Consider the following 288,358-nt stretch of genomic DNA (forward strand, 5'->3'; position numbering starts at 1 on the left):
CATAGATCAGAAAGAAGGAATCAAAAAGTTCAAAAACTTATGGGTCACACATCTATGGGTCTTTTGTCTCTACATCATGAATACTTTATTTTTTTTTCACTGCCCACAATTGAACTTTTTTTTATAATAGCTTTTTATTTTTCAAGTATTTTGAAAAATGAATTATTTCAACAATGAATACTTTCTTAGAGAAAAGAATTTGTAAGTGCCAGACTGGGTAAGAATTGAATAGTATCATAAAAATGATAAATTTTTTTAATTAAAGCTTTTTATTTTTCAAAACACATGCATGGACAATTCTTCGACATTAGTCCTTGCAAAACCTTCATCCCCTCTTTCCCTATATCCTCCCCTAGATGGCAAGTAGTCTAATATATGTTAAACATGATAGAAATGTGCTAAATCCAATATATGCATTCATATGTATACAATTATCATGCTACACAAGAAAAATCAAATCAAACCAGTAAAAAAAAAAATGCAAGCAAACAACAACAAAAAGACTGAAAATACTATGTTGTGAACCACACTCAGTTCCCACAGAACTCTCTGTGTAAATGGCTCTCTTTATCACTGAACAATTGGAGCTGGTTTGAATCATCTCATTGTTGAAGAGAGCTACGTCTGTCAGAATTAATCAGCATATATTGTTGTTGAAGTGTATAATGATCTCCTGGTTCTGCTCATTTCACTCAGCATCAGTTCGTGTAAGTCTCTCCAGGCCTTTCTGAAATCATCCTGCTGGTCATTTCTTACAGAACAATAATATTCCACAACATTCACATACCATAGATTATTCAGCTTTCTTCAACTGATGGGAATCCATTCAATTTCCAATTTCTAGCCACTACAAAAAGGGCTGCTACAAACATTTTTGCACATGTGAGTTTCTTTCTTTAAGATCTCTTTTGGATATAAACCCAGTAGAAACACTGGTGGATCAAAGGTTATGCACAGTTTGATAACTTTTTGAGCGTAGTTCTAAATTGCTTTCCAGAATGGTTGGATTCATTCACAGTTCCACCAACAATGTATTATTGTCCCAGTTTTCTCACATCCCCTACAACATTTGTCATTATCTCTTCCTGTCTGTCATCTTAGCCAATCTGAGAGATGTGTAGTAGTATCTTCATTTGCATTTCTCTGATTAGTAGTGATTTAGAGCATCTTTTCTTATGGTTAGAAATAGTTTCAGAAATTGATAATATTTTAACATAAAGGGAAAAACTTATCATTGATGTGGGAATCCTTTCTGAGTCATCTATCTGTGTATAGGCAGCTCATCAGTTTTGTTAGAGCAATGTTTAGTATAAGCAAAAAAAAGTTAAAATGAATAATAATGGAATTATCATTGCATATAATTGAAACAACTCAATTTTGACTGATTTAAACAAAGCAATGATAAAAATGGTAATGGACAACAAAAATATTGTATAAATAAAAAAAAACATTTTTGAGCACCTGTCCCAAACATATGTAAAGTACTAGGTATCCAAACACATAGTCAAGGAGTTTAGTGGGAAGTTATACCTATAGGAATAGTTTGGGAGGACCATTTTGGTTGGGAAGCCACAAGAATGATGAATGGAGCCTTAAGAGATTTGAATGATATGCCCTCTCTAATAAGTTTGATAGTAATGATCTGTCAGTTTCTGAAGAGGATCTGGAGAAATTTGACTTTGAGGATTCTCTATTACCAGAGAAGTGGAAGGAGAGGGTGAGATAGTAGTAGTTCAGCAAGAGGATAAACATGTTCTCAATGAATGAGTAGGATATAACATGTGCCTAAAAGGCAAGTCCTAAGATTCAATCCACTGATCCTCAACTGATCTGGGAAATATTTAGAAAAATTGCTTTATTTGTGGTAAGTGAATCTCAAAGGACTTTTATTGAATGTATCTAAATAGTCCATATATATCCTTATAGTGGTAGAATAGAGAGATACGTATCTATATTGATGCTGCATTTTGAGCAAAAGGTAGAGTAGATTAATATACCATGCTAAGAATTCAAAGTGTCCTGGATTGCCTATTAGGCAATCAGTGTTTTCCTGTATTACACCTGTTCAGATCCTTATGGTGAAGAAAGACATGGGAAAGATTATTTTTCTTTATCCAGCTGGATTTTACCTATTTGGGTGCATTCTTGAAAATATTTCAGGTAGATTTGCTACTTCCAAAAGATTTTTGGAAAAATCACTTGGAGACATGAACTACCTGTGGATGTTTGTTTACCTTAATGGCACCATAGACATGGGAAGACCTTAGAAGAACATGAGAAAGACTGAAGAAAGCATTGGATTGGCTAAAGGAAAGTGGTTTTAAAATTTCTATTGAAAAGTACCAGTTTTGTAAAGCCTCAATAAAGTATGCAGGTCATACTGTATCTCAACAAGGGCATGAGTTCTGCTCAGAGACAGAGAAGCATACCTGACTTGGCTACACCAAAGAACCTTTGAGACTTTTCTAGGGTCTGGTGGTTATTATTGAAAATTTGTTTAAAACTAGCCTGCTATTACTAACCCAATGATTGACCTCAACAAAGCTCTCCTTTAATCACTGATGGACAAGTAAAGATTTGATCAAATACCTCCTCACACATGCACCAGCATCAGCCTATATTGAGCCAAAGCAGTTTCTTGCTTTAAGTGGAGATGCCATCTTGGAGAAGTTGAATGCAGTCCTGTTACAAGAGAGTGATGGTCTATGAAATCAGTTTCATTTGCCATCAAATACTTGAGCAGCAGCAGGAAATGTTACCCCAAGCTGTAATCAGACAGGTACTGCGAATTCGAAAACTATGTGGATGAAGAGAAGTTACAACTGGACTGACAATAAGCCACTGATATTCCAACCAATGCCAAAATGGATTGTATTTGTCAGAGGTGGGTCATAGCATGAACCAGTTATAAATTCAGCATCTGCACATGGCTGGCCAGACAGGACTAATATGGAGGTAGATGCCAAGTCCAGAAGACCTTGTGACACTGAAATTATGGTAATGTTATATATAATGCCCAAGAAACTGGATTACAAAATGATAACAATTCAGCCAAAAAAAAAATGGTACTTTTCCTAGACAACATGTCAGTCATATACATGGGCTTCATTGAACTAACTCTTTTTACTATAGTCATCCTGTAGTTGATTGGCAAGGAGAACAGATAGCTGAAAAAAGACTCTGTGCAGTGATTCAAGCCAAGAATTAAGTCAAAGATTCAGATAGTAGTCCACTGAAGGCACTTTACAGTTGAGACAATGGCAAATGTTGGAGCTGTGCAATTGAGTCTTATATTAGAATGTCATTGATTGATAATAGGAAGAACTTGGTGCTGCTCAGGGTATATCTTTCTTTTTCTTTTTTCTTTTTTAAAAGTTTTTTATTTTTCCAAATACATGCAACAGCGGTTTTCATGATTCACTTTGCAAAACCTTGTGTCCCCAAGTCTTCTCCCTCTCTTCTCCCATCCCCTCCCAGAGACAGTAAACCATTCAATATAGGTTAAACATGTGCAATTCTTTTTAACAATATTTCCATATTTGTCATGTTGCACAAGAAAAATCAGATCAAAAAGGGAAAGAAAAAAAGAGGAAAAAAGCAAACCACAAAAAGTGAAAATACTATGCTTTGATCTACAGTCAGTCTCTATAGTTCTCTTTCTGGATGCAGATTGCTCTTTCCATCATAAGTCTGTTAGAATTGCTTTTAATCATGTCATTACTGAAAAGAGCCAAGTCCATCACAGTTGATTTTTATATAATCTTGATGTCATTGTGTACAATGTTCTCTCGTCTCTCTTCACATCATTTAGCATCAGTTAATGCAAGTCTTTTCAGGATCAGCCTGCTGATCATTTCTTATAGAACAATAATATTCCATTACAGTTATATACCATCACTTATTCAGCGATTCTTCAACTGAGAGGCATCCATTCAATTTCCAGTTCCTTGCTGCCACAAAAGGGGCTGCTACAAATATTTTTGCACATGTGGATCCTTTTCCTATTTTTATGATCTCTTTGGGATACAGGCCCAGGAAAGACATTGCTGGATCAAAGTGTATGCACAATTTGATAACCCTTCAGATACAGTTTCAAATAGCTCTCCAGAATAGTTGGATTAGTTCACAACTCCATCAACAATGCATTAGTGTTCCAGTTTTCCCACATCCTCTCCAACATTTAGTATTATCTTTTCCTGTCATCTTAGCTAATCTGAGAGATGTGAAGTGATGCCTCAGAGTTCTCTTAAATTGCATTTCTCTACTCAATAGTGATTTAGAGCATTTTTTCATATGACTAGATATGACTTTAATTTCTTTGTTTGAAAATTGTCTGTTCATTATTCATATCCTTTGACCAAAGAATATCTTTCTATAGCCATGAAAACTCTACATGGGAACCTTGGACATAAGTACCAAGAAGAAGCTCTCAAGCTAGGAAGAAATAGATTTTACTGACACAATATGGTTGTAATTGTCATAAGAAATATGAAAAGTGCTTTAAAATGCTACTGATTTGTGCAGTGTATTTAGAGAATATAACAGCAAACATTTAGAATTTGTCTGCATTGATCTTTTTTTTTTTTTTAATTCTGAAAGGAGATAGCAAGAAGATTAGTCATATATTGGTATCTACTTTACAAAGCAGGTACAGTCATACCAAACTAGGAACCAGGAATTAGGAACTAGGAGCCAGAAAATATCAGCAGTTGCTAAAATATTGTAGAAGTAGTGTTTCTCAGTATATGAACTCCCTTCCAAGATTCATTTTTACCGAAGTAGAGACTTTGAAAGTATATTTGCTCAAGATAGCATTAGCTTTGTGTGTCATTAAGAAGTTCAGACAACACCTTATCACTCTTTAGGGGATCTACAACACAAATGTTTCAATTGCACACTGTTAGGTATATGGAGACTAGAACAAAATCTCAATGGAGTGAACATGTGGTTTTCTTAGGATATGCATACAACTCTGATAGGAATGATACCACTGGAATTACACATTATTTGTTGATATTTGATTTATGCTTTGGGCTCTATGAAGATGGAATACCTGTAAACACAACTACTGTGTCTCTTTCTGAGTGAAAAGCAAAAAGAAGTGATGAATTTAGTCCGGAGGAACTGTGAAAGAAATACATGATGATAGATAACTAAGTTTATTTTCTGCTGAGAAATCTGTTCATGGGACAAATGAGTTAGCTGAGCAATGCAAAACTACTTCATAATTAGTTGGAGATAGATTATTAAACTTGCCCATTAACAAGATAGGGCAATGGTAAAAAGACAATTCACTTCCATTTGTTATTGTCAATAGGTGATTTAGGGGCGGAGCCAAGATGGCGGAGAGGAAACACACGACTCAGTGAACGTCCTCACTCCCTCACAACCAATTAGATAAATTAAGTCTCAAAATTAGCTCAGGACTGATAGATACCACAAGGACTGGAAGCACGACTTACCAGCTGAAGAGAATCTGGAGTTTCAACAGGAAAGGTCAGTTCTCAGGGGAGGAATAAGAAAGACCAGCACAGACGGTGGGGTAGGGGCACACTGCGCCCATTGCGCTGGGAGGGGCTCTGGGATCAGAGAAGCCACTGAGGTAAAGGAATCTGGCACAGGCTGTTAGCTCTTCTCTGATAATTATTTAGCAGTTCAGAAGAGAAAGCCAAAATATTTTAAAACTCAGATTAGATTTTCCCCGGACCCTGGGGGTGACTCAGGCACCAGGGGGTGTGGCCTCAGCTCCCTCCTGAGAATAGTTAAGAGACTGACAAGTGGGTGGATACGGCCCAAGGCAACACACACTGCCTAGCTTAGCTGGAGGGAGTGGAACTCAGCTCCAGGAAGTCCCAGAGAAGCGGAACCTTTGAACTAGGGACCGCGGTTTCTGGCAGACACTTCCAGTTTGAGCACAGGGGCTTCTTATGTCACCTGCTGCAGACACCCACTCCCCACCCGGACACATAGCCTGGGCTTCCTGCTGTCTTCACTATTCTACGCCCTCGAAGCACAGCAGTGCTAATCACCTCTGAGGCACTTCCAGGGAGGGGGTGGGGAACTCTCTCCCAGAGCTCTCTCTTAGCTCAGGCTCAGGAGCCGCTGCATCCATCCGGTCTGGGAGGAAGCTGGTAAAGAAGTAAATAATTTCCTACCCCAGGGACAGACCCCAAAACATTTTTTTTAAGTATGAGCAAAAAAGCTAGAAAAACTATAGATTCCTTCTATACAGAGAAAGAGCGGGTGTCCAACCCCGAGGAAGTTGACAGCAGAGAATCAGATAACAACCTAAAGGGGAACGATTCCTGCCCCCCATCACATAACTCTCTCCTAGAAGAAGCTCTTAAGAAATTGAGGGAGATCGAAGAAAAATGGGGCAAGGAAAGGGAAGTTATGATAGAGAATAACAATGTCCTGAAATTGGAGTTGGAAAAAATAAAGAATTCACAGGAGATGCAGGGAAACAAAATTAGTGAATTAGAAAAGGTTAAAAAAACACAGGAAAGTAGGATATCTGAATTGGAAAAGATAAAAAAGTCTCAAGAAAATAGAATTTCTGAATTGGAAAAAGAAAATAATTCTCAAAAAAAAAAAATTAGGGAAATGGAAAAAAACTCAATAGAGCAAAATAATTCATTTAAAAACGAAATTGGGCATTTACAAAAAGAACTAAAAACTGTGAAAGAAGAAAATAACTCCTTAAAAGTCAGGATGGAACAAATAGAAATGAATGATTCACAGAGAACCCAAGAATCAGTCAAACAAAACAAAAAAAATGAGAAGCTGGAGAACAACGTCAAATACTTACTGGGAAAATCTATAGACCTGGAAAATAGATCTAGGAGAGATAATCTGCGGATTATTGGACTTCCAGAAAACTATGACCAAAAAAAGAGCCTAGATTCTATTTTACAGGAAATTATCAAAGAGAACTGTCCAGAGATAATAGAAACAGAAGGGAAAGTAGATGTGGAAAGAATTCATCGAACTCCTTCTGAAATAGACCCTAAAAAAAGAACACCACGGAATATTGTGGCTAAGCTGCAGAATTACCACACAAAGGAGAAAATCCTGCAAGCAGCTAGAAAAAAACAATTTAATTACCAAGGTGCCACAATAAGGGTCACCCAAGATCTGGCTGCCTCCACATTAAAAGATAGAAGGGCCTGGAACCTGATATTCCGAAAGGCAAAAGATCAAGGACTGCAACCAAGAATGAACTACCCAGCTAAGTTTAGCATCTTTTTCCATGGAAGAAGATGGTCATTCAATGAAACAGAGGAATTCTATATGTTTCTAAGAAAAAAACCAGACTTAAACAAAAAATTTGATCTACATCCACAAGACTGAAGAGAAACAGAAAAAGGTACACAGAACCCTTGAGAACTGTAACTTTGTTGTGGGTATATAAAAAATACTCAAGGATAATTTGATTTTACTGATATAAAAGAAAAAAAGGGGGGTGTGGTAAAGGGAAGGAGGTCGGTTCAGAAAAAGGGGAAGGAGTGATAAAAAGAGGGAAACTACATCCCAGGAAGAGACATAGAAAATACACCATATCTGAGGGAACCTAGTGAGGGGGAGAATCATTGTGTGAATCTTACTCTCATCAGAAGAGGCTCAAAGAGTAAATAATTAACATATTTGTTTTTCAGAGAATTTTCTCTCACCTCATTAAAAGGGGGGAGAGGAAAAGGGGAAAGGAAAAGGAGAATAAGTGAAGGGACTTGGAGGGAGGGGGGAGGGATCCTAAAAAAAAAAAAAAAAAGAGGGAGGGTTGCGCGTCACAAGGGGGGTCTGTAAATTAAATATCGGGGAGGGGGATCAGGGGGGTCAAGGGAAAAAAGTATAATCTGGGGATAATACGATGGCAGGAAATACAGAATTAGTAATTTTAACTGTAAATGTAAATGGGATGAACGATCCCATCAAACGGAGACGGATAGCAGATTGGATCAAAAAGCAGAACCCTACAATATGTTGTCTACAGGAAACACACTTAAAGCAGGGAGATACATACAGAGTAAAGGTAAAAGGTTGGAACAGAGCTTATTATGCTTCAGGTAAAGCCAAAAAAGCAGGGGTAGCTATCCTTATCTCAGATCAAGCAAAAGCAGAAGTAGATCTCGTTAAAAAAGATAAGGAAGGAAACTATATCCTGCTGAAAGGTAGCATAAATAATGAAGCCATATCAATACTAAACATATATGCACCAAGTGGTATAGCATCTAACTTTCTAAAGGAAAAGTTAAGAGAACTGCAATAGGTGATTTAACTGTGCTAGCTGGAGTAGGACAAGAGCAAGTGAGCATTCAACTTATGAGCATTCAACTCAATAGAAATTAAGCAAAAGGGATTGCTTGCCATATATGTAAAAATCTACCAGACTATGATAAATAGCTCAAAAACAGACTTTTAATTGAAGAAGACTTTGCATACTATATCTCAAAGACTAGTTCAAGCAATCTTGTGCAAGAAGCCTTAATCTTTATGCCTTCCCCTTCAAGGTATCCCCAATCTATCTCATATACATGTTGTTTGTACATAGTTTTTATTGCTTTTTTTTGTTGTTGTTCCTTCATTCCTTTTGTTCTTCCCTTCTTTCTCGATCCCCACTCCTCCATCTCCACCCATACCCCCACTAGCCTATAAGGTATTTGAGAGCTAGGTCTATTTTTTGCCCTTTTTTGTACCAGCCCTAGCCCCAACTTTCAGTGCTTAGCACAGAGTCTTGTAAGGATTTTTAAAATGTTTGTTGAATAACAATATCAATGCACTGAACCTAGAGGTAACAACTTTTTTATTAAGTACTTCAATTCTAGACACTTAGAGTGCAAATGCTTCCTACAGATCACAATAATACTGCTATCATATTATAAGTTTAAGAAGTTCCTTCATAATAGCATCTTGCATATATTTTGAAGTTACTTATTCTTAGTTTTTATTTCACCTCTGTGCTCATAATCTATTTTGTACTTATGTGTGTTTGTGCACACATACACACACACACACACACACACACACACACATATATATATTTATTTATCTTTTTAGGATATTGACCTAATATAGATATTGCTGGGTCAAAGGGTATGCATGGTTTTATAGACCTTTGGATATTGTTCTAAATTGCTCTACATAATGATTGAATAACTTCAACAATGATTTGTGTTTTAATTTCCCCATTTCCCCTCCAATATTTATCATTTCCCTTTTCTATTATATTAGCCAATCTCATGGGTGTTTGGTAATCTATTTGCATATTTGCATAACCTACCAAAAGTAGCCTATTAAATAATGCTGTGCATTGTATTAGGTCTATTACATGTGTTGTTTATATGTATTTGCTCTGTGTGTGTGTGTAAAATATGTATTTACTGTGAATGGCACCCTAAAATGATTATTTGGGACTTCAGATTTGTCATCTTTGTTCTGTTCAGTGGTGATATAATTTGATGCTATAGTGTATAATTCCAGATATCAAGTGTACTACAGCTGATTTTGCAAGGGCTTCATAACTCCAAACCCCAACGAAGAATCTAATCCGGCTTTGAGAATTTGCTGGCATCTTAAGATTTGTAGTTCAGAGGGAAACACATTTTCTCTTGACCTTGAAGGAAATTTGGGACTCTTTTAATCTTGGAACTAAAGGTGGACTTTATTTAACATTTGTGAGTTCTTAAAGGGACACATAGTCTGGGAGAGATAAATAGAAGAAAGGATCAGAGGCTATAAGAGTTGAGTCGTAGCAACAGCAGTGAGAAAATAACATTTCCAGCACAATCTAAGATTTAACAAGTTGAGCTGAAAAGAATTAGTGAGTGGCTTGGAGGCAACAATCAAAAAGAGAAACTGAAAGAAAGGTAAACTGCAGCAAAGCAGGGAGAAATTGAGTTGGACCATTAGACCCTGTAAACATCTAGGAACAGAGAACTGAGATCACACACACACATACACATACACACACACATGCACACGCACCCAACTATATGTACCTCTCCAAGGACTGAGCAAAGTTTCTAAAAGAGGTCTGTCCTTGTTCCAACTTCTCTTCTAATATCTATGTAATAACAGACAGTCTAATATTCTCTACCTTTTTTTTTTTTTTTTTTTTTTTTTTACCTAAACATATCATGTAGCCTGATTTTTCCTCAGACACAAAAAGGATAGGGATTACTTAGGGATACATAAAATTTAAAATTAAAATATAGAACCAAATCCACTCTGCTTTGTACCAGGTACCATGCTAAGTATTTTACAAATATTATCTCATTCTACCCTCATGACAACCCTAAGAAGTAAGTGTTATTATTGTGCCTGTTTTATAGATGAGGAAATAGGCAAACAGAGATTATGTGACTTGTCCAGGATCATACAACTTGTAAGAATCTATAGCTGCATTTAAACTGAGGTATTTTTGACTCCAGGTCCAATATTCTGACCATTGTGTCGTCTCAGTGCCTAATTTTTGAATGAGTGTTATTTTTTTTTCTAACTGGGAGCTCTGAATTATTGTGATTTTACAAATAACTTTTCATCTGATAAAAACTCCATAAAATAGTAGAAAAAGTAGCTACTTAACCATATGAACTAGCATAATGCCCCTATCACTATTGTGATAGAATCTAGCTGTTTAGATTTCCAGTTTCTGATATGAGTAAAAAGGAATATGGCTTGGGTTTGAGATTTAGGTGAAATTCTATGCTCTCCCTTCTAGTTGGGAGGAAGGAGCAAAAAGCATACAGCATCTTTTGCCTTGCCACACACTGGTATAATTCAAACATTCTGTCAGCATTATTGTATTTCTTTGAGACATAAAACATCTATGAAGAATTAAAAATGACTATTTTAGAAAGCAGTGGAGAAGCAACTAGTAGATATGAATTATGTGTAACAAATAACCAATGAGGAAACTTCGAAGAAAAACAGGATAAAAAGATGTGGAACAGGCAGTTTACAATCAACAATTTACTGTGGGCCATATACTGTACTAAGTGCTGGGGATACAAATATAAAAACAAAACAAAAAACCCAGTTCCTGTTCTCCAAGGATTTACATTCTAATGGGGGGGAGGGGGAGAGGGGAGAGATGTCATCATCTTCATCATCATTATTACAGTAGAAAGTCTAGAGTCAGCAAGATTCATCTTCTCAAGTTCAAATCTGGCCCCAGACACTTGCTATATATATATATATATATGACCACAGACAGCTCATATAACCCTGTTTGCCTCAGTTTCCTCATCTGTAAAATGAGCTGGAGAAAGAAGTGGCAAACTACTTCAGTATCAACCCCAAATGGAGTCATGAAGAGTCAGATGAAATAACTGAACAATAGTAACAACAAAAGGGAAAGATAGGGAAAACAAACCACAAAACAGAGCTAAAGAGCAGGAGTGGGGAGAAGAGATAAAATGTCTTAATGTAATCTATAGAATTAAAACTCGGTCTGGAGAGTAAAACATGGCCAGCCTGAAAACATTCTAAACATGGAGGTGCCGAAAAGGAACTCACTAATGGAAGAATGAGGCTAGAGAGACAGAAGGATATTCCAGGGGGAGAAGACCCTATCACCATAGAAATGTGTGATAGGAAAATAAAATAAGCTGCTTCTTTGTTGAAGTTGAGGGACAGCTAAAGTGCTCTCCTGGCATTTTCAAAATTCCAGAAGAAATCAAAGAAGGCTCCTACCCTGTCAGATGGACTCATTCTTATAAACTTATGAAAATTTTACAATATGGGCAAGAAGAGGGGCTGTGATCTGCAAGAGGGAACAACAAAATTGATGACATAAAATGGCTTGCATTTTTGAGTATGAATCATATCTAGTCATTCAGTATCTATGTACATATTGTTCTCCCACTCCCCGCCCAGCTTTCTTCTTTGAATTGTTTGAGGGTAGGATGGTTTTATTTTTATTTATATATGCCTTAAGCACTTAATAAATGCTTAAGGGAAATATTTCTTGTAAACAACTTATTGTAGGATTCCAGCTTTTAATCCAGTCTGCTATTCTCTTCTTTTATGGGAGGCTATTCTCTTCTTTTATGGGAGAGTTCATCTCATTCACATTCACAGTTAAAATAACTAATTCTGTATTTTCTACTATCTTATTTACCCTAAGTTATGCTTTTCTCTTTCTTTTCCCCTTCTTTCTTCCCAATATTTTGCTTCTGGTGACCACCTCTAAGGGACATATTTCTTAAATTTCATCCTAGAGGCTTATGTATAATATAAAATTCTTTAATGAACTGCAATAATGGCATCAGAGAAAGGTTGTGGTTGGAATAGATTAAAGAAAAGGTATAGTTAAAAAAAAAAAAAGAACTGGTCAGGAAGAAAGACATTAAATCTGATAAACAGCAAGGTCTGGTCACTGGAAAAAAGGGATTTCCCCATGGAGCAGGAATAATTCTTTAGGTACCTACCCCAAGACTGTCCCATTTCATTCACCTTCATTTCATGCTCACTAAGCCATTTTTTCATGAGTACAGTCTTCTGGGTAATTTCATACTAGGAATGTAGTGCTCTGGATATGTAAGCATCTAGTCCCTATAAAGGTCCCTTTCCTATTACAAATAAACAAATTAGTATTTTAGTTTAATCAATGTAGCTTTAGAATTTGGGTATCATAAATCATTCATCTGCAGCTTGTCTTCTTGTAGAGAAAATGATAAAGTCACATTCTTGAAACACAACTCTTGCTATTCTGTAGTTTTCTAAGTGGAAAATAAGCAGGGTGTGAAAACAAGCTGTCTAAGACACAATATCCAGAAGACAAGGTATGATAGCTTCCAATTTTTTTAATTTAATTTTTTATTTATTTTAACATTAACTCAGAAAAAATTTGAGTTCTGAATTCTCTTCTACCATCTGACCCTCTCCCAACCATTGAGATAGTAAGAAATGTGATGTCAGTTATACATTCTTGAGGGCAGGGAATGTTATCCTTTTTGTCTTTGTATCCCCAAAGAATTCTCAAAAGTCTTCTCTAGCACTACAATTTGAAAGGTGCTCAGCTTTTTCCTTAGTAGGTGTTTTTATTAAATGTTATTTGGTTGATAGAATTGACTTGAATTGAAAATGACTTTTTTTAGTTAACGGTATTTTATTTTCCCAAACACATGCAAAACATTTCCATGTTAACCAATTTTTTGGGGAAAAACAAGAAAAAAAGTGAAAAAGAGTGCTTTAATCTGCACTCAGAATCCATCAGTTCTCTCTCTGAAGGCAGATAGCATTTTTCATCATAAATCTTTCAGAATTGTCTTGGATCATTGTGTGATCAGAAAAGCACATTTGATCATCATAAAATATTATTGCTACTGTGTATACTGTTCTCCTGGTTCTGTTAATTTCACTTTGCATCAGTTCATATAAGTCTTCCCAGGTTTTTCTGAGAGTGAGCTGTTCATCATTTTTTATGATTTTATGTTCATCATTTTAATTTTTATACTAAAATAATAATTTATCACAATTATATACCAAAATTTTGTTCAGTCAATCCTTCAAATTGATTGACATCCCTTCAATTTCCAATTCTTTGCCATCCTATTCTTAAGTACTTAAAGAGCTATCATGCTAATTAAAGAGCTATCTTGTAAAACAAAGAGATTAGGTTTATTCTGACTGGACCAGAGGACAGAATAAGAAGAAACTTCTGTTGGGGAGAGGCAGATTTAGGTTCCATGTAAAGAAAAAAAACTTGCTAAGGATTATATTGGTTGCCTTGGGAGATGATGGAGTCCTTATTCTTTGTTTTCCATCAAAAGCTAAATCAGTTATTTGTCAAGAGTATTGTAAAGAGTCTGTATTTTCCATCATAGATTGGATCAGCATTTGTCAGGAATGCTGCAAGTGGTTCATGTTCAGGTACAGAATGATAATGATCTTGGAAATCCCTGCTACTCTTAGATTCAGGGGAAGCAGGTCATTCCTAAGGAGGATGGACTCTGGGGCAATTAATATGTATGTCTGGGAAAACTTCCTCCTTTTATGAATCACCCTAATATTTCCATATTAATGAATAAACATCATTTAGTTAGAATGGACATCAAAGGCAGCACTCACTAATGACATTTAAATGGTAGCTGTCAGAAATAATAATCATTAAGAGAGATAGTACAGGCTTCCGGCCAAGATGGCGGTGTGGAGGCAGACAGCTGCTTGAGCTCCAAGTTTACTCTCAGAACTTACTTCATGACAAGCCTCAGACTTAATGCTTGACCCAGAAAGAAATCCACAAATAATCACCAAGAGAAGACATCCTTGAAATTCGCCAGAAAAGGTCTGTGTTTGGTCGGGGGAGGGTCAATCAGACTGGGCGCAGACTGAGGGCAGGCAAGCCAGAGCAAGACAGGCAGCTCACACAGCTCAGACCTGAGGGGGAGGAATACGATCTCTGCCGTTTCTGCTAAAAGGCTTTTACCCCAGTGTGGATACTCCGTCTTGGCAGCAAGCTAGGATCAGCGGAGAGGGTGTAAACACCGGAGGTGAAGATTAAAACCCCGGAAAGCCAGCTTCTCTCAGAACCCAGCCACCCCCAACCCCCACCTGGACTGACTCAGCGAGTTCTCAGAGCCTCAGAGCGCAGACTCAGTACAGTCATTGCTGTTCTGTTAGTGGCTCTCTGCTGCCCTACCCCCAGTCTGTAGAGGAAGCCCATTAAAACCATCCAGCCCCATCCCCCAAAAAACAGACCAATTGTTTCTCTTGTCAATTTGTTTTCTTCGATTCCTACTCTGACAAAATGAACAAAAAATTCAAAAGGGCTCTAACCATTGACAGCTTTTGTATGGAGAGAGAGCAGACTTCAAACACTGAAGAGACTAAAAATAGACTGTCCCCAGATGAATCCCCTAAGAGGGATATGAGCTACTCCTCAATACAAAAGAATCTCATAGAGGAAATCAAAAAGGCTCTCACAAGAGAGCTGGAAGAGAAATGGGAAAAGGAAAGGGAAGCTTGGCAAGAGAGCCTGGAGAAGTCATCCCATGCATTTAAAGACAGAGTGGATAAAGAAATCAAATCATTGAGAAACAAGATTAGTGAGCTGGAAAAGGTAAACAACTCCAAGGAAAACAGGATTAGTGAGCTGGAAAAAGAAAACAGCTCTCTAAAAAATAAAATGGAAAAAAATTCCATAGAAGATAAAAACTCAATTGGACAATTACAAAGAGATATAAAAAAAGTGAGTGAAGAAAATACATCATTGAAAAATAGACTCGAACAAGTAGAAATGAATGACTCAAGGAGAAACCAAGAGGTAGTCAAGCAAAACCAGAGAAATGAAACAATTGAAAAGAATGTCAAGTACCTTATTAGAAAGACAGAAGACCTGGAAAACAGATCCAGGAGAGACAATTTGAGAATAATCAGACTCCCTGAAAAATGTGAGGAAAAAAAGAGCTTGGACACCATTTTCGAGGAAATTATCAAAGAGAACTGCCCAGACGTTCTGGAAACAGAGGGTAAAATAGACATTGAAAAAATTCATCAATCACCTACTAAAAGGGACCCTAAAATCAAAACGCCAAGAAATATAGTGGCCAAGTTCAAGAACCATCAGACAAAGGAAAAGATATTGGAAGCTGCTAGAAAAAAGCAATTCAGATATGGAGGATCCACAATAAGGATAACCCAGGATCTAGCAGCATCCACATTAAAAGAACAAAGGGTCTGGAACATGATATTCCGAAAGGCTAAGGAACTTGGTTTGCAGCCAAGAATAACTTACCCAGCAAGAATGAGCATTGTTTTCCAGGGAAGAAGATGGACATTTAACGAAATAAATGAATTCCATCTATTTTTGATGAAAAAACCAGACTTACATAAAAGGTTTGATCTTCAAATACAGAACTCAAGAGATTTCTAAAAAGGTAAAAAGAAATCTTGAGAACTATACTTCTGCCAAAAAAATATGTAAAGAACACATGTACAATTTGTCTTAGAAACTGGAAGTGGAAAGGAAATTATATCATAAAAAAGTGTAAAGTGGTGGTACTACATCTCATGAAGAGGTAAAGGTAACCTATTATATCTGAGAGAAAGAAAGGAGGGAGATGAATATAGTGTGTATCAATAGACATATTCGATTTATGGTGAAACTTCTACTTCATTGAAAAGTGAAAGGGAAGGAGTAAGCTAAGGGGAAGGAAAACAGAAATTGTGAGGAAAAAGGGTAAAATAAGGGGAGGAACTTTAAGGTGGGGGAGGGATCCTAAAAAGGGAGGGCTGTGAAAAGCAAATAGTGTTCACAAGTTTAATACTGGGTAGGGGGGTAAGAGGGAAGGAAAGGGGAAAAGCATAAGCAGGCGTTAATAGGATGGCAAGCAATATAGAATTAGTCCTTCAACCATAAATGTGAATGGGGCAAACTGCCTCATAAAGAGGAAGCAGTTAGCAGATTGGATTAAAAGTCAGAATCCTACTATATGTTGTTTACAGGAAACACACCTGAAACAGGGTGATACATTCAAACTAAAAGTAAAAGGGTGGAGCAGAATCTATTATGCTTCAGGCAAAACCAAAAAAGCTGGAGTAGCCATCCTCATCTCAGATCAAGCAAAAACAAAAATTGATCTAATTAAAAGAGATAAGGAAGGGCATTATATCCTGCTAAAGGGCAGCATCAATAATGAAGCAGTATCAATATTAAACATATATGCACCAAGTGGTGCAGCATCTAAATTTTTAAAAGAGAAATTAAGAGAGCTGCAAGAGGAAATAGATAGCAAAACTATAATAGTAGGAGATCTCAACCTTGCACTCTAAGAATTAGATAAATCAAACCACAAAATAAATAAGAAAGAAGTCAAAGAGGTAAATAGAATACTAGAAAAGTTTGATATGATAAATCTTTGGCGAAAGCTAAATGAAGACAGAAAGGAGTATACTTTCTTCTCAGCAGTTCATGGAACCTATACAAAAATTGATCATATACTAGGGCATAAAAACCTCAAAATCAAATGCAGTAAGGCAGAAATAGTAAATGCATCCTTTTCAGACCACAATGCAATCAAAATTACATTTAATAAAAAGCCAGGGGAAAATAGACCAAAAAATAATTGGAAACTAAATAATCTTATACTAAAGAATGATTGGGTAAAACAGCAAATCATAAACATAATTAATAACTTCACCCAAGAAAATGACAATAATGAGACATCATACCAAAATGTGTGGGATACAGCCAAAGCAGTAATAAGGGGAAGTTTTATATCTCTACAGGCCTACTTGCATAAAATAGAGAAAGAGAAGGCCAATGAATTGGGTTTGCAACTAAAATTGCTAGAAAAGGAACAAATTAAAAACCCCCAGACAAACACAAAACTTGAAATTCAAAAAATAAAAGGTGAGATTAATAAAATTGAAAGGAAAAAACCTATTGAATTAATTAATAAAACTAAGAGTTGGTTCTATGAAAAAACCAACAAAATAGACAAACCTTTAGTAAACCTGATTAAAAAAAGGAAAGAGAAAAAGCAAATTGTTAGTCTTGAAAATGAAAAGGGTGAACTCACCACTAGTGAAGAGGAAATTAGAACAATAGTTAGGAGCTACTTTGCTCAACTTTATGCCGATAAATTCGATAACTTAAATGAAATGGAAGAATACCTTAAAAATTATAGCTTGCCCAGATTAACAGAGGAAGAAGTAAGTAGTCTAAATAGTCCCATCTCAGAAAAAGAAATAGACCAAGCTATTAACCAACTTCCTAAGAAAAAGTCCCCAGGACCAGATGGATTTACATGTGAATTCTACCAAACATTTAAAGAACAACTAACTCCAATGCTATGTAAACTATTTGAAAAAATAGGGATTGAAGGAGTCCTACCAAATTCCTTCTATGACACAGACATGGTACTGATACCTAAACCAGGTAGATCGAAAACTGAGAAAGAAAACTATAGACCAATTTCCTTAATGAATATTGATGCTAAATCTTAAATCAGATATTAGCAAATAGACTTCAGAAAATCATCCCCAGGATAATACACTATGACCAAGTGGGATTTATACCAGGAATGCAGGGCTGGTTTAATATTAGGAAAACTATTAGTATAATTGACCATATTAACAATCAAATTAATAAAAACCATATGATCATCTCAATAGATGCAGAAAAAGCATTTGATAAAACCCAACATCCATTCCTACTCAAAACACTTGCGAGTATAGGAATAAATGGAATATTCCTTAAAATAATAAGGAGCATATATTAAAAACCTTCAGTAAACATCATATGTAATGGCGATAGACTAGAACCTTTCCCTGTAAGATCAGGAGTGAAACAAGGTTGCCCACTATCACCATTACTTTTCAATATAGTACTAGAAACTCTAGCCTCAGCAATAAGAGCCGAGAAAGAGATTCAAGGAATTAGAGTAGGAAATGAGGAAATCAAATTATCACTTTTCGCAGATGACATGATGGTATACTTAGAGAACCCCAAAGACTCTGCTAAAAAGCTATTAGAAATAATTCAGAATTTTAGCAAAGTTGCAGGATACAAAATAAATCCACATAAATCCTCAGCATTTTTATACATTACCAACACAATCCAACAGCAAGAGATACAAAGAGAAATTCCATTCAAAATAACGGTTGATAGTATAAAATATTTGGGAATATATCTACCAAAGAAGAGTCAGGAATTATATGAGCAAAATTACAAAACACTTGCCACAAAAATAAAGTCAGATTTAAATAATTGGAAAGACATTCAGTGCTCTTAGATAGGCCGAGCGAATATAATTAAGATGACAATACTCCCTAAACTAATCTATTTATTTAGTGCTATACCAATCAACTTCCAAGAAACTATTTTAATAGCCTAGAAAAAATAACAACAGAATTCATATGGAACAACAACAACAACAAAGGTCGAGAATTTCAAGGGAAGTAATGAAAAAAAAAATTAAGTGAAGGTGGTCTAGCTGTACCTGATCTAGAACTGTATTATAAAGCAACAGTCACCAAAACCATTTGGTATTGGCTAAGAAATAGACTAGTTGATCAGTGGCACAGGTTAGGTTCACAGGGCAAGATAGTGAATAAAAATAGCAATCTAGTGTTTGACAAACCCAAAGATCCCAAATTTTGGGATAAGAATTCATTATTTGACAAAAACTGCTGGGAAAACGGGAAATTAGTATGGCAGAAACTAGGCATGGACCCACATTTAACACCACATACTAAGATTAGATCAAAATGGGTCCAAGATTTAGGCATAAAGAACGAAATCATAAATAAATTGGAGGAACATGGGATGGTTTACCTCTCAGACTTATGGAGGAGGAAGGAGTTTGTGTCCAAGGGAGAACTAGAGACCATTATTGATCACAAAATAGAAAATTTTGATTACACCAAATTAAAAAGTTTCTGCACAAACAAAACTAATGCAAACAAGATTAGAAGGGAAGTAACAAATTGGGAAAACATTTTTACTGATAAAGGCCTCATGTCCAAAATATACAGAGAATTGACTTTAATTTATAAGAAATCAAGCCATTCTCCAATTGATAAATGGTCAAAGGATATGAACAGACAATTTTCAGATGATGAAATTAAAACTATTTCCACTCATATGAAAGAGTGTTCCAAATCACTATTGATCAGAGAAATGCAAATTAAGACAACTCTGAGATATCATTACACACCTGTCAGATTGGCTAAGATGACAGGAACAAATAACGATGAATGTTGGAGGGGCTGTGGGAAAACTGGGACACTGATGCATTGTTGGTGGAGTTGTGAAAGAATCCAACCATTCTGGAGAGCAATCTGGAATTATGCCCAAAAAGTTATCAAAATGTGCATACCCTTTGACCCAGCCATAGTACTACTGGACTTATACCCCAAGGAAATACTAAAGAAGGGAAAGGGACCTGTATGTGCCAAAATGTTTGTGGCAGCCCTTTTCATAGTGGCTAGAAGCTGGAAGATGAATGGATGTCCATGAATTGGAGAATGGTTAGGTAAATTATGGTATATGAATGTTATGGAATATTATTGTTCTGTAAGAAATGATCAACAGGAGGAATACAGAGAGGCTTGGAGAGACTTACATCAACTGATGCTGAGTGAAACGAGCAGAACCAGAAAATCATTATATACTTCAACAATGATACTGTATGAGGATGTATTCTAATGGAAGTGGATATCTTCAACATAGAGAAGAGCTAATCCAATTCCAATTGATCAATGATGAACAGAATCAGCTACATCCAGAAAAGGAACACTGGGAAATGAGTGTAAACTGTTATTTTTACCTTCTGAATCCAATTCTTCCTGTGCAACAAGAAATTCTGTTCTACACACATATATTGTATCTAGAATATATTGTAATATATTTAACATGTATAAGACTGCCTGCCATCTGAGGGAGGGCGTTGGGGGAGGAAGGGAAAAAATCTGAACAGAAGTAAGTGCAAGGGATAATGTTGTAAAAAATTACCCATGCATATATACTGTCAAAAAAAAAGTTATAATTATAAAATAAAATAAAAAAAAAAGAGAGAGAGAGAGATAGTACAGGGAGAAAATAACTCAACCCGGCTACATGAAAACTAAAGAGGTTGCAAAGGGCAAGAAAGACAGACTACAAAGAAATAATAAATGTATTTTAGACATCAGTTAGTAGCCAAGTTGTATTCCATCTCTTTCTGAAATTGCCAAGAATCCTATTCATCTCCTTGATATGTAAATTTAGGGATGGATACTAGTAACAATAGCTAAAATTTATATAATGTTTGCAAAGTGCTTCATACAGATATTTCCCTTGATCCCCACTACCATCCTATGAGATGGATTCTATAATTCTTTCTCCCCCTTTTTAATGTTGACAAAATTAAGGTTAAGGAATGTTGTGACTTGCTTTGGGTTGCATGGCTTTATCTAATCTCATCTACCTCTCTATAAGGGCTACCAGGTAAAAACTAAAGATTCTATTTAATTTCCTTGCCCCCAGAGATATAGATCTATTCAATGTTGTGAACCTAGAGTAGAGCTGATTGGCTAAGGATCGGAAGGTGAGTATTTCAACAGAAATTTGAATCTTCTATGACCATCCAGCATTCTATTGACCATTGAACAGAATTAGATTCACTATAAGCCCTGCCTTACATATGTTAGGATGTAAGCTCCTGAAGGTCAGGGAATGTTTTCCTTTTTGTCTTTGTATCCCCAAAGGATTCTCAAAAGTCTTCTCTAGCATTACAATTTGAAAGTTGCTCAGCTTTTTCCTTAATAGGTGTTTTTATTAAATGTTATTTGATTGATAGAATTGACTTGAATTGAAAATGACTTTTTTTATTAGTTATGGCATTTTATTTTCCCAAACACATGCAAATATAGTTTTCAATATTCCCCTTTACAAAACCTTGTGTTATAAATTTTTCTCCCTGTCTTCCTCCCTCTCCTTTTTCCAAGACAGCAAGTGATCTGATATAGGTTAAACACATGCAGTTCTAATAAACATATTTCTATAGTCATCATGCTGCACAAGAAAAAAAAGATCAAGTATGGAAAAAAACACAAGAAAGAAAAACAAACAACAATAACAACAACAACAAAGGTGAAAATACCGTGCTTTAGTCTATATTCAGTCTCTATAGTTCTCTCTCTGGATATGGATGCCTCTTTCCATCACAAGTCTATTGGAATCACCTCATTGTTGAAAAGAACCAAGTTGATCATCACATAATCTTGTTGTTACTGTGTATAGTATTCTTTTGGTTCTGCTCATTTCACTCAGCATCAGTTGATATGTCTTACAGGCTTTTCTGAAATCAGTCTGCTCATCATTTCTTATAGTACAAAAAAATTACTTTTTCCCCATAGGAATTGGGTTTTACAACTAGACCTGGGAACATCAACCAAGAGTTTAAATTAGGGCCTTAAAAAGATGTATCTATCTTGGGGGTGGTGAGGTGGTGGTGGTGGATATTGAGAAATTTCATTCCTTGGAGGAACTTGACCAGACAAAACTTAATATGTGAGTTCTCTGTTATCTCATCTCAGTTCCCTCTTGCTCAATTCCACTCTTTTGCCACCATTGATATTTCCCAGAGAAGTGAAAAAAAAAAAAAAGGTACTGGTAATTCCTCATTCACAGTCTCCCAAATTATTAGGAAGGGAAAAAAAACACTATTTCCAAAGCAGTCCCTTTTCAATGGAGTTTAACTCTGAAGTGGAGAATAGAAAGACTGAGGGAAAACAGTTTAAGATATCTAAATTAACAAGCAGATCTTCAAAGCAAGATTCTATATTCAATGGAGTTTAACTCTGAAGTGGAGAATAGAAAGACTGAGGGAAAACAGTTTAAGATATCTAAATTAACAAGCAGATCTTCAAAGCAAGATTCTATAATCATAAATTATATTTATGAAGTGATTTCCAGTGTTCAGACTATTTTGTGCCCCTTTTTTGATCTAGTGAAGAAAATACTAGTTATAATAGTGCCAGTATTACAGAGGAGAAAACTGTCGGTCAGAGAAGTTGAGGCTACCTGCTGGTCCTGTGATTATAACATACAGTTTTAGAAGCAGAATTTGTCCCCAGATTGCTTCTGGTTCCATGTTCAATGATTTTTTTAAAGTTAGATTTTCTTTATTATTTATGAACTCAAAAGTTATCAACAAAGTGTACATTTTGTTATAGGAAGAACAAAAAAGAAAACTGTATATGAAACTATAATCAAGTGGATTTTTAAGTACATATTAAATTTAATAAAGTAGTAGTAGTAGTAATAGCTAAATTGCCCCGTCCCGATTATGTGCTTTTTAAAAAAAAAAAACTACAGATACTACCTCATATATTAGCACATTACTAATTTTTTTTCAGTTCTAGAGTTAAGCTTGTGTGCACACAGGATGAGAAATAGCTGGAGTTTAATGGGGGAAAACCATCTGCAGGACTGGCAGTTAGGAAATCTGATTCAAATTCTGAGTCTACCACTACTCAATACTTGTGTAATCTTTGGCAGTAGAGTATACTATATACTATATGTAGGATAATGGACAAGTTGTTTTTTGCTATTCAGTGTGCCTGATTTTGGGGGGACCTTAGGCCTTAGGCCATTGCAGTTCAGAATTCCTAAACTTAAGTGATCCACCAGCCTCAGGCTCCCCAGCCAAAGGAATGGTTTCCCAGACTACACAATCAGACTAGAATTCACACAGATATGTTGATGGTGAGGGAAAAGGTTGCATAGTAATTAGGAAGCGTTATCAGGCACAGATCTGGAAGTTTTGAAGGGAACTAACAGGATGATTTCTGTGCTACTTGACATAGATCACCTAACTTAGAAGGAACTTTGCTCATCATCCAATCTAATCATTTTGCAGATGAGGTGGTACAAACCAGAATCAAAGTCTCCTAACTTTTAGTTGTTTTTTCTCCCCACTGCACCAAATTCCCTTGCAAGAAACTGATCTTACTTGAGTAAGAACCTCATGTGTAACATCCCTGGCTAGAGGTCAACCAGAATACATATGAAGACCTCTAGCGAAAGGAAACTCATTACCTTTCAAAATAATTCATTTAACTTTTAGACAGCTCTATTTATTAGGAAAATTTTCCTTATATCAAGCTTGAATCTACATCTTGGCAGTTTCCATCCATTGCACCTGGTTTTCCTGTCTGGAAGGAGGAGATCCATTATGTTTTCCTCCAAGAAAGACTGATATATGGAATACAGATGTCACCTGTAAAATGATGGCATTGGACTGGATGATCTCTAGGGTATGGTCCAATTTTACCTCCCACAAACTTTTGTCTATTTTAAGTTTTCCCTTTTCTTTCTTGTTATCAATTTCTTCAGTCAATCCTCACATGGCTTATCTTTGAATTCCCTGACCTTCTTGTTTTTCTAGAAATATTGCAGCTTTTCCAGATTTTCCTCCAAAATGGCAATCCAAACTACAGAATGCTGTGGATTTCAGCTAACTGGGGCAGACAGAATATTATAGGATTAAAAATCTCCCTTGTTGTGGTCATTATGCTAATATTAATGCTATCTAAAATGGTAGCGTTTTGACTTCCTTCTTGGCTTATAAGCACTCTATTAACAGACCCAAGTTTTATTTTTTTAAACTCTATTATTCAGCTACATCTTCTCCAACCTGTAATTGTGTGGTACCTAGTCTCTATTGATGGACAATATGGTACAATCAACTAACCATTTATTAAACATATGCTATATTCCAGGTATTATGCAAAATGTGGTGCATACAAAGGTGATGGAATAGCTAGATGGTGATGAAGAGAGCCCCAATCCTGAAGATTTGAACCAGTCCTCAGTTCAAATCCAGTCTCAGATGATAAACATGAACTGTGTTCTTGGCAATCTTGGCAAATCACTTAACTCCAATTGCCTCACCCCCCCCCCCAAAAAAAAGAAAGGAATAAAAAGAAAAGACAAAGGTAAAACAGACTCAGTCTTAGAGAAACTTCTGCTCTAACTAGAGGAGAAAACATATCCTTAATAGATACACAAAACAGAAAGAAGAGGATATAGGGGAAGGAGCATTAATATCTGGGAGGATCCTGACAGGCTTCATGTAGAAAGTGGTGCTTGAGGTTAAATTCAGAGGAAACTAGTGACTCTGAAAGATGAAAGGAACAGAGAAATGTCTCTCATACCATTCCAGACTTAAGGGACAACTAGGGAAAAATACAGAAGTGGAAGATAATATATTGTAATGAGAAATAGCAAGAAGGTCAATTTGGTAATGATGAGGTGTAATCAAATGTTGAGGTCTAGATAAGGGATACCTAAATAAAATTAGGATTAATTGAGTTCTAGTGGCAGGTTTGGGGTACAGGGAGTCAAAAAGAGCTCCCCGGCAACTTCTTTGGATTTGGCACAAGGATACAAAGTTAAATGAGTTCTAGTGGTGGCACGAGAGTCCCCTGTGTGTGGTACGGAAATGGTGAGGGGTCACCATTTAATAAAAAAGCTGGAGAGATCTCTAGAGTAAAGCAAAGTTTATTGTACATTCTCAAGAGAAGGACGTCCCACCCTTTGAGCAGACAATTGAAAAGAGGAAGCGCCTCCTGTGGGCAGGACAGCCCCTTTAATCCCTAACGCAAAACGCCCCCTCCCACCACTGACCCTCATCCTCATTGGCTGAGAGTCTTACATTCTAAACAGGAGATCTATCCACGAAATTGAACTTGACCAATAAGTACATAGTTGCCCATATTTGACTGAAATAGGGAGGAAATGATGTCATGGGAGGATAGCAGGAAGGGGACTCAATTATGCCCTTGAATCAATGCTCGAAGTCCTTCAGGCCTACTCAAACTCTGAAGTAGATGAAGCCTTACTCGATTTTCACAACTGTCTTGAAAGATCTCACCTCATCTCATTCACCTGTAAATGAATTTACAGGCCCGAAAACCTAGATTGATAAATAAAAGGTTTATTGTAGGGTTTGGAAGTAAGATTAAAGTCTGGTTAGTAAAAGGTAGAGGAAGAAATACACCAGAAGTGGCGGACAGAGAGTCTGTGAAGCAAAGCATGTTGCTTGCATGTTTCAACTCTCTGCCAAGAGATGATTCTAGCTTGGCTCTTTTATTTGCTTGAAGGGGCCTATGGGTGGAACCCAGAACTCACCAGGTGGGGGCTGGGAAACCTGAGCAGATCATTAGAATGGGGGCTGGGTACAGCCCAAATTAGCTCAGATCTGTATCTCTCCTCTTGGAATACAAAAGGGTGGTTTTGACCAGATCTTGTAAATCAAAGGTCAGTCCCAAAGGAAGTTGGAGATCAGAAAAGAAATCTTAAAGGGGCCACCACCTGTATCAGTAGGATTATAGTGTCTATGAGGATATTAATGGATCTAGAAAAGTAAGCTATTGTGGCAGCTAGATTGCCAGTATATAGAGCACCAGCCTTGAAATCAGGAGGAGTTGAGCTCAAATCCAGTCTCAGATATTTAATACTTACTAGTTGAGCAAGTCACTTAATCCCAACTCTGTCATCAAAAAAGAAAAAGAAAGATAAACTATCAAGGGCTTTAAATACTAAATAAAATGATATTTTATTCTAGAAGCATTAGGGAACCATTAGAGTTTATCAAGTAGAGAAATGGCAGTCAAATTTGAGCTTTAAGAAAATCCCATTAGTTAGTTGGTGCAATGCCTAGAGCATCAGCCTTGAAGTCAGGAGGACTTGAATTCAAATCTGACCTCAAACACTTAGCACTTCCTAGCTGTGTCACTTAAATCCCAATTGCCCCAGCAAAAAAAAAAAAATTCTCAGTAGGAGGCAGAGCCAAGATGGTAGAGTACAGGCAGGGGATCACCTGAGCTCTCCCCCAATCCCCTAAAAATACTTTAAAAAAATAAAGCTTTTTATTTTCAAAACATATGCACCGAGAATTTGACAACATTGACCCTTGCATAGCCTTGTGTTTCGTATTTTTTCCTCCTTCTCCCCACCCCCACCCCTAGATAGCAAGCAATTCAATATGTTAAATATGTTAAAGTAGATGTTAAATCCAATATGTATAAACATATTTATACAATTCTCTTGTTGTACAATAGAAATAAAATTTAAAAAAGAAAGTAAATGAGTAAGAAAACAAAATTCAAGCAAACAACAATAAAAAGAGTAAGAATATTAAGTTGTGATCCACATTCAGTTCCAACAGTCCTTTCTCTGGGTATAGATGGCGCTCTTTATCACAAGATCAATGGAATTGGCATCAATCATTTCATTGTTGGAGTCACGTTCATCAGAATTGATCATTGTATAATATTATCGTTGCCGTGTACAATGATCTCCTTGTTCTGCTCATTTCACTCAGCATCAGTTCATGTAAGTCTTTCCAGGCCTGTCTAAAATCATTCTCCTGATCATTTTTATATAACAATAATATTCTATAACATTAATATACCATAACTTATTTAACCATTTTCCAATTGATGGACATCCACTCAGTTTCCAGTTTCTTGTCACTATGAAAAGAATTGCTACAAACATTTTTGCACATGTGGATCCCTTTCTTTCCTTTAAGATCTCTTTGGGATATAGGCCTGATAGAAACACTGCTGGGTCAAAGGGTATGCACAGTTTGATAACTTTTTGAACATAGTTCCACATTGCTCTCCAGAATGGCTGGATCCATTCACAACTCCACCAACAATGTATTAGTGTCCCAATTTTCCCACATCCCCTCCAACATTTGTCCTTGTCTTTTCCTGTCATCTTAGACAATCTGAGAGGTATGTAGTGGTTCCCAGAGTTGTCATAATTTGCATTTCTCTGATCAATAGTGATTTAGAGCATCTTCTCATATGATTAAAAATAGTTTTAATTTCATCTGAAAATTTTCTGTTTATATCCTTTGACCATTTATCAATTGGAGAATGGCTTGGATTCTTATAAATTTGAGTCAATTCTACATATATTTTAGAAATGAGGCCTTTAATATAAAAATGTTTTCCCTGTTTATTGCTTCCCTTCTAATCTTTTCTGCATTAGTTTTATTTGTACAAAACCTTTTTAACTTAAAATTATCTATCTGGTATTCAATTATGAGTTCTAGTTCTTCTTTGGATACAAATTCCTTCTTTCTCCAGAGATCTGGGAGGTGAACTATCCTATATTCCTCTGATTTGCTTATAAAATCCCTTTTTTTTTTTTTGGCTGAGGCAATTGGAATTAAGTGACTTGTCCAGAGTCACACAACTAAGAAGTGTTAAGAGTCTGAGACCAGATTTGAACCTGGGTCCTCCTGACTTCAGGGCTGGGCCACCTAGCTGCCCCAATATAGTATCATTCTTTATGTCTAAATCATGAACCCATGTAGATGTTGGCTTGATATGTGGTGTTAGGTGTGTGTCAAGCCCTAATTTCTTCCATACTAGTTTCCAATTTTCCCAGCAATTTTTGTCAATAGTGAATTCTTATCCCAAAATCTGGAATCTTTAGGCTTGTCAAACACCAATTTGCTATAGTTATTGCCTATTTTGTCCTCTGATCTTAACCTATTCCACTGATCAACTATTCTATTACTTAGCCAGTAACAAATGGTTTTGATGACTGCTGCTTTATAATATAGTTTTAGGTCTGGCACAGCTAGGTCACCTTCATTGGCATTTTTTTTTCATTAATTCCCTTGAAATTCTTGACCTTTTGTTCTTCCCAAAGAACGTTATTACTATTTTTTCTAGATCTGAAAAATAATTTCTTGGGAGTTTAACTGGTATGGCACTAAATAAGTAGATTAATTTAGGTCCCTACAAATACTTTTTTAAAATGAGTATAAACAAATTCTAAGGCATCAGAATCCACAAAAAGATGGTGTGGAACAATTGTTCAGTCCAAGATAACTTAGATGTACAGTAGGAAAAATTTATTGCACCAGGGTGAGAGTGGAATACTCTCCACACAACATGCCAACACAGCCCTGGTCCCAGCAAACCAAGAGCAGGCTTTGGGGGGCTCTGAATCAAAAGCTTCATTAGTGGCTTCCAGAGGAGGGTCAAACAGGTGGTCAGAAGGAGATTATAGCAGTCTCTTTGCTAACACTGAGGTCTGTTACTTTACCCATATTCAGAGAGGGATCTCAATCCTGGATGGCAGTCTGAGAGCAAGGAGGAAAATCAAAAAATATACTCATCCAAAGATAACAAAGGCAAAGCTCCTACAGTCAAAGCCTCCAAGAAAGGTAAGAATTAGTCTCAGACCAAGATAGAACTCAAAAAGGATTATGAAAATCAAGAGTGAACTGATGCTGAGTGAACTAAGAGAACATAATACATAGTAACAGCAAGATTATGTGACGATAAAGCTCTTCTCAACAATGTGGTAAATTAAGGTAACTCCAATAGAGTTGGGATGGAAAATGCCATCTGCATCCAGAGAGAAAACTATAGCGACAAAATGTGGCTGGAAGCATAATATTTTCACTTTTTATGTTTTTTTTCCTTAATCCTTTTTTCTCCTTTTGGTCTTATTTTTCTTGTACAACATGATAAATATGGAAATATGTTTAAAAGAATTGCACATATTTAACTTATATCAGATAATTGCTGCCTTGAGGAGAGAGTAGGTAAGGGAGAGAGAAAAATTTGAAACCCAAAGTCTTACAAAAATTAATGTTGAAAATTATCTTTAAATGTATTTGGAAAAATAAAATACTATTGAAAATCAAGTAAGAGAGGTAGAGGAAAAATTGAGAAGAGAAACGAGATTGCTGCAAAAAGAAGTACAAAAAGCCATTGAGAAGAATGACTTAAAAAGCAAAATTGGCCAAATGAAAAAGATGGTACAAAAGCTCACTGAAAAAACATTTCTTGAAAGTTAGAATTGTGCAAATAGAAGCTAATGAGTTTATGAGAAATTAAGAAATAATAAAACCAAAAGAGTAAAAAATAGAAGACAATATGAAATATCTCATTGGAAAAAGAACTGACCTGGAAAATAACTCTAGAAGAAATAATTCAAAAATTATTGAACTGCCATGAAGGCATCATCAAAAAAAAAAAAAAAAAAAAAAAAAAAAAAAAAAAGAGCCTAGACATCATCTTTCAAGAAATTGTCAAGGAAAACTTTCCTGACATTCTAGGACTAGGGCAGCTAGATGACACAGTATGTAAAGCACAGGCTCAGAAGTCAGAAAGGCCTGAGTTCAAATTCAGCCTCAAATACTTGACACTTATTAGCTGTGTGAGCCTGGGCAAGTCACTTAATCCCAACTGCCTCACCAAAAAAATAATAATGATGATATACAGGGTAAAATAGAAATTGAAAGAATCCACTGATTCCTCTTGAAAAAAAAAATCCAAAATGAAAATTTCAAGGAATATTATAGCCTAATTCCAGAACTCTCAGTTCTAGAAAAAAGTATTTCAGGCATCCAGGAAAAAACAATTCAAGTATTGCAGAGCCATAGTCAGGATAACACAAGACTTAGTAGCATCTACATTAAAGAATCAGAAGGCTTGGAATAATGATGATGGAATAATAATGAGCAAAGGAGCTGGGATTACAACCAAGAATCACCTACCCAGCAAAATTGAGTATAATCTTTCAATGAAATAGAGGCTTTCCAAGCATTCTTGATGAAAATACCAGAACTGAATAGAAAATTTGACTTTCAAATACAATATTGAAAAGAAGCATAAAAAGGTAACAAGGAAAAGGGAAATCATAAGATTAATCGGTTTATATTCTTATATAGAAAGACAATATTTGCAACCCATAAGAACTTTCTCAATATTTGGGCAGTTATAAGTTAGACAGAGGGCACAGGTGTTAATTGAATGTGAAGGGATAATATTTTAAAAATCAAGTTAAGGTATGATCGAGGAATATACTGAGAGATTAAGAAAGGGAGAGATGGAATAGCATACATTATCTGCCATAAAAGAGGCAATAAAAAGTTTTTACAATGGAGGTGAAGAGGGGAGAAAAGGGGGAGTAAGTGAATCTTATCCTCATCAGAATGGGCTCAAAGAGGAAATAACACACAATTGGATACAGAAATTTATCTTACCCTATTGAAAAGTAGGAGGAAAGGGGGGTTAAAAGAAGGGGAAGGGTTATAGAAAGGAAGGCAGATTGGGGAAGAAAGTAGTCAAAACAAAATACTTTTGAGGAAGGACAGGATGCAAGGAGAGAGAGAATAAAATAAATGGGGGGAAAATACATTTTGCAATAGTAATTGTAAAAAGAATTTTCAAGTAAGTTTCTTTGATAAAGTTCTGACTTCTCAAATATAATATATTGAGAATTGAGTAAAATTTATAAAAATAAGAGTCACTCCCTAATTGATAATGACCAAAGGATATGAACAGTTTTTCAGATGAAATAATTAAAACTATTTATAGCCATATGAAAAATACTTTAATTTACGATTGATTAAAGAAATACACATCGAAACAATTCTAAGGTACTACTTCATACCTATTAGATTAGCTCATAGTCCAGAAAAGGAAAATGATAAATGTTGAAAAGAATATGGAAAAAACAAAACACCAGTGTACTGATGGTGAAACTGTGAACTGATCCAACCTTTCTGTAGAGCAATTTGGAATTATGCCCAAAGGGCTATAAAACCAGGCATACCCTTTGACCTAGCAATTCCATGACTAGATTTGTATCCCAGAAAAGATTACAAACAAAAAGAAAAAGAACCTATATGTTCAAAAATATTTATAGCAGCTCTTTTTTCAGGCCAAAGAACTGGACATTGAGGGGATGCTTATCATTGGGGAATGACTGAACAAAATGTGTTATATGATTATGATGGAATACTATTATGCTATAAGAAATGAAGAGTAGATTTTTGTCCACCTGCATTTTTGATTTCCTTCACAGGTTAATTGTACACTATTTCAAAGTTTGATTCTTTTTATACAGCAAAATAACTGTATGGACATGTATACATATATTGTATTTAACATATGTTTTAACATATTTTACATGTATTGGTCAACCTGCCATCTGTGGGTAGGGATGGAGGGAAGTAGGGGGAAAATTGGAACAAAAGGTTTTGCAATTGTCATATATCTTGTAAATAAAAAGCTATAATAAAAAAATAAAGTTAAAAAAATAAATGAAGAGTAGGATGCTCTCAGAAAAATCTGGAAAAACTTTCATGAGCTCATACAAAGTGAAATATACTAAGTACAAAATAATGACAATATTGTAAGATGATCATCTATGAATGACATAACTATTATCAGCAATATAATTATCCAAGACAATTTTCTGAAGAACTTATGATGAAAAATGCTATCCATACCTAGAGGAAGAACTGATGGTATCTGAATACAGATTAAAGCATACTTATTTTATTTTTCTTGAGGTTTTGTTTTTGTTTGGTGGGGCAGAGGCAGGGTCTATATTTTCTTTTACAACATGACTTTTATGGAAATGTTTTGCATGACTTCATATATGCCTTCTCAATGAGGAGGATGGGGAAGGAAAAAGGGAGAGAATATAGAACTCAAAAGTTTTAAAAACAAATATTAAAAATTATTATACATGAGAGGCAGCTCAATGGATAGAGCACCAGCTCTGGAGTCAGGAGGACCTGAATTAAAATGTGGATTCAGACATTTAATACTTACTAGCTGTGTGATCCTGGGCAAGTCACTTAACCCTAACTGCTTGACCAAAAATAATTTTTTTTTTTAATTACTGTACATGTAACAGGAGGGAAATAAAATACTATAATATTCTAAATAATGAAAAAATTTTAAAATGTGAGAAAGATACTCCCCCTACACAAAGACAATGATCCAAGATAATTCTAAAAGAACCAGGATGAAAAATACACTCCACCTCCTATTAGTGAATTGATGAACTTTGAGTGCAGATAGAAGTATACTTTAAAAAACTTTCTTCATTTTTCTTATTGTTTGGTACATGTGATTTCTCTACAGCAAGATTACCATGAGAATGTTTTGTGTGACTTCATATTTATAATTAATATCATATTATTTACCTCCTAATGGGGCATAAGGGAGGTACAGAAAAAAGTCCATTTAAGAAAAATTAATGCTAAGAAAAAGAAAAAAGAAAATTACCCTGGCAGTTAGGTGGAGGATGGACAGGAGAGAAACTTGAGACAAGGAAACTAATTAGGATGCTATTGCAACAGTAGAAGTGAGAATCTATAAAGGCCTACACTAAGTGGTGGCCACATGGGTAGAGAGAAGGAAACGAATGTGGGAGATGTTGTGAAGGGGGGAATCATAAGTTTTGGCAACTATTTGGACATGTGAGGTGAGAGAAGAATTGATGACAAGTTTGTAAACCTAGATAGGTGGAAGTATCTGTCTTTGGCAGAATTGGGAACTTAGAAGAGGGGTAGTTTGGGGGGGAAAGATAGTGAGTTAAGTTTTGGACAAGTCGCATTTGAGATGAAGAAAAATATGCATACATATCAAATTTTTGGTCATTATGCAAAACATTTCCAGAAAAGTCATGTTATGAAAGAAAATACAGATTCCCTCTTAGCAAAAATCCCCAGACCTCAAGAAACCTTTTTTTTTTTTTTTTTTTTTTTTCCCATTTATGTTGTAGTAGTTACTTTGTATATTGCTTCCTTGGTTAGTTTATTTTATTTTGCATGAGTTCATATGAGTCTTCCCCATATTCCATTTTTATATAAACATATACATATATATATATATTCCTATGTATAGAGCTATACATATACCTATACATATCTTTCTTCATGTTCATGATTATTATTTCTTAGAGCAGAATGATATTCTATTATATTCATGAATCACAACTTATTTAAATATTCTCCAATAGAGAATCTTTGTTTCTAGGTCTTTTGAAACATTTTGGAATATACGTGATCTTTCTTTTGTGTTAGTGATCTACAGAGGCAAATGTCTGGTGGCATAATCTCTGGGTCAAAAAATAATGGACATTTTGATCTGTTTTATTCACATAATTCCAAACTGCTTTTCAGAATGGTTGGGCTAGTTCACAGCTCCACCAATTCACCAATAGTGTATTAGCAGTTTTACAATCTCTTCAACATTGTTTCGATCTTTTGTCCTTGCCAGTTTGTTGAATGTGAGGTAAAACCTCAGAGTTGTTTTAATGTGCATTTCTCTTAGTTGTAAGGGGGAATATTCTTCTATGTGGTTGTTAATAGTTGTAATTCTTTTAAGAATTATTTGTTCATGTCCTTGGCCTCCTTATCTGTTGGAAAACAGCCTCTGGTCTTATATCTTTTAGTTTTTATATCATATCCATATAAAGATATGTGCCACAAATAATTTTCCCCCCAGGTATTGATTTCCCTTTTTTATCCTGACTGCATTAATTTTGTTCATGCAAAAGTTTTTCAACTGAAATTATCTATGTTTTAGACAATTATCCATTCTACACTCTGGGGGTTGGGCACAATGCCCCCTACAGGAGTCTAAATTTTTTTTCTTTTTCTTTTATAGTGTGTTTACAGCTCCTTATTGAAAAATTTGGGTTAAATATTTGGTTATAGATTCTATGTCATCTGCTGTACTTGATGAGTTTCCTGAGGTTCCACAAATCTCCTCCCAAGTTTCCATTTAATTTCTAATACTAACTAGTGAAATATCAAACCAGCAATGTGAAAAGTTGTGGTGTGTAATCTCTTCTGTTTCTTGGCAGCTTAAGAATTCATCTCCTATCCATTGCCATGAAAATTACATAGTCTGTTTGTCTTCTAATTTTTTATGGTAATATCTTTAACCTGGTCACATATCCATTTTGAATTTGTGATTTATGGCAGGGCTTCTTAAACTTTTTCTAATTATGACCCTTTTTAACCCAAGAAATTTTTACCTAGACCCATCTTGAATTTGAGTTGAGGTGTTTCTGGCAGCGATATGCAGTGCTAACTGTGCATCTTGTGTGGATCAAGGCTGCAGTAAAGTGGAGCATGCAACATGGACAAATACTGCCACACCCCCTATTTATTATGTGTTTGATTTTGAATTAATATTTGATTGTTGTGTTGCACCCCTATATGGATTTTTAAAACTTTGGCATATGGTATAACATCTTGGTCTAGACAATTTTTGCTATACTGCTTTTCAGTTTTCCTAGAAGGTTTTGTCAAATAGGAATTTTTCTTCCAACTATTATGTTCTCAGTTGTATTGAACATTGGGTTATTCAGTTAATTTTTTCCTTGTTTAGACTGTTTTCTTGATCAATATTTTTTGGGATGAAAATATTTTTAATTGTATCTTTGTTTATCAAAATACACGCAAAACTACTTGTCAAATTCACCTTTGCAAAACTTTGTGTTCCGAATTTTTCTCCTTCCCTTTTTCCTATTCCCCTCTCCTAGACAGTAAGTAATCCAATATAGGTTAAATATGTAATTCTTCTAAATGTATTTCCACATTTATCATGCTGCACAAGAAAAATCAGATCAAAAAGGAAAAAACAAAGAGAAAGGAAAAAAAAAGCAAGCAAACAAGAAAAAAGGTGAAAATACTATGTTTTGAGCTACATTCAATCCCCATGGTCCTCTTTCTGCAAGCAGATGCCATCACAAATCTATAGGAATTGGACTGAATCACCTCATTGTTGAAAAGAAGCACATCCTTCACAATTGATCACCACATAGTTATATTGTTGATAAGTACTATGTTGTTTTGGTTCTCCTCACTTCACTTAACCTCAATTCAAATCTCTCGAGTCTTCTCTGAAGTCATCTTTATAGAACTATAATATTTCATTATATTCATATACCATAACTTATTCAGCCATTTCTCCAACTAATGGGCAACCACTTAGTTTACAATTCCTTGCTACTACAAAAAGGGCTGCTACAAACATTTTTGCATATGTGGATCCTTTTACTTTTTATATGATCTCTTTGGGATACAGACCAGGAGAGACAATGCTGGATCAAAAGATATGCAATTTGATAGCCTTTTGGGTATAATTCCAAATTGCTCTCCAAAATGATTAGATTAGTTCACAGCTCCACCAACAATGTATCAGTGTCCCAGTTTTCCCATATTTCCTCCAACACTGATCATTATCTTTTCCTGTCATGTTGGCCAATCTGAGAGATGTGTAATATTGACCAACATTTTGTAAGCAAACTTTATCATTTTTCTTCCCTGTGTTTAGAGAACAGATAGTATCAGATGTTATTTTTAAATTTTGACAAACTTAATCTTTAATTAAGCTTTCCATTGCCATAGTATTATCAGTTTTCCATTTTTTTCTGTGAAAGACCATTTTCATGTCAATTATATCATATCTCCAACATCCCATTAATTTTAAAGGTATAAATATTAGGTGAACCAAATGCTGATAATTCTACTCCACTGCAGGACATTATTTTCATATCTAGTTTCACCTATCTAGAACTAAATCCTTTATTGAAAATAGCTCTGAGGGGCAGCTAGGTGGCGCAGTGGATAGAGCACCAGCCTTGAATTCAGGAGGACTTTAGTTCAAATCTGATCTCAGACACTTAACACTTCCTAGTTATGTGACCCTGGGCAAGTCACTTAACCCCAGCCTCAGGGGGGGAAAAAGAAAATAGCTCTGGCAGTTTTTACCAAGGTCAGTGTATGAAAGAAATAGACATTGCTGGGTACTGACAAGACTGCCTCAAAAGAAAAGGACCCAAGTGTGCAAAAATATGTGTAACAACCCTTTTTGTGGTGGCAAGGAACTGGAAATTGAATGGATGCCCATCTGTTAGAGAATGGGTGAATAAGTTATAGTATATGGCTCCAGAAAGAGGACAGTGGGAACTGAATATTGATCACAACATTTCATTGTTTTTTGTTGTTGCTTTCTGTTTTCTTTCTCATTTTTTCCTTTTTGATCTGATTTTTTTTTTTGTGCATCTTGATAATTGTTAAAATATGTATAGAAGAATTGCACATGTTTAACATATAGTACATCACTTGCTGGGGGGGGAGGAAGGGAGAGCAAAAAATTTGGAGCCCAAGATTTTGCAAGGGTGAATGTTGAAAACTATTTTTGCATATTCTTTGAAAATAAAAAGCTATTATTTAAAAAGATATACATATATATATACACACATACATACATGTATCTATCTATCTATCTATCTAACCATATTTACATCATGGTCTCTTCAGCGAGCCATACTTTTCCTGAAAGATAAGAAACTGCTAAAGGGAGACATGCACCAATGGGGAATCAGAGTCAGAGACATATATCAGGACCAGAGGGAAGAAAACACAATTATGTTCTCCTTTCTAAGACAGTAGTCATTACCAGATGTAATCAGGAAGAGGAGAAGGATTCAGGGAAATTAATGTATATGGAGGGACAACCCAAATCTATGGTACAATATGTCATATGAAGTGTAGGATTTTTGATTTCCAGCAACTCTGAGTTTGTGGGACGCAGGTCAACATCCTGTGTACTAGCATGAGTACAGAGGATTACATAGATACCTAGGGAAAGTATAAGAACACCCAAGAGGCAAAGGGAATTGTATGAATAATAAATGAGCTCATGAATTCTTTTCTTTTTTTGAATGAGACAGTTGGAGTTAAATGACTTCCTCAGGATCAGAGAGCTAGTAAGTGTTCAGTATCTGAGGTTGAATTTGAATTTAGGTCCTCCTTGCTGCCTCCTCATGGATTCTTTATTGGATGTGCAAAAAATGCAGTTGGGTGGCACAGTAGCTAAAGCCCTGAGTTTGGAGTTAGTAGGACCTGAATTCAAAACTGGCTTCAGATACTTATTAGCTGCAAGACCCTGGATATGCCACTTAAATTCTATTTGATTTCAACTTTAAAATGGTAGTAATAGTAACATCTACCTCCTAGGATTGCTGTGAGAATCAACATTTGTAAAATTCTTGGCATATGGCCTGGCAAATGATGGATGCTATATAAATTCTTAATCCCTTTCCTCTGGAAAAAAAATGGATCACATTCAATATATTACCAGATTAAATGCTTGCATGGGAGTTGAGAACCCTGTTAGACACAAAGCCAATGCTGATATTTCTAAGAGAAATCTCAGGGGCATGAATCCTAGGGAACTGAAAGACAAACAAGTTCTGGGCTAGTGTGTTATATACTCCATCCATTGATCCTTGCCCAGAAGTTCTCCAATATACTTCATCTGTCCTGTTTGTATATTTTCACTTAGTATTACATTTTCTTGATATTGATTACTACTCTATCATCACCTTCTTAAAAAAATCTCATCTATTTCTTTTGAATAAAGTTCACACTTGTATTGCCTTATTATAGCTGTCACAGCCAAATAAGTCTCAATTATACTTTTAAGAGTATAAGGGGATTGGTTGAGTCAACCAAGAAAATCAACTAATCCCATTTAAAGTAATTGACAGGCTGCTGACCTGACACACACAAACACACACTTACACATCTATATATGTATATGTATATATTTTTAAAGTAGAGAGAGACACCTCCATTGAATCAATGTCAACTGGAGTAATGAACAAGTAAAGCCTAAGCATTTCTATTAAATCAATTGTTATCAAAGGCTTTAGACTAGAATTAGAAGTCCTCTCTTTGTTGATCAATTTAGAATCCTTGAAACCATGGGATATAATGGAGTTAAGTATACTCAGATTGGTTGTACAAAAAGTATGTTTGGATTGGTCAGATCCTTGGGGTTTTGTGTAAACCAGTGAGCCAATTTGGAATCCAAGCAGTTGAGCATCTGGCAGTTGAAACGGATATTCCAGCCAAGAAGGAATTGCTTGGGGAGTGGAGAGAACCTCAGTTTTCTCTGCCCACCTCCCCCCTACTTTCCCCTACTTTGGAGGTCAGGAGAATTTGGTATTGCAGTTGCTGGCAAGATAATAGTGACTGGCAGCAGTATTGACATTATCAGCAACTGAAGACAAATTGGAGACACAGAGGAATAATAGCTTCAATACTCTACAATCGGACCAGCAGAAAGACTGCAGCATGCTTAAAGGGATCCCATGAGTACGCCCTCCCTACCGAGGGAAGGAAAAAGCCTTCAGTAACGGGAACTACAAATTATTCTTTTACCACATATGTTCTCTAAACTGGAGCTCCCTTTCTTCTCAACTCTGTATGTGCTTGTGGGAGAACATATCACAAATTTTGGGAAGATGAAGGAGAAATGGGAAGCGTTTTGTAATACCTGATATTACCATATCACTTTAAAATAAATATCCAGTTCCTTAAAAAAAGACAATTGCTATCAAATGATAATCTTGGTGGGAAGCATACCAGAGGGAGTTTATGAGTTATAGATTTAGAAAGACACCCTCAAGAAAAGGACCTCCATGTGCAAAAGGAACTGGAAACTGAGTGGATGCCCATCAGATGGAGAATGGCTGAATAAGTTATGGTATAGGAATGTAATAGAGTATGGTCTATAAGAAATGATCAGCAGGCTGATTTCAGAAAAGCCTGGCACATGAACTGATACAGAGTGAATTGCGCAGAATCAAGAGAATATTGTACACAGTAACAAGAAGATTATGCAATGATCCCACTGTGATGTGATGTGACTGTGATCAACAATGAGGTGATTCAAGGCATTTCCAATAAATTCGGGATGGAAAATGTCAGTCACGTCCAGAGAGAGGATTATGGAAATTGAATGTGATTCAAAGCATAGTGTTTTCCCTTTTTATTGTTGTTCTTTTCTTTGTATTTTTTTCTTTTTCTTTTTTTTTTCTTTCTTTCTTTCTTTTTGCACAGTATGAAGAATATAGAAATATGTTTAAAAGAACTGCACATGTTTAACCTATACTGGATTACTTGCTGTCTAGGGGACAGAAGGAGAAAAATTTGGAACACAAGGTTTTGCAAAGGTGACTGTTGAAAACTATCCTTGCATATATTTGGAAAAAAAATACTATTAGAAATATACCCTCAGCTCCTTGTCATTACCAAGAGCAATTGTGTATGGTTAGTATTCTCCCTTCCCCTTCCTATTTTCACTTTTAAGTCCTATTGATTAAAATGAAAACATACAACAAATGACACAAATCATTGTGAACCATCCATCTCTTTTGTATAACTATTTTGAATGGTTCAAATTCTTGTTATGATAAGGCTGCATCACTTTCAGAATGAGAAATAGCTAGATGGAATGAAGAGAATGCATCAGGAAGAGTTGAATTCAAATCTAGCCTTAGGTGCCATGTGTGACACGAGCTTTAATCTGCTTCATTTTCTTCAACTGTTAAGTGGGTATAATAGCAGCAACCTCCTGGGTTTGGGTGAGGATGAAATGAGATATTCATAAAGCACTTGGCACAATGTCTGGCACAGAGTAGACATTTAAGAAATGCTTATCTATTTCCTTCTTCCCTCTAGAAGTGAGCTTAGAGGTGTGTGATGAAGTCAAGCCCCTACAGAAAGCTTAAATCCTTTTATAACATTCTTGATTTAAAAAAGGGGATAAGTTCTATTGGTGGATGATTCTAATTTTGTGGCTGTGCCTCATAATGAGTTTAAATCTCTCTCCTTGTAACTTCTTTTCTTTAACCCTAGTTTTGTATTTAGGGCTAAAGCTAAGTCTAATCTTTCTTCCATGGGAAAAATCTATCATTTCATTCTTGGTGCATAAAATCCCTTTCAAATCCAAGTTTCTTCCATGATGCATCCCTCAACAAAGTTAGTTTTTATTGAAGCTGCAGATACAATACTGATGCTTGGTATTTGAAGGTAACCTGATTGCCAAATAATTGGTTCATATAGGGGAATCCTTCATCCCCCATGTTGCCAGGAGAGAATATGGTAGTCCACTATGCTCTTCCAGGATAATCAACCTGAATAATGAACACTAGGTGGCAATAGATGGCTGTTCTCTCTCACTTCCCCATCCCAAAACAGAGTAAATTATTCTCTTTCAGAAATATATCTCCCTCTCCCTCTCCCTTTCCCTCTCCTTCTTCCTCTCCCTCTCCTTTTCTTTCTCCCTCTCCCTCTCTCTCTCCCTCTCCCTTTCCTTCTCCTTCTCTCTCTGCCCCTCTCTCTCTCCCCCTCTCTTTCTTTCTCTCCCTCTCCCTCCCTCCTTTCTCATTCTGTCTCTCTGATTCTCTCTCACTCTCTCTGTGTCTTTGTCTCTGTGTCTGTCTGTCTGTCTGTCTCTCTCTTTCTGTCTCTCTCTCTCACACACACACAAACTATTTGCATGATCTTGAGCAGGGCCCTCCCCTCTCCTGATCTGTTTCTCTGACTGGAAATTAAAATAGTGATCCTTAAAATCCCTCCCATTTTTAACACCTATGATCTCTGGAGACACTAGCAACCCTATACAGAGACATAAGCATTGTCAGCAGATGATTTTATTTTTATTTTTATTTTTAAAGCAAGGCCTTCCCTTTGGGAACATGGGCAGTCATGTAAATGTAAGCTGGACTTTTTATTACTTGTCTGTCTGGCTTTAGTAAGTGAAAAATGGGAGAGGGGGAAAGAGAAGGAAGGGGATGTCAGAAGCATAGCAAGCACTAGCTTTCTTTTCCTTCTGGGCATTTCCTATCCTCATCCTCTTGAGAGCTCACAAAATGCAAGTAATTATCTGGAATCTAGACAAGGACATCAAGAACTAAGTTCAAATCAAACTTTGTTTCTTTTCTTTTTTCTTCTTTTTTTTTTTTTTTTTGCTTTGGTCTTTGGATGCTCTGAAAAAGAAACTTTCAGAACTAAACAGACTGCCAATTTAGCAGCTGGCTCCCTAGCTTCTGACAAGGCCTTCAAGAGTTTGGGGAATTAAGCTGCTCTAGTTCAAAATAGCATTATTGCTTTCCATCTGAATATACTTTTAACTATTTCAAAAGATTTATTCACATAGAGAGTATCACAGTGCATCCTTACCACAACTCTGGGTAGTAGATAAGTCATCCATGTTCTTCTATACATAAAGATGCTGAGTGATTGGGGTCATATACTAGTGGAAAAGCCAAAATTAGAACTCTAATTGCCTAATCCATTTGTTCTTACCCTAATGTGTGTGAACTTTTAAAAAAATATGGTAATTTCATTTCAATATAATTTTTATAATCCTGTGCATTTTATTTTATGCATTTGAAAACATTTTGAGGAGTCAATAGGATTCACCAGGCTGCCAATGGCCTCCATAATTCATTCCCCAAAAGGCTAAGAACTCCTGCACTAAAGTATGATGCCTCACTTTTTCTTTCCAAAAACCAACTAGGCAAATAGGTGGAGATGAAGAGGAAAAGCAAAAGGTTTAGAATTGGCCACCCGGCTCTTTTTGTGATGGCAAAGAATTGGAAAATGAGGAGATGCCCATCAACTGGGGAATGGCTAAATAAATTATGGTATATGAAAGTAATGGAACATTTTTATTATATTAAAAAAAGATGAACTCTAGGGGAGGGAGTAGAGGGAAGGAGGGGATAATTTGGAAAAATGATTACAAGGGATAATGTTATTAAAAAATTACTCATGCATATATACTGTCAAAAAATTTTATAATAAAGTGACTTTGTTTAAAAAAAAAAAAAAGATGAACAAGCTAATTTAAAGATTTATATGAACTGATGCTGAGCGAAACAAGCTGAACCAGGAAAACATTGTACACACCAACAGTAAGATTGTGCTATGATCAACTATAACAGACTTGGTTCTCAGTGGTTGAGTGATCCCAGGGCAGTCCTAGTAAACTTTGGATGACATATTCAGGGAGAGAGAACTGTGAAGATTGAATGTGCTGTGTTCACTTTTTTTTTCTGTTTTGTTTTTTTTTTTTCTCTTGTGGTTTTTCCCTTGTGTTCTGATTTTTTTCTCCCAACATGATTCATAAGGAAATATGTAAAAAGAAATGACTGTACATGCATAACAAAAAAATGTTTTTTTTATATGTAACTGGGGAAAATAAAAATTTAAAATAATAAAAATAGAATTGACTACCGTGCCACATTTTTTCTCTTAGATTTCTACATGGTTTGCCTGAGACAAATCCCATCCTGGTATTAGATTTAGGTCCCTTCACACACTTTTTTTTTTTTTCCCTGAGGCAATTGGGGTTAAGTGACTTGCCCAGGGTCACACAGTCAGGAAGTGTTAAGTGTCTGAGACCAGATTTGAACTCAGGTCCTCCTGACTTCAGGGCTAGTGCTCTATCTACTATACCAGCTAGCTGCTCCCCCCTCCTCTAAAGACAAATGCCTATAATTTGCTTTCCTAAAACACAGCTACCAATCCTTTTATTTCAAGACTCCTATTCATTGTCCTTCCCTTCTCCTCTACCCCCATTCTAGGGAAGAGATGCCCACTGATCATAGAACTGGAGAGAACCTTGGAGAACTTCCAACACAACTCTTTCATTTTACAGAGGAAGCTAAGATTCCAAGAGGGGAAAACACAATTTATCAGTGATCAAGACTAACAATCTAGGTCTCTTGAAATATTAGACTTACTCTTTTAATTACATAATGCTACTTCCTCAAAAACACTGACCTCTTCCCTACCCAGTTTAGTCTCCCAGTATATTGGAAAGAACCCTCACAAACTCTGCCATTTTTTGTGTATAAATTCACACAAGTTGCTTAATGTTCCTTAGCCTCAGTTGCCTCATCTGTCATATGGTGATAATAATCCCTGCCATAATCCTTTTAGAGCTATCATGAGAATCAAAGATAATGATGGCAAATATGCTTAGGAAAAGTTAGAGATCTAATCAAATGTAAGATGTAGCTGTTAAAGTATTTGGGGTCCCTACATACATGTAAATATCAGAGTTCCTGCACATTACCACTGCTGTCACCAATTTTATCCCCAAAATTGTCAAAGATGGTAAAGGCAAGAGTCCCCTTAGGGAAAACATACCTCTTATAGCAGCTGATGTTTACAGAATGTTTTAAGGTTATAAAATATTTTATCTACATCAGTTCATTTTTATATATAAAGTATTTTTTATTGTTTTTGTCCTTCATTCTCAAGGAGAACCATGACATCGGGGAGGTGATGCTATGACATGAAAGGGAATGGGATTGAAATAAGGGAAGCCTGTGAGAGGTCACCTGCCTCAGTTTCCCCTAAAGAGCTATCTGGATCAGTGGCCAGATATAGATCACATCATTGGAGATGGCCCTGGATGCAGTGGGAGACCTTGGTCTTTTTAAACTGAGATCTTCAACAGGTCTGACTGAGCTGAACCCATTCAGCGATTAGATAGTAATTGAGGCAAAGAATCTCCTCTTTCACCTAGTTCAAAAATAAAATTCTAAATAAATAAATCTTGGAAGGGAAGAGCCTTGGGGTCTCTGGGCAAGCAGAAATGATAGCTATTTACATTAATTCTGAGTCAATCAGGATCTATTTTTCCTTCTTCCCTCCTTTCCTCCCTCCCCTCCTCCCTTCCCTCTCTTCCTTCCTTCCCTCCCTCCCTTCCTTCCTTCCTTCCTTCCTTCCTCCCTCCCTTCCTTCCTTCCTTCCTTCCTTCCTCCCTCCCTCCCTCCCTTCCTTCCTTCCTTCCTTCCTTCCTCCCTCCCTCCCTCCCTCCCTCCCTTCCTTCCTTCCTCATAATTCAGTGCAATATCCAGTGAAACAAACTGTCCACACTCTATCTAATAATGAGAAGAAACTGAAGATCAGAGAGATTTAGAACTAGTTCAAGATTACATAGCTAAATAAGTGGTTGAGGCAGGATTTGAACCCAGACCTTTTGATTGAATTCAAAACTGTTTCTATTATATCAATGATGTCAATATCAAATATAAATAGAAGCCCCTAAAATGTACAGGCAACATGTTAATTTAAATTTTAAAATGTAATATCCGTTTTGTATTTTTATTATTTTGTCAAATATTTCCAGACTACATTTTAACTTGACTCAGTGGCACTGAAGAGTGTTATGGACCAAACTCAATTCTCCTATGCTTTGTCCTACATCGTGCTGCCCCTTGGATGTCTTTTGAATTTTTTGTTTCACCGAAGGGAAGAATGCTTTAGGATACCACAGGCTGGTCTGTACTCTAGGATACCCTCTGTCCACCTGCCTGTTCCTCCATTGGTAAGAAATTATTCATATCTAATCAGAGAAGAAGTATGATAGGGAAGAATGGAGAAAAAATAAAATGGGAAACACAGAAAAGCTGCAAGCAACATCCAGGAAGGCAAAGTATATTCTTCCTTCCCTCTGGAAAAAAAAAAAAAAAAAAAAAAAAAAAAAAACACAAACTGTATTCCTTAATTCAGAGCATTAGTACTTGAGCCAACTACCATATACTTAGCCAGGCTAAAAATGTGCTCAAACAGAAAGGGTTTAAGCCGCTGGCTTGTTTTTGGCCTCCTTCCAAGGAACCAGAACAAGAGGTTTTATTTGCTGCCTCGAGATTTAGCAACAAACCTTCATGCAAAGCTGGGTGCAGTATGCAGTGTTTGGAGAGACTGAAGACTCAGTTCTGGGCCAGAGCTTTGTAGTCCGAGATGGGTCCTCTGATTGAGGGCTTAAGGAATTTTTGGTTTAAGAAATCTTTGATTTAGATCTGTTCTCAGGTCATCATATCTGTAGACCAATAATTGTACCTCTTGGCCTCAGTCTATTTTCTGTAAAATGGGATTCAATCTACTTTTTATTCAATTTAATAGCATTTTTACTGGATCTATATATTTATTGCCTGGAGGTTGTTAAAACACCATGAAGCCATTATAATAAGAAATTTATTTGACCCAGTTGAAGCATATATAAATTAAAGTATATGAATGCCTATAACAGGTGCTTAGCAAATGTTTGAAATGTCTAGCTATGTGGGATTTTTTTTAAAAGGACCAAATAACACTTCAACTGCTTGGTACCCTTTGGGAAAGAGTTATTCTAAAGAGCTAAGCTATTTGAATAAGTTAGGGTTTAACCCTTTAAGCCCCTTAAAATGCTATTGTTGATATTTTAAAGGAAAACCTTTTAAAAAATATATTTCCCTTCTTCCTTAGAATATACTGATCACAGAGGCAGCTAGAATGGCACAGTGGATAGAATGCTGGACCCCGAGTCAGGAAGATTGAAATTCAAATTCAGTCTCAGACCTTTACTAGTGATCTTGTGTTTGTCACCCCAGTCCACTTCAGTTTTTTCATCTGTACAATGGAGATAAGGATAGCATCTACCTCCCAGGGTTGTTAGGATAATATGAGACTTACAAAGCACTTTGCAAACCTTAAAGCACTATATAAATACTAACACGACTATTATTAATTCAATCTTTTCTTGATGAATCAGAGCCATCATTATGGATCTCAGCTGCTGCACTGACATAAAAAAGGAGTACATACAGAGATATCTGCATGCTAAGTTCTTACTGCAGAGGAGAGAGCTCTTTGAAACTAATGCAGCTGTGCTTTTTTGAGTTCTTGTTTCTTTCATAATTTTTCCAAGTTTTACTTTGCTAATCTTTAACATCTTCCTAGATGTTTACTGGTCCCTTCTCTGCTTCTAAAAAAAGAGCATATATAATCTAAACCTTAAAAACCACTCACTGCTACTCTTCTATGTCTTTCTTTCAGTTATACATTCTATGTCTCCATTTTCCTCTCTCTAAAAGCTTTGCAATCCTGCTTAGAACTTCATCACTCAACTGAAACTGCTCTTTCCAGAATCACCAGTGATCCCTTAATTGCCTAATGGAAATTCTTAATCCTTCTTGACTTGTCATTTAACACTGTTTTCTAACCTCATCCTCTGTGGGCTTTCATTACATGGTTCTCTCTGGGCTTTCTTACAACCCATTTGATACTTTCTCAACACCTTTTGCTAAATTATCATGATGTCATCCCCACTATGGATATACCTCAACACTCTGTCCTGGATCCTATTTTCTTTTTCTCTAACCTCCTTGGTGATTAATTCTAATGGACATACTTATCCCTATGCAGATGACTCCCATATATATATACATCCAATCTTTCCTCTGAGCTCCTGTCTCATATCATCAACTACCTATTGGGCATTTTGAACTAAATGTTCAAAATCTCAAACTAAAAGAATTCATTATCTTTTCCACAAAATCCACTTTCTTCTAAACTAACTGTTCTTGAGAGCATAATAATTCTTTCAGTCACTCTGTCTCACAATCTTATGTCGTTTTCGATTTCTTCACTTTTACTTCACATACTCAATCATTTGTCATATCTTGGCATTTCTATCTTGACAATATCTCTCACATCTCTCAGAGAAACATCTCCCTAATTCAGACCCTCATCATCTTTCTTGGTCTATTACAAAAGCTTTTAATTAATCTACCTGCCTCAAGTTTTTCCCTTCTCAAATCCACTCTCTGCACACATGCCAAACTTTGTGTTTTCCTAAAACACAGGTCTGACCATGTAACCCCACACTTTACCCCATTCAATAAGTTCTGTTGACTACCCATTACCTCTAGGGTTAAATATAAAAATTTCTGTCATTAAATCTTTTCATAACTTGACTTCTTTCTATCCTTTTAATCTTCTTATACAATAATTGCCTCCATTCAGTTTGGTTTATCCATATCAACCCATTTTCTATTCTTTATACAATATAGTATAATCTATTTCCCTTTGCATTGGTTATTCCCTATACCTGGGAAACCTTTCTGTACCTCTGCCTTTTAGAATCCCTGGTTTCCTTGAAGAGTTAGCTCAAATTCCCTCCTTCTGCCTTTCCACATCCTTTCAGCTGTTAGTATCTACCCATCTGAGTTTAATTTACCTTCATTGTGCCTTGAATATATTTATATGTGTACATGTTGTCTCCCCTATAGAAAGTAAGCTCCTTGAGGGCAGAGATTGATTTATTTTTGCTATTGTATCTGTAGAACTTAACACAGTACTGGCATAGAAATGCTCAGTAAATGCTTACAGATTGACGGTTGGGTGATCAACTGTCATTTCTTGCTGCTCTCAGGGTTCCCATTTGTAGTTGCCGTATTTCTTTATACTTTTCTGCTTTTTTTATCTGTTGTGGGATTTATATATCAAATAACCAAGTTCATTAGACTTGTGTGTTAATACCAAAGTAAATCAGTTCCAAATGAGAAACTCTAAGTCTAACATGCAAAGCTTTGAGTGCATAAACTTTTTGGCATCTATTTTGGCTGCTAAGATTTCATTTCTGCATTTTTTCCCTGGTTCTCAGCTGTGTTCTTGATAGATGAATTCCAAAGTAGTTAAATTCTGGATAGGTGGTATTACTTCATAGGACATTTTCTATTCTCAAGAAAATTATAGTCTAACCAGAAAGAAAAAATGAAATACAAAAAATACTTTGAAAACAATTTAAGACTGCTCAGGAGTGATCCATGCAGTCACTTAATTTTTAGACTTAACATTGCCCATTCCTAAAAATTTAGCTTATGTCAGGGGACATAAAGTAGTATAGGAAGCAGTGCAGCAGAAAAGAATTCTGCACTAGGAGTCAATAAACTTGGGAATGCAGGCTAAGTTTGGTTCTATCACTTCCTCGGCCCTATGACCTTGGAAAAAATGTCATTTCTCTGAGATTCTCTTGACTTGTCTTCAAAACTTACTTAAGTGTTAGAGTAAATTATCTTTTAAGTCTTCTCCAGCTAGAGCTCCAGGAGGAGCTTTGATGGCAACCTTTGCAGGGTTGGCCAAAACAGTTCCCATCCAAGGACAGCTTTGTTAGTATAATATTGAAGAGTGCTACAACCATCTAGAGAACTGAAGGTCAGGGCTGGAGCAGTGCTTCCTAAATTAAAGGCAATCTGTCTTCAAAAGTCCTATGAATCAAACCAATTCTGGACCCCTTCCCTACTCCTTTCCTAGCTGGAGTCATCTAGTGCCAAATCTCTTGGGCAGAACTACAAACCATAGCAGAAGAGGGAGAAGATTGGTAATCATGATGACAGAAGTTAGAAGGGATAGTATTTTCTTCTTAGTTGGTCTCACTCCTCATCAGTTTCATTTTGCCTCCTCCCTATTCCTTCCAACTTGAGATGATAGAATCTTCTCAGTTGATTCTTTTGTCTCTTTATTGGGCCAGATTATTTGTAATTTTGGAGCTTTGGGGAAGCTAGTGGAAAAGAGCTCCATATATTCCCAATGCCACTCAGCCAAGTCCTGCTCCTTCAACAATAAGCTTTTCCTTTAATGCTTAAGCATAATTTTTATTCCTCACTAGTCAGCATGAAAGGAAAGGAAATCTTGTGGTTGGAACTAGAAGGTGACATACATTAATTTAGTTAACATTAGGGATGCAAACCCTTGAGTTCCATATTTTTTTCAAAGCCTCAAGGACATCATAGCATTACAATTTTTAAAAATGATTAGACACTTGTTTATGTGGTAAATGGCAGCAATTGGCAAACCTCTCAGGGACTACTATTGGCATGGTTTCTGTCTCTGAGCTCTTAGAGGTTTCCCCAAGGATAAAATGGGGGCACATAGACCTTTTAAAAAGTAATGAAGTGGTCTAGCTCCTTGCCCCCCCTATCCCAAGCAGTTTTAAAGTGGATGGTAATAATGAATAGGTATTTTCTTTTTACTGTTGCTTCTTAAATTAACCCAATTTCTTCTTTGCAGAGATATCCCTGATCATTCTCAGTTTTTAATCATCTCTCTTATAAATTAAATAATATGTTACCTTTGTGATTGGTTGAGATATGACTCTTTTATAAGAAGTCGCAGGGTAGAATGATAGGGAGTCCTTGTCCCAGTATCTCTATATTCCTAAAGGCATAGCCTCACATCTTTATCAATCTCTGGGATAGGGTCAGTCTCTTCCTGACAGTATAGCTTTGGCAATCATGCACAAAGTTAACATCTCTGCCTATTACTTTTTAAAAGATTCATTGGCTTAAACATCAGCAAATCAACCTGCTCTCTGGAACAGCTTGGTATGGGCTTTTTTCCCTTCTCTTAGATATGAGTACTTTTCTAGAGTGGTCTTGAGACTGTGGTCTTTGAGAACCCCCAACACAACTTCCTAAATGTCAATCTCATCTCTAATTATAGGGAGAGGGAGATGATACTTCTCAATCTTACAAAAGTAAGAAAAATGAACCTTAACATCCTTCTGGACAATCTTGCTTTACAGAAAACTTTCTCAGCAATGACAAGTTAATTTTTTTTACCTTGGGGGAGAAGGGCAGAGGCAGCCATATTTTATGGAATAGATGTATTTTTGAAAAGTTGTATGTAAGAGGAATTTTTGTAAATATTATATGACTTAAAATGTACAAAGGTTGCTTGCTATTCAAAAGAATCTCTAATTACCTTGTATGATAAAGAATCATCTATTGTAGCTTTGGCATAGGCAAAGATTTTCATTTAACAGGTTTGCTTTTAAGGCAAACCCATAAACAATTTACCATCTATAGAAACATGTCCCTGTTCTTCATCATCAATAAACTAAGAAGTTGGAAATATGCAATGAAACATTATGTTCAAGAAGAGAAGAAGCTGGTTATATTAGAGATTCATCTTTTTAGTTAAGGATTTTGTGGGGGAATAGTTGGGGGATGGGTTATAATAAGTCTCCAGTTTCCATTTTCAGAATGACTCTTGAGCCTTTGGCTGTGTGGAGGCCAAGGGTTTGTTGGCAGAAAAACAAGAGAAAAATTAGTTTGCGTCCTTAGTCTGTGGCTGTCTGCCAACATTTTCTTCAAATGAAACATTCTTATTTTCATCCTGGAAGTATTTGTCAGGTCTATTAAAATTAAAGGGTAGCAGAAACAAAAATGACATTTTCTGAGCTGAAAGTACTGCTTTTAAATCTTAACTGGAAAACAGGAAAAAAAATACACACATATATAATGTATGTATGTGAGACATATATACATATACATATATAACTTTCAAAGGGGAGAACAAGGCTCTTTTATGGTTACTTCTAAATTAAAATTTGACATGGCTTTGTATTTTTATATTGGTCCTTGTGTTTCGATGTACATATGTGTTTATTTGTATATAGTATACATGGATATATATATATATATTTATATTCATTCTCACTGAAAGCTACCTCTCAGAAACATATGTAGGACAGATGGATATTACATTCACAAGATAATTAAGAATTCTAGTGGATTTCATTTGCATCTAATTTTTATATTTCCATAAACTTGAAAGCTGTGAAATTAAAATTACTGCCTGACACAACAGTGCAACAAAAGTGCCAGATTTAATCTTCCCCAAATCTTGATGGTTAACAAATCAAAAACTAAAATCAACACCATTAAAAAAATAGAATAACAGTATCTGCAAGGTGTTTACATACAAATCTCTTTGGCAATTTGAAGCACATAAGCTTTCTTACTTTTCATTCTTATTAATTCATATAAATGTCTACCTAAAATGATTATTTAATTCCTAGCATCAAAATCTGGCTAAGAAAATTTGTTTAGTTCTGGTTGATTAAAATGAAAGGGGAAAAGTCTAGGTCATTCATAAGCAGAGTATATTCATTTCATACTTGCTGCACAAATCTACACACCTGTTACTTAATCCTGTAATTACATTTTAACAAGAATTAAAATCCTTGAAATTGTATTCAAGAGGTAAAGAAATACACAAATAGCCAGTGTAGGAGACCATGATTCATCCAAACTTGGAATATAATGTTGTCTGGTAAAGACATTTCTAAAGCTCAATTACTTAATTTTTAGCAAAATCTTTGAAACTAGAAAATCTGAAGTAACTTAGGTTAAAATCCGGGCCACTGCACATTCAAATTCAGTATCTGGTAAAGTTGGCTGTGAATGTATGGTTACTTACCTCTCCTGGATCTGCATTGTTTCAATAGATCCACGGGCAAAATTAACTTCATTCTTCTTGTTTTAAAAAAGCCCAAACGAAAATACACATTAGATTACTTCTCTGTGTGTGAAATCAGTGCCTGAACAAAATCCAGCCAAGCCAGAGAACTTGGTTGCTACAGCAGAGTCAATTCATCATGAATATGTACAGCAATGCAGCTTTAAAAATTTTCTTATTGACAGATTAGCTCCATCTTCTCCTTTGTGTCAGGGAACAAAGCTGTTTAGGAGAGAAAGGCCTCTCTGTTTCCCTTCCACATCTGCCTCTTTGCCTGGGCTCTTGCCTAGGGAATAGGAAAACTGAATTGTATGTCTCTAGGTGCCACACTCCTAGCTGTGCACACATTTTGTATGCACAGGGTAAACTTTCCAAATCAGCAAAGGTGAGATGGCACTGTGCTCCAGAGAATTAATTCTAGGTTGGTATTTCTTGTGCCCTTCAGCACTTCTTTCTCCCTTCTGTAACCAACCTAATGGGGATCTTTTTTAGATCATTTGCATGAGAGCTGTGAAATAGAGTGGTATCTCCTCTTAAACTTCCCCAATTTTCTTGATCAGATTGTAATTTTAAGCAAGGTTATATTCGATATACTTTAAGGTTCTTCCAATTCCAACTGTGAAGTTAGGTGTTATTACTGATAATAAGAGCGATGTACCTATGGACCGATGTTCTAATAACAATGGATTTTATCTGAGTTTTGTAGCACGATTTTCATTTGAAGTTATGCCAAATGAAAAAAAATACAACAACAAAATTCATGTTAATTACACTGTATTTTAAATTATTTTCCCAGCTTTCTATAGCTAACGTGTGAAATTTTCTTCAATACAGTAAAACATTATAGTATACAACTGGTTACAAGGTCTGTAGTAATGAGTCAAAGATCATGGTGTGTTTATTCTATATACAGATATAGCTTAATATTTCACAGATACAACTTCTTCTTGGCTTTGGTTGTTGACAAAGCATAAATAATTTTTTGTTTGTTTTTACAATTAGCCTCCTAAATAGCCTCCTCCTCCCCCCAGCTGAAGTAAAGCTTCAACATTTCCCATCAGCAGTGTTTTCTGACCTTCAGCTATGGGGATGAGAGGGTGAGAAAGAGTGATAAAAAGATTTGCTGGGAATGAGAAAAGATAATCACAATTTCTAGAAATTGGGATTTTCTTTTTAAAAAAGAAAACTGTCATTGCTTTTGGAATTGAAAGGCTCTTCAAAATCCACACATAACTTTTTTTTTTTCTATTTTTTCCTGCATTTCATGACCAGCAATGGTTGTCTTCATGGCTAGAATCTCTGGCATATATGATATCAATTTCAATCCACAACAGATAGTCAACCTCAAATCAAACAAATGCTTAGACAAGATCAACACATTCCCACAAGACTAAGTGCACAACTTTAGAGTAACATAAAACAGTATAGTTCTTAAGACATTCAGATTTCTCAAGTCAGATCTCAATGAAATGATGCTTTTATGATGTATCTCATCTTGTCATGACTATACACATCATATGGAACATGCAACAAGAATCACAAAATTACCTTTGGTATGAGGAGTGTATCTGAATTGATATAGTTTCAATTGCCATTCAGCCTTATACACCAGAAGCACATAACCATAAAGAAACCAGGGTTTGAATAGTAACGAATTCTTAATACATTTAGGGAACATTAAATCCTAAAGGGATATTGCGCCTTATCTTGAGAGATGTGTAAAGTAATTAAGGCTCTGGTTTTTCATTTGTTACTTATCCTTGTAATGCTTATGCTTAAGTTGGAATACTAAAACTTTAAGAGGATATTATAAGAGACCCTGTTCTTCATACACAGTAAGATGGCTTTATATGATTGGAATTGTAGAGCTTTGGGGAACTAGATTTAAAAAAAAAAAAAAAAAAAAAAGCAGCTATGAAACAGCCCCCTATCACCTGAGGCTTAATTGCAAACTCTGGATGATTTCTTGTTTAGTAGACAATTTTAAGGGGTTGGACTTCCTAAACCCCAGGGCAATTTTAAGAATTTATAACAACCCTTCAGAGGGAAAATGCATTCTGTGGTATATTGGGTCTAAACAAGACCAGAGAATCTATTATAGTCTGCAGCTAATTGAGACATAAATAGATAGGCTTGTTTCTACGCCTGATTCACTCCCAATAGTTAGTTTTAGCTAGTCACACTTGGGAATTACTCTCTACTAAGGACCACATGGGGTTTATAGAGAATTTCAGTGTGGTAGGCTTTCCAGCTTTGTTTTTGTTTCAATTTCAATCTCTAGAAGTTTGTAAATGATAGAGGGATCTGGTGTGTAGGTGGGGCAAAGTACAACAGGTTATGGTGCTAATTAAGCAAACACAACAGACTGCAGGGGGTTAGCAGCCCTTGGTTAGTGTTATATGATTACTTTTCCATACTTCATTTAGAAGCAAATAAGGAAGAGGTCACTTTCAACAAATGTAATAGTGTAGTTGTCTGATTGACAAGTTGGCACTATTAGGGCCCTTAAAATACATAGTAAGTTTGCACTGATGCTATATGGAGTATTGCTATGGATAATGGCAAAGTAGGGCATATGTATATGGAAAGAAGAAGCTCCTAAGTTTAAAACTAAAGAAAACTGTCAGGAGTTCTCTCATAAATCTGAACACCTATTTTCCTCTAATTTGTTAGTTTCTCTTTCATGGTTTGTCTTTTATGATTTGATAAACAAAAAAGTATTTTACAAATAAGAAAATTAAAAAAAAAAAAAGACTATAAAGCATTCATTGTTTTCTGTACAGGAAAAAGGAATTAAAGTATCTGAGAAATTATCTTATTTAATACTCCTGCCTCTTAAGGCACAAACATGTTCACGGGTTTTTTTGAGACCTTTCCTTGATTTTTTTTTTTTTTTTTTTTTTTTTTTTTTTGCTGTTGTCATTAATATATGGTCACCACTTGATTAGATTTTAAATAATTTAGAAAGTTTCCATGAGGAAACAAAGAACAAAAAACAAAACAAAACAAAACAAAAACTGCTAAGAGGAAAAAGTAACTTCAATAGTCCATTTGTCCTTCAAATACCAGCCTTTCAAAAAAAATGTAAAATCAGAGGCATAACCCTCAAATGGAAATTGTATTTTATCTCATTTGTTGAACTCATTTTTATTCCCACAACTTTAAATACATCACATTTCAATCTATCACCAGAATTGGATTCTCAACTAATACCTTGGAAAGAATGGAGATCTGGAAATAAGATATTTGGCAAATAGTTATTTACATGCTACAAATACAAATAGCCTGATATAGTGAGAAGAGCTTGAGGTGATGATTCAGTGGACAACCCTGACCAAGTTATTTAATTTTTTAACCTGTTTTTTAATTTAATGGAGTGAATATGGGTTCCTTAACTACTTAAACTTAGCAGAGGGGGGAAAATGTATTTTTAGATCCTTGGGAAAAAGTACTCTATAAATATAAGGCTATCCTATGCACAGCCCTATTTTTATGAGTTGTCTGTTTATAGGATATAAAAAGTTTCTTGATGTCAAAAGAACATTCTGTATTTCATATAGAGGCACAGAATCTAGGAACTGGCAAAGATCCCACAGACTTTTTAGTCCCACTCCTACCTAATAGTAAATCACTCTACAAATTCTCTAGTAAGTGGTCAACCAGCTTTTGCTTAAAACTCTCCAGTGATATGTAATACCTTCCCCTGAGGTAGCTCTTTCCATTTCCGGATGGCTCTATTTATTAGGAAACAAGCCAAAATGTGTCTATCTGCAGCTTCTATCCAGTGCTCTTAGATCTGCTCCTTATGTGCCAAGCAGAACAAGCTTACTCTTGTTTCCACATGAAAACTTTCAAATATTTGAAGATAGCCATCATGTTTCACTATGCCTCCAAAGTCTTTTCCAGGTTAAACATCCTTAGATCACTGGGGGCCTTGAGTTTTGAGTTTCCCTTTCTATTCTGGTAGCCTCTTCTGGATAAATTATAGCTTGTCCATTTGATATGTAGAACCAAACACAATACTCCACAGAACCAGAATGGAGAATGGGATAATCACTACTTAGTTCTGAATATATGTAGATACCATAGCCTGATGACATATTAGCTATCTCTCCATCCTATCTCCATCATTATGTATACCACTGAGTTATATTAGGCTTGAAGTTCACTAAAATCCCAATAACAATTATACATAACTTTTTGTTCAGTCATCTCTCTCCCATCTTGAATTTAAATACAAAACTTAACACTCACCTTCATTAAATGTCATACTATTAGATTAGGACTATCATTATAGTCTGCTGAGATTTCTTCAGATCCTGAATCAATAGTGTAACATGTTAGTTATTAATCCCAGCTCTGTATAATCTACAGACTTGAGAGCATTCCATTCCATTCATGATTTCCTACAAATCATTGTTTAAAAGGTTGAATAAAATAAGACTGAGGGCTGAGTCCTGGGACACCCTACAAGAGAATATGAAATTTGGTTGGCAGTCCTTTAGTTAGATTGGAACTCTTTGTTTCCAGTCATTCAACCAGTTTTGAATCCAACTAATTGCAGCATTATCCAGATCACACATTTCCATCTTCTCTATAAGAATATCTTGAGGGACTCTGCCAAATGTCTTGCTGAAACTCCAGTCAGCAATGTATGTCCTATTAGTATGAATATTTTCTTAGGGCTTAGGAATGGGGTGTGTCTGTGAAATTTTGTTTTGTTGATCACAGTATTTAGGATAGGACTGAGAAGACAAGTCGAAAGGTATAATAGGAACAGTTAGAATTCTATTAAGTGCACAGGATCTATGCTCTAATATTGGATATATCTTGTGAAAGTTAAAAAGTTTTAGTACTAGAAGATCAAACTGGAATAGTTTGCCTGCAAGATTTGGAAGGATATATTTGAAGTCATGATAGTTGAGTTACATTGAAGAAGGTATGGCACTGGTTGGCAATTTAGTTTTGCTCCTAGTACAACTCCTCTTACTTCCTTTTTCTCTTTATCTCTTCATTTTTTCCTATACTACCTTTTTTTTAGAGTTGTATAAATATGTAATATCTATCTCTTTAGAAATTACTTTCTTTTCTAGCCTTTTTGACAAATTTTCTTTGGCAATCAAATGATAGGAACATTATAGACATGGGATGGAAAAGAGAATGCTGCTGAATCATTTTCTGGGAATCTCATTTATTATATTTAGTTCTGATTATCTTTGAAGTTTTCTATGTAATTGATTATAGATATTCACAAATTATAAATATTATAAATATTTCCAAAACAAATAAATGATATCACATATCAAGAGTTTGTGAATTCAAACTGCTGAAGTGGAATATGTTAAAATCATACTGTTGGTACTCAAACATTGCTGGAAAGCTGAACATAAAATATGACCTCTGTAGACAAAGCAGGGACCTCTATAATTTAAGTACAATATCTCAGAGAGAGGAGAAAAGCCCTTTGCCCTAGGGAACATTTTTTTTTTTCTGAAAGACTCACTAATGAAAAAAATTCATCTAGTTCACATATTATACACTGCACCTTTTCAAGAGAGATTCAGTTTTAAATAAAGTTATGGCTTATGAGTAAAACTGTGAAATGTGCTCTTTTATTACCCTTGACATCAACTCAGTTTAGGTGGTACTGGTTCCATTAAATATCCTTACTCCATTGCTATTTTGCCATATGATAAATCCTTTAAGATAATCACAGATATTTGAAAAGAAAAATGATCTCAAAGTCACTATTAGACAATGTGGTAGATATTTGGCCACTGCCAAAAAAGTGAATAAGTAGAAAATTTTCACTCTGCATTTTCTTTGGCAGATTACAAGATCCTTTAATAGTAAACTCATTTAAAGTATGGTTTCTAGTCTACAAATTTCCACAATTTGTTAAATAGATGGCTCCTTACTAAATCTAGTATGCTGAATATAAAGAATATATACATCACTAGACTCCATCATTTACCAACTGGAAAAACTGTGATTAATTTCCTACTAGATAGAGAGCAAGTATTGTCAAACTCTTAAACTTGATCAGTGGCTCTTTAAGCATTTAATTGATTGAGATAAAAAGGACAAAAGTTTAATTTTAATCAGAAGAAAAAACATAAATTATTCCTACTTAGTGTCATGATTTACATTTTATTTAGTTTATACTAGAGAAGCAATTTTCCCAAAATTATTATTTGGGGTAGACCATATTTACTATTCCTTCAAAGCAATTCAAAGTCAGTTAATAAAGTTTTTGAAATATTTTGAGAATAATTTTACACAAGGAAATTTTTACAAATGTAAACCTTTTGAGGAACTTAAATTTCAACAAATATATATATATAAATATATGTGCATATTTTTCAATATTATTGAAAAATCTTTTTTCCTCTGGTCAAATGTTTTTTCTAATCCGTTGGATCTATATTCTAAGTAGGATCAATTCAATTAAACAAAGATTTATTAAGCGCCTACTATGTATAAGGCACTGTATTAAGTCTTAGGATACAAGAATAGTTCTTTTTTTTTCCCCAAAAAAGAAGCATCAACATGGTGGGGGAAAAAACTTCAAGTGAGTGAGGAAGGAATAATGAATGAGGTCTACCCCAAATCAAAAGCTGCCTCTCTAGATCTTCTATGAGATTTCCTAACAGTTCTTAGAGTCCCTCTTTTGGTCAACAGACTTGTAAACTAGAGTGTGAGTGGGAGGGAAAGCTTATTGCCATTCTCAGAATAAATCTTTAAAAGGCCTAACCAAAAAGATTCCTTAGGGAAACCTAATGGAAGATGTTGTTTCTGTCATTATCAATAAATCATAGATGCTGAGTGTTCAAAGAATGATCAGTTGGATGCCTTCTCTCTCTAATCAAATTAGCAAGTCCCTGAGGGTCCATGAGTCTATTTCTACTTATTAGTTCTCTCAACAAGTACTCGAAAAGCTCTTTTGCACACTGTGGGGTTTCAGTGTTTACTGACTCACCAGAGAAAGGCCTATGGAAGTACACAGAGATATTCAGAAGGGGACACTCTTCTATGTCTGGCTTTTTTCGGTTATAAGTTTTCTTTGTTTATTTACAGTATGACTAGATGTGAATGAAATTATCCTTAGATCACATGGGTTCAAATCTTGACTCTGCTACTTCCTAGCTGTGTGACTATGGGGAACTTAGTGAACTTTCCTTGAGTCTCAGTTTTCCAAACTATAAAATGGAGACAATAATACTTATGTGACCTACCTGTTGTGAACTTTACAGCATCAGTTAAATGTGAAACATTGTTACTGCTTGGGAAAGGGAGGGATTAGGAAGAAGAGTATAATGCTACCACTATTATTTTCTTTTGTAACTTGATCATTAAAGTATTATCAGTTTAAAGATACATTTAGAAACAAAACATCCCCTGGCCAATTCCAACTAAAGCAAATATGCTTATTAAAAGCAAAATTAAAGAAAACAAAAAGCCTTCTGATGTCTTCTTTACAAAATACTTTTTAAGTACTGAGGAGAAAATTAGCCTAATATTTCAGTCAGAATAGAAAGCACAAGAATATTGTCTTAATGCTTAGGTGCTGAATATTTAGATTTGGGAGTATTTTTGAATATATGTTTCTTTAGTAGGTGAATTTGGAGATTATAAGAATGAATCTAAAAGAACACATGTGTAAGAGTTAAAACAGAATTTGTTTCTGTTGACTGCAACGCAGGTTCAAGGCGTAGTATAATTTTGGAAGCACCTGATGTTGCTTTGACATTCTTAACTCAAAAATCTATAATGCACACAAGAAATGTATTTTTAGGAAAAAGTAAATATCATGGACAATTTCTGTAATGTGAAATACACTAGCTTTTGTATTTTCATGTTCTGATGAGGCATGCAATTCAAGACACAACTTCTAAAGCCGATCAAGTCATTCACAGATGTTCTGGATTTAATCTTTAAAAATGTTTGACTTATTCAGGGATTTTTTTTATAACTGTCTTTCAAATGTTAAGAAAAAAATCAAGTTTTTTAAAAAAAGAAATACTGTACCCATTCTATGAAAAATTATGGAAAATTCAATAAAATACTTGGAAGCAGCAGCTTAGAATAGTGGAAAAAACATCTGGAGTGGAATCAGAAGACCGGGCTTCAAGGTGCCACTCTGCCCCTTACTAACCATGTAACCTCTGGCAGATCATTTCATCTGTCTTGGGCCTCAGCCACCTTTTTTATAAAAGGAAACGGTTGGAGTAGGTGAACTCTGATATTCCTTCTGACTTTGCTTCTATTCCTTATCTGACTTGGGCTAAGGAAGGAGACGGTTATGAAATGCAATCCTAAGTAATTGTTGGCACACATTCAGAAGTTGTTGCTTCTGACGTTAGACTCATAAGGCATAATTAATAACTACACCAAAGAACAAGTCAATGAAAGAACAGTGACTAGCATTTCCGTTCAAAGTTTGGAAGCATGCTCACCTAGAAGAACCATTTGCTTAATGCCTATAGAATTAGACTCAAAGTTTTTCTGCTACAGATTCCGTGGGGACATAATAAGGTAAGTAAGCTATGTTTTAAAGATCTGTGCAAGAGAACAGTGAATTAGGGACATGAAAAAGTTGCCCAGGCTGGCTATTTAGGTAGGTTCAGGATAACTTTTCTGGAAGACTTAGTTATAAATTTTCAGGTCAACCTTCCTTTCAATACTAATGAATCTTAGTTTCATATAACCATGAATACTAATTTTTTTAAAAAGTTTGTAAAAATAATACTAGCTGTCATTCATATAGTTTTAATTTCACAATGTTCTTTTATATACATTATCTCATTTGATTCTCATCACAGTCCCATTAAATAGGTACTATTGGTATCATTTATCTTCAATTTACAGACAAATAAACTGAAAGTAACTCAGAGAACTCATGTTCATGCAGCTAATGTCAGAGGGGGATTGCAGACCTATTTTCCTTCTGATCTTGGTCAACACTTTTTCCATTACACCTGATTTCTTCATGAAAAGGGAAACAGCTTTGAAAATAGAGCAGCAAACACAAAGTTAATTCAAGCAATTACAATGGATAGAACTGAAACAAACTGACCCATCTGCAGAGACTAGATCCTAGCAAATGGAGAAAAGGAGATTAAAATATTCACACTCTAATATTGAGAGAAGAAAAATGCCCTCAGGAAGAGAATATTTCCACAAAGAAGGAAAGCATCATTTAGCATGAGAGTGATATGAATGGATAGTGTTGTACTGGGAATTGGTGGGTGACTGGTTTGTATCCTATCTTAAATCCTGTGTAGTAACCATGGGCAGGTCATTTAATTTTCATGACCCTTAGTTTCCTCACCTGTAAAACAGGGATAACAAAACTAATACTACCTATCATAAGGGGTGGTTCTAAGGAAAATCTTATATAAATCTGAGTTATTATTATTATTGGCCTGAACCCATGTAGGGATTGTGGAAGTTCCCCCTACCAAAGCAGATCAGCAATTCAACAATAAATTATAGTCTTTTATTATTATTATTTCTTGAGAAATAAAAATAAATTCTGCATTTTTGGAAGAATACATTCTTTACAGGCAAGAGGTATTTGAACAACTACACTTCCTTCAATAGTGGAAGACCAACAAATTGATAGGTAAAACCTGAAGAAAAATATTACTGTTATTGATAATGATGTTATTGCCCAATAAAATAAACATTATGGATATAAAACTGTACTAGTGTGTACCCACCTTTGTGTTCTTTATGATTGAACCTGAGCTGTGAGTTAGATGATCATAATCAACATTTCACTCAGTGGAGAACAATATTATGAGAACCAAGGATTTGATAAGGGCAGTTATAATAGTATTTAAATGGAGTGACATGTTGCTAGTAAATCATTTTTGGAATCTTAAATATAGAAGTAGCTTTCTCAAATTATTTTATGAGCTATATTTTAGTATTGCCTCAGTATTAGCAGCTTTAGAGAAACTATAATCTGGGTTCAGTTCTTAAGGAACTTTGAACTTAAGGTGGAATAAAGCAATTAAATGTGACTGCATAAGGAGATTTCCCATATTTTCTTAAGTTGATCAACTCAGTTTTGTACAAATTATTTCATCTTATGGTATAGGGTAAGAACTTTTTCAGTCTAAAACAGGTGAAAACTAGTTTAACGGAATACATTTTGTCCCTCCCCCTCCCCTATAGGTTATCCTGTCTGAAATAAAGAAAAGAAGAAATAATTCAAATTTGTCTAAACAAAGGGAATACTAATATTTGTAACTAGGTCCTGTGCTTCTTAGCTCATGATGAAAGCTCTTTCTATATACATCCTTAAATGGGACACAGAAAGCATTTTGATCTCAATACCTGCAGTGAGTAAAGAGGGCAAGTACAAAGCCCGCAGAATGCCAGAGTGCAACAATGTACCACAACACAAAGCCTGAGGGCACTAGGCAGGAGTATCAGTCCATATAAAATGGGAAGCTGGGATTTTCAGATTCAACATGCATTTGATAACTTGGAATCCACACCTGCTTTGATATAAATACTGCTCAACCTCCTCACAGTGGTTGGTAGCTAAGTGGCTGAAATACTAACGGACATCTGATTATTGTTATATGATATTCTTTGCAAACAAAATCTATTTCCCTCTCTCAAGACCCCTCTCCCAAACCCATTTCCAACCTAATCACATTTATTGAAAATAAATAAATAAATAAATGCAACCCTAAGACATTTATTTTAAGTTCTTTTCTTAGACACACATACTTCAAAGACACTAACTTTGAACTTGAAAATCCCTTAAAAGTAGGGATTCACTAAAGTGAAAATGGCTTCTCTGATACTTGGTGGCCCAGACTGAAGATGCTTTGTTACCTATTTGCACTTTGAAGACTGCCCTGAAAGCAGATGAAGTCTGAAAACCACTGAGTATAAGGAAAGTGGCACATCCAATACACACAATAGCATGTGTGTGTTTTCAAAGCATTTGCAAAACAGATGGAATTACCACAGCTACATCACAGGCTTTATCTAAAGGACAAGCCACTGTGGAATCAATGCCTTTCCCAGCTCACTACACATTATTCCCTTTCCTTTAACATCCCTTCTCAGTACATTATTGGCACTTTAATATCAATTTCATAAATGCAAGTGTGTTTACATAGAAAGGTCAGATGATGATTGTAAAACACTATAATATATACACACAAAGAAATAAACAAATCTCAAAGAGTTGTATTAGCCAAAAATGTGAGAAACAACAATAAAAATGATATCTTAACCACAGCTTTTGCTTTAAAATGCAATTGATACCCAAAGCCATGATTCGCCAACGGCCTCTGTACCTAGACTTCAAGGCCATGGAAAATACCTGAAGGCACTTATTATCCACACTGCTGAAAGATAATTACAGAAAGAGGTGGGAAGCTTTTCCAGGAGGGGAAGTGAGGGAAGAGAGATGGATGAAAATGAATCCAGAACCTCTGTGATCCACACAGAAGTCAGGGTTTAAATGACAACATAACATCTAGGCACTGGAAATGTGTCTCTTGAAAAAAAAAACAAAAAACAGCCAAATTGTAAATATTATTGTGTTTCTATAGATGGAGCACCTCATGCAGCTGACTCTTTGTGGCTGCATCATACACTCTTTGAAATATTTAGCTTGGTTAGCTCATTGGCTTCTTCAATTTCCATTTCACCACAGTCACTTTTTTCTATGGCTTTGCCAAATCTACACCTTTCTTCTGTTTTTACTGGGTCTTTCCGAGGCTTCTTCGCAGATAGGTGAGCATCCTTCACCTGTGCATTACTATCAGAACCATAAGATGTCTTGTCAGAACTGTGAACAGAAGGCACCAAGTTGGCAATCTCATCTGTTGGAGACCGTCCAATGCTGCCATCTACTTGAACTCGAATGTCTGGTGATATAGATAATTGGTGATGTGGCACAATCCCACTGTCCATGCATTTCGGATAAAGGTAGGTTTTCATCTGACCTTTTCCCTTCACATTTACTGTTCCCCTGTAGTCAAATTCATATCCCATCTTGTTCAAGATATGGTAGCTCTCTTCACTCACCTGTATGCGGCACTCCACTCCAGTAGTATCCATCCTGCTGGCAATATTCACCGTATCTCCCCAAATATCATACAGTAACTTTGTAGTGCCAATAACCCCTGCAGTGAGGGGTCCGTGGTTAAAGCCAATTCTAAGTTTAAAGTTAAACCAGAGCATGTTATTGTTGAAGTCATCCACAACTTGCATCATTTCTTTGGCAAATTCAAAAAGGGTTCGCAAATGTTCATGTGGATGGTTGCTGTCTTGACACTGGGAGGTGTTCAGTCCAGAGGCTGCCATATATGTGGCCCCGATGGTTTTAATCTTCTCAATGTTGTTATAATCTGGTTTGCTTAGCAATTCATCAAAGTCTCCAATCAGTTCATTTAGGACTCGATAGCACTCCTTGCCTCCTTCGTAGTTCTCTTCATAAAATTCACTGAAGTTTACAATGCTGGCAAAGATTACCCCTCCACTATCATGGTTTTTAGAGTAGCTTTGGGAAACCTTCAGTTGCTCTGCCACATGATAAGGAATAATGTTTCTTAGCAGCCAGTCAGCCTGGTCTCTCATACTCTGGATTTTGGTACGGTGAAGATCAGCTTCCACATTTCCATGATAGTGAAGCCTGTAACTGACTTCAAACTCTCGATTCAAGAACCAGACCAGTAAAAGCAGGAGAAAGCAAACGAGAGTCACCTCCTGGCCAATTAGTTCTGCTGGTTTTTTGCTAAAATTTGGCATTGAAGTGTTGCATGGATTCTTCCTGGAACTAGAGAACAAGGAGAAAACAGAACAATATTCAATTAGAAATATGTTTAATTTTTTTCTTAAATCTATCCCTTTTACTTTACAAAAAAGAAAATTCAAATCAAAAAAAGATTCTGGCTTCTCCAGAATCACACAACTAGTAAATATTTTCAATAGAATTTAAAAAAGTTTTTATTTTTTTAAAAATAATAACAGCTTTTTATTTTAAAAAATACATGCAAAGATTCAAAATTACCCTTGCAAAACTTTGTGTTCCAAATTTTTTTCTCTCCCTTTCCCCCTCCTCCCTCTTCTGGACAGCAAGTAATTCAATATAGTCAAGCATGTGCAATTCTTCTAAACATAAGAAATAGGCTTAATCAAAATTTCAAAGCAGAGAAACAATACTTAACAGGTATATAGAGGACGAGCACTTCAAATATCTATTGAATTCTAATTTTTTAAAATAAGATCTTTTATATCTCTTATATATGGAAGTCCCAGCAAGGAGATTCCTTCTATCAATGCAGATTAGCACCTATTTTTTTTTTTTATTCCTAGTCTTAACTGCTCATGGCATAGCCTTCAGCTAAAGATTCAATTCAATGTTATTCTGTTAGCAAAAGAGCTAAGAATGATGAGATTGAATAGTGTATCCTATATGCTAGATCTTGAGATGAATAGAGAAAAATACAAAAATCACCCTCCTGGAGGAGTTTATATTCTGCTTGTGGAATATAATATGTGCACAGATAAATAAATAGTTCCCCTTCCTGGAACTTGGGAAATATAATATGTACATGTATAAATAAATACTTTTCCCATATACAATCTATATCTTCTATGTACATAGTTACATGTTGTCTTTGCCATTAGAATGTGAATTCTCTGAGAACATGTTTTTCCCTTTCCAGGGCTTAGTATGATGCAGAGTACATGGTAATCACATAATAAATGTTTGTTGACTGAGCTGTAGCGATGACTAACAATGAGAAAGATGAGTAGAGGCTTAAGAGCACATGATCACAGATTTAGAGTTGCAAGGAACCTCAGAAATTACCTAGTCCAACTCTCTTGTTTTATATATGAGAAAGGAGAGAATCAGAAAAACTAAATGAATTTCCAAAGTCATACAAGTAGTAAGAGGTAGAACTAAGGTTCAAAACCAGATCCTCTGAAAGACCTATAGGTCTGTGAACTGAGTTTTGAAAGCAGATCATCACCACTACCACTACAATCACCACCACCATTACTTGCTCCGTTCTATATAGCACTTTGAGGTCGGCAAAGCAATTTATGTTATCTTGTCTGACAGAGATTTGGGGAGTTTATTCAAGACATGGGGGGTAATCTGTATAGATGGAAGTGGGACATATAATGTCAAGAATGGGAAACAGCTAGTTTTAGAGTTTGATTAGAATATTTAGTATATGAAAGGGAATGTGAAATGTAAAATAGATCTGAAAAAATAGGTTAGTTCTAAATTGTGAAAAATTTTAAAAAGTGAGGCCGAGAAATTTGTATTTTAACCTAGTGGCAGTAGGGAGCCACTGAAAGTTCTTTGAGTGAGGACTGACACTGATTATTTTAGCAGCTATGTTTAAAATGTCATGGAGAGGAGAAAACTGGAGCAAAGGCACTGAAAGCTGTCTACAACTGTCAGGCCAAGTCAAACTCTGATTCTTAGTGTAATGTGGAGGAGACCTGCCCTATTCTAGCAGGTTTTACCCTAAGACGATTGTCTAACTGAAATAATTTTCATTTTGTACTTTTATGGACTCTTTTTCAAAGAATGCCAACACAGTTGCTTGATTGACTGTTCTGGTTGTAACAATGAAGATTTAGTAAATGAAGACTGGCAAAATTCTTAACTTTTGTGAAACAAAAATTTATATTAATTTTTCATTTCATGTGAATATACAAGAAAAAGAAAAACAAGCATGTAACACAAAACAAAAAATTTCTATGATTGTACAATTATGTGATAAGGTCAAGCAAAACAAAAGGAGTGTTCCAGAGGCAGCTTTATATTTTCACAAATTAATTTTTAATTAATTACAAATTTTATTTATCCATTCCCTAATTATACCTGTTGACAAAGAAATTAATGTAGCATTTTTCAAATGGGAGTTCAGTGGATGTAAAAAGAAGTTCTCTGAGAAATTCTGAAGACGTGTAGGAGCCAGGGATAGGAGAGAAGTGAGACTGCTTGGGAACTAAAATAAATCCACAAATTGATCAGATGGAATATATGAGAAACACTAAGTTTTCCTCACTTTGTTTCAGGAATGAGCAAAGTTTATATGCTGCTGTCTAGCTTTTTTTTTTTTTTATAGAGCAACTCATTTGATTAATCATAATTATTGCTAGTAGACAATTAATAAAATAGATCAGTAGCACTCTTGAATGCCAAAGATGTTTATATGACCTTGGAAGAGTGGGTATTCCCGATAGTGGCAATCAACTCTAATTGGTTAATAATTAAGAATTAATATTACAATGAAAGGTGGCTAATGAGGGGCTAAGGGATGTGACTTTGATTATGTCACTTTTACTTCCAGACAACTCCCAGACCTTGAGAAATCTAGACAAAGATCTGCTGTCCCACTCAAGCCTGAGTAGAACACAGTAGGATTTGAAAAAGATTGAAAAAGTTAATTCAATCCTATTATAAGTAATGTTCTTCAGATATTGGCTAGATCTAGTAGACAATGAGGAAAAATATTGAGTCTCCTCAATAATTGGGTATCCAATAATTATTGGGGGGGGGAGACTTGCTCAGGATCCCATAACTAGTAAGTGTCTGAGGCTGCTTTGGAGCTCAGGTCCTCCTGACTCTACACATCCAATCATATTCCCGCATTATTCTGTCTTTATACTGATCTCTTTTTCTCTTTTGCTCTTAAATTTCCACAACCCTCACATAGTGGGCTTAATATCTGAAGGGCTTGCCCCATGCAAGACAGATTCATTATGGCTCACAGGACTAAAGGCTCAGGCTAGTGATATAGCTTTCTTGTGTTTTCAGTATAGAAGCCAGAGCAACTGTAACCTGTTTCCTGCCTCAGCTTTTGGCTCACACACTAGCAGCAATATCAACACCAAAATAAACAAGTTGTGCTCACATGTATCAATGCTGTATCCTAACTAAATAGTCTTTCTTTGCCCTGAATATTCTTCCTCTGCTACAACTAAGTAAATCTCTTTTGGCTATTTGTATCTCAGTACTTAGCACAATGCTTGGTACATAGTGGTTGCTTAATAAATGTTAACCAAAATAAACTGGAAAAAAAGGGAATATTTTTGGGATTAAGCCTGTAAAAGAGGAACAGAAAATATTCTGAAGGAGGAAAAGAGGTATAAATTTGGATAAATTAATAAAATTTGAAAAAGATGGTCCAAACTTTTTTTTTTCTTTTTTTTTTTTTATTGTAAGGGAGGCACAGAGATCTATATGGGTAGAGTAGCTGCTCCAGGGCCCGTAGGTAGTAACTGGCAGAAGCTAGATTAAATCTAATTCTTCAGATTCCATATTTTGAGCTCCTCTACTATACCAAATCAACTGCCCTTTACTACTCCATTAGGATTCCTTCTTCATAAATTGATATTTGAATAAGGTTTCAAAGACAATGGTCTCCTCTAAAAAGGGACAGGCAGGAGGAAGAAATGGGGATTCATTTCTCTGAGCTGGGCAATGGAAGGAAAAATAAATCTCATCGTAAGAACAAAGATAATTCATGTATAGGCCAAGCTTAAAAAGAGTAGGGAATGGGGGATGGGAACAGCAGATTCTAGATCATCCTAGAAAGGGAAATTTAATAGAGAAGAGGACAATTTGAATTAATGCTTCTTACAAAGGAGCATGACAGATAAAAGTCATTTAAACAAAGATGTGAGGTAACAGCTGGGGTAGAATGTTCTCCTGTTCAAATCTGGGTTTAGCTCACTATTCCAGCACAGTGTTTATACAAGATATACATACTAAAAGACCAGTTTTATGGGTTGTCTATCCAAGTGAACAAAGCCATTCTTCAAATTGCACATATTGAATCTATATCGGAGTGCTTGCTGTCTTGGGAAGGGAGCAGGAGAGGAGAGAGAAACAAAAATTTGGAACACAAGGTTTGGCAAAAGTGAATGTTGAAATGCATAATTATGGATTTCACTTAGGATATTCTATAGTGTCCTATACGTAAATGGAATCGGCATGATGTCATCCATAATAAGAGTAATTGAGAGTGTCACCATTTATAGGGAATCTCTTTTCAATTTGGTTTCTTAATGGGATATCTTCCATTGTGATTAAAAAAAAAAACAAAACAAAACAAAACACGGAGAATGGGGCAGCTAGGTGGCACAGTGGATAGAGTCTCAGCCCTGAAGTTAGGAGGACCTGAGTTCAAATTTGGTCTCAGACATGTAACACTCCCAAACACACACATAATACCATGTGACCCTGGCAACTCATTTAACCCCAATTGCCTCAGAATAGAAAAAAGAAAACACAAAGAATATACATCTCTTCATTTCACATTTTTCCTAACAAATAATCAAAGAGTCGTTAAAAAAGATACTTTGGTTATTTTATCATTTAAGAAACCAAATAATTTTGATGAGTACATGGGAGACATTCTGTTTGAGGAGAGCCCTTCAGGTGATGTTTTACTCTTTATAACCAAATAACCTTTTTATAGACAACAAATAATATATAATCTGAGATCACATGTTCACTATACCTTTCAGTCATAGTTTAGCCAATTGTGTCTCCTGTGGGATTCCACTAATGAATATGACTACAAAAAGTTATAACAATATAAAAAAATTACCCATAATGGTCAAGTTGGATTTATCTCTGATATATTAAAAGCAAAACCATCTAACATCACATAATTATCTCCCACAGATGTAGAAAAGCCTTTGACAAAGCATAACACTCGTTTCTATATTAAAAAACAAACTAACAACTTTAAACGTATATGCATGAAAGAATCTTTTTCTTTTTTTGCTGAGGCAATTGGAGTTAAGTGACTTGCCCAGGGTCACACAGAAGGGATCTTTTTTATCATCAGAAAATACAGTTATCTAAATAAAAAGCAGGTAAACAAAAAATGCAATGGGGATATAGCAATTTTCTTAATAAATACATAAGTAAACCAAGATGCCCACTTTCCTGCTATTATTTAATATAGTTCTATCAATGCCAGAAATATCAGTAAGATAAGAGAAAGAAATTAAAAAGCATAAAGATGGATAAAGAAGATATCAAACTATCCCTTACAGAATCCAAGAGGGAATAAGGAAAAAGGAAACCCCATTCCAAATCACTATAAAATACATATTTGGGAATCAATCTACTAAAACATACAAAAATTATATAGATTCAATTACAAATGCTTTCTAAAGTGATAAAGAACAATCTAACTGGAGGAATATTCAGGTTTATATCTCAAAGAGACCTCCTGATAATAAAGTCCTCATTATAAATGGGAAAAATCAAAAGTGAATGCTGCAAAATTACAAAGAACACAAACAGCTACAAAGAAAAGATATGAGAAAACATCTCCACTCCCTCCTTTTGCACCAAGAATGGTGTAGTACATATATTTTCAATTTTTTTCCCAATATAATGATGAATTCTGCTGGGATTTTTCTTCCTTCCTTTTCCCCTTCCTAGTTCTCTTCTTTCCTTCCTTCTCTCCTTTCTTTCCTTCCTCCACCCCGCCTCCCCAAATATTACTTATGTGAGATGACATTCTAGGAGAGAAAGAGGGAAAGACACTGAAGAAATTTTGGTGATGTAAAAAAATCAAAACGTGTTAATAAAATTTATTCTTTAAGAAAATTCTCTAAAAAAAAATTAGAAGAATTAGTTAGTTCATCAAAAGCATTTGTTAAGCCTTTGCTATGTAACACATATTGGGGATATAAAAAAAAGCAAAACCCTATCCTTGTCTTTTAAGGAGTTTATATTCCAATGAGGGAGGCAATGTGTAAATTATTACATATAGATAAGATATATACTAAGTAGAGGGAAGGTACTAGCAGAGGGTGAGTGGGATTAGAAAAGGGAGCCTGCAGAAAATAGGATTTTAGCTGAGTCTTGAAGAAAGCCACGAAAGAGAAGAGACAAGCATTCCAAGAAGTTATAAGAGAGGAATGAGATTGTCCCTCTCTGTTTACACATTTGAGAGGTTGTTCTGTCTCCTCCTTCATCTCTGACCTTGCAAGTGCTCACTACTACAGGCAATGGGAGTCAGAAGCTAGAAAGCAACTCTTCTTTCTCTAGTTGAGAAGTGTTTGTGCTTATGAGACTGTAGAGCAATCAGAGGTGACAGAAGAGTTTCCATTAAGCTGTCAGTCAATTTCTTTTAGGAACAAATGAATTGTTCCTCACCATTATTGTTATTTATGATTTGGTTCCTCTCTATTTATATAAAAGACATATTGGGTAACTATTAAATCCTTATCTGTTGTGAGTAAGAACAGTAGTTCAGATAAAGATCTGAGATGTTTTGATTCCTGTGAAGAGAGATAGAACCTTTAAAATTTCTTTTTTAATTTTTTGGCATAACTTAGATACCAGGGGAAAGGGAAGATCCCATTGGAAGTCCCAAAAACAAAGGAGGTATACTTATATCATACCTTCTATGAAAGCACAAATTGCCATAAACAAGAGAGAGAATGATTCTCTTTGTCTATCTCTCTGTCTCTTTCTCTGATTCTCTCTGTCTCTGTCTTTTTCTCTTCTGTCTCTCTCTCTGTCTCTTCTGTCTCTCTTTGTCTCTGTCCCTCTCCATCTACTCCAATGTTTTCCTAGAATTAAGTGAGATAGGGGGCAGCTAGGTGGCGCAGTGGATAGAGCACCAGCCCTGAATTCAGGAGGACCTGAGTTCAAATCTGATCTCAGACACTTAACACTGCCTAGCTGTGTGACCCTGGGCAAGTCACTTAACCCCAGCCTCAGGAAAACAAAAACAAAAACAAAAACAAAAAAAAAAAAAAAAGAATTAAGTGAGATAACTCCTCAAGGCAAAAGTGAGCTAAATTCAAATAGGGCAAGTTTCCTAAAGGGGCAACTGTGCTACACATAAGGTACCCATTTGTAAATGTGCTACAAGGGAAACAAAATCCTACAAGCAGGAAGCAACAACACATATACTTCCTTATATGAAGGACTTTTGGTTTGGGGAAGTAATTTTTAATCTTTTTATTTCCCTCCCTGCTTTCTCTTCTTTTATTGGAATTAATGTTTTTAAATTATTTTATTATTTTTAAAAGGTCATTTTAATCATCTGTGTGACACTAGGATTTTAGTGAAAAGTTTGAACTGAGCTGGTTCCAAGTTCAGATTTTGCTGATACAGGTTACAAAAGAATTTTGTGTTGTTCACCTTTTTCCCCCCCATTTTTATGTCTTAATTATTTAATTTTAAATATTCTTTGTGCTGGGGATAAAAGCAGAATGGAACTGTGTAGGGACATCACAAGTAGATAGCAGGCATGGAGGTTTGGGCCTGAGAAAGATAAAGCAAAAGCTCACAGAGGAAATAACTCAGGAAGTGAGTCACTAACACTGGTAAGTTACCAGATCCATCTGATCATTCAAAAATTCCTGTTGGATAAAATTCCTGACAGCAGGAAACAGGACCTGGGAATTAATCTTCAAGCTAATCTCTGAGGATATGGAATTGCTCTAAAAGCAGAACCTTTAATGGAAAAAAGAAATTAAGAGACATGCTTAATTTTAAGAAAAACGCTTCCCATGTAGGTAAGGTTAATGCCAGACTTCAGACACAAGAGACATGTTAGATACAAGTTTAGGAGCCTTTTGAAGGGCATTAACAGTGACCTCCAGCAGAACAACAGCTGCAGAATTGGATTTGTCAAGCATCAGATTCACCCCAGCACTGGCAATCACAAGGTTCAGAAAAGAGAATCATTCGGACAAAGTCTTGAGGAAAAGTTCTCACATTGATACAGGTTCTAATGGCCATCTAGAATCATATGCAAACCTATCTGCAAAATCTGCAAAAACCTATCTGCAAAAAAATAGGTTGTGGTAAAAACTCACAGGAAGCTTAGATTGTATTTATCTAGTCCACTGTTCAGTATAAAGATGAAAAACCTTCTCTCTCTTTTGATTGTAGACACTAAGAGAGGTATGGAAGGACCTGAGAAAAGAGATGAGATCAGACTGAAGCAAATACACGGAAGTCTGATATATGACTCTGAGCCTTCCATCCCTGATCATAAGTAATGGCTCCTACTGCTACAGTTAGCAAAAATAGGGTAAATACTAACAGAGATAAAGGACTCCAGCATCTCAATCTTGACTGGCTAAAGAGCATTATCCCCACTGTGGGCAGTGGAAGCAAACCAGAGATCATATTGCGTGTGAAGATTCAACAGTAGAAGCCTACAGAAAGATGGAACAGTTAAAAAACAAACAAACAACCAAACAAAAACCCCAAATCTTGTAAAGATAAATGAAAAAGGAGATAGATCTTGAAGTTTAATATGATAAGATAATCAGGAGGATGGTGGATATATGCAATTACTAGACAGGGACAATCAAAGGGCATTTTTAGCAAATAGTACTGACCTGATACCCAAATAAATTATCAATGCACTTGACTCAGACCTTCAAAGCCCAGATAAAGAAGCCACTAAAAAGATAACAGAAAATAAATGAGAAAAATCTGTGTCTGCTGCAGCCATTGAAGTTTGAATTGCAGATAAACTAACCCTTGCCCAATATATCTGGTACACAGTATCTCAACAAGGAAAGGCTTCCAATTCTAGATCTAAACAAAGAGCTATTTGGATGGTGGAAAGGTAGAAAAACATAATAGAGTTTCCAAGGTTCAAAATTAATAAGAAATTTGATTAGTACTGGGGGAAAGAGATGGCACCAGAAGAGATCACATCAAATGCTGAAAGTAATATTCATGAATCAACATCAATTCTTTATACATCTATACCATCCACATTTATATATACCCCCTATATATACACAGTAGGTCTCAAATTACTATATTAATCATTCTATCAGAGATACCTAAAGAAAGTACCTTTATAGAATTTGAATGGGTTTAAAACTGGAAGATGGAGGATCAGAGACTCTGTATATTTGAGATAAATTAAGGTGATCTTGAAATTCCCTAAAGAGGCTGTTGGTATCAATAAGAAGATGGGACAGTAAGGGTTTAGCATGTCCAAGTCTACAAATTCTCTCTCAAGTATTAGTATCTACTGAAACCACAAATTCTAGGAAGATATTGCAAACAACAATCTAGGATCCAATATCTGCACACTTTGAGTAGCCATACAGTTGTACAGAAGTCTAGGAAAGAAACAGAGATAAGAAAAATTGTGTATATTATAAGAGTTCTTGCTTTATACCTGGTGTTTGGTTAAGAACTCTGTCTTTCTATTTACTTGTGCTTTTGGAATTTCAGAGGAGCAAAATGATGAGCATACGTATAACTAGTATATCTCTCAGCTGAAAAAAAGCTGAAAAATGATTACCAACTAGCCACAATCAGACCAGAGCTCTGAAATAAAATGTAGTATAATGCCTAAATCTATTGTCAAGGTTTGATGTTCCAGAATAGCAGTTAGCAGATCTATGAAAAGCTAATCCTTACAAAGATACTTGGAGACTAGGCAACTTGCCTGTTTACAGAGTAATCTAGTGAAGGGGACCTTTAGAGGCAATTCACTGTAACCATTATATTGCCCAAGAGAGAACTGATGAGACTTTCTGATGAGCAGATAAAAAGAATCTATGGATACTTACCTTTGTAGTCTCAGAACAAAAGAGAACACCTATTAGTTATCTGGGAATGCTATGAACCTTATACTGGCTCCAAAAGAGATGCTTTTAGGGAAGGTAATTTTGTTTTGTTACCCAACCACTCTGACTCAAACTGAGGGAAACTCATTTCAGATGGGGGAGAGGACTGAACTATGAGGCAACTCTTTTCTTTCTTTTTTTTAAAGCTTTTTATTTTTAAAATATATGCATAGATAGCTTTCAACATTAACCCTTGCAAAACCCTGTGTTCCAAATATTTTTCCCTCTCTTCCTCCTACCCCTTCCCTTAGATGGCAAATAATCCAATATATGTTAAACATGTGCAATTCTTCTATACATATTTCCACAATTGTCATACTGCACAAGAAAAATCAGATCAAAAGGGAAAAAATTAGGAAGAAAACTAAAAGTAAGCAAACGGCAACCAAAAAAGTGAAAACACTATGCTGTGATCCACTCTCAGTCCCCATAGTTCTCTCTCTGGGTACAGATGGCTCTCTCCATCACAAGGCCATTAAAACTGTCCTGAATCACCTCACTGGACAACTCTTTTCTTGCCTAGAACTTTATCTATATAGATTCCTAAGGCATAAAGACAACCTACAGAGCAAAAAAATGCTGACAGCCAATAATATAATAATATTATCAGCAAGCTTGCTTATAGGAACAGAGAGGTCAGGAGATCAACAGAGAGAAAGACCTATTCAAATTGTGCATAGAATAACATTTACCAGTGTACTGAAAATAGTGACACATAAAGCCCAGAAACATTATAGACTGCCCATGTAAAGTGTACCTTGCATGAAAAGAAAAATGCTTAATGATTTCTATTATATGTTTGTGTATTTAATGTTTTAGTATAATAAAATATATTAGCTATGTACCATTTTATTCACTGTATATTTGTGCATATGCTAATGTTCATATTTATATTTGTTCTTTATAGACCTATTGATATTAAAGCTAGCTAGTGTTTTTTTCTTCAATTTATGGTTATTTGCCTGAAAACTATGTAAATGAATGTAAAATGTCTTTCATATAATTTATCCATTTCGTCACTGAAATGCCCTATCAAATGATGATTTGTATTATGCAATGCTTCCTATGCATTCTGTTAATGAAAATTTGATATTATTGATTCTGTGGGATGACTCCCTGAAATGCTGGGATAATTATTCTCATTATGTTAAAATGTTGACATTCCTTTGATACTTGTGCTATATAACTGGAAACTTCAAGTGTACTCCAGCTGATTTTTTTTTTTTTAGTTGCAAAATATTTGATATGGGAGAGAACACAACACCTGCCTTACGAAGTTTGCTATAGAGGCAGAAGCTTCAAGCACACACTATCCCCACACTCACAGTTTAGTGATATCTTTACATTTTGGCTTGCTAAGGCTTTTTTTCAACAGGTTTTTTGGGGGATAAATAAATCAGAAGAGAACACTAAGGTTGTCTGTCTTGCTCATGTCACACAGAAGAAAATACACAGACTTGAAGAGCATTGATCCCTGCATCTGTGACCCAGCAAGCTCCAGGTTCAGATGATAAGAATCAGAAGTAGTTAAAAACTGATGCATGTGCTGCTGAGATTGGGTAGCCACCAGAGCTGTCTCTGCTTCTCTCCACCTCCTCTGACCCATTGTTTTTTATTTTTTAAAAAATAATTCTGAGCTTGAATAACCATTTTCCATTTTCAAAAGAGAGCAGAAAAAAAGATTGAACTTTAAGTTGTTAATCTCTATTAAATATAACTTGCTTTTCCTTAAATATATACATTCAATGTGTAACTTTGAAATCTGTTCCACTTATTTGTTTTCTTTTGGTTTTTCTGCTCTTTTCTGTGCACTTCAACCTTCTTCAATCACCCTCTTTTTCTTTTCTTTTGGCAACCTTACCACAATCTAACCTTCTCCCCAACTCCTTCTGTCCCAATTGAAAAAAAAAACCCAAAAAACAAACACCCTCTTATAATAAATATGTATTCAATCCAAACAAATTCTCTCATTGGCTATGTATGCCATGTACCTTTAGTTCATCACCTTTTTTATTGGAAAGGGGGTAAGTAGTTGTCAATGCGTTAATCAGAGTTCTTTTAAGTTTTTCAAAGATGTTTTTCTTCACAAAATTGTAATTGAATAAATTGTTTCCTAGGTCCTCCTAATTTTACTTTGCGTCAGTTCATACCAGTTTTCTCAAGTTTTTTTTTTTTTTAAATCCATCCCTTTAAATATTTCTTATGGTATAATAATATATCATCACATTCATAGACTTATCAATTGCCTCAGGAAAAAAAAAAGTTAAATTTAGCATGATAGTCTAACACAGTCCCTACTTGCCTACTCATTTGAAGTATTTTCTTTGAATTTTAAAAATATTTCATTGATGCTCTTTTCTTTTTCTTTGGTATCACCATCACTAACCATCTAATTTCCCTCCAGAATGCATTCTGTGCCCTTCCTCCAACCTCTTTCCCACCGCCATAAAAATTCTCCCTATTAGCAAATAAGTATAGTCAAATAAAAATTTCATACAATTCCTGTTAAGGTGGTTACTGTTTCCAGCACACCCCACTGTCACTCTTCAGAGATGTATACAATACAAAAAGCTTACCTGAAATTCTGTACTGCATCTAAGTGGGATGTTTCTATGGAACTGAAATACAAATATAGGGAAATAGAATTTTAAAAATAAAGAAGATACTGATGAAAGCAACTTGATGATTAGTTTAAAAATTTATCTACCTTTTGAAACACTGAGATGGTTAGCATAAAGACAATATTATATTAGTATGGTTTAATCAAAATTCCTGTTTGAGAGTAAATTTTTTAAAAGGCACAAACAATGGGGCTATATGAAGACTTCCTGCCACATTCTGAAAATATGTGGTTGACTGTGCAGCAGACCCACACAGAAAAATAATCTAAAAACTCATAACTGACTTCTTTTACTTTGATGAAGAACACAAAACTTGCTAGTGGCTAGATACCCAAAATCTCTTCACACACATATCTCCAGGGAAAAACTAAAGCTAGGACTCTCAAGACAAAAGCTGAAAACAGTTGTTTCATTCATAAAAATGAAGGGCTATTTAAAAGGTACCCAAGACCAAGAATATCCCAATATTATAAAAGAAGATCCTTTCTCACCATCTAGGCAAGTAACATTTTTTTTTTAGAATTTTTTTCCACAGTATATATGCATGAGTAATTTTTTTTTATAATATTATCCCTTGTATTCATTTTTCCAAATTATCCCCCCCCTCCCTCTACTCCCTCCCCTTGATGACAGGCAATCCCATACATTTTACATATGTTACAATATAACCTAGATACAATATATGTGTGTAAATACCATTTTCTTGTTTAGGCAAGTAACATTAAAAAAAAAAAAAAGTCTCTATCATTCCTAGGGAGAATCCTGTTATCTAAATCAATGGTCTGACCACATAAGATGATAGTATCACTATATCTTTATTCACTTTTGACATGTCAATTCAATAAGTATTTAGTAAGTAAATTTTATATGTTAGATGCAGAAGATACAGAAATAGTCTCTGCTCTCAAGGCTCTTACCATCCAGTCGAAACAAAGATAATGGACATAAATACCAAAGCTATTATATAAGGAAGGTCACAGAAAAAATAGGAAGAATTCAAAGACAGAAAGAATTTCTAGCTGAAGGGACAAGGATTGGGCCTAGAAGGAAGAGAATAATTTTGGCTGGCAGAGATGAGAAAGGAGCCCGTTTCAAAGCAAGGCATGTTTAGATGCACAGAAACAGGAAGAAGGTGGGGAAAGACTGAACAAGAAAGCAGATAAAAGGATATAGTGTAAAATGTGACTAAAAAAAGGCTAGAGTCACATTATGGAAGGCCTTGAATGTCAGGTTTAGTAAGGGGGGGGGCATGAGTATAGGGTATATTTCTCATTAGCAAACCTTTAGGAACAGGACCTTATTTTTTGGTTTATTTTTAAAAAATGATACCTACACCTGAGCAGGTTTGAAAATATTTTTGAAAATCCAGCTACCTTCTCCCCCAATTAGCCTTTTGGCGGTTTCATCTACTAGAAATACTGGGAGAGGAAGAGAGACTGGTGGGGATCTATGAATTACAGAAGTATTTTTGAGGTATTTCAGGCTGAGATACAAAAAAAAAAAAAAAAAAAAAAAAAAAAAAAAAAAAAAAAGAAACACTTGATTTCATTCAAGTTTTTATTAAGCACCTACTATGTGCCAGACATTGTACTATGTGCTTCAAATATGCTCATAAATACCATAGGATCATAGAAAAAAAACTTAGAGATCATCTAGTTCAATACTTAAAATTGAACAAATCCTTGAAGGCTGCATGCTGACTTAGAAAACCACAAATTAACATTATCTTGGTTTCATTGTATTTTTATTTATTTTGCTAAATATTTCCCAATTACATTTTAATTTGGTTCTAGTGACACTCACACTCAAAATTTAATAATTCTAATACAGCTCAATTCTCATTTTTATAGATTTTATAAATTTATAAATTTTATAAATTTTTTTCAAATTTAGGCCTGGAAAGAAAATGTGACTTGTCCAAGGTATCACAGATAGCCAATGACAGAAAAGGTACTAGAACCCAGGTGGTTAACCTTCTAATGCCATTTTTTCCCATTATATCATGCTGCTTCTCACTGAAAAGAAACCATATGTGAAAAATAATGCAGAAGAAGGTAAAATTATTTTGCTTTTTCTTAGAGATCAGAATTGGCAAGGACTATGGAAAGATAGATTTTTATTCAATATGATGAAAATATTTCTTACCCATCCCAGCTAAATTGTAGCTGTCCAATAAGGAATGGGCTGATGTGTGAAGAATCCCCAGCCATTGAAGGTCTTTAAGCAAACATTTATTAGCAATGTCACATAAGAGACATATTTCAAGTAAGAGTCAGACTATATTATCTTTTCAATTCCTGCCAATTTGAAGATTTTGTTTATCTTTTTGGGGATTTCTATCGTCTCTTTAGAGAAGACAGACTAGGTAGGGATCAGATAGTTATTTTCAAAAGCAACAGTTGATACTGTAGGCAATTTTGTTTTATTGACTGCTTTGATATGTCACAGCCATAACTTACCTGTCTGGACACAAAGAGACATAGAGTAAAATGACAAGCACAACTCCAACAATTGTTGCTAATGATGATCTCATCCAGAAACTTAGCTGGCAAAAATTACAGTATTGCACAATGGTGATCAGAATTGCAGAGCACATAAACATGGTATACTGCAATGAGAAAAGAAAAAGAAGCAATTTCAAATTTAATTCAAAATTTCAACAGAACTTCCTATTACATGAGCTTAACTATGTAACAATATTCAGTAAATATTATGTGAAATAAAAATAGTTCTCCTGAAAAGTTATAAAGTCAAATAATAACATGGAGATTTAGAACAAGAATGGGCTTAAAAGCTGTTTGACAATTAAAGAAACTGAGACTCAGAGAGGAAAGGATTGGCCCAAGGTCATATAGCCAATTACTATAACCACTGGGACTAGAACCCAGGTATTTGATTTCTACTTTGGTGCCCTTTTTACTTTCCCAGATTCTTTCCGTTAGTAAATTTTTATTCATGTTCTTAGTTCACCCTCCTCCCCAGTTTGTTGCCATTGATTCAAATACTTCTCAGATGTCAAGTCCTGCCCTCCCCCGCCCCCCAAACCTGGTCCACAACCATTTATTTTCTTTCTGTCCTTTCAATATGCTTCTCTAACACATTTTGACAATATTATATTGTTACTAAATATTTTTAAAAGTTTCTTTTGTTGAATACTGATACATTAAGTTTGAGATTAAGTTGCTAAAAGCAAATGTTGTTTTTATACATAGTGAGTTAGTTTTCCAAACAGATCATTTATCATGAAGTTCAATACCTAGATTTTTAAACAAGTTTAAAATGACAAGTTTAAATTAAGTTTTCTAAGATGTTCCAAATCTTATGCTGTTGCAAAGGAAAAAAAGTTGTCTGTAAAGCATCATCATTTCAGAGCTGCCACTAAGTAATCATAATGCTGTCTCTTAAAGCACCCTGCTATAAATAAATCAAAATATAATTTGGGTCTGAAAGAGTGAAAATGCAATCATCCCTTAGATACTTATTTTCATTATCTTGCACTAGAAATATATATAGTTTTGAAGTTGTTATGAATTCACAAATTGTGGAGTTCAATTTAGAAGTTCTTTTCTTGATAAATTAATAGCTGATATATGTTGCACTCCAGATCTATGTCATTTATGAGGGGTCGGCAGTGTACTAAGTGCCTACTATAGTTTCTTTATAAAAATACTTTATTTATTAAATCGAGTATTTGGTAAATGAAAATTTGGAGTTTTTACTTGGACCTTTGGGATAAAGTATTTGCATTTGAAATATCAGAATATTAGAACTGTAATAATTCTAAACTTCCATTATACAATTGAACTATACTTTTCTTTTGGGAGATTCTTCAAGTGCTAAAGTAGAATTTATAAGTCAGTTAAAAAAATTTAAGGAGCGTTATATACAAAGAATAGAAGTTGAACCTTTATCCCTAAATGTCTACTCTGGATAAAAATTTACATTTTAGAAGGGACCATATATTTAATGAAGTTTTTTTAAAAAGGCTCTTGATATCTAAAAGAATGCCCAAAGTAGCCTCAAAGTAGCCAAGTTGCCTTATAGATGAAAAGATAATAGAAGCCCCATCAGAACAGAGCAACTAAGATACCCAAGCATGGTAACTGACTTACATGTATGTTTGTTTCAAATTCAGAGGTAAAATGTGAATAAACTGCAAGAGCCGGAAGTGAGACCAGGATTGCGCCAATGAAATGCCGAGGTAGCCAACCAGCTATCACCTCCAGCAGGTGCTTAGTACAAGTCATTACCTCCTCAAGGAAAAATGCCATTCTGTAACAAATAAAGTTACTAAGTAATTCAACATTTTAACATACACAGAAAACACCATTTTTCCTGCATGTAGACCAATCATAAAAATAGGTAGGTACATAAATGGTAAACAGGTTATGTAGTAAATTAATTGTACAACAGAGAGACAGCCCAACTGGAAGGCTCTTCTACCTGACCGCAAATGGAAGGCAAGAAAAGCTGAAAAGTTGATAATGAACAAAATCTATTTACTGAGTCAATAATGGAAATAGTGAGCATAAAATTACTGATTCCAGTAGTTAACTGCATTCCTAATATATGCAGGGAAGATTTAAATTTATGTTGAATGAGAGTTATTCCAAATTGTTTCTTATTCCACAATTTCCCTTGTTTCTGTTCCCTCTTCTCTATTCCTATTGCCACTGTGATGGGAAAGGCTTCACTATTCCTAAAGCCTCTTGATAGATCTTTGTACTCCCACTCTCTCTCCTTGTCAATTTATCCTTCATACCACTGCCAGACTAATCTTCCTTACATAAATCTGGTTTATGCCACATGCATCATTTGGTTACTTTACTTAAAAACAACAAAATAACCAGTGAATCTTTCAGTTGCTGAATAAAATTCATACTTCTTTGCTTGACACTCAAAGTTTGGATGCTACTTTAAAATCCAGCTTATTGGTCTTATAAGCAGCTTGGGGAATGCCAAGAGAAGACTCACAAGCCTGTTTTTCCTGTTCTATTAGTTACAGTGAGGTTCTGAAAGCAGTACTTGTTCTTTGGGAGTTTAGAAGATAACAATTTGGGAAATGGGTGGCAAAAGTGTTTGCTACTTGAGTTTTATCTATTATGCAGCTGGTCTTTATTTTGAGCAAATGTTGCTCCAATATCATGATTAATTCCAACTAGTTGAGGTGGGTTTCAAAGGAAGAACAGAGATCTATGAGTAGTAATTGAATAGAAGGTAGATCCAAATGGGTTTTAGGAATTTGAATATACCATTAGGGCATTACATTATCATTCCTTCTTTTACCAGAATGGCTTTACATGTTCTCATGAACTTTTGATCATCAGTAGGAAATTTAATAATTAGTATACAAAAATTCTCATTAATATCTCTCTAAGAAAGTAACACAGTTTCAGGAAGCTCAAATAATATAGATATTATTTTATCTTTCTTCCCTGTATCTGTTGAGGGACCAGGATTGCAACCTTGGAAACATCCTCAACTCTTTCTTCTCTTTTACTCATATCCAGTTAGTTGCCAAGTCTCATTAGTTCTACTACACAAAGTATTTAATGTCCAATCCCTACTCTTAGCTAACATTGCCACCAGCCCAGTTCAGGACTTCATTATCTCTCACCTCAACTACTGCAATAGCCTCTTATTGACTTGACCCTCTCCAGTTATTCCTCCTAACAGTTGCCAATTTGACAATTCTAAAGAACAGGTCTGATCATGTCATTTGCCTATTTGAGAACTGCCAGTGTCTCCCTTTTGCCCCTCTATTTCTTGTGTAAAGTTCCTGATGATCTGGTCAGAGACTATTTGTATAAGCTTATTACGCCTTATGTTTCTGAATGGATTCTAAGTTCTATCCCTATTGTCCATACTTGACATTCCACCTCTGGTCTTCAGGCTTTGAATAGGATGTCCAGGAATATACTCACATTTCATTTCCACTCATTAGAATCTCTAGCTTCCTTCAAAGTACTTACTCAAATGCCATCTCTTATAGGAAATTTATCACTATCTATTCAGATGTTAGTGATCTATTTTCACTATGTGTCCATTTATATATACATATGTTGTATATATGCATACATATGTAAAGATGTTTTCCATTCTGTAGAATGTAAATTCACAGAGACAAAGAGTATTTCATTTTTGTCTTTTTAAATCTCAGCACCTGACATGCTTAATAAATGCTTCATGATTTAAATAGGAAAAAAAAATCAACTTCACAAGGCCAAGATTAGGGAGACAAGGGTAGAGAGAAACTTATTTTGAAAAAAAAAATAGAGGATTTACTAAACTACAAGTTAAATATGAATTAATTATGATGCAATGGTGAAAAACGCTAATTCTCAAAACTGGGTTATATGAAAAGTCCAGTGCGAAGGATGAAGACAAGTTCCAGCCTCACAGGATTGTGCCCTGATCAGACCACAACAACACCTGGAATACAATGTTTCACTCTGGATACTACATTATAGGATGGGCAATAATAGCCTGGAAAGCATATAGCAGAAAGGGACTAAGACCTTGACTTAGGAGGATCATTTGAAGGAACTGGAAAGGTTTAAGTTGGAGAAGGCTTCTTCATTTTTACAGATAAGGAATCTGAGTCCCAGAGAAGTTGACTTCTTCAAGATCACACAAGTGGCAAAGGCAGAATTTGAATCTTACTCTAAATCCACCACTCCTTCCATTTTTTCCTATTCTAACAGTACCTCTAAAGATATACAAGTCAGCTTTTAGGAAGTAGTGAACTCCATTAACTGTCTCCAAATTAAGGCTGGATAACCTGTTTTAAAGGGACTTTTTTCAGTTACAGGTTGGATTATTTTGTCTCTTAGATATCTTCCAACTCTGAGATTCTGTAATCTTCCTAAGATTTATTGACCATTGGAAAAGGCTAAGGATGAATATAAAATTTCCTTCTCCAAAGGTCTTAAATATTCCATAGATTACAGTCTTGTTTGTTTAGAATAATCATGGTTTTGAATAGCTGCATGAAAATGACCTCCTATTCAGAAGTCAAAACAAAAGAAAATATTCCAGGGGATTTTGATGAGTATAAGGTTTGGGAAAAGGTTACAGATTTAGCAGTTAAGAGATCCTCAGGCAATCTTAGAGATAGAAACTTCACTCAAGTGTAAGGATAGGAAAATAAACTAAGAGCTTGAGAAGTGAGTGGGAAGTGATAGAATATATACATAAATAAATTTAAGACATTTTTTTTTTTTTTTGAGACTGGGGTTAAGTGACTTGCCCAGGGTCACACAGCTAGGAAGTATTAAGTGTCTGAGACCAGATTTGAACTCCGTCCTCCTAAATTCAAGGCTGGCGCTCTATCCACTGCTCCACCTAGCTGTCCCCAATTCAAGACAATTTAAGGAACAAGAAAGAATTCACTATTGTGGACAGAAGAGAAAGCTTTGCATAGTAAATAGCATTTGAAATGAACCTTGAGGGAAAGCTAAGAGGTAGAAGTGAATAGGAAACAAGTCCTACACATGAAGGACAGTCTGTGAGGAGGCAGAAAGACAGAAAAAGGAAAAATCAGGTTCAGGCAACAGCCTACTGGATACTAGTCAGTTTGGGGAGTAATATGAAATATACTGGGAATGGGAGATTAAAGCAATTTTACTGAAGGTTTAAATAACAAACTAAGGATTTTGTATTTTAGGTTTAGCCCAACTTTCTAGTAATATTAATAATATGCTCTCATGTAAGATATATTTGATTGAGGGAGAAAGTCATGGTGTAGGATCCAAATATTAAGGCACCTAAATATGTGTTGATAGGGAAGGACAAGACTTCCCGAGGGAACTTCAGGGAAGCTCAAGGAGATTCAGAGCCTAGATTCAGTAAGAAGAGGATTCGAGATTCTACCTTTGCTCTGGCTGGAGGCTCCAGAAGCTTCCCAAGAAACCTGCTCACAAAGAAAAGAATTAAGAGAAAAGAAACCTCCTCCCAGAGAAGGATTACAATTGAGAGATGACAGACAGGACATTACAATTTGGCCTATTAGCAGATAGTTGAGTGACATAATAATCACGCCAGAAGGTGGCGCTAATGGTTCAATTTTAGAGAATTAAATTGACTTTTGAACAAAAAAAAATAAATTTGCATATTAATTCTGTAATAGAACCAGGAATAAGGCCACTTGATAAAGGAAGTATAGCTGGGTAAATAATTTAATCTTTCTGCATGTCAGTTTTCTCATCTATAAAATTTGGGGTTAGAATAGATGCCTCTGAAGACTTCCCCAGTTTCCATACTTATAATTCTATCAAGTAACATATTTTGTCTGTTACTTTTAAGCTGACAAAAAACACTCTTCACTCAAATAATTTTCACATTGTGAAAAATATACATTCAATAAAACTATAAAATCCATCATGCTTCTTATTAGTTTGATAGATGAACTAAATAAAGGAAAACAGGCACAAAAATTCTGAAAATGTCATTGTCTCACAATAAAGGGAAATATAAGTATTTTGTAGTTATTCATTCATGCATACAGGTGGTTCTTATCTTTTTTTTGCTTCCAATATGACAAGCTTTCCTCACTGAATTTGGCTAATTAACATCTGCACTACAATATTCCCTATATTTTTTAGCATTTTGTCCAATCAATCTGTCTAGGTAGGTTTATACTTGTCTTAGCATTTTTTTGGATGGAGGCAGGGGAGATAGGCTTGAAGATCTGAAATTATTTTCAAGGCTTCCCAATGAAATAGGAAGTAAGAAGCATAGTAGTTGCCAATAAAGTACCTTTTACACGAATACAAGACTTTCATAAGGTAGTTCTAAGGCCTGTAGTACTATTTTGAAAATCTCAAACCAAGCTTGTTGAAGGGTAATCTATATCAAATAAAATAGTAGACTTTTTTCTTTTTTAAAGGTATCTGGATCATGCAAATAATTCTTTACCCATCTCCTCTGCTACTCAAACTTATAGTTTTTTTTTTTAAACTTAATCATTAAATGTTTATTATAGTTAACATGTTAGCTTTGGGCAGCTAGGTGGCACAGTGGATAAAATGCCAGGCCTGGAATTAGGAAGACATCTTTCTGAGTTCAAATCTGGCCTCAGATACCTACTAAGCTGTGTGACCCTGGGGAAATCATTTAACTTGGTTTGCCTCAATTTCCTCAAATGAGGAATGGAGGAATTCCAAAATGTGCTGGAGAAGGAATTAACAAACTAGTAACTTTGCCAAGAAAACCCCAAATGGGGTCACAAAGAGTCAGCCATGACTGAAAACAACTGAATTAGTTTTAGATCAAATTTCACGGACTCAAGAGTTGGAAGGAAACTTAAGAGTTCTAGTCCAAACCTCTAACTAACAGAGCAGTATATCTATAGCAATGGTGTTCAGTCATTTCAGGTTGACACTTCCAGAGTGACAAGAAGTTCACCTTCTCATAAGACAGTCTCTCAAATACACAAGAGCTTTATTTGGTAATGTAATTAGCAATTTGAATGCTCAGGACAAATGCCAGGATTAAAGGAAGAGCAGAGAGGTATGGCTTAGGGAGGCAAGTGGCAGCACAAGACTCCTCAAAGTTTCTAAAATACTGAAAGGGGAGAAGGCTATAGCTACTACCTATCCCAGGATACAATAACAGCTAGATAGTAGGATGTGTGCCCTCTTAACTTCCTGATCTAAGGCAAACTGCTCATGGCCTTGCTCTAATAAAAGGCAACTAGATAGTACAATGGATAGAGAGCTAAGCCTGGAGTCAGGAAAACCTAAGTTAAAATCTGAACTCTGACATTTAATAGCTGTGTGATCCTGGGCAAGTTACTTAACACTTGTCTATCTTGGTTTCTTCAAATGTAAAATGGGGATAATAATATATACTAAGTATAACATGCTATCCCAAAAGAGATCAAAGGAAATATTGACAAAAATATTGACAGCACCTCTTTGTGGTGGCAAAGAATTGGAAATTGAGGGGATTCTAATAAACTGGGGAGTGGCTAAATAAGTTATGGTATATAATTGTGATGGAATACTCTTGTGCCATAAGTAACAAACAGGATGGTTTAAAAGAAAGTAGCAAACAAATCTCGGAAAACTTGTATGAGTTGATACAGAGTGAAATGAGATAAACCAGAACTTTATACATAATAAAAGAAATATTGCAACAATGACTAACAGTGGAAAGACTTACCTACTTCAATCAATAGAATGATCCAAGACAATTCCAATGGACCTATTATGAAAAATGCTATCTACTTCTAGGGAAAGAACTGATGAAGTCTAAGTGCAGATTAAAACATACCTTTTAAACCTTATTTTCTTGTTTGTGTGCTTTATTTCACAACATGTCTAACATAGAAATATACACTACATGTATAAGTGATAGACTTGCTTGCCTTCTAAAGAGGTAAGCAGGAAGGAGAGAGAGAATTTAGAACTTTACAGCAGACAAGTTGCAGACAGAAGAGAGGACCCTTCAAAAGATTCTATCGTTCATTGGCCAAGGACCTTTGAACTTTTCAGGGAGCACTTTCCCTGGTTAATTATAGTTACTAAAGAAAATTGTCATTTGTCTTCCTCCTCTTTAAACAAGCTGCTAACATAAATATTCAAAAATGTTTTCCCAATTGAGATAATCCCCACCTGCCAGGAGTGGCACCTCCCTTTCTTGATAGTATCTGATCCAAACAGAGACATGCCTTTCCAGAGTATTATTTCCTCTTGATCCAGGAAAAGACTTGGGCCATATAGCATTCCTTCCCCCTAAATAATAGAGAATCCATTCCCTATAGTCAGTAGTCCCCACCTCTGAAAGGTATGTAATCCCAATAGAGATCAATCATGCTAAAAAATCCCATTCTTTACCTAATAGAGATGATGAGGGAGAACACTTCCAGTAGAATAGCAATGATGAAAATCACAACTGCAGTTGGTGGGGGTGGGACAGAAGCCATCCCATGTTTTAGGAAGCAGGTGATGGACAGAATGAGGAAAACTGTTGTTGACAAGAACACATCCAGGAGAGAACTGAAGGTAGCACTGGCAAATGTCTTCACAGGAGAGTTTTTTATAACCTGTTTTGAATATGGGAGGGAAAAAGGAAGAGAAACATGAATAGATATTGTATTTCAATTAATTTCAATCCCAACAAATATTTATTAAGTACTTATTATATACCAAGTGTTACATTATACACAAGGCATGAAACACTAAAAATGAAAAGCCTTTTGGAGAAACACAACAGACATACAGATAAAGAAATACAAAATATACACATAGCAAATGTAAAATATTTTGGAAGGGGTGTGGGATATTAATAACTAGAGGTAGATCAGAAAAGGCCTTGTGTAGGGAGTAGTACTTCTTCTGCTAGCCTCATTAGGAGCTAGAGATTCCAAAGAAAAAAGTGAAAAAGAAGATTCCAGGAATAGGGAATAGTTTATACAAAGGCCTGGTACCAGGAAGTAAAATACCCAGTTTGGGAAATAGCCTGCTCAATTAGGCTGAAATGAATGATGGGGGAATAAGATGAAATCAGTCTAGAAATACAGATGGGAGTCAAAAGTGTGAAAGGTTTTTAATGCCAAAAGGGAGAGGTGTTTATATTTTCTCCTATAGCAATAAGAAGTTATTGAGCAAAGAAACAACATGGTAAAGCCCATGCTTTAGGGATATTAATATGGCAGCAGTGTGGAAAATGAATTGGAAAGAGGAGAAAACTATTGCTATAATGGGGGGGAGAGAAGTAAAGGAAAATAAAGAGTCAAGCAGAACTATAAAGTCTTCAACTAACAGAACATAGGCTAATAGGAAGATGGTGGTAGCCATAAACCAGGAAGTTAGGAAGAGGAGTAGGTTTTGGAGAGAAGAGATAATAAGTTTGGTTTTAGATATGTTGAATTCAAGATGCTTATGAAATATGCAGGTGGAACTGTCCAATAAACAAATTGATGGTACTTCAGAAGGAGATAAGACATTCTAATTTTACCACATATGCATAAAGTAATACATACACACAAATACTCACACATATGAGCACATACACACATATCAAAGAGTGAATTTATGTGGAACTTTCTAGACTCAAGATTCCTAGAACTAAAATACCTTTTTAGGATTACTGAAATTTCAGAGACTGGCCTAAATACAAATCAGGCCACTCTGTTAGTCCCAGGATTCCTTAAGCAACCCAGGGTATCTCACGGCTAAGGTATTCTATTGGAACAGACACAGGGCAACAGATACCTAAAAGGTTGAATTATTATAATTCAGTTTAATTCAATAAACTGTCATTAAGATCCTAATATCAGTAGAATTTAACAGAGAAAGGGATATAAGGATAATACACAAATAAATTATGTAAGTTAAAATGCTTTTATTTATTTATATTTATTTTATTCAGGGTCAGTTGGGGAGAATGATTCTTATACAGAGAAGGTTCCAGGCTATAAAAAGACTTCTTAAAAAGTCAGTTGACTGTCCTGCACCTGTCAGTTTGATTCATGAGATAAGATACATTCTATAACACAGACTCAATTCCCTCAACATTAAACACAAAGAATGTCTCTTATCTTGAATTCTACCCTTATCCTTCTGCTAGATTGTCCCTCTAACCCAAACATAACCCTCTTCTCTAGAATGAACTATCTCCTTGAAACATTATTCTGTAGGGCCCCATAACTAGAATATTACTCTTTGGAATTCCCTTCCACACAATTTTTTAAATTGACTTCCTTATGTGTCATAGATTTTCAATAGGTTCAGTAGGTTTACACTTTCTACTTATTCTACTTCTACATTTTCAAATAAATAAAATAATGTAAATATGATTTTAATAGAATATTTATACTGAAAAAAATTCTTAACATTTAGTTATATACTTGGCTCTAATTTTCCTCTTAAAGAATACCTCCTGATAGTAAGAAACAAAAGTCCCCATTAAATTAAAATAAAATTAAACCTAAATTTCACTGTAGGATACTTAAGCTATAGTATAATTCTAACATGGACTCAGTTGCAAGCTAAAATTAATAATAGGGGAAAGAGATCATGTTGAAATTTTGTTTGTATATTATTTCGAATAAATATGCTACTGTTTAGCTTTTTAGAAATCTTCCACAGTGTGGTACACATTGTACTGAATTAGAGTCAAAAAACCCTTTAATCCTACTTCCTGCCTTGTCACTTAATAGCTGAGTGACCTTGGAAAAGTAACAATGTCTATAAGTTTCATTTTCCTCATATGTAAAATGGGGATACATTACTGCCAGATAGTCTGGGTTACAAACAGAATAAGGTCAGAGATATGGTCCAAAATGGAACTGAGGTTCAGAGTGAGGATTGGAGTTGACTCTGGGTCTTTGGGAAAGGAGTAGTTTAGAATTGAGAGAAGCTTTGAGTTCACAAGATTATCTTAAATTAGGCAAATAGGCTAGAGACTTGAATATTGAGAAATTAAAGACGACTGAAATGTGCTCAGGGAAGTAGATATGAAAACTAAATAACTAGAACACTCAGTTTAATGAGACAAAATAAGAGGCAAGTTCATAGATATGGGCAGCAATGTCTTTTGGGAGTAAGCAGGTTATGGAAAAATTGAAAGAGAGAAATAGTATTAACATAGCTAGTGGAACTGGCATGCAGATAAGGAGAGGAAAGAAGGGACATGTATCAGGACTAAGAAATCAGAAGTGGCCAGATAAATCAGCAGCTGGGATGAGGTCAGAGACAACAGCTGGGATGCTCTAAGAGGGGATAGTTGTGCCAGTGGAGGGCTATTGCCAAATGTCTTTTAAGTGTATAGTTCAGGGCTTCTTAGCTTGGCTCTTAGTGGTAATGGTGGGAGGATTTGTTCTGCTCCACTGAGATAATATAAATCTTCTGGGTTTTATGACCTTTGGTTCAACAGTCCTCGAAGTTTGTCTGCAGTGGTGATGCTAGTATTTTATAGTAGATAAAATGAAAACATGATTCTATCACAGCCTGAAGCTGTACAAAATTCCTCAAGTTCCAAGAGTTATTCTAAGTACAATTAGTCTCCCAGAGCAGTGGACCACTCCTTTTGGGAATTTATTCAGAACCTTCACTAATACTTGCCCCAACTACCTTCCTGGGATTGCTGTTTTTTAAACTTTTGTTCTAAATTTGTGATTTTGTCAGTTGGTTGCTCCAAGTGCAGGATTTTTTTCCAAAGATGGCAAATACTGGCAAAATACCTGTAATTTATAGTTTTAGGAAATTGCTTTGGGCACTTAGAAGATAAGTAATTTGTCTATATTCACAAAATCAGTGTGTATTAGAGGCAGGACAAGAACTCAAGCATTCCTGACTCCAGAATTGGCTTTCTATTTATTAGATTTTGCTGCTTTTTACTTTATTGTGAGGTATTAAATGACATATGAATGTGAAAGTGCTTTAGAAACAGTAAGATAATTTTTAAAAGTCAAGTATTAATTGTAACAGAATTTAATTTGTTTCTGAATAGTTATAAAACTATTTAGATATTTGAACACGAAAGAAAAAGTAGACAAAATATTAGTGAGATACATAAGTTCATAATTATCACAAAGTATAATTATTCTTATAACTTAAGCAGGGGTTCTCAACTACGGCCTGTGGGCCAGATAATGCCCACTGAGGATGTTTATGTAGCCTGCTGGGTTATGGCAAATGGACTGAGGGGTGGAGACAGTGTGAGTTTTTGTTTTTACTATAGTCTGGCTCTCCAACAGTCTGAGGGACAGTGAACTGGCCCCTATTTAAAAAGTTTGAAGACCATTGAAAAAGTATCACTAAACAATATTGCTAAACATTACTATTATATATATATATATATATATATATATATATATATATATATATATATAATTTCAATTGTCACCTATCTAAAGTTCCTCAATGCTAACTAGAAAATCTAATGTTTATTTTAACACAAGAATGATATATTCAATAATTAATTTTTGAATGTCTTCTTTTTAACAAGATTACAGTACATTATATATTTGTATATTCATATATGTACATGTATGTGTATATGTGTATATATTCATATTTTCAGGGCCACAATGTCCTGGAAAAGTTGGGCAACTTTTTATGGAAATTTACATAACATATAACCATAGATTGTTAGAATTAGATACCTCATAAGCATTTAGTTTAACCCCCTCTCATTTTACATGTGAAGAATCTGAGGCCTATAGGAGGAAAGACTTGTTTAAGATCCAATTAATTAGTGGCAGATAGAACTAGACTCCAATTATTGCATTAACAGATTAATAATCTAAGATATTGTGAAATTACTAGAAAGTAGAAAGGATAAAAGATAATGAGCTAAATCATCAATAGAATTTTTCAAAGAAACAAAAACCTGAATTCTATTTGGCCTTTTAAAAAATCTTAAAATTAAGTCCTTCATATATTTTTTACCATGTTTAATATATATATTGAGTAACTTGCCATCTAGGGGAGGGAGCAAAGAGAAGAGGGAGAAAAATTGGAACACAAGGTTTTGCAAGGGTCAATGTTGAAAAATTATCCATGCATATGTTTTGAAAATAAAGAAGCTTTAATAAAAGAAATAAAATTAAGTTCTTTAAAATTTCACTTAAAACTGTAGACATTGGAAAACTTTATATGAACTGATGCTGAGTGAAGTGAGCAGAACCAGGAGAACATTGTACACAGTAACTGCAAAATTGTGTAATGATCAATTATAATACATAGCTTTTCTCAGTAATATGGTGATTGAAGACAATTCCAGTAGACCTGGGATAGAAAATGTCATCTGCATCCAGAGAGAGAACTATGGATACTGAATGTGGATCAAAGCATAGCATTTCTAACTTTTGTTGTTGTTTTTTAATTTGCTTTCTCTTTCTTGTGTTTTTTTTTTCATCTTTTGATTTGATTTTTCTTGGACAACATGACAAATATGGAAATATTTTTGGAAAGATTGTACATGTTTAACCTATATTGGATTCCTTGCTGTTTTGGGGAGGGAAGTGAGAGAGAGGGAGAAAAAAAATCTGGAAAATAAGATTTTTTTTTAGGTTAAATACAATAAAAATGATGAAAATGTTACACTTTGATCCATATTCAGTATCCATAGTTCTCTCACTGAATGCAGATGGCATTTTCCAACTCACGTCTACTAGAATTGCCTTGAATCACTGCATTGTTGAGATGAACCAAGTCCATCATAGTTGATCATCACATAATCTTGTTGATATTATATACAATGTGGAACACAAAATCTACAGAAATGAATATTGAAAATTGTCTTTACATGTATTTGGAAAAATAAAATATTATTGAGAAAAAAACTAGGCATAAGAACTCCAAAGTTGGTAAAAGCATTATATGGCATTATTTTAAAAGTAGATAAAGAAAAAAAAAGAACATAATATTTTACTTTTTTGGTTTATATTGTTATTGCATCTATTATTTTCCTGATTCTGCCCACTTTACCCTGCTTTAGTTTATGTCTTTCCATACTTTTCTGAATTCTTCATATTTATCATTTTTCATGGCAAAATAACATTTCATTATATTCGTATACCACAGTTTGCTTATCTGGTCTTTGGAAGTAATGGTTATCAATTTTATTTTCAGCTCTTTGCAACCATAAAAAATGATTCTATGAACACTTTGACATATATTTTTATAATAACTTTCTATCTTTGACTTTCTTGGTGTGAATGCTTAATAATAGGATTTCTGGGCAAAAGAGTAACAACATTTTAATAACTTTTTATCATAAATCCCAAATTATTTTTCAAAATATTTGGACTAATTCACAATTCTACCTATAGTGTGTCATGTACCTTATTACTATTTCCATCTTTTGTCATCTTTTGAGACTTCAGGGTTGTTTTGATTTATATTTATCATATTACTAGTGATTTGGAGAAATTTTTATATTATTATTAATATTTTTCAAATCTTTTGTGAATTGTTGATTTTCTCGGTTTTATATAGCATATATAGCTCACTAATTGCTCTCTTGATCTCCAGAATCCTCTCCCTTTCTTCCTCTTCCAATACTGTCTCTATATAATTGTCTAAATTGATATTCCAAAAACATCTATCAAGAAATTCCACTGGTTTTCTACTGCCTCCAAGACAAAATACAAACTTTTCTCTATGTCATTTAAAGCCTATTATATCAATCAACCTAGTCCTTCTACCAGATTTTTGTGTATTACTCTCTTCATGTATTCTAAGTTTTAATAAAACAGTCCTACTTGTAATTTATAATACATGTCATCCCATCTTCCATCTCTGTGCCTTTGTACAAATTGCTCCCCCTCAAATGCATTCCCTTTCTTACCTTCACCTCTTAGAATCTTTACCTTTCTTCAAAATTCAACTTAAATGCTAACCCATATACAAGTCCCTCTCTTGTTTTCCTAGTTGGAGAACAGAACTCTATCATTATTAAATTGTAATAGAAGGGAAAATATCAATTTCTTAATTTTCCATGATATATTTTAAAATATTGACCATGTGTGGAGCAAAAAACTCAAACCCTCACAAATAAATGTAGAAAGGATATGTTAAATACAGTCTTTGCTGACCACAGCTGACCAACTAAGCACAAAAATGAAAATTCTGAAAATAAGAGGTCAATGAAATTTAAAACAAACCAAAAAAACTCACTAATGAAATAATGAATAAAAATTGGGCCTCATTTTTTAAAAATAGAGAAATTACTAGCTACTAATAAAGAAAAGATAAAACAAATTGTTAATATGAAAAATGAAAAAGGACAATTAACAAATGAGGAAGAAATAAACTTTCTATATACTAGCAAAAATTAAATGGATACTTACACTTAGACTAGTAGAACAAAAAACAGAGAATTTAAATAACCTAATCTCAGAAAAAGAAATTGAAAAATCTGCGAACAAACTCCAAGTGAGATAGGGAACGCTTATCTTCAATCCTTGCTATTATGAAGGCTGAGGCTGGTGATACACATGAACTTGGGGTTTCTGAGCTACAATGGGCTAATCTATCTGATCAGGTGTCCATACTCAGTCTGGCAACAAGATGGTGAGTTCCAAGAATGCCCAAGAAGGGGATCACACAGGAAAAAGTGCAAATTAAAGCTTCTATGCCAATCAGTTATTGGAATCTAGCTTATGAATTTTCAGTCTGGACAAGATAGGGAGAACTAGTCTTATTAAAAGAAAAAAATTAATTCTATTATTTAATGAATAATTAACTTCAGAAATATGGAATGATAGCATCCTACCAAATCCTTTCAATGAAAGTAATATTACCCTATACTTAACAATACATAAAAACCCCAACAAAAACCATCAGTTTTTCTGGACTTTGCCAACAACTCTTCTCAGCCAAACAAGAGAAATAAAGAAAAAGGAATTCAATTTAAAATTATTTTAGAATGTATCATGTATCTGGGCATTTGTTTATCAATACACATACAGGAATTATGTGGATACAATTTTAAAATGCGTTGTATAGAAACAGGTTGCAAATAATTAGGGAGTTAATTAGAATTAAGGTGTGAGATGTTCTAATGTAAAAAAAAAAAACTGTAATACTACTTACATTAATTTATACATAGTGCCATACTATAGAACTATTGTATAGAACTAGACTAAATTATAATAAAAACTCATTTATGGAACTAATAAGGCAAGAATCTCAGGGAAAATAGTGAAAACAAATGGTAAGGAAGAGGATCTAACAATACCAGTTTTTAAATTATACTAGATAGTATTCATCATCAAAATTGGTAAAAACACAAAAAGGTGACCAGGTTAAGGATGTAAAATTCAGAATAAATTAGATACAGTAGCAGTGTTCAATAAACTTAACAACATAAATTCCTGAGAGGAAGATTTTTTTTTAATTGCTGGAAAATTTGGAAAGCAGTTTTGGGAAAGTCAGTATCAAATCAAGATGCCACACTATAATAAGTTATAAGTAAATAAATCTTTGTTTCCTGGACACAATTCTGGGTAAATAGAAGGATGAAAATATTTTTCCCCCAGGAAATTTTCCTTCAGGGAATGACTAGAAAACAGGGACTGATAAAATATCATCATCATTTACATTTTAACCAAGAAAGGTTTTCAGGTATAAAACAATTAATATATTGCACAGTATATTCTGTGTAACAAAAATGCTATCAAAAAATAAAGGAAAAGCTACCTCTTCCTGATAGCTGGTCCTGTAGGCCATCTCTAGATCCCGATCCAAGAAATTCAAACTCAATCTATTAATAGGTGGTTTAAAGAAGTAGTCTTTCATCAGGCTAGAAATGAGAAAGTAACAATAGTAGTTATATTGACTATAAATAATATTGTAAATGGTTACAAAGATGTCATTTATAAGCTCATTATACAATTATTTCTTAACATTGTTCTCTGGACAAATTCTTTGTATGCCTAAACATAATTGTGTTTTATTTTCTTCAAGTACTAAAGATAGAACATTAGCTGCAGTTATAATGTAGAACAATTGAATCTTATTTTAGAAAACACAATAGCAATATTCAGCATTACGAGAAAGTATATACAGTTTATTTATTACATAAATATTACATAAATGGTGTGCTCTTTTCAGTACTATGCTCAGTGTATATAATTGACCTGGATGATTGAAATTCAAAATAATATTTTGAACTGGTAATAGGGAACTCCCTAGTAAGGACATTTCCTCTATCAATGGAGGCCAGTCCATTCTTTGCAACTAATAGTATTACAGAGTTATCTAAAGTCCTGGGAGATGAAGTTATTTGCCCAGATGATGCAGACAGTAGATGACCTGAAAGTCTTGGCTCCAGGTCCATCTCTCTGACAATATTAGCTAACTAATTATATGGTGACAAAATTAACTAACAGTAATTGTCAGAGTACAAAATAGAAGTTGTTACAGAGAGGCTTGGAGAGACCTACATGAACTGATGCTGAGTGAAATGAGCAGAACCAGGAGATCATTATACACTTCAACAACAATACTGTACGAGGATGTATTCTGATGGAAGTGGATATCTTCAACAAAGAGAAGATATAATTCAAATCCAATTGATCAATGATGGACAGAATCAGCGACACTCAGAGAAGAAACACTGGGGAATAAGTGTAAACTGTTTGCATTTTTGTTTTTCTTCCTAGGTTATTTTTACCTTCAGAATCCAATTCTTCCTGTGCAACAACAACAAAAATTTGGTTCTGCACACATATATTATATCTAGGATGTACTATAACATATTTAAGATGTACGAGAATGCCTATCATCTAAGGGAGGGGGTGAAAGGAAGGAGAGGAAAATCTGGCACAGAAGGGAGTGCAAGGGATAATGTTTTAAAAAATTAACCATGCATAAGTACTGTCAAAAAAAATGTTTTAAAATGAATGAATGAATTAATTTTTAAAGATAGAAGCTGTTAACAATTGAGCTGAATCAGTTGCAGGGTGTGATTTTTGATACAATCAATGGTCCTATGGGCCATTGAGACTGAACAAATCAAGATAAAAAACTAATTACCTTGTATAACTATAAGCAAATCAAATTTGAGGTACACACTCTTAAACTACAAAAACAACCCCCCCACTAACAAATCAACCCCATCCCCAAATTATGTTTTTAAATGAATTACTGGCAACAGGAACTCTCCCTTTTATGTGGCAAAGTAATTATAAAAATTCAGGTGGAAATGACACTATAGTGTTTTGTGAGATAGCCTCTCATTTGAGAGAGGAGGACCCTTCATTTGGGTACACCTATGAATGTGGAATGAGGAAAAGAAAAGGCTTTTCTCTCCCTCAGTTGATTCTACTCTGGCTCTGCTTCCTCCTCAAGGAGTAGATTTGGGCAAGCTTTTTCATTACTGGAAGCCTTAGTTTTCCTTCCCTATAGGATGAGGACATTAGGTCAAATGACCTCAAAGGTCCCATACGACTCTAAATTCCATGATTCTATTAACTCAACCTTATTCTCCCCTTTGAAGTTACCAGAATGAAAGGAAGTCTAAAATAGCAGCTGTAAGAAGTCTGCAACACTGCCATGTATTCTCCATTAGTCAAAGAACAAAACTGAATATCACTAATTACTCCCAGTGTTACACCTGCCAAACTCTGAGCTATACCCCTAAGTGGGGAGTCTGTCTACACAGTTTGTATTACTACATCACTAGGTATCCATGTGCCCTGTAGGTGGGGTGGAGCACATTACTCTTAATGAAAAATGTCAATAAGATGCTTTTATGGAGAAGCTTGTTCTATGCCTCCAAATGCTTAAGAAGATTGGACTGGACACAATCAACTTGGAAAAGGAGGGTATTTTTATTATTTTAATTCAAATTAGCAAAGCTAATCAATCAACAAATATTTATTAGACACCTGCTATGTAGTCAAGTATAAATAATACTACACTAAGATACAAATAAAATGAATGAAACAACTCTTACTAGCAAGGAGCTTAAGAACTCTAGCTGTCCTTTATACCACCCAACTTCAAATATCTTGATGCTAAATATCTATTATATCAGATAGAAGGCAACAGAAGGGAAGTGATCTCTACCTTAATTAATGTAACACTAATTGAGATAGAGAACATCTGTATTGTAATCAGTTGTAAGGGCTTGATAAAATTTTAGATTTGTAAACAAAATAATTCATACACTACGATGTTTTTAAATGAGGTATGAAACTCTTTGACTGGGTCAAGAAAGAAATAGCTTATTAGCTGACCTGGGCAATATCTAGGGGCTATAATCCCAGTTAAAGAATTTTTAGCAAATTCAGTCCAGTGGCGAAGCCATGTAGTGGTACATAACTCAGACTTTTAAGGGGGAATAATTTCTTCCTTGCTTTTTCCTCTGCTCCTCCTGCCTCCAGTATTTTGTTTCCATTTGATAACTTATGAGTAACTGAAAGGAAAGATGTTTTTTCCTTACTTTTGAAATGCTAAGTTTATGTTATCAGATTACTTTATTGGGGAGTATTTACTATAGATCATTTACTAGTTTCAAACTAATAGACTGTATTTTCTATGTACATGAACATCATTTTATGCCCTTGATAGTTGCTCCAAAATAATTGTGCATATGCCAAAATTTGGCTAATCAGGTGAATAAGCATATATAAAATGTTTTATAAGCCTTAACACATCACGTAAATGCTATTATTATTAGCAAGAAAAATAATAATGCTGAATATTAAATGTATAATTTGGGAAGCCTAGGGACATTTTTAAAAACATCTTGAGAGGAATGCAGAAAGCAAATAATTCTCCTTTAACAGTAAGTTCTGATATTCACATATTGGGTTTGGATACAGTAAAGTCATATATAAATACTTAGAGAGAATATAATGAACACAAGAAAGTTCTATCTCTGATGGACATTGGTTGGGTAACCTGGGCAGATCCCAAACCTCTCAGTGTTAACCTTCTATCAATTTGCATTATTGCATCCCTATACCAATGAAATCACAGATCAAGATCTTTTTTTTTTAAGTTATTAAATAATAAAGGAGGTATTTTTACTTTAAATGTTTTACAATGACAAAATCACTTCCACCTTACCTGTCTTCTTTAATAACATCAACAAAATGAGCATCTGTCTTCTCTCTAATATTTTTGAATCTTAACGGAAGGAGAGCAGATTGATCCAAGCTCACTCCTGCCCATCTTCCTTTCTCTTGTAACATCTCATACAAAGATGTCTGGCTATTGGTCAACTTCTCTTCCTGAGGAGGATTCAGAAGTCCATTTTGGGTCTTTGGACTATGTCCTCCAGAAGCCTGCTTTGTAACAAAAATAATAAAAACAAATTTAAAATATTTCAGCATAGGTATATTATGTATATTTTAGAAGGTACGTTACATGTATATTTACATAAGGACTAATGGATATATAGAACTCATTATTCAAAAACATCATTGAAAATATACAAGTTCTTAAGAATCTGGACAGATTTATAGATGTTTGCTCCATGAGAAATTAAAAAGACATTCATGGAATATCCCTAATCTAATCCAACCATGCTTACAAAGAAAAAAGTCCTATGATAACATTATCTAATAGAATATTGAACTTAAGTAAATTAACAGTTTGGGCTTTTTTATGGCATTAAAAAAAGTTATATGCCTCTGTATTAGTGAATTTCCTTATACCGAGACTTTTTCTAATATATCACAACATTCTCTTTGAAAGTTCCTCTTCCAGGTATTCTGATGGAAGTGGATATCTTCAACATAAAGAAGATCCAACTCACTTCCAGTTGACCAATGATGGACAGAAATAACTACACCCAGAGAAGGAACACTGGGAAGTGAATGTAAATTGTTAGCACTACTGTCTATCTACCCAGGTTACTTATACCTTCGGAATCTAATACTTAATGTGCAACAAGAAAATGGTATTTACACACATATATTGTATCTAGGTTATATTGTAACACATGTAAAATGTATGGGATTGCCTGTCATCAGGGGGAGGGAGTAGATGGAGGGAGGGGGGGGATAATTTGGAAAAATGAATACAAGGGATAATATTATAAAAAAAAAAAAAAAGATGTACACACTCTAAAAAAAAAAAAAAAAAAGTTCCTCTTCCCTTGATTTTAAAAACACTGAACTTTTCTGGTTCTCCTGTGACCTCTTTAAATGTGCTGCCTAACTCTTCTTCCTGTAATTCCATGTTATTGGGGACATCTCCTGAAGCTCTGGTCTCAGACCTCTACTATTGCTGCAATCATTCCCTTAGTGAACTTGTGGTCTCACTCCAGTTTACATCTGGGATGATGATGATATTAAGTCGACTAATATCAGCTCAGCTCAGCCTTCAACAATGACCTCAGTCTTATTTTCCAACTGCTTAGGCAGTCCTACAATCATCTTAAACCCAACATTTGCCAATCTAAACTCAGTCTCTATCCCATTTGAGACACCCTTCCAAACTTCCCTATTTCTGAATAAGAGCTAATATAGGAGCAGGGAAGCAACAGCTTCATGTCCAGCTACACAAATCAGATGACTTTTTAAACTTTGTCCACCCATGACCCCTTTTCACCTGAGAAATTTTTATACAATTCTGGGTAAAAATAGGTGTACAAATCAAACATTTACTGATAATAAATCATAATTTTGCAATGCTCACATTCAGTTACAAGACCCATATGGATTGCAACCCATGGTTTAGGAAGTTTTGGTGTAGATGAGCTTCTTGTTGGGGTAGGAATTGGACTTTAACCTCAGAAATCCTTTCCATTTGAAGGTCTATGACTCTGTGAAGTCTCCCTTCTATCTTAAACTAATTTATATTAATAGCCTTCTAACTGGTCTCTCTCTTCTAGCCTCTTCTTCAATCTAATCTATTTTGCAGTTACAAAATTATTGTTTTAATTTCATATTACTTCCTTGCTTAAGACTTGCTGTGGTTCCCTATTGCTTTCTGAATCATGTTCAAATTCTGCTTAGCTTCCAGGGATCTAGAATTTGCTTCCACCTATTCTAAGTCACCATACTTGCTGCTTTTTGTCAAAACACACCCGTGCTATGACCAGGCAGGCCTTCTCCATATCCTCTGCACATGGAAGTCATTCCAATACAATCATGTTACTCCTGCTATTACTTTGACTAGAATGCCTTGTCCACCATTGCCTCTTACTGAAATAATTATAGTTTTCTGCAACTATTCATGGTTTATAAAGTCCTTTTCACAAAACCCATCTCCTGACTCTACTAGACTAAACTGCCTTTCCAACTATAACTTATTTTTACATAGTACTTTAAGATTTTCAAGGGTTTTCCCCATAACAATCCTATGAATTCCATAGAGCAAATAAATATTACCATTTTTTGGTGAAAAAACTGAAGCTCAGAGAAGTTAACTGGGTTGCCTGTGGCAATCCAGGTAACAAACAACATATATGAAATTCAAACCTAATTTTCTTTTTGGGTTCAGGAATCTAATAGGTGGCCTGAGATTTGTAGAAAAAGAAAATTAACAAAGACAGCATAGTTAACTTAAGAGGCCAGTTTTTTCTAACTGTCTGACTTTTCTGGCTACATAAATGAATGCTGGTTAATGTTTGGGTCTACCTGATTGTGAAAGTACATTCTCTTCCATGAAATTGCTGAAACTGAGAATCATCATCAATGATGTAAACCTGGAGTCAGATGAGAACAGTGAATAGATTCAATAGTTCTTAGAAAATGTGGTCTGATAGTTCTAGACAACTTATTCAAAACTATTCAGTAACTAACTCAAGGTAGAGAAGAGGGGAATAAGCATTTATTCAGTGCCAGGCACTGTGCTAAGTAATTTTTAACAAATATTATCTCCTTTGATCCTCACAAACAAATCTGCTATTATGATCTGTACTTTATAGATGAGGAAACTGAAATAAATAGCAGTTAGATGACTTTCCTAGGGCTACATGGTTAGTAATATCTGAGGCCATATTGGTCTTTCTGACTATAAATCTTATACTCTATCCACTGCACCACAGCTGCCTTACCTAGTTACACATAAGGTGTATAACTATATATTTTTGTGTGAATAATTTTGAATCGCAGACTCTTGGACTGGATGAACTTCGAACTCAAACTGTACTAGCACAACAGCCTTCTTTACACTATATACCTAAAAGATGGTCATCCAGTCTTTACTTACAGACCTCTAGTGAATGAAAACCCACTATTTTTTTAAGGGGAACCATTCTATATTTGGGTAGCCTCCATTGTTAAGAAGTTTTTCCTTAGATAAAGCCTGATTCTATTTCTTTTGACTTTTGACTGCATTTTTATTAATACTTTAAAAAAATCCATATATATGAATAATTGATAGACTTCAAAAATGTTTTCAACTTTAAAAAATCAATGAGACTTCTGTACATATGGATATCTAATGCTATGGCTCACTACCGAAAAAACTTGAATGCCTCTAGTTTAAGTTCTAACTTGAATCACTTCCTTGACAGATCTTCCCCTAATTGTTAGTGCACATTAAACTATAAACTCTAATTATATTTATAGTGACTACCATGCCAATAAGCACTTCATTGTTTTTTATTTCATATATGCTAGTTTTGTTTTTCCCTCCCAAAACTGTGAACTCATGGAAAGTAGGGAAATGTTTTATGCTTAATCTGTACCTTGTATTACATGATAATGTGCACAAACTAAGTGTGCCTTATTCTTGCTAGAATCATTCAGAACCAATAGGACCAGAAAAACTTTTCTGATGTTACCTAAAGGAGATTTTTACCTGTTCAGAACCAAGCAAATTAAGATTTACCTTAGGAAAGTTCAACAGTAAAATAAATGGGAAACGGGGAGCTAAAGCAAATAAATTACCTTGGCATTATTTTTATGCTCATCTTGGCAGCCATTTTGAATTGTTCCTTCTTCAGAACTAGCTTCACAGTTGGGAGCAAATGTAACACCACATGAAGGACATGTCTACAACAAATAAGAAATTCAAGGGATAAACCCAAGAAAAATTACCAGCATGCAATTCAATTTCACTGAATCTATAGTTATATAAAATGGTTGTACAAAAATGGGAAACATTTAATTGTCTAAGAGTACTCCATCTAAGGTGGCAACATAGAAGGAATGCAGTTTCACTGTATACTTATTGAAAAGCAACAAAAAGAAATGCTTAAGTGAAGAAAGGTAGCTTTAAAAAAAAACAAAGAAAAAAACAATCTAAACTGAAAATATTCAAACACAAGAATATTGATTTTTAAAAAAATTTAATGCCATAGAGCAACAATGCTTTTAAAGTCCAGAAGCAATGCAGATGGAAAAAGAAACTCTATAACTTGAAAGACATTTCTAAATTTAAAAAGGTATTCAAGAATTAACACTTAAAAAGAAAATTAGAAGACCACATAGAACTTTAAACAAAAGTTTAAAAATGAGATGAAATCAAAGAATTAAAAAAAATCCCAGGAAAATAATAATAAAGAAATATGGAGAATGTCATAGAAAACTTAAAAGAATAAATAGAATCAACCAAAATCTGACTTATTACAGTAGAAACTAATCTTACAGAAAATCACTGAATTATTGTAAAAAATGGTGGAAAACATGGAATCAAATGAAGAGCCTGGAAGATTGATCACACTGAAGAAGTCTTTAGTATTTATGACATTCCCTCCAATTTAGAAAAATAAAAGAAATTGAATGGGACATTCCAAAAAATTATCAAAGAAAAATGTTTAAAATAGCAAAACCTCATGGCAATATACACATAGAAAGAATTTATAGGACTCTGATAAGGAACAATTCAATTCTCAATACTACTAAATACTTCTCACATTACATAAGAGGAAACAAATATTTTAAACTACCTGAAGACAAAAATTAACTACAAAGGATATTACTAGTCAGGATCACAGTAGATTTCTCAACAAGACCAAAGTACAATTGGAAAAAATTGGAAAAAATGCAAAATTAAGAAGCATATGCCATGAACCCAGGTAACCCATGTTACCTACCAAACAAAACTTGGTATACTTGTTCAAGAGACAGACATTTGAAAAGCAATTACATTTCAAAAGTATGCAGAAAGAAATATCTACTTCAAGGAAATTTTCCAACAATGACTAAACCTCCAGTCAAAAATGATAAATACTTAAAATAATTCATACTTCTAAAATTAAGATAAACCAACTATAAACTAGTAGCAAGGATTAAATAGCATCTGAGATTTTTCTCAACTTCCAGTCTATGATCCTAAAATCCCTATAAGTTTCATAAGGTTGTTTCAAAGAAACAGAAAATAATTAGGAAAAAAGCCCCAAGGAAGAGTAAAAAAAAAATAATAAAATAATCCTAAAGCAAACCCAGATTCAGCATATAACTGTGAGAATCTTTACCAATTGTTAATAAATATTTATTGAGCACCTAGTATATGCCAAGAATTATGCTAAATGTGAGAAATGAATGACGGTTTATTTCCACAGAGTTATGGAAAAAGTCAGAGAAATGAAACTTAAATTAGAGAAATAAAACAAACCTAAGAAATGAAATCTAATGATTAGGCTGATGTAGGACAAAGGAAACAAATTTACAGAGGGAAGCCACCTATTAGTAGGTGCAGAAGAGATGTACACACAAATAAGGGTAAAAGAAAATGAGGGGTAGGGTCCCCACAATATGGGAAATGGGAGTTGTAATTAAGGGAGGGACTGCCAACATGGTCACTCATGGGGAACTATGACCAAATAAGGTGAACACCAATGGGAGATGTAATCAGAGATGGAGATTTCAATGGAGGAATTGGGCTCTGTGGTAACCAGCCAATGAGGGAAAAACTTGTGTTTTGGGACAGAGAATAAAAAGCTAGGTTTTGCATGCACTACAAGGATGTGCTTACTAGTTTAGATACCCACTCTTGCAAGAACTCTTTTTTTTTCCCCTATAAACACATATATAGACAGTCTTCAATATTCACCCTTGCAAAACCTTGTGTTCCAAATTTTTTTTTCTTCTTCTCTTCCCACCACCAGACAGCAAATAATCCAATATATGTTAAACATGTTGCAAGAATTTAAAATAAAATCTTTCCTTAATTCATCAGTGTGTCAGTGGAGTTCCTGGTAAAATGCTTGTATTATAAAAATTAAGACCAGGAATAATGGGGTGGGGGAGGTTTTGGTATTAAGAAGGCCTGGTTTTAAATACATCCTGCCTCTGACCCAGAGGAGAGAGAGAGAGGGATGGGTGAATATCTCAGCTTCTCAGGGTCTCCAGACAATTCTCTACGACTATACATTATAGATGAGCTGTTAATCTTAACAGCTTAGTGGTGGTGGTGGTAATGTTTCCATGCTATTAATTCCCTACACCAATGAATTTTTGAGATTCTATGAACCTACACAAAGATCTTTACAGATTAAATATGAAAACACATGGAGAGGGAAGAGACTACTTTTCTATAGGAAGGAGCAATTGGTTGCCTTTTTGTCAGCTTCCCAAATCTGTAGCTATATGATTCTTTTTCCCTCTTTCAATTATTTCACTTGTTCAAGTCTAATCTGAGTTCAAATTTTTGACATGGTGCTGTTTTCTGTCAAACTCTCAGTAAAGTACTACGTATTTTGTGGGTCTACAATGTGAACTTGTTCAACTGATAAAGGCAACCAAGGTAACACATTAGGGTAACAAAGCACTAGGCAGTTTGCTTGGAATAAATAAAAATGGAGCGATAGACAGACAGACAGATAGTTTGGTAGAGAGATGTGGAGATGCCCTACCTAATATCTCTAAAAGGACTACTTTATAGAGAATAGGAGAATGTTCCCAGCTTGGTAATTATTCCCTCATTCACCTATCTTCAAGAAGGATACTGGATTTGGAATTATATTTATTCATCACACAAACATTTGAAGTCTAGAGATATTATTCTTTTGGGGAATCAGGATAAAAGGTACTTTGCCTGGTCACTCTATGGGCAGGTAATTCTTCCCCAGATCTGGAGGGTAAAAGTATAATCCCAGGTGGCTTGAAGCAGTACCATGAAGTTCTTACAAAAGTCAGTCACGAATAGGAAACAGACATTTATCAAAGTAAGCAATGAAACAGTCATGAGAAAGTTATCTAGATTAAGCAATGGAATATATAAGAGTCAGGACTTTGTGATCAAGATTTAAGATGAAATTTCAGCTTAACTGGGGAGAGAATGCTCTCATCCTATAAGTTTACTCTTAAGAGTCTTTGGAATCACAGGCATTAGGAATCAAAGACCTGCTGGACTGGCAGTTTCCTCCCAAATATCTGTGGCTCCTGAGTTCTCCCCATTCACTATTCCAAGTTGTTGCCTTGCCTCTCCTTGCTCTATCTTCCTGTCTTGCTTCTACTTATTTCTCCCATTAGTCTATTAGCCAATCAGGAGTCACCTTTCCCAACACAAAAGGCTACTCTTCAGTTCACGAGTCTATGGTGACTTTTCCCTCACTTCTCCCCATCCCCACCCCCCAAAAGCAGGCTCTTTTCCCATGGAAAGAACTAAAAGTGTCCATCTAAAATCTTTGTAGGGTGGTATGATGGAAAGACTGCCAGGTTGGCAGAGGGGGAGGGTTGTTTCCATTTTATTACTTACTAAGCACATCAGTTCAACAAAAAAACTAGATTTGAATTTATATCTTCCTAACTCTAGATCCAATACTCTGTCCATTGTGCCACCAAGATTTTCTCTAAGATCCTTTTTTATCTATATAAAAATTTGTAAATAAAATTATCATTTTATGACTCCCTAACTTCCCAAAAAGGGACTTTGTAGGTATTTCAGACATCTGAAAGTGATCCTTACCCTCTCAAAAGTCTTGTAGCTACCGAAGTTTAGGAAGGCATAGCTAAACAAAAAATACTGATAAGAAATGTTACTGGTATGACAGATTTTTCCACAGTCTTCTTTAAAGGCCTTTCCAGTGCCTAAAGATTAGCTTAGTACTTTTACTTATTGCATAAAATTTCTTTCCTAATCCTATTGCCTAGATTAATATGGTTTTCTGGTAATCCTTCAATCACTTTTTCCCTCCCAATCCACTCTACAGATTAATTTTTTCAAAGAACTCTGATAATGCCACTGTTATATTCAAATGCCTTCAGTAACTCCCATTGCATATAGAAGAATGAAGTACCTAAAATTTAAGACCCTCTAAATCAGGATTCTTAAACATTTTCTACCCATGACCCCTTTTCACCCAAGGAATTTTTATGTGACCCCAAATATGTGGATATATAAAAAGAGTATACAAACCAGATATTTACTGATAATAAATTATAATTTTGTGACTCCCTCCCCCTGCACATTCAATTACAAGACCCCAGATAGGATCCCAAATCACAGTTTAAGAAGCTAGACTAGAAACTATAATCTCAATATATCTTGCATATTCCATAATACATTTTCTGGACTGTACTCTGCATATATTCCGTATTTTCCTGTGTCTTTACTAATTTTCTTTTTGTCAGAAATATCTCTCTTTGTATCTTCCACCCTTCACAGTCTCATCACTTCTCCAAAAAGCTCCAGAAAAGTCACTTCTTTCTTGAAAACTTCTAATCTTCCAGAGTACTATGTATTTTTCTCATCACAGGCTTCCAGATATGGTAGGAATTTAATGACTTATCTTTTCTACAAGATTTTAAGCTCTTTAAGGCTATGGATTCTATCCTACTCATTTTTGTATCTTTCCTCTTTGTAGTACTTGAACAAATAGTTAAATGCATCTGGGAAGCAGGCATCTTTTGATAAATCATCTTGTAAAGCTAACAGCCCCTTTGTAATAGAATAATCATCTAATCTATCTATTTCGGGAAAAGCTATACATTAATCAATCATGTTTACCATGTATAAGGAATAAAATTAACATTTATTTTATAGGGCTAATTTGAAAGTACAAAAGATCAAAAATTTCAAGTGGGAAAGAAGAGTCCAACAGAACCAGATCTCAAACTAAAATTGTTGTTAAATTGTTTTAGTGATGTCCAACTCTTTGTGACCTCATTTGGATTTTCTTGGCAAAGATATTGGAATGGTTTGCCATTTCCTTTTCCAGTTCTCGAGCACAGAGGAGTGTCATATGACCAAAAAGCAGACCCATGTAGCTGAATCAGAATACATGGAGGTGAGTCCAATTATCCCTTCATCACAATTTTTCCCACTCATAGGTTCTATTTATGTCATGAATCAGCACAAATTAAATGGGAATTTTGCAGAAGCCACAGATTACAAGTAAGGCTAAGCAGATAACACAAAGCCTATAACCAAATACCCCAAATTTTACAATAAAGTACTGAAAATACCTCATAAAAAATTTCAGACTTCTTCTCTGGTGTTAAGGGAGAACCAAAAATATTTTACACAGATTTTCCAGATTATGGCACAGGAAAAGAATAATGGAAAGGTAAGAAGAAAAGCTTCAAAAGTCTAATAGGACTTGATTCTGCATGCTGAAGTAATACGGATCCACTAGTATTTATTAAGTAGAGATGAGATAAAATGGTCAAATTTGTGCTGATTCGTGACATAAATAGAACCTATGAGTGGGAAAAATTGTGATGAAGGGATAATTGGACTCACCTCCATGTATTCTGATTCAGCTACATGGGTCTGCTTTTTGGTCATATGACACTCCTTTGTGCTCGAGAACTGGAAAAGGAAATGGCAAACCATTCCAATATCTTTGCCAAGAAAATCCAAATGAGGTCACAAAGAGTTGGACATCACTAAAACAATTTAACAACAATTTTAGTTTGAGATCTGGTTCTGTTGGACTCTCTTCAAATAATGGCTGGAACTAGGATGGCTGTATGAGTACAAAGCGGGAAACATACAAGAACTGTTGTAATAAAAAGTGATTATCTTTGAACACAGAATGGAGTATGAAGAGTCACAAACAACTGTTTGAGTTTAAGCTGCCCATCAGATATCCAAACAGATGTCCTTAAGGAAGCTCAGAAGAGACATAGGCTAGATTTTCACATCAGGGAATGATCTGCATAGAAATTAGAACCAAACCCAAAGGAGTTCCTAGGATCTTCAAGTGAGTGAGTGTAGAGAGAAAGAAGAAAAAAATCTAGAACATAATCTTCGGGGACACACTACCAGAGGTCATAGCATGGATCAAGAACCAGTAAAAGATACTGAACAGGAACAGGTAAACAGGAGGAGGAGAACTTGGAATCAAAGCTGTAACCCAGAGTTTCTACCAGCAGTTGGGACTTTGTCTCAGGTTCATTGACTCTCAGCTTCTGCCTGATCTTCCCAGAACCCAGGCACTTCTCCCAAGGTACTCTCTGCATATAACCATCTCCCCTTCCTGTTCCCTTTTAATGAATTTTCACCTATTAGAATATAAGAAGATTGAAGGCAGAGACTGTTTTGTATACATTTGCTTATATTGGATTGCTAGTGTTTACCATAATGCCTAGAACATTTTAAGTAAACACTTATTGAAATGCTCTACCTACCTAACTAACCTATTTACCTACCTAGTGGATGAAGCAGTTACCTTGTTTTTAAAACAGACAGTGTAGAAGAAAATAATTGGAAAAGGAGTTTCCAAAAAGCATATATGGCTGAGGGTAGTGAATTTAAAGATTGTTGAGAAAGTAAAGGTAGTTGCTGTTACTGACAGAGGGATATCAACACTGGGACAAAAGATACCATACAGTTCTTAGAGAAGTAGCAAAAGAAAGGAAAAAAAGGAAGACCTTCCATTAGGACTTTAGATGTCAGAAAAGTAGTTACAATATTGAATGAATTGTGATATACATACATATATATATATATATATACACACATACATATGTATATGTATATATGGAGCAAATAAACCATAATATGTATCGCCTGTGCATATACAATTAAATATTGACAATATTGGATATTTAGAACCAAATAACAAAGATGCCAATATATACATTAATTTTTTTGGTCCTTTGCTATCTAAACAATAAAGATCATATTTTATTTCCTGTATGCAGAAACACTGCACCGATACAGAAGTCATTTATCTCAGAACCAACTTCATCTTTCTGAGAACCTAGAAAAGAAGAAAAAACACCAAAAAATCTTCATAGCAGCCAAAAGAGATGACAGTCTATGTTCTTTAAGCTTTGTTCTATCTTTACCAGAGTCCCTGTCCCTTTACTCAGAGTCTATTTTAGAAATAATTTTAATAAAGGTATGGTTTTCTAACTCAATAGCAATTTCTAAAGGAAAGTGTGGGAGAGGTAGGGGGAAATAGGCTTCTCGACACAGGTCCAACGACAATAGTAAAAAGTGACATTTTATATAGTAAGGTAGGAAACAAAAAATTATCAAACCAAGACAAGAATTGACAATTATCCATAGTAATTCAGAAGTTATTTAGTGTAGGGAATCTTTCAGTGCAGGCACAATCTTGCCTGCTAGCCTCAATAGCCTGTGAAGGTATTAGAGTATTATACACTATAACTGTAGTCATCAAAAAAAGATTAAATTATGTTCTTCACATTGTTCTTAAGTCAGAGAAATATACAAAAGGAAGATTACTTAGAAATTACTTTAAAATAATTCAAATACATCATGGTTAAATGGATCAGCTTCAGTTTTCTAAAAAACATATTTCTAATACCCCATTCCCTAAAGCATACCAGATTATAACAATAACAACAACTAATCTCATTTACACATAACTTTAAAATTTACAAAATACTTCTCTTATACAGTGGTATAAGTGAGGCAGCATGTTTTGTCCACAATGTGCTCCTCAGTAAATACAGGTGGGCTGTCAAATAGCAGAGAATAGGAATGTCCTTTAAAACCCTAGTATTATTTCCATCAGTCAGAAAATAATTCATAATATATACTTGACATTTAATTTCTATCACAAATATTATAAATAGATTTTGAAAAACCTATTATCTTTTCAATTACTATAATGGAATAAAAGCACTTCTACTTCTGAACAACAATAACTTCTTCAAACTGAACCTAATGATAATCATTTTATATACAGATGACAGAAAAAAGAAACGATCACTTATTTAATGTCATTAAATAAGTAATGGAGATGGTCACAAAGGAATGGTTCCCAAGCTAAAGCTGAAATAAAATCTCAAAGGGGGAAGTATTCTGTTTGAAAACAGAATACATCCTAACTGAATTGCCCCCATGTGGGCAAATCTACATCATTAACTTCATTACTGATAGTAAACACTAGAAATACCCGGTGAGAGCACAGCCCAGAGGTGTTGAATAATAGATTAATGTAGAACTAATGAACATTAGCTGAAACATGAGCACTAGATAATCTCTTTAGTGATCATTTTTTAAAAGTACCCTATTTATCTATCTGTCTGTCTATCTATCTACTGTATGTCTATGTGATGAAGGGATACTTAGTCTGAAGTTTGTGAACTTTGAAAAAAAATTTGATAACTGCATTTCAATAGAATTGGTTTCCTTTGTAATCATATGTATTTTATTTTATGCATTTCATCATTCTGAGGAATACACAGGCTTCACCAGGTTGCCAAAGGGGTCCAAAGCACAAAAAAAGTTTAAGAATCCCAGCTAACTACTTTCACAAATCCATGTGAGACCTTTTTATTATAATACAAATTTCAATGCAAAAAATTTCAAATGCACTATCATTGGTTATTTAAATTATGTAATTTTTAAACTATCTTTTTTCTAATTAAAAATTTTAAGTGAAAGATATGGGGTTTTTAATTTTTCATGTACACTAACTTGTACCTTATAACCATAACCTTCAAAGCTCCAATTATTAATTATAAATGTGAAAGTTGAATAGTGACTTTACATGATTTAGTTTTTCTTAAAGTGTTTCTGAAGGCACTGATATAATTTGTAACTTAGTTCTGGAATCAGAAAGACCTGAGTTCAAATTTTACTTCACACACTTACTAGCTGTTTGACCCTGGGCAAAATGCTTCATCCTGCTTGCTTTTCCTTCCTCATTTGTAAAATGAGCTGGAGAATGAAATGCCAGACTATTCTAGTATTTTTGCCAAGAAAATCCCAAATAGGGTCATGAGGAGTCAGAAACAACTGAAACAACTACACAAGAAGAAATCCTCATTTGTAAAATGATATGCAAGATTCTCCCTCATTGTGAGGAAAGTTTTTTGTAAATTGCAAACCACTGTGTAAATCCAAATTAGGATTATCACCCCTATTTCTTCTGATGTTTTTTTTAACATTCTCTCTAATATTCAATGACTTTCCCTCTTCATTGATGGCTCTCTTCTTCAGGTCTTCTACTTTTTAACTGGCTGTCCTTACCATATTTTTTAAATTGGTTCCTTCTTCCTCCTTATCTAACTTTTAGGTCAGTAGTTTCTTTCTTTTATATCTTAAAAACAGAAATATTGAAACAACATATAGAAGAAAGAATATAGTTCAAAAATGCTAATATGTTTAATATAAGCAAAACAAATTCCCATGTTAGTCATGTGTGAAAAATGTTATGTCTAATTCTTTCTCTTGAATCTATCACCTTTCTCTCAGAAGATAGATAGTATGCATCACTGGTCCTCTGGAATCATTGCTGGTCATTGTATTGATCAAAGTTCTTCATTTTTATAGGTTGAAGTCACTGTATGAAGTTTTCTCTTAGTTCTGTTTATTTCATTCTACCTCAGTGTATACAGATCTCCTGAGATTTCTTTGAATCCTTTCCTTTTGTCATTTCTCAAAATACAATAATATTCCATATCATTTATGTAATTTGTTCAGCTGTTACCCAATTAATGGATACAAACTCTGTTTCTAGTTTTCAGCTACAACAAAAAGTACTGCTATGGAAATTTTTTTGTACAGATGGGTCCTTTATTTCTTTAATCTCTGTGATATAGAATTACTAACTTTATCACTGGATCAAAGGGTATGCAGTTTAATGATTTTCTGGTTAAATATAGTTTTGCTAATGACCTGTATTACACAAGAGCATTCATGATAGGAGAAAACGCTATGGTCCTCCTTACGTAGTATTGAGAAGCTAGCACACTCCCATTATACCTATGTGCCTGCATAATGTATCATTCCTAGTCTCTGAAACTTTTCTTATCTCTTCTATTCTGGCCTTATTTGGCCTCCTTACCCTGTTTTGGCTCCATGATCAGATGATACATACATAGGATCATAGATTTAGAATGACAGTAAATCTTAGAAATCATTTAGTCCAACCTCCTCATTTTATAAAAACCTGAAACCCAGAAGACAGAGCTTCTTAATTTTTTTCCATTCACGGCCCCTTTTGACCTAAGAAATTTTTATATGATCTCAGATATGTATGAGATACCCAGTTCAAGTTAATCTAGCTGAAGATATGTGTAAGAAGTCAGGAGAAAGGGTGAGGGCTGGGGAAAAAAAGATCTGAAGATCATCTGTGTAGAGATGATAATTGATTGGAAAAAGATGAGAAATTTAAAAAAATAATAATAGAGGGCAAGGAGAAGTCTCAGGATCCCCAATTATTGAGGGTGTGATGAGGATGAATGAAACTCAGTAGGAATGGTCATATTTTTAATAAGAAATAATATATGAGAAATATATGTCATGAAAACCTAGAGAGAAGAGATTAATAAGAGGATGGTTGATACTATCAAAGACAACAGAGAGGGCAAGAAGGATGAAGAATGAGAAAAGGCCTTTAGATTGAGCAATGAAGAGATTATTGTTAATTTTAGAAAAAGCAGCTTCAATTGGATTGTGAGGTGAGAAGTCAGGCTCCAGAGAATTAAAGTGAGAGGAAATTGTAGATGTTTTTTAAAGGAGTTTAGCCACAAGAGGGAGGAGAAATACTGGATGAAGGGAAGCTTAACTATAACATACAATCTCTTGTGTTGGGGGGGAAATGATCACTTCAAAGGGACCCACTCCACTTTTAGACAGATTTAATTTTTAACAAGTTTTCCTGAAATTAATCCTTAATTTGCCTCTTTCTAATTTTGCTCTCAATTCTCCTCTTTTGACAAGGAGCCCTAAATAGACAGAAGCCCCTCAAACACCTAATTAAAGAAGAGCAAGTGTAATACCTCTTGTGCATAATAGTCTTTCAGGTCAACTTAACTTTATATGACATATATTTGAAGTCCTTCACTACTCTACTTCAGATGTGCTCTGGCCAGGACAAACTCTGATTCTTAATGTAACCTATCTCAGCTTTTTTGAGGATGACCAAATAACATTGATAAATCATATTGAGCATGTAGTTACAATTAAACTCTTAAGATATTTTTCAGAGTAACTGCTCTTGAAATATAACTTCCCAATTTGATATCTGCATTGAATTTTTCTTTTTTAGTAGCTTTTTAGTTTTTCCAAATAAGTGCAAAGATAGTTTTCAACATTCACCTTTATAAAACCTTGTGTTTCAAATTTTTCTTCTTTCTTCTCCCATCCCCTCCCTTTGACAGTAAGGAATTCAATATCAGTTAAATGTGTATAATTCTTCTAAATATATTTCTCTATTTGTCATGTGGCACAAGAAAAATCAGATCAAAAGGTAAAAGAAAAAAAACACAAGAAAAAAAAGGAAACCAACAACAACAACAACAACAACAACAACAAAAAGCGAAAATGCTATGCTTTAATCCACATTCAGTCTCTATACTCTTTCTTGACAGAAAAGAGATGGACTGGAGGTACCTGTTGATACTTGGGTATTATCCTTGCCTATGTAATGACTTGTGTTTTGGAGTCTCAAAAAATAGAGATACTTCTACAGATAGAACAAGTGCATCTCTCAATTGAGAGAGAAATCAAAGGCAACTTACAATGTCATCCAGAAGAATGCTGAAATGAATAAATGAAAGCATGTTGTATTAGATACCATTAATAAGCAAAAGCAAACTAACAATGCTTATCTGTGACATGCATTATATAAAGTTGTTTAGAGACTTTCCTTGATGGAGCTCAATTGATGTCAGCATGAAATTAAAATCTAAAAACATTAGTTAAAAATGAGGCCCCTCATGCAATACTTTGTTTCCTACTACATAACAGTCTTTCAAAATTGATTCAAATATTGATGTTATTAACACATTCATTACAAGGAAGCTTCTTTGTAAAATTAATTGTGTGATGGTATGGGGGCAGAGTATTAGCTACCTCTATATTACTGCAAAACTGATTTTCTTATATATATCAAAGAATTTCTAAGGGCGCATATGCTAAATTAAGAAATTACCACTTTTCTTAGCGATATTAATAAAGATGAAGCAAATTCCTTTTATAACAAAAATTTCCTCCTAAAATATATACACACACTTGTACACACACACACATGTATATATACATATATACACATATGTTTGAATATATGTACATATGTGTGTATATATATATGTGTGTGTGTGTGTATATAAATGTATATGGGTATTTGTGAAAAACTAGTTACTCCTCTGAACATCCATTTTTCTCCATTAATGTTTAGGCTCAGACTTACAGGCTCTGAGTTTTTTTGAATTTTGAGTTTTTTTCATTCTTTTTCATTCTACATTATTTTATTTCTTTCTTTGGTTTCTTATGGGTACAGAATAGGGCTGTGTTATTTGAATTCCCTTTCTCATATTTGAAAGTTTTTCTATTGATGGCTTGCAAAATTTGTTAGAATTGTTTAATTTAACAACTATGTGCTTTGGAGTTTACAGCATAGGATATTTTCTAGGAATAATTTGTATATTCTTTCAATTGGAACTTTGTTTTCTATGTTCAGAAATTCAAGTCAGTTTTCTTATGTAATTTTCAACATTAGGAACATTTTTTGTTCAGGTGTTTTTTGACTTAGATTTTTGTGGGAGATCTATAATCCTTAAGTTGTAACCACACATCCTGATTTTGAGATCAATATGTTTTTTTGGTGAGATCATGCTTTCTTTTCACATTATTATTTTTTTCTAGAATGTCCTGTGCTTCCATATATTTGCATTCCCAATCAGTTATTTTCTCTTTTGTATCTTTGGTGAGACTTGATACTGTAGATTCAAGTGTTTCTATTTTGCCAATTATTTCTTCCTCCCCCCACTCCATTCTTGATTTCTAGTTGTTACTTTTTCCCCTTCTTAATTTTTTTTATTTTGATGGTATATTATTTTTCCAATTATAAGTAAAGATGGTTTTCAATGTTTTATAAGATTTTGAGTTTCATTTTTTTTTTTTACTCCTTCCATTCCCCTTCCCCAACACAACAAACAATCTGATATAAATTATACACAAAAATCAAATTTTAACATATTTCATATAAATCCTTTTGGAAAAAAAATCAGAACAAAGAGGGAAAAACCATAATAAAAACAAAATAAAACAAAATATGGTAAAAATGGTATGCCTCAATCCACATTTTCCATCCCAAATCTATTGGAATTGTCTTGGATCACTGTATTGCTGAGAACAGTTAAGTCTATCATAGTTGATCATCACACAATTTTGCTGTTACTGTATACAATGTTTTCTTGGTTCTGCTCATTTCACTCATGGAGGTTAGGCTATCACTTCACTGGCAACTTCAAGTCCAGTTCCCTTTCAAGTGACTCTTATGTAGTCTTTTGTTCCTGTTTGTGGCTTCCTATAAATCCTTTGTATCTTCTGAATTTTCTGTAGAGTGAAATAAAAATTGTTGCCTAACATATATTTCTTACTTTGAGAGCTTATATAAGAATCTGAGCCTCTATTACACACTTGCAGCCTAGGGGTCATATTCAACTACTAGCTATCTCTTACCGCAAATGTAATCTGTTGCCAAGTGCCACAGTCCTGGTGTGGGACATCATCTCATACCTGGACTGCTGTAGTAGCTTGCCCTTTGGTCTCCCTGCCTCAAGTCTCTCCTTATTTTAATCTTTTTTTCATTTAGCTGTCAAATTGATCCTCCTAAAGTACAAATATATTCATCCCTTCATCATGCGATCACCTCCTGTATCTCCTCATTATCTCCAAAATCAATGATAAAATCCTCAGGTTTATAAAGTCATCTATAACCAGGAACATTCTTCTCCTCTATGTATTATATAATACTGTGATACTGGCTCCCTTACTGTTCCTTACACACCATATTACATGGTATACATAATACACATTACTGACTATGCCATTTCCCACTGCTCCCTAGTCGAAACTCTCTCCTTCCTTATCTCAGCCTCTTGGCTTCCTTCAAGTTTCAACAAAAGTCCCACCTTCTTCAAGAAGTCTTTCCTAATTTTCTTTAATGCTAATGTATTCCTTCTGTTGTTAGCCCTAGTTTATCCTATAGGTTGCTTGTTTATACATAGTTGTTTGCAAGTTGTCTCTTCCATGTAACTGTGAGAGCTGATTTTTGCCTTTCTTTGTATCCTCATTGCTTAGCACAAAACTGGCCATATTATTTATAATATAGCATTTGCTAGCTGATTGATGCAAAGACAAACTATCTATGGATAGCTTCCCAGACTTTATTCTAAGAAGACGCTTAAATGAGCCAAAGAGAAAACAACTCTGTTGGCTTGGCCCCCAAATTCACAAAGTCCAGAGGTTTGGGGGAGAGGGGTATGGGAAAAAAGAAGGATAAGGCCCTTAGACAGGAATTAAATTGAGGCATGGATTTTTACATTAAGTTAATATCAAATACACTTTGGTGATGAAAGTAATAATAAAGTGGAATACAATTTTATTTTTGGGGAGTTATAGGTAGGCAAAGTGGGAAAGGGTTACTTTGAAATAATATATAGAAAATTTTCTTTAAATTATTTGCAAGTAGTATTACCTATTATTCCTTATGAATCTATAAAGACACTATAATTGTATTAAGACAAAAATTGGAATTAATAAGGATGATTAATAATTACCCTAAAAATTATTACTTCCATTATATACAATGAAGTTTATCATAAACCAAAGAACATTTATTATTTTACAAATTTTGTTCTAGAATTAAAATAAGATTTTAAAAAAAAATATATGAAAAAACTAACCTTATTTTTATCAAAAGTTTTTAAACTCTTTGCCAAGTCGCTGACGCTCTCTGGTGATGATGCTCCCTGTAATTTAGGACCTGAAGACAAGCTTGAGCGATCCCCTGCCTCAAAGCCAGAAAGTAACACCTCTGAACAGCTGCAATAAGATTCTTTCAGGACTCTTTGACCTGATATCAGGTATGTCTTCAAACCTATAGATAAAAATGACAACCATCACAAATAGAAACAACCATCTAAATATAGTTGACCTTAATATATATATATGCATATACATAACTTAAAATATTATAAGTACTAGCTCTCATTATTATTATTCATTTTATTATTACATATGTAATAGGGATTCCCACAAAATTGTCATAAAAGTATAGCTACACTGAGAATAAACATGGTAAGAAAAATCACAGTTCTAATTCAATATCTGTTAAGTTATTGAATCTTTTTTTTTTTAATAAATATATACATTTATTTAACAATGAGGCAATGGAAGTAATATGTTAATATAAGTAAATTAATAACACAAGTCACACATATATCTGGATTATGGTTTTTCTGCTCATGTTCTCAATATTTATGGGAAATAGAGGGCATGCAATTATACAAACCGGACAAAAAAGTACACAAATGAGGAAATCTCATGATTCAGGGTAACACACAACTGCAGACCTGTACATTTCATTCTTCTCCTATTATATCAAGAACCATGTATAAAAACTCTAGAATCTTTCTTGAATAGACATTTCTATTAATTACCTAGTTAATCCACACTACTTTTGACTAACACCTCACTGGAAAATAGTTGTTAGACAAAGTAATTGATCTGAGTGATTTTTTCTGAATCTCTACTTCCAAACTGTTCTTATACTCAAAATTTATTTCTAGTCTTAATATCATTATTAAAAATTTTAATGGAAGTACAAATATCATATTTAGATAATTTAGAATAGCATAAAACAGAGAAGTACCATTAATAACCTTAATAAGAGAGTCCATATCCAAATAGCGTCACTTAGCATCAGTTCATGTAAGTCTTTCAGGCCTTTCTAAAATCACTCTGCTGACCATTTCTTACAGAACAATAATATTTTATAACATTCATACACCATAACTTATTCAGCCATTCCTTAACTGATGAGCACCTACTCATTTTCTAATTCCTTACTACTACAAAAAGAGCTTCTACAAACATTTTTGCACATGCGAATTCTTTTCCCCTTTTATGATCTCTTTGAATTAAAGACACAGTAGAGACACTGCTAGATCAAAAGGTATGCACAATTTTATAGCCTTTTGGGCATAGTTCCAAATTGCTCTCCAGAACGGTTGGAATAGTTCACAACTCCACCAACAATGTATTAGTGTCCCAGTTTTCCCACATCCCCTCCAACCTTTATCATTATCTTTTCCTGCCATTTTAGCCAATCTGAGATGTGAAGTAATACCTCAGAGTTGTCTTAATTTGCATTTCTCTAATAAGTAGTGATTTAGAGCATTTTTTTTAATGTGACTAGAAATGGCTTTAATTTCTTTATCTGAAAATTTTCTGTTCCTATCCTTTGACCATTTATCAATTGGAGAATGACTTGTCTTTTCATAAATTTGAGTCAATTCTCTATATATTTTAGAAATGAGGCCTTGGATGTAATCCCCCCCTTTTCTAATTCCCTTCTAATCTTGGCTGCATTTGGTTTTGTCTGTACAAAACCTTTTTAATTTGATATAATCAAAACTATTCATTTTTTAAATTTAATTTTTGTTTTATTTTATAATTATAACTTTTTTTTGACAGTACATATACATGGGTAATTTTTTACAACATTATCCCTTGCACTTACTTCTATTCAGATTTTTTCCCTTCCTCCCCCAACCCCCTCCCCCAGATGGCAGGCAGTCTTATACATGTTAAATATATTACAGTATATTCTAGATACAATATATGTGTGTAGAACCGAATTTCTTGTTGCACAGGAAGAATTGGATTCAGAAGGTAAAAATAACAGTTTACACTCATTTCCCAGTGTTCCTTTTCTGGATGTAGCTGGTTCTGTCCATCATTAATCAATTGGAATTGGATTAGCTCTTCTCTATGTTGAAGATATCCACTTCCATCAGAATACATCCTCATACAGTATCATTGTTGAAGTGTATAATGATCTTCTGGTTCTACTCGTTTCACTTAGCATCAGTTGATGTAAGTCTCTCCAAGCTTCTCTGTATTCCTCCTGTTGGTCATTTCTTACAGAACAATAATATTCCATAACATTCATATACCATAATGTACCCAACCATTCTCCAATTGATGGCCATCCATTCATCTTCCAGCTTCTAGCCACTATGAAAAGGGCTGCCACAAACATTTTGGCACATACAGGTCCCTTTCCCTTCTTTAGTATTTCCTTGGGGTATAAGTCCAGTAGTAGTATGGCTGGGTCAAAGGGTATGCACATTTTGATAACTTTTTGGGCATAATTCCAGATTGTTCTCCAGAATGGTTGGATTCTTTCACAACTCCACCAACAATGCATCAGTGTCCCAGTTTTCCCACAGCCCCTCCAACATTCATCGTTATTTGTTCCTGTCATCTTAGCCAATCTGACAGGTGTGTAATGATATCTCAGAGTTGTCTTAATTTGCATTTCTCTGATCAATAGTGATTTGGAACACTCTTTCATATGAGTGGAAATAGTTTTAATTTCATCATCTGAAAATTGTCTGTTCATATCCTTTGACCATTTATCAATTGGAGAATGGCTTGATTTCTTATAAATTAAAGTCAATTCTCTGTATATTTTGGACATGAGGCCTTTATCAGAACCTTTAACTGTAAAAATGTTTTCCCAATTTGTTACTTCCCTTCTAATCTCGTTTGCATTGGTTTTGTTTGTGCAGAAACTTTTTAATTTGGTGTAATCAAAATGTTCTATTTTGTGATCAATAATGGTCTCTAGTTCTCCCTTGGACACAAACTCCTTCCTCCTCCACAAGTCTGAGAGGTAAACCATCCCATGTTCCTCCAATTTATTTATGATTTCGTTCTTTATACCTAAATCTTGGACCCATTTTGATCTAATCTTAGTATGTGGTGTTAAATGTGGGTCCATGCCTAGTTTCTGCCAAACTAATTTCCAGTTTTCCCAGCAGTTTTTGTCAAATAATGAATTCTTATCCCAAAATTTGGGATCTTTGGGTTTGTCAAACACTAGATTGCTATTTTTATTCACTATCTTGCCCTGTGAACCTAACCTATGCCACTGATCAACTAGTCTATTTCTTAGCCAATACCAAATGGTTTTGGTGACTGTTATAAAGCAACAGTTCTAGATCAGGTACAGCTAGACCACCTTCACTTAATTTTTTTTCATTACTTCCCTTGAAATTCTCAACCTTTTGTTGTTCCATATGAATTCTGTTGTTATTTTTTCTAAGTTATTTAAATAGTTTCTTGGAAGTCTGATTGGTATAGCACTAAATAAATAGATTAGCTTAGGGAGTATTGTCATCTTAATTATATTCTCTCGGCCTATCCAAGAGCACTGAATGTCTTTCCAATTATTTAAATCTGACTTTATTTTTGTGGCAAGTGTTTTGTAATTTTGCTCATATAATTCCTGACTCTCCTTTGGTAGATATATTCCCAAATATTTTATACTATCGACCGTTATTTTGAATGGAATTTCTCTTTGTATCTCTTGCTGTTGGATTGTGTTGGTAATGTATAAAAATGCTGAGGATTTATGTGGATTTATTTTGTATCCTGCGACTTTGCTAAAATTCTGAATTATTTCTAATAGCTTTTTAGCAGAGTCTTTGGGGTTCTCTAAGTATACCATCATGTCATCTGCAAAGAGTGATAATTTGATTTCCTCATTTCCTACTCTAATTCCTTGAATCTCTTTCTCGGCTCTTATTGCTGAGGCTAGAGTTTCTAGTACTATATTGAAAAGTAATGGTGATAGTGGGCAACCTTGTTTCACTCCTGATCTTACAGGGAAAGGTTCTAGTTTATCGCCATTACATATGATGTTTACTGAAGGTTTTAAATATATGCTCCTTATTATTTTAAGGAATATTCCATTTATTCCTATACTCGCGTTTTGAGTAGGAATGGATGTTGGGTTTTATCAAATGCTTTTTCTGCATCTATTGAGATGATCATATGGTTTTTATTAATTTGATTATTAATATGGTCAATTATACTAATAGTTTTCCTAATATTAAACCAAAACTATTCATTTTGATTTCATAATATTTTCTAGTTCTTCTTTGACCCCAAATTCCTTTCTTCTTGGATCTGAGAGATAGACTATCCCTTGTTCTCCTAATCTGCTTATAATATCAACCTTTGTCTATCCATTTTAACCTTATCTTGATATAGGATATTAGGTGTTGGTCAATATCTAGTTTCTGCCATACTGTTTTCCAGTTTTCTCAGTAATTTTTGCCAAATAATGAGTTCTAATCCCAGAAGCTGGAATCTTTGTGTTCAATTTATCAAACACTAGATCACTATAGTCATTGATTATTGTGTCTTGTGAACTTAACCTATTCCACTTATCTACTACTCTCTTTCTTAAACAGTACCAAATGGTTTTGATGACTGCTGCTTTATAATATAGTTTTAGTACTTACTGAATCTTAACATGGACATATATTATTATCATGCTTCTAATTTGATTACTGATACAAGTAGTTGAAAGAACACTAGATTTGGAGTGGGAAGATATTGGTTTGACACCTGGCTCAGCTATTCACTACTTCTATAAACTTGAGCAAGTTATTTAACTTTCTCTCTGATCATATGATTTCCTCATTTGTTTAAAAAAAAAAAGGTAGATTAGAAAATCTTCAAAGTTTCTTCTAAAGTTTTGCAATAAATGAAATGAAAAATGTTTTCAAACAATTTCTAACAACAAACTATTATTTAAATTCAAGGAATAGGTTATTCTTCTTAGATCATATAATTTATAACATTTAAATGATTTCCTCATTTCAGCTTGGGAGAACTCAGAAGGATCCAAGGATAGACAAGAGAAAAATCATATTTCTGTTCCCTATACATTAACTAAGGTGTTAAACATTTGGGCCTGGCTAACCTCTAGGGAACTATTTAACTAAAACAAAAGTTCTCAGCCCAATAAGGCATTATGGGGAAGCATTAAAAGAGTTCTGAAGAGGGGGCAGCTAGGTGGTGAAGTGGATAGAGCACCAACCCTGAATTCAGGACCAAAGTTCAAATTTGGTCTCAGACACTTAACACTTCCTAGCTATGTGACCCTGGGCAAGTCACTTAAACCCAGCCTCAGGGGAAAAAAAAAAAAAAAAGTTCTGAAGAGAGGAATCAGGCTGAGGCTCCTCGCTGACCAGTCGGGACCTCTGGCATCACTTCCTTTTCTAAAAGTTCCTTGTTTCTTCATTTGTAAAATGAAGGGGTGACCCACATGACCTACATGACCCACAAATTCCCCTACACTTCTATACTTTAAGGACACAATAATCAGATTATTAGAATTCAGGATGTGTAGTCTTAAGGGAGCCAGAAAGAGATGAGGAATTTACAAGGTGGTACAAAATCCCATCCGGGAGGTCAGAAATCTTTTGAAAATTGTCAGTTTCCTTTATAGCCAGAGTGTCCATTGGGTTGGGGTTTTGTTTGGTTTTGTTGTTGTTGTTTTATTATTTTAATTATTATATTATATATAAAAATTATTTTATATTATAAATTTTATTTTATTTTATTTTATTTTATTTATAATTTATTATATATATATAAAAATTATTATATTAACCTATGTTATAGGTTGTATAGAGTTTCACAGGACCTAAGACTGGCTATGGAAAAATAACCATGACAGTAATACTTCCCGGACTTTCCCAGTTCTAAGCCTCAGTCCCAGATGAGTCTATAAAATCCCAGTAACATTTTAATGGAGTCAAGCCCAGAACTGCTTCACTCATGCAGAGAAAGGAGACATCCTCAATTTCTGGACTCTTTTGAGTGCCAAAAAGATTCTCTCTCTACAGTAGCAGTTGTTTTAAAATAAACTTTTCTCCCAAGGGGTTTAAATATAGTCTCATTAACCTGAAGAGAAAGTAAAGTAGGATGTTGCCTGAGGACTGCAACAATTAATATACCAAAAAAAAGCTCATAAAGTCAGGGCCTCAAATATAAGTTTTTTTTTCCTATAAATGATATACAGTTCTTTTCAATAGACTGTTTTAATATACTTTAAAAGACCAGAATAACCTTCACCAGGGCAACAAATAGGCAGAGAAGGAACAAAAGTTTTCCAAGTATGCCATCACAAAAGTGATCCAAAGATATTGGTGCTTTTTTAAAGATTCTAATAAATTTCCCACTGTCCTATTCACTCCATTTCCCCACAAACAGCAACAACTATAAGGTTATGTGTATATTGTCAGTTTCATCTATTTGCTAATAAAGAATTTTTTTTCTTCATTTCTATACACATGAAAAATGGTGATGGCAGAAAAAAAAAATACAGCATCTTCAGCTGGAATCCCTGGGCTTGAATTCTGTCTTTGTCCCTTATTCTTATAAGGAGACTAAAGTTTTTCTAAAAATCAATAGCCAACATTTATACAGCACTTACAATGTGCCAGGCACTTGTCCTAAGCTCTTTAGACTTATTTCATTTGATTCTTACAACCTTGAGAGGTAGGTGCTATTAAGATTCCCATTTTACAGATAAGGAAACTGAGGTAAACAGCTACTACACAGCTAGATTTGTACTCTGGTTCCTGATTCCAGGCTCAATATTATATCCACTGGGCAATTTGGACAAAATATACCACTAAAGAACAAAGAGCAACTGAGAACAAAGGACTAACAAAAACAAGGCTGCTAGGTAGTGGAATAGAAGACTCACATTCCTGAGTTCAAACCTGCCCTTAGACACTCACTAGTTGTGTGACTGTGGCCAAGTCACTTCACTGTTTTTTGTCTCAATTTCCTCATCTGTAAAATAAAGTGCAAAAGGAAATGACAATCCACTCCAGTCTCTCGGCCAAGAAAATCTCAAATAAGGTCACAAAGAGATTGACATAACTAAATGAAGTGAACAATAATAGATAAATATGGATAATAAAGACAGGAAAATGGGCTAAGTAATTCCTGATTCAGGTTGATTTTATTGCCGCGAAGTCAGAGACAATTTGTGAATACATAAGAAAGCTTAAGATAAGGTCCTTATCTGTAACAGAAAGCTTTGATCTCTGGCAGCTAGATTACACAATGGATAGAGATCTGGACTTGGAGTCATAGAAACCTGAATTCAAATAAGCCCCCAAAACCTACAAGTTGTGTGACTCTAGACAGGCCACCTAACCCTTTTTAATATTACTTTCCTCATTTTTTAAAATGTAGATAATAATAGCATCTACTTCAGGCAGTTATTATAGTGAAGCTCAAATGAGACACCATATGCGAAATGCTTAGACAACCTCAAAGCACTAAGTCAATGCTAGTTATTATGATTGTTAAAAGGAAAGACCTAATCTTAACTTGGTGCTCTGGTTTGTTTTTGTTTTTGTTTTTTGCTGGATTGGTTTGGTGACTATGACTAAAAGCTGTCTACTCTTATCAGAGCAATTCTAACCATTATACTTTAAGCTTATAGGGAAAAAGGCAGAATAGAAGCATACCACACCTAGTAAGGAACAGGCCCAGTAGAGATACTGTGCCTGAAGAACAACAGTCTTAAAAAAGGCAAAACATTATTCAGCCTCATAAGTGTGAATTGGCACTACTCCTTTGTGATCCCAGCAAACTCATTCTCTGAACTGAAGCTATGCATATTTGTGAAACAGTGTGCCCTGTGTTTATGGGGAGAATATTCTTTTTACTACACTATTTTATTAAAATTTGAACTTTATTTTGAAATATGTCTTTTGGCTAACTGGAGAAAAAGCAGACATAAATGGGGGCTTATCATTTTGAGTAAATGTGGACCCACATTTAAGCCTAGGGCAGTTATTCCGGGAACCTCATGTGAGACAGGAGATGTACCATAGGTGCTATGTCCTCATTTATAAAATGGGGGTAATAACATAAATAATACCTACTTATTGCATGTTGGGAAGAGAGTACTACATAAATTTGCAAAGAATATTCTAAACATGAGCTTTTAAGTAGGAGCCAAAAAAGCATCTACTGAATCACTTCATAAATAACTGTGCCAATATTATTTCTAGTTTGAATTTCTCTATATAGAGGCACTTATTTATGATGTGCTTATTGTAATGCAAATGTTACAGGAGCCAAACTGAGGTCTCCAATCCATCCATAACAGGGAAAACCAATAAACTAATTATTTGTGCTGTTTATATTTCAATTTGATTAGCTGAATTAAATGAAGCCTTACACTTTGATCATAGTTCAATACAACTGGCTAAGTTTAGCTTACTGATTGGAAATGAAAAATATGAAATTTTAAAGAACTTTTTATACTGAAAAACCATTGTATGTGAATTAACTATTAAATGAGTAACAAGAGCTAAGTAGGCCCTGAAGTCTAAAATATAGGGATAATGCATCAGAAATAATTCACTAGATTAGAGATTTGTTCATACCCCAAAAGTTATACAAGTCATTCCACTAGGATGCATGAAAACAAAGAAGTATAAGCAGGCAAAATGTATGTAGTCATAGTTTGCCTGACTGTTCTCCTTGTCTGTATAAACTGTGGGTTAATCTAAAAAGACAGTAATGTGTCCAGCCCCAAAATGGCAGGCAGTCATTCTTTGCACCCATATATCTTTGTCTACCAATGTAAGGAAATTTTTTCACTTTCTCTTGACAACAGTGAGGTACCATTAGATATCCTGTACAACCTCTAGTTGTCTACATGTCATTCCAAAAATTCTTGCCACTTAACCAGCCCATCTTTTTTTCCTTCTGTACAATTTCTTAATGAAGTCTTTTACTCCTATTCTTCTTTGGAACTCCCTATTGATTATATGTTGCAGTCTGTTGTTACTCACCATGTGCTTACATTACCCTCTAAGTGACATTAATTTTTAATTCTTTGGAAACAGGTATATTCCATGTTTTGATGCCATAAAGAAATATAATATTTTAAAATGAGACTTTGTTTTTAATGAGGAATTTATGACTAATAAAGGAGATTTGTAAGTTCTCAAAGGCAATCTAGCTTACCTTCTTCCCTTGGCTCTGATCTTAATTTTTTAGGCTTTCTGTCAAGCAGGTACACCCACTATCCTTCTAGCTCTACTTTATGAAAGAGAAGAAGAGTTTTGTGGAGTTTTTAAAAAGAGGGTTAAATATTTTTATCAGCAAAACAACAATATTTGAGGGGGGAAATGGAAAGAAAAAAGGAGATATGAAAGAAAAATTTGGAAAGAGAATGTTCAGCTTGGCAAAAGAGGAACAAAATCTTCCTCAAGCAACAAACCTTCTGAAAATTGGAATGGGTCAAATAGAAAATATTTATGTAGATCACAAAATATTTAGAAGCCACCTCTATCCAAAGAAATACTAAAGAAGGGAAAAGGACCTGTATGTGCCAAAATATTTGTGGCAGACCTTTTTGTAGTGGCCAGAAACTGGAAAATGAATGGATGCCCATCAGTTGGAGAATGGTTGGGTAAATTATGGTATATGAATGTTATGGAATATTATTGTTCTGTAAGAAATGACCAGCAGGATGAATACAGAGAGGCTTGGAGAGACTTACATGAACTGATGCTGAGTGAAATGAGCAGAACCAGGAGATCATTATATACTTCAACAACAATAATGTATGAGGATGTATTCTGATGGAAGTGGATATCTTTGACAAAGAGAAGATCTAATTCAGTTCCAATTGATCAATGATGGACAGAATCAGATACACCCAGAAAAGGAACACTGGAAAATGAGTGTAAACTGTTTGCATTTTTGTTTTTCTTCCCAGTTTATTTTTTCTGAATCCAATTCTTTCTGTGCAACAAGAAATTTGGTTCTGCACACATATATTATATCTAGGATTTACTATAACATATTTAACATGTATAAGACTGCCTGCTATCTAGGGGAGGGGGTGAAGGGAGGGAAGGGAAAAATCGGAAGAGAAGTGAGTACAAGGGATAATGTTGTAAAAAATTACCCATGCATATGTACTGTCAACAAAAAGTTATAATTATAAAATAAAAAATATATATTTAGAAGCCACCACAATAATGAAAAAGAGAATTTGGAATATGATGTTCAAAAATAACTAAATTAACAACAACAATGACAACAACAGAGTATAATCTTAAAAGTGGAAAAAATTGGATCATTAATGCAATAAAGAACCTCAAAAAATTCCTTATGAAAAGTTAAGAGATACACAGAATCCTTGAAATGCAAGCATGAGAGAAACACAAAAAGATAAACATGCATGCTCATAAAAAGCTAAATGAGGATAAATGGTTTATGTTTTTATATGGATATGATGCATATGTCCTTTCTGAACCTCATCATCATCTAGGATCATAGAGGGAATCTAATTAGACAGAGGGCCTGAGTGTAATTTTGTTATGTATTGATCTTAAGAAATGGAAAAGGTGGGGAAGAAAAGAATGGCAGGAAAAGTGATGAAAGAAGAAAGTTAGGGGAAATTATCTTACATAATAGGAAAGTACAAGTAGAAGTCTATACAAATGAGGAAAGAGTAGGGGAATTGGTTAACACTGAACCTCACTCTAATAAAAGGGGAAAATACAAACACATATAGTTGAGTAGAGAACTATTTTTTTTATTTCATAGCTCTTTATTTTTTCAAATACATGCAAAGATAGTTTTCAGCATTCACCTTTGCAAAATCTTGTGTTCCAAATTTTTCTCCTTCCCTGCCCACCCCCTTCATTAGACAGCAAGCAATCCAATATAGATTAAACATGCAATTAGAGAACTATCTTTCATTTAAAAGAGAATGAGAAGGGAAAAGAGAAAAGGGAGAGGGCAGATAAATTAAGGAAGGGATTAATCTTAAGCACAATAAATTCTAAGAACATATAAAATATTTATAATAGCTCTTTTGCCAATTTCAAAGAATTGGAAACTGAAGCATCAAATAGAGAATGACTGAACAAATTATAGTTTGTAAATGAGATAAGAATATTATTGTGCTATAAGAAATTATAACAGCAATAGTTTCAGAGAAATCTGCCAAGACTTTTTTCTTTTTAAACTGATGCAGAATGAAGTAAGCAAAACCAAGACAACAATTTTATACACTGACAATATTGAGAAAAGAAACAACTTTGAAAGACTTAGGAACTCAGATCAGTGTAGTAACTAAAGACAATGATTCATGAAGAAAAATGCTACCTACTTCCTGGGAGAGATAAAAGAATTCAGGACAGAATGAATCATTTTTTGCTGACACGGTCAGTGAGACAGTTTGCTTTGCTTGACTATAAATGTTTCTCACAGGGGTTTTATTTTTCTTTCTTTCTCATTTGCAGGTAAAGAAAAAAAATTTGCTGAATAAAAATAAATTAATAAAAAAAGCATAGTAGTTAATATATTCAATACTTGCAAGAAAATACAGCTAGAATCCCAAGGCCTAAAATTTTACAGGGGAAACTGGAAGCAAGAGGAATAGAAAACCCTAAAGAAAATCTGAAGACACAAATAGAAACCATTCCAATGAGGAAGAAAAGAAATAGTTTGAAAGAGATCACCATAGATAGAAAGGAAACAACAATCAATTTAAAATTTCAAAAAAGATTAGATTATAAATAAAACTTTCCTAACAGTTATGGTAATTGCCAGATCATGTACATAACCACCTGTTAGCATAGCCTTAAAGAAATCATAATTATCTCTAGGTCACAATTAGGCATTAGAATAGTAGTTTGTTAGGAGTAAACTATAATTTAAAATAGAATGTAGTAAAAAGTACAAAACAAGATGCAAAGTCAGAAGAAAGAAAGGTCATTTTAAAATAGACACAACCAGTCAATGAAAAAGATAATACAGCTAGGTCCCTGGAATTATTTTTTTAGGCATCTGGTACACTAAAACATTAATCAGGAAAGATTAAGAATTTAGAAACTGGAAAAACATAAAATGTATGCAATATCTCCTGCTCTTGTTCCAGGCCTCTAATAGACTAACAAGTTAAGTCTCCAGAGAGTGTTGGACTACTTCTCTCTTTAAAGTCTAGGGGTAAACCCGAGGAGTGATGGAAGGTTTTCTAATATTGGCTCACATGCTTTCACTAAGTGTGTTTCTATTGATTACTAGCCAGCCCGATTTAATTAGCTTTTGGTATTAAGTATTTACTAAAGTACCACATAGTAAAAAGAGTTGGTGTAAAACATACCCACAAAATTCTGGGATCATTTTCCTACAAGAGCATACAAAGTCCAGGGAATGTGAGCTCACTTAGAGAGGATATGTGACTAAGTAGTAACTTGGCTTCTGTTTGGCTGGAAGTCTTTATCTTCCTTCCTGGAATATCAGGGAAGTTCTCCTGAGATGTAGCTCTCTATTGGGCCCTAAGGAATATAACTATTTCTTCTCAGCTCCAGAAAGATCACACTCCTGATCAATGATGGACAGAAACAACTACATCCAGAGAAGGAACACTGGGAATTGAATGTAAACTGTTAGCACTACTGTCTTTCTACCCAGGTTACTTATACCTTCGGAATCCAATTCTTAACGTGCAACAAGAAAATTGGATTTACACACATATATTTTATCTAGGTTATACTGTAACACATTTAATATGTATGGGATTGCCTGTCATCTAGGGGAGGGAGTAGAAGGAGGGAGGGGAAAATTTGTAAAAATGAATACAAGGGATAATGTTATTTTTAAAAAATTACTCATGCATATGTACTGTCAAAAAATTTTATAATATATTTTATAAATTTTATAAATATATTTTATAAATTTTATAATGCTATAATTATAAAATAAATAAATAAATAATAAAAAATAAATAAAATAAAACATTATTAAAAAAAAAAAAGATCACACTCCCTGAAGTATACACACACACACACACACACACACACACACACACACACACACACACACACACACACACACACACTCTTTCTTCCCACCTATATGGATTCTTGGTAATTGATCTATTCTCTCAGATGACATGGCTAATAAGGATAAGGTTTCTCAGTATCTCTGGGTTCATTTCCTTTTTCCCACTTTGTTGCCCTGAGTTAACAGATGAAAGGATTGATTCCTCAAAGCATTTCAAAAACTGTTTTCCTGTTCTAATTCATTCTCTTGATATCCCTAGGGCCAAAGTTTAATTCTTTCAATTAATCACAATATATTTCATCATTTTATTTCATACAATGGCTTGAAGCTTGTTAGATATAGAAATTTCTTGGATAGATTGATTCAATAGAAATTGTTTACACCTATTTTACAGGTTTGATTAATTGACTGATTCTGTAATTTAACCCAAGTGGCATTTTCACCTAAAAAAGATTTCATGGAGTAAAACATCTTTTCAATTATAGTAATCAGGCTAAGAGGTATAAGACATCCCTCTTAATGTGTATTTGAGGAAAAATAAAAGAGAAAAGAGAGGGTTTATAGGAAGCTTAAGTATATTTAAGATTAATACAAGGCATAAGCACTAAAGAGGAGATTCAAATAATACTTACAGAAAAGTTAGGTAAGAGAGTTGAAGGATGGCAGTGAACTCAAAGGCAATAATTATTGAAACAAACCTATAAGAAAAGAGAATGTTATGCATTCAGGGCTATGTTTTGATTTTAAAAATAATTCTTAAAAAAGAATATTTTCACAGTTAACTTCAGAAAACAGTATAATTCAAAAAGATTACATGGAAGAAACGATTATCAAAGTAGATTGTAATATATAGATTTGAAATAATGAGAAGAGTCTATGAAAAGATCAAGAAATGAAAACTGATTCTCAACTTTGTGTTAAGAATCAGATGCTAGCAGTTAATTTATCTTGAATAAGAGAATGTATAATTACATTTGAAGTAAAGAATTAAGAAAGAGATTACTTGAAGTGAATGATGATATGAAGTATGATAAGGAGGAACAGAGGCAGTATGGTATATTGGAAATAAAATGTATGTAAAATGTTTTCTATAGTACTATATAAATGTAAATTACTATACTTCTCCAGTAAAACACAAGTTTCTTGAGAGCAAGATTGTTTTCATTTTTGCTTTGGTGTCCCCAGCACTTGGCATGTTGCCTTGTACACTGTGGCTTCTTAATGTTTGTTGAATTGAAGAAATATAAGAGATAAGAAGCATAAAGTTTATAAGAGAGGGGAGGAAAGGAAGTATACAAGAAACAAAGTATCCTTGAGAAAGCAAGGAAAAGGCTAAAGCATAAAAATGAGCCATATAGAGAAAAATAGAGACCTAGAAAACAAAATGAGTTGGTAGAGTTGGAGGACCGTGAATGTGGCTACAAATTGAAGGAAGTTAAACAACTTTGAAGGAAATGAAAGCTCCAACACGGAAGAATTCAAAAGGAAAGGAAAGGAAAAGTAGACACACACACACACACAAAACAATTAGCTAATCCTTTAAAAATTACCAAATCAGAAAATTAATACACAAAAATATTTACAATAAACTTGAAATATAATACAAGAAGGAATTTAAGACAGGGAAGATGGCAAAAATGACCAAAGAAAAGGAACTAAGGTTATGAAGAGAATAATTATGAGAGGAAAGAAACAAAAGAGAATGAATATGAAAAAGAGAAATCAATATAAAGAGAACAACAGGACTAATAAACCAATATGAGACTATTTAAATACGAAGAGCAAATGCAAAGAAATGAACTGAAAGAGATTTTCATATTATAAACTATATAAGGCTACAAGAGAAATAAAATGCCAATGCTAATAATTTTTTAAAATTAGCTTCATAATTAATATTTATAACAATATACTTATGATCATACATACTTTAAATATTAAGAAAAGTAACAGAAAATAAACTAAGGACTAAAACTACAAATAGCCTCTCTATATAAATTGTAACTTTATTCACTTTTCTGAACAAACAATTCCATCAACTGTTTAGGGATAGGAAATGACAACTAAACCAACCTACACCCCATATCCTGGATATTTCAAGCAATAGAGCCAGACCTGGGCAAAAAGAATAAGTAAAACAAAAGGAGCAATTCACAGACTTGGGTTAGTATTAAATATCCTAACAAATTAAATGAATAAAAAAAAAAAAAGACATTCATCTAGTCATTTTTTAATCAAAAGGCTGTTTCTGACATACTTTTCTAAAATAAAGTGGATACCAGGAAATTAAACAATATTAATTTTTTCATTCATTCAATAACATTTATTAAGTGCTACTACTTAACAACCACAATGCTAGGCTTGAAGCAGATAAAAAGATAAATAAGACAAAGTATAATCCATAAGGAGTTTATAATCTGGTATGGTAAATAAGAGGAACATGGATTAGTATAATACAAATGATAATATTATTGAGCAGTTAAGAGAAATATGCTACTGAGGAAATTATTTTTAGATTAGATCAGGGAAAGTTTTATGAGGGAATGTTAACCATGGAAATCATCAGTTAAAGACATTGGAATGAGGGAAGCATTCGTATAATAAGGAATAGCATGAGCAAAGGTACAATTAGGAAAGCATAGAATATATATATATATATATATATATATATATATATATATATATATATATATATATATATATATATATATATACTTGAAGAAATAAAAAAATAAGAGTCTGGTATTAGCAATGAATTAATAAAGGAAAAAGATTCTTCTTCTAAGTTAAAAACTATAAAGAGGTTGTAGAGAATCACAGCCCAAACCTAAATGATAGCCTAATCAATTTAACATTTCTTCCCATAAAGCCATAGAAGCTTTAAGAAAAATGAAAAACTAATCTGGAAGCTAAATAAAAGGTGTGCACAGCACCTGATACATAGTAAATCTTTAATAAATACTTATTGAATTGAATTGAATGGAAGGAGAAACTGCTAAGAAGGTATAGTATTTCAGGCAAATGTGTTTTGAATGACTTATTTGACATCATATTGCTTGCCTTCTCAAAGGGAAGGGAAGGGACTGGAGATAAAACATTTGGAACTCAAATGTTTAAAGAACAAAGTATAAATTAAAAGATAAAAAATCTTTTTTTAAAAAGAGTATTTTAGAGAAATAGTAAGTAACCTTGAACAGAAAGGTAAAGATAAGGCAATGCCTAAATTGGGGTGAAGGCATGGAAGATGGTAAAAAGGGTAAAAAGCGGATTAAAATAAAATAATAATAATAAGAATAATAAGATAATAAGAGATAATAAGATAATAATAAGATATAATAAGAGATAATAAGATAATAATAAGATAAAAAATAATAAGAGATAATAAGATAATAATAAGATAATAATAATAAGATAAGATAATAATAAGATAAAAAATAATAAGAGATAATAAGATAATAATAAGAGATAATAAGATAATAATAAGATAATAAGAAGACTGTTAAAGAACTTAAAAACCAGCAGGAATCATTGGACTTCCTCACACAAGATGAGAATAATGGACAATGGACTTATGGACATTTATAAATTTTCAATTTATGATTATGATTATGTTATATACTTCTAGCATGTGTTATGTTACTATGTTACTATGTGCTTATGTAATTTATGTAATTATCTGTAATACTTCCCATATTGATGGATTTATGTTTCAAGGTCATGACTGTCCTATGTTCTAAATCAAAAGAAAGGGGGAGATGTTAGGATTACTAAGTGCAATTGTAGTGGGCTGTCGTCTCTAGAAGCTGCTGGATTGCTCTCTGGGAAGAGATCTGCTGTGTCTACTCAAATCTCTCAGACAGATTCTTTTTCCTGTAATGAACCGTTGTCTCCAGGCAGTTGCTGTTAACTCTTGTCCAAAGAAGTGACTTCCCTTCCTGCAGAGAGCTCCGTCAAGCCTGATGCAATTCAGAGTCTCCTCCTCTTCCTGGATTGCTGTCCTCTTTATCCTCCCAGAGAATGGGCGTGGGATAATGCAAGGGCTTCTGGGAAGAACCACTTCAGCCAATGGGCTTGCTCCTTCTACCAAGTCAACCTGAGTTCTCACCTTGTAACTATCCAGACAACCTCAGTTCTCACTTAGTAATCCTAACAGACATATATGATTGATATAGAATCAATAGGTCTTGGTTATTGATTAGATGAACGAAAGGAAAACTTAAAGATTACTCAATAAAACCAACAAAAAACTGTATAAAAGTATATGAAGATGTTTTATGCTCAATAGTCTAGGCCCATTCTTATGGAAGAAGTCAAGTAGAAAACAGAAAATATTCCTGTCTTTATTACTTATATAGATGTGTTAGTGAACCTTTGAAAAGGCAAAGCAGATAGGAAAAAAGAGAGGAATCAAATAGCAGGTCAATGAATATGAAAATCTGCAGATCCTACCGCTTTTTGCGTCACACATGATAGAAAAACTTAAAAAGTTCAGATCAGTTAGAAAAGAAAAAAATAAATGACAAAACAACCAAAAACACCTCCCTATACACATATTTAAAAATGTAGAAGGGAAAGAAGTTATCTATAAGTAGGTATAGATAAGGAGGCACAGATATCCCCTCACAGGAAATCTCCAGCCAGTCTGAGGACAAATAATCATTGTCATAGACACTCTAGAAAGGATTCTTGCTTAAGAATCAATTAGACCATATAGCCTCTGAGATCTCTCCTAACTCTTGCGTTTCCCATCACACAACACTTACAGAGTTTAAAAAGTGCTTTCTTCAATACTTTGTGAGGTGAGTCGTTATCCATGTACTATTATCCTCATATTAGAAAGGAGGAAACAGTGTGTCCTTGGTCAGGGATAATAACTGTTAGAATTGGAACTTGAAACAAGTTGGAAGTTCTGATAAAATTCAGTATTCCTTCAACTATACTATATGGTCACAGAAGTAATCATCTTTAGGTGAAAGAAGCACTGAGAACTTATTAACAGAAGACACAAACATTTATGAATTTTTATATGAATTTTTAACAGAGCACATATATTGAAGTGAAGTATTAACCCATCAATAATAAAGTTTATTAATCCAAGACTGCCTTAAGCAAAACTGTGCAGTAGATAAAATCAGTTTCTAGTAGTCTCCAATATATCATCTTCTTGCATTTTAATTAATAGCATAAAAATTATATTGTGCAATTTTAGGTATCTTTAAACGAAAGATGATTTAGTTGGAAGAAGAAAGCTAGAGAGGGCAAGTTTTTTCCATAGCCTTCTACCAGAGCAGAAATTTTAGAATTATTTCACCTGAGTCATGAATATTTTTAAATGGGGAGATGCAAAAGATGGTCTAATAGAGTGTATGGTAGTATAGAAAAGAGGCAATTAGGTCAAAGGAAAGTCTGCATCTCACCCTCACAGGATGTGAGGAGGGTGGCAGCCTGTAAAACAAATGACATGAAAAAAGTGACACTGTGATGGACAATATGTGAAGAATTATGAAGCAGAACACAAAAGCAGCATGCCATCCCCCAAGGTTTATTAGCACCTGGAGCAAAGCTCCAGCTTTCATTCCTTATTTTGTTTATTTGTAAATCTAGTCCCATGTTGATTTTAAGATTAACTATAACAAAGAGGCCCTAGTACTTTACCAGAAGGAAGTCTATGGCACTACCTAGGTCAACATGAGTTTTTGAGGTTATTTTTACCACTGCACTAGTCAACTGTTTCTATGATACTAATGACAGATCCTGACCAAAAGAAATCTCCAAAAGCATATTTTAAGACCACCTTGACATAAAGCATACCACTATCCTGGGGCCTAAATTGAGGGCCTAAATACAAATCTATATTTTATGAAGAGTTAATACTTGCTTTCTGAGGAAAATGCCAAAGAAAATTAAGAAATTCCAATGGTAATGTGGCAGAGGTAGTCAAAATTAGAAAATTACTCTTTTAGGGTTTGGTGACTAGGAAATTGAAGGAAAGGAATATTAACCTGTAACAGAGAAAGTTAGCATAAGACTATTCTTTCATATGGTTTCACTAATACATGGGCTAAAATTACACAGATTACAAAGAGAAGAGACTGAACTGCAGATTAGTTTGAAATAACAATAAGTACTAAGATGATTGAAAAGTGGTATAATGAATGGTCTGGATAGTATGGAATTCAACAACCAGAATTCATTAAGTACCTACTCTATGAAAGCCTCTTTACTGGTCATTGGAAGTATAGAGATAAAATGAATCAATCCGGAGCTTACTTTCTATATGAGAAATTCAACATGTATTAAGTTATCATAAAGTTTATACAAAAGAATAAAAATATTCCAAATAACTTAGGGCTCCACAAAAGATTCCATGAAGGAGGTACATGAACTATGCTTTGAAAGAAGTATGGTTTCTATATGACAGAAATGAAGAGGAAATATATCCCAAGCATGGGAAACATCCCACACAAAAGACACAGAAGTGGAAGACAAAATCCTGATTTTAAGGAACAGAGAGTAAATCAGTTTAAATAGAGTTCATAATGAGTTTGCATGAAATATGAAGCTAAGCAGCAGTCAAGTTTTGGAGCCAAGTTAAGGGTTTGTGTCTTATTTTAGAGACTATAAGAAGTCACTAATGATTCTTGAGTAGGGGAGTGACATAATCAAATTTATATTATAGGGATATCAATTTGTTAGCTGTACAGAGGACAGAATCAAAAGGGGACAGATCAGAAGCAGATATAGACCAATTAGGAGAGTCCATGTGAGAAATAATGAGGACTTAAATTAAAGCAGAGGCTAAGTGGTAGGGAAAAAAGGTGTGAATAGATTTGACAAGATAAAGAATCTGAATAAGGAAAAAAAAAGTTAAGGCTAATAGAGATTGTGAACCTGCATTACTGGAAGGTTGCTTGTGTCTTCAAAAGAATTAGGGAAGTTTGGAAGAGTAGCTTTAGAAGACAAGTTCCCTGAATAAGGATCATAGATCTTCTACATAGATACATAGATCTGTATTCCCAAAGAGATCATAAAAGAGGGGAAAGAACCCATATGTGAAAAAATGTTTGTAGCAGTTCTTTTTGTTATGCCAAGGAACTAGAAACTGAGTGGATGCCTGTCAATTGGGAAATGGCTACATAAGTTATGTATATGAATGTTATGGAACATAATTCTTATAAGAAATGATCAGCAGGATTATTTCAGAGTGGTCTGGAGTGACTTATATGAACTGATGCTAAGTGAAGTGGGCAGAACCAAGAGAACACTATATACAACAAGAAGATTATGTGATGAAATACTGTGATGGATGTGACTCATTTCAACAATGAGGTGATTTAGGCTAGTTCCAATGGTCTTGTAAGGAAGAGAGCCACCTGCATCCAGAGAGAGGACTGTAGGAACTGAGTATGGATCACAACATAGTATTTTCACCTTTTTTGCTGTTGTTTGCTTGCATTTTGTTTCTTTTTTCATTTTTTTTCCTTTTTGATCTGATTTTTCTTGTGCAGCATGATAATGGTGGAAATATGTATAGAAGAATTATACTTCTTTAACAAATATTGGATTACTTGCCATCTAGAGGTGAGTGGATGGGGAAAATGGAGGAAGAAAAAAATTGTAACATGAGGTTTTGCAAGGGTGAATATTGAAAACTATGCAAGTATTTTGAAAATAAACAAGCTTAAAAAAAAGAATCATAGATCTTTACATACATAGATCTAGAACTAGAAAAGCTCTTCAATGTCCTCTAGTCCAATACCTTCATTTTCTAGGTGAAAAAGTTGAGGTCCAAGAAAGTTAAATGATTTATATAAGATTACATATGCAATAAACTGAGTTTTGGACAAGCTGAGTTTGAGATGCGTACAGGACATCTAGTTGGAAATATTTAACAGGGAGACAATAAAACAGAATTAGAGTTCAGGAGGTAGATTGGGGCAGATATAAAGCTTTGTGAACCATCTACATGATTCACATGAGTTGAGATAATTGAACTCATAGAATCTGATAAGATGCTAAAAGGAGAAAGTATATAGAAATAAGTGAAGAATACAATAGAAAGAATTGTGAGGAATTCTCATACTTAGTGGGATCTAAGATGATGATCCAGTAAAGGAGATCAAAAGGGAAGTTAGATAGGTAAAAGGATAATTAAAAGAAAACAATGCCAGAAGCAAAATAGAAACAGAGAAAGTAGAGAACAGAAGTGTAGTCAACAATGTCAAAAGCTGCAGGAATGTTAAGCAGATTTAGAACTGAGAAAAAGTCCGTTAGATTTAATCATTAAGAAATTATAAGAAACTTTGGAAAGTGTAGTTTCAGTAGACTTGTAGGTTGAAAAGCTAGATTGCCCCTGGAGTTGACAAGTGAGTAGGAAGTGATAAAATGGAAGCAATGAGTATAGGCAATTAGATTATCCAATTTCTAGATTATCTTTGTAGGAGATCAGCTGCCAAAGATAGAAGAGATGTAATATGGTAGCTTGAGAGAATGACAGAGTCAAGTAAAGATTAAAGATGGGGAAAATCTGAGGAAGTGTCAGAGAACAAGCCACACGATAGAGATTGAAGATGAGAGAAGAGAGAAAGCTCCTGGAGGATAAGGGAGAAGATGAGATAATGAAGAGTGCTAGTAGACTTGGCAAGAAGATGGATCATCTATGTCTTTAACGATCTCTTCACATAATTATTCTTAGGGTTAAAAAATATAAAAGAATCCAACAAGTAATACAATGTGTTATATGTTTTATTTTTAGAATATTTTACATGTACCAGTTTCTACTCTGAGTAGGAATGAAAAGATAAAAACAGGAGCTAAAGGATAAAGACTCAGATGTCTCTCGATAAGTGTAAGATAAATATAGTGGCAGCATAATCTATGGGAGAAATACAGAATAGGAACTAGAATCATAGAAATTTAGGGTTAATAACTTATAAATCTCAAAATGGAACGTAAATGTATGTTATTTTTATGAATCATGAATCCAGTCTAAACCTAATCTTGATCTTAACAAAGCTTATCTTAGTATTAGATAATTGTTTACATACTCTATTTCTGAAATATTAATCTGTAGGTTTTCTATGCCATAAGAATCAATACTGTGATAACAGAAATATTTACAAAGGTCAGTATTTTGGCAAAGCTGAAACTACTTCTACCTCTTATCTAAAGTTCAATTTTATATTTATTCTATGATATGGTTAACAGTAATTTCCTTTCCCAATGAGTTGGCTGTATTTGGCAAACAATGACTTTACAATTTTTTTGTGAAAGATATGTGATAGTCCTTCTTCAAAACTGATCGAATAGGGCAAGGTAGTACAGGGGATAGAGCATCAGCCCTGCATAGCTTTTTCCTTCTGTATATACAACTTTATGGATGCTCTTTTTTATGTCCATCATTACCCACTTCTGTATATACAACTTTATGGATGCTCTTTTTTATGTCTATCATTACCCACTTACCTATTTGTCTACTAATACCAAATAGAATATCAAATACATTGGTTATATTTATATTTGATAATGCATATCTGACTCTACCTCTAATCCATCACTTCTCTGTCAAGAAGTAGGAAGTACCAATTGATCAGTGATGAACAGAACCAGCTACACCCAGCGAAAGAGCACTGGGAAATAAGTGTGGACCACAACATAGCATTTGCACTTTCTGTTCTTTGCTTTCATTTTTGTGTTTCTTCCAAGGTTATTTTTACCTTCTTTCTAAATCTGATTTTTTCTTGTGCAATAAGATAGCTGTATAAGTATGTATACATAAATTGTATTTAACATATACTTTAACATTTTTAACATGTATGGGACTGCCTGCCATCTAAGGGACGGGATGGGGGGAGGAGGGGAAAAGTTGGAATAGAAGTGTTTGCAAGGGTCAATGTTGAAAAATTACCCATGCATATGTTTTGTCAATAAAAAGCTATAATAATAATAATAATAAAAAGTATGAACTATATTAAAGTTTTGAAGTCATTCTTGTTTGACAATGTTTAGAGTTCTAAGGGCCTTCAAAGTTGTTTTCCCTTGTTGATATTTTTGTGTTTGTTGTATAAATTATCTTTCAGGATCTGCTCACTTGGTTCTTTATCAGTTTATACATGTTTCACAATTATGATTACTAATCATGAATTTCCCTCCATCCTATTTTCTTCTATTTATTTTTTCTCTTCCTTTTTATCCTGTCCCTCCTCTAAAGTCTGTTTTTTGTTTCTGTTTCTGTTTTTTGTTTTTTACTATAACTTCCTTTATCCATCCTCTCTTTTATTACCAACCTCCTTCCCCCTTCCTCATCCCTTTTCCCTCTTTCCTGATTGGGTAAAATAGATTTCTATACCTACTTGAATGTATATGTATACTTTCCTCTTTTTAGAACTAATTTAAATAAGAGGGAGGTTCAAGTATTGCCTCCCCCAATTCCCTCTCCACTTCCCCTCCAAAAAAGCCTATTTTATAAGAAATAATTTTCTCTATACATTCTTCCCATATTTCTCTGAATATGTCATATGCATAATTTCTTACAGTATTAAAAAATTCCATTATATTCACAAACCACCATTTGTTCATCTGTTCTTTAATTGATTGGTATTTGTTTTATTTTGGGATAGCCAAGTGGCACATTGGTTGGAGTAATGAGCCTTGAGTCAGGAAGATCTGAGTTCAAATTTGGTCTCAGAAACTTACTAACCATGTAATACTGGGCAAATCACTTAACCCTATTTTCCTCCATTTCCTCATCTATAAAATGAACTGGAGAAAGAAATGACAAGCTGTAATGTTCTGATCGTCTCTCAGTTGTAATCCTTTTCTGGGAGGAGGTTTCTTTTCTGTATAATCTTTTCCTCTATGAGCAGGTTTCTTGGGAGGCTTCTGGAGCCTCCAGCCAGCCTCTTCTTCCTGAATTGTGGCTCTGAATCTCCTCCAGCTCTTGTCCTTCCCCAGTCCAGACTGCTCTCCAGGCTCAATGTTGCCTCTTTTTATCCTCCCAGAGAATGGGCGTGGGATAATGCAAGGACTTCTGGGAAAAAGTACTCCAACCAATGAGCTTGCTCCTCCTAGAATTCCTAAGGTGTAAACTCCCTTTAAAGGTCCGAACCAAAGGTCTGAGCCAGAGAACTGTCAAGTCAACCTGAATTCTCACTTTGTCACTGTCCAGACAACCTGAGTTCTCACCTGGTAATCCTAACAACAAGCCACTACTGTATCTCTGCCAAAAAAAAACCCAAATGAAGTCACAAAGAGTTAGAAACAATTGAAATGACTGAACAACAAGTTTTATTTCCAGCTTCTTGTGACAGCAAAAAAAAAAAAAATGTTACAATATTATTGAACTTTTAGATTCTTGTCCTTTATCCTTGACCTTCATGGGATTCATCTAGTAAGAGTAGACATCATTTGTTACTTTTGGGATATAGTTCCAAATAACATTTCAGAATGGTTGCATCAATTGGAACCACAGCTCTACCAACATTGTATTAGTTTGCTAATAAATCATAACCCCTAAAACAATTGCTACCTTCTTCATCTTTGCCAATTTGATGATTGTAAGGTGGAACCTCAGAATTATTTTGGTTTACATTTTTTTTTTGATTACTAGTGTTTTGCATTATTTTTTTCACATGTTAATAGGTTGCATTTCTTTATATGGATACTAGCTCATATATATTTATACTAATTTTTTATATAGTTGAGATATACGAACTTTATCAGAAAAAAATTTGTTTTGAAGATTTTTCCCAGTTTTTTCCCTTCTGATTCTTTTCTTTTTGAGGTAATTGGGTTAAGTGACTTGCCCAGGTTTATACAACTAGTAAATGTCAAGTTTTTGAGACCACATTTCAATTCAGGTTCTCCTAACTCCAGGGCTGATTCTTCATCTACTTGCACCACTAGCTGCTCCTCTTCTGACTCTCAAAGTACTTATTTTGCATGTGAAAAAAGTTGTGTTTTTTTTTAATTTCACATAATCAAAATTATCTTTTATGATATGCTTTGGTTAGGTAAGAATTCACAATACTCCTGTGCCATAATTGTGAAAGGTATCCCCTATTTTTGTGCTGACTTGTTAAATTTAGGTCATATATTCAGTTGGAATTTGTTATAGTAGATAACAAATAATGTTAGTCTAACTCTAATTTCTTTTAAATTTTTTTCTAGTTTTCCCAGCAGTTCTGTCAAATAAGAACTCCTTAACCCAGTATTCAGCATACTTGGGTTTCTCAAAACACATTACACTATTTAATTGCTTCTAGATTATATTTGCCTTCTCTGTTTCACTGAAAAACTTTACAGTTTTTAACTAATACCAAATCGTTTTCATGATCAGATTTTATATAATTTGAAGTCTGCCACAACTAGTCCTCCTCCTTTCTATCTTACTTTTTTTTCATTATTTCTCTTGAAATTAATGACTTTTTGTTACTGTAGATAAATTTTATTATTTTGTCTACACCTTAATTTAGTACTAAATATAGAAATTAATTTATATGATATTGGCATGGCTAATTATAAGTAATGTCTCTATTTGTTTTGCTTTACTTCTATTTGTATTTATATTAAGTCTTGATTTTTGTGCTTACACACTAAAACTAAGATATTTTATATATTCTATTATTATTCTGAATGGTGCTTTTTCTATCACTTCCTAATGTCTTTCATTAGTAATATACTGAAAAGTTGATGATTTTGTTGGGTTTATTGTACACTGCTACTTTACTGAGGTTTGATATTAATGGTTTCAATTGTTTTAGTTGAATCTCGAATTCTTTTTTTTTTTTTTTTAAGATAGATGATGCAGTTATTTTTGTCTTCTAATTAATCAAGATAACATCTTTTTTTTCAACCATTAGCCAGGGCTATTGGATTGCCAATTAGACTTATACACCAACACCTATTATTGGCAAATCACTGATGTATTTAACTATTTCATGTTTTATTATATTACAAAAGGTGGGCCATGAAATCTCAAGTTCTTTAAATACACCACTATATCACTGGGAAATGAGTGTAAACTGTTATTTTTACCTTCTGAATCCAATTCTTCCTGTGCAACAAAAAAATTCGGTTCTACACACATATATTGTATCTAGAATATACTGTAATATATTTAACATGTATAAGACTGCCTGCCATCTGGGGGAGGGGGTTGGGGGAGGAAGGGAAAAAATCTGAATAGAAGTAAGTGCAAGGGATAATGTTGTAAAAAATTACCCATGCATATGTACTGTCAAAAAAAAAGTTATAATTATAAAATAAAATAAAAATTAAATAAAAAAAGAATATATAAAAAAATACACCACTATATCATCTATAAATAGCAATAATTTCTCTCTTTACTTATACTTCTTCTTTTAACTTATTTTATTGTATTATTGTTATATATTTATAACATTTCTAACATAATTCTAATATAGCAATTATAACAATAGCATTCTATAACTATATTAAATAACTCTAGTAACAACAAATGGGGTTTACTTCTGACATTACTGGAAAGGGCTCTAATATTTCTCCATTACAGATATTTGTTCATAGTTTCACACTATTTACCATAATAATATTTACTAAAGGTCTGTTATTCTTATAGTCTCTAACATTTTTTAACTAAGTAAATGAGTGTCATATTTTGTCAAAAGCATTTTCTGCATCTGTTTTTATAATCATATGCTTTTCATTATTTTGTTATATATATGGTCTATTGTACATAAAGAGTTTCTAATATTAAACTAGACCTGAATTCTTAGCATGATAAACTCAATCCAAGCTGGCTAATAATCTTTTTAATATATTGCTATTTGGAAATATTTCATTCAATATTTTATATAATTATTCACTAGTGATATTAGTATATTGTTTTCTTTTTCTATGTTCTCTTTTCTAACTGGATATCAAGACCATAATTATTAAATAAAAGGACTCTGATATGATGCTTCCTTTTTCTAAATAACTTATGCAGTATTGTAGAACATGGTTATTTGAATGTTTTGTAGAATTCACTTGTAAATCCATGTTGGCTTGTTTTTTTTTTTTTTTCCTTTGAGAGTTCATTTATGGTTTGTTTAATTTATTTTTTTTTTATTTAGTATATTTAAATTCTCTGCTTCTTGCTCTGTTAATCTTGAGCATTTTGTATTTCTTTAAGTATTCATCTATTTCTTTAACATTATCAGTTTTGTTAGCAAGTAGTTAGCCAAAATTGTTCCTAACAATTTCCCTTACTTTCTTATCATCTATTGTGATTTCTTATTTTTCATTTTTTTATTGTGCTTTAGTTTTCCTTGCATATATATATATTTTAAAAAATAAAATTAGCTAGTAATTCAACTATTTTATTAGTCTCTTAAAAAAAGACTTCCTTATTCAATTATTATGTCCACATCTATTTTACATATTGTATGTAGCCAGAAGAATATAAGGTGCTTGAAAACAGTGATTATTTTTTATTTTGTTTGTATCTTTAGGACCTAGAGCAGGGCCTTGTGCACAGTTAGAGATTTGATTAATAAATGTTTTGTTGGATTAGATTTTAACCAGATTTATTTAACCAGACTTAAAATGAACCAATCAGTTAAGCATTTATTTATCACCTACTTTATGCCAGGAATTGTGCTTTTTGCTGACGCTAATCATTAGGCTTATTGTGAAGAAAATCCTTTTTAAGTAATGAAATGCTAAAGAGAGGTGAAAATTTTTTTAAAGTGACTTTCTGTTTCTTCAGTATTGTATTCTCTATCCATATCTGCACCATAACAAACTGATATGTATAAAAGATTGCTGTTATAATAGAACTTCCTAAATATACTGACTAGGTTGTAATCCCAGAAACATGATTCTGTTTAATAAAAGCTTGATTTGATACAAATACAAAAATTATTAAAATGTGTGTTAATATTTACTGATTCTAGTAACTATTAAGTTCAGTGGAAATAACTAAGTGAACAAAATTCCAATGCGATTTTATCCCATTGAAAGCAAATTTCTATTTTAATAATGAGGTCAAGATGAAGGTCAATCTATAAAAATGGATTTTGGGAGGGGGAAGAAATTGGCAAGTTATTTAAGAAATTATTTTCAGGGGCAGCTATGTGGCGTAGTGGATAGAGCACCAGCCCAGAAGTTAGGAGGACCTTAGTTCAAATCTGGCCTCAGACACTTAATACTTCCTAGCTGTGTGACCCTGGACAAGTCACTTAACCCCAATTGCCTCAGCAAAAAAGAAATCAAGAGAGAAAGAAAAAAACAGTATTTTCAACATTTTTATGATTTGGGTAATGTAGTTAGGGAGAATAAAAGTATTTCTATTACTCCCCACTTATTAACAAATTTGAATGTACAGAAACTTTTTAAAAATTCTATTTGAGACATAAGCATAAATAGGATTTTCTTAAATAGTCAATTTTATTTGCTAACACTGAAACTTTAGCTATTTTTTAAATTAAAACTATTTTCATAGCAATATTATCTCATAAAAACAGGATATTACTATTTAGGGGACAATGTAGGTAGTAGAGTTAACAAGACCTGAGTTCATATCTGTCCTCAGAAATTTACTAGTTGTATGACCCTAGGCAAGTCATTTAACTCTGTTTACGCATCTCTAAAATTAACTAGAGAAGAAAATGACCAAAAAACCCCAAGATAGCCCCAAATGGAATCATGAAAATTTCAGACACAACTAACTAAAAAGCAAAAGCATTTTTATTACAATATTGTCATATAAAGACAGGCTATTACTATGTTAGTTTAGGACTCCCAAATTATGATAAGTCAATAAAATTTTCTTTCATTTTGTTTGCCATTTTTAAATTTTAAAGAAGTAGAAAGAATAAGAAAGGCAGAGAAAGTAATGAAAACAATGAAATTTATGAAAACAAACTTCTGACTACTAATCTCTGTTTCACTATGAGAAAAATGTGGTACATGAGGGGCTATATGGAATTGAAAACATAAGGCCTATGTGCAAATCTTAGAGCTGATATTTATTATCTGCCACAATTTTCTCAATGTAAAATGGGTATAATAATAGCACCTACCTGGCAGGATCATTGTAAGGATCAAATGAGATGATAGTTGTTAAAAAAAAAAAAAAATACTTAGCACACTGCTGGCAGGTCATTGGGTAAACATTTCTCAAGTACCTCAAATTCTCTTTGAGAATTCATTATGGGATTAGGGAACAGTAATTAGTCCACTTTGATTGCTGTATACAGTCTGAGATGTTTGAAAAGAATAAATTGGAGCCTGGTTGTAAGTGAACTTAAATGTTAATTGAAAGAGTTTGTATTTTATTCAATAAGCAATAGGAAGACTGAAGATTTTTGGAGGTGCTGTGAAAAGAATAAGGCTACATTCCATAAAACATAGGGTTAAGGTAACCTTAGGATTCTTGCTGCTCATCTATAAATAATAACTTATGCTGGATAAATACACAATCCCTTGGTTTCTTTCATTTTACTCCCATTAGGGGAGAAAAAAAAAGTATTTAAGAATAAAACAGAATTCTAAAAACAACAAATCACATAGGCTGCTAAACTATCAGCTAGTGTGAGAACGATAATGAAGCTGACACATGTGATATCTGAGCACCCAAAGAAAGGTAACACTTTTTAATTTGAGCCCTGAAATAGCATCAGTGTGAGAATAGGAAAAGCTGACTTAGTATCCTATTTTACCTTATAGGAGGAAGGTACATTACAAAGGAACATAAAGGAATGGACAAACTCATAACTGGCCATCCATGCCCCTTCCTTTACCCCAAGTACTATTCATTCTATCCCTTATCTCTCCTAATGTATAAACCTAAGAAGAGGAAATCAGCTTATTCAATCAGACCCTTTCTCACAAGCTTAGCTGTGTGACTCAAGCAAGTCATTTAACCTCTATTTGCCTTATTTTCCTTATCTGTAAAATGGGATTCAAATGAGATGATATTTGTAAAGTGCTTAGTATAATGTTTGGCATATAGTAAGTACTATATAAATGTTAACTGCTATTCCATTATTATTATTATTATTATTATTATTATTATTATTATTGATTTATTGATTTATTTCTTCAGTCTGTATCAGCCTATTCAGATTTTTGTTATATTGATCAACCTCCAGCAAATTTTTCTTCCTTTCTCTAAGAGTTGAATACCAATCCATCCTATCACCTGTCTCATGTATAGTAGCTTCAGTATTCACATTGGTATATCTTTAAATCTCCTTACTTTCAAGTTTATCAACTTCTTTGACCTACATTTCTCATCTACTTCATTCATCCATAAGAAATGATTTACTTTTGGACTTCACCTTACATCATTCCACCTTCAGGATTGTGAGTCATTAAATCTCTCAATCTAAACACCATTTTTTTAAATTTTATTTTTAATCAATAATTTGTTTTTAAATAATAGCTTTTTATTTTCAAAAGACATGCAAACAGTTCAACACCCTTCCAAACTCTGCATTCCAAATTTTCTTTCTCTCCCTTTGCCTTACTTCCTCCCCTAGAGCAAAAAAATCCAATATATCTTAAACATGTGCAATTGTTCTATACGTATTTCCACACTTACTCTGCACAAGGAAAATCAGATCAAAAGGAAAAAAAAATGAGAAAGAAAACAAAAAGCAAGCAAACAACAATAACAAAGGTAAAAATGCTATGTTGTGATCCATATTCAGTCCCCACAGTCCTCCCTCTGGATGCAGATGGCTCTTTCCATCACAAGTCTATTGAAACTGGCCTGAATCACCTCAGTGTTGAAAAGAGCCATGTCTGTCAGAATTGATCATTGTATAATTTGTTATTGCTGTGTACAATGTTCTCTTTGGTTCTATTCACTTCACTTAGCATCAATTCATGTAAGTCTCTCCAGACCCCTCTAAAATCATTTTGTTGATCATTTCTTTTTTTAAATTTTTAATAGTTTTTATTTATCGGATATATGCATGGGTAATTTTACAACATTGACAATCGCCAAACCTTTTGTTCTAATTTTTCCCCTCTTCCCCCTGCCCCAGATGGCAGGTTGGCCAAAACATGTTAAATATGTTAAAGTATAAATTAAATACAATATATGTATACATATTCAAACAGTTGTTTTGCTATACAAAAAGAATCGGACTTTGAAATAGTGTACAATTAGCCTGTGAAGGAAATCAAAAATGCAGGGGGACAAAAATAGAGGGATTGGGAATTCTATGTAGTGGTTCATAGTCATCTCCCAGAATTCTTTCATTGGATGTAGCTGGTTCAGTTCATTACTGTTCTATTGGAATTGATTTGGTTCACCTCATTGTTGGAGATGGCCTTGTCCATCAGAACTGATCATTATATAGTAATGATCTCCTGGTCCTGATCATTTCACTCAGCATCAGTTCATGTAAGTCTCTAGAGGCTTTTCTGAAATCATCCTGCTGGTCACTTCTTACAAAACAATAACATTCCATAATATTCATACACCACAATTTATTCACCCATTCTCCAATTGATGGGCATCCGTTCAGTTTCCAGTTTCTGGCCACTACAAAGAGGGCTGCCACAAACATTCTTGCACATACAGGTCCCTTTCCCTTCTTTAAGATCTCTTTGGGATATAAGCCCAGTAGTAACACTGCTGGGTCAAAGGGTATGCACAACAAAGGGTTTGACAACTTTTTGAGCATAGTTCCAAATTGCTCTCCAGAATGGCTGGATGTATTCACAATTCCACCTTGTTGATCGTTTCTTATAGAACAATAATATTCCATAACATTCATATACCATAACTTATTCATCCATTCCCCAACTCCATCAGGAGTTTCCAGTTTCTTGCCACTACAAAGAGGACTACTACAAACATTTTTGCACATGTTGGTCCTTTTCCCTTTTTTATGATCTTTTTGGAATACAGGCCCTTTGGGATCTTTTGGGATATAGGGATACTGCGGAATCAAAGGGTGTGAATAGTTTGATAGCCCTTTAGGCATAGTTCTCCAGATCATTGGATTTGACCACAACTCCATCAACAATGTATTAGTGACCCAGTTTTCCCACATCCCCACATACTGCAAAAGATATCCTCATCTTTTCCTGCCATCTTACTCAATTTGAGAGATAACATCACTACTTTCTGCAGGAAAAAATTTCCAAATCTCTCCATTTCATACACACAGTTATCTGATATATTTAGATATGTTTGATATGTCTCCCTGATAGAGGGAACCTATTTAATTTTTATCTCTATTCCTAGAGTCTGGCCCAGAGTGAGTGTTTAATCCATGCTTGTAGGTTAATTATTCTATCATTGCTCTCTTGGTTCTGCTTACTTCACACCGAATCAATTCATTTAAGTCTTGCCAGGTTTTCTCTGAATGTATCTCTTTTGTCAGTTCTTAGTGCATAATAATATCCCACATTCATATATCATAATTTGTTCAATTCTACCAGTTGATGGCCATCTCCTTTAGTTTCAACAACAAAAAGTACTGTAAGAAATATTTTTGTACATATGGGGCCTTGCCACCTTCTTGGGTTATATGCTGATGTGTGGTATCACTGTTTTTTGAGGTTTGGTTGCAAATTGCTTTTTAGAATGGCTAACAGGGCAAACAGCAGACATTTATTAATTATTTACTGTGTGCTAAGCATTGTGTTAAGATTTATTCAGAAATTTATCAACAATGCATTAAGATATCTGTCCTATAAATTGTTCAATTTTTGTCATTATCCTTTATCATCATATCTTTTGCTAATCTAATGCACGGGTAGTGAAAGGAAGCTCAGAATTGTTTTGTTTACGTTTTTCTCTTAGAACAACTTTAAGGTTCTACCTAATGATTTGACACTTTATTCATATAATTGTTAATGGCTTTTGTTTCTTTGCTTGAGAATTGCTTTTTTTTTTTTTTTAACCTTGGTCATTTATCTGTATGCAAATGATTCTTTTAATAAGTTGTCAATATACCTTGGATAAGGACAGTGAATAGACCTATGACTTAATTGGCATAGAGATTTCCTAAATGACAACTTCTGTCTAATGATGCAGGTTAGGATCTTTTCTGCCACTAATAATCTTGCCCCATAAGAATTGCTTAAAACATTGAGAAGTTAGGTTATTTGTCTAGCATCACACAATCAGGTCTTTCTGCTTTCATGGTGGGCTTCATATCCATTATGCTGAACTATCCCTTAATATTTTGTATATCAGATTTTTATTTTTGAGAAATCTGTTTTTATTTTTCTAATTTCCCTTCTAATTCTAATAAGATTCAGTAACTATGAGATCCAATTATGAAATCCTGTTTTTGATATTCAAACCTCTTCATAACCTGGCCCCTTCCTTCTTTATAGTCTTGCTCCTTAATTCTCTCCAAGTAACTTAGCATTCTGGATATTTCTCACAACTCTCCATCTCCTGACTACCTCTATTTTTACGAGCTGTTCCCCATACCTGAAACTCCTTGCTCATTTATGCTTTCTAGCTTATTTCACATCACAGCTAAAGAACTACCTTTAGAAAGGAATTTTTCCTAGTCCTTAATCTTAATGTCTTCTCTCAGAGATTGCCCCTTTAATCTCAAATTATCCTGTTTGTACATGGTTGTTTGCATATTATTTTCTCCATTCAACTATGAGTTCCTCAAGAGCAGGAATTATTTTTTCTCTTTCTTTGCATTCCCAGTACTTAGTAGAGTACCTGGCACATACTAGGCATTTAATAAATGTTAGCTGACCAATTTTACTTGCATTGGTTTTGTTTATGCAAACATTTTTCAATTTTATATATCCAAAATTGCCCATTTTATCTTTTATGACCCTCACTAAACGATCTAATAAGGTCTCTTTCAGTTCTAAATCATGTAGTTATTCCCCTTGTAGAAACAGAAATAGATTGTGAGGAACCAAAAAAGGCATTCTTATTGAAAAGCTCATTTTTAAGCTAATGAAATAAAATATTCAATTAGATATGAAGTAAGAACAGATGTTGAAGTGAATGAAAATAAGAAAGGGAAGAGATGGGAACAAGCATTTATATAGTACCTACTAAGATACCTCTCTCTCCTCCTACTCTCTCCCCTCCCCCAATACATACTTTTCAGTCTCATGACTTTGGCCTCTTGATGTTTCTCAAAAAAACACTCAGTTTCCCAACTCTGGACATTTTCACTAGCTATCCTTAGAATGCTCTTACTTCCTTCAAGTCTCACTTAAAATTCTATCTTCTACAGCAATTGTTCTTAATTCTAGTGTTCTCTGTTGATTATTTCTCATTTATCCTGTTTTTAGGTTGTTTGTGCACAGGTGTTTGAATATTGTCTCCTCCACTAAATTACGAACTCCTTAAGGGCTCTTGCTCCTTCTTTTTATTCAGAGAACTTAGCACTGTGGATAAGTACCTGGCACATAGTAGGTACATGATAAATGTTTACTAATTGGTGGAAGAAATATCTATAGAGATAAAATCACAGATTCATCAAAATACCAAAATATTTAATATAATGTGAAACTGACATATAACTTCAATTGTATATAACATGTCATGACTTAGTTGAATATAATTGATGAGAGTGCTGGTGAAGTAAGAAGAAAGCCCAGAGTTCAAATCTGGCTTCAGACACTTATTAGTTGTATGATCCTGGGCATCACTTAACTTCTGTCTCTCTTTCCTCAGTGGTAAAATAGAGATAATAATAGCACTTATCTCTCAGGATTGTTGTGAGAAAAAAAGGAGATAATATCTATAAAGCACTTAACATAATGCCTAATATATACTAAGTGCTTAATAAATATTTCCTCCTTTCTACTGATTTGTTCCTGTTTACTGCTAAAAAGGACTTAACAAGGGTGGGTAATAGTGAGTAGACAAAAGTAAGGTCAGGGATAAGAGAACATTTTGCACTAAAGATGGAATGAGAATTATGTATATAAAATTGAGAAAGTCATTCTTTTCCCCTTCAAGCCCAACTTCAGTAGTGTTTGGAAAATTTTACATTATCAACAGATGTTAAAACTTTTGACAAGTTTTCTAGAAGCAGAGATGACTGCTTTATGTATCTTATCTCCTAAGTAGGTTATAAGCTTCATAATAAAAACAGTGAGAAGAACATAGCAAGTGCTTAATAAATATTGAATTGAACTGTTTCATCTTTGTGTACCTAGCACAATTAATCACACACAGACAACCCCAACTATTTGTTTATTTGAAATTTATTAAACCACCCTTTTCTCATCAATACTATTAGTCAAGACAGAGGGAAAAGATACACAGGTACAGAAATATTTATAGGTGCATTTTTCATTATAAACAAACAGAAACAAAATAAGTCCCTATCAACTGAATGGCTGAACAAATTGTGGTACAACTATATAATGAAATTTTGTTGCTATATAAGCAATAATTAATATGATGATTCAGAGAAATATGGACAGATATATGTGACACATAGTTAAATCGGCAGAATCAGGAGAATAATTTATGTGATGCTCCTAATCATCATATGAGTAGAAACAATTTTAGAAGTCTTCAGAGCTCTGATCAAAGCAACAAGAAGCTTGAAGATGAAACATATTTCCCACCTTTAAGGCAGTAAATTAATGGACTAGAGATGTAGAATCAATCATGTATATAGAGGCCCTGTATTGAATAAGTCCATGAATAGCAAGAATCTAATCCAGGTATTACTTGAGACCTGTTCTGTGTTAGGGTGAGCCATTCAAACTATTGCCTCACCATCTCCCTTAACAATTTTTGAAAGACATACTCCCGATAAATTTAGAATAATCTTGATGGAGAATGCATGTAACACAAGGCATCACAACTATCCTATTTACAACTCTGTAACACTAGTTTAAATAATATATAAATACTGGTGCTCAGATTAATAAATGAATATTGCAAAGCAATCTCAGATTGCTGATCTTGGATATTCATTCACACTCTCAGTATTCACTGGAGCTGGACTCCAATACATGTACTATCACATATAGCCTAGGTATTGATTTATTGATTTTGCTTGGCCAAACATATTACAAGAGAAATAATCTAGGTGGGAAAAAATGGAAGATGAGTTAATAGATAGTGACAGATATGGGGAAAAGTGCATCAAGAAAGTTGGTTATTTTGTTTTTTCTTTTTAATGCACAGAAGGAAAAAAGAAAGGGAATACAATAGAATGACTTTGTTATACATACAGGCATGTATAATACTTTCCTTTTAAAAACAATTTAACATAAATCCACAGTTTCTGATTCTTTATGTTCTGAAATTTTGCAAAGCAGCTAGACTTGGAAAATGTTGTTCTACAAACAACAACAATAACAAAAACACAACCCCCCCCAAAAAAAATCCCTTGAGTTTGAATCCCACTTCACAAGAACTTACTAGCTATGTAATTCATATCAAATTATTTTAAGTTCTATGCTTAAATTCACAATAAGAAAGTAACTTTTTTTGTTAAAGAAATTGAACTGAAATTCATCTACTCCTAGTAAATTTACAATCATGTCAGACCTGAATAAAAATATTTTAAGATTCATTATAAGAATAACTGTGTTGCATGTAAAATGTATGGTATTGCCTGTCGTCGGGGGGAGGGAATAGAGGGAGGGGGGGTAAATTGGAAAAATGAATACAAGGGATAATATTATAAAATATATATATATATATATATAAAAAAAAAAAAAAAAGAAATGATGAACATGCTAACTTCAGAAAAAAAAAGTCTGGAAAGACTTACATGAACTGTTGCTAAGTGAAGTGAGCAGATCAAAAGAACATTGTACATAGTAACAAGATTATGTGATGATCAACTGTAATGAACTTGGCTCTTTTGACCAATGAGGTGATTCATGGCAATTCCAATAAACTTGTAAAGGAAAGTGCCATCCACATCCAGAAAGAGAACTATGAAGATTGAATGTGGATCAAAGAATAGTATTTTCACCTTTTTGTTCTTTTTGTTAGTTTGTTTTTCTTTTTTCTCATGTTCTTTTCCCTTTTGATCTGATTTTTCTGGCACAGCATGATGAATATGGAAATATGTTTAGAACAATTGCATATGCTTCACCTTTATCAGATTGTTTGCTCTCCTGGGGACAGTGTGAGGGAGTTACCATTAAAAAAACTGCCTTAAATAATAAAGTTTGCCTGCTCATGGCTAAAAAAAAAAAAAAAAAAAAAAAAAGAATAACTGTGTTGCTACTGGATCTATATCCCAAAGAGATCATAAAAGAGGAGAAAAGACCCACATGCACAAAAAATATTTGTATCAGCTCTTCCAGTGTGTGCCACAATGAAAATATATCAGTATGAATATTCAAAGATGGATATGCAGTTAATGAGGATTAGATTAAAAATAAGTCTGATCATAAATAACATTGCATATTTTCCCCTTTCTGTTCCTAAACTAAAGAGTCTTGAAATAATGACAAGGAAACTGAGTGGATGTCCATCAGTTGAAGAATGGTTCATTAAATTATCATATATGAGTATTATGGAATATTATTGCACTATAAGAAATGATGAACATAACTGAAAAGCCTGGAAAAACTTACATCAACAGATGCTGAGTGAAGTAAGCAGAACCAAAAGAAGATTGTACACAATAACAACATTATTATGGGATAATCAACTGTGATGGACTTAGCTGTTCTCAGAAATGTGATGATTCAAGGCAATTCCAATAGAAGTAGGATAGAAAATGCCATCTGCATTCAGAGAAAGAACTATGGAGATCAAATATGGATTAAAGCATAGTATTTTCACCTTTTTTTAACTTGTTTTTTTTTTCTTTCTTGTGTTTTTTTTTTCCCCTTTTGGTCTGATTTTTCCCACACAGACTGGCAAATATGGAATTATGCTGAAAAGAATCACATAAAATTAATCTATATCAGATTGCTTTCTGTTTTGGGGAGGGAGAAGGGAAGAGAAGGAAGAGAGAAAATTTGGAACACAAAATCTTGCAGAAATGAATGTTGAAGGGCATTTAGGTGGTACAGTGAATAAAGCACCAGCCCTGAAGTCAAGAGGATCTGAGTTCAAATGTGACCTCAGACACTTAACACTTCCTAGCTGTGGGACCCTGGGCAAGTCACTTAACCCCAATTGCCTCAGCTAAAAAAAAAAAAAAGAATGTTGAAAACTATCTTTTCATATGTTTGGAAAAATACAATACTACTTGAAATTTTTTTAAAAAAGAATATCTGTGCTGATTATAAAAGTTAGCCAGGAATTTCTCCAGTCCTAAGCTACTAACTTAACTGTTTTAACTCTCTATTGAATAATCTTTTTATTTGTGTTTATAAACAAAAAAATATTTACAAGTATAATAAAATAAATAACTGACATTATGTAACTTTTATATAGCTTCATGACAACCTTGTCAAGTAGGTACAAATGTCATTATTTTCATTTTAATTGCCATTATTTTCATGTTAATTGAGGCTCAGAGAGATTATGTGACTTGGTTGTCAGAGTTGAGATATCAATCTAGTCCTTCCTCAATACTGGAACAGCATTTTGTTTATTACCCAATTATTATACTTCCTTGTTATTATTTCAAGACTCTTTAGTTTAGGAACAGAAAGAGGACAATATGCAATGTGATTTATGATCACACTTATTTTTAATCTAATCCTCATTAACTGCATATCCATCTTTGAATATTCATACTGATATATTTTTATTGTGGCACACACTGGTATAGATAAGTACAACTTAATTCTCTAAAGATATGCTTATATATGGCTAAATGTTATTTTTGGACAAAGTAATCATAACAGTAGCTACATTCACCAAATCTAACATTTACTAAGCAACTCCTGTGTGCAGAGTATTGTGCTAAATATTGAAAAATATATAAAGCTTAAGTACAACAAGACTATCCTCATGAAGTAATATTTTCTAGGAAAATTAATAAGGTATAAGTAAGTAACTATAATAAAGTTGCATTATAGGTGTATTTGAAAGTTGAAAATGAAGTACTGTATGAAGTTGGAGGAGTAAATCATAAAATGTGGTGGAGGAGGTCAGAGAAAGCTTCATAGGGCATATAGCACATCTATCCTTTTTCTAAAACAGAAAAAGTAGACAGATTCCTTGCTTATTTATAATACTTAAGATGGCACAGCTGATTCAATAGCATTTTTCTTCTAATAGAAACTATGGCACAACCTAAATTATTAATTTCAAGAGAGGCAAAAGGGTAGGGGAATGGAGTTTCTTCCATCTCACCCTTGAAACACTACATTTTTTTTCAGAGTACAAAGTAAGCCTATTAGGCCAATAAATGGGCATCTATCAATAAGTTAGTGATGGAAGAGTTAACAGGCATTTTTGGAAGTTATTAGAGTCAATTAGAGATGTAAAGAAAGTTTGATACCTACTTCTGGCTCCCTCTCCATTCATAGTGCTGTAGAATTGAAGGACAAGAATAGCTCCCAAGTTTAGTTATTAGTGGTCATATCAATTTTAGAATTATGTATGTTTCCTTGAGGATTAAAACATCCCAATTTTTAGGTTAATGATTAGCTCACAAATGGAAGCTAATTTTTAAAAGTTTTTAATTTTCAAAACATATACATAATTTTCAGCATTCATCCTTGCAAAACCTTGTATTTCAAATTTTTCCCTTCCTTCTCTCCATCCCCTTTCCAGTATATGCTAAACATGTACAATTCTTCTATACGTATTTCCACAAATATCATGCTATACAAGAAAAATCAGATCAAGAAGAAAAAAATGAGAAAGAAAACAAAATGCAAGCAAACAATAACAAAAAGAGTGAAAATACCATATTGTGATCCACACTCAGTTCTGGGTCAGATGGCTCTCTTCATCACAAGACCTTTGGAACTGGCCTGAATCATCTCATTTTTGAAAAGAGCCATGTCCATCAGAATTGATTATCATATAATCTTGCTGTTGCCATGTATAATAATCTCTGAGTTCTGCTCATTTCACTTAGCATCAGTTCATGTAAGTCTTTCCAGGCTTCTCTGAAATCATCCTGATTATCATTTCTTATATAACAATAATATTCCATAACATTCAAACATCATATCTTATTGAGCCATTCCCCAACTGATGGGTATCCACTCAGTTTCCAGTTTCTTGCCACCACAAAAAGAGCTGCCACAAATATTACAAACAGATGCTATTAAAAAGAAGTAAATTATATTACAGCCCCTTTAATTTTTTGTGTATAATTACTGATATGTATTCTTACTAATCATGATTTGCCTTCTTTATAATAAGGGATGTCTGCCTGGGAGATGGCACAAGAATAAGATGAAAAATGTAAATGACATAAAAACAAATTAATAAAAATTATATTTAAAAAGTAATGGTTTGTCACAATATGCTTTTCTTCCCTGAGACTATTTGTATATAAGTAATGCAATCCTTTTCTCAATCAGAGAAGAACTCTCAATTCTCCAATTCAGTAATTCTAAATAGAAACAGGTTTGAAACTAGAAAGGTTGCCAAAAAATATCTCCTTTCATTGGCTTGTGCTTTGTGCCCTATTTTTTTTTTTTTGTTTTTTTGAGGAGAAGAATCACTCAATAGTCAGACATTCACTTTAAGACATAAAGAAATTTAAGTACCCACAAAATTACTTTGAAGGTTATGCTACTTTGGTCATTTTTAAATGAGATCTCACTAAAGGAATTAAAATGAAAATTTCATTAAAAGAAACTGAGCAGAGGAGATCTGCAAATATAGTGAAGGATGAAGGAGTACAAACAATCCAGAATGGGAAACAATTGATTCAGGAAATTCAAGGAAAATTCAGGGAATCCAAGAGGGAAAAAAATCACAGCACAACCACAGGCTTAATTACATCATAAGCAGTACACAGTTATTCAATAACATGCAGTGGTTCTCTAAGAACTTCTTTATTGTTTGAACAATTGTATTCTCTATTCCCCATTATATGAACAGTCTCTATTGTTTGTCATTTAAAGGTCTTTATAACATGGTTCCATCTCCTCTTTTCAAATTTATTATATATTTCTCCCCTAAACTTACTTTATGGCTTAGTCAAACTGACTTTCTTGTTATCCCTCACATAGGACATTCCAAAACTTTCTTTACCCTTTTTTTGGAATGCACTGCCTCACCTGTCTCTCAGAATCATTTATTTACTACAAAATTTAATTCAAAATGACAACAATGAGACAATCCCAAAATGTGTGTGTGGGATGTAGCCAAAGCAGCACTTAGGAAAAAATTTATAACTCTAAACACTTTACTTTGAGGTAGCCATATGGCCCAGGGATGGAGTGGCAGATCTAGACTCAAGAAGACTTATCTTCTGAATTCAAATCTAGCCTAAGACACTTACTATAACCCTGGACAAATCATTTAACTCTGTTTACCTCAATTTCCTCAACTGTAAAATGAGCTAGAGAAGAACATGGCAAACCACTCCCAATATCTCTGCATAGAATGGGGTCATGAAGAGTTGGACAACACTGACTCAATGAGGCCAATAAACACATCAATTAAAGAAACAAAGAACAAATCAACAAATTAGGAATCAACTAAAAACAGTAGAAAATCAAGATGCTAATTAAATGTCAAAATATAAATCTGGAAAATCAAAGGAAAGATTAACAAAAGTGAAAATAGAAAACGCTTAAATAAAGAAAAGTAGGGGCTAGGTTTTTTTTTTTTTCCATTTTCTTATTTTTGTTTTCCCCAGTTGCATGTAAAGCAACATTTTTTAGTAATATATGTATATTCACTTTTTAAACATACTTCCTTATGAATCATGTTGGAAGAAGAAATCATTGAACCACCGAGAAGAACCAAGTCTATCATAGCTGATTTTCTCACAATGTACAATGTTTTTCTGGTTCTGCTTGCTTCACCCAGGGTCAGTTCATGTAAATCTTTCCAGATCTTTCTAAAATCAACATGTTCATCATTTTTTATAGAACAATAACATTCCATTACTTTCATATATCATAACTTATTCAGCTATTTTTCCAATTGATGAGCATCTACTCATTTTCCAATTCTTTGCCACCACCAAAAGAGCTGCTATAAATATTTTTGCATATGTGGGTCCCTTTTCCTCTTTTATAAGAATTGGTACTGCTGGATCAATGGGTATGCATAGTTTTATGGGGCTAGTTTTTTTTTAAAGATATAAAATTTTGTTTTTCTTTTGCTCTGTTTCATCTTTTACAATGTGACTACTATATTTTATATGATTGCACATATATAACCCACAGCAAACTGCTTACTCTGTTAGGGAAGAAGGAGAAAGGAAAAGAGGGAGAAAATTTGAAACTCAAAATTTTATTTTAAATGAAATTATGTTTAGATAATAGGAAAAAATACTATTAAAAAAAAAAAAAGGAAAACAAATACCAAAAAAGCTAATTTGAATTTTAAAAAAGAAAAGAGAAAACCAAATTATCAGTATAAAAAATGAAAAAGTGAATCTATCACCAATGAAGAAGAAATAAAAGCAATTAGGAGTTACCTTCTTCAACAATATGCCAATGAAATGACAAGTTAAATTGAATGAATATTAACAAAAATATAAATGATGAGATTAACAGAGAATCCCGTTTAAGAAAAAGAAAATGAAAAAAATCATGAAAATTTCCAGAATCAAATGAATTTAAAAGCAAATTCTACCAAATACTTAAAGAACAATTAATTTCAATACTATATAAATTATCTGAAAAGAAAATAGGTTAAAAAAAATCCTAAAGGCAGTTAGATGGCTCAATGGATAAGCACTGGCCCTGGATTCAGAAAGACCTGAGCTCAAATCCAATCTCAGATGCTTAACATTGCCTAGCTATGTGACCCTGGGAAAGTCATTTAATACTGATTACTTCAAAAGAAAAAAACAAAAAGAAAAAATTCTAGCAAATTATTTTCATTACACAGAGATGGTCCTGATAGCTAATCTAGGAAGAATAAACTCTGAAGAAAATTATACACCAATTTCCCTAATAAATTTGATTCAAAATTTAAAATAAAACATTAGCAAGGAGATTACAACAACATATCACATAGATCATACAATATAACTAGACTAGAGATATTATTGTTGTCCCTCATTTTTAAAGACAACAAAATGACATCATCATGTTAAAATCAAGTTACAGTGTGTCTGACTGTGGCTGATCAGACCAATAAGAGCTCGGAATGCTATGGCATAAAACAGATGTGTGTAGGACATAAATAGTCTATATGAACATTTGGGGTAACTTCTCTAATTTTGCATATTTTGCATTTCCTTTAGGCTAATTCAGTTCTGCTTTGCTCAAAAATCACAGCACCTTCTCTGCTAAAGGCACATCAGCTGGGTGATCCTGTGCCAGTGTCTCTCATATCATACAATCAATTCTAAAATTGTTAAGAAATACTTTGAGAGTATCTTTGTATTGCTTTTTCTGACCATCATGTGAGCACGTGCCCTGTGTGAGTTCTCCATAAAATAACCTTTTTGGCAAGGGTACACTTGGCATTTGAATAATGTAATCAGTCCAACAGAGTTGTACTAGAGTTGGAATGTTTGACACTTTAATTCGAGAAAGGACCTCAGTTTCTGGTATCTTATTCTACCAAGTGATCTTCAGAATCTTCCTAAGACAATTCAAATGGAAGAGATTCAGTTTCCTGGGATGGCACTGGTATACTATTCATGTTTCACAGGCATACAGCAACAAGGTCAGTACAATGGTTTTGTGGACTTCCATTTTGATAGTCAGCCTAATACCTCTCTTCTCCCACACTTTCCTTAGAAACCTTCCAAATACTGAATTAGCTCTGGCAATGTGTGTATCAATCTCATTATCAATGTGGACATCTCTGGAAAGTATACTGCCATACCCATAGATAAGTGAACTTATCCACAGCATTTAAAACATCATTTACTGTAACTGATGATTCCGCATATGGATGATGTGGTGCTGGCTGATGGAGGATTTGTGTTTTCCTGGTGTTAATTATTAGGCCCAAATTAGCACAAGCAGCAAAGAAATGATCTATACTTTGTTGCATCTCTGCTTTAGAGGCTGTATTGCGTGCACAATTATCTGCAAAAAAAAAAAAAAAAAAAAAAAAACATGCTTCAACACTTCCTCCATTTTAGTTTTGGCTTGTAGTCTTTTCAAATTGAAAAATTTACTATCAGTGAGATAGCTGACTGATTCTGTGTTTGTCCTCATTGAAGGCATTTGACAACATGGCTGAAAACATCATGCTAAAAAGCATGGGAGCAAGCACACAGCCTCATTTCACTCCATTGGTTACTGGGAAAGCTCAGAAGCAATACTTATTGTCCAGAATCCAGGCAAACACATCATCATGAAAACGATGTACTATAGAGATGAACTTCACTGGGCAACTGAATTTTAACATAATTTTCCATAAGCCCTCACAATTGATAGTATCAAAGGCCTTGCTCAGATCTACAAATGTATGTGGACCTCTGTTCTGCTCCTGGAATTTTTCCTGGAGTTGTCAGGCAGTAAACAGCATATCAACTATTCCTCAGCCCCTTCTGAATCCATACTGGATCTCAGATAGTTAACCTGTTTCTAGGTGTAGGGTTAACTATAAAGGACTCTGGCATGAATTTTGCCAGCAATGACTAAGAGAAAGATCCCCCTGTGATTGTCACAGGACAATCTATTCCTTTTACCTTTATAAAGATAGACAATGGAGGCATCCTTGAACTCTTGGGGCATAACTCCTTCTTGCCAGAGAATTTGGAAAAATTCAGTCACTTTTGTATGAGCAACAGGGCCCCCACCTTGTAAATCTCATCTGGAATAGAATCAGCAACCAGTACTTTGCCACATAAAAGTAGCCTAATGGCATTCAAAACCCCTTTTTCAGTTAGAAGTTGTTAGAGAGTGATTGATTTCAACTTAAGATAAAAACTCAATAGCTGATTAATAATGTTCCGTTAAGAGCACTATGGAAGTCTTTACCCCATCGTCTCCATGACCATGTTCTTATCACCAATATCACCAATCAGTGTGGCACTATCAGCATTGAGTAGTTGAGATGCACCATAGGTCTTTAGCTCATAAATAGACTTCAATGAATCATAAAAACACTTTGGATTGTTACTGTCAGCATAAAACTGAATTTCACCTGCCTTTTTACTGAACCAAGAATCCTGCATCTCTCAAGTTTCAAGGGCACTTTACTTTTGATGGAATTGAATGCTATCTTCTTAGAGATAGATGAATTATCCTGCTGGTACAGCCTGTGGAGTTCTCATTTGTTATTTAGCAGTTCCCATCATTTTCATCAAACCATCCTTGATGTTTGTGAGTGTTCTGACCTAGATGAGCAAATGCAATGCTGTGTACCAAATCTCTAAAAGCTGTCCACTCCTTTTCTGTTCTATTGGTATCAATTATGTGTTGGCTCAATTACTCTCCAAGTTGGCAAAAAAAAAAAAAAAAAAAAAAAAAAAAAAGTTCCTTTTTAGAGAAACATTCTAATCTATTGACATTAATTCTCCTAGTAGTTTTTTTTGCCTTGGGGACACCATTTTTGTTAAATGTGAATATTCAGGTGGAAGGGCTAAGTCTATGATTAGTCCAGCATTCTGCACCACTCATTGCCTTGGTCATTCTCACATCCTGTCTGTTTATTCTTCTTAAAATCACATAATCTATTAAATGCCAATGTTTACCGCAAGGATGCATCCACAAAGTTTTATTGTGTTTAGGTAGGAATAGACTATTGATGTTGAGAAGAACATGAGATGCCCAGGTCTTCAATAGTAAATCACTACTGCTATTGCTGTTTCCAACTCCATTCCTCCCAAGGACTCACTACAATGTCAGGTAGTCAAATCACCCAGAACTATAAACTTGTCCTTTTTTGGAACCTTGATGATAAGAGTCTCTAGGTCTTTATAAAAAAAAATTTTTAACCTCATCAAGACTCATTGTGGTAGGAGCATAGGCATTGATGATGGTGGCAATCACATTGTCATGAGCCTATAGTTACCTCCTTTTGGAAGGCAAGTGAGTTTGTTTACTAGATTAGTTTTTGATTGCAAAAACCTACACCAGTTTCACAGTGCTCTTTTCACTGTGGCCACTCCAGAAAAATATGTATCCAAATCCTCCTTCAGTAAGTTGTTCTTCATTTGCCAGCCTTGTTTCACTCAGATCTGTTATTTGGATGTGATATCTATTAAGTTCTCTCACAACAAGAGCTGTTCTTCTTTCAGGTCTACTGGATTTTTATGTTGTCTATAAGTATACATACACTCCATGTACCAATGGTGAGAGGAATCAGCTTTTCAGAAGCTTTTACACATTTTTTTAGTGTCTCAACCACAAAGTGGGATCTGCACCTGCTGTGGTAATCAAGCTACAGTTGAGTAAGCAGACAATTTTTAGGGCACCTTTTCTAGTCCCTTCCTCACACATGGAAGTGAGCAGTGCTATCCTTAAAAGGTTGTTCAGACCCCTAGGGGCTGAAGTTATACCAGGCTCAACAGAGAAAAAAAACTATAAATATTGTGTGTGTGTGTGTGTGTGTGTGTGTATAACCACACGCACACAAATGTGTATATATGTATATGTAAAATACATGTGCAGATATAATAATAAAATTAACAAAAATTGGATGATCATTTCAATAGGAACAGAAAAGGCTTTTGACAAAATAAAACACCTATTCTTATTAAAAAAAAAAATCAACATTAGAAAGCATAAGAACAAATGGAGTTTTCTTTTAAATTATAATATCTAAAGAACAACAAGCTTTATCTGTGTTAGGGATAAGCTATAAGCCTTTGCAATAAGATCATGAATTAAGCAAGGATATACATTATTACCAAAGATGGCAGGAAAAGATAATGACAAATGTTGGAGGGGATGTGGGAAAACTGGGACATTGACACATTGCTGGTGGAATTGTGAATGAATCCAACCATTTTGGACAACAATTTGAAACTATGATTAAAAAGTTATCAAACTGTGCATACCCTTTGATCCAGCAGTGTTACTACTGGGTTTATCTCCAAAGAGATATTAAAGAAGGGGAAAAGGGACCAGTATGTGCAAAAATGTTTGTGGCAGCCCTTTTTGTAGTGGCTAGAAACTGAAAATTGAATGGATGCCCATCAATTGGAGAATGGCTAAATAAATTGTGGTATATGAATGTTATGGAATATTATTTATTCTATAAGAAATGACTTTCAGGATGAATACAGAGAAGTCTGGAGAAACTTACATGAACTAATGCTAAGTGAAATGAGCAGAACGAGGAGATCATTATACACTTCAACAACAATATTACATGATGATCAATTCTGATGGATGTGGCTCTCTTCAACAAGGATAGGATCCAAATCAGTTCCAATTATCTATAATGAACAGAACTAGCTATACCCGGCAAAAGAACACTAGGAAATTAATATGGACCACAACATAACATTTCCACTCTTTCTGTTATTGTTTTGCTTGCATTTTTGGTTTTTCTTCTCAGGTTATTATTACCTTCTTTCTAAATGTAATATTTCTTGTGCAACAAGATAACTGTATAAATATGTATACATATATTGTATTTAACATATACTTTAATATATTTAACATGTATGAGACTACCTGCCATCTAGGGGAGGGGAAAAGTTGAAATAGAAGTTTTTGCAAGGGTCAATGTTGCAAAATTAGCCATGCATATGTTTTGTATATAAAAAGCTATAATAAAAAAAATAATGATTAGAGAAATGAAAATTAAAACAACTCCAAAGTACCCTTTATCATCTATCAGTTGACAAAGTTGATGAAAAAGTAAAATGAAAGGACTGGATTAATGTACTATTGATGATATTGTGAACTATTTCAGCCATTAGTAGAGTAATTTGGAATTATCCCCCCCCCAAATCTATTAAACTTTATATATCCTTTTACCCAGAAATACTAGTACTTGGTATATTCCCCCAAAAAAAAATCAAAGAAAAAGGAAATGCAGAGTGATACAAACATTTCTTTACTGATTTCTCATTGTGAAACTTAGGATTTCTTAAAAATATAGTTTGGTTTTCTTCTTTCCAGTAAGCATTCTTTAAAATAATAAAATTCTATTTCTTTTAAAAATGTTTTTCAAAACTCAGACTTTTCATTTTACAATGTTATTCTCTTATTTTTTTTCCCTGAGGTTTTATTTCAGTTGAACAACTAAGCACCAGAAAATAGTTTTCTTGTCTTCATATCCTTAATCTGGAATCAGTTACTTCTCAGTAGTCAAAGGCCAAGAGAATCAAGGAATTCCAATCTCAACCCACCATCTCTATGCATATCTAATACTGGTTTTCTGTTATCTATCTATATAGATCAATCTATCAAACTATCAAGCTATCTATATATATCAGGAAGATGTGTGTCATTGTTAAACTATGAACCAAAGAAATCAATAATAAATGATTTAGTAAACTGCTATTCCTATTCTAAAATTATTATTATTCTAAAAGGCTATTATTCTAAAATTAATGGTTTATTTAACAGCTGGTTTCTAGTATCATGATAATCCTTAAAGAAATTAGAATTTTCCAGGCTAGCAAAGTTATAAACTGTGTTTGCATTTAATTTTTTATTTTCATGACTATCTGATTGGGTATTAGCTGATGGGGCAGAGAGGAGAAAGTCAATAGTTCGTCAACTACTCATTAACTACTAATCTTATGGCCAGGAAACGTAGAAGAATTCCATTTCATTTTTTAAAAAGTCAAGTCAAAAAGTCAATAAACATTTATTAAATACTTTATATGTGCTAGGCACTATGCTAAATGCTCAGGATACAAAAAAAAAAAAAAAAAAGGCAAACTCCCTTTCTCAAGAAGTTCACTATCTAATGGGAGAGACAATATGTAAATATGTAAACAACTACTTTTAGAAAAAGGTATATACAAGATAAATTGGGGATAATCTGAGAAAGAAGGTACTAATATTAAGCAGTAACAGGAAAGAGTTCCTTCAGAAAGCAGGATTTTAGCTAAGGCATAAAGGAAACTCAATTTTGTCATCTTTAAAATTAGGAGTTTCAATAAGACAATCTCAAAGATTCTTTCAACCTCCAAATCCTGAGATACATGATACTATTCCAACTTGGAAAAAAAAAAAAAAAATAAAGGATCTCCTTTATAATATCTTTGAAGACTCAAAGTTTTGTTTTTGTTTTTTATACAGGCATGAGCAATGTATGTATATGGTTTTCATTTTGCACTAATTCATATAAACTTTTCCTCCTATCTTTATAATCCTCATATTTGTCACTTCAATAGCATAATAATATCACATTATAATGGAATAATAATTTATTCAACCTTTCTTCCAAAGAATGAACAATGTAAGTTTTCCAGTTTTTGATGGTATCTTTAAAATCTAGTCCTAGTCCTAGTCCTAATCACTGGGTCAAAAAATATCTATTTATATCTAACCATTCTTATTTTCCATAGTGTTACCAAAATTCCATGTTACTGTTTTTGACTATTTCTTCAATTTGATATAAAAATGATACTTCAAATTTATTTTAATTTGCATTTCTCTGATTACTATAGCATTCAAATGAATTTGTCAAATGATACTATGTTTGATCATTCAAAATCTGTTCATATTCTTTGATCATTTATCCTTCAGGAATGGGTATTATTCTAATAAAACTATATTAATTCCTCATGATACTGGATTTCACAGTTTTATCAGCTACATTTATGACAGTTTTACCAATCTGCTTTTCTTTATCTGTTTTTAATAGTACAAAGAAAATGTTAGTTCTTTGATTCAGTGAAGTATGACAAAATATTGCAAACTTTTAGAGTGACTTTAAAGTAAAATATCACTCTATATTCATCTGCAGCAATCTACATAACAATCTGCAGCAAAAAATCTCCTGTCCTTCAACAGAAGAATTTAAAGTTTCTAGCCTTCGATCTATTTATAAAAGTTGGACAAATGTTACTACAATAGCTATTTGTACCTAACAGCTGTTTTATATCTCTAGGAGTAAAGAAATGAACAGACTACACTTTGATCCTTCCCTTTTTTGGAGATTTAAAAAATGCCACCAGGCAATGACAAAATATTTTTGGATGGTATGGATAATGATATCAAAGTTACAGTCTATAACAAATATGTAAGCTTGGGACTGAGCCAACAAAGTCAAATGCACAATAAGTTACAGATGTAAGTTTGATAAGTTATTTACTTTGGAGCAAAACCAACCTATTCTGCCTATAACAAAATATCCTTTGACAAATTTTTAAAAATTCTTTTTCCTACATGAATTAAAGCATATGTTTCAAACCCAATTTAAAGGAATTCAAAGTACCGGAAAATTTATCAGTAAATAAAAATAAATATTTCATTTTAAATCTAGTCACTCTACAAAAATAATAAGGAGAAGCAATTTTTAAAGTATAATTACATTTTTAACTACATAGGTGTATAACTCACATGACAGGAATAAGCAGAATTCCTAATTGATCTCACAGATTGGCATAGAGAATTACGTAGATTAGGATTTTGTAGGTTCAAATATAAAACAGATTTTTTTCAAACCATACTTGCAAAGCTCTGAAGTTAGACTGTGTCCATCTGGCAAACATTCTAACTTTGCACATATTACTTTGATTAGAAGCATCTTGGTTTTTTTAAAAAGTGAAATTATTTAAAAGTGATTATTTTAAAAATCATAGCTCTAATACTTTCAACTAAAGAGTTTTTTAAATAGGGGTTATGATATTTTTAAGAGTTTCAATTTTTCTTTTCAGTTGAAAGTAGTTATATACTATTCACTAAAGAAAAGACCATATGACTAGATTATAAACTCCTTGAGAATAGGGATGAGCTTTCCTTTTTGTATGTGTACTTCTTTGGCTTAGCAGAATATCTGGCACAAAATACATGTTTAATAAATGTTTACTGAACAACAGTATGATTTGATGCAGCATTTTCAAAATCGTATTTCCTATAATATGAATAAAGTATGCCTTAATAAGGGTAAAGATACTAATATTTTTCATTTTTAAGTATTGAATATAAGTTTTTTTCAGTCTAGACTTGTTATTGTATTGGAATAAGGAACTCTCAGGGAGGAAATTCCACTAGAGCATTATGATTGCTTGATTCAGTAAGAAATTAAGTGACTTGTTTAATATCTTAAAGATGCAGGACTTAAGAATGAGAACTTCCTGATTAATCCTCTACGCATTGCACTACAATATCATGCTATCTAAAATTTTGTATCAAAAATATCTCTTACCTGTGACCATTAATCAATATGAAAATTAGCCTTATCTGTATTTTGTGGAAAATGTCCCTATCTTTCCATCCCAGAAATACCTCAGGTTCTGTTGATATATTTTAAGGGCTAAGTGTCCATGGTCTAATGAGCTTGGTAGAAATACTGACATGGTGGAAAGTATGCTATTTATGCTTTGGTGTGCTGTGGTAGAAAGCTCTACCTTTTATTATCTTTATGACCTTAGGCGAGTCATGACCTCTATGAGATTCAGTTCCCTCACAAGGTTATTATGAACTAGAAAATATTACATAAGTGAAAACTATAGTTTTCACTATAGTTGAAAGTGAAAATGAAAAAACTGAAAGTAAAAATATATATATTGCAAAATAATGTAATTATTATTAAGTATTAGATAAGAGCTAAAGATACATTATACTAAATGTAACTAAATAAAATGTTGCAAAGTCAGATATCTTATATTCCCCTAAAACTTCTGGGCTAAAAGGAAAATAGGGATGGAAAACAAAATAGATTGATGAATAAGTCATAGGTGATGATGGTCTTGGGTAGCAATGGGGAATAAGCTAGATAGACATAAGAGAGAAATATCAGAATAGCTGAATAGCCAATAAAGTCAGATAAATATGCTACCACAAGATCACTGAATATATTTAGCAGAATTCAATAGCTGGAAGATGCCTGTAAATTCTTTTCAGATCAACTTTCTTTAATTAATTCAATAATATTAAATGCCTATAATGTAACATATATGGTATTAAACTCTGTTACAAATTTGAATATGTGTCTAAGAGAAATAAAATATTTTAAATATTTATATCACAGTAAGTATTGTAGTTAAGTATTATATCATAGTAAGTATTTAAATATTTATATCATAGTAAGAATAAAGATAATACTCTCAAATGCAAATTAAGACAACTCTGAGATACCACTACACACCTGTCAGATTGGCTAAGATGATAGGAAAAAATAATGATGAGTGTTGGAGGGGATGTAGGAAAATTGGGACATTGATGCATTGCTGGTGGAATTGTGAACAAATCCAACCATTCTGGAGAGCAATCTGGAATTATGCCCCAAAAGTTATCAAACTGTGCATACCCTTTGATCCAGCAGTGCTACTACTGGGCTTATATCCCAAAGAAATACTAAAGAGGGAAAAGGGACAGTATGTGCCAAAATGTTTGTGGCAGCCCTTTTTGTAGTGGCTAGAAACTGGAAAATGAATGGATGCCCATCAATTGGAGAATGGTTGGGTAAATTATGGTATATGAAGGTTATGGAATATTATTGTTCTGTAAGAAGTGACCAGCAGGATGAATACAGAGAGGCTTGCAGAGACTTACATAAACTGATACTAAATGAAATGAGCAGAACCAGGAGATCATTATACACTTGAACAACGATATTGTATGAAGATGTATTCTGATGGAAGTGGATATCGTCAACAAAGAGAAGATCTAATTCAGTTCCAATTGATCAATGATGGACAGAATCAGCCACACCCAGAAAAGGAACACTGGGAAATGAGTGTAAACTGTTTGCACTTTTCCTTTTCTTCCCAATTCTCCCTGTGCAACAAGAGAACTATTTGGTTCTGCACACATATATTGTATCCAGCATATACTATAACATAATTAACATGTATAAGACTGCCTGCCATCTAGGGGAGGGGGAGGAAGGGGGAAAGGGAAAAGTTGGAACAGAAGTGAGTGCAAGCGATGATGTTGTAGAAAATTACCCATGCATATGTTCTGTCAATAAAAAGTTATAATAAAAAAAAGATAATTCTCTCAGCCTTCCCATATTTAGCCAATTTTGAAAATATTTGAGTAAGAGGGGATACTCCATAGATACTACATAAATGCTGAAGATCCTAAGAGACTAAAATGTAGAGACATAGAATTTTTAAAAAGGAGAGTGTTTAGATTCAAAATTGCATTTTCTAGGCTAAGCTGGGGGGGAGGAAGGGGACACAGCTTAAATTCTAAATTAAGAGGCCCACAGGAAAATGAACATGCCTCCAGGACACAAATCTGTCTCCATACTTTTATACCTAAGAACTCATATTCAAAAGATAGCCAAAAGAATTGAGGAGATGAAACTAACTGAATTGAAGCTAATCCTAAAGCAACAGGAGATGGCTAATTGAATGAAGAGGCTTTTGAAGAATCTGTCTAATTGGCAGGGGAAGACTTCTATCTTTTCAAAGACTAAATCCAAAAGACCAGTGGATAGAGCATCTAGCTAAGATGCAATACTTTATAAAAAGTCCAGGTTCTAATCACTCTACAGAGCCCATCCATGTAGTAGATAGATGTCAATCATCTGCTTGTCTCAATCCAGCAGCAGCAGAACCTAATAACAACCAGCACATCAATTGAGTGATGTTTTCTACTTAGCACAGCAGCAAATTGGTTTATTCAGCTGAGACAATGAATTTGAGAAGGAGCAGGTCTAGCTGAACTAGCAGGATCACAAAGACACTGTACCATGCAATGAGCCAGCCTAGCTAGAACAGCAATTCATCTATCATGACACCATGCCCTACAATGAATGCTGTAAGGATTTTCCACAAAAGAAAATAAAATACCCTAAAGTCCTGGTACTTCTAGTTGTTGTGGCCACACACTCCTTACACATATGTCTTCCTTTTGTTGTTCAGTTGTGTCCAACTCTTCTTGACTCCATTTGGGGTTTTCTTGGGCAAATATATTGGAGTAGTTTGTCATTTTCTTCTCCAGCTTATCCCACAGATGAGGAAACAGAGGCAAACAAGGTTAAGGGATTTGCCCAGGGACACACAGGCCTGATTTGAACTCAGAAAGATTGAGTTTTCCTGACTCCAGGCCCAGCTCTTTCCATTCTGCCACCTAGTTTCACTAAGTCTCAGTACAATTTTAATTTAACTTCATGCTCATTTTTCTCTTCTCCTAAATTCCAAATACATTTGTTAAGAGAGTATGCCTCTGTTTTGGGGGGAAAACTTTGTAACTACTGCTGTTGCTATGACATCAAGTTAAGAATGTACTTTTGTTGAGGAATTTACTTTGCTAAAGAATTTACCAAATCTACTGGCTTAATGTTAAAGGTAAACATACCATGGGGAGCTTGGAAGCTAATGTTAGAAGGATGTTAATTCTACAGTTAGTCCCTAGGACCCTGAGAATAATATTGGTCAATGATTTAGAACAGACCAGTCAGTGGCACTGAGACTTGAGTGACTAAAACCTATTTTTTTTTTTCTCCTACGTGATTACATTCAATTTTGACAAGTAGATAATTCTTTATTATCTTTTGCCTCTTGGAAAATCATATTCCAAGTTTTCTTCTCCTTTAGCCATCATGGCTCTTTAGCACTTGAAATAATAATTTTTGTTTATTTGTTGAAGTTTTTTTTTTTTTTAACCCAGAAGCTGACATTCCATTTTAAGGTTCCTTTCAGAAGCTCAGAATTGAGCAATCTTAAATGAATTATTCCAAGTCCCAGCAAGGCTTGAATGGCCTTCCAAAATGTGATGTTACTGGTAATGTAAATTAATGAATGCAATTCTAATCATTCTGAAATGTGTTTTGATTCTTCTTCCTTCCTTCCTTTCTTCTTTTTAAAGCATAGAGTTCACTTCTAAATTGGCTCTTGTTTCCAGCTGCTATCATATTCTTCCCCTCAGGTGTCTCGAATAAATTGATGATATTGAAGCTTTTGAAGCTATTTTGGTAATCTTCCTCTTCATTGTTCCTTTCTTCATTGATTACAACCAACAACACTTCAACTGCTCTAAGGAAACTTCCTCACTACATTTCACTTTCCTCCCAATATACATCTACTTCAGATAGGGAATATTACTAGTAATACTAGAGATCAGGACAAACAGAAAGCAAGAAAAACAAAATCCATTACAAATATATATAAGCATGCAAAACAAATTTCCATATTAGCCATGTTCCATTCCCCTCCTCTCAAAAGCAAGAAACATATAAAGAAAAAAATAAACTTCAATCTGCACTCAGAATCCATCAGTTGTATATCTGGAGGTGGACAGCATTTTCTATCCCAAGTCTTTTGGAATTGTGATGGGTCACTGTGTTGATCAAAGTTACTAAATCTTTCAGGTGGTAATTGTGTAGACTGTTCTTCTGGCTCCGCTCATTTCATTTTACATCAGTTCATATGTCTTCATAGGTTTTTCTGAAATCATTTCCTTCATCATTTCTTTCTTTCTTTTTTTTTTTTTTTTTTTGTAATTAATTAATTGAGGGGGGGGGGGGTAAAGCAGTGGGCTTAAGTGATTTGCCTGGGATTATACAGTTAATAAGTGTTAAGTGTCTGAAGCCATTTTTGAATTCAGTTTCTCCTGTCTTCAGGGCCAGTGCTCTATCCACTGTACCATCTAGCTGCTCATCATTTCTTACACAGCAATAATATTCCATTATGCACCACAACTTGTTCAGCCATTCCCCAATTGGTGAGCATCCCTTCGGTTTCCAATTCTTTGCCTACAGAAAAAGAGTTGCTATAAATGAATATTTTCTTTTACATATGGGTCTTTTATTTTTTCTTTGATCTCTTGTGATTTAGCTCTAGTAATAATAGTATTACTAGTGATGTTCCCTCTCTGAAGCAGATGTGAAATGTAATGAGGAAGTTTCCTTCCAGCAGTCAAAGTGTTGTTGGTTGTAATCAATGAAGAAAGGAACAATGAAGAGGAAGATTACCAAAATAACTTCAAAAGCTTCAATATCATCAATTTATTTGAGACACCTGAGGGGAAGAATATGATAGCAGCTGGAAACAAGAGTCAGATTATAGGGAAAATGAGCTGAGGGGACTTAGAAGAGAAAGCAAGGACTCAGCCTCTTAGCTGCACCTGGAACTTATGACCTTTGCACCATGCACCCCTACTGTTCTAAGAGTATAAAGAATAATAAATGGGGCAAACTGACTTAGGAATGGAGGATACCTCAATCCAGGATGACTAAACTGTCATAATTTAAAAAAAACAAAAAACCTGAAAGAAAGGAGCAAAACAAACTCCAAAGAAGAAACATTAATTTATGTCTAAATTAGTTTTCTAAAAGAATCAAAAATTAAAATCACTATATTTACATTTATATTTTCAACATATAAAAAAGCTTTTAGTTTTATATATTATTTTATATACTTCTTCATTTTATTACATGAAGACCCATTTATGTTTTGATAAACATAAATTTTCCCAAGGGTTTCTAATACTAGTTCTCATTTTTTGTAACTCTTATTTATAATGATATAATAAGAGTTTATTAAAAATGCTTCATAAACCTTAAGTCATTATATACATGTCAGATAATAATATTTATAGAATCCAGGATCATTTGATAGAGCTGGAAGGGATAATCCTTAGAGGCTAGTGAGTCCCACCCCCAGTTTTTATAAATGGAGGAATTAAGGCAGAGGCAGTTTAAGTAATTTGCCCAGGGTCATAAAGCTAACAAGTTTAAGTTAGGATTTGAAGCCAAATTTTCCAGATTCCTATTCTAGACTAATGCTGCACTTTTGATCCACTATATCAGTGGTGTTAAATTCAAATAGAAATAAATAAATAAATCTATAAATACTGAGGGCCATGTATTAATTTAGAAACCACATTATCTATAGTTTTTGGATATTTTTATTTATTTTGTTAAATATTTTCCAATTATATTTTAATCTGGTATAGCTGCACAGTGTTTTACACTTCTGCATTTCACCTACCTTGATTATAGTTTAGAAAGAACCTTCCTTACAATTATTAGTTTTACAAGTATTATTATCACTTCCATTTTATAGATGGGAGGATGAATTTAAGGGGTAACATTTTGTAATATAGTAGATAGATCTGAATTCAAATCCCACCTTAGACATTATTTGTGTGATCCAGGTAAATCACTTAGTTCTGTGTCTCTGTCCTCATCTATAAAATGGGGATGATGATAATAGCTTCTACTTACAGAATTGCTGTGAGAATCAAATGAGATAATATCTGTATGATTCTTGTAATCTTTAAAATGCTAAAGCAATATATAAAGTTAGCTATTATATATCATGCATTTACAAATACATGTGTATGTAAACTAGCCAGTGATGCCTGTGTGCCAGGTCTCAGGTGACTCAGAGACCAGGTACTGCCCCTTTCCAGCCACCTGTTTCCTATGGATGGTACCCCTCATTCTTTTTTTTTTAATAATAGTTTTTTTTATTTTCAAAATATATACAAAGATAGTTTTCAACATTCACCCCTGCAAAATCTTGTGTTCCAAATTTTTTCTCTCCCTTCCCTCTAGCCCTCCTCTCCCTTGGACAGCAAATAATCAATCTATGTTAGTGCAATTTTTCTATACATATTTCCACAAATATCATGTTACATAAGAAAAATCAGATCAAAAAGGAAAAAATGAGAATGAAGACAAAAAGCAAGTAAACATCGACAAAAAGGTGAAAATACTCTGTTCTGATCCACTTTCAGTCTCCACAGCCCTCACTCTGGATGCAAATGGCTCTCTCCAACACAAGTCTATTAGAATTGGCCTGAATCACCTCATTGTTGAAAAAAGCTACAATGGAACAGATTCTCAACAATTCCAACTGCTGAACTTTTGTTATCCCAAAATGCATTGGATTATTCTGGGAGGTGGTAAGGTGCCTCTCATTCTTTATTCTTATTTAGAAATATCCTGATTTTAGTGACCTTGACAATTTTCCTATCTTGCCCCACTTCGAGCCATATCAGCTCTGTCTAAAACCCTCTATAAGTCTAAGCCCTTAGAAGCCCAGGGTTTGGGATCGAATGCCAAACTTCTCTAGATAACCAAATTTCGACATAATTTCCCATAAATCCTCCTGACTGATGGTATCAATGGTTGGTCAGATCTACGAATGTTGTATCCAGACCTCTATTCTGTTCCTGCCCTTTCTCCTGAAGCTAATCCCATATTGGAAAAGAATACCCCATATTGACTGCTGCTCAGTCCCTACTGAAGTCGCCCTGGCTCTCAAGTAGATGGCCTTCCTCCAGGTGTAGGATCAGCCTGTAAAGGAGAACTCCAATAAGAATCTTGCCAGCAATGACTAAGAGAGAGCCCCTCCTGGGACTGTCAAGGACAACCTATTTCTTGTCAGTATCCATGAATACTAGGTATAGTAATGCGCCCTACCAACCTTGCTTCCTGTCCTGCCCTCACAGCTACCAGGAAAGGGAGAAATCCCTTTGTAGAAGAGGTCCACCACCCTTGCCCTCATCAGTACCACCTTCTACCACTAATGACAGCCCAACACCTCATAGACCAATGGTTCTGCTTCAAGCCCAGCCCCCAAAGGTAGCATTAAGTGAAGCAACTCTGGTGAAAAGAAGCCAGCCATTCCTACCCCCTGCCAGCCAACCTACAAGACTGGCAATCCAGGCTCACTGAAGCAGCCAGACACCCTGAGAGAGAGAAAGACAGAATATTCCTTTACCAACAGGCATATATCTGCTAATGATAAACTTTTTTAGAGTGAGGAGAGAAGTCTGAGAGGAAGGGAGTGAAGAAATTGTCATTTTTCTGTCATTTATTTACCTTCAACAAACATGTATTAAGCACTGGTTATGTGCAAAGTCCAATGCCAATCCTGGGGTTTGGGGGGGGGGAAGGTGGTAAGAAAACACAGTCCTGGTCCTCAAAAAGCTTATAATCTAGTTGGCAGTAATACTATTACACAAAATAAGCCACCATGTAAGTCACCTTTTAATAAAAGTTAATGGGTACAAATCTTTACACTATTAATCAATTTTTCTTCATTAAGTCAGCAGTATTATTCACTGAGTTGTTTTTCCATTAATTATAGGTCTGCAGGTACAACTCTGGGGAAGAGTTGATTCCATCTTTGTGAACTGAGATTGAGCCATCCATGCAAAAAAAAAAAAAAAAAAAGAGTTTTTTAAGAGGAAAAATCCACCTAGCAATTTTTTCTTTCCTTTGCATTTTAAGGATAAGCCATAAATGTGGTGATCCACGGAAAAAAAGTTTTTTGCTCTTGGAAAAAAAAAATGGCAGCTTGATTTTTAAAGGTGCAACCTGAAGAATATAGAAGTTTTTTTTATTTTTTAATTAATATATTCTAATGCATTTTTCCTTACTTTTTAGAGCCAATTATAGTAACAAAAGATTTTCTAGTGTTCTTGTGAAATATTTAATACAGCTGTTCAGGTCCAGCAGATCAAAATGCATCTTGGCAAATAACCAAAGACTGACTCTGTCCCATCTTTAATGGGGTATGACATTTTTTTATGAGAACGTCAGCATTAAAAACAGAGATTCTTAAAATGCAGCTCTTTTAGTATGGTATATGCAAAGTAAATTTATATTGGAAAAATAACTTAGACTTGTTTAACATGTTAATCACAAAATTTCCATTAATTCCTTTAACCGATTTACCTACCAGAAATTCACTCAATATAATTTGGAATGTAAAGAATGTAAGAATTAAGTAAGAATCATAGAAAGCATAAAATTGTAGAAATAGAAGGGAATCATTCAATCACAGACATGGAAAAAAACAAAATCCAATCTGTACTTTTACAGGAAATAACAACCACTGTACTCACTGTGGCAATCCAACCTCTGCTTTTAGACCACTAAGTGATAATTTTATTAATTTATTGAATCAGTCCATTCTATTTCTGAGCAGCTGATTGTAAAGAAATTTTCCTTGCTACAATGTGGAAATCTGCTTCTCTATAACATTAATCTTTTGTTGCTTGTTCTTCCCTCTTGATTTAGCCCAATGTGAATTTTATCCCTCTTCCAAATAATAGACCCTTCAAATCCCAATCAAATTGGGATTTCCTGACAGAAAGGACCTTAATGTTGGTGCTACAGATAGAACACTAGTGCTGGAGTCAGGAAGACTTCCGTTCAAATCTCACCTCACTTACTAGCTGTCACTTAACGTTTGTGTGCCTCAATTTTCTTATCTGTAAAATGGGGATAATAAAGTTGTTGTGAGGATCAAATGAGGCAATGATTAAAAATCACTTAGCACAAAGTAAGCACTATATAAATGTTAGCTATTACTATTTGTATTGCTATTGTTTGCTCAATTAAGTCAGCCAATAGCCATTCACTTGGCAGTCCAGCTGAAGCAGCAAAACATCTTCAGGGTCAGACAAGAAGCAACATGTGCCAGGCAAGCTGCACCACCATCATTACTGCCCCTAGTTTAACTGCCATTTACTCTCAGACCAGGTTCCTGAACCCAAAGCCTTGGGAATAGCAGTGTCCTCCAAAGCACCAGCCCAGCCCCTATAGCTCTTATTGAGAGGAGAACAAAGTGGAAAGGGGGTCGCCTTTCTCAGAACTCCAAGTGCTGACCAATAACTGCCAATCTGGGAGTGACAGCCTGTCCACCCTACCAGTCTGGCTATCATTAAAGGAAGTTACTCTTGAGGAGAAAAGACCAGCTCATCAGTACCAGGTTGTGACCTGCTAACCTCATTTTCTTTTGAACAGTTACTTGATCGGAGGTGTGCTGTAAATGTAGCACACCTGAATTTCAAAAAGTCATGTTAGAAAATCTTTCGTGACATTATTGTCGGCAGGATGGGGAGATGTAAGACAGGTAGGATTGGACCTGGTTGAATGACTGTGCCCTTGCTAATTACTAATGAATTGCTACTCACTTTGCATTGCCTCTGCAATTTGCACTGCAGACAGTCAGACTAACAGAAGCAGGGCACTCAGAGGAAGCACAGAAAGCAGTACATGTGAAGCAGCTCAAACCACCACCAACACCATCTTGACACCCTTGCCCTGAAGACCTTGATAAATAATCTGTTTCTTCTAACAGTCATCCTAGGAAGGAACTGCTGAGAAATGGAGCCTTACAATGGCTCCTACAGGTGCGACAGCCACATCTACTGAAGAGTTAGAAAACCCATTTTGCCACCAAAGTCCTCGGCACTGTCAAATGTCAGAAACATGATTCTGTCTGTGGAAATGACATTAAAGAAAAAGCATCACCCTCTGCTTTGCCAATAGATGCTAAGGACAAAGGTGTGTTTCCACCTGATTTGCAGCAGAACCTTGCCACTGATTAGAACATGAGCTCCTTCTGAGCAGAGAGGCTTACTTTTCTATCTATATCCCCTATATTTGCACATGGGAAGTGCTTAATAATTGCTTCACTCATTCTACAGTTCAGAACATTAATGCACAGAAAGTTGAGTGACTTGCTTAAAATCTATAACAATGATAGGAGGAGCAGAGCCAGTAATTCAAACTCTCCCCTAATTTGTTGATACCATGCAGCATTAAGTCCTCCCCCCCATTTCCTTAAGTTAAACGTTAGCAGTTCTTTTAACCAGCCCTGACATGGTACGGCTTTTAGTCCTCTTATCATCCTGTTCATCTTCCTCTTCTGGTCTGTCACTGTCTTTTCAATAATCAGAACTGACCACAATACTCCAGATGTTGGCATGGATCCACAAACAACCACATGTTGGGTACAGTCATTCAACCAGATCAAATCCTACCTTTTACTCCACCTGGTCTTACATCTCTCTCTCTCTCCATCTTGCCAGTAATGATATCATAAAATATTTTCTAAAATGAATTTTTGAGATTCAGGTGTGCTGTGTTTACAGCATACCTCAGATGAAGTCACTGTGCAAAAAGAAAATGAGGTTAGCCTGTCATAACCTGTTGTTGATGAACCTATACCGCCTCTTAAATACTGCCCTAGATAAATAATCTAAAGTATCCAATTAACAAGAAATTCCAGGAATTGGAATAAAAAATATCCAACTATCATTTGTACATATTATCCCTTTTTAGAAAATTGGAACATTTGCCTATCTCCAGATCTTTTGTATACCTCTCCTATTTTTTGTGATTTTTAAACATAGGACTAACAGTGGTTCAACAGTCACATTTACTAGCTCTTTCAGTACCCTGGAATATAGATTACCTGGATTTGGTAACTTGAAATCACTGGCAATAATTAGGTTTTCTCTTAACACAGCCTGAGAGATCTTAAGGATTACCTCCTCCAGCTTCTTAATTTTACAGATGATGAATGAGACCCAGAAAAAAATAAGAGACCCTGCCTTAAGTCTTAAAATTAGTTCATGGCTTCGCCTGGACTAGAACTCAGGTCCCCAGGCTTGCCAGCTACTTCCATCCATTACATCATAACTCACAAATTTATTCAAATGAAAAATATCTTCTGGAATCTGGAGTGTGTGGCTGTCTTGCACTACTATCTCAGGTGATAGCCAGATTAGCACTTTTAGATGTCCCTAATGCTGGCACTAGCCATCAGGTAAAATGGCCATGAGGGTGAAACTCAATACTAATAGCTGCTCTCTGTTAGGTGTTGTTATTGCTTATACAACTCTGTGCTCTAGAAAACACTGAGGAGAGGCTCCATTGCTAAGAACTAGATGTTTTAGTTTTTTGCCTCATTTGCACTGATCCTTCCTGCTTTGCTCAGACCTAGAATGCCCACCCTTGTCTCTAACTCTCTGAATCCTACTTCTCCTCAAAGGCCCAACTTAACTGGCTTCCTTCTTCTGGTGAAGTTTACAGCCATGGCCCGTATTATGCCCCAGGCACCTGATACTGCCCACTTTTGTAACTATATTTTGTGTTTGTATTTATTGCTTCTCCAGCTACATTAAATGCTCCATGAAAGTGGGGTCTTTTTTTTATTCATATTTATATCCCACACAACGCCTAGTGTTTTGCACATGTAAGTGTTCCACAAATAGTTGTGAACTGAATGGTTACCTTTTCCAAATAGGTAAACTTTCAATGTGTTTTGCTCTTTCTTATTTGCTTGTTAACTTACTCATCACTCTTAGAAGTTATGTCAAGAGAAAGTAATAAAGAAAGAAATTAAAAAGATTTCCCAAAAAAGAAAAAAATAACTTTTCAGCTTATTTGTTGCTGGCCAACAGTGACTAGTATTAAATGTATACATTCAAATTAGTTTTGCTAGACTGATAATGTAAATCCTACTAAGGTACAGATTTTGCCTTTCCTTTTCTGTAAACTTATCCAGTTATACTTGACACGAAGGCCTGTAGTCAAAAAATTGGAATAGATAATGATAATAGCCACAGACATTGCTTAAGATTTTGAGAAATAAATTCTTTAAAGGAAATTGTTTGTTTTCTTCCCAAGTTGTTGGGTCAAACTATGGAAATAGAAAAGGGTACAGTATCTGATTAGAACTTTTAAAACCTTCTCATTTTTCAGATGAGGAAACTGAGACCCAAAGGAATTAAAAAGCCTGCCCATTCCCAGGGAGTAAGAAATAGGATATAAGACGAGTTCTGCTTTTCCACCCATCCCAATCAAGCACCTTTTCTAGTATATCATTCCTTTGAATAAACATTTTGAATATACAAAAATACCAAAAACATAAGATATACCACTTTCTCCTCAGCAACTGACCCAAAAAGTGACTGGCATAAAACTAGAATCAAAAAATCATTAACTGTTTGTCATTGATCTATTGATACCACTACATTATGCTCTTTAAAAGGACCAATATGTGCAAAAGTATTTTAGCAGAATTCTGAGTTGCAGCAAAGAAATGCAAACCAAGGGGGTGCCCATATTTGAAGTATGGATGAACAAATTATGATCTATAAGGGTAATGAATAATTTCTGTAAGGAAATATGTGCTTGGGGCAGCTAGGAGGTGCAGTGGGTAGAGCACCAGCCCTGAAGTCAGGAGGACCTGAGTTTGAATCTGACCTCAAACACTTAACACTTCCTGGCTGTATGACCCTGGGCAAGTCACTTAACCCCAAATGGCTCAGCAAAAAAAAAAAAAAGGAAAAGGAAATATATGCTCTAAGAAATGGTGAAAGAAATAGATTAAGAGAAATTGAATGTGAATTGATACAATTAAGTGAACAGAACCCAGAGAACTATTTTATACAATGACCACAACACTGTAAAGGAAAATAACTTTGAAAGACTCAAATCCTGATTGTTTAAGATAAAACAATCATGACTCAAGAAGAATGATGTTTAAGTATACTTCCCACCTCTGGGCAGAGTGCTGATTTTCAAGAAGGATTGAGCAAAACACACATTTTGAAATGAGAACATATTTGTTTTGATTGACTACATTTATTTGTTGCTTGGGAAGGTTTGGGGTGGTAAACTGTAGGAAGGAAAGTGGGGGTTAGTAGTAGTAGTACAAAAAATTTTAAAGTATCAAAAAAAATTTTAAGTAGTAAAAGAATTTTTTAACAGAAAAGAGTAGACAAAGCAGAGTAGTATTGATAGTATCACATTAAACTTAATTTATACTTAAAAAAACTAATCTGTACATATTAGAATTTTGCGGTTCCTTATCCAATTCCCCTTTTCTGTTCTTCTTTGCATATGGAGATGTTCATATTTACTGATGTTTGTCAACTACATAATAAAAAAGGAAATTTAAAAAATAAAATAAAAAGTACCAATGCCATTAACTCAGTTTCAATATTTCTAAACTACTGTTAGGAAAAAAATTTGATTTGATCTTGAAGAGACAAATTAAACATGGTTCCTTTTGTAATTTTTTTTGCTAGTTTTTGAAAAGTTAAAATAACATGAAAAACTTTGCTTAGTAATTAGGAGGACCAACAACTAAGAATCTCTATCTGAAGGCACATGAATGAACAAAGTATTTTTAAGTGCAAAGTTCATATAATAGTACAATGACTATTAGACGCTACATGAAAGATCATAATTAAACTTGCCTTTCCCCTTACTTCAATGCAAGATTGGCAGAATCTGGTCTTAAAAAAATTTCATTCCTCAACCAAATTATGAATAGTCTCTATCCATAGAAGAAGACAAAACTGACAAAGAAAAAACACTGAAAAGGACTGCATATAAGGTAACAGGACCTTTCACCCAAGCTGCAAGGTAGAATGAGACAGTAATTTCATAGAGAAAATGCTGAGCACACACATTGAGTATCTATGTTAAGAAGTAGAGTTGATGCCAAAGCTTCCTGGAAAAGATATATATATGTATTTATGAGTTAACCCGGACTCTAGGAAGAGAGAGAGAAAGACTTTGGGTACTGCAGTTAGAGAAACTGGCTGGTTCATCAACATGTTCCTGATTGCTGGCTTGCTCCCCAGACTTTGGAAGCTTTCCTCAGAGTGAGATCAGAAAGAACCTCTCTTTTGAAAGAGAGCCCATCTCACTAATGAACTCCTTTATTCTTGTATATTTGCTCTTAAATTTTAAACTGCATAACTTCTCTGTTTGCTTAGATAAATCGATTTATTTACCTTGATATTTGTGATATCTTTTGTGTCAGTATGGGTTAGGAATTAGGCTGGTTAAATGTAAATTAAGGACTAGCAACTAGGGAAGGAGTATTTGTTCTGTACTATTCATACCTCTAGGCAAAAAATATATAAGGATTATATATACATATACATATATAAGGAATTGCAGTTCTCAGAAACTAGGGAAAATAGCATCCAGCCTCAAAGAACTCCTGAGTTGATATGTCTCTCTTCAACTCTAACCTTGAGAGTGCAGTCAGGTATATAAGCACTGCCTCAGGCTCTGAGGAAAGGATGATATACATATAAATACATAGAGAATAAATAAAGAGAAAGAGAGAAATTTATACTTATAAATATAAATACAAGTTATGAAGAGGAAATGCATTATGAAGAAGGTGGTTTTTGAACTGGCACATCTTGAGTTCTGCCAAATGGATTCAATCCTTAGCAACAAAAACAATAGCAGTACATACTTAAATATCACAATAAGGTTCACAAAGTGTTTTTTTCTTATAACCTATTTACAAATAAGGAATCTGAAGTACAGAGTGATTAAGTGATTTGTTGAGGGACATATAGCTAGTGAGTAGCAAAAGTAAGGCTCAAACTTAAGTCTTGTAATCCAAAGTCCAGTGTGTTTTTCCACTTTATAAACAGTGTTCCAAAAGCCATGGGCAATTTAAAGCTTTAATAGCTTAAATGGTTATTTTTAGCTGTTATTAAAGCTTCCTTAGCTTTGATTGCTTAAAAGGACACTAAGGCTTTTGAGACATCTTGTATAATGTTTCTCACTCCATTCAGGTCAATTACTTTCATAAAAATAAAAAATAGTCATTAATTTTATCTCAACCATAATCAGTCACCTCACAAATACTATAATAAGAATGAATGACACACTCCACCTACACAAAATCCAAGCAAATTTCCTATTAACAAAGTCATACATGAAGAATGTCCATGTTAATCCTATTCTTACAAAAACCCTATATTTGATCTTGTTTTCTTAAATAGGTAGTCAATAGATGCCATCTCCATTGTTCATTATTTTCTTTCATTAGTCCTTGAAAACTTGGCTTCTGTCCTCCCTATTCCCTAAGTTTATCTGTGACTTCTTCCAGTTCAAACTTAGTCTATTCCTAGTTTTCTTTCTTTTGTACCTCTGACAAGTCTGACAAAATGAACCAGTAGAATGTAAAATTCTTGTTTCTTTATACTTGCATCCTAAGCATTAGCACCTAGCACATTGTAGGTACATAAAAAATACCAGTGATTCACTGATTTTTTGATTGATCTTACCTCTTTCTCCCTCTGAGGCTGAGTTGCTGCCTATGTGAACTTCCACTATCACCTCTACACTTTTACTGTGTATGAAAAATATGAGACTTATACTTCTTGCTAAGATTGCTTCCTGAACAGAAGATAGTACATCCAACTCCCACAAACCTATTCCAGCAAAACCCTGAAGTTCTTACCGGAATTAATAATAATCATGAAATCCCCAATGAGAAATTACAGTAACTGACTTGTTCTATCCCAGAATAGCACAAAAAGTTAAGCAGAAGACAATGGGCAGTGGGAGGATGCTTCTTCAGCAAAGCCAGTGCAACTGGCTGAAAGGGACATCAGCAAGGCTCTGTGTCCATATGCTTCAAAGACAGAGAACTTCCCTGAGAAAACCCCCAAGGCACATTGTGAGCATGTGATAAATGATGTGAACTTAACTGGATACACAGAGTTAAATGCAAAAATCAAACTTAATGAGAAAAAAAAGTAGTTGGAGAAGTTTAAGAAGGAAACTAATACTAGGGAAGGAAGAGACTCAAGGAAAAAAAAATCCTACTCCTGAAGGGAAAATTAAAAGGACAAAATTTTATTTTCTAAAAATTTATTAGTTTTGACATTTACTTTAAAGATTTTTGATTTCCATTTTTTCTATCTCCCTCCCTCTCTCTTTCCCCTTCCCCAAGATATAGCAATCAATCTAATATACATGTACAATCATATTAAATGAATTTCCATGTCAGTCATGTTGTGAAGGAAGAAATAGAAGAAAAAGGAAAAACCACAAGAAAGGGGGGGAAAAAAAAGGAAAAAAATAGTTATGCTTCAATTTGCATTCAGACTCCATAGTTCTTTCTTTTAAGTCTTTTAGAATTGTCTTAGACCAATGACAGGGAAAGATAATGATAAATATTGGTGGGGATGTGGGAAAACTGGTTCACTAATGCATTGTTATCAGAGTTGTGAAATGATGGAATCATTCTAGAGAGCAATTATAGCCCAAAGGGCTATAAAACTGTGTATACTCTTTGATCCAGCAGTGTCCAACTGGGTCTGTATCCCCAAAACATCATAAAAGAGGGAAACAGACCCATATGTGCAAAAATATTTATAGCAGCCCTTTTTGTAGTGGTCAGGAACTGGAAACTGAGTAGATATTAGGGAATGGCTAAATAAGTTATGGTATATGAATATAATGAAATATTATTGTTCTATAAGAAATGATGAACAAGCTGATTGCAGAAAAGCCTAGAAAGACTTACAGGAATTGATGTTAAGTGATGTGGGCAGAACCAAGTGTATATTGTACACAGTAACTACAAGATTATGTGATGATCAACTGTGTTGAATTTGGCTCTTTTCAACAATGAGGTGATTCAAGGCAATTCCAATAAAACTACAGAGACTGAATGTGAATCAAAGCATAGTATTTTCATCTTTTTGTTGTTGTTGCCATGTTTGCTTCTTTATTCCTTTCTTTTTCATGTTTTTCCTCTTTGGATCTGATTTTACTTGTAGAGCATGATGAATATGGAAATATAGTTAGAAGGATTATACATGTTTAACCAATATTGGATTGTTTGCCATCTTGGAGATGTGGCAGGGGAGGGAGTAAAATTTGGAACAAAAGATTTTACAAGGTGAATTTTGAAAACTATCTTTTAATTTTTTGTTTTTATTTAGAAAAACAAAATACTATTTTTAAAAAGAATTGTATCATTGTATTGTTGAGAAGAGCAAAGTCTATCAAAGTTGATCATATGCACAATGTTGCTGCTACTGTGTACAATATAGGAGAAAAATTTTAAAAGAAAAAAAACTAAAATCTAAGTGAATATCTTAGACTGCCTTTTAGATGCTGGGGGAGTGTCTGCCAACTTGGATATATTAATGCAATGGAATATTGTTTTGTAAGGAACGAAGGAAATGATTCAGAGAATCCTGACAGTTGCTTTGTCAATAGACATTTATTGACTACCTACTGTCTGCTGGATACTGTACTACATACTGAGAAGCAAAGAAAGACAAGAGTCAGAGTTATTTGCAGGGGAGTAAGATTAGGTAGATAAACTGTAAGAAGACTAGAAAGAAAGGGAGCATATGGATTATGGAGGTGTTTGAATTTTATGTTTGATTTTGGAGGTGATAAAAAGCCACTCACTGGAGTTTGTTGAATTGAATAGTAATATGGTCAGATCTGAACTTTAAGAGAATCACTTTGATAAATGACTAAAAAAAGGAGAGAGACTTGTGGCAAACTAGCCAACCAGAACATTATTGCAACAGTGCAGGCATGAGAGGAGGAAATGATATAGATGAGATTAAAGATTTATGATAAAGGATATTACGCACCTCCTTCCTGACAGAAAAGTGATGGACATAAGATGAAGAAATATCCCTGGACACTAGAATTGTAGGGGTTTTTTTTTAACTATTATTTGTTAAGTGTTTGTTTGTTTTTTTAAATCTGTCTTTCAAGTTCTAATAAAGGAGAGGGGTGAGAGACAAGAATATTAACAATAATGATGATCTACTCCTCCAAAGAAGACCAAGGTTCACTTTAAAAATGCATAGAAGAAAAGAAAATTCAGAATGGTGCTCAGATAAATAGGACAGTTTTAAGGTAATATATAAAAAGTCATATATTTTATTTTTAATTAGATAATGGAGATATATATTATCATACATAATTCTGTTCTATCTGTGGTGGGCATGGAGATGCTTTTTTTGTGTGATAAATCCAGTATTTAAAAAAATTTATATAAATGAAAGAATACACCAAAAACCAAATAAAAATCCCCTAAATAATAAGGTTTTTCTCATTTTACACAATTTGATTAATCCTGCCCCTCTCTCTATCTGTATTCATGGAAGTTCTCCCATCAAATGACATTCTCCCTTCTTCACTAATCCATATCATTCCTTCCCTTAAACTCCTAACTTTAGGAATTAGGACTGAAAGGGACTTTAGCGATCGCCTATTTTAAACTTTTTTTTTTTTTTTTACAAATGAGAAAAGTGATGTCAAGAGAGGGAAAGTGACTATACCTTTCCAAAGTCTCATAAACCTTCATTCTTCTACTTAAGAATCTGAACTGGTTCCTTTCATAGGACTAATGGCAGGGTCAATGGCTTGGGAGTCAAAACCATGCAGCTAATGGTGCCATTGCATACAGAGCACTAGACTTGGAATCAGGAAGGTCTGAATTCAAAGCCAGCCTCAGACACTTATTTAAGTGTGACCCTGGCAAGTCTCTTGACTCTCTTTGCCTCAGTTTCCACAATTGTAAAATGGGTATAACAACAGCACCTACCTCTCAGGATGGTTGTAAGGACCAGAAAGGATATTTGTAAAATTCTTGGCACAGTGCCTGACACATAGTAAGTGCTATCTATATACAAGATGATTGCCTTCCTTTTCTATTCTCCTTACTACCTCTGAAACCCTGGCCAAGACAGTTAATACTACTAAAGTTCCACTAAAGCCTTTCTCAATTGCCTTATTATATAATAGAGAGAACCATGGAGTCTCGAAAACAAGCCCATTAAAACAAAAGCCAGGCCATCATTAAATTACCAGGCCAAGTAATGTAATCTGTATTTGTCACACAAGGGCATTCTACCTGAGTCTGCAAACTCTTCAGCAGGAGTTGGGTAATGTAAGATGACTTTTTCCACCAAAGCAACTCTCAAAAACCTTATACTAAGGCTCTGATTGCTATCTAATCATAAAGTGCCATAGAGTATCGAAGGAACTTTCTAATTCATCTTATCCAATCTCTATCAGTACAATATTCCTGACAAGTTATCAAACAATCTTTTCTTGAAAACCTCAAATGAGGGAGAACCTACTATTTCCCAAAACAATCCATTCCACTTTGGACAGTTCTGGGTTTTAGTATTTACTTATATCAAACCTAAATCAGCTTATCTGAAACTTCTATCCCTGTCCTTCTGTGTATACCTTCTGGCTCCAAGCAGAACAAGTCTAATGCTTCTTCCCCATGAGAGTACTTCAAAAATTGTAAGACCACTCTCATGTCCCCAGAGTCTTCTCTTGCCCTAAATAATCCTACTTCCTCCAACATATCACATAGAACATAACATAACATAACATAATGGGCAAGAATGCTCAGGGGACACAATTTTTAAAATTTGCATAGAATACACATATGCCTTGTCCTGGCATATTCTAGGAAATCAAAAACCTACAAGTTGCTTATTGACTCTGACATCCATAATAATAGAAATTGCAAGGTTTGATGGCCCTGATCAAGTTCAGAGCTTCCTTGAACTCCAGGCCTGGGTTAACTCCAAAACTCATCAAACCCTGTTGATCCAAAAGACTTTTGAGGAAGTAAGGTAAACAGACAAAAATCCAACTAGCATAGTGGGGGAAAAGGAGTTCTAAAGTAAGTATACCTTCCACTTAACCCATTTCCTGTATGTCCAAACTCTTTCTCAGCAGAATGACTCTATTTCCCCACCACCACCCAACTTCTGAGCAAACTGGAAGTTGTTGGTAGAACTAGTTGGAGCATTGCTTGATCTAACCATGGACTAGCCTAATTAGCCACTGAAAAGAGCTGCCCACTCTGGTTTTAAAGGTTGCCAATCTCTGTTTTAGAAGATACACAATGAGCTATAATTGTAATTAAAACTATAGCAGAGATGTTTAATTTTAGTTCTTTTCCATGGCAAATTAAACTTACACTTTGTAAATTATACAAGTTTATATAGTATTTTTTGTTTGCTTTAAGTACATAAAAAAGCAAGGCAAAATAAAAATAAACCACTGGCCATGTTTGAGGGTTGAGTTCTTTTGGTGTTCACTTAAGGGAAAAAAAAAATTCTATATTAAGGAAGCTTTGTGGGAACAGGGCAGACTATGGAAAATATCCCACATCCCTGGGTCCTAAGGAGAGCTAAAAAGCATAATGTCCTTGGTGGGCACATCAGACTCTTAAAGATTCTCTCTATCCCACGGAAACCAGAGGAATAGTCTAATTTTACCACACTGTATTTAGACAGTTTGAATTCATTTGAACAAGAAAGTTCCTAGAGTTTTCTGTCAATATTTAAATAGTACTTTTTTAAACTTGCCCTAGATACCAACTGTTTATCTAACACACAATTCCAAAGTTACCAAACAATGCTAACTTAAGAGGGACAATTAAAAGTCATATTTATCAAAAAGAAAAAAATTTATAATTACATTTCATCAACAATTTCACATCATTATATTTGTATTATTACTCCAATTCAGCAAAAATAAAGGTTACTTCAAATAGGACATATACTTCATAGTTAACTTTTGATCTATTATCAGCCAAAGAGTGAACATAGTTGTCAGTTGTTTCCCTATGTGGTGGATTATATATCAAACATCTGACTGCCAGATGTTACAACTTATATATTCTTTTTATTAACATGTCAAAATAGTGGTGCCAGAAAACTGACCTCTTCTGTAGTACAATTAAATTTAATAATTCTGGAAAACAATTTGGAACTATACTCCAAAATTCAGCAAATTATGCATTCTCTTTGGCTGAAAGATGTGCTCCAAAGATATATACCTCAAAGAGATCAAAAACAAAAAGAAGTATTCATATGTATAAAAATATATATGGCAACACTTTTTGTTGTAGCAAAGAATTGGAAATAGACTGCCCATCAACTGGAGAATGGCTGAACAATCGTGATGTAAGAATGTAATGAAACATTATTGCTCCATAAGAAATAATGAAAGGAATTAACTGATTCTGAGTATAATGAACAAAAAGAGGAAATATATTTAATAGTCACAACAGTGTAACGAAAAACAATTTTGAAAGCTTGGTTAACACTAGTCAGTGAAATAATTAATCATGACTTCAGAATATTGATGATAAGCATTCTTTCCAACTCTTGGAAGAGAAGAAATGGGCTCGAGATGCAGAACAAGTTTTTTCCTTTTCCATTTCCAAAAATGACTAATACAACACACTTACACACACACACACACACACACACACACACACACTCACACCACACACAGGCACGGGCATGTGCGCTCGCACGCAAAATCAGCTATTTGTTACCTGAATGTTGACCATCTGAGCCCATACATTTCATTCACAACCAATTTTCCTACTATTTCTCATTTAAGAATGACAGGCTATCTCCTCCATTATCTTGCTTCTTTTTTGTTGTAATCATTATTTTCAAAAGATTCTGGTTTTTCAGGTTTTTTCTGCAAATTTTCTTAGAAACCTATGAAATTCTCTGGGATTAGAGATTGAGAATAGGATGTAAATTCTTTGAGAACAGGTATTATTTCTTTGGGGGTAGCTAAATGGCACAATGAATAAAGAGCTAGTGTGGACTCAGGAGGACCTGAGTCCCAGACACTCACTAGTTGGGTGACCCGAGGTAAGGCAACTCTGTTTGCCTCAGTTTCCTCATCTGTAAAAGGAGTTGGAGAAAGACATAGCAAATTACTCAAGTATCTTTGCCAAGAAAACCCCAAATGGGGCCAAAAATAATTGGACACAACTGAATAACAATATTTCATTTAGCATGATTGTATCCCCTGTACCTAAACATGATGTTTAGCATATAGGATCACTAAATGTTTAATGAACAGGAAAAAAATCAATTAACAAAAATTTGTTAAAGATGTACACTGATTGGCACTAGAAATATAAAAATGAAAAACAGCTTATCCTTGCTTTTAAAATCCTTACATTCTACAAAAAAAGTACATGTACATAATTAATTTGTAATATAAGTGTTAATAAGTAAAAGCTTATTAAAGATTCAAGAACAGAAAAATCACTGTCACCTGGGGAGTTAAGGAGGAGTTAGTTGGTAACTTGGTTTTACTTTCTTTCACTATAACAAGCTGGTATTTTAAAAGTATTTCAATGCTTAAAAATCACTTTATTTGATCCTTACAGTAATTTTGTGAGACAAATATTTCAGGTATTATCCCCATTTTACAGGTGAGGAAACTGAGAAATGAAGTTAAATGGCAGGATTCAAATCTCAGTCTCCCAAATTCAAACTTTAGCAAGCATTCTAAGGTAAGGTTTTCAAGAGGTAGAGAAGATTGAAATCTAATTTGGTCATGGTAATAAAGGAGTGGACAGAGCAATATTAAAGAATGCTGAATAGTTCAGTTTTGCTAAAATGTAGCATACATGAAGGAGAATTAATAATAAATAAATAAATAAATAAACAAATAAATAAATAAATAAATAAATAAATGACTAAATAAGCAAATAAATAAATAAACAAATAAGTAAATAAGTAAATAAATAAATAAGTAAATAAATTAAAATGGAAAGGTAGAATAGAACCAAACCATGGCTTAGCTGAATGCCTGTCTAAGGAATGGAGACATTCAACAGGAAATAGAGATCTACAGGTTTTTGAGCAAGGAGTAATTTGACCAGAGTCACCAAAGTACATTAGGAGTATTATTCGGACAGCAGTTTGAAGGATATCCTGGAAAAAATGGGAGAAATTGGAATCATCACAAGAAATCTAATTTCTAACAAATTAAGAGAAAGCATTATAATGGCTACAGATTACATGATGAAAGAATTAAAATTTGTAAATCATGAAAATGTCCTAGAATACATTATTTTCTTGAGAGTAGCACTAAGGCTATTAAATATATTTAGTTAATATTATGAATAAATAATGGTTTAGAGAAAAAAAATTTATGGGGGATTTGGAGAATTAAGGAACCTTGGAAGGTATCTCATCCAATCAACTTCTTATAGCCAAGAAACAAAGGGAAAAAGCTCTAAAAGATTCATATATTTGCCAAAGGTTAGTAAGTGACTTTTGAAAAAAAATGAAAAGTGCTCAAAAGAATCAATGGATTCTTTTTTTTTTTTTTTTAATTCATTTTTCCAAATTATCCCCTCCCTCCCTCCACTCCCTCCCCCCCCCAATGGCAGGTAATCCCATACATTTTACATGTGTTACAATATAACCTAGATACAATATATGTGTGTAAATACCATTTTCTTGTTGCACATTAATTATTAGCTTCCGAAGGTATAAGTAACCTGGGTAGATAGACAGTAGTGCTAACAATTTACATTCGCTTCCCAGTGTTCCTTCTCTGGGTATAGTTATTTCTGTCCATCATTGATCAACTGGAAGTGAGTTGGATCTTCTTTATGTTTAAGATTTCCATTTAATGGATTCTTAAAAGATTTCAAAATGAAAAGCATAAATGCAAAGACTACTAGAAGTCATATATCATCATTATACCTTCTAGTATGTAGCAAGTCATAGTACCAGAAGGAATGTGTATCAGTTCTCCAAAAGTAAGATGCTAATGACCTATAAATCATAAATCTTAATTTTTTTATAAAAATAATATAATTTTTTTTAATTTTTCAAGCAACAAGTATTTTATCTGCTTCTTACATTAAGCTCCCAAAAGAGGAAATTTTTCAAAAAGCTGAAAAATCCTCATATCTTTCTAGTTAAGTAAAATAAATTTTCACATTAGCCCATGTCTAAAAATGAATCTCTTTTTACATTTTAGTTTTGTTACTTCTCTGTCAGGAAGCAAGTGGCCTGTTTCACTTTCATTCTTATTTATTTCTTCCTTTTCATTTTTCTTTATAATGTTGCTATTATTGTATGACTCAGTTCTGTCCATTTGGCTCTCCATCAGTTCATAAAGGTCTTCCCACTTTCTTCTGAAATTGTCTATTTCTTATGGCACAATAATATTCCATTCATATACCATAGTTTGCTTAGCCACCCCTAATAGAATAGCCTTTTAGTTTCCAATTTTTGGCTACCACAGAAAGAATTGCTATATTTTTGTATGTATAGATCTTTTTCCTTTTTCATTAATATCTCTGGAGTACAAGTATACTAGAGATATACTAGATATACAAAAGATGTGTACGGTTTATTAACTTCTAACCATTGTTCCAAACTGCTTTCCCAAACAGCTAAATCAATTTACAACTCCATCAACAATGCACAAGCCTCTTCAACATTTATCATTTTCCTTTTTTGTCATCTTTGCCAATCTGATAGAAGTAAAATTGAACTTCAAAATTGTTACAATTTATAAATTTCTTATAAAAATATATTTTATTGATATCTTTTGATTTTATATCACTTAGGTTTTCCTTGTATCCTTCCTGTTCTTTTTCCCCAGAGAGCCATCCCTGTAACAAAGTTTTTTTTTTTAAATAATAAGAGGAAGAAAAAAAATCAATAAAAACCAATCAACAAATGTTATATGCAGCATTCCACATCTGTGAACCATTCCCACCCATTTCATCAAAGGAACAGATGGATGAAAGTATAGGTATATTTTCATATCTGTTTTTAGGGTAGATCTTATTCTTTATAATTTCTCAACCTTCATTTTATACTGTGTAACAGCACAGTAATAATATTCTATTATATTCATGTACCGGAATTTGTTTAGCCATTCCCCTATCAATAGGCATCTATTTCACTTTTACTTTTTTGCTACCACAAAAAGTGCTGCTTTTTATCAATATATATGAGATATATGCCAAGTAGTAAAATCACAGAATAAAAGGGCATGGAGATCTGGGTTCATGTATTTTGCTCAATTCCAAACTGTTTTCCAGAATGGTTGGATCAATTCACAACTCCAACAACAATGCATTAGGGTGCCTATCTTTCTCTTTTTTGTAATATTATTTTATTTTTCCAAATAGTTTTCAATTTTCAATATCCACTTTTGCAAAAGTACCTATCTTTCCACAACTCCTTCACTATTGACTTTTCCCATCTTTTGTCATGTTTACCAATTTGCTAGATGTGTGATAAAATTACTTTCTCTTATCCTTTGTGATTTAAAATATTCTTTCTTTTTTCTTCTTCTTTCCCCCCCACCAGGCAATTGGGGTTAAGTGACTTGCCCAGGGTCACATAGCTAGTAAGTGTTAAGTATCTGAGGCTAGATTAGAACTCAGGTTCTCCTGACTTCAGGAGTGGTACTCTTTCCACTGTGCCACCTAGCTGCCCCTAAAACATTCTTTCAAATAGCTACTAGTTTGCAATTTTTTTGAGAAAAAGAAATTGTTCATATCTTTTAAATACTTCTCTGTTAAAGACACCTGTCTCAATTTTAAGGAAATAACTGTGAATGATTCAAGTGTCCTGAGACTAATCCTTTCTAGAGACTCTGCTGTCTTTGCTAGTTAAAAGCCAAGAGATTTTTTTCTTTGACTATGAATATTTGTTACATAAGTTTTATTTTAACTTTTTCAGAAGAAGAGGTAAGAGAGAAAAATTCTTATTCATTACAGAAAAATAATTTTTTAAAAATAACTGAGATGCATGAGAAAAGGAATATATAAACAGAGAAAGAGATGAGTTGGCATCAGATAAGTGAATGAAATAGGCTTTGGGCCCCCTCTCTTTTCTTCTCCATGCTATTTCACTTGATCGTATCAACTTCTGGAGAGCTAATTATCATCTCTGTTGATAATTCTCAGATCTGCTTATCCAGGGCTAATTAACCTCTTTTAATTTCCACACTCAAATCTCCAACTGATTACTAGATATCTTGAATGGGATGCCTTATAAACATCTTAAATTCAAAGTGTCTGGAACTCAACTTATTATCTTCCCACCTCCAAACCCTGTAGACTCATTTGAGAATACAAAATTACAAAACCTGCAACTTTACACTTCCAATAGAAAAAGATTTAGGATAAAAATACAGTGGTTGTATGAGACTAGGTTATTGGAAGCACTATAGAATGTTCCATATTCAACCTAGCTTCTTTCTTCCTTCCATTTAGTTGAAAGCCCAATTTATTCTCTATCTGTGTTAATACCAGTATATACCAATATTGAAATATATATAGCCAATTAATACATATATGTAATTAACATGCATATATTTAACTCAATATGTTGGCTTTCCTAAATTAGGAGAAGAGATAGTTCTATTATTTTATTATAATTAAAATTTAATTATATCAAATTAATAATTTAGATTAAATTTAAAACTTTTTATACAAATAAAACCAATGCTGCCAAGATTAAAATGGAAGCAGAAACTTGGGGGAAAAAAATTTTACATCCAAGGGCTCTGATAAAGACTTCATTTCTAAAATATATAGAGAATTGACTCAAATTTATAAGGATACAAACCATTTTCCAGTTGATAAATGGTCAAAGGATATGAACAGACTATTTTTAGTGAAAGAAATTAAAGCCATTTCTAATCATATGAAAAAAATGCTCTAAATCACTATTGATTAGAGAAATGAAAATTAAAACAACTCTGAGGTACCATTATATATCTCTGAGATTGGCTAAGATAACAGGAAAAGACAATGGTAAATGTTGGAGGGGACGTGGGGAAAATTGGAACCCTGATACATTGTTAGTAAAGTTCTGAACTGATCCCACCATTCTGGAGAGCAATTTGGAACTATGCCCTAAGTGCTATCAAACTGAGCATACCCTTTGTCCCAGCAGTGTCTCTACTGGGTCTTTAACCCAAAGAGATCTTAAAAAAGGGAAAAGAGCTCACGTGCAAAAATGTTTGTAGCAGCCCCCCCCCTTTTTTTTTTCTTGCAGTAGCAAGAAACTGGAAACTGATGTCCATCATTTGGAAATTGGCTAAATAAGTTCTGGTATATGATGGGAATGGAATATTATTGTTCTATAATAAATGATCAGCAGGATGATTTCAGAAAGACCTGAAGAGACTTACATAAACTGATCTTGAGTGAAGTAAGCAGAACCAAGAGAACATGGTACACAGCAATAACAAGATAATGTGATGATCAACTGTGATGAACTTGAGTCTTTTCAACAATGGGGTGATTCAGGCCAATTCCAATAGACTTGTGATGAAGACCAACATCTGCATTCAAAAAGACTACTATGGGGATTAAATGTGGATCACCTTATTATTTTTATCTTTTGTTGTTGTTGTTGTTTGCTTTTTTTCTCATTTTGTTTTCCTTTTTTGATTTGATTTTTCTTGTGCAGCATGATAAATGTGGGAATGTGTTTAGAAGAATTGCACATGTTTAATCTATATTGTATTACTTGATGTCAAAATAAGAGGGATAGAGAGAAAGGAGGAAGAAAAATTCACAACACAAGGTTTTGCAAGAGTGAATGTTGAAAACTATCTTTGCATGTATTTTAAAAATAAAAAGCTAAATCAAAATAAAGAAATATATTGCCTTTCCAACTACATGTCTCAATAATGGCTACATTTTTATCCATTTAGTTTTTCCTATTTGTATTAATTGGTAGATTTGTGAAATTATGGATCTCAGTGAAGAGCCCCTATAGCATTCTGAAGTATAATGCAATCACCATAGCATCACAAGAAAATAGGTATATCTGAAGCATTTCACCATCTCTAAGCAAACTCTTTCTTCCATTTGATCCTTTTAATGGACATCTTCCATGGTAGGGATATATAGCTTTGGTAAGCAAATATCCTGTTTATGCCTCATTTGATGTTTATAATAATCAAATAGCAACTGATCAGTTAATTATCTGTGATGTGATATTTAGTTTTTCTGTCATATCAAATTCTTCTTGATCCCATTTGGGATTTTCTTTGCAAAGTTGCTAGAGTGGGTTTGCCATTTCTATCTCCAAATCATTTTACAGATGAGAAAATTGAGGTAAATAGGGCTAAGTAACTTAAATTTAGGTTTTCCTAACTCCAGGTTTAACTCATACTAGTTAAAAAATTATCACTTCATTAGAGAAAAACAGGAAGAATTCAGGAAGGATTTATTAGGTAATATAGCATAGGTATGAGAGCCTCCTCAAAGAAAGAGAACCTTAAATTTAAACTTTATCAGTGCCTCTGGGAGTGTGAATAGTCAACAAGAGGTTCTTCTATTATATACCTCTATTCAACTGTGTGACTGTAAAAATATGGTTTCTATAGAAAATAATTTCTGACTGGAATACTAGTTTCATAATACATAGATTCAAAAAAGTTTTCAAAATATATAATATTTTCAATGTTATTTGTTAAAAAGTAAATATTCCTCATATATTATAGTTTGAATGTAATCACCTTTACCTTCACTAGCAATCATTTTCTGATCATTTTTTGTTTTAAAATTTTAAAATGGACTTTGCTTACAAATAAGTTTATTATCTCATATTCTGGTATTAAGCTTAAATATTTCATACAACCAAAACATGTTTGGATATTGGGGAAAAAGACAATTTATGCCTAAAAAACTAACACTGACAACTATGATAAATGAAACTTCCAAATGAGTGTAGCATTACCTCATAGCACTACCTTCGGGAAGAAATTTCTCCAGGATTCCACTATATGATCTTCTGGAAGCTGCCCTGACCTTATGAATAACATGCTAGTCCCTCCAAATCCTATGGGTCTGGGAGAGTAGAAGTCACACAAAAGGAGACTTTAAGCATCAAAATCTAATACATGGGAAAGGCAAGGAGATGGCAACCAACTTAAAAAAAAAAACAAAAAAACAAGTGTTAGGTTCTTACTAAGTGCTAATGAGATAATGAGAGATTAGATTCTTACTAAGTGCTAAGTCAGTACTTGACAATTCTCTAGTTCCGGCCAAGACTGGGAGTTTTACTTGTGAATTTCTGGGGAAGAGCTTGCATGCTTAGGAGGAGCAAGTTCATTGGTTGAAGTAATTTTTCCCAGAAGCCCTTGCATTATCCCATGCCCATTCTCTGTGAGGATAAAAGAGGGAAGTCACTTCTCTGGACCAGAGTTGATGGCAACTGCCTGGAGAAGTGATTTCCCTTCCTGCAGAGTGCTGCCTCAAGTCTGGTCTAGAGCAGAGACTCCCTTTTCCTCCAGAGCTGCCCTCTTTTATCCTCCCAGAGAACGGTATGGATAATGCAAGGGCTTCTGGGGAAAATTACTTCAACCAATGAACTTGCTCCTCCTAAACATGCCAGCTCTTCCCCAGAAATTCACAAGTAAAACTCCCAGTCTTGGCCGGAACTAGAGAATTGTCAAGTACTGACTTAGCACTAAAGTAAGAACCTAATATCTCATTATCTCATTAGTACTTAGTAAGAAGCTAACAAAACAATACATTTATTTTTTTCCCCTGAGGCTGGGGTTAAGTGACTAGCCCAGGGTCATGCAGAAAAAACAGAACATTTGAAAAGAGAAGCCAAGAAGAGTTCAGAGAGCAGAACAGAAGAGAGGTTGCCTTGGAAGTGTGAGAAGGGCTGCAGCACTGAGGTCACCAACTCCAGGCTCTAAAGAGAGAGGGGAGAAAGGAAATGTGTCTGAGTGGACCCTGTTTGCTGAAGCTCATCTAGAGCAAAGATTCTTAAAATGTGGATTGTAACTCCATAAGGTATCATGTAACTGAAGGTGGAGATCACAAAATTATGATTTATTATCAATAAATTTGATATTCATACCTATTGTATACCTATTTTGATTTGTTTATTTGTATACCTATTTTATATATCTATATACCCAGGATAAAAAGGGCTTGGGAATGGAAAAAATTTAAGAAGCCTTTATAGAGGACAGACCTAAGACAGTTATTTGTCCTTTTTCTGTGCCTTCTTACTTTTCCTTCTCTCTCTTTCCGGAGAACATTCCCAAAACTTATCTACATTTTTTTGGTTTACTTTTCTATTTATTTTGTCTGTTAAGTTTACTTATGATAACTGTGGTTAGCTACTATACCCTAAAATTAATCAAACCATTGCTCATTTGCAGTGCAATAAGGGAGTTGCAAAGACTAGAAAGAGGATGTTTTTAAATTGTAGCATTTTGCCAGTGATAAACTGGGGGCTCAGAGTTAAAGAAAAGGGATTAGTGATTCATTTTTACACTTTCCTGAAGCACAAGATTTATATGGTGGATATATCTCAAATCAATTGAGTCAGGCTAGAAGGTTATGATTAGTTGGCTAGTATTGGGAAGTAGGACCTTCAACATTTCCTTTCCATTATTTCTTATGGCCAAGTTGAAGGAAATCTTTGCCCAGAAGGACAAAGCTGACTTAGTGCTTAAAGAAATAGGCTGGCCCACATAAGAGAAGTACACAAGTATCACAAGAAGTGATATCTCTTTAGACATGGTGTGGAAACATCATTTATGTGGCTGTTCATGATCGTGTCTGTTTTAAAATGTAAAGGTGATGGGAAAACCTGCTCATTAATTAGGGGAACCTGAAAGATTAAGAAGGTAATAGCATATAGTATATAAAGTATCTGTATTTCTGAAAGGTGATATTCTACAATACTGTATTTCTTGGTGTTGCGCTTTTACTGGTCAAGTGTCTTCAATGCTAAAGACTCAGAAAAATGAAAGACTTTTCTTAAGCCAATTTTATGTCCTATGCAAGCATTTTCTATAACCTGTATAAACAGTACTTTGTAAAACTTGTTTGCACTTCAATAGTACATAGTGTTTTTAAATATATGTGTATTTTGGAGAATAGCCAAGAAACTACATGCATACTGTCCCAATTTGGCTTTTGCTCTAAATAAGCTCCGGCATGACATCATATAAGGTTTATGAGTCATATAGTCTAGTCACCTCATTTAATAGATGAAGATATTGAGACTCATAGGGATGAGATGGCTTGCCCAACATCACATAGTAACTGTAAAAGATAAGATTTTAACCTAGATCTTCTAACTCTAATGATCTCTTTCCACTATGGAAGGCAGAAACTTACTAGCTGAGTGACTCTGAACACGTCACTTAACTTCTGTTTGCCTTATTCTATTGGAGAAGGAAATAGCAAACTACTCTGGCATCTTTGCCAAGAAAAGCTCTTACAGAGTCACAAAGAGTTGAACACAACTGAACAACAAAAACTATATCATATTGTGTGCCATTAGAAACAATGTCCTCCTTAAAAGTTTTTTGACTGACATTGAAAGTATTCATCACCCCACACCTATCAGATTGGCTAATATGAGAGAAAATGAAAATGACAAATGTTGGAAAGAATATGGGAAAACTAAGACACTAATGCACTATTGGTAAAGTAGTATACTGATTCAGTCATTCAGCGGAACAATTTAGAATTGTGACCAAAGGGCTATAAAACCATGCATATCCTTTGACCAAGTAATACCACTACTAGGTCTGTAACCCAAAGAGATTAAAAAAAAAAAAAAAAAAGGAAAAGGGCCTATATGTCCCAAAACATTTATAGCAACTCTTTTAGTAGTGGCAAAGAATTGGAAATTGAGGGAATGTCCATCAATTGGGGAATGACTGAACAAATTGTTATTTATGACTGTGACAGAATACTATTGTGCTATAAGAAATGATGAGTAGGATACTTTCAGAAAAACCTGGAAAAACTTTTATGAACTGATGCAAAGTGAAATGAGAAGAATACTGTATACAGGCATAGCAATACTGTGTAATGATCAACTGTGAATAACTTAGCTATTCTCAATAGTACAATGATCCAAGACAATCCAAAGGATTTAGGGTGAAAATGCTTTCCATCTCCATTGAAGGAGCTGATAGAGACTGAAAGCAGATCAAAGCATACTTTTTCTTTCTTTATTTTATTTTTTGTGGGTTTTTTGTCTGTGTTTTCTTTCACAACATGACTAATATGGAAATATGTTTTGCATGATTGCACATACATAACAAATCAAATTCCTTACTTTCCTAAGAAAGGGGAAGAAGAGAAAACAGCGGAGAGAAGTTGGAACTCAAAAAAAAAAAAAGTTAAATGTTAAAAATTGTTTTTTTACAAGTAATTGTAAAAAAAATAAAATATTAAATTAAAAAATAAAGTAATCATCTATAAACAATCTAAGAATATATTGGTTTTAATGCTACTAAATAAAAACCTCTAAAGAAAAAGTGAAATTAGATGTCCTGAATAAAAAAAAAAGTATAGTTGGAAATATGAAAATAATATAAATTATAGTATATCCTCAATATATAATGAACTACTTCCAGAATGTTATGTTGGTCACAGTTATTTTCACTTGGTGTTTTGCATGTTATCTTAATTTAATTGTGCCTAACCTCTTGATAAATCAAAATCTTTTTTGGTATGTGGCCTAACTTCAAGGTTTCCTTTTAATACGTGAATGGTTCATTCAACTTTTCTTTTTCAATTTTCCATTTTTCCCTCTGTTTACAAAATAACTGATTCTAGTCCCATTTAACTCTCTTCAAGTTTATCTATACTGTCTTCTTAACTCATATATATGACTCAGTCAGTTCATTATTTAAGTACATCTTTTTTTAGTGTGCAAGGAACTATACAAAGTGCTAGGAAAGATACCAAGAGAATTAAGGCACTGATCCCAGCTCCCAATTAATTTTAGTCTAATAAAAGTATTAAGACACATACATAGATAAATATAATACAATATATCATATAAAATAATATAAATTTTTATGAGATTAAATGAAGGAAGGATCAATTCCAGCGAGGCTTTGGACTATAAGTAATAGATGAGGGGAAAGGGATCACGAGTATTCCAGGAGTTGGATACAGCTGTAAGCAAAGGCACAGAAATAGGAAAGCACATAACAAATAGGTTCAGGAGTTTGTGAGAAATCCAATTTGACTGGAACAGAGGATCCTAAAAGCAAAGATCTAAAACTGAAAGGGGCCTTAGAGGCCATTTAGTTCAACCATCTCATTTAAAAGTTGAAGAAACAAACCAAGGTCACATAGAAAATGTCAGAGATTGGATTTAAAACTATAAGGTATGTAGAGTCTTTAAGATCTAAGAAGTTTGAATTTTATTGAGTAGGCAATGAATGAATATTCAGTTTTCTCCAAATTTCTTTTAATAAGTCTTGCCATTCATTTGCTGAAGAATTTTTTTAAATTTTCCTATATATAATGTTAAATACTATTTTTGAATGTCACAAAATGTACAACTCTAAATAATCATTGCCTTAAAATGTTAAGGAAAACAGTTTATAAAATTTTTCAAAGTAATGTTACAGTCTTAGTATAGTCTGGAAGGTCTGTGTATATAAACTTGGCAAACATAAATGTGGCAAGTTAAATGACAAATAAAGTTAGCAAACTATGTAGCTCATAAAATACCTCCACTTGTGCTATAAAGCTTGCTTGACAGTATAACATGAGAAAAGAAAGAAGCATTTCAGGAAGAATAGACCTTCTGGAAAAATCTGGAGCTGCCTCAGTAGATGCCTATTCATCCAAAAGGAATTTTAAAAAAATATACAAATGTTTATTTTCAACTAAATAGAGAGATGTTTCTTTTCTAGCTGAGGAATATATTTTGCATAACACAATTATAGCAGAACATATCATTTTTTCATTTTTATGTCAAATAATATACTGTGTATATCAATATCACTATCTCAATGATAATTGTATTTATTAAATTGATGCCTATGTATGTTTATTTTTAAATTAATTATTAAACTATGGTTATTTATATTAATTTTATAAGAAATAATATTGATAGAGATAACTAAGATCTATAGATTATTTTTACAAAGTAGTTCACATAATAAAGCCTCAATTGATCCTTATTACAACTGTGTAAGGTAAGTAGAACAAGTATTTTTGTCCCCATTTTAAACAATGAAACTGATGCTCAGTGGTAAAGTAGCTTGGTCGGTTGGTCAACAGCAAAGTGGGGCTTTAAACTCAAACCTTTTGATGATCTTTCTATCTTCATTTATATCTATATCTAACTATCTATTATACTTTTATACTATATATCTATCTATTATATTCTATTGCACACTATTAATAACTTCATATAAAACCTTCATTCCAAAACATGGAGACTAAAAAATGTAAGACTTTGGCTGTTACTAAGATTTTGCAAAAGTGTATAGTGTTTTCTGTTAAATCCATCAATTTCAATAACTAATTCCTAATTCAATATCCATGATTTTTATTTCATAATTAATAGTCATTAAAAACTCTGTCCCAATGCCTAAATACAAAGGGGGCCCTAGGCTCCCAAATGCTATCCCAGAAGATTTTGAGCAACCAAAACTTTATCACAAAAGCCAAGAACAAAATTTTGGTATTTTACTCATATGATAATGATAATGATGATGATGATAATGATGATGATGATGATAGCAGCTAACAGTTATTTAACCTTCTAGAATTTACCAAGCACTTTATTTACATTATGTTACTTTTCAGTTCCAAATTTTCTCCCTCTCTCCAGACTTTCCTGCACCAATAAAAAGGCAAGAAATTGACATCTATTATACATATGCAATTATATATAACATATTTCTGCACTAAAAAATCAAGAAAAAGGGGCAGCTAGGTGGCGCAGTGGTTAGAGCACCAGCCCTGAACTCAGGAGGACCAGAGTTCAAATTTGATCTCAGACACTTAACACTTCCTAGCTATGTGACCCTGGGCAAGTCACTTAACCCCAGCCTCAGAAAAAGGGAAAAAAAACAAAAAAACAAAAAAAAAAACCAAAAAAAAACAAAAACAAGAAAAATAAAGGAAAAAACCCTTCAGTTTGCTCTCTTGAGTCTATCAGTTCTCTATCTAAAACTAGATAGCATCTTACATCATCTGTCCTTTGGAGTTGTGGTGAAGGATTATTGTATTGATGAGTTATTTAAATCTTTCACAAATTGAGACCTGGGAAAGACCCTTAGCTGCTGAAAAAGACCATAGTATCCCATTGCATCTAGAGCAGTAACCAATCTTGACTATGGCTTGTCATTGGAATCCAATGACTCTGGAGGAGAGTGTGGTTGGTGGTTTTGTATATCTCTGTTTCTTTTAAATCCAATTCATTTGCAAATCAAGACATCACCTTGCTAAAGTTATAGATCTGCTTTGAGAATGAAGGACAAATATTGTCTTTAATTATTTAAATTTTTTTTCTATCTCTTCCTGCTGGATTTTGTTGGCATTGATGATCTGTGTGGATTTATTTTATATTCTACAATTCTACTAATGTCATTGTTTCAACTAAGTTTTTATTGATTCTTTAAGTAAAGCACATATCATCTGCAGAAAGTGATTGTTACCTATGCTTACTCCTTTAATTTCTTTTTTTTTGCTTTAGTACAATGGCCATATTTTATGATAGTCATTAATCTTTGATACTCATATGCAAAGTTATTTATTCATTTATATATATATATATATATATATATATATATATATATATATACATATATATATATATATATATATATATATATATATATATCTACTTACTAGATGTCCTAATCCTTATCAGACTAGAACTTGCAAATCTTAAAAGAATATGGAGAAGAAGAGTAGGCATAGAGCAGGACTGTTGATTACCTAAGAGTAATACCATAAAAAATCAGATACAAGGACTCACAAGGTAACAACCTGGCCTTTTATTGAGGAAACACAGTTAAATGAGTCCACTTAATAGCCCCCAAGGTAATATTAAATTGTGAGAGTAATAATAGCTCATATTTATGGAATATTTTGTGGTCCAAATAATACTTTTCTTACAACAAACTGAAAAGGTAGGTAATGTTAAGTAATGGTTCTACATTATAGAAGAGAAAATTAAGCTCCAGAGAGGTAAAGTGACTTGCCCACCATTGAATAGTTAGTAAATGCTATGTAGGCATGGCATGTAAATCATGCCTTCTCACTTATTGTACATTGAGGACTTTCCTTCAAAGAATTATCTATGATTTTCATGATGATATACCTGAGCCATCAAGAAAAGGTAAAATTGTATTCAGTGTTATCTCTATAATAAATTTTAGAAATATTTCTATTAATGGATGAACAAGTTGTGAGATAAAATTGTAATAGAATACTACTATGCTATAAAAATGACAAGCAGGATGAATTCAGAAAAACCTGGAAAAACTTACATGAATGGATGGATGCAAGGTGAAAAGGACATTGCACATAGTAACAACAATATTGTATGATGATCAATTGTGAATGACTTTGATATTCTCAGCAATACAATAACCCAAGATAATTCTAAAGAACTCAATGACAAAAAATGTTCTTTCTCCTCCACAAAAAGACCTGGGTGAACTCTGAATGCAAATCAAAGCAATTATTTTTTACTTTATTTTTGTCTTGAGTATTTGATTATTGTTGGGTTTTTTTTTTTGTTTGTGTTTTCTTTCACAAGATGACTAATAAGGAAATATGTTTTGCATGACTGTACATAAATCTATATCAAATTGCTTATTGTCCCAAGGAAGGAGGGAATTTGGAACTCAAAATTTTTTAAAATGTTAAAAATTGTTTTTACAAGTAACTATGGAATAAATATTATTTTTTAGAAAGAGAAAAAAGGAAATATTTCCATCTCAACATGGCTGTAACAAAGTTTTGGGGCTTAAGCCTAATTGTAAAACTTGATTTTCTTAGGGTTCCAAATAGCTGAAGCTTTATTGAAATTGAGTCATCAAATAATATTAATCAATCAATAAGAATTTGTTGAAAAGCTACCAAGTATTTGGTATTATACTTGCCCTGGAGGTATAAAAACAACAGCTACCAAATGAACTTAAGCATCACAATCTGCTACTTGAAGCAGCCCCTATTGGGAAATAAAAGAAAAACAAGACCTTAGAACTTAAAAGTTGAGTTCAGCAAGAAGTAAACTGAAGTAAAACAAAGAACAAGAATAAGCCTGCTAAGAAATAGCCTATTAAGAAAACAAATTTTTGAAAAAAATAGATAACTTATGCCTTTATTTAAACAATCTATGTAAATAGCTACTGAATCACAAATGTCAAGTTTCGATACTCTAAATATCATCTTAGTTCATACTGAAGATAAAGGTTTTTGAGTACTATTTTTGAATACTATTAAGTATTTTTCCATGTCTGGTTATTTTCAAACAACTAGTTATTCTTTCTCCTGGTTTTCCAATAGCTAATATCTTTCTCATTCATGAAGAAAATTTAATGATTAAAAAAAAAGTAGGCTCAATTCCACTCACATGTAAATGAATTAATTTCCAAGATTATTAACAAAAAATGTATTTTACATATTTTATTATTTCCCTTATTGCATTCTAGGGACTCTCAAAGAAGGTTTGAATATGATTAAAATAATTAGATAATGATAAGAATGCTTTAGTGGCAGGTCATTATTAACATTAACAAGTTAGTTAATATAATTCTTATTAACATAATGTTAGTTAATATAATCAACTTTCTTTCTGTAGATATGCACAAAGATGTGTCAGGCTAAGACATCACATTCTAAGAAGAATGAATATAGTTGCATATATGGTAAATGTTTAATAAGCAATTGTCCTAAAATAAAAATATAGGCAGGACATACTTTTAAGCTTGATCTACATCATTACCATTTTCTCCATCACTTTTCAGCCTAGAAAATAAACACAACAATAAATCAAACCTTGATTTGTATAGTTTACCTATTTCTAAAGTGTAACTACTTACACTGAAAATTTAATGATTAGCAGTGACTAGCCTATATAAGTTGATTCTAGCATATCCCTGAATGAATAGTATAAGGTTCAGAATCAGGATAAGATGAATTGTGTTTAGAATGCAAAGAAGTTTACTTGGCTGAAGTAAGAAACAAGACCTAGTGACTAAGGAATTGCCCCATAGAGCTTCCTTATCATGAGTAAGTCCAGTTAAGGACTCCCCTATCTCCTCAGTGTGTTCTGTCTTTCTCTTTAAGTTCCTTGATAGTAGGACTGTCTTGTTTTCTTGTTTTTGTAAACTCAGAACTTAGCAGGTGCCTGGAACATAGTAAGCACTTAATAAATGTTTTCTTTTTCTAAGAATGAAGATACAAAAGTAAAAACAAAAAAACCCTAAAACGAATTCCTGTCTATTGTGGGATGATGCTACATGCAAATCAGTTAAATATATGATAATCTGAGAAGGAAGTATTTTCTAACAACCAGGGGTATCAGGGAAGGTTTCCAATAAAAAGGCACTAAGTTCAAAGAAGTGCTAACCTGAATTGGCAAGGAAAATTCCCTCATCCAAGAATTGCCAAGGTCACCCTAATGAGAAAAAATTGTTTCTGACAAATATTCTTGTAACAGATATTCTCATATCTACCGCTCAAAGTGATGGGATGAAATGGGATATTTACAGTACTTTCCTTTAGAATCAGTTCATTAAATTCCACTTTGACAAATATTATTTTCCTACAATATTACAATTGGATAGTTCCACCATTCTAATTATGAAACTTAAGAGCTGATTTTCTTCCTGCTCATTTTAAATACGCTCTGTTGTTTCAGTTGCTATGCGTAACAGATCTGCTGAACTAGATTTTATTTAAGAGGATTAATTTCCATTTTCCTAAAAATAATAACCAAACAACAAAATAATTGTCTTCTAACTAGTCTGTTTCTAGTATCTTCCTTCTCTAGCATGTCTCTTTCCTCTCTCAGCCTGAATAATCTTCCTAAGTCATAGTTTTGATCAAATCACTGTCCTCAAAAATCAGCAGTAGCTGCCCCATCACCCAGAACAGAAGTCAGCAAACTACAGCCTGCAAGTCCACCAAAATATGCCTTATAGGCTAAGATTACTTTTTACATTTTCAAATGGCTGGAAGAAAAAAAATCAAAATAAGGATATGATTTCTTGACATATAAAAATTATATGAAATTCAGATTTTAGTGAACATTAAAAAAAATCTATTGGAAACCAGCCATACTCATTCATTAATGAACATATGGTGACTGCTTTCACACCACAACACCAGAGCTGAGTAGTTATGACAGGGTTCCCACTACTGGTCAGGGTACTACAAATGATTACCAGTACCTTCAAAATAATAAAAGTGGGCCTTGAATGTTATACCCTTAAGACACATGTGGCTTTCTTTATTGTTGAATTAGTTTGCAAAGGATTATATTTATCAAACAATGACAATATAACCTTGTTAAAAGTATACAATACACACTGACACAACCCAGACTAGCACTCATCACAATATTTTCAACTCACAGAAAAGTAACTGTCAAAAAAATTACAAAATTTAAAATGTAACATCTTTTCAAAGCAGAATTTCTCAGCAAAAACTAAAAAATGGAATGAGATTGTCATGGAAGTTAGGCTTCTGAGTGGCTCGTTTGCTAGTCAAGCAAGGAAATCTGTTTGCCAGTGATGAATTGATTGAATCACTGAATTAATTAATTTGATTATAGTAGTCAAAGAAATATGACCTGAGAAAAGAAACTTATTTTGCACTATTAGTCTTTTAGCTCAGTTAAAATCATATACTCATGAAGAGATATCAGTATTTGGCAGTACTTATTTATGTGAAAATACATTTTCAAAGAAGAAAAAAGTTCATTACAGATTAGCATGACCAGATGCTAATTTGCACATTTGCAATCATTTTAAGGATAGGAAAATTTAACTTTGGATATCAATTGCACAAAATATTACCCTCCCCCCAGAACAAATTCCATTCATCTCATTAGTACACCTGTATTTTTAAAATGTACTCAATTAGATTACTATATTTAAATTTTTCAACAATATTTACGGAAATTTGCTTTTCTTCTTGTCATATAATTATCTATAAAATATCCTCAATTTTGCTTCTTAGCTCAGAAAGCCTAAAATATTTATCATCTAGTTCTTTACACAAAAATTTTGTCTACCCAGAGCTAGAGAACAACATGAAAATTCCTTATCCTGGCTTTTAAGGGCTTCCACAATCTATCTCCAGCATATCCTTTTAAGTTACCCTCTCTTCTATACGCTTTAAATTCCAGCCAAACTCAGTGTACCAGTCACCATTACTCATCCTATCTTTCCTCATGTCTCTGTGACTTTGCTCACCGCCTTTATATGGGATGGCCTTCCTGACCTTTTTCTATCTCTGCCTGTTGAAATCTTTCTCTTCCTTCAAGGTTCAAACTAAATCTCCAGGAATTTCTTTGATTCCCCCACATAAGAAGCAATCTTTTCTTCTTCAGATTTCTCATAACACTTTGGTTCCTTTGAATTTATCTCCTATACTAATATGTATCACAGTTATCTATGTATATCATACTTCATCTACTAAACTCCAGAATTTAAATGTGTTCAAGGCAGTGACAGTGTTCTATTTCATCTTTGTAAAATCAATTTATCATAATTACAAGGAGGTTCAAAAAGAAACAAAGAAATGTGATGAATATATCATATACTTTAAAAACAAAACCCAACAAGCCACATGTTCATAACAGAAATTTGCTATTTCATGTACAGTTCTTTTTCTCTTCTTATTTGTGGGTGAAATTGCACATATTTGTTGGTGCTTAGCAACCAACTTAGCAAAAAGAAAAAAAAAGTAATTATCAAAAAAAAATTAGCATTTAAGCTTTTTTTTATTATATCTTCAGCTACTGTTGGATTTTTTTTTATTTCGAAAACCACAAATATCCACATACTATAAGGATATTCAGATATTCAGAAGAATCTGAAGTCCAGTACAACTAGAACACTAAAACGTTAGGTATGCACAATTATAAAATGGACATCTACTAAAGTGAGGACTTTAATATTGTAATTGTATCAAAATCTCAATAAAGGAACTATCTCCACCAAGTGACGTGGGTAAGTCCCAGGGAATCACTTGAAATGCTTTAAGGGTCTTATCCGGGATCACACAGCTAGTGTTAGAGATGGGATTTAAACCCAATTCTTCCTAACTAAATCCAGCATTGTGTCCACTACATTACTGCCTCAATACTAAATTAAGTAACATCATGAAATCTCCCAGAAAGAAGTTAATCTCTTAGAATCCAGAAATATAAAACTACTTATAACCCCTAAGTTCTTCTGGGAACTAAAAGAAAAACAAAACTATTTAAATTATTCCAGCTGAATTCACTGAGATGTTTAAAAGACACAAAGTCCAAATAATACATTCTTTCCCTAATAGATTTTGAAGCTTTAGCCATATGCTATTATTTATATTGTCATTCCTCTGTTCAAAATCCTTCAATGAATCCCTATTTGTCTTTTTGGCAGAGTCCAAACTTCTCAGTCTAGCACTCAAGGTCTTCCCTCTACATGATAATGGAGTCTTATCTTATACTGTTCACCTCTTCCCAAGCTTCAGCCAAACTATACATTCCCTGTGCTCCTTTCAAGGTTTTCTAACATCATGAATATAAAATGATCACACACCATTCTCTAGAATTCCCTCCTCCTATTTCCCAATCCCAACATGGACTACTAAAATCCTGTATATTTTTCAAGCCTCAGGTTCCCTCCTCAATGAAATTTTTCCTGCCCTCTTCCCATCCTCCAACTCAGTTGGAAAGGAACTTTACTACCTAAGACCCCACCTAGTAGTTTCATATCACCTTCCTTAAACATTTATCATATAATTACTAATATGATAATTAAACCATGAAAGAAGGTACAATATCTAATTTTTATATTTCCATCAAATCCTAGGATCATATTCTGAACACGATACGTGCTGTTTACAGCTGAACTGAATTTAGTCCACATTCAGGTATAGAATTTCAACAAGATTTCTTAATAATACTCCTTAGAAAAATTTCATTGTCATTACTTTAATCTTTTAGGGATAAAATTCCCATACTGCATGATATCTGTATCTAACCTCTTCAAGATTAGCACAAAGTACGATTTTCCCTCTTGTACTTAAGGTCAGTTTCTAAGGCAATGCAATTTTCATATACAAAAGAGCTGTGCATTTGTATGATTCATAGGAACATAAGTTTAGAGTTGGAAGGGACTTCTGAGATCATTTAATCCAACTCATTCATTTCACAAAATTGAGGCACAGAAAGGCTAAGCAACTTACCCAATGACACATAGTAAGAAAATGTCAAAAACAAAATTTGAATCTAGGTCTTCCTGGGCTCATGTTTAGTATTCTATCCACAATAGGCTCTGTGACCTCTACTCTGCAAATATTGAAGCATGAAGAAAATATTCCTGTTATCTTTTATTATAGTTTTCATTCACTTCTTCACTGACTTAATTAATAGGATAAGAAAATCTTTTGCAAAATTAGTCTTTGAGTGTCTTAACAATATAGCTTGCAATTTTTAGTTATTTAACTATATGGTGTCATGTTGTTGCTGGCTACTAGGGATGAAACCTGGACCTATATTCCACAAACCAACAATTTTTACCAAGTCAGGGTCTCACTAAAGGCTGAGTCATAGTAAAGGAATGTTGGGATTAAGCACAGGCTTTCTGACAAGAAAAATCTAGAGAATTACCAGGACACTGAAAATAAAGCTGGACATGGATAGATTAGTTCCTTATGGAGATACAGAAGGTAGAAAATCAGGGAATGAATCTGCATGCATCTTATTAATGGAGATAATATTTAAATTTAACAAAGTTTCAAGGACACAGGATTAACCTGCAAAAAATTATCTGCATTCTAATTTACTGGCCAAGACCAAGAAAAATTCATTAAAAAGAAACACTATTTAAAATAGCAACAAAAACCATCAGAATTACTTATATAGAGACAATAATAAAATAATATCACCTCAAATAAAGAAAAAGTCAAAATAAGTAGAAGATATTTAATATTCATGGACAAATGGAACTAAGAGAGTGAAAGTAACAACACTTCCCAAAATAAATGTATGTATTTAATATTAATAGCAATAAAAGAAAGTAAAACCATTCAAGGACATGCTAAAGTAAAAAAAAAAAAAAAAAATTCTGATGAAAGTTGTATTTCATTCCCAGTATTTAAAATGTGTTACAAAGAAATTATTATCAGGATTGTAAAAAAAAAAAAATAGAAAACTGAAAACTAGATCATTAGACTAGAATAGAGATACCAAACATATGTATGTATATAGATATAGATATAGATATAGATATATATAATGGTTTGATAGACTCCTACAAAATAAAAACAGGAAAAGATTTGATATTTAGTAAATGTATTTGGCAAAACATTTAGAAATGGATGGGAAATGGACTTAGTCCATTATTTTATAATATATACCTTAGTGAATTTAAAATAGATGATAGGCTTAAACATTAAAAATGAAAGAAATGGAAATAATATATATAGGAATTGTGATTTGCTCTATTAAATAGGGAGATATAATCAACTATAGTACAACAAATAATTTCCATACAGCAAAAAGCAGAATTAAAAGAAAAAGAAAAAATAGATTGGAAAAAATATTACAGCAAATGTTACCTCAAATACATGAGGAACTATTAAAAATCAAAAAAGATAACCCCCATTTCAGCATGAATAAATGGTCAAAATGTCATTTATCTTTTTAGGATAAATTATATTGATTGTTTTATATCACCTAAATTTCCCTCTGTATGCCTCTTTCAAATTTTTTTAAAGAAAAAAAAAAAAAAGAAAAGAAAATCAGCAAAACTGACCAGTACATTTTTTAAAAATCTGACAATATATGCCATGTTCCAAACTCATGTATTCCACACTTCTACAAAAGAGTGAAGAAAGGTATCACTTCAAAACTTTTCTTTGCAGTCAAGGTCTATGTTAATTTTACAATATTTATTATTACTTTAAACAGTCAATTTTCAAAAGATAATACACAAATCTTTAATAATCATTTGAAAAAAAAGTTTAACCTGCCTAATAATCATATATGAAATACAATGGCTGAAATTCACCACAGCTATCAAAGCAGGAAAGAAAAAAAAATTTCAATGCGGGTAGAATTATGGTAAAACAAGTACGCTCATTCATTGCCAGTACAGTTGCAAACTTATACAGTTTGAAGATAGGGGAAACAAATTCTAGAAGTACACAATAAAAGGTACAACAATAACCATACCCAATGACTCAATAATTTCATTGCTAGAAATATTCTTGTGTTACTAGTGTGAAAAGGGGGAAAAGGGGAGAGGATATTTGTTCTAATATCTTCACAGTAGCATTATTTAAAAAAAAAAAAAATTGGAAGAAATCCAAAATTAAATCCAACAAATTTTTGTTTCTAGATTATATTTACATAATTGGCAAATATAAGAAATATATTAAAAATCTGGAAATATCTTTATGAAATAATGTGAAATAAAACTAGAAAAGGAATATATAAAGACCATACATGCAAATGAGAATGAATAAAGAAATAAAGAATCCTGATGGAGACTTTTAAAAGGTGAAACTAAAAAATGATGACAGCTTATATACCAAAATTATTTACTTAAATATATATGGTTACAAATAATTTTAATTAATTGTATGGTGTTTGCTATTTTAATAATAAATCACAAATAAATATCTTTAAAAGCCTGTCTTATTGATGGAAACATTCTCCAAATACTGCTTTTTGTGGATAACATTACATTAACTATACTAATCTCTGGAACAATACAAAATAACACTTAGGGGTAGTGGTGTGGGGAATAAGAAAAGGCTTTATTTAAAAAAAAAAAAAAAAAAAAAAAAGGAACCTAAACTTAGTATGAATTCTGAGGATAGGAAAAAAAAAAGAGTATATTGCAGGCATCAAGAGCATTTTCTATGAAAACAAAGAGGCAGGAGATTATTTTACCTTCTTTATTGTGTAGAAAACATGGGTTTGCTGTTGTTATTGTTGTCTTTAACTACACAGCTGTAGTCAATGGGTATAATATTCTTTTGGTTCACTCTACATTGTTTCATATGTCTTACCACATTTCTTTCAATTCAGCAATTTGTCATTTCTTATAATGTAATAACATTTCATTCAATTTAAATTCAGTATTTTAAACTATTCACTTAACTGATATCTGGTTGTCTATCATGCCTGGAATTCTCTCCCTCTTCATATCCATCTCTTAACTTCCCTAAAGTCACAGCTAAAATCCCACCTTCCACAAGAAATCTCTCCCCATTCCTCTCAATGCTATAGTCTTCCCCTTAAGATCAACTCCCATTTATCAACGTATTTTGTAGGTACATATTTGTTTGCATGTTGTCTCCTCTTTTAGATTGCAAACTCCTGGAGGACAGGAACTGTTTTCGCCTTTTTTTGTATTCCCAAGTTTTAATATCATGCTTGGAAACACATGGTTAATACTTAAAAAGCTTGCTGACTGATATGGAGCTTGCTTTGTGCCAATAATTCCATTGAATGACATGGACAATAATGTTTTAAGCCACAAAGGAGATCATCTGCAACAGCCTCTTAAATTGCCTTCCTACTTTTAATCTCCCTCTAATTTCAATCTATTCTATACATTGCTATTACATTTCTTTCTACAATACTGATTTCAGCATAACTCCTGCTCAAAAATCCCTAACTTCTATTTAGCATTCAATATTGTCCATACTTGGACTCTATTTATCCAGTCTTATTAATAGCAGTCTTTGATACAAATTCACCTCAACAGCTATACAGTTCTCCTAACCCTGAACACATTGTACTTTATCCCAATTATAAATTTTTGCTTATAATTCCCTCCCCCAACAATCTTTACACATCCTGGAAAATGGTCGGTTGTTTCCACCTATTTTTATAAAGTCCATTCATGTCTCACTAGCAAGGTTTTTGCTGACCATGTCAGGCCACAATGATCTCTTCTTTAAATTCTCATGTCATATATACTATCTATATCAGTCATTTAATACTTAATTGCATACAGTACATTGAAACTTGTTTTTCGTGTATAAATTTTATCTCCCCAACTACACGAAAAACTTGGGAGGAAACAGGTTTCTTTTGAATTGTTTTCAGACCCTATATAACATTTCATATTTATTAGGTGCTCAATATATATACTGCGTAAGTGAACTAATGAATGAATAATTTAGTGTTAATTGTGTTTTAAATGCCAGGCTAAGGTGTTTGTATGTTATGTTAAAGGCATGTAGGAGAGACTGACAAATTTTGAGTAGGAAGTATATGACATGATCAGATTTATATCTGATATATATCAATTATCTGATATGAATATCAATTAGGCAACTTTGGAGGTCATTTTGGAGAGGTAAAAACTGAAAGCTGGGTACTAACTGGGATGCTACCATAATAGTCCCAACCAAAAAGTAATGAAGCTGTGACCTATGAAAGAGGCCAGGTGAGTAAAGAAGGAGGTAAAATTAAGAAATGTGGTAGAGATGGAATCATTAAGATTTAACAACTGCTTTGGACAGTTAAATAGATAGAGTTAAAGACATCTCAAATGGGTGATAGAAAATATAATAATGCCATCAACACAACTATTCTGAGATTTGTAATAACACAGCATTTCAGATAGAATGCCTGTAATGAAAAGCCTGATTTTTGTGCTAGGCTTCTTCTTTCTATACAACCTCTCAAATGAAACATAGCACAATCTTTTCCTCTTATTTAATTCTGCAATCAACTCAATGTTCATCTGCAGCCAAGCAAGCATATGCCTTGATTATTCCATGATTATTCAAAATATATCACCCCAACAATCAATATGAGAAAAACCAAATAGATAAAAAATACTTACTGGAGAGATTATGATATTCGATTGGTTAAGAACTGTACCTAATTTTCATTATGTGTGCGATAAATTGAGTATCAACAAATGAGCAAGTATGGATAGGTTACATGTGATATTTATTCCAAATCTCCTTATATTATCTTTCTCCTTACATTATCTTTTTTGGTTTCTGTAAATCAAATACTTGTCAATTTTCCCATCACTATTTAAGGTACCACTACATTCTAGTCAAGTAGGTTCACAACCTCAGTATGATGATGCACTCCCCATTCTTCATTATCCCACAAATCCAATTAGTTTATCAGACCTCATTTCTAATGAAATAGCATCTCTTAACTAGAGTCCTTTGCTCTGCTTACTAATCCCCTCTTTAATGGGGGCTCTCATAGTCTCTTGCCCTTATTACAATGACATCCTAATTAGTTACTCCATTCTACCCCACCAGCCAGTAGCCAAAGTGACTGTCTTAAAACACATGTTTAACCATGTCATTTTGCTACTCTATCAACTCCAATGCCTTCTAATTCACTCTAAGGTCAAATATTATTTCATCTTTATCTCATTCTTTTAAAAATTTTTCCATGTTGTAAGTTTTATAATTAGTAATACATACATATGATTTTGAAATAAGTAAATACACACATATTGAGGATAAATATGCTCAAAAAAATTTATTAACAGGGTACACAATCAAAAACAGTTTGGAGAGCATTGGACTAGAGCACTAAACTATCAAAATAGCCTTCCAAGGACTCTCCCTGCCTCTACTTCCCACAAACAAAAATTCTAATCCAATATGGTCTAGATATCACTAATAAGTTAATGTTATTAAAATATATTTCTCGCAGGATACAAAATAAATCCACATAAATCCTCAGCATTTTTATACATTAACAACACAATCCAACAGCAAGAGATACAAAGAGAAATTCCATTCAAAATAACGGTCGATAGTATAAAATATTTGGGAATATATCTACCAAAGGAGAGTCAGGAATTATATGAGCAAAATTACAAAACACTTGCCACAAAAATAAAGTCAGATTTAAATAATTGGAAAGACATTCAGTGCTCTTGGATAAGCTGAGCAAATATAATTAAGATGACAATACTCCCTAAACTAATCTATTTATTTAGTGCTATACCAATCAGACTTCCAAGAAACTATTTTAATGACCTAGAAAAAATAACAACAGAATTCATATGGAACAACAAAAGGTTGAGAATTTCAAGGGAAGTAATGAAAAAAAAATTAAGTGAAGGTGGTCTAGCTGTACCTGATCTAGAACTGTATTATAAAGCAACAGTCACCAAAACCATTTGGTATTGGCTAAGAAATAGACTAGTTGATCAGTGGCATAGGTTAGGTTCACAGGGCAAGATAGTGAATAAAAATAGCAATCTAGTGTTTGACAAACCCAAAAATCCCAAATTTTGGGATAAGAATTCATTATTTGACAAAAACTGCTGGGAAAACTGGAAATTGGTATGGCAGAAACCGGGCATGGACCCACATTTAATACCACATACTAAGATTAGATCAAAATGGGTCCAAGATTTAGCTATAAAGAACGAAATCATAAATAAATTGGAGGAACATGGGATGGTTTACCTCTCAGACTTGTGGAGGAGAAAGGAGTTTGTGTCCAAGAGAGAACTAGAGACCATTATTGATCACAAAATAGAAAATTTTGATTACACCAAATTAAAAAGTTTATGCACAAACAAAACTAATGCAAACAAGATTAGAAGGGAAGTAACAAATTGGGAAAACATTTTTACAGTTAAAGGTTCTGATAAAGGCCTCATCTCCAAAATATACAGAAAATTGACTCTAATTTATAAGAAATCAAGCCATTCTCCAATTGATAAAAGGTCAAAGGATATGAACAGACAATTTTCAGATGATGAAATTAAAACTATTTCCACTCATATGAAAGAGTGTTCCAAATCACTATTGATCAGAGAAATGCAAATTAAGACAACTCTGAGATATCATTACACACCTGTCAGATTGGCTAAGATGACAGGAACAAATAACGATGAATGTTGGAGGGGCTGTGGGAAAACTGGGACACTGATGCATTGTTGGTGGAGTTGTGAAAGAATCCAACCATTCTGGAGAGCAATCTGGAATTATGCCCAAAAAGTTATCAAAATGTGCATACCCTTTGACCCAGCCATACTACTACTGGGCTTATATCCCAAGGAAATACTAAAGAAGGGAAAGGGACCTGTATGTGCCAAAATATTTGTGGCAGCCCTTTTCATAGTGGCTAGAAGCTGGAAGATGAATGGATGTCCATCAATTGGAGAATGTTTGGGTAAATTATGGTATATGAATGTTATGGAATATTATTGTTCTGTAAGAAATGACCAACAGGAGAAATACAGAGAGGCTTGGAGAGACTTACATCAACTAGTGCTAAGTGAAATGAGCAGAACCAGAAGATCATTATACACTTCAACAATGATACTGTATGAGGATGTATTCTGATGGAAGTGGATATCTTCAACATAGAGAAGAGCTAATCCAATTCCAATTGATTAATGATGGACAGAATCAGCTACATCCAGAAAAGGAACACTGGGAAATGAGTGTAAACTGTTATTTTTACCTTCTGAATCCAATTCTTCCTGCAACAAGAAATTCGGTTCTACACACATATATTGTATCTAGAATATATTGTAATATATTTAACATGTATAAGACTGCCTGCCATCTGGGGGAGGGGGTTGGGGGAGGAAGGGAAAAAATCTGAATAGAAGTAAGTGCAAGGGATAATGTTGTAAAAAAATTACCCATGCATATGTACTGTCAAAAAAAAAGTTATAATTATAAAATAAAATAAAAATTAAATTAAAAAATATATATAATATATATTTCTCATCAACTAACTTTCATCAAGTAACTCATCAAATACATCAAGTAATTAAAAACAAAAACAACCAAAAAACCACTTTCACAACAAAAATTCTGCTCCAATTTGATCTAAATATCACTAAGAAGTTAATGTTCCAAAAATACATTTCTCATCAACTAACTTCCATCAAGTAACTTCTCATCAAGTAGCTTATCAAGTAACTAAAAACAAAAACAACAAAAAACCACTTTTAGCAACTGACTTACAATTCCTACTGAAAGCTACTATAAGCTTAGCTTGATAGGCAAGACTCTCCACAATCTAGTTATCTAACTTATCTTTCTAGCTTACATTCCACATTACTCCTCCTCAAATATTCCACACTCTACTTAAATTGAATGATTAACCATTCTCTAGATTTAGAGTACAACTAGGTATTAGTTTCAGATAGAAAAATCGCCCTAAGGTGGGCAATTTAGAAAACTGACAGTACTTGTATGCAATAGAATGCAATGTTACTAAACCCTAAAAATTACAATATATTATTCTGTTATACCTTCAAAGGAAGAATGGGGGAGGAGGAAAAGTTTGGTGAGAGCTGTAAAAAGAGCAGCTTTTCCTAGGCTTCCAAACAAAAGCCACTGCCAAGTGTGGACACTGATATACCACCTATACCCTACCCTACTATGGGCATCTATCCAAACACCTAATCTCATTATTGTATGTCTGTGGAACCTGGACAATAAACTAGTGACAAGCCAAGAAACTGAATTGCTTAAATTTGAATTATCTTAGGAAGATTCTGAAGATCACTTGGCAAGATAAAATACCAAACACTGAATGAAATCCTTTCTCAAACTAAACCGTCAAGCATTCACACTTTGCTATAAAGGGTGCAACGCAGCGGGGATGACCACACTGTTGGAATGTCAAACATAAATGTGTCGCCAAAAAGCCCATTTTATGGAAAACCCACACAGGGCAAGAGCTCACATAGTGTTAAGAAAACAAAAGGATACAAGGATACTCTCAAAGTCTCAAGAACTTTAGAATTGGTTGTGCAACATGGAAATCTCTGGCACAGGACTGGTCAGCATGGCGTGTCCTTGTCAGAGAAAGTGCTGTGCTCTATAAGCAAAACAGAATGGAAGTAGCTCAAAAGAAATAGAAGATGACTGAGAGGGCAACTGTTCTTGTGCAGCTACTATCATGAAATGAGGGACTAGGGGGTCACTGATCATAGGAAGTCTTAATCACATCTCAAAAATTTCAAGCAACCTGACTAAAATAATGCTGGCCTGGGTAGTCAGAAGATCTATGGTCTAGTTTCTGCTCTAACATTAAATTCTGAGATCTTTGTTTCATTCTCTGAAAAATAAGGAGGTTAGTCAAAGTTTTCTCCAAAATCCTTTCCAATTCTAACTGCCTCTAAGTCTATGGAATTTGGGTATCATTTTTGCCCTTTTTTGATCTTGCACCTTAATTGAACTTCAATTTCAGTAGGAGTTGAATGAACAAGTCATTTCCTTACTTTGGAGCCAACATAACTAGATAATCCCTAATCTCCTTTCCAACTCTGAACTTTATGTCCTGATATGTTGAAGAGTTGCCATCTTCTACCAGATATGAAAAGCAGTCTTTTCTTTTCTAAAAGTTGCCAATCCACATGTACCATCCAATAAAAAAAAAAAAAGCTAAATGCATTTTATTACATGAAAGTTGCCTGTAACTTCACATTTTTATCTTAAATTTAATCAATAGTAATTGTGTGTCTCAAATGATTTAAAATAACTTACATTTCAGACTAGTCACTGAAAAAAAATTAATAAAGCTAAGCTACCAAATAAAATTAATTTGTATAAATAAAGCACTATAAGATACATTTATGTTTTTGTATAGTCCAAATTTAACAGATCATTTATAACATAAAGAACAAACTTCAATGAACATTAGAAGCTAAAACACATGGAAATGGAATGCATTTTACAAAGTTAGCTATTAAAAGCTATAAACCATATTACAAATGTAGTGAGAGTATGAAGTCCTAAGATGGTGGCAATATAGAATACAGATGTCAGAGGCTTTGTTACTGGAAGATATATACAATAAAAACAGAAATGTGAGCTATGAAAGAAGGTAAGGACTACACCTTCTTCCTTCAGCTTTTGTTCTAGCTTAACTTTTTTTATCTTGCAAATGAAGAGGATCTTTGGGCAAAACTGAAATTCTCTCTCCATCCAACTCAAAGTTCCTCTGAGTTTGTTTTGGGAGGCAGCATACTCAATTAGGATCTGAAGAGCACACCATCTTTATTAAGGAATAAAGCAAGAATTACAAGGAATGCCTAACTCTAAATCAGATAGTCTTTTGCAACCACAGACTTCAAATCAGCATCAGACACAGACAGTCAAAAGAATAGACTTAATTTTACTGTGGGAGCTCTGGCTTGCTTTATGGCTGCCTCAACTAAGTTTGGTGGCTCATAATCTCAGTTACAAACTAAAGAGCTGTCAGCATTGCCTTGACAGGAAGAGGTTTTATAATTGCAAATTGGTTGATAGCTGAAAAGCAGCTAAAATTACTTTGAAACATTGAAATACAGAAGGATGAAAGCTTGATGAGCACAACTACTGCATACACCCAGAGGAGAAAATGCACCAAGTCAAGATATAACCTGAAGAAAGCAGAACATGGCCAAAAAACAGCAGAAAATATTGTGACTTCCAAATTTTATCAATAGTATTTATGTTGGAGGTGTGAACTATCTCATCATGGATAACCTCTACATGTGTGAGTTTGTAGTATATGTCCCTTGGCACATATTCCCTGGTCACAGTTTTCTCTTATGAAAGTAACCAGGTGCCCTAGTCAAATGTGGTAATCTATAAGGCAGTATGTATTGAGAGAAATGAGGGATTTTTAATTATTATTTTAGTTGCTATGCTATTTGATTTTCTTCTGAATCAATATGTTCTCTAGTTCCACATTGGTGGGAGCCATAAGCTACGTTTTTGAATGGATCTTGCCCCACAGAGTTCCTCAAGTCTGATATAGCTTTTTTAGGGGTTAACAGGAAATAAGTGATGAATCTTGGATTAATACCCCAAAAAGCAATGCTTTGCTTTTGTTATGGTTTCCTTAATGCTTAGGATAACACAGAGTAAAAACTTATAAATACATACTTACTGAATAAATGAATGAGAAAAGTTACATTAAATTCTAGTCCCATGTTGAATCATGTCATCAACAAAGTAGGTTCTCAAAAGCCTTGCTGACCCAAGCTGAAAAGCTTTTGCATCTATGGGTTCAGCAAACAGAAACACTATCTGTTAATTGAAAATCAGTAAGACTAAATTCTTAAGAGGCTTTCACTGAAAGATTGATCACCAGATGATGAATTTTTATACTCTTAGCAATTTATGAAATCACCTATATTAAGATTTTAAAATACTTTTGATCTGCTTTAGGGGAGTAAGTACTTGCACTGATAAAATTCTGCATCTTTTAAAGCATGTGAAGGAGAAAAAAGTTACAAATTATTTTACCACAAAGTGTTTTCCTTCAGTTGTTACTTCAATGATATGTGGTATACCTAAGTAATAAGCATTCATTTTTTTCTTCTCTCTCAACAAGATTTGAAACAAATTCAATATAATTTCCAAACCACTCAAGCACAATTAAATCACGCCATCTATGATCATCATATAACACAAACTGAAGCATTGAAGTAAAAGCAATTACTTTTTGTAGTACAAAGGCTTATACAACTACAACAGGAGAAATCCAGGACAATCATTTGTAATTGTCCCAAATTTCCATCAAATCCTGATTATACTTTAGAAACATATCAAAGAATAACAAAAAGAATAAAATCTTTTTAAGAATAAGAGGAGATAAGTCAAAATTAATACAAAGGATTTTATTGAGGATCCTGGACAATAGGTAACAAAATATAGATGATACCTTATAATATACCCAAAAGGTTTTTTTAGCATTTATGAAAAAAAGAACTTAGGTACCTGTACTTTGGTACAATTATTTCTTCAATGTTTGAAGAACATACAACTGCTTCTATAAGAGCTATTTAAATGTGTTAATGTATAAGTATGCATTTACATGAAAATAATATAAGCTTTTGGAGGGAATGGGAGGACACATTTTTCAAAATTAACACAGTCTTCCTATTTTATGCAAGATTAATGAGTTTCCATTCCATTTATATTATTACTACCCTTGATTAGTCCCTTGTCATCTTTTTCAAGGACTATTATAATAACCTCTTAATTTGTCTTACTACTTCTATATATTCTATATATTTGTCTAATATACTAATATACAGCTACCAAAATCATATACTCAGCTCCAGGTCTGAGCATGTCACTTCCCTACCTCTGAAATAAGATAAAGTCCTGTCATTCAAGATTCTCATAATCTAACTCCTACCTTTCAAGTCTTATTTCCTATTAATTCCCTTATGTAACTGTGTTCCAACCAGAATGGAATGTTTAACTGTTTTATAAACTTAACATTTCATTTTCACCTCCATAATACACATAAGCCATTCCCTAAGCTGACAATGCACTCCTTCCACTTTTCATGTTTATGAAAAACTTTATCTTCCTTAAGGCTCCAGTCATGTATCACCTCAGGGAAGCCTTTCAAATTACTAATACTCTATCCCTCCTTGAATTATCTTGTATTTATTAATCTATGTTCATGTTGTGTTTTTCCCCCCAGGTAAAAAGTAAGCTCCTTATAAGTAGATTCTATGATTTAGGTTTCTCTTTGTCTTTTCTTTTTTCTTTTTTTCTTTCTTTCTTTTTTTTTTTTTTTTTAATCTGCTCTCATCACAATGCTTGCACGTAGTAGGAACTTAAGAAATGTAAATCAAATTGAATAATTCATACTTATATATAATACTTTACATCTTATAAAACACTTCCTTCACAACAACCCAAAGAAGTAGGGAGATAATACATGCATTATTCCCACTTTACAGATAAGGAAATTGAAGCCCAGTAAGTCAAAGTGACTTGCCTTTGGTTAGTAAGAAGTAGAAAAACCAGGACTGAAGACCAGGCTAAGTCTGATGTTCTTTCTACAACACCATTCAGAATACCATTACCTCCCAAGCCACATGAAAAGAATCTTGGACAAATGAAGCCAACAGGTACATAACTGTAAATAAATTAGATGGTTTCATAGAATTTTTCCTAATTTTTTTCCTTTTTTATCTTTTGTGTTTCTTCCACCTAATATAATTCCCTTTCTTCTCCTTCATATAAACACCAAATCCAGTAAACCTTCTCCTAGACAGTTTTCATAGCTAAATTCTAATTTTTAAAAAAGTCCTACAGTCAAATATAAAGTTGCTTTGACTTTGGTGGCAACCACAAAATGTGTTTTGACAATTAGGATCAGCAGCAAGACAAATAATTTCCAGGTACCTACCCAGAGTTCTTTGTCTTAATCTCCAACCTCAACTTAGTATATATGTGTTCTGACTCAGTCACATCTAGAGGTCAGAGAAGATATACTTCAAGATGTTGAAGTGGTAAGCTTTCAGGTGGGATCCCAACCTCTCATCAGCTGGCAGAAAATATAGATGTAGATATTGAACTGAGTGCTAATAGGGGGAAAGGGGAAGAAGGAAGAAGTGTCTCTCTGAATATTGGATATTAGGCAGTAATGGATAATAAATGAAAGAAAATATTTCAAATCAATAAAATTTGTTATAAAGATAATAAAAAGACATAGCTGCTTCCCTTAAGAGCTTATTGTCTAATAGTGGACATAAGACATGTGTGTAAATAATATAAAGCAGAATGCAATAACCCTAAACAAGAGAACTCCTAAAATATTATTTTTAAATGTGAGAAAAATTTCAGCCAAGCATAGCACAACAAACTCCAGGTTATGACTATTCAGAAGTAATTCACATTTATAGTAATACTTAATTTACAGTGCAATTTCCTCACAAAACTTTAAAAACCTTTAGTGTAGATAGTACAGTTATTATTAGTCCCATTTTAGGGATGAGGAGGTTCAGAGAGGACAGATGACTCATTTATAGCTACAAACCCAATAGACTGCAGAGCTAAGAACTTTGGCTGCCAATCACATGGGCAAGGAACTTCTAGGTCCAGGTAGACACTGACCATCCAAAAGCATTCAATTTATGGGCAGACCCTGAGTGACATATTCATCCTCAAAGCATACTGTTCCAACAATCAGAACTTGGCTCAGAATTGAAGCTATCAGCTGACACATCACCACATGGCTGAAATTAGAGAACCTATATTTCTAGTCTCAGGCAAGAGACAGTTGATTACTGAAGCTAAGGGAGATCCCAGGGACCCTGGACTCCTGACTTTAGACCTATTTTTGTGGGGATAATTCTTCTCACATTCATCTTTCAGGTAACAGAGAAAAAGTGTCATTATAGTAGCTAATAGGGATTTCTACCCAGACATAAGCAGACAGTCCTCTATCCTCATTCCTCTACCTACCTAAAACTTATCTGTAAAATCTGGTTTAAATGTCTTTGTAAGTCAGCTGTATCTCTTTACAAATATTTTGCTATTCATTGCTGCTATTGGGATTATATCCCAAAGAAATACTAAAGAGCGGAAAGGGACCTGTATGTGCCAAAATGTTTGTGGCAGCTCTTTTTGTTGTAGCTAGAAACTGCAAGTTGAATGGATGCCCATCAATTGGAGAATGGTTGGGTAAATTATGGTATATGAAGGTTATGGAATATTATTGCTCTGTAAGAAATGACCAGCAGGATGAATACAGAGAGGCTTGGAGAGACTTACATCAACTGATGCTGAGTGAAATGAATAGAACCAGAAGATCGCTGTACACTTCAATGTTTTATGAAGATGTATTCTGATGGAAGTGGATATCTTCAACATAAAGAAGATCCAACTCACTTCCAGTTGATCAATGATGGACAGAAATAACTACACCCAGAGAAGGAACACTGGGAGGTGAATGTAAATTGTTAGCATTACTGTCTATCTACCCAGGTTACTTATACCTTCAGAATCTAATACTTAATGTGCAACAAGAAAATGGTATTTGCACACATATATTGTATCTAGGTTATATTGTAACACATGTAAAATGTATGGGATTGCCTGTCATGGGAGGAGGGAGTGGAGGGAGGGGGGGGATAATTTGGAAAAATGAATGTAAGGGATAATATTGTAAAAAAAAAATTACTCATGCATATATACTGTGGGGAAAAAAATCTAAATAAAAACAAAACAAAACAAAAAATATTTTGCTATTTCTCCTCCACTAAGTCAATCTGGCCTTTTCCCACCCTAATTATTTCATCTTAATGAGGTTTTGCTATGGTTGATAGCACTTTAAAAACTATAACACTTATTTACAATTTATGATATTCTCAAAGAAATTTATTACCTCTGACTCTGAGACAGAACCTGAAATTTAATATTGCAAATCATAAAATCTTAGATTCAGGGCCAGTTGCTCATCTTTATTTAAACCTCTGTTCTTTCTTGGGTTAACTTAATTGTTTTCAAAGTTATAAAAATGACAGAGCTTATCTTACTTTAAAAAAGAATTTGTTGGTTATTTTTCAGTGACTTTAAGAAGACATTGATAGCAAGAAATCTTGGGAAATTTAGCAAAAACCAATTTCATTTTCTTGAATCTTCTATATGTTAATCTCTTTTCAAGTAGAACAAGAGTTCTTAACATGAGGTATTCAAGGTCTGTGTAGAGCTTTTGGAGGGAAGGTATGAACTTGTCCTTTGTGACTATATTTTGTAATGCATTTAAAAACATGATTCTCAGAAGGAATCTACAAGCTTCATCAGACTGTCTTCTCTTATGAGTTTAAACCAACGAGAGCCTTAGTTTTGTTTCTATATTATCTGAGAACAGGAAACAAGATGTTTTCTGAGTTGCATCAACTACATTTAAATCCTATTCTGCAAAGGAAAAATCAACAAGTCTAGAATCACATGGCCCTTTGTCTTTGTCCTTTGGCCCAAGGAAATGCTAAACTATTACAACTGCCTCCTACTAGGATTCCAAGCTCCCCTACAATATAGGTTTAGCAAGACTGCTCAAACATTCTCTTCTTCGGGTCACTTCATCCCATCACCCCATATTAAAGTTCTAGGGTGTTTTCTCATTGCCATTTGGAGCAAATTCAAAATTCTTACAGCAATGCACTTTAAATCACTTCAGGGCTTAATGGTGGAAAAAGCATTGAAGCTGGAAGACCCGAGCTACAATTTCTACCAGTCCTCTCTGTGTCTGTTTTTCTATATTTCAATTCCATCTTCTAGAAAATGAGCATAACAAACAATACTTGTACTACCTTCCTTATAAGATTGTTAAAAGAAAAGTTATATTTTTTTGAGGCAATACTATATAATAGAAAGAACACTGAACTAGGTAGGAAACCCACATTTGATGAATCCTAGATCTGCCACGTATTAGCCATGACTGTGGACAAGTTGTTCCATTTTTCTATATCTGTTTCCTCATCTGACAAATGGGAAAACATTACCTGCATTAACTACTTTATAATGTTCCTGTGAGGAAAACTTTCTATAAATTGAAAAAGAGTTAAATAGCTATGTAATGACTTTATAATGTCTGTTGGAGACTAGGAAGTGACACTCCATTACCAGAGTACAGCATAGGGTAGCAAAGAAGAGAAGGAGGGGAGGGAAAAGGGAAAGAGGGAAGAAAGGAAATGGAGGGAGGAGAGAGGAGGAGGAGGGAAGTATTACATGGATATATTTCTATATATCCTACATTACTCTTCCAATCAACATCATTTCACAATAATATCATTAACACTTGATGACCAACCACACTATGTCATAAAACTCCACTAGAGCATCTAGCATTCAACTAACAAAAACTTGACACATTTTATCATTGTTTCTACAGAATAAAATACCCTCTCTTAATACTGTTTTACTTGTGTTTTCAGAAAACTACATTGTCTATAGTGAATATGTTGTCCTAACAACTAATTTTTTTTGTACTAGACATAACAATCTTGTAACATAAATTAAACACCTTATAAAGAAGCGAATGCTCTGAACATATTTATACATTATTGTTTAGTTATGTCTCACTCTTTATGATCCCCTGAACCATTCTGTCCATGGAATTTTCTTGGCACAGATATCTGGAGTGGCCTGCCATTTCCTTTGACAGCAGATTAAGATAAACAGAATTAAGTACTTTGCCCAGGGTCACATAGCCAATAAGTATTTGAGATCAGCTTTGAATTCAGGTCTTCCCAACTCGAGGCTTAGCAATATGTTCATGGAGTCACCTAGCTGCCTCCTATATTTATATAGTCCCTACTCTAAAAACGTAAGTTCATGAATATGTTTTAAAATGTTCAAAATATACCATCAAAGAATTTGCTCGAACTTCATACTTCAATTCTCATTTTAAAGGGAATAAGGAAATCTGTTGTATCCTACACCAAATAAAACGTCATAGAATAAAAAGATTGAGATTGCCCCCAGAGGGTTTAGAGGAATTTGCGAGAAGCCCACAAAAGCATGAATTGAAGACAAAGAAAAACTTGCTTATTTCAGTTTGCCGGAGAATAGATAAATGAAAAAATAGCAGTTTAAAAATAATTGGAAAAAAACTAAGGTCAAAGACAATGGACAATGTTGGTATCAAATTATTAAAAACAAAACAAACAAAAAAACACTTTTCTTTCGTCTCTGTTAATAATCTAAAAACCACAAGAGTAGCATGCACTATACAATCAACTCTCCTATGTGAACTTGCTTAACTGTTTTCAGGGAATGTACTTTCTAGGGAATTTCTTGGGATGTTTATTGAGTAATTTCTTGTCATAGAATAAAATTTATCAATAAATTTTAAAAGAAAAGAAATACTTAACCTTCCAAGTTTACAGTGTTTAAGGTTAAAAAAAATACATGTTTTTGTCTGCTCTAAGAGCCTCATTCTAAAAAGTGAAATTGATATTTCAATATAAAAGATTTAACACCCTATTCAAGATGAATTCCAACTATTGAAGGACTCCAGTTTCTAAATACACTATAATCACTCTTATTTTTTAAATGACACAATTGTCAATTGTAGTTACTTGTACTGTATGCTGACCTGACACACTTTATTTAATCTGCTGCACCCTTTTTCCATTCCCAAAAACCTGTCAAACAATACAAGCCACATGCAAAAGTGAGAAGCTGGGGTAATGCTCTTCAACCTTACTTTGCCTGTGCTCTGCAGAGTGAAGAAGACATCAAACTATCAAGCATAAAGGTTCTGAGGTTAGCAAAAAGCATTTCAGTGAACTACAAAGTACAGTTTCATATTTTCAGTGAATTCAGTTTTTTTTTAATTATTTATCTCCAGTACCTTAGTATTTAAATTTACCATAGTAAACTTGGAGGCAGGAAAATGTCAAGGATTAAACAATTATCTTTTTGTCAGGGAATAGAATTATAAAAGTGCCAATGGACTTGGATGAGTCCCCACACAATCATATATGTCAGTGCCAAAAGAGACTTTAAAGATCACTGAAGTGCAACCATACCACAAAACATAATTATTATATGAATGGAAGGTTTTACAACTAATTTTTTAAAACACTATACTTCCCCATGTATGTATACTTCTTAAATAGGATTCTCCTAATTAAGATTTTGGTTTAAAAAAAAAAAAAAAAAAACAAGTTTAGAAATGTGACAGATAAATTAAATTGTTGATTCTTGGCACAATTTTTGTGATATTCTTCATTCCCTAACCTGTTCAAATCCATGCTTTATACTGCAAAATGATGCCAAATAAAAGCAATTCAACAAAAATATAGCATACTAATGCTATACAGACCTTTACTTAAGGCTAACAATAATTAAAAAGGTTTGTGATTTTGGTAGACTAAATAAAAGTCTTAAAATTCTTTAAAAAAAAAAAAAAGAAAAAAGAAAAGCTAGAATCTATATTCAGTTAATAATAGCTTGAATTTGTATTAAACTGTTCAAAATGTTTTCATATATTATTTGATCCCTATTATAAATAACCCTGCAGGAAGTTAAGCATGTGATATCTCCATTTTGCAGATGAGGAAACTGAGGCCCAAAGGAGATGTATAACTTTCAAACATTTTCAAGAAACTAAAAGACAATCTTTCTGATATGACTGGCAAGCAATTGGGGAACAAAATATTTTACAAAATGAAGTTAAATGGTAAGTTTCTCCTTGTGGTTTTTTTTTCTTATAGTAAATTTCAAAAGTTCTTAATTATGTTGAATAATATCTTCCAACCTACCTACCACATCAGTTTAAAAAGTTATAGAGAAATTAAAAAGTTACGTATACTTTAAAATCATCCTTCTCTCTGAAAGTCTCACCTGTATCAGGACACTATTATTGATACCTAAAATCACAAGAGCAAAAATCAAATTGATTTTAAGGTCCTGATAATTAAAATCATACTAGGACAATTAATCAGCCACAGGGAATGGAAAGACAGAAATACACATACCTTTCAACTGGTCAGCAACAACGCTCTGGCCAACTCGTTCAATAACTTTCCCATCCTCCATTTCATAACGATCATCTAAATATTTTGCTGTAGCCTCCGAAATATGAACCTTGCCAGCCACACCCAGCTGTTCCATAAGATTGGCTAAGTTCACATCATTTGACCACACGTCAAATTTAAACCTCCTCATGCCCAGAATGCCACATAAAACTGTCCCAGTGTGAACCCCAACTCGCATGTTCACCATTTCTTTCTTCTCCTGGCAGAACTGTTCGATGGCTTTAATCATGCCCAAACCCATTTCGATACAGCAATAGGCATGATCTGCTCTGGGTTCTGGACATCCCGCTACACAATAATAGCAGTCACCCAGAGTACTTATTTTCTCACATTTTGTATCTTCACATAAACGGTCAAAACGACCAAATAAATCATTCAGGAGACCCACCAGGGCATGGGCAGACTTGTTGGCACTCATTTTTGTGAAACCAACAATATCTGCAAACAAAATGCTTACTTGTTCAATTTGCTGCATCTTAAAAGGACGAAATATTATAGGAGTTTTCTGTATGGAAGACTTTTTCTTCCTATTCTTGGGGCTTGAGGTGGAGTGCCGTTTGACTGAGTTCTCACTTTCATCATCCCCCTGCTTCATTAAGTCATCAGCAATGATTCTTGGCATCACAGAGTGAATCATTCGCTCTTTCAGGGCTTTCTCTACCTCCAAGTCTTTCCCATGCATAATTGATTGTCCCACTTTAAGGAATGTGCTCCTCGATCTAACTTCGGACATGATAAATAAGTGGATCCCTATAGCATGAATACATATGTGGAGCAAAGCTTTGCTTAGCAACTCCCAGTGCATATGTCTCATTCCAGATGATGGGAAACAGCATTCATCTCGGAAATGATACCCAAAGAGCTCAAAAAGAATAGAATAGGCTACTCCCAAAAACAAGCTTAAATACAGAGGTAAGTGCATAACAGCATAGAGTAACAAGAGCACTTCAATGCACATTGAAAAACTGCCTACTTGAGATAAGCAAGTGTCTGTGGATAGAGCAAGAGGAGTATGATTGGAGCTGTCATCCCTTCCTGAGAGAGGTGTCAAAACCTGAAACTGTGAAGCTAGAGTCAGAGTAAAAACCAGGAGAATGAGGATCAGTGAGGTCCATACATAGTGTCGAGCATAATGCTTGGTGAAGGTAAATAGAAAAAAACACACACACACCAAAAGGAAGCACAGAGTGGGTACCACAAAGACAATCAATTTAGATCGCATGTGGATACCAAAATAGATGCCCCAGAGAAGACAGGCCACGCCGATGTAGAAGAGAGCATAGCGAAACCTGCGCTGGGTCTGGGGAAAGCACCTTTCCATACAAGCCTCCTCTAGGTTGGTTGAGTCAAATTTAGGGTTCCACCATCTACTAGAAGCTCTCTCAAAAAGCTGTGGCAGTTTCTTTTTCCTGCGGAGGCCTCGGCTTCCACCCCCAGTTCTCCTAGGAAGCCCCCCCGATTCACCTGAGCTACTACAACTGGAGGAGATGCTATATTTGCAGTGTTTGGGGTGAGGGTTGGAAGAACAGCCCAAATGCTGCTTGGGGTTGATTTTTACCCGAACACTGTTGCTGTCTCCACTGGAGTCACAGCTTACCTCCGTGCTGTGGTGATGCAGCAACTGCTGGTGTGGAGGGGAAGCCATGTTGCCAAATATCTTAAAGGTTACTGGAAATTATTAAAATAATCTTGATTATATCAATATATCTGCCTATGGATGGGTGAACGCCAAAAGATCTGTAGACTTTTTGAACATTCACCCCGGGTGCTTTGAATGTCCGGTTGAGTTCTCACAAATGCTCACAGCATTTGCTGGTCTAATCAGTGCTTCGGCTGTTCAGGTTCAAGCCAAAAAGTTAAAAGGTAAAAACCTAAAAAGACCCACGTATTCATGAAAGATGCTGGAATACGTAATACCAACTTATTTCCCAGATTCCTCTCTACTGACTTTGACCCTTCTGGTAGTCGATTGCAGTGTTGCTTTCCCTCCTCCCACACTGTCCTCCAACAAATTGCAAATCTTTGGGGAAGTCCAAATCTTGATCACTCTCAGCATAACAATCTCTTTTCCGAAAACAACTCTCTCTCCTTAAGAGTACTTCATCCTCCGGGGGAAAAACAAATGTAATGCAGCCCTACCCCCCCCAAAAAAAATTTTTTTTAAAGACGAAGAAGCCTTGATCTTTCTTCCCTCTACATTAAAGGCGCCGTTGTGACAATGACAAGGCTGCTTCCCACCGCGATAGAACCATCCTCTGCTCTGCTTGAAGAAGAACGGATCCAACCCGCAAAAGGTTGCTCGGCTTCCTCCTTATTTCTCGCTATTGGGGAGCTCCGTTTCACCGCCCCCTCTTTGCCCGGTCCCTGCAGAGTCTTTCCAGGCGAAGGGCTGGGGCTGGCAAAAACAGAGAGGTCGTCCCTTTCCCGCAGTAAAGCAGACCCAAGAGTTTACAGCAGGGAGCCGACGTCCCGAGCCCGGGTCGGGGTGGCGGGGGCCGCACAGGGAAGAGCCCGCCTCCCCCCGCCCAGTGCCGGACTGATGCGGGCTGCTGACTCCTGCCCTCGCCGGGCTCCCCCTCCTACGTCGGGCAGGCGGCTGCCCACCAGTCTTGTTCCCGTTTAGCGGGGCCTGGTTCCCGGCGGCTGCGGCGCCCCGCGCTTTCCTGACCTCCGCGTCCCGGCTCCGGGCGCTAAGGATCTGGGGGGAGATCTGAGGGGGAGGGGGAAACCCACACCCTCTTGCGACCCAGTCCGAGGATGCGGGGACTGAAGGTTCGCTTCTTCCGAGCGGTCTCTTGTCCCACGGCTTCCGCGGCGGAGGTGGCGCCCCGGCTTCTCCTCCCGCCTCCAGGCGCTGCCCCCGGCGATTCGAGGGACCGGCGTGCCCGGCGGGGGAGACGGGGAGAATCCCGGCCTGGCGGGGGATCGCAGGGCCGCCCTGCGGGGGGGCGCTGCCTCCCCTCAGCCCGGGGGAGGGCGGACTTCGCGGGAGCAGCCGCTGCCGCAGAGCCCTGGGCTCCCTCAGGGCGTCTTCCCCGCGGCCCCAGCGGAGGAAGCCCTCGGCAACTAGCCGCCTGCCCCTGAGCCCTTCACTCCCCGGGGGCCGCTCCGGGGACCCGGAGCCCAGGCTGAAGATGCCGCTGCAGTCGCGGCCGCCTCTGCTTCTTCTGCTGCTGGGGTTGTGGTTGCTGCCGCTGCTGCCGCTGCCGCTTCATGTCGGAGGAGCTGCCGCCGCCACCATCTTCTCCCCACCTCCCGCTGTCACTGACAGACTCGCGCCCGCGCACCGCCCCTCGCCCCTCCGCAACGCGCACGCGCAGCACGGTCACGCCACTTCCCAGGCCGCGGGTCGGGCGGCTCGCTCTCCCCCGCAGGCGCTGTGGGCGCGCGCTCTCTGGCGCTCACCCTCTCCCTCCTGCAGGGGCGCGCGCGCCCCCATTCCTAGGTCCCCTCTAGGGATCTTCGCCTACGAGCACTAAGCGAGCTCGCGGGCCTCGCGCGTGACTAGGCGCCCCGGGAGGACGGAGATCGGAGGCGGGGAAGGAGAGAAAGAAGCCGAGGCGCAGTTATTAGGAAGCGCTGCAGTCTGGAGTCCGGGCTCCCGCGGGCGCGGGCTCGGCCCCTATCGCGGGAGGGCGCGGGCGCGCTGCCTCCGGGGTGTCCAGGAGAGGGATGCGCGGAGTGGGGGGCTACCCCGCGGAGTACCGAGGAGGGGATGCCACGGAGCCCGGCACTCCCGGAAACGGCAGTCCCTGCGGAAGAGGCGGCAGCACGGAGTGTAGTCCCCGGTTCTCGGAGTCCCTTCGCCCCTGGGGCTGAGCCCCTGCAGAAGCCAGGGGAAACTGAAATCTCATCCCATTTCTTAACACCGGGGAGCCTGAGAGCCTGAGCGATGCGCCCCCTCAAAACCCCCAGATTCGCTCTGATTCTAAGTATTCTAGAAAAACTTGCGATTTCAAAGGCTCTCCTAGAGAATCTTTTATAAAGCGAAGACTTTGGCCACTTCCAAATTTATGTTTTGCATATATTTAAGTTTTCACAAGAGGGAGGGGACTTCTATGTAAAAACACCAAGTCAGCCAAGGCACCAAGTCTATTAAGAGCTACAGTGTTTCCAGGTATCAAGTTATCCCTTGAATTTGTTGGCAGCGTTCCAAGAACTATGCAAGTCTCTCCCAGGTTGTACCCCTAAGCTTAACATTTATACTTTGTTACCAGGGAGGTGGGGAAAGAAAGGGAGGAGTAATTGAGAAATGACTACGATGGTTTGTTTTTTAAAGCATCAACAAAAAATCTTTTTTTTTTCTAAAAAGGAAGTTTGACGTTCCCACCCCCAAAGAACCAAAGTTCTGTAACCACAACTAGCACCAGATTCTGCAGACTGGAAGCGCCTCACTTTGTCCTTCGCCTTACCTTCCTGCTCACGCAGCGAGATGTCTGAGCTGAGTATTACGTTCAAATGATCTAATCCACCACCTCATTCCTATAAATAAGAAAACTGAGGCGCGAAAAGTGGTCTGCCCAAGGTAAAAAGTAATGGCAGTTCTAAGTTTGATTAAAGGTATCCTGATTCTCATTTTGGGGCTTTTTCTAACCTTTTCCCGCAAGAATTCTGTGGATTACCATTGATCTGGCTCCACCCTACCCCTCTAGTCTCCTATTTCACAACACAAACGGGTTCTAGCTTCAGCCAAGCTCCCGTTTCTCTCATAAATCACCAAGCTTAGTCCTCCCTTCCATTTCTTTGCTCGTGCTTCATCTGCAATCTCACAAAAAAATGTTTCCTTTGTCTTCTTCGAGATCCAGTTTAAATTCCACTTCCTTTGCCGGACTTTGCAAATCTAGGCTATTCTGATCCATTTTAGGCCGCTGGATTCTTTTCTGAGTTCCTGCAGCACTCATTTGAAAACTTATCCATTAATCTGTTTTGTGTGTATATGTCTTGTCTCATCAAGTAGACTCTAAACTCTTGGGGACCATGGGATTAGGGGTAAGGAGACAAGGATACGGGTAAAGAGTATAGTAATGTGAGTCAGGAGATGAAGGAATCTAACTTTGACTTTGCCACTAAATCACTGCATGCTCTTCAGCAAGTCATTTCATTTCTCTGGGCTTCAGTTTCCCATCTAAAAAATAAAGGAATTTTTCTTTTGTTTTTACATAGCATGACCAAGATGGGAATATGTTTAGAATAATTGCATATATTTAACCTGTATCAGATTGCTTGCTGACTTGGGGAAGAGGAAGGGGAGAAAGAGAGAAAATTTTGGAATGCAAGCTTTTACAAAGATGAATGTTGAAAATTATCTTTGCATGTATTTGGAAAAATTTAAAAATGGTTCTCTTAAGCCTTTTCTAGTTCTGATATTTTAGGTTCCATGTTGGACTTTTTGTGTCCTCCTCTCATCTCCAGGGTTCAGCACGTTGCTGTTATTCAGTTGTGTCTGATTCTTTGTGACTCTGTAGACTAACTGTTCATTAGATTTAGATTTGCTTGGCAAAAATATTAGAATAGTTCACCTTTTCTTCTCCAGTACATCCTTTTGTCAGGCAACAGAGGTTTAGTGACTTGGCCAGGGTCATACAGCTAGAACGTATCTGAGGCTGGATTTGAACTCAGGTCTTTTGACTCCAGGCCCAGTGCTTTATCCCCTGAGCCATCATTTGCCTCTGTTTAGCACATAATAATTCTAATTTCATTCTATAAATTCTAGTTGAAGGAAGGAATAATTGGATTCCCTGGATTCATCCCTCCATTTTCTGGTTTTCTTAAAAATAGTTGATAAAATACTGCCTGTTTTACAGGCAGTTGACTGTTTTCCCCCTATTCTTTCCAAATCAGTTTCATTCAGTACACTATTAGTTTTACATAGCTTTAACACAAGTAATTAATGAATTATATTTACTTTGTAGAACCAAGGCAAGAGCAAAAAAACAAAATTTTGCAATCGTGCATATATATATATATATATATATATATATATACACACACTCATACACACACACACATGTACTCCCTAGTCCAACTGCTTCTCCCTTGATTAAAAGTATTAGAACTTGAGCACTTTGAATACCATGTTGGAATGACTTCTATGTTTCCATAATGGTTGGTTCCTAGTCGGAGTTTCCAATGATACTTCTGCTCCAGAAAACTATCAGAGGTGTGTTACCTTCTGGATACTGGATAGAAATCTAAGATCCCATCTATGGAATCCATCCCAGGCTTCTAACACTTCTGTATAGTTCTTTCCACGTTTATGAAGAGGGTAGAAACAATTTTCACTCATTTGCAATGTCATATTAACACAAAAAGAGTTATACACAATCATTATGAAGAATTATGAAGGCCTTTTTAGTTAAATGGCAATTTGCATAGCAATGTGTCTGATCACACACACAGTTGTATCTCAATTTGACCTGCCTGTCCTAGTACTTCCATGGGAGTCCCTCTAGTCCATGCAATAGATATGGTGATAATGCTCTTATTGCTTTAGTACAAGTACCTTTTTGATCTCTGAGCTGTTCTCATCAAACCAGTTCTCAATGTCAGTGAATATAGTATCCATGCTGTTGATAACAACTTGGAGGAGTTACCTACTCAATATTCAAGTAGATACTTGGAAATAGAGCTCCCAGTTTAATTTGATAGGTGCTTTATATGTAAAAATGTAGCTTTCACAAGGCATGAGCTTTGAGTTCTTTTTCTAAGTGTAGAGACAACGATCTGAACTAATGTTGACCCCTGCCTTTTTGTAAGTGAAGACACACATTTTCAAGATGAATGGCCAGAAAATATTAGGCATAAGAGCATAAAATAACAGAATGTTGGATTTGGAAGGAATCTTAATGACCATGTAGTTCAATCCATTTATTTTATGGAAGAAGAAACTAAGGTCCAAAAAAGGGGAAGTAGCATGATGATAAGATGATAAGATATGGTCAAGATATTCTTGGCAGGTGTTTTCATTCTCTAGGCATGAGATATTAAAACATTTATGTAGTCTGAGTACAACTTTATGGAGTTTTTTTATTTTCAGAGTGCAAGTAAGAAATATTTGAGCCAATATTCTTTATGCAGAATTTAAAACCACAAATGGCATCATGATAGTATCTTCAGTTTTCACTGTTAAGCAATGTCATAATTAATGACCTACAACTAGGTAGTACAGTGGGTAGAACACTGATCCTGACCCTGGGCAAGTTGCTTAACTCAGCTTACCTCATCTGTAAAGTGACATGGAGAATCCAAAGCAAACTATGGAAATTGAATATAAATCAATACATATTATGTTAACTTCTGTTTTCTATTTTTTAAAAATTCTCTCCTATGCTTTTTCCCTCTTGTTCTGATTTTTCTCTCCCAACATGATTCATAAAACAATGTGTATTTTTTAAGTTAATTAATTAATTTTAAAATGAGCTGGAAAAGGCAATAGCAAACTACTTTAGTATCTGCCAAGAAAACTCAAAATGGGGTCACAAAGAGTCAGACACTCCTGAAAAATGACTGAACAAAAAGAACTAAAATTAAAATTTTGTACATAATAAAGCACCAATGAAATTGCCAGGAGCAAATGATAAGAGAGAAGGTGGGAATAAACATCACCCAAACAGAAGCAATAGATAAACATCACCCTGATTAAAGGAAAAAATACCCTAAGATACCAAGATATTTTTTCTAAGGAATCTGCAATCCCATCCTCCAAAAGTGAGCCATTTGGCAGCTTCCTATTTTTATAAATTATTCTTGTTAACTAATTATTAAGGGCAGTTATTTCCCCACTTTTGTCATTCAAGAAGCCTATACTAAAGTGTAAGGGTATAATGGGTTAACCCCACAGCAAACAGAGATATTTTGGGAGATTAAACTGAAAACCCCCCCAAAAAATCTTCAAAATATCAGGTTAGGAGCCAAAAAGACTCTTAGGGATCATTAAGTTCAACTCCTTTATTTTACAGAGGAGGAAATTAAAGTTCTAAAGAGTGTCTTGTCCAAGGTTAGTCAATCTTCAGTCAGTCAGTAAACATTTATTAAGTGCAAAGCACTGTGCTAAATACTGAAGGTACATAAAAAAAGCAAAATAGAATCCCTGCACACAAAAAGCACACAATCTAATAGGGAAAAACAATTAAAAAAAAAAAAAAAAAAAAAAACCCTAAAGGCAGAGTATACTGCATGTGGAGTTGAAGAAGTTCTTGCAGTCAGATGAGAAAAGATGAGGTGTCTGCCCTGGGTCCCCCCTTCTTATAAAGAAAAATTAGGAGGAGTTTGGAGAACTTTCTCTAATTCGAGGGAAAGAGGGGCCCAAGTACCTGGGATATTGAAGAGGTGTGAGTTTCAGGGTTAATTTGATCTTGCAAAAATGAGTTTCTAGAGACAGTGAAGAAGTCCAGGAAAGTATCCAGGGAGAAAGGTAACAAACAGAGAAAGGTTTACTTAAGTCTTATGGAAATTTAGATTCAGTTTTGTTATCCTTCACTTGTGTCTGACTTTTTGTGAACCCTTGGACTATTTTTTCCCATGGAATTTTCTTGGCAAAGATACTAGAGTTTGCTATTTTCTTCTCCAGTGGATCACTTTTTTTTTTTTTGAAAGGGATGGTGGTAATCAGAGCTCTCCATTATGACCTATCCTACTTGAGTACCCTTGTACAACATAGCTCATAGTTTCATTGAGCCAGTCCAGCCCTTTTGCCACAACTAGGCAATAATGAAAAGGGATGTTTTAGGCATGGGGTCATAAAGTTAGTGAGTATCTGAGATAGAATTTGAATTTAGGGCTTTCTATCTCTAAGACCAGCATTCTATCTACTTCACTACTAAGCTATTCCAAATTCAGCTTAGATACAGTCAAATTTCAGGGATTTAAAGTGTTAGACGTGCAGGGGACCTTCAAGTCCATTATGTCCATTTACAGAGAAAATGATCAAAATCCAGAGTTAGAGCAAGGCCTGAAGGAATCTAAGTCCCTTGATTCCTATTTTAGAGCTTTTTCAGTCAGGTCATAGAGCTGTGTCTTCCCTGAGGAGTGGAGATAGGGGGCAGGTCTTTGAGTGCTGGCCTTTAGTCCCAAAATTCAAGAAAATGGCTGAATATGGAACTCTTCCTTCCTGCTATACTTTGTCCCACATTCACTTACTACTACCAATCAATCTGGGCCCCATCTCAGGGAAAATTTTGAGCAGCTCGAAAAGAAGAAAGAAGAGATCATATGAATGAGAAGCAACAGCATTTCCAGGAAGGCAGCATCTTCCAGCAAGGGATAAGGAGCTGGTTTCCTCCATTGCCTTGATCTGCTGCTCAGTTACATCTAAACACAGGGCCTAGATCCTTCCAAATAGCAGCCACAGCTGACTTCTTGGCCTAAGGTAGCATTTCCCTCTTCCCTAAAACAACCTTACTCCTATCCCTACAGGACTTCATGGTCCTGAAGTGCCTGTCTCTGAATTCAAAAGACAACCTATCATACTTCTACTTGGTCATGCTGTCCCCACCCACAACCCTAGATGGGTCACCGAAAAGTGAAATTTCAAATTTCAAGAAAAAGAAAAGATCCCTTCAATGGGTAATAGAGGTGTTAGCAGGAAGGCATGAGATCCCATCTCCCTTCACTTACTTTTGCCCTTCTTTCAGGCTCTATCTCTGTCTCTATCTCTTTCTCTCTGTATATGTGTCTGGCTCTTTGTCTGCCTGTTTTTCAATCTCTCCCTATCTTTCTCCATCTCACTCTGACTTTCTGTCTGTCTGTCTTTGTCTCTCTTCTCAGCAGATGGAGATGGGGAGCCCAGCTTCCTAGAACACCTCTGGTCTCTGGGTCACTCAGATACAGTGCTTCCCATTCTCACTTGGCAATGAGACGTACTTTTAAGGGGTCCCTGTAGAGCCACTGGAGCTGTCACTGAGGACACTAGCTCTTTGGATCAGGGCTGAGCCTTATTCACTAGTCCTTGGAAGGATCAGAACTCAAGATTCTGTGAGATGCAGTTTCCAAGTCTATCTTTGCCCTTCTCCCAATGAATCTTCCTAGACAGTCAAGCTATATGTCCAGTCAAAGCCTTGCTTCCACTCCAGTTTTCATCATCACTGCTTCTACACAACCACAACTCCACTCCCATCAATATCTGTTCCTTCTTTTTTCCTTAAAGGAATATTAGTATAGGCAGCTATTCTTTAAGTTTACCTGGGGCAAATTTACTATCCTAGAACAAAGCCTTGATTATCCTACCTTAGTTATATTTCAGGCAAAATATCATCAGCAACTCTGTCAAGCAGAAGAAGGCTATTATTATTCTGATGGACCCTATTTGACCAAGTGGTTTTTTGCCATATTTTGATATTGTTACCAACCCATATTCTATAATTCCTTTAGTTGTAACATTTTAACATTTTTAATAATCAATTTGTTAAATATTGTCATAACTATAATAGAGAATATAAATATATTCTTGAAGAATCTTTCAATTTCTTCATTTGCACTCATCAACTATGATGTGGAGTAAGAGAAGTTGGTTTTAGAATTGTAAAATTCTCATTTCTGAGTATTAACTCTTCCACCTTGTTGTGGGTTCATTGACAAGTCCAATAATATCTCTAAATCTCAATTACCTCATCTTTAAAGAGTTTTTGTGTGGAAAGCAATTTATAACTTTTAAAGTATTATTTAAATATTGTATTACTACTATTATTTGTGGGACCTTATATACTAGTAATCAAATGTTCCTGTTTTAGCCAGAAATATGGAGACAGACATCTATTTCCAAGATAAGTAAATAGATAAATTGAGCACTTATTAAGCACTGTGTGCTAGGAACTATGCTAGGAAAGTTTGAGAGAGAAGCAACTCTCAGAATGCCATGTCAATGTTTTTCCAAAGATGAAAAACCTCTCCAGAAGAAAATTTCCAGCATCATTCTTTGTTATCTATGTGTCAAAGAAGTCTGACTTTTCTCTATGCTAAGATATTGACTTAATATTGCTTCTGAACAGTCTAGTTCTTTCTGAATAAGGCCTCTTCTTGTTATCTTGTACTATCTGGTGTTCCATGATAAAATGCCAACTGTCATTTTAAATCAGGATGAACTTTCACCCTCCTAACCTTCAACTTGTAGAATTCCCAGCTTCCTTTAAGAGTCATATCAAGCACAACATCCTATAAGAGACCTTAGCCCTCTAAGCCTCAGTTTCCTCATTTGTAAAAATGGAAATAATAATAACCCCTGTACAATAGGATTATTATGAGGATCAAGTGGGATAAAACACATGAAGTTCTTAGCCAGTAAAGTGAGCAGAACCAGAATATTGTACACAGTAACAGCAACATTGTATAATGATCAATTATAAATGACAGCTATTTTCAGCAATATAATGATCCAAGAAAATATAGAGGACTCATAGGAAAAATGCTGTACATGCAGAGAAAGAACTAATGGAGTCTGAATCCAAATTGAAGTATACTATTTTTACTTTTTAAATTTTTTTGTTTTTTTTTAAGTCTGTTTTTTTTTTCTTTCACAAGACTAATATGGAAATGTGTTTTACATAATTGCATATATGTATAAATAATCTATATCAATTTTTTGTCATCTTAGAAAAGGAGTAGAGGAGAGAGAAAGTGAAAGAAAAAATCTAGAACTCAGAAAAAATTTTAAGTAAATGTTAAAATTTTAAATTAAATGTTAAATGTTAAAATGAAATTGGAAAAAACAAGATATCACAAAAAGAAGCACTTTGTAAATCTTAAAGTATTACATAAAATCTAGCTATTATTGTTATTATTATGTATATATTGTGTACTTTATTAAATTATAAGTTCTTTGATGGTAGGAATTTTTTTGCTTTTTCTTTGTATCCCCAATTCTTAGGACAATGCTTAGAATGTAGTAAGAGTTTAAGAAATGTTTATTGGTTATCTCATGAGCACTTTTATTTTTTTATTTTATTATTATAGCTTTTTATTTACAAGATATATGCATGAGTAATTTTTCAGCATTGACAATTGCAAAACCTTTTGTTCCAACTTTTCCCCTCCTTCCCCCCACCCCCTCCCCCAGATGGCAGGTTGACCCATACATGTTAAATATGTTAAAGTATAAGTTAAATACAATATATGTATACATGTCCATACAGTTATTTTGCTGTACAAAAAGGATCAGACTTTGAAATAGTATACAATTAGATTGTGAAGGAAATCAAAAATGCAAGTGGACAAAAATAGAGGGATTGGGAATTCTATGTAGTGGTTCATAGTCATCTCCCAGAGTTCTTTCGCTGGGTGTAGCTGGTTCAGTTCATTATTGCTCTATTGGAACTGATTTGGTTCATCTCATTGTTTAAGAGAGCCAAGTCCATCCGAATTGATCATCATATAGTATTGTTGTTAAAGTATATAATGATCTCCTGGTCCTGCTCATTTCACTCAGCATCATTCATGTAAGTCTCTCCAGGCCTTTTTGAAATCATCCTTCGGGTCATTTCTTACAGAACAATAATATTCCATAATATTCATATGCCACAATTTATTCAGCCATTCTACACTTGATGGGCATCCACTCAGTTTCCAGTTTCTGGCCACTACAAAGAGGGCTGCCACAAACATTCTTGCACATACAGGTTCCTTTCCCTTCTTTAAAATCTCATGAGCACTTTTAAAGTGAGGCAAACAATGTTTAGGGCACATTTCCTAATCACAGACTTGTGTAGGCTAAGTGGCATCTTTGCCAGAATGGTTCCAAATGGTATTGTTGTCTCAGCTGCAGCCAAGACACTCATCCTAAACTCTAGAGCAGTTGGATGACCACTTGATATAGAGGTTGTGGAAGAGTTTCTTCCATCAGGCAGAAGGTTAGGTGATGACCTCTAAGGTCCCTTCCAATTCTACAATTCTCTGACCCACTAAATAGGATTTTAGATTTCAAGGATCACTTTACCACCAACAGGACATATGCTTGAGTTCTTCTGGTAGTAATGATGATTTTGTTGTCACTGTTTTTCTGGAGCACGCACCCACCCCAATCCCCACCCCCTTTCATCTTCCTCCTTCTCCTCTTCCTCCTATAACAGCAAAATTGAGAGATACATAGTTTGGAGCTGAAATCTAGAAGCTATGGGATGAGTTTTCAACAAATACAGTCTCTCTTCAGTAGCAGATAGCTGATATGCATTGTGTTTATTACTGGTGAATAAGATGCTCATATCTCTGATTTAAATTATCGAAGACTAATAATGAAGAACTGGCACTTTGCTGAATGTTCTCCAATGTTTTACATTAGTCTGGGAGATATTATCTCTTTCCAACACGAATGGTTTTCAGGGAGGAGTAGAGGGGCAGGATGTGGAAACTGGACAGCTTCCCAGTGTCTCCTGAGTCAGGTCTTCATTAGTATAGTTTGTTATTTCATTTGAAGTATATTCCCGGAACATCTAACACACCCATATCCAAATATAAGTAGCAAGTCATACACCTAAGCCAAGTATAAATGATTTTTGTATACCTTCCACTTCTTAACTTCTCTGGTCCTCACTTTACTCACCTATAAAAGGAGGGGATTTGATCTCTGAGGTCTCTATTAGTTCTAAATCCCACTGATCATATGACAAAGAGATTGTTTAATCCCCTTTAATGATATGGCTACTGCTATAGAATTCATAGGAGAGAATTGCCTCAGCCATGGAGGGGGCAGTAGTGAAAGCTGGGTCTAGAAAAAAGGATTCAAATAGACTAAATCAGAAGTTGGGCCAAGAATGAAGCACCAGGATGAGGCATAAAAAGTAGGAAAGACATAAAAATTCAAAACAAGCCAGTAGCAAAGTAACAACTAAATGACAGTGTTACATTCTATTTATACTATGGCAGAACATCTTTTCAAGGAAGGCTTATATGGGCTACATATTCTCTTTTCTGTTTCTTAAAGTGAAATACTATTGGGTTCCAGGATATATATACTTTTTAAAAAAGCAAAAACCCATAATGAGATACTTCTTTTCTTTTTAGTTCATAGCTACTGCTGTTAAGTCATTTCAGTTGTATCTAATTCTTCATGATCCTATTTGTGGTTTTCATGACAAAGATATCAGGACAGTTTTCATTTCCTTGTCTAGCTCATTTTACAGATGAGAAAACTTGCCAATAGGCTTAAGTGACTTGCCCAGTGTCACACAGATAGTAAGTGAGCTCAGATTTGAACTCAGAAAAACGAATCCTTGATTTCAAACCCAGTGCTCTATCCACATTTCATAGCAGTAGCTCCTATTCAGTGGTTCACAAACCTCTTGGAGTGAAAACCATTGTAACAGCACCAGCAGAAAGAGTTCTTGATTTAAAAAAAAAAAAAAAAATATATATATATATATATATATAGCACCATAAATGGTAATTACTGAATTATGTTACAAACGTATTTTTCTTCTGTGATAGCAAAATTTTGCACATTTAAAGTTTTATGGATTTCTTTCTATAATAATCCAAAACTGTCTTGTTAATGTGTATAATGATATTACAACACAATGATTCATGCAGCAATCACATCAGACTTTATTCAATTCCAATTAAGTTTAAATGCATTGTTGTAGTTTATCATTGTTGTTTAGTTGTTTATAGTCATGTCTAATATTTTATGACCTCATTGAGGATTTTCTTGACAAAAATACTGAAGTAGTTTGCCATTATCTTCCCCAGCTTATTTTACAAATGGGGAAACTAAGGCAAATAGAGTTAAATGTTTTGCTCAGAGTCACACAGCTAGTAAATGTTAGATGTGAACTCTTGACTAGAGTCAGATGTTTTTCTTGACTCTAGGCCTAGCTCTCTGTGTGCTTACCACCTAGCTGCCTATAGTTCCTCAACCTGCCACAAAATTGTTTCCAAGCTGCTGTGACAGCTTGGAAGTAGAGCTCAAGAGACTATGGATAAAAAGTAGAAAAGTAAATATTTCATATCATAACTACCTATTCATTTTTGTTAATTGTTAAGTAACTAAAATTTTTTAAAATGAATTTCCATCCCTCAGCAAGATCTACCTTCTACCAAGTAGTATTTTGCATAAGAAAGCATTTTCATTTTAATCTTATTTTAAATAAAAATACAAAGAAAAAAAAATGCAATTCAGAACCCAGATTTCAAACTGGGTTTGTTTGGTGGTGAGTCAAATATTGCAAATGTTTCTTCAAATAAAAAGTCCAATATAAAAATTAACTTTATATATTATATTATGCTACACATCTTAATTATAATTTATTTCATTAAAATGTTATTTATATTTAACAACATTTATAAAATAAATTTAATATGAAGTCTTATAGATAATGGCATATGAGATACTGCTGAATTTCTCTTTTAATTCTTATAGACTGTCCTATATAAAATATTCATATTATTTTATAGTTAAGAGTCTTACAATTTTATATTTAGAGTTTTCATAATTATAAGAGAAACACAAAAGTTCATGCTTTATAATTATATTACACAAATTTTAATTTGGAGCTTTTGACAACAAAATTTATCATAGTCATTGTAAACAGTTAATAAATTTAAAGAATATTATGATTAGTATATTAAATTACTCTGAGGTTCACAACACTTTATGGGGAAAAAAAAAGTTTATAACCCCAGTTCATATGATCCCAGAATCTCAGAGCTAGAAAGAGCCTCCAGGATCATTCATTCATACACTTTTTAACAAGCATTTAATAAGTGCCTACTATATATGAGGCTAGATAGATATAAAAATAAAATAGAAAACACTCCCTTGCCCCTTCCTTAATGCTAATGTCTTCCATCTGTTGATTATCTCTCACTTATGCTGTATATATCTTGGTTCTACATAGTTGTTTGTGTGTTTTCTCTTGCATTAGACTCTTGCATGAGATCAAGGACGGGCTTTTTTCCCCCCAGTATCCTCAGCACTTAACACGATTCCTGGTACATGATAGATGTTCAATAAATGCTTCTTGACTGACTGATCAATAAAGAGTTTTTATTTTACTGTAATATAGTCACCTCCCATCTGAAGCAGGAATGCCTTCATATTTCCAACAAGTAGTCATCCAGCCTCTATTTAAGAAACTTCAGTGATGGTGAGAAGTAGATCCAGAAAAGCAAAACTTGCCTCTCTGTAACATCCATTGATCCTCGTCCCACCCCCTTGGGTTAAAATAATAAGTAATAATAGTTAACATTTATATAGTCTTTTGAGTTTATAAACCACTTTACATATATCTCTCATTTGCTGAGCACAATAGCTCTAGGAGATAATTGCTATTGTCATCACAATTTTGCAGATAAAGAAACTAAAGTGAAAAACATTAAGCAACTTGCACTTCCAGGATTTGAATTCAAGATTTCCTGACTCTAAGTCCAGAATTGTGTCCACTATGCCCTTTCCTACAGGACAGCCTTTCAACAATTTTTGTTCTCTCTGTTGGATGGAAATGTGATACAGGGATATAAGGAGTGGTTCTAAGTTCCCATAGGATTAGACTACTATCTTAACCATAAAGGACCAAATTGGGTCTAGAGAGAAGAGGATTGGAGTGAGAATTTTTAAATATTTCTACCTCTCCAATATTAATTCTCTAGATCTTGGAACCCCTAAAACTTAGCCCTCTTTTTCAAAAAGGCAGTAATCAAGGCTATAGAACCTAGGACAACCTGAATAAATAGCAAACCTTTTTGTTCATCCTATTGACTAATCAATATTCTATTCATTGATACAGAAAGGACTTTAGAAATCATCTAGTCCAAACCCATTTTAGAGATGAGGAAACTGAAGACCAAAAAGAAGAGGTGACTTGCCTGAAAGTTATATGTACATGACAAAGTAGCAGAACTAAGACTCAAATCCAGATCTTTTACTTCTGAGTTCAGTGCTTTTTTGACTCTATCTTACTGTCTCTCTAAAAGAAAATGACTAGGAATCATTCTAACTCCTTCATCTGCTCTTCTATGGGGAAAAAAATTTTTTTTCATGATTCTTATATATGCTAATGGCTTTCTTTCCATCCCTCTCAAAAAATTATTGATTTTGTATATATTTTTATATATTGCATATACCTTATTTGTATATATTCTCTTCTCTAGCATAGAAACTTCTTGAAGACAGTGATTATTTCACTTTTGTCATGTATCCCTAATGCCAGGATAATGCCTGGACATGATAGGTGCTTAATAAATAATTGTGTATTGATTGCTTTCATTAACTCCTTCTTTAAAAAAAAAAAAAAAAGAAAGAAAGAAAGAAAGAAAATTTTATTATTTTATTTGTTTTATTATGAACTTAATGTGAACAAACACAAACAGTTTAGCATGCTGAACAAGAAGAAGAAGAAATAGAATTTTAAGTAATTATAATTCCCTTTCTGGGAGAGAAGTGGTAACAAAATTGCTCTAATCATTTATTCTCCTTCACATCTTTTTTGTTTTCTTCTGTGTATTTTAAAATCTTAAAAAAAAAAAAAAAAAGTTTTACTGATGCTTTTTTGAGAAAGTACATCTATCACTACCCACTAACCCTCCAACTCTTACCAAATAGAAGCCTTCTCTTACAACACATGTGTAGTCGAGCAAAACAAATTGACAAATTTGCCATGACTGAGAACACTTGTCTCATTCTGTACCTCTAGTCCAGCACCTCTCTAGCAAGAGATTGATAGCATATTTCACCATCAGTCCTATAAAGTCACTTTTGTACTTTATGATTCATAAATAAACAAGTGAACAAATAATTCCTTTACATGCAACTGTACACTTACCTCTCTTGTTCAATCCAATCCTACCATGGTCATTGTTCATTGAACTATTAAGGGACAACAGTATTACACAGCATTAGGATAAGAACTTTGTTACTTGGTATTTGGGTTTTTAGCTAATAAAAAACTCCATATTTATCTTCATGTAACAAAGGCTGTTCCCTAAATGTTATCATGTTTGTTTGAAAGGAGGCAGAATAGATATCTCTATATTCTTTTTCCATCATCCCTCTCCATAGAAGACTTTAATTCCTACCAGCAGGGGAAATAGGAGATAGAGGGCAGAGGTTAACTAATTCTGCTTTCCTCAAAACAGAGGATATATCAGGGTAGAATTATATCTCTCTATTCCCTTGAATATTATTCATATAGGAAATGTGCTTTTCAGATCTGAGCTAAACTTCTGATTACTTTCCATTAATAGAAAAAGGAGGACCTCAAGCTCTATATCTAAGGTTTGACTTTCTTCCAACCAAATTCCATTTCTTCAATGAACACACAAGGCAAGCAGCAGACAAACCTATTTATCTAAGTCAGTAGCAAAATAGAAATCAGAGAAAGAATAATAGGAAAATATAATCAGACATTATAGAGTGAAGAAATTCCCCCCATGGGAGAAAGATAACTCATCTCAACCAAGAGAGTTCCACATCTCAACCAAGAAAAGGGAAATTCCCGGAAGTCTCTGGCAGAGCAAACTGGAGACAGGGACATAATAGAGACCAATAGCTCTTCTCAAATTAACTTCTTCCTAAGGTCTCATTCTCCTTTCAGAAAACTGAAGTAAGGTCAATATTTTCCACCTTTTCTCTTGAAGCTGGGGGCCAGAAGACCCCTCCAAAAAACTAAAAAGATCCCACAGAAGCTAAAAAGTTCCAAAGAGCCTGAAAAGACATAGAGCTCTCTTCTCTCCTGATCTCAATAATTCTGCCCTGTCCTTCCTCACAAGGCACTGCTCTCCACCAGTAAGAAGAAAGTCCCATACCAATGGGTTTTGGTACTGAGGTTACATCTATTCAATTTCATCTGATTAAATTTGTCTCTTCCCTTTCCTATCTCCTTGCTCCATAGCCAGTTGGTTGATGAATTCTATTAATTTCAGCTCCTCAAATTTTTTTGCATCTATTACCTTTTTCCCCACTTCCATGCAACCACCCAAGTTCAAACTCCTTTCATTTCTCCCCTATTATATTGAAATAGCCTCCCTATTAGTCTTCCTGCTTGGACTCTTTCCTCTCTAAATTATCTTCTATACAGCTGGCAAAATAATTTTCCTAAAACATAAGTCCACCCCCTCTAACATCTCACTCCTCCATTCTAAAATCTATTGTCTCTAAGATAAAAATGCTAATTGTTTAACCTAGCATTTAAGCCTCCATGGGCTGGCACCAATCTACCTTTCCAGTATATTGGAACTACTCCCTTTCACAAACTATGCTTCAGTCAAATTACCATATGTTCCCCAAACTTGACATACCATCTCCACCCCAGTGTATTTACACAGGCTGAATGAAACTGCATTCCATCTTCACATTTGCCTTTCAAAATCCTCACCTTATTTCAAGGTTCAGACTATATGTTCCCTCCCCCCTATCATCTTCCTTAAAGACTCTTGTTGACAGTATTTTTCTCTGTTCAAATATTTCTGATCTAGACCATACCCCCTTAACTTGTATCTTATACCTAGCTGTGTGAATATGAATCAACATTAACAAAATGACTATAGCTCTGAATTTGATATCAGGAACACTGGGTTCAAATCCTCTCTTGAACACTTATTAGTTTAAGCTTAAGCCTCTAACTTGTAAACCAAAATAAAGATGTTAAAGGCCGTTCCCAGAGGGAAAGAAATAGAACTTGAGCTGAGGACTTTCACTAAAATTTGAAATTGGAAGCAAGGAAAAGCTCTCTACCCATTTACCATTGGAGCAATGCCTAGCAGTGATCATAAGACCAACAGTTCTCCTCCTAAAAGAGAACAATAAAATAATGTTTGGTAGAGACTACATATCAATGAGAATAGGAGAGAATAGGACAAGTGGTATGAAGATGTTACCAGAAAATATGGGTGGCCCACCAGCACTGAAATCATGGAATTGCTCTTCCACTGGTACATCCTGGTTAAACTTGTTGCTTATGTGCATAGCCCTCCATGTGCATACCATATGACTACATATGTTCACTATGTACATCCAACTGTATGTACATCCTGGCTACTCATATACCTCCATGAATGAGCCCTAACCACAAATATATATGACTCCATGTGTTTTTCCTAGGTGTGTCCACATTTCCCAGTGATGCTATGGGTATTTGTGAAGGAATGTGCTACAAATTTATGGGGAAAATATTACTGCTAATTTTCTTATGTTATTTCATTAAATGTGTTTGCTTTGAGCTAATCATTTCCTTTAATAGACTAATAAAAATTAACACATAGGATCTATGTTTTTTTTTTAATGGATCCGAACCCACAGAGTGCCTTGAATCTTGGAATTATAAATATAGAATTAGAAAAGAAGGCAGAGATCTGTTATATTGTCTACTTGAGCCTCAGTTAATAGAGAAAAAATTATACTGACCTTTTTTAAAAAAATAATAGCTTTTTTTTCAAAACACATGCATAGAGTTTTCAACACTGACCCTTGCAAAACCCTGTGATCCAGATTTTTCTCCCTTCCTTTTCCCCACCTCCTCCCCTAGACAGCAAGTAATCCAATATATGTTAAACATTTACAATTCTTTTATTCGTATTTCCACAATTATCTTGCTATCCAATAAAAATCAGATCAAAAAGGGGAAAAAAAAAAAGCAAGCAACAACAACAAAATGTTGTGATCCACATCCAGTCCCCACAGTTCTCTCGCTTGGTGCAGATGGCTCTCTCCGTCACAAGTCTATTAGAATTTAGCCTATTTTCTAATAGGTAACTATTATTCAGTCATGTCTGATCAGTCTTTATAATCCCAATTAGGCGTTTTATTGGTGGAGATAACTGGAGAAGTTTTCTACTTCTCTAGCTCATTTTATAGATAAGGAAACTGAGGCAAACAAGGTAACTTGCCTAGGGTCACACAGTTTGCAAGTTTTGAGTCTTTCTTCATTTTATCCATTGTACCTCCTAGTTGCTCTTACAATTTTGACCTTTTAATTAATAAATTCACCTTCACACTTTAGACTTTTATTTTTTTGCTGCTTGTCCCATTGCTGTCCCTTACCATCCATTTTCTTTGCTCCTCATATGCTGGAGAACATCACCTAAGTCCTCTACAAATTTATATTGTCTGACTTCAATTGGGTCCCCACTGCTACATAACAATCCATTATTTTCCCCTGATTGACTATCAGGTTCTCTACAGTGGCTATTCAAAATTTCTTCTTCCCTTAGGTCCCTTATACCAAAGCTTCTAAAAGTGTGGCTCATGGCCCCACGGGCAATCCTAGAACTGAATGTAGGGGTTGTGAAAAATTTGGCAAGAGTAAAAGATTTATGAATGTTCTACATCCTTGCAGTATCAAATATTCCCCCAACATTTAATTCTTTATGTAAAAATAAAGAAGATCCAACTCACTTCCAGTTGATCAATGATGGACAGAAATAACTACACCCAGAGAAGGAACACTGGGAAGTGAATGTAAATTGTTAGCACTACTGTCTATCTACCCAGGTTACTTATACCTTCGGAATCTAATACTTAATGTGCAACAAGAAAATGGTATTTACACACATATATTGTATCTAGGTTATATTGTAACACATGTAAAATGTATGGGATTGCCTGTCATGGGGGGAGGGAGTGGAGGGAGGGGGGGGATAATTTGGAAAAATGAATGTAAGGGATAATATTATTTTAAAAAATTACTCATGCATATATACTGTGAAAAAAAATTCTAAATAAAAAAAATTAAAAAGTTTAGTCAAAGCACTGCTATTTAACTGAAAAAAAAATTCTTTATGTAAAAATAAACAAGCACATCCATCTCATTAGTATACAAATTTGCTTTCTTCTTTAATAAATGGTAAAATTACATGTATACTAAGAATTATTTTAAAATAAATTTCTTTTTGATTTGTTATCTGTAAATGTTTGATTTGTACACCTATTTTATACATCCATATACCTGGGATCTAATAAAAATTTCTTAGGTGAAAATGGTCATGAGTGGAAAAAGTTTAAGAAGCTCTGCTTTCTATTACTCTTTTCCAATTCCTCCCATTTAAAGCCCTCTGTAATCTGACTTGCACCTACCTTGTTGATCCCAATACTATTCTTCTCACCATGTGAGCAAAAGAAACTAAACTAGCCAGCTCTTCCTTAAAGTTTATAGTCCATTCTTTGCTCAGCCTACTCCCTAAGCCCACAAGGCACTTCCTTCTCATCTTCATCCCTTAAAATCTCTAAATTCTTTCAAAACTCAGTTCAAGTACCACTCCCTACTGGAGAAAGCCTTTACTGTTCCTCCCCTTTGTTAATGTTCTCCATGAATTATTCTGTACTTATCCATAAAATACAAAGCTCCTTCAGTACCCAGAAGTACCTTGGTTTTGACTGTATCCCCAAGGTCTAGAACAGTGCTTTGTATACCTTAGGTGCTCAGTCATGTTTATTGAATTGAAATACTGAATTATTATCAGTTGCTACAATGTTATTATAATAAAAGAAAGGGGAAAATGATATCCCAATTGCAAAACTGTGAATTACTGAAGAGTGAAAACATATAATACCCTTTGCAACATTTGTCTACTAATGGTTCAAAACAATATTTACATAAGCTCACTTCAGGCACTAGTAAAATTAAAACTTTGAGGGATGGGGGGAAAAGAATAATTTTTTCCCCCAGGATGTTCTGTAAATAAATTCAAGCGGATAAATTCTAGAGAACCAAAGTATCAGATCTTGCAACAGAGAAAATTGGTATAACTAAAGCTATGCAAAAGAGAAATTAACTGGATTCTTTCCCCAGGGCTCCATTTAGTCCTTGACAACAATTGCCTGGAAGCAGAGGATAGTTCAAGGTCTGTTCTCAGCAAAATTATGAGGCCAGCTATCTTTGTCTGGTTCCTTCCCACCTCTCAGTTTGAGCTCCCATACCCCTCCTAATTCTAACCCCCAAGGTATCTGGTCATATCTTGGTTTCCCACTCTAACGAGTTTTGAATTTTATGTTTCCAAGGCCCAGTGCTGGACTGATAGTGAGGAAAACTGGGTTCTTTAGTCTCAGTTCTAATATTTATTAAGCTTCTACTATGAACTTATGGCACTTTTCTGACCTTTCTTCCTATCTATGGGGCTCCATCAGGGCTTCCTGCCTTCCCTGAAATGGGTCTCAAGCTTCAACATCTCTCTGATCAGAATTTATAGTTCTGCTTTGGCTATTAGAAAGAAGCTTATTAGAATGAAATCCTAGAGTCCTGGTGTTAGAAGAAAACTTAAATGTCAATTAGTCCATTCCTTATATGGACCATGGATTCCTTCACCACCACATCTCCCACAGCATTCTACATATAGATTCTACTTAAATATCTCCAAACTCAAGAAGTTCACTACTTTTTAAAGCTGTTTATTCCATGTGGGCATGATTTTGATGCTTCTAACATTCTGTATAATATTAGGGCTAAAATCTATATTTCTGCAAACCATCCTTTATCCTCTCCTAATCCCCAGTTGATTCTGGCTGATTCATGTAGTCAAGTAGAGTAATAATCTCTTCCCTTTCCTCTCTTCCCACCATCCTTCTCCCCATCAATTCTCTCAGACTTGAAGAGAGAAATCATGTATCAAGTTCTTTTCTCTTCTGACCCAATAATTCAATTTCTTTATTCACATAGACTGGTTCAGAATCTCTCTCACAAGCTGGTAGGCCTCCTCCGTTACACATTAACATTAGTTTTTCAGTGTTCCCCCTTGTAACCCTACAAATTAGCAGTAAGAGAGCAGTCCCCAATCAGCATGAAAGTAAATGGCCAAAAAAAAAAAAAAAAAAAAGGAAGAGAAAAGGGCTGAGAGTTCAGTACTTAGCATTATGGTATAAATATCTGAAAACCAGTTCCCCTAGTTAGACCTTCTCCCAATGACAGTACATTCTGTAAAGGGTGGAAGCCTTTGAAGCCTAAAGGTGCAATCAACCTTAGCAAAGGATATTCCAGAGCTCATAAGGATTTTTGTGGTATGGTGTGTCCCTCAAATTACATCACAGAGGCCTCCTAAGCTAATAATAGATCCAATTTATGTAATACATTAATCACAGCAATCCTGTAAGGTAGATAATGTGTCATTACCTACATTTTGCAGACTGAAGAAATTGAGAAGAGGTTTCTCCCACATCACAAGCTAGTAAACTGAGGAGCCAAGCTTTGAACCCTAGGTTTTCTAATTTAAAATCCCCTGTAAAAGTGGAGATAATAATAACTCCTTTCCATACTTCATAGGGCTTTTCCCACTACACTATTAAGTCTCCCATGTGTAAGCAATCCTTAATCATGCTCCTTCCAGTAGTGTAGGCCTCCCTCTACAGTTCAGAGGTCACACAAAAGCCTGTTATCACATTAAAGGAAGTTTGACTTGGTGGAAATTAAATTACACTGAGCAAACATGTATTAAGCATCTGTTACAAGTACTGAGACTTAGAAGCAACTGGAATCCTTTCTCTTAAATCGAAATTGCACTCCATGGCCTCTAAAGTCCCTGATAATTCTAAATTGATCATCCAGTAGCCCTTTGATCCCTACCTCATTATTAGCAAATCGACCTCACACATGTCACTTTCCTTACTAGTCTTGCAAAATGAGGGAATTGGAGTAAGTGATTCCAGTTCCAACTTTCTCTGTTTTTAGGTTTTTTCCAGATCTAACATTCTAAATGTTCTAAATCTTTTGCAATTTATTCTAAGGTCACTGTTCATTCTGAAGATTTAAAATGTTAAATTTTTCTCTTTTTTTTTTTCTAAGGCTCCAAGAACCTCATGAGGAAGCTGATTTAGCAATGCCATCTGCTCCTTGGCTGAGCTGCTAGGCAGGTTGGGTAGTCAGGTAACTGGTAAAAAACAGTATCAGCCCCCTTGGGCCAAAGTTGGGAAGTCAGTCCAAAAGCCAAAGAAACAAGATTAGGAAATTGTGGCCCCAGGCAGGCTAATCAGCCTAATTCCAGGAAGGGGAAAGACTGAGATTGGTGGAACAAAAGCAAAGGTTTTGAGGTTAAGTGAAGAATCTGGAAGGGCAAAGCAGCCAGGTTCCCAGAGCTCTGTGCCATGTTACTAGGGCAGCCTTGAAATCACATTCTTGGGTTACTTAAGTATCTGGCGAAGGCTAATACTAATCACCTGCAGTGACCAGCCTGACCTTGCTCTTCCTCGAGTTGAGTTGACCTTATATGACATCTCAGACTCCAAGTTGGTCTTTCTCCAATTTCCTGGTTGAGGGTATTATCAGATAGGGGTGTAAAAGGAGCATAGACCATTAGAGACTTAAAATCTCAGCACTAAAATGAATCGAATGGTAGAGCAGAAAGAGGCCTTAGAACAAATATCAGAGTTAGAAGGAGCCCTGGAAAATAGAACAGAGAGCATTAATACTCATAAAAAGCTTAGAACATGGAATGTTAGAGCTGCAGGGGATCTTGGAACCCCCCCAAAAAAAATTCAGAAGTGGCCTGGATCTTATCATCTAGTGTATAAAAGCAGCAAAGAAATGGAAAAACAGAAAATTACAAAGTTGTAATTGAAAAGGATTCAATTCCTTCATTTCATATAGAATAGAACTGAATCCTAGATACTTCCCTAATAACTAGCACAAGATCAAACAGCAACTTAGATTTCCTGAGACTGGAACCTAAGTCTCCTGACTCTCTGCTCTAATGCTCTTTTCATCAAACCAAATTTTCAAGGAAATGGGCAAAGCATTCTCAGTCAGAATTGATTTAAAAGGGTAATAACCAGGCTGCAAAGGGAGAAGGGCTAGGCAGTCATGTGACTGGACTATCTCCCTCTCCACTCCACAGTACAGGCCCTCAGGGCAGAGTATTCCATCTGCAGAGCAGAGATAGATCTTACATTAGGATAAGTAAAGTGTTAGGGCCTCCAAAGTTGCCATATTCTGGCGGTTCATTGATTCTCTAGGTTTCCAAGGCAGAAATGCATCAACTACAAATGTGGTTAGGGCCCTATGCATTATTAGACTTTGATTGATTTATCTGAAAGGAGAAACTCAACCTCAGTCAGTGCTGCCATGGTTGGACCATGAAATTAGTCACGTAAAACACAGAAGACTTGGTTCCTACTCGGTGTTCTCACAGTCAAAATTCAGTAGCAGAAAGTTATCACAGTGGCAATAGTTCATGTTTCCATGTGTTTCCAAAGCACTTTCACTACAACCATCCCAAAGGAAAGGAAGGATGAAATAATGGAAAGAATATTGGATTTGGAATGAAAGTATTTGATTTTAAATTTGACTTTGCCACTGTGACCATAGCCAGAGAGGTTATAAGATAACCTCAGTAGAATTCAATTTCCTCTATAAAATGCAGGATTAAAGTGGATAAAGTATTTATTTACCAAGTACTCATTAGGTATCAGGCAGTCAAGATACAAAAAATAAAAATAAAAAACAGTCCCCTAATCTCAAAGAGATTAGCAGAAAGACAGCACAAAGGGTAGCTAGAAAGTAAGAGGAGGGGCATCTGAGGGGGCAAAACAGAGAGGAAGAGGAGATATAGCAGTCTGGGAGAAAAAGAAGTAGAAACAGGATTAAAGACTAGAAGTATTCAAGAACCTGGGGCTTTATGAAATGGAGATCCAGGGTGAAGTCAACCAATGAGGAGAAGGGAAGAGGCATCTCTTGGGTAAGAAGTCTACCAGTATAAAGATAAAGAAGTCTTAGAGAGTGAGAAGAATAAGAGACAAGATGGTCCTTAAGGTACCTTCCAGTTCTAGATTCTATGAAGTCAGTAGTTTGTTATTCCCAGAAATGAAGTTATTTGCTAGAGCAGGTCCTTGGACCTGGGTCTTCAAGACTGCCAAGCTCAGGTTCTTTCCACTATAGCAAGATCTTGGAAGAGAGTGAATTCTCTCACAGGGAAAAATCATGTCTGGTAAGGTTCTTGGGCAAAATCTGGGTGGAACCACATTGTGCAGAGATCAGTAACATACAGCATTGATTGTTGCATTTCTGAGCCTCAGGTGACTGCCTTTGGGCTTCAGGAAAGAACTGTATCTTACAGCAGGATCTGGAGGAAGGGAAGTTGAGTAGCTTGTCAGATGGGCAGTGGGAGGTTTGTTCCAACCTCCTTGTTCATAGTCCCATGTCAGAGAAATGGTATTTCTGTGGCTGGCCGCCCTTACCCAAAGGAGAAATAGTCAGTGCTGGAATCCATAAACTGACCTTTGTCCGAAAGGCTGGCTCATGCAGAATAGCTGGGGAAACTTCCCCTCCTGCCAATCTGAGTGGTTCAGGAGACAAACTTCCTTCTGGAGGACAGGTGGAGCCAGATATTGTTGTGGAAAGTTTCCAGGTGTTACATGCCTATTGTGACTCTGTGCTTGTATTTTATAGATTTCTTATTCCTCTGCCTGGGCTACTAAAGCCTACTCCTAACCATCCACATCTATTCATTCCTTCCCTCTTTTAATGCAAAAGGCAAACTGGAAGGAGGGAGAAAATAGCAAAATAGCAACTTAAAGATTAGAATTTGAGAGTTGGGAGGGAGCTCAGAGACCACTTTAGCCCAGTCTTACTATATTACAGATTAGAAAATGGAAGACTCAGGGAGAAGACTTACAGAGCATATAGAATGGCAATAGACAGAAATGAAAGAATAGCGATAAAGATGGGAGGAAGCTGAGACTAGAGAGAATTCAGGTCATTTATTTCTTAATCTGGTGTTCCTTCCACATCCAAGGTAGCCTGGAAATTAAGGAATTATTTAAGTAAAGGTTCTGATGTAGGACAATGTGTATTGGTAGAAGTGAATGAAAATTAATGTTTCATTTAACTCTAGAATTCTGTAACTCTGTGAGACAAAAAATAGTTCATTTTGGCAGGAATATATAGTGCCAAAGTAGAAAGAAATAACATAAGCCACAATTTCTCTGGGCCTTCTTTTTTCATCTATAAAATGCAGATGATAATAATAACTACCCAACCTGCCCTTACAGTAGTGGGAAGATCACAAAAATAATATGTGAGAAGGCATTTTTAAACATATATAGGATGTTTTGCATGACTGTACATGTATAATCTATATCGAATTACTTGTCTTCTCAAAGAGGAGGAGGAAAGGGATGGAAGGAGAGAATTTGGAACTCAAAATTTAAAAAAATAAATGTTAAGAAACATTTTTACATACAGTTGGAAAAAGTAACACACAATGTAGATTTTTTTTTTAAAATTTAAGTATATAGGACATAAAATGCCTAATAATGCTAAATACATAGTTGTTGTTTAATAAACTGTTTTTAATTTTTTAAAAAGCCTAACACCTAACTACTGTTTGTTGCAAGAGAGACTATAAATTAAATTTTTTAAATTTGACATCAGTATAAGCACTTACACTTGCCTAATAATTGTTTTCATTTTAATGTATAAAATATTATCATCTTTTTTCAATCACTCGTTCTAAGTCCTCATAAGAATTCTTTGTCTATTTGTCCTTATTCCTCATCCTTAAAGATGGTGTTACAATCACCTACAAGTGTATCCCCTGCACATGCGAGAATCCTAAAATGTCCTTTATCTAATATATTTTATTGGCTTTTTACCTCTCATTCTGTCTTCCCTTACAAAACCCTTCTCTGCCTTGCCTTATTCAAAATCCTATACAGTTATCCCTTCCCATATTGTGGGGGTTTAAGGTACAATGTCTCCTTGATCTGGAAGATCTGGGCAAAAATTTTTGGCCGTATCTTTGTATCAGAGAAGTCTTCTTACTTTGCAGATTTCCTCTCTTTTTTTCTTGATATTATACATATATTTTATACATTTTTGAGTTTCTAACTTTTTCTGTCATCTTGCTGGCCTTTGTGTGTCATCTGCAGGTTCCACAAAACTCCACAAAAATTCCCATTTAATTTGTTATGCCAACCCCGTGATATAGCAAAACAACAATGGGGAAAGTCATTATGTGGAAGCGCTACCTGTAGTTTGCACCATGAGTTCTGATCCCTTGATCCTTCAGTTCTCTCCCAAATCAACTCTCCCAACTCAGCTTTGAATCATCCCCACCATTTGCTGCCTTCACTCCGACTTATATGCTGTTTAACAAAGATGGAAAAAAAAAAAATCACACAATTGTTCTGGTCCCATACAAATTCATGTTACATAACCTCAAGTGCGCCCTCACTACTGCTAAGCAATCCTACTATATCTCACTTATTAACTCACTATTTCCCTTTCAACAATGGCTCTTCCAAATGTTTTCATCACTCCTCAAAGCCCATGGCTCTCCATCCCCCTTTCTCAGCTGAGAACCTTGTCTTATATTTTACAGAAAAAAACTGAAGCCATAGCTTTTATCTTCTCCCTTTTTCCTCTCCTGTCACCCAGATATATTTTGCTATCTTCTTCAGCCCTATCTCACACAATGAAGTGTTCTTAATCTTTATCAAGGCTAATTCTTCTATCTGCTCCAGTAATCCCATTTTTTCCTGTTGCCTTCAACAGATTACCCCTTATCATTATTTTCATTTGTTCTTTGTTTCCTTTATCTTTTTCTATAGTTTACAAACATATCCATGTCTTGCCCTTACTGAAAAACAAACAAACAAACAAAAAAAAAAAACCCCACAACTTGTCACTTGATTCTTCCACTCTGTTAACTATTGTGCTATTTCTTTTTCATGGCCAGATTTCTTGAAAAGATTCTCTACAATAGTTGCCTCTCCCTCTCTTCTTAACTACTTATAATATAACTCCAAAACCTATCATTCCACAGAAACTGCTCTCCCCAAAGTTACCAGTGATTTTTTAGTTGTCAGATCCAATGGCCTTTTCTCAATCCTCTTTCTCATTGACCTCTCCAGTCTTTGATACTGTTGATCACTCTCCTCTTTGATATTTTCTTATTTCTAGGTTTTCAGCATACTACTCTCTCCTATTTTTCTACCTAATGTATCACCCATTTCCCAGTCTCTTTTGCTGGGCCTTTATTTTGACCACACCTTCTAACATAGGGTTCTATCCTAGACCCTCTTCTCTTCACCCTCTATACTACTTCATTTAATGATCTTATCAACTCCCCTGGATTTAATTACCATCTCCATACTGATGATTCTCAAATCTTTCTATCATGCTGGAAAATTCTATGCTGACCTGCAATTTCACATCTCCAACTGCCTTTCAGACATTTCCAACTGAATGTCTAGTAGATATCTAAACTCTATATAACCAAAAGGGAATTTATCTTTCGCCTTAGATCATCTCTCCCATGCTCCCTTCCTTTATTATTGTAGAAAGAGCAGCACATCCTCCCGGTTCCTCAGATTCACAACTTAGGAGTTATCCTGGATTTTTCACTAACACCTGCCTTCCATATTCATGCTGTTGCCAAGACCTTGATTTCACCTTTGTTCTATCTCTCTACAATATCCCCTTGTCTCCTCTTATCACCATCTTTGTATGGATCCTTATTACTTTACATCTGGATTATTTCAATAGCCTGCTGGTGGGATTTGCTTGCCTCAAATCTTTCTACTTCAGCTCTACTCCATTCAATCACTAAAGGGATTTTCCTAGTGTATAGGTCCCACCACATCAGCCCACACAGACACACACACACACATATATATTTAATAAATTCTAGGAGCTCTCTATTGCCTCCAGGGTTAAATGAAAATTCTCTGCTTGGTGTTCAAAGTCCTTCATGACTTACCTTCCTTCTGTCCTTCTAGCCTTTTTACCCTTACTTCCCATATGTACTCCAGTTCAGTAACACCTCTTGGCTGTTCCAGGAACAAGACACTTCATTTCTGTGCTCTGGACATTTTCTCGGCCTGGAAATCTCTCCCTCTTCATTCTTGCCTACTGCCTTGGCTTCCTTTAAGCCCCAAGAAAAATCTCATCTTTTACAAGAAGCCTTTCCCAGGCCCCACAATTCTAGTGCCTTCCTTATCTAATCATTTCCCACTATAGCTTGTTTGTATATATTTGTTTGTTGTGTCCCCCATTAAATTGTGAGCTTCTTGAGTCTGGGGATTATCTTTTGCCTTTTTTTATATCCCTAATTCTTATCACAGTGCCTGGCCCATAGTAGGTATTTAATAAATGTTTGATTGATTATTCACTGTCCCTCTTCTTTGGTCCTGGTCAGTACATGTCCTGCTTTTTTCACTTTGCATTATTTCATTTTCACAATCTCCTTATAGTTCTTACATATAGAGGACTAATATTGAATAAGTCCATAAACAGGAAGAGTCCAGTCCAGATATTACTTGAGATCTGCTCTCTGTAAGGGCTGAAGAATTCGAAGCATTGGCTTACCATCTCCTTAACAATTCTTGATGGAGAATTCATGTGTTAGGAACAAGACAGTACAACTATGCTATTTACAACTCTGTTTTGACAAATACCTTGCCATTGATAATATCTGTTCTTGACAACCCTGTCACAATATATATCTTGTTATTGCTAGTTAAGGTGAATTGAAAGGTCAAAGTATGGCCCATGCATTAACCCTGGAAGGTATATAGCATCACCTGGAGGTAGCTGGTGTTAATGTAACACTAGTTTAAAGAGTATATAAACCCTATATAAACCCTAACACTCAGATTAATAAATGAAGATTGCAAAGTATATCTTCTACCTGGTCTCAGATATTAATTTACACTCTCAGTATTCACTGGAGCTGGACTCCAACAGATAGCGCCCAAACAGGGACGCACTAGAGTGTTCCTGCTGAGAGTGCCCTCTTGGTGAGCTCAACAATTAAGATAAGCGAGGAAAGCAATGTACTCTAGAAGTAAGATAAATAAAGTAATTTATCACTAGAAGTAATTTTTCACCAGCCTGACACAAGGAATAAGAAATATAAGATAAAATATAAATCATAAGATATTTAGATAACAGATAAAAATATGAGGTATAGGATATCAGATATAATATAAATTATAATATATAAAAAATAAAAGATATAACAATTTTAAAATATAAGAAAATTTATAAGATTTATCCTTGTTCAGCGGATATCAGTATAGTACACAAAGAAAAATCAGTAAGAGACAGAGATTATCTGAAAGTATTCTCCCAAACTGCTTTGATACCTTTTGATTGGTGCTCAGTGGCAAAAACCACCTTAAAAGAAGACTATGGAAGGCAGTGTTTTTTGAGGAATGCCTAGAGCAGCATGGGTAAAAGTGCAAGGAAAAACTGATAGAGGAACATCTTACACACAAGTCAGGCAAGGACCTAATGACATTTTTGCAGACTTTGACCATAACTTAATGATGGCAATGCAGCCTTTAATCAGCATGGGGAGGCAGCTTAAATTTTATTGAAACAACTTGCCTTTAAAAATGCTAATGATGATTGTAAGAAAGCTTTAGGTAGGGGAAAATCAAAAAAGTCTTTAGTAGAAATGATTCAAAGGTGTCACAATGTTGGGACTTCTACTTTTCAAGCTGCAGTAATGATTACTGCGCTAAATCAGGACAAATCTAAATTTCAGAATTTTTCAAATCTTCTTACAGGCTATAATTGTGGACAATTAGCTCATATAATAAAAAACTGTATTACTCAAAAGGTTGCACTTAATCACAATTCAGCAAATAAACCTTTGACTTTAAGTCCAAAATGCAGGAAGGGCAGATATTGGACTTCAGAATATTTGAATTCACTCTCAAAAATGAAAGGGAAAGTAATTTGATATCGGGAAATCATTCAATGGGAGCTGCACTTTCCCTTATTCCTCCTTCAAGTGGTGCCTTATAAATTTGACTTATTGACAGTACAAGATTTAATTAATGTATGTTACCCGAAGTGCTGGCCTTGATTTGTCCCCCTCAGTGTCACGACAAATTACTGACAATATGGGATATGTGGGATATGTCTCGCCCCACTGGAGACCCACTTAGGTCCTCTTCCTTCTGTTATTCTAGGACTCATTTTAGGAGACAGTTCACAAGTATTGCTAGGGTTTAATGTTAAGCCTGGAATAGTAGATTTTTATTTTTTTGGAAAATATGTATTCTTTGCTGCTACTCTTCACTATAATATTTTTTAAAAGGGGGAGGGGAATGATAGCACAGTTATTAATAACATCTTATCAAAAAAATTAGGAAAAGCATCAAAATTTAATTTAATTTTTTAAAAAATTCACCCAGGTTGGTGAAGATTTTGGAGGTTCAGGAAAAGAGGTGTTCTGCCTGCAATCTATCATTGATTCTAGACTAATTTTAAAATTGAAAATAGAAGGGATAATTTAGTTACTCTAAGTGATTATCAAAAATTGTTGAGGGATATTAATTGGATAAAACTGTATTTGAAATTGGAAACACATGAACTGACAAAATTATTCAAAATTTTAAGAGGAGATTCTAACCCTAATTCAAAAAGAAGTCTGAGGATCAGCTGCAAGCAGTAGATGATATTTACAGATACTACTATGAACAAACTACTACTAAATATATTTCTAACACCCTGCTTGAATATATACAGCAGAATAAGTTATATGCAATTATTACTGCACTGTATACTATTCAAAAACTTTTTAATATTTTTTCAGATAGCAAATATTCTATTTATGTGGTTAACACATTACATAACATAGAAACATTACCAGCCCTGGACATGCTGCTGGTTAAATGAGATTCCTCTAAAATTAATTATTCCTATTGTTTAGAAGAATGGTCTATGTTTGTACAATGTTAATAACTGAATAGTGTTTTTATTTTTCAAGTTTATGGCCTTTGGCAAAGCTGGAACACTTCTTCCATGTCATTTTTGTGTGTGTCTCTTGTTTTTTGCACAGAATATCTGTGTCATGTTTGTTCTGTGAGTTAGATTTCTTAACATCCTTAATTCCCATTTTAAAAATGGAAATAATCTAACTTCTTCCTGTGAACCTCAGTTATGGCCAAACTGGGAGCTGCAGAAGATAAGTTAGCTAACCAAAATTACAGAGCTATGAATATGATAGCAGATTCTCAAGGTTTTGAGAGAAATTGATTAAGGAATTTAGCAACTAGTCAAAACATTAATTAGGAAAATAGCAGCTTTTTGCTACCCCTTCTTTGACTTCTATTTTGTTTGGAGTCTCTTTTTACTCCATTGGGAAAGCACCCCAGATAGTTAAGGGTGGACCTTCTCTACAACCCTGATCACTCAGCTAGCTACTGGTTCCCCAGAGTCCTGAATGCATATCAGTTGTAAGGATTGTTAACAAGATTATTATTGTCCAAATCTCTCTATTTGCTAACTTCTCTCATCTCAGATCAGATTAAGAAAAGAGAATGTTAAAGAACTGTAAGGAAAGCAGCAACACCACTTTGCCCAAATACCTCCCCAAACCAGCTTTAGAGAATGGGGATAGAGTGGAGGTCAGACTCCATTATCAGCATTCCCTGAGCTCTGGCACCTGAAACTACCATCAGAGGGACATTCTGGCACCAGTTACTCCAGCCCTCATCAGGTTCTGTCCAGCAACTGGTTGGGAAGGATCTGGGTGCCCCTGGCAGCACCCAGCATGGCAGTGTCAGGTGAGAAAGCCAGTCAGACTCTGTTTTTGGTAAATCCACCATTCTCTGTTTCAGTTACAGAAATGTATTAGCTAAGTAAATTATGGCAAATTATTCTATCTCTGCCCAGTTTTCTGATCTGTAAAGATAACCAATAATGATTGTTATGAAGAACACATGATTACAAAAGTGCTTAGCATAAAACAAATGCTATATGAATGTTAACTGCTTTATTGGATAAAATTGCTTTATATTAGGTAATTTTATATGGATTTTTAGATGTGACCAATATATAATACCAATGTTGAGATAAATAATTTTGGGGTGTGTAAAAATTAAATTAAGGCTTCACCAAGCTTGAGAGGATAAGGCATTGAATCTCTTTCTGTTTCTTCCTCTTTTCCCCCTTCCCTCCTTCCCTGACTGGGAGAAGGGGTAAGAGGGAGAGAAAGAAAATATACATAATTCAATGAAATTTGTTATTTGAGAAATAATATTTAAAAACAGTTTAAAGGAGCTCTAATTAAAGTACACTAAAGGAATATGTAAATTGTAATCTATTTGCACTAAATTTAGAAGAACAGTTCACTATTACTTAAAACAAAATAAAATAAAACAAAATTCAGCCAATAAAACAGCCTGCTTTTGAGTTATCTAGAGTCAGACTTCTCAAGGCCCAGTCACAAAGAATTGACATTTTAACTCTTTCCTCACTCACAAAAGAGAAATGATTTGTGTGAATTGGGAAATATTCAAATGGCAGTTTAGTTTGTCTGGAACATTTAACTGAAATTTAGGAAATCTCATGAACTAAAGCTAAGTAAAATTTAAAATCTGTTCTATCTCAATTTAAAAAAAAAAATGTTGTCTGGGCAGTTAGGTGGTGCAGTTGTTAGTTCAAATCTGGTCTCACACCCTTAACACTTCCTAGCTGTGTGACTCTGGGCAAGTCACTTAACTCCAATTGCCTCAATTATCTCGATTTCTCCCTAAAAAAAAAAAAAAAAAGTAAATGATATAAGGGGAGGGAAATCCTCCCTGAGAACTTTTCAGCTGAACAGTTGGGGACAGAATAGATTTGTCAACTAAAAGAAAATGAAAAGTTCATTTAGCCTTGCTAATCCTGTTTTATAATATTTTGTAAATATAATTTAAGGAATTAAATATTTTCACTGTCTCTAAAAAAAAGAAATTACAACTAAAACTATATGGCTATTACTTAGAGAAAAATCTAAATTTGTTAACTAAATTATTTGGAGCTATTGTCATCATGTTAAACCTAAATCATCAGATTTATTGTATATGATTGTATTATTGTATATGGAGCAAGAGGGAGGAGGTGAAAGTCTTATCAGTTCGACTTCAAATATGAAGAGTGAAAGCCTTATCAGTTCTACTTTAAGTCCGAATGTATCAAACAACCCAGCCCATAAAGACACTAAAAAGGGTTGGGGTAGGCAACAACAACCTCATCCCTTCCCTGGAGCCTCTGTCAACTCCACTTAATTTGTAAGTTTGCCAGTTTTCTTAGAACCATCAGGATAAACAAGGTTATCAGCCCTGAGAAATGAGCTATTTCTATACACCTAAGAGACTATAGGCTTGTTTAATGATTAATCCTTTGCACCAGGATGAGTTCAAACATACATAATAACCTTAGCAATCTCCTATATGTGTAAGTTATGGAAAACTTAATTTTTTTTACAATATTATTATAAATATTCTTTTACAAAAATTTTCCACCTAGCTCTAATCTGCAATTAGTATAATTTGCTATTAGAGATAAAATCTCATGGAAATATAACAGTTACAAAATATTCTTTTGAGTTTTGAATTTAATTGCCTGATCACTAAGTCAGTGACCACCACTTGAGAGAAATAACATAAGCTACTCAGAGAAATGTGACCCTGAACAGGTAGAGGTCTGTATCTGGAGAAGAGTTGGGAAAACAACTTTGGCCTCCACTCAAGGTGGGATCCTTCTGACTCAGTTCCTCAGGTGTCTCCTTAAATAAGAACATACCTAATTATTCTAGAGTCTGGCTAGAAGGTAGAACTATTATAATTGGATATCAAACTGAACTAAAGATGATTAATTTTGTCATGTGTATGCTCCCAGGCTGAGACCTGAAGAACCCATTCTGATGGTATTATAGTCATACCCCTGTATTTTCCTCCTTTAACAAATTTCTATACTCAGAGAAAATGGTCAACACCATCCATGAACACAATTCAATTATATAATATCTTCTTATTTTTGATCTGAAAATATGTAGTCATTATATCCTAAATAATTTTGTGAATGAGTATTTGGCCTAGTCATCTATCTGTTATAGACATACAGATATTTGTGTCTGTATGAAATAAATTCCTTAAAGATTTCCAAAATAATGTAATAACAATTAACATGATTGTTTGTAAGACCTATTACTTTATTGTTTATTGAAACTAAAGATGAAACATCTTTTATATTTGTATGTACTGTGTGTCCTGTGACACAAATATATTTCATTACATGAAAAGTTGCTGGCCAATCTACATTGACCTTTCTACATCTTATAGCAGTCCTTGTGGGGTTGTCTTTCTATTTCAGATTATCCTAACTTCTATTTGTTAGATTTGTTTTTTATTCTAGATTTTGACCAGCTTCAAGAAGCTGAATCAACAATTCTGAACAACAATACTTCAATCAATTCCAGCTTACCATTCCTTCAATAAAAAAATGGGACTCTGCAAATGACTCAACTCTATACTCATTCTCAGCAGAAAGTAGTTTAAGAAGATGAGATCATTACCCCTGTCCCCAGAGAACTTTGGGCCCCATTGGTTTGAGGAGGAACTAGAATTTGTTGATGAATGGACCCCAAATTACCCAGTGTTTGAGTAGGTCCCCTGTTACAATGTATTTGAGACTTAGATGGTACAAATTTTCACATCTCAGATATGGGATTCCACAATGTTTCAGGCCCCTAAGAAATATTCTGTATGGGAATGTTGACAATATCCACAGATGTTTCTAACTACAGATACTCTTTTAAAGAATGGCACTGGAATCCAAATCATGAATGTGTCAGGAAGATATTTTGTAAAATATTACAATTTTGTTTTATCCCAATGTCTTACTTTTATCTCAATGTCTTCTAATTTGCTACCTATGGTTCTTATTATTGAACACCCATTCTATATGATGGTGCCTTCTAAGATTAATTACAATTGGCACAAGTTAGTAGGTGAACAGGCTTGAAATAACATCAAAAAAACTTTTTTTTGAAAATGTAGAAAAGAGATATAAATCATTAGCATTTCTAGATATTATCAACAAAGTTTAGCAACAAGAGACAGAGAAATTCCATTTAAAATAACTGTGGACAATATAAAATACTTGAGAGTCTACTTGCCAAGACAAACTCAGGAACTATATGAACTCAAATATAAAACACTTTTCACACAAATAAAGGTCTAAATAATTGGGAAAATGTTGATTACTCGTGGGTAGGATCAGACAAAAAAAAGACAATTCTATCTAAATTAATCTGTTTATTCATTGCCATAACAAACAAAACATTGTTTTATAGAGATAGAAGAAAAAATAACAAAATTCATCTGAAAGAATAAAGTTCAAGGATATCAAGGGAATCAATTTTTAAAAATGCAAAAGAAGGCAATCTAGCTATACTAGATCTCAAACTGTATTATCAAGGGATAAGTATCAGAACAATCTATTACAGGCTAAGAAATGGAGTGGTAGATCAGGGGAATAAATTAGGTACAAATTATATTATAGTAAATGACCATATTAATCTAGTATATGATATATCCAAAGATGCTTTTGGAAAAAAAAATTATTATTTGACAAAAATCCTGGGAACACTGGAAAACAGCATGGCAGAAACTGTATGGCAGAAGATACCAAGATTTCACATTGTATACTAAGTTAAGGTCAAAATGGGTACATGATTTGCACATAAAAGGTGATACCATGAACAAATTAAAAGAGCATAGAATAGTTTATCTATCAGATTTATGAATAAGGGAAGAATTTAGGACCAAAGAAGATGAGAGAATCATAAAATTTAAAATAGATCATTCTGAGTAAAAAAAAAATGTAAAAGTTTTTCCACAAACAAAACCAAAATTATAAAAAATAAAAAAATAAAAAATAAACAGAAAAATTATATGGGGGAGAGGGAATTTGCCACAAGTATTGCTGCTATTTTCATTTCTCAAATATCTGGGGAGCTGAGTCAAACTTATAAAAACATAAATCATTCCCCATTTGCTGAATGGTCAAAGGATATGAACAGGCAGTTTTCAGACAAAGAAATCAAATCTATAGTCATATGAAAAAATGCTCTGAATCAATATTGATTAGAGGAATGCAAAATAAAACAACTCTGAGGTATTATCTCCCACCTATCAGAATGGCAAATATGACAAAAGAGGGAAATATTGGATTTTGGAAAGGATATGGGAAACCCAAGCACTAATATCCTATTGGTGGAGTTGTCATTTGATCCAACCATTTTGGAGAGCAATTTGGAACCATGCCCAAAGGGCTATAAAATTGTGCGTATCATTTAATCCAATAATACCACAAAAAAAAGGGGGGGGAGAAAAGACCTATTTGTACAAAAATATAGCAGCTGTTTTTGTGATGTCTAAAGAATTAGAAATCAAAGGGATGTCCATCGTTTAGGGAATGGCTAAACAAACTATGACTTATAATTGCTAATAGAATATTATTGTGTTGTAAGAAATGACAAGGGTGACTTCAGAAAAACTTGAAAAGACTTACTTACATACACACAGTGAAATGAACAGAACCAGAAGAACATTTTACACAGTAAATAGCAATATTGTTCAATGAAGAACTCTGAATAACTTAGCTTTTCTCATCAATGCAATGATTCAAGACAACGCCAAAGGACAAACTGTTATTGATTGAAAGCATACTGAAGCATGCCATTTTTTTTACTTGCTTTCATTTTTTTTTCTTTTAGTTGAGTCTTGTGCAAAATGACTAATATGGAAATGTTTGAAATAATTACTCATGCATAATCTATATTTGATTGCTTACTGTCTCAGAGAGATGGAAGGAGAGGGAGGAAAAGATAAAATTTGAAACTCAAAACTTTAAATAAAAATGTTTAAAATTTTAAAAAAATAAATAGCACTTATATTTTTCTCAAAGATAAAAATTTCACATTTGAAAGTACAAAACAAATAGAGACAATTTTAAACAAGCCAGCATAATTGCAATAGTTGTCAATACTTTCTTAATATCTTAATTTCAAGCTGATCAGGGCTGAATTTGAACTCATAAAGATGAATCTATCCAACAGGGTTAAGTGACTTGCCTAGACTCATATGGCTAGTAAGTAGCTGAGGCTGAATTTAGAATTTCCTGACTCTAGGTTCAGCACCCCATCTATTACACTCCTTCCTGCTCTAACATTCTATATTCTAAAATTTTTTGTTCTAAATTCACATAGTCTGTGCTTCGTTGTCAATTTAACCCCCTATTCATCACATTTAGATCACTGTAGCTTTTTTGCTATGAATCAATTCTAGATCTTCCAAAAGATTAGTTGAACTCTCATTTAGTTACCAAAGTAAGACCTGTGTTCTTCCTAGTATACAAAGACTTGGGAAAATTAGTGAGTTAACCTAACCATAATTTAATTTGGTTAAGAATTTTCTTAAAAAAGCAAAGACAAGGTCAACAAGATAAGGCATGGGAGGGAACTGTGACTCAGACTATCAGGAGCCTTTGGTCTAGAAAACAGTCCTCAAGGTGGTAAATATTAATCAAAAAGTGCCACTGAAAACAAAATCAAACATTAGAAAAGGATCTAGAAGACATTGACTCTTGAAGATAAAGCTCCCCACTACTATCTCTTGGGCCATTCTCAGCTAAAACTTTGATTTCCCACCTTATACAATTAAGGAACAGTGTGGTATACTGGTCCGAGATCACAACTAGTAAGGAAGACCATAGGCAAGTTATACAGCTTCTCTGAACTTCTGTTTCTTCATCTCTAAAATGAAGATATTAATGACTATAGATTTCTCAAAAGTTGTTGTGAAGGTCAAATGAGATCACGTATTTTATAATGTACTTTGCTAACTTTACCATGCTATTTAAATGGTAATTATTATCAGAGCTCATTTTTATATTCCATCCAGTATCTTGAAATATTCAGTGGCTGGCCTTCGGTGATTCAGAATGATCATTTTGCATAAACCCAGTGTGGAAATACTAGAAAAACAAAAATTCCCACACTCTAAAGTCAGTAAAGTTGAACTTCATATTCTCTCTCCTCTCTCCCCATAATTTCTATATTTCCTCCTTTCCTTTTCTCCTCTTCCCCATCCTCAGTGTCCTGCTTCTCCTAGTTCCCTATTATTGTGCTAATTGTTAAAGTGCCCAGACTCAAGACCTGGCTCTAGATTGCTGCCCTGTCACTTACAAGGTATATGGCCTTGTTTTATTGGGACTTTGAAGCATGTTCAGATCACCCAAGATGGAAGGACTCGTTTGTGAGATGCTAAGGACATGCTTCTAGAAAGAGATACTCTGTGTTTGCTGACTACATGGGAGCAGCTTCTTTCTGTTCACTGCACATTGTTGATCTCTCTTTTTGGTGGTATTCAGAGATGAAAGTCATTTTCACCTGTAGCATTGGGTACCATGTACTAATCTGGATGGGGCAACAGGAATGAGCTTGGGGTATTAGTCTTGTTTCATTTATTTTGTTTTTCAGTTCTAGGAGCAGAGAGTGAAGTCCCAGAGCACCCTGGGACCATGAGGACTTTAGGACCCATTCTAGGATAGATATTGCAACTAGCATAATAGAGAAGTCCTAAATAGTTAAGGTCCCAGGATATAAAACCCAGGAGTTTGGGATCTGAAACTTAGTGGACTAATGCTTTATAAGAGTTGAATTAAACTTTGAATCTAATCCCTTTTCAACTCCTCAGTTCCTGAGATGAGGGGAATATGTCCCCAAAAGTGGGAGGGGGGAAATAGTTTTATATTTGTTTTGTTGTGCCTTTGAAGTAATATCCCTTTAAACATAAAAGCAATCTGATGGAACAAGATAGAGAACATTATAGGATGGAAAATGGATGATTTTGAATATTTTAAATTAAAATGGTTCTGCACAAACAAAGCCAATGGGGACAAGATTAGAAGGAAAGCAAGAATAAAAAACACATTTTATAGCAAGTTTTTCTGATAAAGGCCTCGTCTAAATGAACAAGGAAGGGAACAGGCAATTTTCAGACTAAGAAATCAAAGCTATCTCTATAGTCATGTAGAGGGAAAATGCTCTACATCATTATAGATTTAAAAAATACAAATTAAACAATTCTGAGCTACCACTTCATATCTATCAGAATGGATAAAGAAAAGGAAATGATAAATGTTGGAGGGAGTGTGGAAAAAATGGGACAGTACTGCACTATTGGTGGAATTGTGAACTGATCCAACCATTTTAGAGAGCAATTTGGAACTATGCTCAAAAGGCTATAAAAGTATGCATATCCTTTGATATAGCAATAATACCACTACTGGCTTGTGTACCAAAGAAATCAAAGAAAAATACATTGTGTGTGACAGATTTTTTTTTTTTTTTTTGGTGGTAGCAAAGAATTAGAAAGTGAGGGGATGCCTATCAGTTAAGGAATGGCTAAACAAGTTCACGTATGTGATTGGGATATTAATGTGTTATTAGAAATGACAAGCAGGATGATTTCAGAAAAACCTGGAAAGATTTAGATGAACTGATACAGAGTGAATTGAGCAGAATTAGAATTTTGTATCCAGCAATTTGGTATAATGAACAACTGTGAATTACTTACCTGAGAGCAATACTATGATCCAAGACAATTCTTTAACACCTATGATAAAAAATACTATCCAGTTCTAGAGAAGAAACTGACAGAGCTTGAATGCAGATGGAAGCATATTTTTTAAACTTTATTTCTCTTGGGGGGAGGGGAGGCTCTGTGATTTCTTTTGCACTATGGCTAATATGGAACTATGTTTTGTATGATTTCACATGTATAATCTATATCAAATTCTTTGCTTTCTCAAAGAGGGGGTAAGGGAATGAAGGAGGGAGAGAATTTGGCACTCAAATTTAAAAAATAAAAAGAATGTTTTAAAAATTACATGTAATTGACAAGGGATAAAACAAAGAGATCCCAAAAAATACTTGATAAATGCCTAGTGAATTAAACAAAATCAGAGATAGTGTTTTAGATAACAGTGCCAGGTGGTGGGTTCTAATTTTCAAATTGCTAGGTTGTGAGAAGGAAAAAAAATAATTTTGAAGGACCATTAAAATCCTTACCTGGGAAACCAAGTAGAAAGTATACTGGATTTGGAGGCAAAACACAGGTCTCCATAAAGAATTCTGGATATTTATGGAAAACCATCTTCTAAGGAAGGGGCAGGTTACTTACCACAAATGAATTCAAACAACTAGAATCCATTTAATGCCATCAACATTATGATCTGAACAGTGGAAGTGGGGTCATTCCCTTGAAGACTTGCTGCCATGAGCATGGTAGGAGCCCCGGGGGATTTGAGGAGGGAGACTGCACCTCCTGACCCACAAGAGAAAGTCCAGACCTTAGGCAGCAGCCTCAGACAAGGAGAGATTGTCCTGTGTCTTCCCCCAAGGGTTTGGAGAAGCTACATTAGCACAGTCACCCTTGCTCACAGAATTGTGAACCCTTCAGTGCAAAGAAACAGCCATGGCTTCTTCATGACCTGCTCAAACTTGGTTCTGCCACAAACTCTGTGTAATTGCAGGCTAGTCACTTCCCTCCTGTGTGATTTAATTTCCTCATTTGTAAAATGAGGGAATGGGGTTAGATAGATAATAATAGCTAGCATTTATATAACACTTTGTTGTTCAGTCATTTTTTCAGTCCTATCTGATTCTTTGTGGCCTCTTTTGGGGTTTCTTAGCAAAGATACTGGAATGGTTTGCCATTTCCTTTTCCAGCTCATTTTACAGATAAAGAAACTGAGGCACATAGGATTAAGGGATTTACCCAGGGTCACATAACTAGTAAATGTCTGAGGCTGGATTTGACTCAGATCTTCCTGATTCCAGACTCTGCATTCTATCTACTACAAGACATAGCTGCCCTATGAAGCACTATAAACTTTGAAACAGCACCTTACAGTATTATTTCATCTGATTTTCATAACAATTCTTCGAGACAGAGGTTACTACATCTTTACAGATGAGGAAACAGAGACTGAGATTAAATGTCTTATTTAGAGTCACATGGCTATTTATTAAGTATCTGAAACAATATCAGATTTCAGATCTTCTTAACTCCAAGTCCAATACTTTATCTCCCATACCACTTAGAACTGGATGATGTCTAAGATCTCTTCCAATTCTGAGCTTCTGATTTTGCTACTTATTATGGGCAAGTAATTTCATCTATATAATAATAATAATACATCTATCTAATAATATATTATGTACATAATATATTTATATTTATACATAATACAATTTTATATTTCTATATATAATTTAATAAAAACTTATTATTATTACTATCTAGTGTTTACTCTATGCCAGATTCTATGCTAAGCACTTTACAATTGTTATTGTTCATCCTTCATTTCAAAAAGGACCAATGACAACAAGCAGAAATATCTTTATTGGATTTAACTTAGGGGGAGTTTCACACATCTTCAGTTTCACTCTCTTTTTCAGTCATTGACGTCTAGTTTTAAGGCAAAAGTCAGGGAGAATAGCAATGCTAAGATGAAGATGGGCAAGACCCTGGTTCCTACCATGTCTGAACAAACTCTAAGCACTCCACAGAGCTTGCTTCAGCCCATTCCACCAGGGAAAGTCTTTGCATAAGTTTTAGACCTACCAGTTACCTTCAATTTATTCTGTCCACCAAAATGGTTTTACCACCAACTGTGGTCATTTTGCATATTACAGCTTCTTGGAACCACAGGTGAAAGTTGGGTGGACATCAAAGGTCTCAGCAAGCCTTCACCCCAGAGTTGCTAATTCTCCCTGTATATATATATGTGTGTGTGTGTATTTATACATATATGTGTATAAATAAATATGTATATAAATACATACATATTTATATAGACTTCAAATTCACACACTAATATTTTACTGTTTGTCTGACCCTAGGCAAGTCATTTAACCTGCTTACCCCAATTTCAACTATAAAATGGGAATAATAATAGCACTTATCTAGAAGGATTAATATCAAATGAGGATCATATGAGATAATATTTTTTAAGTGCTTAGGATAGTGTCTGACATATAATAGGTGCTTAATAAATGCTTTTTTCCTCTCTTCCTACATAGACAAGCATCTAAGGAACTCACTCATTAAAATGTCAACTAAAAAGTGTTGGACAACAGTAGATTTGTGATGGAAGATACCATCAGCATCCAGAGAGAGAACTATGGAGACTGAATGTGGATCAAAGCATAGTATTTTCATCTTTGTTGTTGTTGTTATTTGCTTGCTTGTTTTTTTCCTCATTTTTTTTCTGTTTTGATCTGATTTTTCTTGTACATCATGATGAAGATGATTAAAAGAACCGCACATGTTTAAAACTATATCAGTTTGCTTGCTATCTTGGGGACAGGACAAGAGAAAAAAAGAAAAAAAAATTGGTTCACAAGGTTTTGCAAGGTGAATGTTGAAAAGTATCTTTGCATGTAATTGGAAAAACAAAATACTATTAAAAATAAAAAAATAAAGAAGTTGGACAAGTGACAGAGTCATGAAGATTTGTTTATAGATAGAGGGGCCTATCTTAGCAATAAAAAAACAAGATCATCTCTTACCAGAAATTACATAAAAACTTGCCCTAAAAGAACCTGGACTTACTGCTCAAAGCAGCAGCTAATGCCAAAAAGTAGTAGAAACTGGGCAACATTATCACCAGAGCTGCAAAACTTTAGCATCCTCCAGGTACCAGCAAAGACAAGATCAGGAATCTAGAACTAAATGCCAGAATTCACTGAATAAATGAACAAATAAATCCTACTACAAATGCAAATGCCCAGATAATCTTGAAAATTCAGGAAGTAAACTATATAGGAGTCAGAGGGCAACCTTACAGACTGAACTGCTGCTCACAACTGTCAGAACATGATATTGGTCCATAAAAATTTAGGAACAAGATTTTTAATATCTACTGCCATTCTAAATACTTACCATGTCTAAACTAGATGGATGACAGGCTTTCAAAATACTGAGTCAGTGGGAGAAATTAAAACCATGTGGGAACAGAATGAGGTACATATTATCCATGTTGTCTTATCTGCAATTGGAATTGTCCCAGAGACCCTTTCAATGAGTCTATAAAAAGCAATCTTTTTTTTTTTCCTCTGCACAATAATCCACAAAACATTAAATACAAAAAAAAAAAAAAAAAAAAAAAAAAAATAGCAGTATGGTGAATTGTTTTCAAGGCAGTTAAGTGGCACAGTGCAAGAGAGTTCAGTGCCTGGAGCCAGGATGATCTGAATTCAAATCCATTCTCAGACACTTAGTAGCTATGAGACCCTAGGCAAATCACTTAATCCCCTCCTTCTTAGTTTCCTCATCAGTAAAATGAACAGGAGAAGGAAATGGTAAACTATTCCAGTATCTCTGCCAAGAAAATTCCAAATAGAGTCACAAAGATTCAGACATGACTGAAATGACTGAAGGACAAAATTTGTACTGATGATGAGGTCAGGGTAGCTATTCCTAATTCAGAATAAATAAGTGACAAATTCACAATGCCATTTTCTTTGCCAAAAGGTAAGTTATTTTTTTTTTTATTTTATTAAAGCTTTTTATTTACAAAGCATATGCATGGGTAATTTTTCAACATTGATCCTTGCAAAACTTTCTGTTCCAAATTTTCCCCTCCTTCCTCCCCCTCCCCCTCCCCATGGCAGGTAATCCAATATATGTTAAATATGATAAAATATATGTTAAATCCAGTATATATACACATATTTATACAGTTATCTTGATGCACAAGAAAATTCAGATCACGAAAGGAAAAAAAAAAACCTGAGAAAGGAAACAAAATGCAATCAAACAACAACAGAGAGAGTGGAAATGCTATGTTGTGTTCCACACTCAGTTCCACAGTCCTCTCTCTGGGTATAGGTGGCTCTTTTCATTACTGAACAAGTAGAACTGGTTTGAATCATCTTATTATTAAAGAGAGCTGTGTCCATCAGAATTGATCGTTGTATAGTCTTCTTGTTGCCGTGAATAATGATCTCCTGATTCTGCTTATTTCACTCAGCATCAGTTCATGTAAGTCTCTCCAGGCCTTTCTGAAATCATCCTGCTAATCATTTCTTACAGAACAATAATATTCCATAATATTCATATACCACAATTTGTTCAGCCATTCTCCAATTGATGGGCATCCACTCAGTTTTCAGTTTCTAGCCACTACAAAAAGGGCTGCCACAAACATTTTTGCACATGTGGGTCCCTTTCCTTCCTTTAAGATCTCTTTGGGATATAAGCCCAGTAGTAACACTGCTGGATCAAAGGGTATGCACAGTGTGATAACTTTTTGAGCACAATTCCAAACTGTTCTCCAGAATGGTTGAATCCATTCACAATTCCACCAATAATGTATCAGTTTCCCAGTTTTCCCACATCCCCTCCAACATTCATCATTATGTTTTCCTTTTCATCTTAGCCAATCTGAGAGGTGTGTAGTGGTATCTCAGAGTTGTCTTACTTTACATTTCTCTGCTCAATAGTGATTTGGAACACCTTTTCATATGACTAGAAATAGTTTCAATTTCTTCACCTGAAAATTGTCTGCTCATATCTTTTTTGACCATTTATCAATTGAAGAATGGCTTGAATTCTTATAAATTTGAGTTAATTCTCTAAATATTTTAGAAATGAGGGAAAAGGTAGATTTATTTAGAAGAGGTTACAAACTAAATAAGAGGTAAAATCGGTATGAGGAGTGGCAAATATGAAATAGATTTGGGATACAAGGAAATACTAAAGAATGGAAAGGGACCTGTATGTGCCAAAATTTTTGTGGCAGCCCTTTTTGTAGTGGCTAGAAACTGGAAAATGAATGGATGCCCATCAATTGGAGATTGGGTGAATAAATTATGGTATATGAAGGTTATGGAATATTATTGTTCTGTAAGAAATGACCAACAGGAGGAATACAGAGAGGCCTGGAGAGACTTACATCAACTGATGCTAAGTGAAACGAGCAGAACCAGAAGATCACTATACACTTCAACAATGATTCTGTACGAGGATGTATTCTGATGGAAGTGGATGTCTTCAACATAGAGAAGAGCTAATCCAATTCCAATTGATCAATGATGGACAGAATCAGCTACACCCAGAAAAGGAACACTGGGAAATGAGTGTAAACTGTTTGCATTTTTTGTTTTTCTCCCCAGATTATTTTTACCTTCTGAATCCAATTCTTCCTTTGCAACAACAACAACAACAAAATTTGGTTCTGCACATATATATTGTACCTAGGATATACTATAAGATATTTAATATGTATGGGAATGCCTGCTATCTAGGGGAGGGGGTGGAGAGAAGGAGGGGAAAATTCAGAACAGAGGGAGTACAAGGGATAATGTTGTAAAAAATTACCTATGCATATGTACTGTCAAAAAAAGAGTTATAATTATAAAATTAATTTTAAAAAAAAAGGAAAAAAAAAAGAAATAGATTTGGGATAGCAATAGAGTAATCCATTTAAGGAATGTGCCATGAACCTAAGAATGCCATTGTTTGGAAGATTAGATCCAAGGAGTTGTTTAGCAGACTAACCAAAGTTAGCTAGAGAAAGGAGAAAGATTCCATTAAAGGGAAGACATGAGGGGGAGAGAAAGAGTGAACTTAGCCTGGAAATAACTTCGCAACTTCATCATGAGGAGATCTTTTATAAGGAAAATATAGTGTTGGGGATTTATCAGAGAAGCCAGGGAAGTAAAGGCAGGGATCCGGAGCCAGATAGAATGTACCTGGCAGACCAGGCAGACATATCTAAAGATATGCTAATCAATATCTCAAAGGTTGTTTAAAGATGCACAGAGGTTGGGGGATGTACTATGAAGGTTGATAAAGAGTTCCATCCTCACAATCACCCTATACCAACAGGATAGTCTAGGACTTGGTTATACCTGATATTAGCTGGTTGGGCTTCTTCCTGACAAGGCAAGAGAAAAAGTCCACATCACTCAGACTATTTTTATCTTAAATCCATTAAAAAGATAAGAAGAATGAAATGATGATGATGATGATATTAATTTGGGGATTACTGATAGAAAGACCTACTTTGGAACCTTTCTAACAATTACTAGCTGAGTAATTTTTTAAAGTCATTTAATCTTTGGATGCCTCAAGTGACTCCCTAAGACTTTATCTATTAAATAAGATAATATTACCAACCTTCACCATTTTCTCCCTGTTTCCTCCTCTCCTCATTGGTGACTTCCTCCTGGGGACCACCATTTTAGGAAGGATCTAGGCCATGGTTCACTTCACTATTACCCTCAATTATCTCCTGACTTCACTTCCTCTTCATCACCCACACCTTGCCAAGCAAAGTAGGTACTCTTTCTCATTTGGTCCCTAGCCACAAACGTAATTTCATGAGGTCCTCAGGTCCTGCTCTACTCCCAGCTTAACTCCCTTAACTCCTTATATTTCAGACTTTTCCCTCTCCTGACCTGCAACCTTGTCCTCATGGGTACTCTACCCCCTATTCTTTCTAGCACCTTTATATGTGTTGTTTTCCCCATTAAACTGTGAGCTCTTTGAGGGAAGATGATCCTGTATTTTTATCCACAGTGAGCTCAGCATAGTGCCTAAGATATATTGTTGTTTAATAGTCCCATTATGACTTCATTTGGGAATGTTGGGGTTTTGGGGGGTTTTTTTGGAGTAATTTGACATTTCCTTCTCCAAGTCATTTTACAAAAGAGGAAACCAAGGTCAAGAAAGTTAACCCAGAGTCACATAATTACAATGTGTCTGAAGCTGGTTTTGAACTCTGGTCATCTGGATTCTAAGTGCTCTAAGGATCATGTCTTAACCCTAAACCAATGTGATTCTCATTGGCCACTAATAGGTCTCAGGTCAAGCCTTATTTGGTCATTGTTTGGATCCTGATTGACTCAGATTGGATGTAATAGCAGTCATTTCTGCTTTGGCCAGAGATTTTTCCCCTGCCAGATTTATTTAGGTTTTTTTTTTTTTTTTTTTTTTTTTTTTAACTAGGTGAAAGGAGATTCTTTGCTTCAATTGCTACCCAGTCTTGATCACTTTATGGGTGTAGCCTCAATCAAAGACCTTAGTTTTAAAAAGGTCAAGGTCTCCACTGCATCCAGGGCCATCTCCAGTCTTACTGATCTATACCTGGCCACTGAACCCAGATAGCTCTGGAAGAGAAGTGAGGCAGGTGACCTTGCACAACTCTTTGTGATTTAAATCTAATTCATTCATGGCATTGCTTCCCTGAGATCATGGTCCTTTTCTAGAACAAAGGACAAACAACAATATATACTAACTCACCTAGCTGCTCTGATCATAGTTAGCATTTAACAAATGCTCTGCTTTGTCTGTCACTATGGTGTCATGGAAAGAATGTTGGACTCAGAGTCAAAAGATCAAACTTAGACTATTAGCTCTAACACTTAGTGTGATCTTTGGCAAGTCATAGAATTGTAGGATTTGAAACTGGAAAGAAAATTTTTAAGGTTTATTTAGTTTAGACATTTTACAAGTGTGTGGGGTGGGGAGGAAACACCAATGGGTTTAACTGATTCATCCAAGATCACCTAGATTTTAAGTAGTAAACCTAAAATTCAAATCCTTTTTCTTTGATTCTAAACTGAGCACACTTTATACTATAACCAGGAATGTTCTGGTAAATGTTTAACAACTGGCTGGGGAAGGAGAAATGTTCAAGAAGACATTCTCAAATTTAATCTACATTGTTAATACTTTCTCTAATCTCACTTTCTTAAATGTAAACAATCAAGAAAGCAATTAATCAAGCCCAAATTTATAGTATTTGTCAATTTCTGATGTGTAAATGTTCATCCTGAAAATTTAGTAATCAGTCCTTGGGAGCTACTTAGAGCTGGACTCAGCACAGTCCTGAACCTCTCTCTCACAATCTCCTTGGAGTCCAGCTTTCTTATTTGTAAAATGAGAATATTATTACCTATATTACCTGTTTCATTTCAGGTGCCAAGAAGATTCAATGGTACTCCCTTATATATAAAATGCCTTGTAGATTTAAAACATTCTATAAAATGTAAACTATTGCTATCTTTATAAAGAAGGAGGAGGAGGAGAAGAAGAAGAGTAGGAAGAGGAAGAGGAAGAAGAGAAGAAGGAGGAAGAAGGAAGAGGAGAATGTTGATTCTGTGATTCTGACTCACCTTGAACAAGCATTTATGTCTTGAACAACCATTTATGGGAGGGCTATTCTGAGCAAGGCACTTTGCTACAGTGTTAAAGATACAAAGAGTCATACCAGAGTTTATACACAAAAAGATAACTGATATACAAGACACCATATGGTAAATGCAAAATTACAGTCCAGTGGTCTCAAATCCAAATTTTGTGTTTGTTTCAAAAGCACTAATCTATTTGTACTCCCACTATTTATATTCTTTTTCTTAACAAAGATTTGTTAATCCAATTACATTTGTCTGAACAAAGGGATAAAGGGCTCCATAATAGACTGAAGGCAGTCTAAAGAGGAGATGCCATTCTTTGCAGAGATAATACTTTTATGGGGAGGGAGAGGTTCCTGAAGACTGTAGGGTAGGGTGGGGGTGGGGTGGAAAGCTTTCGTGGAGGAGCAGAATCTTAACCTGGGCCATGAGGAATGACTGGAATTTATATAAGTAAAGATGAGAGGGAGGACATTTTACAAAGGGAAACCTGAGTGAGTAAAAAACATAGAGCCTGTGCTCTGTAATACAAAAATAGGAATGCCTGTGGCATGTTCAAGGAATGAGATCAGTTTGGGCTTGCACTGATGGTTACTTCTGTGGACCAGAAAACATAAAGATGGAGGCAGATTGGATGTATCTTATTTCATAGGAAATGTACAGGTATTAATTTTTTTTGAGGAGGAGAAATGATTTGTGTAAACCAAATCTTTAGAAAGAAGATCCCAGCACAAAATTTAGGATGAATTACAAAGGAAGTAAATGGAATCCTGTCCATAAATGAATGGTAAAGGTTTTCATCTCCTCTGGATATCCATGTCCATTAATGGTGAAACTCAAGAATGGGCACAGGCTTTCCATTGCTCAGGTTATCCAGGGCAGAATAGACCATAGGGCCAACTGAGATTTCTATACTCATAAAATTTATGGGACTGCCTAAGTCCTCAGAGCTGGTTGCAGAGATGCTTGATACAGCAAGCCTTTCCTAGAGTCTCTGAAATGAAATGCAATTCACCCCAAAATGTTATCTGTTATATTTTAGGGAGCTGTTAACGATCTCTTTCTTCCTTCCTTCCTTCCTTCCTTCCTTCCTTCCTTCCTTCCTTCCTTCCTTCCTTCCTTCCTTCCTTCCTTCCTTCCTTCCTTCCTTTCTTTCTTTCTTTCTTTCTTTCTTTCTTTCTTTCTTTCTTTCTTTCTTTCTTTCTTTCTTTCTTTCTTTCTTTCTTTCTTTCTTTCTTTCTTTCCTTTCTTTCCTTCCTTCCTTTCCTTCCTTCCTTCCTTCTGATAAGGTTAGTGGCAGTGCAGAGAGTTGAGAGTTGTGGGAACCTCTCTTTGGTCAATGCAGGTCCAAAGTGAAAGAATTCACAAACCTAAAATATTAGACTGGCCAAAGGAAGTTTATTAGCACTGAGAAGTTAGCTTTTGCTAGGAGACTGACTTCTTCAGTGGCAAGGTCCTGCCAGAGAGATAAAGGTCCTAGCAGAGAAATCCTGGCAGAGAGATAAAGAGGGGTTAACTCTGAGAAGAGAATGTCTTCACAGCAGGCAGGGGTCCTAGCAGGCAGCTATGCCAAGAGAGGTCCCTTGGCATAGTATAATCCTGCTTTGGACATTCTGCAAAAAAATGAGCCAAAAAATTTCCCTTTAAATAGGAAATCTGAGACTGAAGTTTCCTTTGAATGAAATTCCTACAATATTGTCACTGCCCCCAGGCCTAGATTTCCAATCGAATAAGACCACTTAAGTTCAAGCTAAGTAGAGAGGGGTCCTGGACTAATTTTCAGCTCAATAGAGAATTCAGCCAGCTACTCAATAGAAATATCAGGTCCAGATCTCTAGCTAAATGAGACCACTTAAGTTTGAACTAAGTAGGGAGTGGTCCTTGGCCAATCTTAATGAAACCACTTAATTGCCCCAAGGGTGGGTCCCTGTGAGGAGAGTTTTAAGGCTCACCCCAAAAGTCAAGGACAGTTTCAGGGTCCCCCCATCACTTCCTCCCCCCTCCCTCCCTTCCTTTCTTCCTTCCTTCCTTTTTCTTCCTTCCTTATCTCCTTCCCTCCTTTCTTCCCTCCTTCCTTCCTTCTTTCCTTCCTTCTCTTTTTTTCTTTCTTTTGCAATCAGGTTTACATGATTTTCCCAGAGTCACACAGCTAGTAAATTTTTGTTTGTTTTTTGGGGTTTTTGCTAGTAAGTTTTTGAAGCTACATTTGAATTCAGGTCCTCCTGATTTCAGGGCTAGTGCTCTATCTACTGTGCCACCTAGCTGCCCTAAGTTTGTTTGTTTGTTTCATTTATTTTCCATGTTGTTTATTTGACAAATATAAATCTCTTGTTTTGGTTGATATTAGATTGTAAGCACATTTAGGACAGAGAACTTAATGGTTTAAAAGTGGGTCAGTGGAATGAACACTGGATGTTCAGTTAGGAGATCCAGCTTTAGATTCTATTTGCTAGTTAAGTGACCCTACACAGGTCACTTAAAGTCTCTGAAACTGTTTCCTCATCTTTACTATCTACATAATATCAAGATCACCTACCTTAAAAGGTTGTTCTTTTTTTTTTTTATTAAAGCTTTTTATTTTCAAAATATATGCATAGTTTTCAACACTCACCTTTGCAAAACCTTGTGTTCCAAATGTTTTTTCCCTTACCTTCCCCTTTCCCCTCTCCTAGACAGCAAGTAATTCAATATGTTAAATATGTGCAATTCTTCTGTACATATTTCCATAATTATCATGCTGCACAAGACAAATTAAATCAAAAAGGAAAAAATGAGAAAGAAAACTAAATGCAAGCAAACAACAAGAGTGAAAATTACTATGTTGTGGTCCACCCTCAGTTCCCACAGTCCTCTCTCTGGGTGTAGATGGCTCTCTTCATCACAAGATCATTGGAACTACCCTGAATCATCTTATTTTGAAAAAAGCCATATCCATCAGAATTGATCATTTTATAATCTTCTTGTTGCCATGTACAATGATTTCCTGATTCTACTCACTTCACTTAAAATCAGTTCATGTAAATCTCTCCAGGCTTCTCTGAAATCATCCTGCTGATCATCTTAAAAGGATGTTCTAAGAATTAAATTAAATATTGGACCAAAAGCTCTTTCTGCATCTACAAGCACCAGACAAAGTGATTTGTCATAAATATATCTTTATATCTCTGGTTCTTCTCATCTCCCACCATGGCCTAGTCATTAGTACATACTTAGGAAATATTGTATGAAGCACAAAAATTAACTATGTTTTAAATGTAGTCACAGTGATAGTTATGTACTGGACAAAAGCACTACAGCATGGTTGGTAGCCATTGTTTGTGGTATTTTGCTTTATTTTGTCTGCTTTCCCTATTAATAAGTAAGTGGGTAGTTTCTAGATTGCAAAGTCTGGAGGCCATGACCCTCCATGAGACAATGTCAGTCCTTGAAACAGACAGCTTGTCATGGAGAGGGGCACTGTCAGAGAGACAGTCACTTCATTTCTCTCAGTTTCCCCATATATAAAATGAGAGGTTTGGACTAAGGTCTAATACTCTCTCATATTCCATGCCCTAAAGTCCCTTCCATTTGAAAATTCTGAGATGTTATGACATGAGAAGGTAGGAAAATGTAAGTCCAGATAGAGTAGGGGGAAAGAGTACAGTATAAATCAGGGAAGGGAGGAGAAGGAAAAAAAGGGAAGGGGAAAAATAATTTTCTCTCTTCTACATCAGAGAATATTTAGAGTCACCACTTTATTTAGATTTTAGGTTAATAATTCAGCAAAAGAAGTGATGTTATCATCTTGTCTGAAAATCATTATATGTCATACATCTGTCTGAAACATTCTTAGCTTTGGTCAAGTCTATAAGCTGGGGGATGATCTAGGTATGTTCCAGCAGTGCCTCAGGGAAGAGAGAATACCATGGAGCCATAGTGCCCTGTAGTGCAGAGTGTCATAACACAGGTTCCCAACCCTTTTTATATACAGAAACAAACCAAATTAGAAGAACTCAAAGTGATGATGGCACATGGCAGAAGGCCTGTGCCTAGTGATGACCTCTGGAAGGCTGTCACAGAGAAATACAGTAAATACCAAAGAAAAGATTTTGTGATTGATTAAAAAATAAACTTTAGTCACCACTAAGCCCAAACCCCCTTGAAGCCTATGAGGCAATGTTGTCCTCCCAAGTCGAGAGAAACAAATGAAGGAAGAACTCTCTGTACTTATTAAATCTGAACTGGCAAGGGCCCACACTTAGTGGAACACGATGAGAGGAGAGGAGGGAGGGGGAAGGATAAGTGCTTGAGATCCACAGCAAAGTCAAAATCCCAGATGGCGCAGCCATGGAGACTAAGACAACTGAGACAGAAGAGGAAAAGCTGAAAAGACAAAAAATGTACTAGAAAAAAAGGCCTGTAAGCTTGGTCTAGGAGGCTGAGCAATTAGCTACTCAGGTGGACGGAGACTCCTTTTGGATATCCGAGATCATTATAAAATGCGATCAAATTTCTCTCACCTCCATCCTAATGATGGAGTGTCTCAGTATCTCAGAGTTGGGATGGAAACTCAGAAGTTGTCTGATCTAATCCATAACTGAAGATTTCCAGGGAGAAGAAATCCATTATGCCTTAAGACAGCCCATGTTAGTCTGGGACAGTTCTTGATTGTTTGGATGTTTTTCCTAACATCAAATGTGACTGAAATTTCTACCCATTGTTTCTGCTTTTGCTCTCTGGGGCCAACTTGAATGAATCTAATTCATCTTCCACATAAGAAAGCCCTTTCAAGTACTTGAAGACAAATATAACATCCCCTTTACTGCCCTTATTCCCACCCCATTTTACTCTTCTCTATGTTAAACAGTTCTACTTCCTCCCATTAATCTTTGTATGGCATGATCATGAAGCCCTTCCCAAATCTGGTCATTTTCCTGTAGATTAATGCTTCAACTTTTTTCTATATCATGTACTGCTTTGGAGAAACAAAAGACAATTTCTCAGAATAATGTTTTTAACTATATAAAATAAGACATATTGGACTATAAAGGAAATTATTTATACTGAAATAAAGATGTAACTTTTTTCCTATCCAAGTTTTCCTTAGATAGACTTCCTAAGATCTATTCATAAAATCCAAGTTCAGAACTCACTTACCTATGTCTTTTATTATTATTATTATTATATTATTATTATTATTGTTATTTTGGTTTGGGGAAAGCATGAACGCAGTTCCTCCACCATCACCACCACAAATTATGTAGTGGAGTTTCCAGTATTTGGGGAAATCACAAGTGTCAACCCATCCAGAGTGGATGGATAAGTCTTGTCCTGGAAACCATCTTTGTGGATCATGGAATCAACTCTTCCAGATAAGTAAACCGAGGTCTTTTCTAATATTGGTACCCAATGGTTCTAGCCTTTCATTCCATTTGTGGTGTTACTTTAGTGCAAAAACAAAAAAACAAAAAAACAAAAACAACCCTCCCCCCCCCAAAAAAAAACAGTGCCTGGGCTTAAAAATGTTTGCAAATCACTTAATCAGCAAGTAGGGCCCCAAATGGTTTCTCTGAGAAAGACAAAAAGGAAAGAGCCCAAATCCCTGAAGCTATGCATCTGTTACCACAGTATGCGGATGGTCTCTGTACCAGATCTCTGAAAAGCCAATTTACCAGGATTCCCAAATGCTAATCTTCAGCTTCTCACTTGGGGACAAGCCTTTGATAATCTCAACCTCCATGCATCCTGAAAAGTCCTCTGTTCTTCCAAGGGATTCTTGAGTATTGAGGGAAATTTTTACTTTTCTATTATGTTAATAACCAATTATTAAATCAGGGTTTTCATTTCTATGCCATCATTCAGTGATCAATACTTGCAATCTAGTCAGTCAGTCTCTGAAGGACATTGCTGATAGATGAGATTGCCTAAATCCTAGGGGATACATGCTCTGTGATCTTGGGTGGGATACCACCTTAGGAAATAAGCCCTTCTCTTTGGAATCTTCCATTAGAATATAGGGTGTCCTTTTCCAAAGGTATTTAAGCAATCAGTGATCTCCATGTTTTTGTCTTTAGTTACCCAGATAAATCACTGACCATCAATTTATTGACTACCAGGTAGCTTAATTAATTATTAATTACAGAGAAACTTTCTCAGGGTTTTCATTTGTCTCACTTTGTCAAGCCCTGGAACACCAGAGTTAATGCCCACTAAAGACTGTATGATTAAACCTATTTGTGGGAAGGCTGGTTCCTATAGGTAATTTCTGATAATAATGACAGAATTGTGAGGATTTTAACTTCTGTATAGAAAGCCAATACCTCAGATTTATATTATCCTTGCTTTCCAAAATATTATCCTTACTTGCTCAAAGTACAACCTGACATGATTACTATAGAAAAGAATTACTTGTTGGACTCCATCCAAGGGGATTTAATCAATTAACAAACAATTATTAAGCATTATTATGTGCCAGATATGTTTACTTACTGAAATACCAAAATAACCTAATTAAAAGATGGATTTGTATTATGGATTGTGGAAAAGAGACATGGGACTGGGATCCAAGAGGGTTTCTAGTACTTTCTCTGCCACTAATTGCTGTGTGGTCTTTCACAAGTCATTTTCCTTTATGGTTCTCAATTACTTCCTCAGAAAAATCAGAGTCCAAGGTCCCTTTCTACATTGTGATTTATTGGATTTTATTTTCTCAAGTTTGGAGGAAGTGGATCTTCCATCCCATCACCACCACAACAACCATATTGCCAGAAGAGTGTGCCAAGAGCTGGAGCCAGAGATGCCATTGTCTCAGTAAAGCCTATGTTTGGAGTTCTGCTACTTCCTTCCATATCCCTGAGGGCCCCTGTATTATTGCTGCTTTGTGTCCATGTGTCCAAAGTTCATCCACTG

General features: G+C 34.6%; 1 protein-coding gene and 1 non-coding gene across 3 annotated transcripts; both read right to left on the reverse strand.

Moving 5' to 3' along the window:
- Nucleotides 1-56,389: 56,389 nt before the first annotated feature.
- On the reverse strand, nucleotides 56,390-232,380 carry ADCY9 (adenylate cyclase 9). Of its 2 annotated transcripts, none has more exons than XM_074279997.1 (10): nucleotides 230,519-232,380; nucleotides 117,906-118,099; nucleotides 102,789-102,893; nucleotides 99,013-99,230; nucleotides 95,635-95,737; nucleotides 87,319-87,527; nucleotides 80,593-80,752; nucleotides 78,940-79,088; nucleotides 76,436-76,477; nucleotides 56,390-64,026 (listed from the first exon to the last, which is right to left on the reverse strand). In XM_074279997.1, exons 1-10 carry the CDS (start codon nucleotides 232,221-232,223, stop codon nucleotides 62,835-62,837), a joined length of 4,077 nt encoding a protein of 1,358 aa, XP_074136098.1. In that variant the 5' UTR covers nucleotides 232,224-232,380; the 3' UTR covers nucleotides 56,390-62,834. The 2 variants fall into 2 exon arrangements, with proteins under 2 accessions (XP_074136098.1, XP_074136097.1); XM_074279996.1 differs by having other exon boundaries at nucleotides 99,013-99,233.
- Nucleotides 232,381-286,660: 54,280 nt separating this feature from the next.
- LOC141552406 (U1 spliceosomal RNA) lies at nucleotides 286,661-286,829 on the reverse strand. Its single transcript, XR_012485195.1, has one exon. It is a non-coding gene; the product is annotated as a U1 spliceosomal RNA (small nuclear RNA).
- Between the last annotated feature and the right edge of the window lie 1,529 nt (nucleotides 286,830-288,358).

The sequence above is a fragment of the Sminthopsis crassicaudata genome, chromosome 1 (assembly GCF_048593235.1).
Source record: "Sminthopsis crassicaudata isolate SCR6 chromosome 1, ASM4859323v1, whole genome shotgun sequence".
NCBI classification, from domain to species: domain Eukaryota; kingdom Metazoa; phylum Chordata; class Mammalia; order Dasyuromorphia; family Dasyuridae; genus Sminthopsis; species Sminthopsis crassicaudata.

What these genes read in the sequence shown, in the direction of transcription:
- ADCY9 (XM_074279996.1), bottom strand. Translation starts at nt 232,223, where the DNA reads ATGGCTTCCCCTCCACACCAGCAGTTGCTGCATCACCACAGCACGGAG. An exon ending in GATGTTATTAAAGAAGACAG is followed by an intron (nt 95,738 to 99,012) that starts GTAAGGTGGAAG and finishes TCTCATTTCTAG; the next exon opens with CCTGATGAAAGACTACTTCT. An exon ending in GTCTCTTTGTGTCCAGACAG is followed by an intron (nt 76,478 to 78,939) that starts GTAAGTTATGGC and finishes TTTGTATTTCAG; the next exon opens with TTCCATAGAAACATCCCACT.